Source organism: Alligator mississippiensis, chromosome 3 (assembly GCF_030867095.1).
Source record: "Alligator mississippiensis isolate rAllMis1 chromosome 3, rAllMis1, whole genome shotgun sequence".
Taxonomy (NCBI): domain Eukaryota; kingdom Metazoa; phylum Chordata; order Crocodylia; family Alligatoridae; genus Alligator; species Alligator mississippiensis.
Window position 1 is genome coordinate 254959941 of NC_081826.1, and position 265659 is coordinate 255225599.

A 265659-nucleotide genomic window follows, 5' to 3' on the forward strand; every position below is an offset into this window, starting at 1 on the left:
TTATTTTTGTCACATTTTATTAGTTTGAGTATGTGAAGTACCTTTGGGCTCATTTTAATTCCAACAATTTCCCAGATACTGAGAAAGGAGTATAGTGTATTCTTCTTGCACATAAACATCAAAAGGAAGTAGTTATTTAAATTTGTACATATTAACAAGACTAAAATACACTTCCCAATATGTTTTTTTATTTCCCCTCAGCAGTTGGTTAGCTCTCCCTAGCCTAATTACATTATTCTGCCTCCTGTAATGCACTTTTTTTTTCCCTCCTAAGAGTAGGGAGATGGGTATTAATAATAAAATCACAATCTAGAAATTGCCTCTTCATACAATTTTGTTTGTTGTAATATTGCTTTAATTTATAAAGCAAAACAAAATGTAAACTTTTACTGAAGGAAACTTTTGACCCAGAAATAAAATTCTTTGTACAGTTTTAGGGCATAATTGGAATATGGTGGATTCAAAGGGAAATCCTGCTATTACTTCAGAAAAAAATCTATGAATGTGCATGTGTTTTAGGGGAATATTTATTTAATGTTTAAGGGACAGTTTAAAAAAAAAAAAAAAAGCACTTCAAGTGTACCTGTAGGACATGAGATAAAAGTACTAGTGTTGCATTCCACAGTTAGTTCTTCTAACAAATTATATTTCTTCATTACAGACAAATATAGTTTTGTTAGCCTAATAGTTCCATGGAAGCTCTGAACCTAAGGTCTGCAGCCTGCGACTTCTGTGTGTATTGTCACATGGAAATCTATTGATGAGGCCTGAAAAGGAAGAGCATGGCCAAGGGGCTGGAGAGGTGTGCCAGTTCAGACCACTATCAAATCTAGGGTGGAATTTAAAACTGCCTTTTAGGCTAGGGACAGAAATTACATATAAACTGGTATAAGTGATTGGAAACTGGTTCAAATCTGTAACCCAACAAATGTTCAGTACATACAAACTGTTTTCAAAATGGCCAAAACTGGTTTAAGATAAACCTGGCTGGATGTAGGCTTGAGACTTAACTGATTTAGGTTCAATCAGTTTATTGAACTTCTCGGATCCCCCCCAGATTCAAGTTAACTCGCAGTACCCCAGCATTCCAGGATGCATTGTACCTCCCCTACAACCCCTGCCTTGCAGGGTGGGTGGGCTAGGCTTGGCCCAAGATGTCTGCTCCAGCCTAGCAGGAAGGCTTGCTCTAGTACCCTTGCCACCCTCCCTCCTCCCCCACCCCCTGGCTTCTGTCCTGGACCACTGCAGGCATATGGCTGCATTTCTGGATTCAAAAGGGAATGTCTGTTCATTTGCTTATTGGTTCAATCTGCACAGTTTAGGCTAACCTGTGAACATTGAATCGATTCAGCATCTGCTTTTTGACTGTCTATACTTAGCCTTACTGGTAGAAGTAAATGTACCTCTTCTGCTGGGGCTTTCCCTATGGGTACAGATAGGTAATGAATTGGGTTCCTCTGGAGTGTTCCCATATAAATACATATATATCAGATAGTGTTGTTAGCACTTTAGTGGCGGCTACCCTAACATGATACTCTTAGAAACGTTGGCGATGTGCAGGGGATGCACACCGCCTGAGTGTGGCGGTGCACCCCCTACAAAAAGGCACCACCGACATTGTGAGCGGCACCTGCGAGCGGTTGCTGTTTGCCACTCCCCACTCCCCACCAACACTGCTGGTGGCATCTTCAGGCAGTCAGTGATCGCTGCTGGGTGCTGCTGACGCTGCCAGCAGCATTTGCAGGTGGTTGCTGACCCCTGGTTAGCAGTCCCAACTCTCCACTCCCCCTCCCCCGCTGACAGTGCCGGTAGCATCTGCGGGAGCTCTCCTGCTTACTGCTGCCGTGTTCCTGCTGCCACGAGCGCCGCTGTGCACCCCCAGCCTCCAGGTGTATGTGTCATTCATGCTCAGAAAGGTGCAAGTAAGCTCGAATCAGGATCACTGATTGGCTGGTCATACAGGAAATTATTTATAAAATTGTATTGCCCACTGTGCTTAAATGTTCATGACACTTGATTATTCTTTCAGGGAGAAGCAAAGTGACTCGTAGATCCAGGCCATCATATTTTACTATGGGCCACACATTCAAAATAAAGCTGGATAGAAATTGCCTATAGAGTTGTTTAAACACTAACTTTGTAGCTGGTTGACTCTTTTCAAAGTTGGATGGACATTTTTATGGTATAATTTAACTTTGTACATGTGGTCTGTCTAAATTTATTGTGCATTTAACCAGTTAATTGTGTAATAATGACTTTCCACTTGTGACTGGTCTTACTTTGTGTGGCAGTTCTAAATGTATTGTGTGATTAACCAGTTAGTTGCATAATATGTGTAATGGGCAGGAGGGACCTATGATATCACAAGTTGATTTTTCCTTTTTGGACATGCAGCCTTCATACTGATGGACTTTTACTTTTTCTTTCTGGCTGTTGCTGCTCATTCCACTATCTGTGAAGGCAGCCACTAGGCCTTCTTTAAGGCTGATACTGATGCTGTTCCACTGATCAGCAGGTGTTGATGATGTCATTGAGCATTCTCACCCCTGCAATTAAGCTTATTGTCCATATGATTTATCCAATAGCCAGTGCCTCTGCTTGTGTGGGATAGGAATTTCATTGTTCTTCTCACAGAAGCAAAATGGTAGTATTAGGCTATGATTGGGGGAAACAATGGAAAAGTCATAGTAATGCCCTTTTGTAAAGGGAAGTTAAATTTGTTGCCTGAATAATAGATGGAAGTCAAGGGTACAGATTATAAAGAATATAAGAGAAAATGTGAGGAGAGCCAGCCAAGAGTGAAAGGGAAGATCTCGTGTGTGCTTTGTGAGCATGTATAATAAGGTGGTGATAAGGGTACCATGCACGTTATCTATGGCATGCAGGAGACATTATTAATGTGTCAGTGCTTCTCTGATTTGCCGATAATCACAATGTCTTTAGTTGCACAAAAAGTTAATTGTTTTCCAGTTCATTCTGACAACTGTGAACATGCTATGATTATGCAGCCTTTCTGGATTCAAGTAATTTTTAAGCAGCAGGATGGGTTTTATTTAAGAACAGGATTAGTTAAAAAGCCATAGTGCCGAAGATTAATATCAACATTGAGAGGGGAAGTAGAAGAGCTAATAAATTAAGAGGGAATGACTTCAGAATTTGGTGTAGCTGGAATGACACTGACTTCACAGAGAGATAGTGTTGTTGCTTTAAGATTGTTAAAGATACAAAAAAAAAAACCAGTGTTGGTGGAAGCTTGAACAGTCCAAATCCTTCAGAGACTTGCACATTCTTGAGTAACTGGGGGCAGGTATAAGTACAGATTTCTGGAAATTTCCAAATTTTTCTTTCTTTTCTAGTATGTGGTATTACAGTAAGTTCTCTTTTGACGTTTGTCACATGAGACAGTCAGTGTACTAATGGTATTTCATCTAATAAAACAAGGAAGTAACATGGGCAAGTAATTAAACATGTAATCTCTCTTCCATTTTAAGGTTTTGATGCATCAAATGATGTTGAATCACAGGATTGGGGAGAGGTGTTGTATGTGTAGCCATTCCTTAATAAACCTGTTAGTTTAATTATGATTCGTGTTCTGATAATTGTACAGAATCCTCACATTCTCTTTCCATGCATTGTTTTATCCCAGTTCCTTTTCATGGTCTTGCTTTTTCCCTTCTTATACATTCTGATTTTATCTTTAATCCCACTAGTTGACAGTGATGGGTCATGGGACTTTCCCATAGGAACTATGACCGTGTTAACTATTGTTTGTAGCATGCTCCAATTCCATTATGCAGTTCCATTCTTAGGATTTCTTGGTTTGTTTTTTTTTCTCCCCCCACCCCCGGAAGGTTAACTGCTCTTATTTCTTCTGTTTTGTGTATGACAGCATAGAACATGCTTTGACAGCGCTTCTAACATGCTTGATTGACAGCAGTGAGAAGCAAACCTGTGGTCTCCCAGTGCAACAGCTTCACAATCCAAAGTGCCACAGTAGCTGTAAGCTCTCCATTCTATAAAGGGCTCTCTTTTGTTACTATTTTTGCAAAATAATATTAGTAGAGTTGTGTGTCTTTGTTTTTTTTGTGGGGGGGTTGGTTTTGTTTATTACACATTTTAAATATTTCCTCCTAGCAGACACCTGAAGCTACTGGTTCTACAATGTGCTGCTTAGATGCCAGTTACAACACTGTCATTAGTCAGAGTGATTCCACAAACTTTGATCAACCCCTAAATTGGGGCATTTCTTCTTGCCAACTCTCTGTTGATGTCCTTTTGCATCTTAGCCTTGTTTTAACTCAGGTTAAAAATAGAAGGAAATAACTGCAGATAGACAATGTAAAACGAATACTAGAATCTGTGGTTGAATAGATTTAATTTATTTATCCCTCCTCCCATCTAAAAGGTTCCTATTTTAAATGTGGCTGGTGTGGTATGCCACAGGCATCACCTAGCACTAACTACTGTCCTCCTTTGCTCTCCACAATATAGAAGTCAAATTTCTCTGATGCTAGCAGAAGCTATCATGTGCAGGTCTCCAGAGAGAGGTGATCTTGATGTATCTACCATATTTACTTGTGTACTATGTGCACCTTTCCCCCAAAAATTAACCTTTAAAAATTGGGGTATATATCTTAAGTGGAGAAGCTGGTTTCTGTGCTGAAATGGAAGCATGGAGACACTAGAATGGCTGCTAGGGTCTATGCTTCCTTCACTTCTTTCCCAGCCAGCAAGTAGTAGTGGCATCAGAGCTGAAGTAAACTGTCTTACAACTACTGCCAAATTGGCAGCTGCTTTTCACTGAGAAACCAATTTGGCAGTAATTGTGACCTGATTAAAACTAGCTTTTGCCTTGGTAGAAAAGGTCAGGTGATTGAGTGGAAGAGTAGATTCTGTATCTGCTCCATGCAGTCAGCTTTTGGCCATGACCTGGCCAAGTTCTTCATTCTGCCTTCCCAAGATGAGTTGCACATCTTATGTGGGGGCATGTGGTTTACAAGAAAATGCAGTTGCTTTCTCTGCTTGTTTTAGAACTCCTTCATTTGCTATGTTGGTAGAAAACTGACTCATTTGTTTTGGACGTATTTCTGAATAGTCACTATTCTGAAAGTTGCTCACTTAAAGATCTCTTCAAGAAAAGGAAGAGAAAACAGTTTGGAATAAAGAGTACGAACAACTTGGACAGTTTATGTGCTAGGAGTTCTAAGAGGCTGGAGTGTAATAGGGTAATGCATTAAGAGTAAGAGTGTAGCAATTTGATAATAATCTGAGCACGTAGGCAAACTGGGCAAGGTCTTAAAGCCCTTAAGTACAGGTGGAGAAAAGCTATGGCAACTAAATATCTTGCTGTTTTCTTTTCAAGAAACTTAATGGTCTTGCGTAGTAGCCTTTTTCTAGAATGAAGTGTGAAGGTCTCAGCTCACCTATAGCTTATTGTAGTAGGATGTTAGACCTCTGAGAATAGGTCAGCAAGCACTCTGTTTTCAAAGCAAGCTATGTGGTAAGAGGGTTCATGTATTGACACCGTTTTGTTGCCTGCTGCACATAGGTATAGCAGTTAGGGCTGTGCAAAATGGCACCGTTCCATTTCGACTTGCGTTTTGACATTTTAACAGAACAGAGTTTTGTTTCGAATTTTGTTTTGATTAGAAACTGCTGTTCCATTTCGTTTCATTGAAACAGTTTCGAGGGTTCGCCCATAGGCTATAACGGGGAAGCTCAAAGCAGCCTGTAATTTGTCATTTCTGGCCAGATTTGGATGAAACTTGCAGGAATGGTAGCCCCTTCTGAGGGCAGGAAGCCTGCTATATTTCAAGGAGGTAGGTGCAGGAGTTTCAGGGAAAATGCACTTCAAGCTGTGGATAAGCAACACTCATGACATGGGCGACATGGTATGTGTTAAGGTGCAGCAGGGTGAAAACTGCAGGCATGCTAGCCCCTGCTGATACCATGAAGCCTGACAGCTTTCAAGGAGATAGGTGCAGGGGGCCTGGGGCTCTGCACCTCTGGATGCTGACAGGCAAAACTCATGACATAGGTGTGTGTGGGACTGTGCCCGTCTTGGGACAAAGGGGGTGAAAACTGCAGGCCAGCTAGGCCCTGCTGTGACCATAAAGCCTGCCCGCTGTCAAGGAGATAAGTGCAGGGGGAGTCTGGGTTCTGGGGCCCTGCACCTCTAGCTGCTGACAAGCAAAACTCATGACCTGGGTGGGTGACACTGTGTGTGTATGTGTGTGTGTGTGTGTGTGTGTGTGTGTGTTAAGGTGTACCCTCACTCAGCTGACACCAAGACAGAAAGCAGGTCAGTTCAAACAATGCTGCCTTTTATAAAGTTTTTCCATCCCTCCCCCAGAGCACTGGATTGGAAGGGACCTCGGGAAAGGATGACAGTCACTGGCCAGCTGACTGCGTAGTCAGTAATGAGAGCAGTCCTTCCCCCCCTTCCCCCTCCCTCTCCTTACTTTAGTTTCTGTTTCCCTGCAGGCAAACCCAGCTTGAGCTTTGAAACTTGAAACGTTTTGAAAATTTTGAAACATTTTGACTTGCCTTGTTTCGTTTCAAGGCTGTTTCGAAGCTCTTTGTTTCATTTCGATTTTGCTGTTTCAAGCTTGAAATGGGTCAAAACAGCCTTGAAACAAAACTGCCGGCAAAATTTCACATAGCCCTAATAGCAGTGCAGTTCAGCACCCAAAGTAGTGCTGACTTCAGCCATGGCTGTAGCCATGGCTGCTTTTGTACCACCCTGCACAGAGGCAGTGCCCAGGGCTGCTGCCCCAGTCACTTTACCTCCCTGGTTATGCTATTGCTGGTGCATGGCTCTAGTATTGCAATACCCATCATATGTAACCCACACATAGTGTGGGTTTCTGTCCCCTTCTGTGAGGTCCAGGGGTGTCAAACTTGTATAGGCCAGACAAGTGGTACAGGATCAGTCCACAGATGAATAGTGCAGGGCCAGCCCCATGGGAAAGATCCAGCTCACAAGGTACCCAGTCTAGCTGGTCCAGGGCCTGGAGGGAAGAGGCCTGGTATGTTGCATGCTTGGCTGCTCCTGTGGGAACAAGCCAGGTACCAGGCTTCCTACAGAGTTGCTGGGGCTCCAGAACTTCAGCTGTCACCTGGGTGCTTAGTTACTGCTAAGAATAGACTCTTTTGCTGCTCTATGAGGCCTCAAATCAGTCATGTCTCCAAAACAAGATGCAGGTCTTATTTTGTGGGGAGGCTGATAAAATAAAATATAGTAATTCCAATTGTATTAATAAAAATCATTATATTAATAATAAAATGGACAAAGAACATATGGTAAAAATGGTATTGTTGTTATGCATTGACTGCAAATATTACCTCCCAAATATTGATTGAATTCACAGAAAATGTTCTCCAAAGTTTAAACATCCATTCTCAAAATAATTTAAGAGCAGTCAAAACAATAAAATTCTATTTTAATGTCATCAAAAAATACAGTGGGTACACCAGTTTCTCTGTAGAATCAGTTGAATAATGAAATACATGCAGTAATAGGGTAGGAGTGTTTTTGTAACCATGATGGTTCAGGAAACATGAAAGCAGCATGGGTTTTTTGGAGGATATCTTTTATTGGACCAGCTTTATAGTTGAGAGAAATGTTAGGCAAGCTTTCTGTCACAGAAGTGAGGGAGTGCACTTTGCCTGAAAGCTTGCCTAACATAACTCCTAGCTGTACAGCTGGTCTGAAAAAAGATCACCAAGAAACCCTTGTTTGTCACAAAGTACACAGAAGCACTCGAGTACTAACAAGCACTGATGTTGCTTCCTTCTGGTGATTTCTTCCCCTTCGAAGTACAAGGGTCACTCTTATTCTTACCTTGTTTCCACAGAAAATTTTGTTTCATTCCTTCTCTTTACAGACTCATCAGTTCGTGTCATGGTCTGGTACTTGGCTTCTTTCCCAGTGACCATACTCTGATTTTTCCTTCTCTCTCCCTCATAAAGTGGACTTGGCCATTCATCCACTCCTGCCTTCCCCTTCACTAAGGCAGTCTTCTAGCAGAGGAGCTTTCTGCACTTTTTATTTAGCTGCTTATTTGTGAAGGATATTTTGCTTGGGATACTGAGTGAATACTGATAAAGAAGGCTGTAAACCATAGGTAACACCACTAAGAGTTTAGTAAAGCCTCAATTATTCTGCTACTCTCCAGGAGCAACAAGTGCTATGTCTTTATTCTGAGGAAAAATTAACATGCAGTATTTCTGGATTGTTAGAGCTGGTATCATCTCTAATATCAAATTATAGTAAAACAAAGGCATCTGCATTGGAAATGAAGCAGATGAAGAAGAATAAAGTTGGAAAGGGGTTTATTTTTCATTCAAAAGTTAAAAAAAGTGTTACATTTTCAACAAAAAAAGGAAAGTGAAGGCAGTTTTCATTGATGGATGGGTGTAAAGCAGAGGGTTAAAAATATGAGAGCTAAAAACATCTTATAGATGGCTCTACATCCTATAGCTGCTGCCAGCATCTCTTATCATTATGCCAAGAAACTCCTGCTCCCTTATCGAGGTTTATGGCAACCAGGAGTTGATTCCGCAAGAGGTTGAGGATATAAACCAGCAGTACAGATATGCAATAACTGGCAGATCATATTCGTTTTGAGATTGGGAACAGTGTTGAGATTCTCATCCTCTAGTCTGAAAGAGAATGTACACTTTTAAGACACAAAAGGAAAATCTATTCCATGTAAAGTGGTTACCTCTAAAATCTGCCCAGTGTAACCTTATCTATTTAGCTAAGTTACTTCAAGATTGGTAGTGTTCCCAATCTTTGTAATGTGGAATAGCTAAGTAAGGGTAGTTAGCCAAGGGAATTGGACAGGTTTTAAGGGTCACCCTCCTGGGGTAGTTATAAGCTTTCAGAACTACCAGCAACATCTCCTATTTTGTATATTTATGAGATAGAGAACTGGAAGAAACAGTAACCATTCTTGATGCTATAGATTAGGTCAACGCCCCCCACTCCTCCCGTCCCCTCCCAATCATTAATCAATGGATCTGGAAGACTTACGCACATCTGGTAGAAGATGCCCATTTGGTATTTCTCTGTATCCTTATCTACTGTAGTTGAGAAGATTGTGCGTTTTACAAGGAAAGCCACATGAATTAATGGTGGACCTACTTCAGATTAGAATGTGTCAATTAAGACTGATGATGCTAATAAAGCTATCATAAATATTGTGGTTGCCATCGTTCTCTCATTTCTTTTATTTTCAAAATAAGAAAACAAAATAAGTTCTAAATTACCTGGAAAATATTGATGAGATGTGGAGAACAATCAGTATAGCAACTGCCATGTGGCACATATCTAGCATTTTCTGACTGTTGTACAGTTAAATGTTTATTAGGAAATATACAGGCTGAATTCAGGTTTCTAGATTTTTTTATTTTTTTTTAAGATTTCTAGAGCGTTGGTTCATGTTAGTATTCCCCATCTCTAGTATGCTTTATTTCTCCACTTTAATGTGGCAGTAATGTGTTTGTGCATTTTAATTATATTGCTTTCATTTGCCCCATGGTAGTTGAGGACTGAATCCATTGATACCATTGGAGTTATATCTGTGTAAATGCCACAAGAGAGGAGAATTGTGACTTGTTGATGTCCTTTAAATAGGGAGAACACTGAAACTTACTAAGCTTCCCTTTTACTAAATCATGATAATCTTTCCCACTGCTACAATATGATTTTCATTAAGCTGAGTCCATTGGGTTTTTTAAAATACATTAGTTTGAATTATTGTTATTAATTATTAATAACTAATTCAGAATAATGTATTTTTACAGAGGTTATCTTGATATTACTAGAAAAAATGGAATTTTGAGGGCATAATTTTATGAAGTCCATAAAGATCCAATTAGATGCAGTGAAAAAGAATAATCATACATTGGGTAAATATGTGGTATATGTAGGTGCAGTATTTAATTTTGAAAACTCACAGTTGTGTTGTTCTATCATAATTTAAAATGGCAGAAGTAGTCTGGGTGGTAGAATATCTACCTACCCAAACTTTTTGAATGATAGACTAAAATGCTTTAAAAAAAACAACAAAAAAACGGCTAAGTAAAAAAAATTGTAACTCCAAAATATTTTTTTCTACCAGCTTTTATGTGAGCAAAATAAATCCTCCTAGCTTGGCATATATATTCCAAAGTTAATTTCATTATAAAATCCTGACAAAAAGGTGTTTTTAACAAATGTTAAACCATTCTCTGATATAATTTCTGGGTTCCCTAGGGATCGTCTTCTGCTTTGGACTTTCAAAGTTTTTGGTAGGGGGAAACATGCTGTAACTTTCCCAGCAAACATTACTGCAAAAGGGAAATACTGTAAGTTATGCTAACAAGTGACACACTTACCTTTTAATTTCCAGATTCCATACATAGACTGCTGTTGAGATCTCACTTTTGGAAACGGGCCTCTTCCTGATATGTTAAAATTCATGTAATTATCCTTTTAGCTAGATTTACCTGCTTTTTAAAGAAAATACTTCACTGCTGACTATATAGACTCACTGAACAGGAGTACCAGCATAGTCATTTGTAGGGGGAGGGTAGGATTCAAGTGGACATAAGATGGACTGTCAGCATGTAGCTCAGCTTTACGCGTGTATCCTACACACTGATCGATAAAGATGGGCTGGGAGGAGTCCAGGGCTTCATGCTTCCTCTTTTTTTCCCTCCCTTGGAGAAGGCATATAACATTATTATTATTATTTTTTTTTGGAATGTTTGCCTCTCAGTTTTCCCACCCCACCACCTTACAGTCCTACACAACATACAACTAAGTATGCAAGCTGTGGGCTAAATCAGTGGTGCCCAACCCATGTGGCCTCACTGGCTGGATGACTAGTGTGTGTCATGTTGGAGGGATGGTCATGGCGTGTGGGATCAGTCTACAGTTGGGTGGTGCCTGCAGACTGACCCCATGTGCTGAATCAGACCATGCACCAGTTCTGTAGACCTGCCCTGTACGCTGGTTCTGACCCAAGATTGGCCCGATGTACTGGCCCAATGCAGTGCCCATAGCCATGTCATATGTCATGCAGGGCTCCCCAGAGGTGTAGCAGGGTAGCTTCATACTGGAGGCAGTTGCAGCACTGAGGACCAAATTAAGTTAAAAAAAAACCAAACAACTAATGTAAGGTGCTACACATAAAGAAGACACCCCAAATGTTCAAATACAGAATGGAAGATAATTGGCTAGGCAGTACCCTGCTGAGAGAGATCTGTTGGTTTTGTGGATCACAGACTTAAGTTAGCAATGAGATACAGTTGCATAAAAAAAAAAAAAAGAAGTTTTGGGCTGCATTAAGCAGAGTCTTGTATGAGGTACCCCTCTGCTTGGCACTGGTTAGGTCTCAGCTAAAGTACTGCATGCAGTTTTGGGCTCTTCATGTTAGGAAGACATACACTACAGAGGATCCAGAGATAAGTAACTATGATAAAGGGATTAGGGCAACAGGAAAGGTTGAAAGTAGTTGTTATGTTTAGTTTTGCAAAAAGGAGATTAAGTGGGGTAAGATAGCAGTTTTCAAATTTTGAAAGGCTGCCATAAAGGAGAACAACTGTTCTCCCTTGTACAACTGGAAGCAATGGGTTTAAACTGCAGGAAGGTAGAATTAGGGAAAAATGTCAGGGAAAAATTTCTGCCAGAACAGTAGGACAATGAACAATCTGCTTAGGGAAGCTGGAGAATCTCCTTCATTGGAGGTTTTCAAGCATCTGCCTGAAATGTTTTAGAAATAGTGTCCCCACTCCCAGTGGCAGAGAGTGGTGCCTGGCCCTCTGGACCCAATCCCAATGCACTGGGGCAGGTGGAGGCAGTTCCAGGCTCCCAGGTGAATCTTGGCAGGAAGGTCCAATGCTGGTTTCCCCTTGCAGGCTGGCAGAGTTCTAGCTTGCAAGGGGCTACTTGGGGCTGGGTAGAGCGGGACATAGTTTTGCCATATTTCAGGGTGCCATGTGGATCTGTGTGCACACATGCATGTGGCCAGCAATATGGCCCCAGAGGCTGGTGGAAAAAGGTGGTCACCTTATTTTTCAACCCTTGATTCTCTGATTCTGTATATTGCTTTCCCATTTCTCCTGAGCTACTGTTTTACAAATGAGATTTGCCAGAAAACAACATTTCTCCTCCCTCGGAATTTATACTCTCCTTCTGGTTATTCCTCACCTAGGGCTAAAATCCTAGCCTAAAGTTAAGTCTTCTGTGATATCACTGTTGGTTACTGTAATTGGAAATGATTATAGTGTGACCAAAGATGGACACTAAGCAGTAGGAGCTGAAAAACTCAAAAGAAACAAAGATCCCATCTTCATGGAAATATTAGTAGGGGTGCACTGATAGATTTTTTGGGCTGATACTGATGGCCAATTTTTTAAAAATCATATTGGCCAATATTGGTCCAGCTGCTGATATGCAGCCAGGCAGCTTGGAGAGCAGTGTCCGGCTGGTGGGTCTGTTTTGGGGGAAGGGGTGTGGGGAAGAGGTGTGTTGGGGGACAAATTGAGGACCCTGTGGTGAGGGAGGGAGTGGGGCTGGAACTGGGGCAGGGACAGGCAGTGGTGGTGCTGGGAGAGGACCTACGGGGGAGGGGCTGTAGCCTCCCCTTCCCAGCACTGCTGCTGCCTGCCCCAAGTGCAGCCCTGGCCCAACTCCCCACCAGAAAGAACCTGGCACCGCCCTGGCCCCAGCCCACAGTGGCAGCCCGCCCTTGCCCTACATGCAGATTGGGGACACAAGCCCCCCCATGCCCTTCTGGGGTGCATGTAGTGGCAGGAGCCACCCCTCCTCGCGCCCCCTGGACAAGCCATGGCTCTCTCCTGCGCCCCACCCTGGCAGTGCAGCGCCTGACCCGCCCCAGCCCCGCTCCCTCCCTTACCACGGGGACCCCTATCTGCTCCCCCCACCCTTTCCCTCCTCTACCCTTTTCCCCCACAACAGACTTACCAGCCAGATGCTGCTGGGCTGCACTCCTGGCCACCTGCATGTTGTGCTGCAGCTGCACACATGCATCGGTGACGTTATTAGCCACATCAGCCAATAAAAGCTATGCTGATGCTGTCAATTTTCCTTATATTGGTGCCAATCCAATATGGGACTGATGTATCGGTGCACCTCTAATTATTAGCAATAAATAACAAGGGAAGAGAAAAGCAAAAGCTAAGACAGTCAGGATCTCTCGTAGAAATGCATACATCTACCAGTTTAATACTGTAAGAAAGAAAACAAACTTAAAAAGAAAAAGAAAACTTTACTTGAAAAAGAATTACAAGTACAATGGAATATGGTTCCAAGTTGGGTTGGGAGTCTGTAACATTGTCATTTTGTCAGATTAATATTCACTTACTGCAAAACTGAAAATGATATTTTGAAACAAGAAGGACATCAAATAGATACAAAGTTTTGCTAGTCCATAGGAGTAATAATCAGAGAAAATATAAGGAATTTTCTTTAGGTGTAAAATATTCCATTTTTATTCCATTCCAGTTGCATTTAAGTCATATTAACTTTGCATCTAGTATTGTCTGAGTAAAGTATAATTTTACCAAATGAAGTTACCCTTTTACAAAGTCACTTCATTCTAGTGAATGCATGTTTGGAAACGTTGTCTAATGGCATGTAAATCAAAGAGGCTTTCTTCATGAAAATATGTCTGGATGCCGTACAGTACTATATAATCAATGAAAAACTTTTGTTGTGTATATACCCCTTTTCATGATAACACTAATTTTTGCAATTCTGCTGCAACAATATTCTGAATTTCATTCTCAGTCTTCTACTGTAGCTTTGGAAAGTTACTGAATTCTTCATTCTGTGGGACTGCCTCGACATGAACAAAGGGAAAACATTGCCATCAAATTAATTGGATATGTTTTTACTAGCTTTTCACTCCCCAAAGTAAGATGAATAATTTATAAAACAAGTAAAAACAGACTCTGCAATGAAGAGTTTACAAGCTAAGACCCCATCCAAAAAGAAGTAATGTGTATGTTTAAATTTGTGCAGTCTGAGTAGCTCCATTGACTTCAGTATGTTTGCTCACAGCATTGAAATTTAAGTGAGTGTGAAGAAAGGAGAATTTGTAAGAGAAGAGAGTATGCACCTGTCTGAATGGTAGTTTCCTGCATGGACTCCTATTGCAAGAATTAGCTCTAATGCTAGACATGGCACAGCTAGTGAGTACCTCAAATGGTTTTGAAGAAGTTGTGAAATACGTCATAGACTGAAAAAGTATGAAAGTCACAGTGGTAATGTGACATATGTCAAACTGAACATTTTCGTATTTTGAAGATTGTTGAATATTAGGTTGCTTCTGGGTGATGCTGAAGAAACATTTTTATTTCAGTTTTAGGTAAAACCATTGTGTTCCTGGGAAATTGTTGTATTGACTTTTTTTTAATATTATGTATGAACTAAGGAATATAAGAGTTGAAGGTCTCATCTAGGGGAAATAAGCAGACCTATTAGATGATGCAATTCTCATTTATGCTACAGAACTATGCACTATTCAGAAAATCATTACTCATCGCTAGCACTTTCCTACAGATTTTCCAATTACTTACTAATACCTAATCAATGTGATATAATTAAAAAGGTGGGACTCTATCTTTCGTGTACATCAGACTTTAAATAATGCCACTCTGTACTTATCATCTAAGACACTTTCATCCAAAATCTCATTGTAGTACTGTGTGAAGACAATTACTTAATTCGCTGTTCACTGAAAATGAACAGTGTCAAAGTCCTTTAAAATGTACTGCTTTTAAGCTTATGCAAGATAAAAAAAATAAATCTTAAATAATACATTTGAATTCCCAGACAAAAACTTGACTCTCAACTAGTCTAGAGACTTTTGCTGGCATAGTTGCATTGTTCATGGATATGAACAGGTGTGGTCCCTGACCAAAATAACTGGATTCCCAGAAGCCACAGACACTTACCAATCAAATGGCTTTTTCACAAGGCTTGTTTAACTCATAGGGGTGGTTTTACTGTACCAAGATACAGCAGTTTGGCCAGAAGAGCTGTACTCGCATTTTAAATGTTCTTCACTGGAGGATTATGCCAATTCCTGTATTGAAAAAGTGTTTCTAGTGTAAATGTAGCCTAATGTGAAGTATGTTAGGGAGTACTAACAACATTAAGAGTTAAATACCTTATAAGAATGTTTTAAAAATCAAGGAAATTTAGAATTGAAGTTAAATGTATGTTCATAATTTTTCATGATGTCCATCAGTACTTCTTAATTTGACTCCACTCTGCCCTGTAATGATGCTATTTGTCCCCCTGACTATAGTCTCAATTTACTATGGCCTATAAATAAAGCTTCCTTTATAAGGTGCAAAGTAAAGAGAAAGATCAACTTGTATGGATAGATTACCTTGTTTATGAGACAATCTGAGAGCAGTTTGTAGTCCAGACTCCTCAAAAGAATACTTGTCAAACTCATGAGAATTATGGCAAATGTAGTGAATAATTTAGAGCAGGGTGTATTCAGTAAGTCATAGAGTGTGCTATAAGGCTTATGGTCACAGGGATATGTCACAGAGAATCAGATACACATTTCTTCCTATTTTGAGTTCAGACTATATCAAAAATATCTTCTGAGAAGCACATTGAAAACTGAAGAAGTTTAATTTCTGAAGTGGTCTTGGCTCAGTAGATTTGCCAAAATGACCTACTTAAGAGGCACATTATGAGACTAAAATTAGACTATGGTCTTCCTTCATAAATATTGAATTCTATTTTTAAGTGTTCTGTTTCTGTTCTGGTAACTGCTTCGGTTTGCACAGAACATTTCAATGGTGCCAAAGCTCTTGATTGCTTTGTGGAACATTCCAAGTATATAAGATTAACCTATTTTGAGAGAATAAAAAGCGGGGGGGAGGGAAGGAAAAAATATTAATTTCTTTAACAGTTGAAGAAAATTGTTTTTAGCTTTTTAAAACACACTGTGTAACCTTAGATCAGTATATGATTTTAGCCTTTGTGGGGGTTTTTTGTTTTTACTTAAAATTACAGCTTGCACAATACTTCTCATAATTCTTTCTATACTGAAGAACATTAGCAATCTGAACATCAATGTCTGAAACATACTTTTAAGGATAACATTTACAATACAATATATTAAGGGTGGGACAATGGCAGCTCTACTCCCATTGAATTCAGCTGCAAAACTCCCATTAACTTTAGAGACACGACTATTTGGCCAGTATTGGGCACTTTTAAAGATTCCAACCTAAATATAAAACATACTTTGTTTATGAAAAATCTGTAGTACAGTATTATGGTTTGGTTTGGTTGTTTTTGAGTTTTTATGTTGTTGGCTTTTTTTTTTTTAAAGTATAGCAATATCTATTGCTGATGAATGGACTTTCATGAGTAAAAAATTGCTTTTAGGAAAGACAATATTTAACTTGATTTTAAATATTCTCCATTAGTGCTGGTAACCTAGGTATTGCTTCATTATACAGAGGCAAGATAATCACTGGGTGAACTGTTTGTTTATAGAAGCAGTAAAAAAGAAGAATATTAAAATGGACAAAAATAATTTAACATGTTTTTGATAGATAAGGAAAGGTGACTTTAATAATATAAGCCTTTTGTTTTCAATTTGAGATGTTCTCTTTTAATTTACACTGAATATTTTTTTCTCTTTATACATATCTTAAACAAAAAAATTATTCAGAGTAGTTTAGTTTGACTGTCCCCTTCTAGTTAAAATTAGCACACAACCTTAGCCAAAAGCCTGGGAAGCTTTGGGAAAAGTTTAATCAAGTTAATGCTTTAAAATGTTTGAGCTACAAACTAAGGAGAATGGCAATTAAATTTTAAAAAATCATTTCTAGCCTATTAGTTCAAATTCAGACAAAAATGATAGCCTGGCATTTTCAGAAATATCCAAGTGACTTGTTCTTCCATAGGACTTGCATTGCAAAGTCACTTCCCTACTTTTGAAAATGCCACTACAAGTAACTGAGTTTAACCACTGAATATTTCATATATGATAAATGATATCAGCCCATTTCCCTAGTTGAAAGTTTCAAAATAAAACAGTTTAAAACTGGCATGATCTAAAGCAGGGGTAGGTAACTCCCAGCACAGGTGCCAGGGCGTGGCACATGAAGGTATTTTGTTGGCACGTGTCTTGGGGCGAATGGTGGAGAAGGAGCCAGGGCTGTGCTGCCACAAGGATTGGGTCCCTCTTAGCTTCCCTGCTGTCTGCCGCTGGCATGCCTTCATCTTACAAGTCGAGTTTGCAGGTGTTTTGGGCACTTTGCCCAAAAACATTGCTGACCCCTGATCTAAAGGCTGATGACATAGGAGTGTTTTAGATGCCTTCAGTGTGCTTTCAATTAGGCTCTGAGCCTTTATAAAGACTAAATTACCAGTTCATCACTGGAAGTAGTTTCTTCAGGTCAAAACTGAAACACATTGACCAAATCATGTAGCAAAGCTTGGACTGGCAAGAGCTGTATATAAAATTACAGGTCCATTGCTGTTAATCTATTTGCCTTTCACAAGTACTAAATTGGATTCCTAGAAAATGACATTGTGTTTCAGGGTTCATCACTAACATGTTCTCTACAAATTGAGATCAAGCCATGTTTTCTTTAAAGGACGTGTGTATATATACAGCTTTTTCTTCTTTTGGATTGAAAAGTAGTTTCTTTTGAGAAACTGGAAGACAATAAATTTCATAATGTAAATGTATAAGGATATTGGGATTTTTAAGATAATTTTTCCAATAATGTTAGAAGAGTATGTACTTATCTTTACATCTGTGGAGTACTGTGTTATGGTAGTGGAAATGCAGCTATTACAGTGCAGCCTCCAGACAGTATTTAACCTGGAATTGCATCATTGTGACGGAGAAATTGAGAAGGGCCAAACTGTGTAAATAAACTTATTTTCTTTTATATTTTGCAGATACCTTGTAGAAGTTGAATGTATTCTCAGGTCTTCATCATTGATGTCTAGCCAAGAGTAAATACTCCAGGTTAGCAGGCCTGTTTTCAGTAGGACAACAATCATACGCTAATACAAGATGGAAGATTCATACAAAGATAGGACTTCATTAGTGAAAGGAGCAAAAGATATTGCCAAGGAGGTGAAGAGACAAGCAGTGAAAAAAGTGAATAAAGCTCAGGATGGATACACACAACGATCATATAATAGATTCCAAGATGAAGAAGAAGATGATGACTGTTACGGCCATGGAGGAGATTATGGTGGAGAAGCCAATGATGATGAAGGGTCAAGTGAAGCAACCGAAGGGCATGATGAAGATGATGAAATTTATGAAGGGGAATATCAGGGAATCCCAAATATGGGCCAGGGAAAGGATGGCATGGTGGCCTTAGGGCAGCCCATCCGGGATGAATATAAGGATCGTAATGAACTGGAAACAGAGAGGAAAGCTGATGAGGAAGAACTAGCACAGCAGTATGAGCTGATTATACAAGAATGTGGCCATGGTCGTTTTCAGTGGGCCCTCTTCTTTGTTCTTGGAATGGCTCTAATGGCTGATGGCGTAGAAGTTTTTGTGGTTGGATTTGTGTTGCCCAGTGCTGAGACAGACATGTGCATACCCAATTCTGGATCAGGATGGTTAGGTGAGTCAGTTCTATATTGTCTTTGTTTTATATCACAGATTTCATTTGTAGTCTGTCTAAACATTACTTTTGTTAGAACTAATGCTAGTTAATGAAACCGATTTTTGCTCTATTAAATATGAATATGCACATCACTACATGACATGCACATATAATGAAAACAGTTATTTTGTAAGCCTATTAATGATTTTTTTTCTCTTTATAAACAGCTAATAAAAGTACCTACACATATACTGCTGGTAAAAGACTGTATAAAAAAAGAAAATAGCAACAGACTAAATTTTTCTCAGTTATAGCAATATACATCAAGGTAAACTATTTTAAAAGTTATCTGACTAGTGCAGCTCTTCTGGATTGATACTGGCATGACAGAGAGCAGGTGGCTGTTTCTATAGTACAAAAATTGTTTGTTTCTTTTACTTTTATAATGCTTGGCTTTGTTGGAACAATTTCCGTTTACCTTTAGTATCTTTTAATTTTACTGATGTTCTATAGGGCTATATGAAGCTTCGGTCCCCAATTCAATTTGGCGGAGATTCGGCCCAATTTGGTGGCCAAATCTCCAAATCTGAATCAAATCGGAGGACCCTTTAATCTCTCCGAATTGAATCGGAACTGCTGAATTGATTCTGAAAGATTTGGCGATTTGGACATAGACACAGGTTTTAAATGTTTTTTCTGCATACCTCCAGGAACCAGGCAGCTTCCGAATGCTGCTATGCTGGGGTGGATGGAGCATCCCACAGGAGCGTGGGGGGGGTCCCTAGCTTGCTCCCTGGTGTCCACTTCTGGGTTCTAGAAGTACATGGCTGGGAGATTGGGTCAGTTTTGGTGTCCTGGGTACAGGGGCGCATCCATAGCTGGGAGCCTTGTCAGCTAATGGAGCTCCCAGCCATGGGGCATGTGCTGCTGTAGCTGGGAGCCAGCATCATCTGGTTGTTTCTAGGCTGAAGGGTACACATGAGCCCTCCCCCCCCGCCCCCCCCCCCGGAAGCTCTGATCAGCTTATGGGGCTCCCAGCCACAGGGGCCCCTGGTCACACGTTCAATTAATGGCAGGATAGGAAGTGGCTACAAAGTTATTACACATTTTGTAGAACAACTTTGTAGCTTATTCCTCTTTTTATCATGCTGAACATGTGGCTGAGTGACCACTTAAGTCATGTTTAACTAGTTAATCATGTCTTAAGTGCAACATGTAGATGGGGCCTGTGGGATTTAATAGAATACCTTGGACAGCAGTTACTACTTCTTAAACTGAATCCCTTTTTCCATTTTACTACAAATTAAAAAAAGTCACTAGACAATAATTTATTTACTTTTCCAGAATGACAATATTGTAAGAGCAGCCATTGGATTTCAATTCTGTACACAGTTAATTGGTATGAAGAAAACGTATGCAGTGTAAAGAGGGGCAGATTGGAGCAATGTAATGCTGACATTGTTAGTGCACAGTTCATTTTGCTTACATTTATACTTGGGGAATTTTTCTTGTAGGAATAATTGTAGGAAACTTAAGGTATGTTAGAATATTCTTGACACTGCTAGTTCTTATACTGCAGTCTCTGGATGTCCCAGGGTCTGCAAAGAACTGCCTGATCACATGGCGCTTTCTCCTCACCTTGAGTCTATCTTCAAAATGGAATTTAAAGGAAAATGATTGTATACATTAAAAACTAGTATTGATTTTTTTTTTCATTTAAGCCATTGCTGTAGATGCCACAGGGATGTGTTATAGGCATGAATGAAGGGAAGCTGTTCCCTGAATAAAACATGTGCAAGAAGATTCTAATTTATTATTAACCTATAGTTCAGGCTAAGAAAAAGATTGAGATCTTCCCTGTTTTAGTTCATTTATTCTTCTCAAACTATGGAAATTACTAACCTTACCTAAAGCCAAGAAAAGTCATAACATCAGTGCAAAAAAGTTTTAAAGATCAATCAACATATATACTCAATTGCTGTTTCAAATGCAACTGCTAAGATTTACTTAAACCCCTTCCTACAACCTGCCCTCTTCCCCTCCCCCCCTCCAAAAAAAAACAACCCCAAAACAAAACAACTTTTCTGTTACCTGGCCAAATCAAGATCATGTAGGCAATTTTACCAGTCCCATATAGAAAGACTTCTCTTTTTCATTTGCATGCTTTGTTATATTTTTATCAGCTCCAATTCTCTCCTATATGAAATCATTTAAGTTAAGTTGTGGACTGCTATTTGTTTTTGGACAGTATAACACTTTGGAATCAGTTCAGCTATATAATAAAGCTGTGGATCAGCACAAATATAATTTATTAACATATTTTAATTTAAATGTTATAATCAATAAGTTCTTTATTAAGCAATTTTTTTTTTTAAGTTTAGTACATTTATTTAAAGGTTTAAGTCCATACTAGAAGACTATAGGAAAAGGGCTTCAAGGGTTTCCTTCAGCTGTCTTGTTCTCTTCCACAGCCTGAACATGCAGATGCCTGTACTCAGGTGGTGTCCCATTCACTTCAGAGATCTCTGATTGCATTGCAGCAGGCAACTGTGTGCATGAAACAGGTTGCAGGATCAGGCTGTAATGCATAGTTTTGGTTCTCTCCTAAGTATTCCTGACAAAGTTTTCTTTCCTTTGTTTCACTATGCTATCTGTCAACATCAAAATTAGTCTGAACTCTGGAATTCCCAGATAATAAAAACCTCTGTGGGAGCTTTCTGTATAAATTGCTCTTTCCTCCAGTAGATTTGTTTTTGCCAATATAAAAAAGGTGCTAACGAACTGGCTAGTATTGTCTTTTCTCCTGAGGGCAATGCAAGTTGACCTCATTGTGTGAGAAGTTTTAAGAAATCCAATGTATTTCTTAAACAATTGAGTTTGTGTAGGAATCTCCCTTTTTTCATTTTAAATAATTTTCTTTCTATTGCCTACAAGGCAACAACTTGTCTTTCTTGGAATTTGGCTTAGTGCTACAGCAGGTACATCTGAGCTTGCTTACTACAAATATTTTCTTTTGAGGCAAAGCTTTCTTCCCCTTCTTCAGAAAGATAGGGAAAACAAAATGTTTTTCTATTGGCACTGAGGATAAAAAGGATACGATCTGTTTTTCCAATTCAGAAGTTGCCTGCCTTGTAGATTCAAAAAGAGCAGCTGCTCCTTCACTCACCAGTCACGGATAGCTTGGGAAGGGGGAAAAGGCAGGCTGTTAATTTTCTGTGGAAGGCAACATGCTGCTGTCCCAGTGACTGGGGCAGCATTGTTGCCAAAACGGCTAGTTTCGTTCCCCTGGAGGCTTGTTCAATTACCCTCAAGGAGAGAGTCACACATACAGTCTGGGTCCATTTAGGTTTATTGTTTGCAAACAGTTCAACCGGGGAGCAGAGAGCTCAAATCAGGGCCGACGATGAGTCCGGCCTGGAATTACATTTTTATAGCTTACATTCAACAGAGTCTTGACGTGTTAGAAGTTTATTGGCTGCAGTACCAGTTCCTAATTGTGACGTCTTATCTTGTAGGCTGTACTTAACTAGTTATTGGTTAATGTGACTTATCAGGGTTAGTACGTGCGCACTCAAAGGTAGAATTGCAGCATGCTCAGAAGAAAAGAGCAATTTCAACAAAGTTAGTTAAACTTTAGTAACTTCCTATCTTAACGTAACCTTGAGGCACTGGACAGAGATGATTTCAAAATGCAAGGCAAGCAGTAAGAACCACAGACCACAGCTTGGATGTTAGATCTCCTGATCGTTACACAAAAGGGACATAAGATGGTCATAAGACACTTCTATCATATGGTTGTTGCTCAAGCATTACTGCAAAATTATGGGGGCTAACGTCTTTTTACTACAACTCCCCCCTCAGATGCTTTCTTACTCTAAATTTTTAATAAGTGTCTGCGATAGCCAATTTCTGATAGTGTACAAACATTTCATGGTTAACAACTGATCGAACAGTCCGCCTCAGAAGGGTCATGATGCACGGTAGCATACAGGGAAGCAAGCAAAGGGTTGATACTAACAAGCATAAGGCCATCAACACTCCCTTTATCCAGCCAGTCTGGGGAAGCCAGGATGTGAACCAGTCAAGGTTCCATCTGTTCCATGTCTGGACTGGAACATGTGCTACCTTCTCCATATCATTTGCTAGGTCTTTTATCAATTCACCATTATCATCAATTTCAACACAACAATTGGAGAGGTTTAACTTTTTACACACCCCTCCTTTGCTGGCAAGTAAATAGTCAAGAGCTAAACGATTCTGCAGCACCGTGGTGCGTATCTGGGTGAGTTGACTTCCAATTAGGCGGAGGGCTGCGGCAGTCTTGTTAGTGACTATCTCTACTACGGCCTGGAGTCTGATAATGCGGTTAGACAGATAGGTGGGCTCCCTTCCAACCACAACTGGTTCCCAAGTTGCCGGGTCATAATATTGAATGATTCTTTCGGCTGGCCATTCATTATCGCCCCACCGTTGACTCCCTCCTGCGGCTATCCTTTCAAGGGAGGTATCAGTACCACGCTTAGCACGATAAAGCCCAGGGTGGATGGTTTGAGTATCATGAGGTGTTGGCTGCACTAGCAAACGCCAGGAATCAAAGCCCCTAGATAACAGGTCCCAGCCCAATGTGGGGGAAGCTGCCTATATGCCTATCGCCCGCAAATCCACCACAGCCCACAGGTTTCATTTATGATGCTAGAATGGGAAAACATTAAAGCCAAGGTCAGTGAACCCCTTTTTAAAGAGTTTTTCTTACTGTTTTGATAATGAGTGCAATTGTGGCCCCAAACTAAAATTTGTTCCTCACCCAGGAGACAAGGGAGGCTTTCAAACGTATCATATGAGGCGTTTGCATGTGTCCAAGCACCTTGGCGAGGGGCAACCTCCTTAGATATCCATGTCTCTTGGCATCGTGACTGTCCCACCCTAAATCCCCCTCCCTGTTGGGAAATACAAATAGATCCTTTAATCTTCGCTACCAGGAGTCTTCCAGAACCATTGAATCGTGAGGAGAGATTAAAATCACGATTAAAGCCCCAGTCAGAGATTATGCCTGTCCTATTGAGGGGAATAGGCAGGAAAGGGACTCCCTCATCACTAGAAACAGGAGTAAGTGCACACAAAAGACAACTGTGGTTAGTTAGAGTGGGGGCTGACTCCTTGAGAAGGGCCACCCATGCATTTCCCACCCATGGGTTTGCAAGTGGATCTTTAGGTCTTACAGTTTTATTCATGGTGTAATGGTAATCTCCTATGCAGATTCCCTGGGGCTGAACCTCGAAGGGAGGATTTGAAGGCCATTCTCTGAGGATTGCTGACCAGAGTTCTGGTTCTGGCTCTATACATACCGGTGTTGGACCAGCACGGAGTGCATAAATTATTATAATTTCTCGACTCAAGCAGCATTTGGAGAGGGTATGCATAGAGGCATTGATTATAGTAGACTTTGAAGCCTCATAGCTAGTCTTATTTAGGGGCTTAAGCTTTATGTCAAAGGGACATTTGCAACAGTCTGGGTGATATCCTTTTGGGTTTGCTATACCTAAAAGGGACATGAGTCCAAAAAAATAGATTAGATTCCACATTTGTGTAGACGTCACTTCAGATCTCCTACTGGTTCACTTGTCCACTTGTCAGCTTCTTGTTCCCGGGTGTTGTCAGCTTCTGGAGTGACCACAACCTGGGAGTTGGTGTCCTCCGGATGAAAAGGCTTCACTCTTGAATAGTGGGTCCACTTGTTGCTGTTTGATAAGCGGACAGCCGTGTGTGTAGTCAGCAACACCTGATAGGGTCCTTCCCACTTTTCCGCAAGAGGATCTTTTTTCCACTTCTGTACCAGGACCTGGTCACCCGGTTTGAAGTTGTGGGCTGGTGCGTCAAGCGGAAGGCTCTGGAAGGATGCAGCAAACCTGTGTAGAGAAGACAAAACAGACTACAAGACAATAACATGTTTCCAAATTTCAGATTTACCAAGTTCTACAGTAACTAGTTCCCTCCATCCTGCTGGCAAGACCCTGGGAGGCATACCAAACATCAATTCAAAAGGTGATAATTTAATTCCCCCACGTGGTGTACTACGAATATGAGTTAAAGCCAGTGGGAGTGCCTGTGGCCATTTCAAATGAGCCTCAATACAAATTTTTGTCAACATAGCCTTCAGTGTCCTATTCATGCATTCCACCTGGCCTGAACTCTGGGGTCTCCATGGAGCATGGAGTTTCCAAGTGATATCTAAAGCTTTGGACACTTCCTGTACTATTTTCCCCACGAAATGACTGCCTTGATCTGACTTAATAGACTCAGGTAACAGAAATCTGGGTATTATCTCGTGGAGTAGCACCCGTGCTACTGTAGATGCGGTAGCTGTTCTCGTGGGGTACGCTTCCACCCACCCAGTTAACTAGTCAACTAGTACCAACAGGTCATGGTATCGGCCGGATCTAGGAAGTTCAGCAAAATCAATCTGCCAAGCTTGTCCAGGATATTGAGCCCACGGTCTTCCTCCCACGGGAGCTGGTGGTCTGGCAGATTTTGGATTCACCTTCTGGCAAGTCGGACACTGAGAGACCACTCTCTGGGCATCCAAATAAAGTCCGGGGGCTACCATTTGATGAGTCAACAAATCTCCCATTGCTGTGCTTCCCATGTGAGTGGAAGAATGCAATCGGTGGAGTATCTCTCCCAGCAGGGCTCGAGGTATCAACACTTTCCCTCCCGGTACGATCCACCATCCCTGTGAATTTTTACTAGCCTTGAGTTCAGCGGCTAGCTTATCTGACCCCGGACCATATTTTACTTCACAATTTTCTAAATAGGAAGACACTTCATGGGCCGTGCCCTGGAACGCTGCCTCTCCTCCTGTTTGTGCTGCCTCTTTGGCTGCCATGTCAGCCTTTGCATTTCCCCTTTTCTGGCGTTCATCTGCAGCCTTGCTATGGGCTCTTACATGTACCACGGCCACCTCCTTTGGTAGCCGGAGGGCTTCCAATAACATTATTATTTGTGGGCCGTTGGCAATCTTTTGTCCAGAGGCCGTGATGAATCCCCGCTCTTTCCACAACAACCCATGGGCATGAACAGTGGCAAAGGCATAACCTGAGTCTGTAAAAATGTTTACCCTTTTATCTTTTCCCAATTCTAGTGCACAAGTTAGGGCCACGAGCTCCTCTGCCTGTGCTGACCATGTCGCAGGGAGCTTTTCTTTCCATACCGTTTCTGTCAATGTCACCACAGCACATCCAGTATATTGCACACCCTGTATCACACTGCTCGAACCATCTACAAAGAATTCCTCCTCCGGGTTCTCAATTGGGTCATTGTTCAAATCAGGGCAAATTAGTACTGTCTGTGTCAATACTTCTAAACAGTCATGACCCGGAGGCCCTGGCTCCGGCAGTAGAGTCGCTGGATTTAACGCAGTGGTGTGCTTGAAGGTAAGACCTGGATTAGATGAAAGAAAGATTTCATATCTCGATTGTCTGGAGGGGTTCAAAAATTTCCCTCCTTCTCCTCCGAGAATCTGGGGAACCCCATGTGGAGTGTGCATCTCCATGTCAGCTCCCATAACAATCTTTTGGGCCTCTTCCACGAGGGTAGCAGTGGCGGCGACAGCCCTCAAACATGCAGGCCACCCCTTTGCCACCGGGTCTAAGACCTTGGAGTAGTATCCCACTGGTTTCCAAGTTGGACCAACTGGATGAGTTAAAACTCCTGAAGCTACCCCTTTGTTTTCATGCACATATAGTCTATAGGGCTTGTGCCCATTTGGGATCATTAATGCTGGGGGTCGCAAGAGGGCAGCTTTCAGTAATTCAAATGCATGTTGTTTTTCCTTAGTCCATTTCCAATTTGTGAGACCCTCCTTCATGAGGGACTCATATAGGGGTTTGGCTTTTCCCCCATAATCAGGAATCCACAGTCTACAAAACCCGGTTAAACCCAAGAAAGCTCGCAGCTCTTTAGGGTTCCTGGGAGCAGGCATATCCTGAATTGCTTGAATTCAATCCTTGCTCAGAGCCCGAATCCCCTTCTTAATCTCATATCCCAAAAAGGTAACCTTTGGTTGGCAAATTTGAGCTTTTTCTCGAGACACCTTATACCCTCTCTGTCCCAGGGTATTCAGTAAGGATTCTGTCGCCTTTTTCCCCGTCTGTAAGTCGGGACTTGCTATTAATAAATCATCAACATATTGCAACAGTGCCACCTTGTGGTGTCTCTCTTTCCAGTGCTCCAAATCTTTTTGCAAAGCTGTTCCAAAAATATGAGGAGATGAGGCAAATCCCTGAGGTAATACCGTCCACAATTGGGTCTTATAGTATGTATCTGGATCTTCCCATTCAAAGGCAAACAATTTCTGACTATCTTCATGTAGTGGAATAGAGAAGAAAGCATCTTTTAAATCTAGCACAGAGAATACCTCAGCATCCGCTGGAACCTGGGTTAAGATGGTGTGGGGATTTGGGACTGTATGGTGGTCCACTAAAATCTTTTTGTTTATGGCCCTTAAGTCTTGTACCAGCCTAAAAGAGATTCCATCTGCTTTGGGTACACCCAAGATTGGGGTGTTAAAGGGGGATGATCCCTCTATTAACCACCCATACCTCTTAAATTTTTCAATTAGTGGCTTCAAACCTATTCGAGTAGCTTTCTTCAGAGGATATTGTTTGACACACACAGGATCTTCTCCTTCCCTCAGGGGAATTTTTACAGGGTGTACATATTTTGCTCGGGCAGGAGTTCCGTCTGCCCATACACAGGGATCCACATTTTCTAAAATCTCAATCCCTTTGGGTTCTGATCTTGTCTCAACTGTCCGTAAAGTCATCTGGTAGTTTGAGCCTTGCTTTACCGGTAATTGCACTACGATTTGATCTTTACGGAAGAAGATTTCCGCTTGCAGTTTTGTTAGCAAATCCCGTCCCAATAGTGCTACTGGGCAGGCAGGTGATACTACAAATGCATGCTCCAGCTTATTATTCCCAATCTTCGTGAGGAGGGGCTTATATACAGGCAATCTGATCCGTCTTCCCTCTATCCCTTCTACCGTTACATGCTTTCCACTTTCTTTAGCTAAAGGGGGTTTCACAGGAATCATTGAAAAGGTGGCCCCAGTATCCACTAGGGCCTCATAATCTCTGCCACCTACCCTAATCTGTACCATGGGATTCTTCCAGGCGTTTGCCCGTAGGGCGGTGGCCTTGAATCCCTGGACTCTTCAGCTAGAATCTTCTCTCGAGGATTCCGCTAGCATCTGGCGGTCCCCTCGTTGGGTTTCCCTCTTTTTTTATCCCGTAGGTTAGGACAATCTTTTTTCCAATGTCCTTTTTCCCGGCAATATGCATATTCATCCGGCTGCGGCCGACCTCTTCCTTTCTTCTGCCCCCGCTCTGGTTGCCCTTTCCATCCTCCATTGCCATTAGTACTCTTGCTTAAGGCGGCTGCTAGCATGGCCATTTGCTTCTGTCCATGCTTCTCCTCCTTCTTTTCTGCTATTTGATCCCGGTTCCCATAGACTTTATACGCAATTTCCACTAGCTCTGAAAGGGGTTTCCCTGGTCCTCCTTCAACTTTTTGCAACTTCTTCCTTATATCTGGGGCCGCCTGCCCAATAAACAGCATATTCACCATGCGGTGATTTTCTGGAGCCTCAGGGTTTATTTCACTAAATTTCTTAAAGGCATCATACAACCGCTCGAGGAAGGCTGAGGGAGATTCATCCTTTCCTTAGCGGACCTCGCATATCCTGGAGAGGTTTGGTACCCATGGTACAGCCTTACCCAGAGCTTCTACTATAATCCCCAGATATTGATGATTCAGATCTCTCCCTTCTTCTGAGTCGTTATCCCAATTGGGACTCTCAATAGGACATACAGCACGCAGGTCCCCTCCAGGGGCTACTACCCGCTCCTCAGCTATCTTATCCGCTACTCCCTGTACCATCTGCCTTTCTTCAGAGGTCAGGAGGGTATGCAGCATCATATGAACATCAGCCCAGGTAGGACAGTGGGTTTGCCCTACTGACCGAAACAGATTTTGCATCTTATTGGGGTCTTCTCTAAAAGAAGGATTTTGATTCTTCCAATTAAACAAATCTGACGTGTGAAAGGGTACGTAAACGAAGGTTGTTCCCCCCCTTCTCCTGGAGTCACTACTTGTCTCATGGGACAATTGTAATTGGGGTTCTTGTTACGGGTACTCCGGGGGGGTTTATCATGCCAGGATTCCATGAGCTTTAACGCTGATTTGAGCTGAGCCAGCCCCTCTGGGAAGCTGTCTGTTTCCTCATAAGGGGGAGCTGTTGGTGGGAGATTCTCTGGGTCTTTTCCCTTCTTTTCTCCTGAAACCCCGGGGCCAGTTAGGGGTGCTACTGAGGGACTTTCTGACCTCTCCCTGCCCAACAAGTCAGGATCCTCTCGGAATGATGAGGATGATGGTGATGATTCCTGGCTCCTGGAGCTGGGGCTAGAGTCCGTCTGAGATGATGATGGTGACTCCTGACTCCTGGAACTGGGGCTTACAGGTGACTGTGTTCTAACTCTGCGTCCTGGTCCCTGAATCAGATCTCCCTCACTACCAGAATCAGGAAGGACTTGGGCTGTTCTCCCAGTGTCTTTTGCCAATAACATCTTACACATTTTCTTTTTACACTTCTGAGCCCATGGGGGAACAGGATTCATTATAGCACTTATCCAACAATCTATATACGACCACTGATCCCAGTGGCCGTCCTGGGTTATCACATTCAAAACTGCATTAGCTAATTTTACATTGTAAGAACCAACTTCCGGCCATCCAACCCCAAAAGTGGGCCATTCCTTCTGACAAAATATAATCAAGTCATCCTTTGTCATTTCTATTCCATAGTCTCCCTTAAATTTACCAAAATTCCTCAGCATGCATCCTAATGGGGAAGCAGAATCTTCTTCTCGGGAGCTACCCGAACCCATTGTGTTGACCAATATACAAATGCACTCAGGTCCCTGTCCGCTGGGTCACGAGGTTCCAGCTGAGCCCCCTTGCGTTCGACTCTACCTTGTTGGGCAGAATCGGTGTGGCTAGACTCAGCTATAGTCTCAGACTTGGTCAGCGGCTCATATTTCTAAAGGGAGTCCCCAGATCCAAAATCCAGACCAATATGCTGGATACCAAAACCAACACTTAAATCCTCAGGGCTCCCCAAATTCCCTTAGAGACCATTCAATTGACACAAGGAAGGTGAATACTCACTCTGCTGGACCCCTGGCACCGTCTCTTCGGACCCACTCAGCCTGGGTTACTCGTTCAAAGGAGTGCCTTTGACCTTTCAGGTGCCCGACTCACGGACCCGGGGGTCGTGACGGACTCCAAGATCAGTCCGGTGGCCACTTCATGACTCCCCTTTGCCGATCTCGTCGTGCCCTGAAGTAGTCCAGAGGGCTCCTGTCTGGCTCGCCAAATTGTTGCCAAAATGGCTAGTTTCGTTCCCCTGGAGGCTTGTTCAATTACCCTCAAGGAGAGAGTCACACATACAGTCTGGGTCCATTTAGGTTTATTGTTTGCAAACAGTTCGACCGGGGAGCAGAGAGCTCAAATCAGGGCCGACGATGAGTCCGGCCTGGAATTACATTTTTATAGCTTACATTCAACAGAGTCTTGACGTGTTAGAAGTTTATTGGCTGCAGTACCAGTTCCTAATTGTGACGTCTTATCTTGTAGGCTGTACTTAACTAGTTATTGGTTAATGTGACTTATCAGGGTTAGTACGTGCGCACTCAAAGGTAGAATTGCAGCATGCTCAGAAGAAAAGAGCAATTTCAACAAAGTTAGTTAAACTTTAGTAACTTCCTATCTTAACGTAACCTTGAGGCACTGGACAGAGATGATTTCAAAATGCAAGGCAAGCAGTAAGAACCACAGACCACAGCTTGGATGTTAGATCTCCTGATCTTTACACAAAAGGGACATAAGATGGTCATAAGACACTTCTATCATATGGTTGTTGCTCAAGCATTACTGCAAAATTATGGGGGCTAACGTCTTTTTATTACAGCATCAGCTGCTTGACAGCTTGCTGCCCTCCCCTCGGTGAGGGAAGCTACTGCCACCTGCTCAGTGCTGTATCGGCAGCAGGCTTCTCTGCAGCTGCCTTCACAGGTGCAGCAGCTGTTCCTGCTGCCACTGCCATGGGGTTAGCAGTACCAGTCCTGCCACCGTTCCCCAAGAAGATCTACTCAGCAGTTTGCTGCGGTGAACAGAACTACAACCCCAGCTCCTGGCTGGGCTGCAGCTCTGCTTCCAGGCAGCTATCAGGGTGCCCTCGGAGGGGAGGAGGCAGAGAAGAGCACTGTGGGATGTGGGGCGACCAAGAGACCTCCTGTAGCACTACAGAGAAGTTCCTTTTTCAAATGGGAACATTTTGTGGCAGATCTGCCATTTTTCTAGCACCACAGAGTATGCATTTGTGTATATTCGCTTTTTGTAGTGCCACCAATATAACTTGTGTCTGTGGCATGAAACAGTGTAAAAGAAAGCATAAAATTGCGACTGAGCCGAAGAAACAAGATGATTAGTAAAGAGATACAGTAGCGTGGGGTGAATGGAATAGTAGTGGATGGATTGACATGTACTAGAAATCATTCCATAGTATGTCTTGCTTCCAATTTAATATCTCCTTTTCAAAGGAAATTTTTACGACATATGAAAAAAAAATCCTCTTGTCAGAGGTTAGTTTGAAATGAAGAGGAGGTTTTCAATATTGGTAGTTTCAGAGTTATGTCTATTCTAGAATTTTAAGAGAATAGAAAAGTTCCTTAACTCAAGTTATTATAGGTTTAGTTAATATGATTGAGTTCATCAGCTGAGATAAAATAAGGATTGGTTTCATCCTCTTCTTATAAGAGAGTCCTTTAAATAGTTTTGCTACACTAAGTATTTGAGTAACTGTGGAATAGGTTAATTCTGTAACCAAAGCAGAACTCTAAACAGCATAGGAAATAGTTGCTGAGGATTTATCCAGAGACAAGCTAGATATTATAATTAATTTTGTATTCTTAATAATTTGGTAGCCAAAGATAATTTGGTAGCATTAGAGATGAAGGATGATCTTGTGTTTTTGGAAGAAAATTGGGACCAAGGAAATCTGTGGTCTGTTCCTGGCTCTGACCCGGCATGAGCTTTTTACCTGATCTTTCCAGAGGCATAACTGGCCACGACTATGCCTGAGACAGCTGAAATTTTCTGCTGCAAGGAGATGTCACTTTGTTGTTTTGCCACAGACAAAACAATCAGAAAAAAACCCCTCATGCTTTCAGCTGCAAAAATTGGGGTGACATCTCTTCTCATCAGCAGTGAACTGTGCTGTTGCTCTACTGAACATATTTCCCAGAATGCCCTTCACTCACTAACACACACACCTGCATGAATGCTGTTCGCTACTGGGGCTGGAGCCAGAAAGTGCAGATGTGGGAATAGGAACAGGAGGGTGAGGCACCCTCGGCTCCATTCTGGCGTTCGTGCCCTGCTCGACCATCCTCATGCTACTGGACCTCAGATAGATGTTGTGAAGGTAAACTCATTAATATATATGAGCTGCCCAGACACTGTAGTGACGAGCACTGTAGAAGAGTCTCAAGGCAGTTACAGGCTACAGGAATAACTGGACTAGAATTTAAAAATCCTTAGTACATGGCGAGAGTGTAATATCTGATGTAAAATAAAAAATTGAAAGTTTTTCAAGATTTTGGCTAGTGGATCAGCCAGCAGGTACTAACTAAGTTATTCCATTTTACTTGTCTAGCCTTAGCTTTTGTTTGGGGCTGTTGAACCATAGATAGGAATTTTTCTCACCTTACTCTGATTTTGTTTTTTAATTATTATTTTTCCCCATACTAAGATTTTTGCCCCTCTTTCTTCTACAGAGAGACATGGAAAGAGATTTTTTCCTTCCTTGAAATTCTGAAGTATCATAGCTATTATCACTCATACTAGCATATGTCTAAGAATAAGGTGTGTTAACATGTGCTCCTTCTTCTGGCCATACACCTTGCACAGCAAAATAAAATTCCAAATTGTCCATGACCTCTGTGATGGGATGCAGCAGAGGGAAGGCTCCAGGAGCTTTCCTTCTGTAAGTGTGCCCCTCACAAAAATCAATTACAGTTGTTGTGCTTAGAGTAACAGTGGGTATGTTTATGCCACTGAGCTGTGGTGCTAAGCAGTACTGTATGGAGACCAGTGCTGCTTCCTCTGTTTGTCCTATCTCCTGAACTGCGAGTGGTGCAAAACTGCTTTAATATGGTAGTGGGCATATCATAGGATCATAGAAAACTAGGGTTGGGAGGTCAGGAGGTCATTTAATCCAACCCCCTGCTCAAAGTAGGACCATCCGCACCTAGATCATCCCAGCCAAGGCTTTTTCTAGCTGAGTCTTAAAAACCTCCAAGGATGGAGAGTCCACAGCCTCTCTGGGTAACCTGTTCCAGTGCTTTACTACCCTCCTACTGAGAAAGTTCTCCCTAATATCTAACCTAAACTTCCCTTGCTGCAACTTCAGACCGTTGCGCCTTGTTCTGTCATCTGCCACCACTGAGAACAGTCTAGCCCCATCCTCTTTTGAACCCCCTTCAGGTAGTTGAAGACTGCCATTAAATCCCCTCTCAGTCTTCTCTTCTCTAGACTAAATAAACCCAGTTCCCTTGGCCTCTCCTTAGAAATCATGTCCCCCAGCCCCTTCACCATTTTTGTTGCCCTCTGCTGGACTCTCTCCAATTTGCCCCCATCCTTTCTGTAGATGAGGGGGAGGGGGAGGCTGCAGCAAAACTAAACACAGTACTCCAGATGCCCTTTTCCAATGGTCTATCATTTCCAATCGTATATTTGCCCTTTTCCAGTCATCCGGCACGTCTCCCAATCACCATGAGTTTTCAAAGATCGTGGCCAGTAGCTATACAATGACATCAGCCACCCCCCCCCCCAGCACCCTCAGGTGCATCTCATCTGACCCAGTGGACTTGTGTATGTCCAGCTTTTCTGAATAGTCCCTAACCTGTTCTTTCACCACTGTTGGCTGCTCACCTCCTCCCCAAACTGTGCTGCCAGGTGCAGTAGTCTGGAAGCTGACCTTACCTGTGAAGACTGAGGTGAAAAAAACATTGAGTACTTCAGCTGTTTCTGCATCCTCTGTCAGTAAGTTGCCTTCCCCATTCAGTAGAGGATCCACACTTTCCCTGATCTTGCTTTTGTTACTGACATACTTTAGAAACCCTTCTTGTTACCCTTCACATCCCTTGCTAGCTGCAACTTGAATTGTGCTTTGGCCTTCCTGACTTCATCCCTGCATGCCCAAGCAATACTCTTATACTCCTCCCTAATTGTTTGTCCGAGATTCCACTTCTTACAAGTTCCTTTTTTGTGATTTAGTTTACTGAAGTGTTCCTGCTAAGTAAACTGCTAAGCCAAGCTGGTATTCTGCCATACTTGCTAGTCTTCCTGCACATCAGGATGATTTGTTCCTGGACTCTCAGTAAGGCTTCTTTTAAAGTACAGCCAGCTGTCCTGGACTCCTCTCCCCCTCAGCCTGGCTTCCCAAGGGATCCTGCCCTTGAGTTCCCTGAGTGAGTCAAAGTCTGCTTTTCTGAAGTCCAGGATCCTTACTCTGCTGCTTTCCATCTTTCCTTTCCTCAGGATCCTGAACTCAGTCATCTTGTGGTTGCTGCTGCCCAAGTTGCCATCTATGGGCACATCCAGACAAGCGTGGTTGTGCAGTATGGGGCGCTGCAAACATGTTCGCAGCACCACATACTGCACAATCTACTGTTCCCTGCATTGCAAGGGTGTGCTGCCTGAGCATGCTCTGCACCTGGTTGGTTTTTTTTGTGCAGGTTTTTGGTCAAAATATAAATTCAGAAAAAAACCCTGCTGTAGCACACACTCAGGCAGCATACACTGCTGAAAAGCAGAGCCAGGTCATCCAGAGCTGTGCTGCGGCTGCTGGCCCCAGCCTCCCATACCACCCGCAGGGTAACTTGCCATGTGCCAAAGCGTGCATGACGCGGGCATTCCCTGAGGACAAGTACTGTATTTTCATGTATATATCCCACAGGGTATACACGATTTTACAAAAAAAATGGATGTACGCAGGCTGTACGGGGGTGCAGGCTATCTATGGACTTTTTTTCCCGCGGGGGCTGGGGCGGGGGCTGTACCGCCTCCCCGCTGGGCCCAGGCAGGCTGGGCTGTGCTGCCGCCGCCGCAGGGGCCAGGGCCTGTGTCATGGCTGGTTTTGCCGCCTCCCCACTGGGACTGGGCAGGCCGGGCTGCACCACCGCTGCTGCCTTAGGGGCCGGGGCTGGGGCGGGCTGTGCCGCCTCCCCGCTGGGCCTGGGCAGGCCGGACTGCACTGCTGCTGCTGCTGCTACTGCGGGGGCCAGCCTGGGGCTGGGGCCATGGCTGGCTTCGCCACCTCCCTGCTGGGCCTGAGCAGGCCAGGCTGTGCCGCCGCCGCGGGGGCCAGAGCCAGGGTGAGCTGCGCCGCCTCCCCACTGGGCCTAGACAGGCTGGGCTGCGCCACCTTGGGGTCTGGGGCTGGGCTGCGCTGCCTCCCCGCTGGGCCTGGGCAGGCTGGGCTGCGCCACCACTGCCACGGGGGCTGGGGCAGGCTGTGCTGCCGCCACCGCGGGGGTTGGGGTGGGCCAGGCTGCACCATCTCCCCGTGTATACGGGGCCTCGCCCTCTGTCTCCTTTTCTCCCGGGGCCACCGCCTGCCGTGACATGTAGTGGACACCCAGCAGCGCCTCCGGGGCCCCGTGGGGAGGCGCCGCTTGGCTTGGAGTTCTCGCCTGGGGGTGCGGGGAATACACTGGTGCGGGGTATGCATGGATTACTTTTCGAAAATGCAGTTTTCCATGGGTTATACATGGGTGCGGGTTATACCCGTGTGCGGGGTATATGCGCGAAAATACGGTAGCTGCAGTGCAAGATGCTAGTAGCTGCTAGTTGTCCCCAGGGAAACAAACATCCACGCACATCAGGACGTGCCTTATTAGGACATTCCCCACCAAATCTTCCTTGTTTGTGAGTAGCAGGTCAAAAAGAGCATGACCCCTAGTTGACTGCTCCAGCACATGCTTCAGGAAGTTGTCCCCAGTACTCGCCAGAAACTTCCTAGATTGCCTGAGCACTGCTGTATTGCCCTCCCGGAAGGTGTCAGGGTAATTTGAAGTCCCTCATGAGAACCAGGGCTTGTGATCAGGAAACTTCTACTAGGTGTTTGAAGAAAGCCTTGTCCACTATTTCCTCCTAGTTTGGTGGTCTGTAGCAGACCCCTACCGTGGCATCACCCTCTCCTCTAACCCTAATCCAGAGACTTTTGACAGGCCTATCTTAAGTTTTAAATTGGAGTATATGCCAATAAACTCTGCCACTCAGTACTGATAACTGGTATGTGCATTTTTTATAGGCAGCTCTGCCACTTCCAGTTCAGAAGGTGTTTGTGACACTGACTGGTCCATCTATAATTGGGAAGTATAGACGCATCCAATGGCATAAGAAGAAAAAGATCCACTGTGGTTTCAGACAGCTTTTCCCATTCTTTTTTGTTTTGTTATTTTGCGCTACAGTAACTAATTTTATGTTTTTTTAAATGTGAGTAAGAGAAAAGAGACATTTCTTTGCTTTGTGTATATATACTTTTAAATCTTTGAAAGTGGCAGTCCTGTGTGGGAGAAATGGCTCTACGCAACGGCCATATTTTCAAGGCTATTAACAACAGTGGATCACCAGAGGAATTATTTCTCTTTTCTTGTTTGCTTGACAGATATGAAACTAAATTCCATTCAAACTGAAAGTCACAAAAAATGTCTCTAGTGACAGTAATATATGGAAATAAAACAAACGGCTCTAATATGCCATAGGAAGTTGTTATGCACCTCTGAGGATTCAGAGGCTCCAGTTGAACTGTAGGCCTCCATTCAAAACCAATTTTCCAAGCATAATAAGTTTAGCTTCTCTTTGCTGTGTTGCCGAGCTGTTGTTTTCACTGTGTTTGAAAGGTTAATTCTATTCGCAAACAAATCCTGATGTTGTTGAAAGGTTAATTAAACTTCAGCTGATGCAGTGGTAGAATTTTAGATTTTTCTAAAGAAGATAAACATTAAAATTATAGTTAAATAATGTTTTCTTTTTATCTCTAATCTCAGTGAGTATTGATATTTTTTTAAAAGTGGTGCTTTTAAAGAAGTATAGATGAAGTAGGATTAAGTCTATCCTACTTCACCTTCAGAGATGTGTCTCCATCTTTAAATGGGTATCTCATTGTTTATATTTGTCATCTGTAGAGCATCTCTTCTGTTGTCATACCTAGAGCTGCAAACAGCTAATCGTTTTTCTGAAGTGTTGAAAACATGATGTGATCTGCCTTTTGGAAAAATGTTTCTCAGATGCAAAGGACTATGTGTTGGAATTGTAATTTGTGAACTCCACTTAATTCTTGCGCTTACCTGCTGAGCTGAAGTGCAGTCTCCTGAAAGATTTTTCTCTGAGGATTTTAGGTGTTTTGTAGTGCTTATTGTGATGATAAATCTAAGCTAAGATAGCATTCAGATACTTATGGAAGATTTAAATTTTCATTTGGTCATCCTTAAAGTGACTTGATGTGACATGTTATAAACAAACTGATGATTTGAATGTTTATTTTACGTGTGTTAGTATGATTTTTTAATGATACATTTATGTAACATTCACTTTTGAATTGATCTTCTGTAAGTGAAGGGCTCTTCTCTTAAACCTCTTACTTTCCTGGGGCTCTTTCCTCTTATACTACAAGCATACTTTAGTTTCTTGCATCTTAAAGAATACTTTTTCTTGCCCACACTTCTTAAGCTGCCACCCCACCTTCCTTCTCCTTTCTTCTCTCACTTCATTGGATGCAGTCTCTATAATCACTGTCTAGATCTCCTCTCCCATAGTTCCATCCTGCATCCTCTCCAGTTTGGCTTTTGCACCTCACACTCAACCAGAACTAATTTTGCTGAAGTCTTCAATGACTTCGTTTAATGACTGTCAGCCTTGTTAGTCTTCTTGATATCTTGTTCTCCCTTGGCTGCTGTCATTACATCCTCTTATGATTCTCATCTTATTTTCTTAATGTGTTCCTTCAGTATGTCCTTCTGAATATCCTTTTTATCACTTCAGCTTTCTCTTGGGGAAAGTGGGAGGGATTTCCAGGCTTTGCCTTTGGTCCCCTTATTCTCCCTCTCCCTCTCCCTCTCTCTCTCCCTCTCCCTCTCTCTCTTTTCCTCTGCCACCCCCCCCCCCCGCCCCCCGAGTAGTCTCACTGGCAAACACATTTTGATTTCTTTTCTTCAATGACTAGCTTTTACCTGAAGGCTGAAATACTTAAACTGAGACCTTAATCTTCCCCCTCCCAAACCTATCTTAAAAGAGGTACCTAGCCTTCAGGGGCTGAAACCCTGCAACAGGTGTTTAGTGGTTAACATTCTGTCTGGGCTGGGAGCTAGCTGCAACCGTTGAATAATAAAGGAGGGTGGAGCTACAAAGAGGGCTAAAAACTCCAAAATCAGAGTGCAAGGGGAGGAGAGGAGGGTTGGTGCTGAGAGAAATACAGAGCCTGAGTTATCCCTCTCAAAATCCGAAGGAAAACGGCAGGTTTTGGTTAAAAAAATATATATATATTTGCACATCTGCTTGTTTTGTTGTTTGTTTAGTTTACTGTGGGAATGAGGTTGCCCCATGTAAAATAAATTGGCTGGAAACCCTGAATGCAGAGCTGACCAGCCTAAATAAGGAACCTGGTTTATTGACCCATTTACACGTATTACTGCCTTTCTTGATTGGTAGTTGTCAGTAATGGATCTATCACAGATCCCTTTGAGGTTAAGATGGGAGTTAATCAAAGTTGCAACATTGCTCCAACACTCTTCCATATCCCTTATCATGATGCTGCATCTGACCACCAACAAGCTTGTAGTCAGAGTGGAGCTAAACTACTGAATGGATGGTAGGCTGTTTAACTCAACTCCAAGCCAAAATCAAGACTGCCCCAACGTCTTCGAGCTCCAGTACACTGATGATTGATGATGCTGTAGTCTGTGCTCACTCAGAAGCAGGCCTTCAGGCAGTCATTGTCATCTTTACTGAGGCATACAAGAAAACCGGAGTGATGCTTAACATTCAGAAAACTAAGGTCCTCCATCAACAAGCAGCTCTGGTAATTCAGATTCACACTGAGGTACTGGCAAATATTGAATATTTCCTGTACCTCAGAAATCATCTCTCGCAGAAGGCTAACATCGATGATGAAATCCAACATTATCTCAAATGTGCAAGTGCAGCTTTTGGAAACCTGAGGAAATGGGTGTTGGAAGATCACAACATTAGGTCTGAAACCAAGCTTATGGTTTATTAAGCAATTGTGATCCCCACCTTATTGTATGGAGATGAGACTTGGACCACCTATAGGAGACATCTTAAGTAGTTGGAGAAGTACCATCAATGCTGCCTGTATAAGATGCTTCAAATCCATTGGGTAGACAGATGCACCAACATTTAGCATCGTCTCACAAGCAAACACCATAAGTATTGAGGCAATGATCATCCAACATCAACTTCACTGAGCCAGCCACATCATCCGGATGTCCACCTCCAGACTCTCAAAGCAAGTTTTATTCTCCCAGCTCAGACAAGTCATACGCTGTAGAGGATGGCAGAGAAAGCACTTCAAGGACATCCTGAAGACCAACATGAAAAAATGCAACATCAGCATCAACTCATGGGAAACTATGGCTCTTACCCGAATAGAGTAAGGCTAGGGACAGACATTACACATAAACCGGTTTAATTGATCAGAAACTAGGTTAAACCTGTAACGGAACAGACATTCAGTGCACATAAACCAGTTTTAAAATGGCTGAAGCCAGTTTGAGAAATCTGGTTGAATGTAGTATTAGACTTAACTAATTTTTGGCTCCAACTGGTTTATGCAACATCTGTCCCAGACCCCTTCCTGGTTTAAGTTTAAACCAGATGCCCCCCAACATCCTGGCATGCTCTCTGGGCTGGGCTTTCTGCTTTGTCCAGCCAGGCTGGCCCCACCCCTCTGCTGCCCAGCCAGAGCAGAGACAGGCAGGGGTGGGGGTCTGGCCAGAGAGGGTTTAATTCCCCCATCTCTATCTGATGGGCAGGGACCCAAGTCACGTCTGCTGGGTGCTCATCCCTTGCTGCTGCAGCAGCCAGGCACCATGGCTTCTGAGGCAAAGCAGGGCAGGGACAAGAGTCAGTCTCTCCTCTACCCCCACTGGCAGCCAGTTCTGCAAGCTATTGCTGCCTTGCTTGTTCCCTGTGGTGGAATAGGCTCCCTGCTGGCCCCTCCGCTGGACCCCAGAGGGAGGAAGAATAACATGCATCCCTTCCCCCCGACCCCACCCAGGTGCCCTGTCTGGCTGTGTCTCCTCCCCCCTGCTGCCTCAGCAGCCCCTGTCGTAATGTTGGGGAGTGCGAGCTCCTTCCTGGCAGGGGCACTGTGCTGCTGGGTGGCAGAGCTGTGGTGGGCTGTGCGCAGCAGCACCGGCATCCAGAGCAGGGCAGAGCCCTGCAAGCCCCCCACAGCGCTGCTATGCTCTGCAGCAGCTCTGCTGGCCCTGTGCTGCCCCAGTCACAGTAGCTTCTCCCTTGGTGCACCAGCAGCCGGGGGCAGGGGGCAAGGCCAGGCACTGCAGACTAAGCGGCAGTTGCAGACCAAGTGGTGGGTAGACTTGGTCTGCACTCAGGGCCAGCCCCCTCCTAGCAGGAGGGGGCTTATTCTGTCATACGCTGCCCCGAGCACAGACTGAGCAGTGGCTGTGGCCAGGCCGGGCAGACCCAACTGCAGTGCCCCGGAGGCAGAGCCGAGAATAACCCCACTCCCTGCCCCCACCAGAGGCCCTGATGGAAGCACCTGGCCCCGCCCCTGCCCCCACCTGACTGCTGGATGTTGAGGGAGGAGCTATTGTGACTGGGGCAGCATGGGGCTGGCAGGGTGGGGGCCAGCTGCCTGCAAGCCTGCCGCTCTTCTCCTCCGCATCTGGCTGACCAGACAGTGCCCGTGCAGCCCACAAAGGGGCGCTGCTGCCCTTGGCCCCCCCAGGCCCTGTTCCTGGGAGGTGGCAGCACAGGGTGGTGGGTGGCAGAGTTCCATTCCCAGCTGCCCACATGTACCTCCTAGGGCCTTTCCAAGTACCCCTAGGGGGTACATGTACCCCCAATTGACAACCCCTGCTCCCTGAAGCAAAGAATCACCTTTGTTCTGTTTTTGTGCACTAATTAACACAGTGAGGTCCTACTTCATGAACAGTGCTGATAAGTGCCACTATAATAAAGGTTATAATCATAGTCTTTGAACCTTGGTTCATTTTGGGAAAACAGGACAAGATGTCTGAAACTCTTTTGTGTTGACTGGGATTAGAAATAATGTTAATTATCTTAATCAAACACCTAAAACTCTAGTCAATATAGGGCAAGTTATGCTTTTGAATCTGCTAAACACAATCTAACACAATTCTAGTTTAAAAAAAAAAAACCTGCCTCCACTGCAAGAAGAAAAGTTACTCAAAGGTCAAAAATGGATAAGTGGTTGGTCAAAATTGCCTCTGGCCCCTAATTAGGTGTAATGAGGGTCTTCAGTACTTATTTTGTTGTAATTTAAGAAGGTGTTAGCTAATTGTATTGTCTGTGTTTTTTCCCTGTACCAGTAAAAGAAGTTTCCTTTAGTTCTTATAGGATTTTGAGAGACCATATTTGAGGAAAGAATTGTCTGTAACTTTTTTGAAACGTTATTTATTTATTATGTATATAGTCATACATATGGTGCTTTGCAAAGAAAATAAAAATAGAGTCCCTGCCTCCAGTAAGTATGGGCCAAGAATGGTACACAGAGACTACTACATAGGCAAGGGGTGGAGAAGAACAAGGGGTAAAAAAGAGATTAGTTAATGCATATACCTTGTAAGTCACAGAGTTTCTTAGTTACTTGTCTTTAATTCAATGGGTATTGACTTTGAAGTCATCAACTGGATAGAAAGAGGCTGACTTAATGAGGATCAACCACATAAAAACTGTGCTGCCAGCAGCACAGATGTATCCCAGGAGAATAAAAGCAACTTAACCTTTGACACTTGCATTAGATCTAATTAATAAATAGATGCTGCTTCTAAGGTCATGTAGTTTTCTGGCACTCACCATTACAAATATTAACTCTAATCTAGCCAAACAAAGTTCCTTGAGAAAAGGCTGTCTTGATGACATGTAGATTGTAAATTTACAGTGCATATTTAAGATTAGTCAAAATGCCTAGTCTTTGTTTTATTATTACCATGTCAACTACTAGGGAAATGTAGAAAGTTAATTACTCCCCTGCATGTCTGTTGCACCAAATACATTTTCAAAGAGCACAGACAGGAGACCTAGATTTACATCAACAAAGCATTAATGCTTATAACATATTATAGTTTATAGAAGTCATTCTCAGCAACCAAAAAATATTTTACATTCTAATTTTCCAATAGGGGTTGGGGTGGTGCAGGTACAAAGGCATACAGTTGACAGCCTAGAGGTCAGAGGTTCAAGGCCATAACAGAAGTGTTATGGTGCAGCCCTGTCAGATTCTAGTAAATCTGTGAATTCAGCTAAATACAGCGTCACACAAGTACATGGAAAAGGAAGAAAGTCCCTAGTCTTACACAGCTCTTGCATTTGAATAAATGCCTACAAAGTTGCACTAAACTGAGGTATAGCACCAGCTTGTTGTTTTGCCTACGTGATTGGGAACCTAAATCCTTAGCAAGAATAGATGCATTAATTTGTCTGTTAAAATTGTGTTGGAGTGATGTTCTAGTCATGATAGTCCAAGAACTATGCAAGAGACAAGTATTTCTTAGGATGATATCTTTTATTGGATCAATTGTATAGTTGGGGTAGAGTTAGATATGATTTTGAATGCAAGCCGAGTGGGGGCCATCCCTGATTGGTTGCCTGCCCAGAACATGCCCCCAACCCTCTGCTGCCCCCTTCACAGTAGAAGGGTAACCCCTGTCCCAGTGCCAGCCTGGTAGCTGGGATTTGTCCCACTTGGAGGTGGGGGGAGCCCCACCCAGTCCAGGATCCTCGCTGAGCCCTAATCTGCCCAGCTGTGGAGGCCTGCCTCCCCCCTGCAGCCAGGCCTGCATGAGTCATTGATGTGCAGTGAGGCTGATGCTCACCCTGCCCCCACAGGGGACTGCTTCCCCCTCTCTCTTGTACATCAATAATTTGCACTGGCCTGGACGTGTGTGTAGGGGGGAAATCATTCTCATTCCCTTCCCCCACAGCTGGGCAGATCAGGGCTTCTGGGATCCCAAGCCAGGGATACCCACTGAGGTGTGGGGTTCCTCCTGTGGTGGCATGGGCAAGCATTAGCCCCACCACACAGGGGAGATGGGGGAATTTCTCCAGGTTCCCATGGCAGGGGAGATCAGGGTTTGGGGGACTTTGGGCTGGACAGGGGAAACACTCCCCCCTGCTGGAGGTGTTGGGCTCCCCCTACTTGGGCAGATACCCGCTCAGGGCTGGCCCGGTCCAGGGGATTGCTTCCGTCCTCCCCCTGCATGTCAGTAACTTGCACAGGCCCAGGTGCATGGGGTGGGCGAGGGAGGAATTGCCCTCATCCCTTCCCCCCACAGCTGGGCAGACCAGGGCTCAGGGGATCCCAGGCCAGGGCAGGAAAACCCCCTGAGGTATGGGGCTTCCCCAACTTGAGCAGCCCCTATGTGGTGGGGAGGCGGGGGCGGTGAGCATCAGCTCCACTGCCTGGGGGGGAGAGGATCACCCTTAGTACAGCTGAACACACCGGGGCCCACCCCACTGTCCTTCCGAGCTGACAGGCACAGGCCAGACACTGGTTAGGGAGCAGAGGCTTTGATGCCTCAAGCCTGTGACAGCCCAGGGGGTGGCCCGGTTCAGCTGGAGCAGACAGCATGACCAAAGCTAGCCCTTCCATCCTGTGAGGTGGTTTTGAGGGGTACAAAGCATCCTGGGATGTTAGGGGACTGTGAGGTAACTTGAGTCAGGAGGGGATCTGGGACAGAAGTTTGATGGACAGTTTTAATCTAAAGTGACTCAATCTGATACACTATCCATACAGGTCTGTCTGAATGGGGAGACAGGTAGCTGATGCAGGTCTGGCTCTGGCTCTGGCCCTAACCAGGAGCAATGTGTGGTAAGGCAAGGGGCAGAGGTCAAGGTGCTTGTCTCACCCCCTCCTCCTCCTGCCCCCTACTTCCTCCTGCACCGCCTGCCCCATGCCATCACTTTCCCCACTGCAGTGGTGGTTTAGGATTCATTAGATTCTATACATGGAAAATTAAAACAATTTTATAAATTTTCCATGTAGATTTAAATTATTAGGGGGTCATCGTAAATTCAGAGACGTTGTGGATTTGGGTAAACATGGCAATATTCTCACCCACATTTAGGATTTTACGTGTTCATATGGTCAGTTACAATCCTGTTTACATACATTATCTATTTGCATATATAAATTAGATTAATGCAATTGTGTGCTTGTCAGTGCTCATGTGTGCTTTTAGATCCCTAGATAAAAAGGAATTTATTTTTTCCACAGTTGTATCTAAAGCGGTTTGAAATTACTCTGCTCCTTTGTCAGGTCCTGGAAGTTATCTTCTGGCTTTACCTCTTCCATTACAAATCAGTAACTCTACCATTCATGTCACACAGAAATTTATTAATCCATACAAAAATGGCAGAAAGAAAGAAATGCCTCTCAAAGTAAAAGCCCGAGGGCCTTGGTGATTTCGCACATTTAATTTGGCTGTCGGTTCCACTTTTTTTTCCTGTCTTGGCCGTCTGGCTTTTTCTGGCTGAAGATATATCACTGTTTAAATCATTAAGTGTCAAATCCAGTTTTTAAACCAAACTGAATGTTTTCAACACAACACTGAGCTCTCCCCAAAGTCCATGTTTAGTTAATCTTGCAATATAGATAAATCATGATCTACAAGCCCCCATTTAGTTGATTCTCCACAGCTCCTGACCCTTGTTTCCTGTATTGAATTTTAAGTTTTGAAAGTCCAAGTGAGGACATAACTCCTTGGCAAGAAATATAAACGCACACCCTAAGGACATTAATGAACTTTTATTAAAGAGTGGAATAAGCATTATTCATAGACTCTTAGTTCACTTCAGAATAAATTTGTCCTTATGTCTGTTGTCCAGGAACCTAATGATTCAAGGACTCAGATGCATTTTAAAGTCCTGGGCTACTAACATTACCTTGTGCTAGCAAAGCTGCCAAGAACTAGTAGTTTCTACTTATTTAGTATCAAAGTGAGAAAATGCAATTAATTTTTTGTCTAGCTGTGATGGCATAAGTGGAGCAAAAATATGTCACCAAGGTAGGGGCAGCTGCTGTGAATGCATAATTTAATAGAGAATCACCTCCAGTGCCAGGCTTAATTTTGGACAAATGCATGGTGGAACTGTAACAGTGACGTAACTGTGAAAAATCAAACCTATTGTCTTTTAAAATGCTCGTGTCATTGCAAAAAAAAAAACCCACCTGAATAAGTAATATGGAAAAATACAGTGTGCTTTTCTAATGCATCATTCATGCAAACATTTCGCAGGTACTGCAGTTACAGCAGTGAATAATAATTCCACAAGGGCACCATTATTTATTGAGTGATATAACTTATATCAGCATTTTTTATTATATCATCCCTATAAAGAATGGGAACACTGGTTTAGATGGAAAACGTATCTAAACCTAGGAATGGATCTGGGGCTCTCCTTTGTGGATAAATATCAAGGCATAAGTGTGCAGTACAGAAAATAGGCACAACTGACATTGTGAGAGAATGAAAATTCTATCCACACAATGTATTCATCTGAGTCTTGAATTCTGCATCCAGCCCAAGTAATTCCATTGAATACTGCAAACTCCATAGGGGAAGCAAGAAAGAATCCAGGAATTCTTCCCTTTCCCTATCCCAGGATATTAATTAGTGACAGACTTGTGCTTTGTCTGCTAGGTAAGTGATCTCTGCCAGTCCTTGTTGATGGGTTCCAGCTGGTGGATATAGGAAGCAGAGTTTTTGGAGAAATCACCACATCTGTATACAATTGTCCCTATCAGCAGGAGGTAGGATGGGTTTTTACCCCAAGTTTTAGGCTTTATTTTTTCTTTCTTCCAAGTTATTTTCACTGATCAAACACTGAAGAAGAGAAAATGATAGAGTTTTATTTAAGCTCTTCCTGTCCACGTGTTCCAGTACCTTTGGTGAATGTCTTCATTTGGCTGAGCATGTGGTCTAGTTACTAGCTACTAGTTTCTGTCCCCGCATTACAGTTTAGGTCTCCCTTTTCCCTTGTTGGTGGGAAAACATCTTGAATCTTTGAATTCTTACCAACTTCCTTTCTACTTTTTATTCAACCTTGCTTTGTTCCAGTCTTATTCTCCCCTTCCTCTGGCTGCATTGGAGGAAGGTTATGGACACCTTACTTGCTGTATACTCTATGAAAAGGGCATTTTGGGGTTTGGTCTTCCAACCAGCAGCATGGGTTGTGTTTCACACTCTTAGGCTTTGCAACTATTTCTTTTAGTTCCCTATAGAAAGGATGAGAGTGCAAATGTAGCACTGCATGCAGTTGATGTCAGGCATATTTGTGGCTAGAAACAGAAATTGCACACAAACTGATAGAAGTGATCAGAAACTAGTTCAAATATCCAACACAACAAAAATTCAGTGTACATAAACTGCTTTCAATATGGCTGAAACTGGTTTAAGATAAACCTGGATGAATGTAGTATCAGACTTAACAGATTTAGGTTATATCTGTTTATTAAATTCTGTTCCAGGTCCCCTCCAGATTTAAGCTAACTCACGGTCCCCCAGAATCCCAAGATGCTTTGCAGCTCCCCCACATACCCTTCCCTCATAGGGTGGGTGGGCCAGTCTTGGCCCAAGCTATCTACTCCTGCCGAGCAAGGAGGCATCCTCTAGTGCTCCCCAGCTTCTGGCCTGGGCCACTGCAGGCATGTGGCTGCATTTCTGGAATCAAAATAAATGATTCCAGAAATGATCCAGGGACAGCAGGGCAGACCCTACGAGGAGAGGCTACGGGACCTTAACCTGTTCAGCCTTCACAAGAGAAGGCTGAGGGAGGACCAGCAGGGATTGGGAGAGACCTTGTTCCCCCAAACGCCTCCTGGAGTAACAAGAAATAACAGCCATAAGTTGTTAGAGAGTAGGTTTAGACTAGACATTAAAAGGCACTACTTCACAGTCAGGGCGGCTAGGGTCTGGAACCAAGTTCCAGCGGAAGTGGTGCTGGCTCCAACCTTGGGGGTCTTTAAGAGGAGGCTTGACGTTTACTTAGCTAGGGTCATTTGAGCCTAGTTTTCTCTCTTCTCCAGGGCAGGGGGTCGGACTAGAAGATCTACAAGTTCCCTTCCGACCCTACATCTATGAATCTATGAATGTTTGTTCACTTGCTTATCAGTTCAATCTACACAGTTTAGACTAACCAGCCAAGATTAAATCAGTTCAGCATTGGTTTTTTTGATTGTCTGTACTTAACTTTAGAGGCTAATCAGGATACAGAGTGGTAGCAAACCTGCATCTCTTCTCCATTGTTATGCACATCATCCATAGCAAACAAACAGACACCAGACTCCATATACACCATGTTGGGAGCAGCATGTCTGAGATTCTACAGAAGCACTCGTGTGAACACACCTGGCTAGCATCAGGTATGTTATCTGAATAGCTGTTGCAATCACATTATTGGCCAAAGTGCTTCTCAGTGTTTTGCTAGGGACTGAAATATAGCAGCAATGTTGCAACCCAAGCCTCAGCAAACAGGAAGCATGACTCTGCCACTCTTCATAGGATCTAATCCATTCATTCATGCATGCAAACAACTTCCAGAATTATTTGAAAATCACTGCAGCTAGAACTATACAAATAGAACTAATGGAATGTAGGGCTGTGCCAAGCTTTGAGTGGTGATTTGGGCAGTTTCCGAACTCTTGATTCTGAAAATGCAGCCACGTGCCTGCAGTGGCCCAGGCCAGAAGCCAGGGAGCTCTAGAGCACACCTCCTTGCTTGGCTGGAGCAGACAATTTGGACCAAGGCTAGTCTACTCACACTGCCGGGGGCGGGGAGGGGTTTGCAAAGGAGGTGCAAAGCAAAGCATCCTGGGATGCTGAGGGACTGAGAGTTAACTTGAATCTGATACAGAAGTTCAATAAGTCAGTTTAAACTAAATCAGTTAAGTCTGATACTACATCTATCCAGGTTTATCTTAAATTGGTTTCAGCCACTTTGAAAGTGGGTTATGTGCACTGTACTTCAGTTTCCGGTCACTTACTCTGGTTTATGTGTAATTTCAGTCCCAACAGACTTGACTAGCTGATAGTAGAGGTTCAGCACAGATGCTTGCCTATACAGGAGAGTGCTTTCTGAAAAAAGGTAACTTCCTATCCTTGGTTCTTCTTGGAAATTCTCCTTCTCTTTAAAAGCCTGCTGTGACATTTAGGGAACCAGTCTGGGGTTTAAATTTTTTTTAAAACCAATTACCAGAAACAATGGTCACTTTATATTATACAAGTGGATTTAATATTACTCATATATTTTAAATACTCAATTATTAAGATGTGAAAATCTGCTGAGTATTGTCAGTAGTTACTGATTTTTTTTTTTATGACTCCATTGCAAAATTAATGTTGTATTAGAATTAATATGACAGAACTACTTCAGACTTAGAGTAACAAAGATCCATGTAGTGTTGTCTTCAAACTATCTACCCTTCCTTGAACATATGCATGATGACAAAAGAACACATGCTTTGGCTTCATGGTCTTTCTCCTCTACTTGCAAAGAAGAGCACAATATTTAGATGGAGAGACCAAGTTATTTTTACATTGTCCAAAAATTACATAAACATTTTACATTTTAGTAATATTTATAAAAGCAAGTGTAACAATATGTATGGATCTCAGAGGCAAAACCGGCAGCAGCGGAAAGGAGGAGTCCAAAGGAGGAACAGGAAGTGAGGGGGAGGAGACAGGAAGAGGAAGAGAGTTAGAGAGGCTGCAGGAGAACAGCAGGCCGTGTAACAGCTCTGTAAGAAACTGCTATAATAAAGACACTGTTTATATTAAGTAGAGAGCTGTTCCTTGATTACCCATAGTGTCACATGAAACAGCAAGGTTCACATAGAGCAGAAGACATACAGAAATGTATTTATTATCACATTTAATATTAGACTCAGTTCCATACAAACGATACCTGAAAACACATAAATATATGAACTGAAAGGGCCTCATTGTCAGGCCTCATGAATATCTAAAATAATAGACTGATCACAGGCTTTTATCTCATTTGTCCCTCTTGCTGCTACCACCAGCATCCTCCTCCTGCCAAGACAAATTGAGGTTTGATCAGTGTAGTGTTTATGTGCACCACAACTAAGTTGCTGTTATTAGTATAATCATATAAGCACTGAAGAAAATGCTAGTTGATTTTGTTTAGAAGCCAGTTTGTCCCATCCTAGTTTTTTCAGTATTTTAGACCCTTTTGCATGAATAAAATACAATTATTAACCTGGATTGATACAGAATTATAAATCCATAAAGCACCATTGCATTATAAATAGAGTTAAATTACATTTATTCTATTTGACAGATGGGGCTACTTAGTCAACAATCAGTTAAATGAATAGCTGATGCAAATTGTATGCCGATTTACAGAAACCCATAAATTGGCCCTATTTTGTATCTTAAATAGTTGATTTTCCTTCCTACAGCTAGTTTCCCTTGGGTGACCATTTCTAAAGGTTTTTGACACAACTCCTCTTTTGAAAATCTTAACATATTTGATAGTGCCTCAGAATGGTGTTTAGCTTTCCAAGATATTATATTTCTGTTTCTGATAAATTTAATTGTAACTTTACTCTGGCTTTTACTTAATTAAGAGCATGAAAGGAATCCATGACAGTCAATAGGATTTAACCTAAATGCTATTGACATGTTAAATACATGCCATCTCATATGCTAAAGCAATTGGTTACTGTAACCATGAATCTAAATACATATTATAATTTACAGATGCTCAGGTTTGAGAATATTTGATAAGGAAAATGGTATATTCCAAGTGTGGGAAGTTAAGGAATTTTAAAGTTAGACATGACAAAGAGGGAATGTGTGTAGGATTAAGGACAAGAATGTCCAAAAAAAAAAATCAAAGGCTAATGAGCATTTTATGGTTAAATATTTTCTGTCAATCTTATCCATACTAAAAAATATGGCTTTAAACATGTAAATTGCTGATAACCTATTTCCTCCATTCTGTGCAAATCCACACTACTAAACATTTATGTGCCTTAAAGAGGCATCTAGATTAGTTTGGGCTTGATCCAAAGCCTATATTGCATTCAGAGGAAATAAGGGGGGTTGTGTTAACATCCTTCTTTACTCTTTCCTACTTTCCTCTCCCTTTCCTCATCAATTCATTTAAGTTATTTAGTGTTGGTCTTTTGAAACTCTGCAAAGGTGGTACCAGTCACAAATGGCTGCAACCACCTAAATCTTTTCATAGCTGAGGGGAAATAATCTTTTTATGAAGACACGATGATTGAAAATGTGTTTTCTTGTATACAAGAAAATCAGTGTGCACAGAAAATAAGTACAGTTGCAGTAAGTGGTGCTAATGGCTGAATAAATATTCTAAAGATTAATTGTTAAATGTTCAGTTTTGCACACATGCCTGCACCAAAGACAAATCTTACTAATAAATTTCCTGATGTCACTTATCACGATGTATTCATCCTTATCTACTATCATAGAGTTTTTGCATTCAATTTGGCATTAATTATGGGCCCCTTTTATATTATTAATAATTTTACTTAGCTTTGTTTTAAATTAGAAATAACATCAAGCAAGGAAATGAGAGCTTAATGTTTAAAAAATAAAGCAGGTGATCAAAATGGTGAGTTTTCATATGACTATGAATGCAAATGATTGTGTAGTCGATTAAAAGCATTTGTTTGGGATTCGTTGGGGGGAGGGGGTTGCAGGGGTTGCTATAAGATTGAATTAATCCTAGGGCATTGTATAGTAAATGGTTTTTGCTGTTCAGTCAAATACACCATTCATAATCATCCTGATCCTTTGTATTGCCATAGAAGTTCATCTCAAATTGCAAAGTCATACCAATTTGCTAGTATGACTGGGTCAGTTCAGAGCTGGGTGACTTGTTGAGTGTTTTTTAGCATCAAAATCTAAGGGGGAAAAATCAAAGGAAACCTCCTCGGTTGCAATAGGAAGAGAAACTAGGAATTAGACGTATTAGGCTTAACTAGGTGCATCTTGGGCTTTTCAGTTAGGATTTTCTCTCTAATGCCAGAGGGAACAATCAAAGGATCAGATAAACATAAAAATATGTTCAGCGATAGTACCTAGGGAATCCATCAATGGCTTCACATCATTACCAGGGATTAACTGGGGTACTGATAAACCTTGTACTTGCATATTGGTAGCAGTACCTTTTAGAAATATTGTTTACTGGGGAAGTCAAATAACTGGAGATGGCTGATTCTTATATCAGTGTATTTATGTTACTTTGAACACTGATAGCAGATATTTGTAGATATTAGGAAAATACTGTTCTTGTTTTACTGTCTGAGACAGATTGTTAATTTATCTAGTGAAGCTATAGTGGTATAACATAGCTGTGTGGTGCCATTTGTTACAATATTCTCAAGCAGTATCCAGTTTCTGGATGCTAGTAGTGTGATAGGAGTAAAGAGATAAATAATTAAGACTTTTTTTTTTTTTACTCTGGGACCATTCTGGAACAGATAGAGGAAGGGTTAAACATCTGGTTGCAGCTTTGGATTTCCTTTAAGGATGCTTTTATCTCAGATGCATTTAAAGGGAAATAATAGTATTTTTAAAGCACAAGTGAGAAAGCACAAAGTCATTGGTTTACTTTATGCTGCCTTATCAGAACATACAGCTGTGAGGTGGCAGGTCCCCTTTCTAGTAAGCAATCTGTTACTTCTGACAACCCTTGGCAACTACCCTGCTTCCCTGTAGGCAATTACTAGTTTATCTGATTTTGATCTGACTTGAAGAAGCAGTAGATCAGTTATTTCTTTTGTTATTAAAATGCCTTTAATTAAAAAAAATCCTAGTTTCTGAGTTCCCACAGAACATTGTCCACTACTGTAAACACAGAATATCATCCTTTACTAAAGGAGTGCAGATAACACTAGCACACTTGGTGTTTGTAAGGGAGTGCAGACATATCAAGATGTAGATGTTTTCTGGTGTGTGGGAAGAGTTAATTGTATGCAAAACTCTGACATTGGAAAAATATTTTGTTTTCCTGATCAGCAGCTAACATAAAGGTAGTTTGTGCACGTCTGTAGACCTACTACCAGAATACCTTGTTTCCCAAGGTTATGCTGTATGCCACAGATGGAGAACCAAGACGCAGTGAAGATAACCATGGTGGTAGCATGGATATGTTCTCCTCCCAGGACTCCAGTGTAGGATAGGTTCGTTACAACTCCCACAGTATGGAGCTTAATTTGTGAGATCGGAAACGGATCTAAATGGGGCATCATACTAAAGCATATATTTCTGGAAAGTAGGGGCCAGATATTTTTCACCCATCAGGTACCTATGTGTAGTCCTCTCTCAACCTGTTCCATCTTCTCCTATGCTTCTCCCTGAAAAACTGTTAATATAAAAGTTGGGTGGGACTTCCTCCATGCTGCTTTTATGACTTAGTTGGAAGACTAAAATGACAGCATGTTACTAAGGTGGATGCACTGATGGATTTTCAGGAACTGTAAGTGACATGGAATAGAATTATATTTGGGCACCAAATAGGTGGAAGAGGATTGGGCTCTAAGCTTTCCAGATGAGATGTTTTTTGACACGACAATGAAATGAATGAGATTCTCAGTCTTGGGAGTCTTCAGCATTCATTCTGATATGACAACCAAAAAATTCCTTATCCAGCCTTTCCATCTTTGTGTTTTTTCCCTAATGCCTGAGGGAACTATTAGATCAAAGGATGTGGGGAGACTCACAAGGCTGGACATACTCTGGACTGGGCAACTCTCCTACTGTCCTAGGCAAGCTACTTCAATCAGGAGAGACTGGAACTTTTCCTATACCTTCCCTCCCCCTGTCAGAAGATATCACCTCCATTATTCCCCTCTGAAAATGCCAAAAAATAAAACTATCATTGATAAACAGGATTAGAAGAGTGTTTATGCCCTATAACTACCTTTTTTATATTTATAGATATTCCATCAGCAAGCATCCTCTCACCTTGCCATCTACACAGATATATTTTGTTGTCAGATAACCCACAACAAATAACAACCCCCACAAACCACAACCACCACCATCAAGCCACAACAGAGGAAGGAAGAGCAATTTTGTAGAACTGGAGATTCAGACAACACATACAGAAAGAATCTCTCTGAACATATGTTGTTTCTGTGATGAAGGCTAAATACAGCCCAGTTCTCATTGGTTATAGGGGTAAAAAAGTTCTGAGAGTCAGAATTCTCTTGGCTGGCAAATTGTTTTATAAATACAGTGTGTCTCAATTTCTCCCCAGAATTGTGCATCTTTGATTTGGAGCAATTTCCATCCCAACCCTCCAAGAAAGAATATGTGCATCCAAAATATCCTTGCAAATCTCCAGGAACACAAATCTAACCTAGACCTAGAAATGCATTGCCTTTTTCCCAAGAGTTTTTTTCACACCAATCGTTGAGAGAGAAAAGTAATAACGATTAGTATTTTTAAACTCAGTTCATGTGATGAAAGATATAAACAACTTCTAGGGATTCTGGTATCTCCTCCTTATTATTCTGCAAGTGTGAGAGGGGAGGCAAAAGTCCCCACAACGTGTCCCAAACCCCCGCCCAACGCACCCTGATACTCACTGCAGGAGTGAAGATGAGCAGCAGCTGGGGAGAAATGCCAGCACAGGCTCGCATTCTGGAGCTGCCTGAGCCTGCGAATCAGCGAGTACCGGGGGGCGTGGCTCTGGAGGGTCGCGGGCTGCTCAGACACCAGCTGGGGATACAGCTGCTGCAGCGCCGGGGAGAGGAGAGCAGAATGCTGGCTGGGAGATGTTGGCTATGGAGCTGGGGAGCACCAGCCCCGAACGTGGGAAAAAGAGACTGGGCATCTGCCAGAGGACTCTGGCAGATGGGATGAGGATCCTAAGCCATGGGAACAGAGGGATGCCGGGGAGCTCCATCAGGGGGAAGCAGTCCTCTAGGATGCCCAGGAGGGGAGCTGCAGCCACGCCAGGGAGTACACGTATTGTGGTGGGGAGTGGCAATGAGGGATTGCCAGCACTCTTGGGCTACAGAGCAAAGAGGGAAGTGCAGGAAGCTGTGGATCGCTGTGTGGAAGTAACAAGCATCACTGGCTGGTGGGGCCCCGACAGCCCAGACATAGGTCAGACAAGCCAAAAGGGGGATGGGCCAAAAGGGGGACAGAACCCCGGGGGACTTACCTGAGAGGGCCAGCAAATGCCTGGCACCAGACAGCCAATCCATCTGAACACCTGTTAGGCGGAAAGGACAGTGGAGTCCTCGACAAAACTGTGGGCACCTGGGAGACAAGATCCCGGGAGCCTGTCAGCGGATGCTGACTTCTTAAGTTTAATTCTAATCTTAAATTTCAGTTAACCTCAGACTGGGGTGTGTTTAGTTGCCCAGGCCTCAGTCCGAAGGGCAGAGGGATGGCCAGGAAGACCCGACCCTTGGGGGTAGGCAAAGTGGATAAAATGGGATCATCTCAGTGCAAGACCTGCAGAGAGCAGAGTCCATCCCTGGCCATGGATGTGGTGAGGGTGGGGTAAAGGGGAGGTTGAAGCCCCATGAAGAAAGCCCAGGGTTGAGATCTTCTCGGGTCACCTACAGGGAACTGCCTCCCAAGAGAACAGCAACAACCATCAAAGACGTGGCAGACGAGTAGGAGCAGCACCTGAACCATCTAGGTGGTGCCAAATCCAGATCTCACCCTCACGTCACTGGGGGCAAGGCGCCAACCAAAAAGGGGCCAAAGCCCTATAACACCTACAAGCAACAGCAAGTCTTACAATCACTGTAGAAATGTGGCATCATCCTGGAACAAATGAAATAAGTTGAAAAGCTACCTATAGTAGCTGCGAACATCACTATCTCTACTAACAACAGCTTGGTTCCTTCTTAGTAAGACTTCAAAGGAGGACTGAAACAACATTAACTACTTGAATGGGTGATCTATTCCTTTCTACAGACAAGGGCCGTGTATGTGTGTATGATCTTCATTGACCTGTTTGTAGTATGTGATGATGTAAATCACCAACTTCTTGTATCCAATCTCTCATTTTACAGGAATGGAAACACCCTGAAATGGGTTCACTTCTTACAGAGAGACCCAACTGGGAGCTTTTACTGTTTGTCTTAAAACTAGCAATGTTACCAAATAGTGAGATGAGGATTTTATTTATATATAATATGAATATACACAAAATAAATGTTGCTTCTTACTTTCTTACAAAGAAATTTGCTAAAATGTTAGTTGTCAGAACTTAGTAGTTAAGTGCCTCGTCACAGTGGAATTTTCTAGCACAGTGAAGCTTTTCGGCACAGTGAAATTTCCGCTGTGGTGGAGAACCCCGATGCAGAAAAGCTCCAGCCATCCCTATGTAAATACGCACATTATTGGCCAGTTCTAAATTATTCCTACATGGCGACTAGCAATTGGTTCGCTAGCCGTATAAAAGTTAGACCAGTTTCCACCCACGTTGGAGAACTCCACGCCCATCTCGGAGTGAATGTGGCGGCCTGATCAACCACCAACGATTCCCCGTCATCGACTTTCCCGACGTACCCCGTATCCTGCATGCTCGTTGAATTGTTGTACTCCGTGTTCTGCATGCTCGTTGAATTGTCACGGACAATTCACCTCGGTTTAAAGAGCTCTCATCTGGTTGTAACTGAAGTTAACTTTCTGCCTACGCTGTATTCATCGATGGTGTAAGTAAAGCAATCTCTTTGTTTAACCGACACGCTTCCATGCCTAATTCTACTCCATCGGTCAAAAGTACCCGCCTGCCGTTTCGGGGCTACTGGCCACAGCCCGGCCTAGTACTCAACCGCCACATTAGTAACCAAGCAAAGCCTGCTGATGTTCCATAGTTATTGTATTCAGTCTTCTCTGAATGGGACTATATTAGTTTGGTTAAAATATTTAAGGATTTTTAGACTTTTCTTTTTATATCCTGATGAACAAGCACTGACTGAGCAGGTTTAGGAAAAAGCTTCTTCCATATACCTATTACTGCATAATTATACATTAAGTATATTTTATACTTTCCTCTGAAACATCTGGTACCAATCTGTTGTAATCAGCACCGTACCTAGACTCCTGGTGGTCCCAGGCAAACTTTTAGTATTGGGCCCCCCTTCACCAGAGATAATGATAATAATAATCTGACAATGGAAAAAAACTTACCATTTTTGGTAAGCATAGTTTTTCATGGGTTACTGTATGAAGAAAAAGAGTTCAGTAAGTGGTTCTGATGTGTGTTAATGTATGTTGTTTAAGGGTTTACTATATGAAGTTGTATTTTTTTTGGACATGTAGTTGTTTTTGCAATATGAAGTATTGCAGGCCCCAGGCAGCCTCCCGGTTTGCCCATTCTTGTGTCATGCACTCTTTGTAATATTTGCATTCCCACTTTGGGATGGGAAGGATGACCTTTTTGTCCTACTGCAAGGATGCCTAATGACTGGCCCACAGGTCAGATCCAGCCCATGGAGCTGTCATGCAGTCCAGAGGCTCCCCAGTGGTCTGGAAATTTGGCAGCAGGGCAACAGTAGCATGCCACTATCCAGCTGTCAAATTTCTGGATCTGTGGGGAGCCACAAAGGCCAGATAAGTGGCCTTGCATGCTAGATTGGGTGGTGCATGGACTGACCTCATGCACTGATCTTGTGGAGGATCTGGGCTGCAGAACCAAAAGGTGGGGCACCACATGGCCACTCTCATATACACTGATTCTTGCAGCTGTGATCATCTGGGATCTGATTCTCTTCTTCATCCCTAGTTTTAGTCAAGGCCAGTCTGTTGTAAAGGACTTCTTGATTAAAGGTCCTATATTGTGGAATTCCTTTTTGAGTCCTTTGCTGGCTTCGCTTCATTACAGTTGGCTTATGACTATATTGACAGCCCTCTTCTCTACTTCTTGCATCTACTTCCCTCAGTTATTTCTGCCAAATTTTCTGAAAGGTTTGGGCTTGATCCTTTAAGGATAGAGGTGTAGGGAGACATTTATTTATTTTTTTAAATTTCTATCTAATTTTGTTTTATTCTGAGCTTGTATTATGCACCCTTGCATAGTCTTTGTGCAGAGTTCTGTTTGTATTGCTTTGGGCCTTATCACATGTTACACAGGACATGTTAACTACACTTAAAATACCAATCTCCATGCATACAAGCAGTAAAACGCATACGAAGTGCCACTGTATCATAGCAAAGTTAGTACTTTTTTGCAGGAGTATCTCCAGATGGTATTAAATAGCATGGGCTCAGCGATCCTAGGACTATTCCACAAATACAGTGCTTACCAGCTCTGGTGTGGTGCTGACACCACCAAACAGCTGCTTGTTGACTGTACTGCTGGCTCTAGACCTGTCCAGATTGTAGTAACCATTACCATGCAGCTGCTCAGAACAAATTCTAACTCATAGTAGTAATGCTTACTCTGATCTAAATAAAGCATGTGTTAAGTGTCCAGTGTTACAAGGCCCTTTGTTTCTGTCAGTACTTACTTTAGTTGGCTTTTCTTTAAATATATGGTACTTGTCTGCCTCACAATACTTATCCTATAAATGGATTAAATCAGTAATAATGGCATGTCACTAGCAGAAGGCTGGAATATTATCATTATAGACATTCCATTTACCATATTTACTCAAATACAAGACAGGGTGTCCCATCCCCACTGGTTGACATGCGGGGGGGGGGAGGAGCCCCTCATTTTATAATTGCATACAAGGAAATTTCACTAAATACATTGTTTATGATTAAACTGCTGCCAAAAGCAGCATGTACTCTGCCATGGGAACCAACTATGAAGTTGATTAAATTCAGCTAACACTGAGCATGACTATAGAATACATAGCCCACATTGGGCAAACATACTGATGGGAACCTTTTTTTTTCCAAATTTTATTAAAAGCACAATTATCACTCTATACTTGCAAAGCTTCATGTATTGAACATCCTTGTTCTAACACTATTTCATATTGCAAAAACAATTACGTGTCCAAAAAAATACAACTTAATATAATAAACCCTTGAACAACATGTATCAACACACATCAGAACCACTTACAGAACTCTTTTTCTTCATACAGAAACCCTTGAAAAACTGCACCCCTCCCAGCAGTCCTCTCTGTTGGTTTAGTGAAACAAGTGTGTCCAGTCCTTTTTCTTCCACTTCTTCCCTGCCTCTTCTTCTCCACTCTCTTCCTTGTCCTGATTGATGTAGTATTTCAGTTCATGCAGCCCCAGCTTCAGGCACTTGCTTTCAGTGAAAGCCAGCCCCTTAAAGAACTGGAGGTTTCTTACTTTTCATAAGCTAGTTTTAAAACATTCTAGTAAAGTCCTTAATAACATTTCCTGTGGTCTCTTTGTTATGCATCCATATAGTACCATCTCCTACACTAACAACAGGTTTACTTTGCTGACACTCAGAAAGCAACAGACTCCCACACATACTTTGCTCATGTACACTCTCAAAATACATCCCACCATTTCTTCTTCCCTTCACCTCTCCCTTGGACACCTTGCTCGTCAAGCCCCATCTGTGTTGCACCTCTCATTGGCAAAATATTTCTTACGTTCATCCATGCTAAGTTGGCATGTTCCCTTTTTAGTTGTTTACCTGCCACCACTCCCCACACCTTCACGTGTTCTGTGAAATTTCCCACCAGCACCATCCTGTCTGTCTCTCAATGCTTTCAGCAATTTCTTATGATCCTTCAGGACCTCCTGTCCTAACTTCCCTATTTGATACATTTACATGAAACCTTCCATCCTGATGTAATGAATCAGCAATTGCCACACCCATGGACTCTTCAGAGGTGTCTGATATACTCCCCATTTCCTCAAAATTGCAGCTGCATGAAATTGGGTGATATGCACTGCTTTCCTTTTCTCTCCATACTGCCTTGCATACCACACTTACATATTTCACATAGACAAGCAATCCTAAATCAGGGAGCCCCTAATCCCCCCGTCTCTCTTGCTTTCTACAGTTTAGTTCTAGCCAACCTTTCTCTTTTGGCATTCCAGAAGAACACACACATTTCCCTCTGTACTTTTGCTATATGCTGTAACTTTGTTGGGAATATAGTTCCCATATATAGCATAATCAGCAGTAGCACAGCTGTAAATGCCACTACTTTTCTGGCAAAGGACAGCATCCTTCCAGACCATAACCAAACTATTTGCCATATCTTTGCCATTACCTTTCCCCATGTTGTATTACATTTCCCTTTCGCATCTATTGGGATCTTTTGGCATCTAGCACTCTGATTTCACTCTTTTTTACTGAAGGCCCAACTTCTCCAAGTCCCTTCAGTTCCACACTCCTGTTATAGTGCTTTTCAGTCTATTTAGTTTAGCTCCAGTCACTTCTCCATACTTTAATGTATGCTTTAGCACCCTTTCCATTGAAAGTTTATATTATCCATATATAATATGCATTTAACCCCTCCCCCTTTATCCTTACTCTGCTTATAACATTCTTTTCTTATTTTTTTATGCTAATGGTTCCATGCCGCACACACAAATAATACTGGTGGCATAGTGCACCCTTGCCTCACTCCTGAATGGATTTTAAAGGCCCTACTTGGTAGGGCTCTGTGAAGCTTCGGTCCCTGATTCTATTCAGCGGAGATTCAGCCTGATTTTTGGTAGCTGAATCTACAAATCCGAGTCAAATCGGAGGACCCTTTAATCTTTCCCAATCAATTCGGAACCCTCTGAATTGATTTGGAGAGATTCGGTGATTCAGATGTAGATACAGCTTTAAATGTTTTTTTTATATACATCTAGGTAACAGGGGCTCATGATCGCTGCAGTGCTGGGGCACATGGAGCATCCCACAGAAACATGGGGGGATCCCCAGCATGCTCAGTAGCAGACCCAGAAGTGGACCAGAAGCACTCGGTGACTGGTGCCTCCTGAGTTGGGGGGGGGGAGGAGCACCCAGGGTCCCCCTGCAGCCAATCGCCGAGCCAGGGAGAACAGGGGGGCCCCCAGCACGCTCCCTGGCAGTGCTTCCAGTCCACTTCCATGTTCACTGCCGAGCACACTGGAGAGCCCCCCATGCTGCTGTGGGATGCTCCATCCGCCCCAGCACCACAGTGATCACGAGCCATGCTGCTACCTCAAGGTGCGTAGAAAAAACTTTTGAAGCTGTGCCTGTGTCTGAATCGCTGATTTGCTGAATCAGCATCAAATCATCAGATTCAGATTTGGCTGAATCAAAACAGGGACAGTGATCCCAATCAACGGATCAAATCACTGTCCCTGATTGGGTTGAATCCGAATTGAATAGGGCCCTTTCATACACATCTACAGTGCTTGGATGCCCATTAATTTGGACTTGACTTTAAGTCCAAATGGTTTCCCTCTTTTGGATGTGGGACAGCGTATCTCTGATCACTCTGATTGCTTTGGAGATTTTTGTACCTGGTACTGTGCATACATGGTCTTTATATATTATCTTCTGGAGGTTTTTCCCCATCCTCAAAGCCAGAATCTTGGCCATTAACTTATAGTCCATATTAAGGAGTGGAATCAGTCTCCAGTTTCTCAGAAGTTCCTTCCCCCCTTTCTTGAAGAGTAAGATTACAACGCTTCTTGTAAAATCTTTCCCTGCTTCTCTTGTTTCCACTATTTTCTCTGAATCTTCTACTAAATCCCTCCCTACCCATGCTCAGAACTTCTTATAAAATTCCATAGGTAGCCCATCTGCTCCTAGTGATTTCCCTCTTTTAAAGGTTTTTAAGCACTCCTCCATTTATCATAGAATAATAAAATCATAGAAGTAGGGTCGGAAGGGACCTTGTAGATCTTCAAGTCTGACCCCCTGCCTGGGCAGGAGGAAAACTGGGCTCAGATGACCCCAGCCAGGTAGGCATCAATCCTCTTCTTAAAGACCCCCAGGGTAGGAGCCAGCACCACTTCCCTTGGAAGTTGGTTCCAGATGCTAGCCGCCCTGACTGTGAAGTAGTTCTTACGGATGTCTGATCTAAACCTACTCTCCAACAACTTGTGGCCGTTATTCCTTGTTATCCGGGGGGGGGCACTAGGGGAAACAAGGTCTCCCCCAAACCCTTCTGGTCCCTCCTAGTTAGTTTCTAGATGGTCACCAGGTCCCCCCTCGGCCTTCTCTTGTGAAGGCTGAACAGGTTCAGGTCCCATAGCCTCTCATTGTAGGGTCTGCCCTGCTGTCCCCCAATCATGCGGGTGGGCCTCCTCTGGACCCTCTCAATGTTGTCCACATCCTCCTGAAGTGCAGTGCCCAGAACTGAACACAGTACTCCAGCTGTGGCCTGACCAGTGTTGCGTAGAGGGGGAGGATCACCTTCTTGGCCCTACTTGAGATGCACCTGTGGATGCACAATAGGGTCCGGTTGGCCCTTCCGACCGTGACCTCGCATTGTCGGCCCATGTTCACCTTGGAGTCAGTAATGACTCCAAGATCCCTCTCTGCCTCCGTGCTCTCAAGAAGGGAGTTTCCCATCTTATAAGTGTGCTGCTGGTTACTACTGCCGAAGTGCAGCACCCTGCACTTGTCCGTATTGAAACACATCCTGTTTTTGTTAGCCCACCCCTAGGGTGCAACCTATCCAGGTCTTGCTGCAGTCCTTCCCTCCCTACTAGCGTGCCCATCTCACCTCAAATGTTGCTATCATCAGCAAATTTGAACAGGTTGCTTTTCACCCCGTCGTCCAAATCGCTGATAAAGAAATTGAACAGTGTGGGCCCAAGGACCGAGCCCTGGGGGACTCCGCTGCCCACTTCCCCCCAGGTCGAATATGACCCATCGACCACCACCCTCTGAGTATGACTCTTCAGCCAATTTGCAATCCATCTGACTGTGTAGGCATCAATGCCACAGTCCCCCAGTTTTTTAATGAGGATGGGGTGGTCGACAGTGTCAAAGGCCTTGCTGAAGTCCAGAAAAACTACATCCACGGCAACACCTGCATCCAATGCTTTTGTGACCTGATCATAAAAGGCAATCAGGTTGGTCTGACATGACCTGCCCCTAATGAAACCGTGCTGGTTGCCCTTGAGCATCATCCCTGATAAACTTCCTTTAAGCTTATTTTTTCTTCCATCTTCTTTGCTTCCTCCACCTCTACTTTCTCTTCAGTCTCTTCCAGCAAATCCTTTATCTTTTTCCTGTGTACTTCCTTCTGATATAGCTCTTAATGAAATCTTATTGCCTTGAACATCTTCTGCTTTTCCACCTAGGTGCCACCTCCTTGCTGCACCACTTTTAATTCTCCTTTTGCTGTCTTCACTGTAGCTGAAAAATACTGGGACCATGGTTTGTTTTCTCCCACAGAGGGTGCTTGTACTAAAATCATTTTCTATCTCATCTTTCTATTAAACCAGCTTTCTATCTCTTGCCTTATTTATTCTAGTTCTTCTTGTACCTATCTTCCTCTGTGGCTTCCTTTAGCACAGGGGTAGGTAATTATTTTGACTGGAGGGCCACTCAGTGAGTTTTCGTGAGCTGTCAAGGGCTGCAAGGGTAGTCCTGTTGCTTGACAGGCACTACATAGGGCTGTGCAAAGCTTTGGTAGCCAATTTGATTCGGAAGAGATTCGGCCCAAATCAACGGACGAATCTCCAAGTCCGAATTGAATAGAGAAACCAATTAAAAGGTCTGAATTGAATCGGAAGCCTCCAAATTGATTCGGAAAAGATTTGGCGCCACTTTGGAGATTTGGCCATAGACTAAACAGCAGTCCTCACCACGCTGGACACAGCTGCCTCCAGCTGGTAAGTCTGTGATGGTGGTGGAGGGGGGAGGGCAGGGGCATGAGGGGGGCAGATCAACACTGTCACAGCAAAGGAGGGATTGGGGCTGGGGCTGGGACAAGCTGCCCAGCTGGGGTGTGGGGAGCAGGACTCGGGTAGAGGTATGGGGTACAGGCATGGCAGCGCTGGGAGTGGGGGCTATGTCCTGCTGCCGCTTGCCTCGCTGGGGGGGGCACAATGCAGGCGTGGCTCGCTCCAAGCAGAAGGGGGCAAGTGGCAGCAGGGCATAGCCCCTGCTCCCAACGCTGCTGCACCTGCATGCAACACCCCCCTCCTCCACCCTGGCTGGTAGCAGTGTCCCCCCCCCCACACCCCTTCCCTCCCTCCTCCCCCCCCCACAACAGACTTACCAGTTGGAGGCAGCCGTGTCCAGTGTGGTGAGGACTGCTGCCTGTTTAGTCTACGGTCGAATCTCCGAAGTGGTGCTGAATCTTCGGATCCAGTTTGGCCAAATCAAATTAGGATAGTGATTCAACTCTCTGAATTGAATCACTGTCCCTCCTAATCAGCCAAATCTGAATCCAAAGTGAATACTTGCCGCTTCACACAGGCCTAGTGCACTGCTCTCTGGCTGCCACCTTAGGACTGCAAGTCTTGCCCCTAACTCCTGACCTTTGCCACCAGAAGTCACTCCCCTTGTCCTCTTGGGAGTGGGTGGGGGTGGGAGGAGTTCCCATTTTGGAACCAGAAAAACAACCCAAACAAATCATATGCTAAAAATCTGCTGGGTGCAGGCCCTAGGCTCTCTGCTCCCACCTAGCTGCAGCTTCTCTCTGACCCCCAGTGCTTGCCTACCTGCTGCCCAGAGTACCGCAGCAAAGACACAAGGAGGAGCCAGGGGAGCCAAGCAGTTCCTCTGGCAGCAGTAGCCCCTCCTGGAAGCTATGTGCTGGCCGGAGCTGGGGCACACTGCACCAGTGGGACTAGGCGTTGGGTGGGGCTCGGGCCTCATGCAAATGCAGCTGGGGCAGCCACAGGCCAGGTGGTATACAGTTGGTGGGCAACCGCCTGTAGGCTGGATGAAATTGCCTGGTGGGGTGGATTCTGCCCACCCCTGCTTTAGCAGCTACCGCATCTTTCTTTGTAGCTGTCAGTTTTTTCATTCTTTTCCTCATGGTTCTTAAGCCATCCTTCCTGAAGAGTCTCTTGTCCTCTTTGTCATTATACACCATTCTCTGGTACTCTGGAGGGGTATTTCTTCAGTATTCTCCACCCCTTATACAGTCTCATGTAGGCTTGACACATCTCCTTATCTTGTAACAGTCACACAGTTAACTTCTACACTCCCCTTCCTCTTACAGCACTCATACCCCAAGACTCTGTCCCCTCCTCCCACTTCACATGCCTATTGCACTTGGAAGCTGCCTGATCATTTTGCAGCTAGGAGGCCTTCCATTTTCCTGCCTCCCTGCCACTTTGTGCCCTGTTCTCCACTCAAGGCTGGAGTCCAGGGGTGTTAATGTCAGGAAGCTGCTTTCTAGCTCTGACTCATCTTCCTCCGTCAGGTTTCTTTCTCCTGACTTTCTATCCCTGTGCTTTCTTCCTTTTCCCTACCTGTCTCTGGCTCTTTTCCTTCTTTCATCTACACTTCTGTTGTCTGCCAGGTTTCTTCTTTCTTCCCCTCTGCCACCTCCATGTCTTAATCCTTTTTTCCTGTTCCCTTCTCCCCTTCCATTTTTTCTCCAGATCTCTCTTGTGAAGCCTCTTTTACAGAGATTCCACTTCCTTCCATCTCTGTTTCGCCCCTACAGTGTCTCCTCTACCATTCCTATCTCAGTCTCTCCCCTCCACTTCCTCATCCCTTTTCGATTCTTGTGGTTCCTTGTGGGAGAGTCTGATCTTGACTGCAAAAGCTGTTGGACAGCTATGGTACAAATCACACCCCCTCCTCCCCCCAACAATGCATTTTTTGGACTCCTGGCACTCTGTGCCCCATCCTTTCACACCTGCAACACACTGTGAGAGGACAGTGTGCAGCCAGGTTCCCTTCCTCCCTGCATCTGCTACATTTCTTTGGTTGCCCAAGGTATGTTATAAAACCCTGATCTGGCCCTATCTGCACCACTGGGGTGGTGCACCCCACCTGGGCTCCACTCGTTTGGTTTTAACACTGCTTGAGACCTCCAAGATCCTGTCCAAATACCATATTCTATTCTACCTCCAGAACTCTTTGCACATGTTTTTCCAGACACCTTCCTATGTCTTCTGCCTCTAATATATCCATATGCATTCAGACAATAATCACTCTTTTCCTTGACTGTTCTGCTGCTACAAACATTATCCCTTTTAATTTCTGCCTCCTCCCTTCCTCTGCTTATTTCTCCCAATAAGTCAGTTGTCGTGTGTTTTGGTTGAAGAAAGCAATCATGCTGGTGAGGTGTTCCGCCTGCACGAAGCTGACCTTCTCCACAAAATTGTATCTGTTCATTGTTAATCCCCTCTTTACCCCATCACCATTTAAATTTGCCCTCATCCATCGTCTGCACTCTGGACCAGGATCTCACTGTGTCTCTTTCATATCTTTCCATCATGCCACTCCCAGTGGGCTGGCCTTTCATTGCGCTCCCAGCAGCCCTTCTTCAGCTGCTTCCACTCTGTCTCCTGCTCTCCTCTGCTCCTGTTGTCCCTCATCTCTCTCTCTCACTATTGCCTTCTTTGCTGCTGCCTCTGTTGGTGTCTCTTCTCCCTTCATCTTCACTTTATTCCTTTCTCTTTGCTTTTTTACCTTTGTCAACTCTCCTTCTGCCACCAGACCTTTGTTTCTGCTCTTCATTTCTCTTTGTTCTTCCTGGTTATCAGATACCACTGCCGTTGTTTTTGGCTTCTGGTTTTCCTCCTTGACTCTTGCCATCCTTGCACGTTGTCAATCTTTTTCTCTGCCTTTAAGGCATTGATTAGGCTCTCAGCAGATTACTTGATCTTATGGGAACTTACCACAAGGGTAGGCTAGGATAGCCTATCTGAATAAGACATATGGTAGTGCCCATTAAGCGAGTCCCCCTTACCACCAACTCTTATCTAAGTCATAGTGAGTGACTACATTGCATATATTTTGACTTCTACTCTCCCACAGCTGAGCTGCACCTTTCTTTCCCTTTTCCAGTGATTCCTATTTCTTCATCACACTTAAATGCCTGTCAAACATCACCCTGGTCCCCTTCTGGCCCTTGGCAGGTCATTGCTTCTTGGCCTCTTGTGGGCTAAGATCAAGTGCAGGGAGTATCTGAAGTCCCAGACTAAAGAGTTTGGGATGAGAGATGCTTACCTGTAGTATCTGGGGGCATCCAAGCCCCAAAACCTTCAGGCTTGGGCCTGCACATAAGATGTCTGCCAGTGGGTTTGGGAGTATCCAGAGTCCCAGAGTGAGAGGTCTAAGATGGAGGATGCTTGACGGTTGTAAAGCCATACTTGAGATTTAGAACAATTGAGTTCTGCTCGATCGATATGATTTGGAACTGATTTGGCTAATTTGACCTGGAACACAAAATATATTATTTAAAAAAGCGTGCGCCAATTACTGTAGCCATGTTTAATTTCAAGGTTATTGTTTTCAAATTTACTTCTCGTTTCTATGTTTCCAGGAAGAGCAAAGTCTGATAGTAAGGAGAGGGGGAAGAGGCTACTAGGGGAAAAAGTTGAATGGAAATAGGGTAAAGGGGTTATTTGACAACCCTCCCCCCATTTATTTTCCCTGCTGAAGAAGAGGGAATGGGACAAATTCAAGGCAAACCTCCAATAATTAGATTCTGTACCTGGTAAATTATATTAAACTTATACATTTTCCATATATAGAATCTAATTATTGCGGCATTATCTTACAATCAGGGTCATCCTCCATTCGAGTAAATACTGTATTTATCTGAACCTGGTTGAGGTTAGACTGGCTCTGACCATAGTTTTTCCTACAAGTTTTAAAAGCCCTAAGTAGGTTTTTAAGGTAAATCTATCAAATTACTGGTTCTGTCATTTTCCCAACTCCAGTGATCAACTGAGCAGCATCTTTCCTTTGCTCACGTTCATTTTCACTCCAATTTTCCTGATTTTTTTTTTTGGTGGTTGAGTTCCTCTATTAGCTCTTGTAGGTCATCCTTATTGTCTGAGAATAAAATTGTTTTGTCTGTGATTCTGTTTCAGTTCACCTGCTTTTTATTTTCATGAAGCCTCTATTTTTCTCTCAACGGATTGTTTTTAGGGGTTCTGTAGATGTGTTGGAAAGCAGCATGAGGAGGGAATATGGGCGTGTTTTGTGCTTTTTCAATCATTAAACTAGAAAACATGTAGTTAAAAATTTTATAGTCACTTTGTTTAGCAAAAGACAGAATTTTTCTTTGAAAAAAAATTGTTTAAAGCAATCTTCTCTTAAATGGTTAAAATACAGTGATTGCAACAAATTGGTTATAGAAGTTGGTAAAGAGTGTTTAGCTTAAATAAGTTCTATAAGGGCCAGACTAATTCTTCCTCCTTATAGATTCATAGATGTTAGGGTCGGAAGGGACCTCAATAGATCATCGAGTCCAACCCCCTGCATAGGCAGGAAAGAGTGCTGGGTCTAGATGACCTCAGCTAGATGCTTATCTAACCTCCTCTTGAAGAGCTCCAGGGTAGGAGAGAGCACCACCTCCCTTGGGAGCCCGTTCCAGACCTTGGCCACTCTAACTGTGAAGAAGTTCTTCCTAATGTCTAGTCTAAATCTGCTCTCTGCTAGCTTCTGGCCATTATTTCTTGTAACCCCTGGGGGCGCCTTGGTGAATAAAAACTCACCAATTCCCTTCTGTGCCCCCGTGATGAACTTATAGGCAGCTACAAAGTCGCCTCTCAACCTTCTCTTGCAGAGGCTGAAAAGGTCCAGTTTCTCTAGTCTCTCCTCGTAGGGCTTGGTCTGCAGGCCCTTAACCAAACGAGTGGCCCTTCTCTGGACCCTCTTCAGGTTATCCACATCCCTCTTGAAGTGCGGCGCCCAGAATTGCACGCAGTACTCCAACTGCGGTCTGACCAGCGCCCAATAGAGGGGAAGTATCACCTCCTTGGATCTATTCGTCATGCATCTGCTGATGCACAATAAACTGCCATTGGCTTTTCTGATGGCTTCGTCACACTGCCGACTCATGTTCATCTTGGAGTCCACTAGGACTCCAAGATCCCTTTCCACTTCTGTGCCACCCAGCAGGTCATTCCCTAGGCTGTAGGTGTGCTGGACATTTTTCCTCCCTAGGTGCAGCACTTTGCATTTCTCCTTGTTGAACTGCATTCTGTTGTTTTCTGCCCACTTGTCCAACCTGTCCAGGTCTGCTTGTAGCTGTTCCCTGCCCTCCGGCGTGTCTACTTCTCCCCATAGCTTTGTGTCATCTGCAAACTTGGACAGAGTACATTTCACTCCCTCGTCCAAGTCACTGATGAAGACATTAAAGAGTATCGGTCCAAGGACCGAGCCCTGCGGGACCCCAGTGCCCACACCCTTCCAGGTCGAAACCGACCCATTCACCACTCTCTGGGTGTGACCCTCCAGCCAATTCGCCACCCACCAGACTGTGTAGTCATCCAAGTCACAGCCTCTTAACTTGTTCACCAGTATGGGGTGGGATACCGTATCGAAGGCCTTCCTGAAGTCTAAGTATACGACATCCACCGCTCCTCCTGTGTCCAGGCGTTTCGTAACCTGGTCATAAAAAGAGACTAGATTAGTCCGGCACGATCTGCCTTCTATGAACCCATGCTGGTTTCCCCTCAGCATAATTTGTCCTGCTGGGCTCTCGCAAATGTGAGCCTTGATAATTTTTTCAAAGATTTTGCCAAGGATGAAGGTGAGACTGACTGGCCTATAGTTGCCCGGGTCCTCCTTCCTCCCCTTCTTGAAGATGGGGACCACATTGGCCCTTTTCCAGTCCTCCGGTACTTTGCCTGTGCGCCACAAGCTTTCAAATATTCCCGCCAGAGGCTCTGCAATGATGTCAGCCAGTGCCTTCAGCACCCTTGGATGGAGCTCATCCGGGCCTGCCGACTTAAAGGCATCCAGTTCTTCTAAGTGACTCTGCACCATCTCAGGGTCTATGCATGGTAGTCTGGCGCCTTGCTGCTGCCTTCTTGATCTCATTATACTTGATTCACTGAGCTCTGAAGTATTACTCTAGGGCAGGAGTTCCCAAGCTGTGGTGCATGTACCCCTGGGGGGCATGCAAGAGTTCTTTGGCAGTGACACAGGAGAATATATGTAATGGGAAATTTAATTTTCTTTGTAATAATAATTGGCATTGAAGGTGTTAAAATATACAGTGAATGATGATAGGGGTATGCGGGCAGCTGGTAAATCTGGAAGGGAGGATGCAATAAGAAAAAGTTTGGGAACTTCTGCTTTAGGGTGAATTTGGTCCTTTGGATTCTTGCGGTTTAGTGGTCTCCTTTACCCTTTGGCCCTACCATCCTTCATGCTAATCAAAATAATGACATCTGTTTGATTTTTTTTTTTTCCCCTATTTGGTTGTATGTTTGTTTTTTCTCTTGTCTATTTTGTAAATGGTACTTTCTTGCTAGTGGGGTGGAAGGCATGGCAGGGTGGCACCTTGGATTACCTGGCTGAGAGGTATGAGGTTTCATAGGCAACAGATAAGAAGTAGTCAAGGAAATCTCTAAGGAAATGTCCAGATGAGCATACTCGTTTGGTTCCCTGGCAACAACTAGCAGCAGAACACCTTGTGCTGCAGCTAGTTGTCTCTTGGGAACGCCCATGCCATGTGTACACTGGTGTACGGCAGGTTACCCCAGGTGTGGTAGGGGAGGCCTTACCTGTGGTCCTGGGGGCCTCGCAGGGCTATAGCAGTGGTGATCCTGCCACTTGGAGCCTGGTTGGCAGCCGCAGCATGGCTCCAGCCAGCCAGGCTTCAGTTTTGAGCAGTGTTCACTGTCCCCACATGCACCACTCCACTTTTTTTTTGCGTGGGTTTTTTTGAGCCCCGATATCCCAGGGGTAAAAAAACTCAAAACCATGCTGCTCCCTAGCAGCACGGAGAACATCTGAATGTGTAGTACGTGGCGTGGCAGACGTGTCTGCTGCGCCACATACCACATGGCCACTCTTGTTTGGATGCAACCTAAGATGCCACTTTGCCCTGGCTTCAGACTGACACAGTTAACCCTTTTTGTCAGTGGGGGTAATCTTTGAACTGTAGAGTCCCTTTCCAGATAAAATATTAATTTTGTTAATTAGACTGACCTTTGTGTCACACAGGTTTACTTGGGGGGGTTTAAATGATGATTTAAAATACATTTCTACTCTGAACAATTCTGAAGTTTTTAAATCTACCCTTATTTGGTATTTGAGAGGTTTTTAGTAGTGCCTTAAGCAGCATGTATACGTTTGTCTTTACTATATCAGCTAGCTTATTAGTACTTTGAGGATACTCTGACTTAGTCTACTGTTGCTTGAGTGACAGTGGTATGAGAATTCCCATGGTGCAAAATATCAGCAGAGTTTGACTGAATGATTTGATTAGCGACATATAGTTATTGAATTAGCAGAATGATGGGATGAGTTGCTGCAACTCAGAGTCTTGCATCTCTGTTACATTACTTGCTGCTTGAGTGTTAGTAGGAAGGGTTGCAGCTTGATGACCTGTTGAAAGACTACCTTAAGCTTCAAGCATCATTCAGTTTGACCTAAGGAACAAGGGGGAGAGAATGGGAATCAAGTTAGAGGTAACAATTAAGTTCTAGCTCAAATTGCCAGTGCACTGAAGGCAAGCCCTCTAACTCCAATCACATGCATATTTTCCCCCCAAAGATGAGTGTTTCACAAACCTGCCTTTGGGGGACCCCTGGGCTCTGAATTTCTTCCCATCGTGCTGCCACTTGTCCCAAGGAACAGACCACAGTTGCCTTGGGATAACTCCTCCCCCCAGCAAGCCGCAGCTCCATTGTCTTTATACTGGACCTTGCAGCTGCAGCAAGGGAATCTGACAGAGATAGAGATCTCCCTCTTGGGTTGTGAAAGAAATTTTAGTTCCCCTTTCTGTAGAAGAGACTAGCCTGTAATATCACCAGCCCAGAAATCACTCTTTCCATAGGCAATCACTAAGGAGACAAAACAACAAAAAGATGTATTATGTAAGAGAAAAAGAATTATATAAGCAAATCTGACCACAGGTTTGAAGACAGAAAAACAAAAAAAGTAACGTTTCAGGACTATACCCTAGCCCTCCCGAGAGTCCTGGGACAGAAGCAGAGGGTCAGGGGACCCAAAAGGAGACTCATAAGGCCCAGGGTATGGCTCAGAAGGCCAGTCAGGCTGTAGGAGGCAGATCTCCCAGGCAGAATCTCCCCAGGAGGCCTAAAGTGGGAAGGCTGCACTGCAGGAGAATGGAAGGGAGCCTGCACCTGAAGCAGCTAAAGTGAAGTACCTCTGACCTTTGTTTTAGTGCTACCACGGGGTGAAATTAAACCTGACAGGGAAGCATTGGTTTGTGGTCTCGGTGTTCTGAGAGCAGATCATGGTGCTTCTGATTTACACTTAAACTGGAGGACCAGGGTGGCTGTAAGGGGTGGATTGGAGGCCACTGGGGTGTGGCACGGGCACCTAGATCGGAGCACTCCTAAGGCCCTGAACCCTGGGGTGTCCAGGCCCTGAACCCTGAAGTGGACCTCATCTGACTGGATTTAAGAAAAGCATTCTGTGCTGTGCATCATGGGAAATCATTACCTAAACAGGAAAAGATGGGGACTAATACCATACCTGTAAGCCAGATAAGGAGTTGACTAACTTTGAGACTCCAGCAGGTGACTATATTTTCTTGCATACCACATGCCGCCACATAAGATGCATATCTTGTGCAAGGCATAATGGAGAAAAAAAGATTTATCCAAGAGTTGAGCCAGTTGTGACATAGACAAATTGGCAGGGGAAAAGTTACTTGTGACTCCAGAGGCCTCTCCATTAGATGGTATTCTGGACTGTAAGCAGACTGTCATCTCAGTTTTACTTGCAAATGTTTAAGAAACTGTATTGATGCATTGGGCCAGGAGACACTAACAGGTAGATATACTGTTAAATGAAAAGACTTGTTTAAATAATTTTATTTCTTTGAGTGATTAGAAGATAGTTTAGTAGTATTGCATCAGAGTAAGAGCATTTAGCACTCCCATACCTGTCTCTTTTGGTGTAATAATGAAGATGATGGACACCCCAAAGATGGAGTTGTATTTGGTTATAGTTGAGCAAGCTGTGTCTTTTCCCACGCCACTAGCAGTTTTTACTTATACTCGAGTGTCTCAGTATTTGAGAAAAGTAATGTTTTGAAGGCCTGATTCACTTTCAAAAGGAGGAAGGTATAGTTTTCCTGACATGTCATGCTGTAGCCACAATGTCTGGCAATTTTGCATTTTGCTTCCACAGGTTCATAGAGTTTTTTGCCAGATCTCTTGCTGCAGAGCAACAACATTAAAAATATCTTGGTTACAAATTTGCTCTCTCTAGCTGTGTTTCTGGTCCTCCTCCACTTTGGTGATTGGTCAGATTTCTCTGTACATCTGAGACCCCATCAGTATTTCAGAAAATGTTCAGTGAACATTTTTCAAAAATTCCTATTGCACTGTGATAAATAACTGAAAAACTATGGTTTCTAAATGTAATATCTTTGATGACCAGCAACATATCTATAGTAAATATGAGTCAAGGTTGAGATGACTTGTAGAAAATGTTTTGCTATTATAAGCTGGAAACAATCAGAATTATCTGACCTTTTCTAAGTTTTTCTAAGATAGAATTGACTATTTTAGCTTCTTATATACTGTGATAATGGAGAAATACACAAGTGATTTTTAGATGCAATAAAAAACATAAACAGGAAAAAAAGAAAGCATAAAAACTGGCTAAATAGATGCTGAAGCACGCTAGTACTTGAACAGTTTCATAGTTGTTAGGGGCAGAAAGCGCCCTTACAAATCATTGGGTCCAGCCCCTCTGCCCAAGATGTTTTTTTGAAGATTGCCAGGGTGGATGACTGTACCACTTTTTGGGGGAGCCTGTTCCAAACCCTCAGCACTTGACTTATAAAGAAGTTTTTCCTTATTTCTAGTCTGAAGTGATCTTCAATCAGTTTGTGCCCGTTATTTCTTGTCTTCCCCTGGGGTCCTTGGTGAACAGATGCTTCCACAGGCCCTGATGTTATGCCCCTGATATACTTATAGGCTGCCACGAAGTCCCCGCTGAGTCTTCTCTTCTCCAGGCTGCACAGTCCCAAGTCTTTCAGCCTCCGCTCATATGAACTCATCTCTAGGCCTCTAATCATGCATGTGGCTCTCCTTTGGGCTCTCTTAAGCTTCTTCACATCCTTTCTGAAGTGTGCCACCCAGAACTGGATGCAATACTCCAAATGTGGTCTCACCCAAACTAAGTAGAATGGGAGGATGACATCCTTAGCCTTGCTTGTGATGCTTCTGTAGATGCATGCCAGTGTTTGATTAGCTCTGCCAGCTACAGTACAGCAAGCATTACAGGGACTGAATGGTATTTTTTTCATTCATAGGCCACTAGATATGAATCCAGTTGAAATTCTGCTTTTTCATGAAAATAACAGTATTACCTGCAAATTGATTTCTCTGAAATAATTAGCTTCATTTGAGCAATTTTCAATTGTAAGAAAAAGCCACTTTCTTTTTCATGTCTATGTGTGATAAGGTATTTAGAGAATTCACAGATTCATTGAAATCTGAAAGGGCTGCACCACGAGCACTTATACTATGGCCTTGGATTTGCCACCTTTGGGTTGTCAACCATGTGCCTTAGTGCCTGCACCACCAAGCCCCTATTCTAAGGACTGAACAGATGTCAAGACACTGTTGTAATTTGACTTGGTTATAATTTTGCCTTGATTTTGTTCACTGCTAAATTTCTATTGGGATCCAAAGCAGATGAGTGTGCAGCTATCCTAGGATAGCTGCATGCAGTAAGTAGGTATTACATCACCTTGCCAGTCAATAGCAGGTTGCAAGCAACATCCTGTTTGCCTTGAGTAAAGGGCTATCCAGGGACAAACTGTGGGATAGAAAAAACCTAAAATGGCATAACTAGACAGCAGTGGAATTTACTTCTGATTCTTTTGTGAGTAATTCTGCACTGGGTCTAGCTAATGTTACCCCAGAACAGGTATTTTCATCATATGTCTGCTCCATTTTTAACTGGCATAAAAACTGATTATACTAATGTAAATGTGCCTCTTGTCTTTATAATATACAAGTACAGGTAAAGCTGATTAGTTTTTAACAATAATTATTATGAGACCATAGCTGTCCCTTTATTGTGTGGTCAGAATGAAGGTGTACTTAGCGATATCACAAAGTTAAATGGCAGGTTTTTGCTACAGGCAATTTTAAACATTACCCCTAATTATTGCTACTATTGTTGTACATACAGTACAGGACCCAATAAGGTAGACATAGTACAAACATAAAATATTTTTAAAACATATGTGCTATGATTGAAAAACTTCTGCAGATTTTAAACAGTTTTTTAAAATTCTCATTGATTTAAACAGATGGTTAATAAGCATCATTATTAGTATTACTTCTACAAGAACATGAACTTGACACTTATGAAGTAGGAAAAACCTGACCATTTGTAAATATACAGGGTAAAAAAATTGGAGATATATATAAAACAATTTTTAAAAACCTTCAGTCATGTGTACATGTCGTGTTCGCCTTTTAGCACTAGGACTATCAGATTGCAGACTGCAGACTTAAGGCTATAATTAATTGTCCTGCTCTGCAGATGTCCTTAAAAGGGAATGCAGGAATAGATTAGATTATAGAGAATGTTAATAGAACAAAGGACTGATTGTACAATACTGTTTGGGAATTTGCATATATTGTAAATTTAGACAGGATAGTTGCTTGTCATGTGCATGTATGAGACAAGGACTAAAGACTCACCTAGCCTTTGGCTTGAGGGAAGCTGTTGCTCCTCTCTAAGGATCCAGTGCTGCAAACTTTTTTACACATGCTTAGCTTGTTTGGTCTAAGTCATTCCACTGAGATCTGAGTTGGATGCAGAGTACTAGTTATCATGCTTCAGAAAGACAATAAAGAAAAGGTTGCTGCTTCTGCTTAATTTTGTATTATTCCAAAATTTCAATTCCAAATATTGCTGCTCATTAAACTTACTTACCTGGAGTACATAAGATGATCTTTACTGTGTTGCCCTAAAACACTCTTTGTTGTTCTTTCAGAACATCGCTTTTCAACTTCTGAGTGGTTGGGGGCCACAAGGGTTCCCCCCAGCCCCTGGCTGTGGGCTCCCTCAGCTCTTGGCCACTCCATTTTTAGGGGCAGCAGAAGCTGAGAGAGGGAGGGGGAGACCAGGGACTCGGGCAACAGCAGCTGGAGAATGGTTTAGGGAGTGGTACCCAGACTGGGAGCCCAGGGGCCACAGTTTAACCTCTTGAGGCAGCTGGAAGCAGCCCACAGACTACCAGCTGGGCAGCCCTGTTTAGAAGGAAGAAATTGTTCTCATGTAATATGTATCTACAGGAACATCAGTCTGTGGTAAGGGAATTCTGATGTGTTTCTCCCACTTTATTTAAAAAGCCTGGGAAGATAAACAGTATAAAATAAGGAAAACTAAAGATCCCATAATTTCAAATATACTGAAGAAATGGAAAATCAGGAGTGGAATGGCTTTAGGAGGAGAAGTTGTAGTTCTGCCATTTCTAGAGTAATTACAGTTTTCTCATATTTGTTCTTTTCTTAATGGCAAAAGCTTTTGTTTTAATTAGATCACATTATGAACAATTTAATTAGAAGCTATGTTTGTTTCTAGCAAGCTGTTGTATGGGTAATAATTCTTTCCACAGCATCTCTGATCAAATAGACTTAATGACTGGTAATAATCAAATATGGTTGTGAAAGATTATAATCTTTAAATTTAAATATACGTTTCACCAGGGTTAAAACGAAGATTGGTTTGAGTATTACAGTCTACTGTGCCAAGGGATCCCACTGTATGGGGTGCCCATGTGGTTTGATAGTAGGGGAGCCTGCACCCAGGAAGCTCAGGGGGAGGTTAGGGCACTTGTGTGCTCTGCAGCTTCCAGCTGCTTAAAAGTTCATAGGATCATAGGAAAGTACAGCTGAAAGGAACCTCACAGTCTAGCTCCTGCTCAAAGCAGGAACATCCCTGACTAAACCATCCTAGCCAAGTGTCTGTCCAACCTGCTCTTGAAAAGTTCCAGGAATGGAGATGCCACAAGTACTTCTGTTCCAATGCTTGACCTCCATTCATCCTAATCTCTAATCTTAGTTTCCTCGGCTACAGGTTGAGGCCTTTGCTCCTAGTACTGCCCCCTACAGCCATTTCCGGCCTCTCTGTACTTGCCTTCCAGGTATTTTGAAGAGTTATAAAATCAGTCATTCCCCCCCACCCCTATCTTTTCTCCTCCAGACTATATAACACTAGTTCCCTCAGCCTTTCCTCATAAGTTTTTGCTTCCCAGGCCTCTAATCATTTCTGTCACTCTCTGCTGGACTCTTTCCAATCTGTCCACATCTTTCTCAAAGTGCAGGGCTCAAAATTGGGCACATTACTCCAGGTGAGGCATCATTAGTGCTGAATAAAACAAAGTAATCCTTTCCCTTGATTTGCAAGAGACAGTCTTGTAATTTACCCCGTCAATGCACCCCAGTAAGCTGTTGAGTTTTTTTGTATTCTTTTAACAGGAACACACTGACTGATATTCAGCTTATGTTCACTCCCATGTCTTTCTCTGCAGTACTGCAGTCTAAACAATGAACGCTAAACCATTCTCCAGTCTGTATCTGTATATGCAGTTATTCTGCCCAAATGCACAACTTTTCACTTGTCCTTATTGCGTTTTATCTGTTTCACTGTGGACCATTTATCCAGGTCATTCTGGATCCTAGAGCTACTCTCCAGAATTTCTGCAACTCCATCCAACTTGGTATCATCCACAGTTTTCTAAATACATGCTCAATCCCGTTGTTCAAATACTGAAGTCGTTAAATAGTACCAGACTCAGAACAAACCCCTGGATATGAGGAGAGTAGTGGACATGATGTACCTTGACTAAAGCCAGGCTTTTGATACGGTCTTCCACAAAATTCTTGCAAGGAAGCTAAGGAACTATGAGTTGGATGAATGGACTGTAAAGTGGATAGAAAACTGGCTGGATCATCAGGCTCAAAAGGTAGTAATCAATGGCTGGAGGTTTGTTGGTAGCCAGTATCAAATGGAGTGTCCCAGGAGTTAGTCCTGGGGCCAGTTTTGTTCAATATGTTCATCAACAACTTGGAAGATGGGCTGGACTGCACCCTTAGCAAGTCTGAAGCTGACACAAAGCTGGGGGGAGTAGTAGATTCACAGGAGGATAGGGCTAGGATTCAGAGAGACCTCAACAAATTGGAGGAGTGGACCAAAAGAAATCTCATGAGGTTCAGTGACAAGTGCAAAGTCCTGCACTTAGAATGAAACAATCCCACATACCAGTACAAACTGGAGACTGAGTGGCTAAGCAGCAGCTCTGCAGAAAAAGACCTGGGAGTGACCATGGACAATAAGCTGAATATGAGCCTATAGCATGCCCTTGTTGCAAAGCAAGGTAACAGTATACTGGGCTGCATTAGTAAGAGTGCTGCCAGCAGATTGAGAGAAGTAATTATTCCCCTCCTATTCAATATTGGTGAGGCCACATTTGGAGCACTGTGTCCAGTTTTGAGCCCCCTGCTACAGAAAGGATGTGGACAATTTGGAGAGAGTCAGAAGAGGGCACATGGCTTCTGAGGAGAGGCTGAAGGAACTGGGCTTATTTAGTCTGGAGAAAAGAAGGCTGACAGAGGATTTAATTGCAGTCTTCAGTTATCTGAAGTATGCTTTAAGAGAATGAAGCTATATTGTTCACAGTGGTAGCACTTCTATTTTTTTAGGGTTGAGGCTGTTATCTTACGGCATGGGTCTGGTACTGGGTACAGCAAGCTCTACTTTCTCTTGTGCTTAATGGGTTACAAGCCATTAACAGAGTTCAATTTTCTTTGTGGAAGACTTGTTACCACAACCCAGTCTTACCCCAGCCACTGTTTTCCTTTTGTGTGCAAGAGGCACTGTTGTTTTAATCTGGTCCAAGCTTTCACAGCCATCACAAGTGGTTGGACTAGACAACCTCCTGAGTTCTCTTCCAACCCTAATTATCTATGATTCAGTTATTCTGTGAGAGTGTCAAATGGCATGCTAAAGTCAAGGTACATCACATCTAGTGTTCTCCCCCTATCCACAAAGCCAGTCACGTTTAACATAGAAGGAAATTAGAATGGTCATCAATGACTTGCTCTTGGTGAATCCATGCTGGCTGGTCCTGATTATTCTCCTCTGGTGGTGGTGGTGGTAGTAGTACTTGTTTATTTACAGCCCTCATCAAAACAGTACACTTGTATCTATCCATTTATTGGTTTATTTTTTATTTTTATGTCATCATATATTATGTGGGTTTTTTAAATTTTGAGTAAAGTGGTAGAATGGATAATATTACCATATGTTTTTAACAAATTATAAAATATATAAATGTTGCTGCTTTTACTATATATAATTTTTATTGTTTTGGCAAAAACTTTAAATAAACTACTAGTACTATTCTCCTCTAGGTGCTTCACAATAGATTCCTTGTGGACCTCTTCCATGGTCTTTCCAGGTATCAAGGTCAGACTGACTAGTCTGTAATTCTCTGTATCCTCCTTCTTCCCTTTCTTGAAGATGGGCACTATACTTGCCCTTTTCCAGTCATCTGGGACCTCCACAAGTTCTCAAAGTAATAGTCAGTGACTGAAATTACTAGAGCTGATTCCTTTAATACCCTATAGCACATCCCATCTGGCCCTGCCGATCTGAAGGCACCCAGTTTCTCTAATCCCTAATTTGTTCTTCTACGACTCTAGGCTGTTTGTCTCCTTCCCTATCTTTGCTGCCAACTTCACTCGTCATCTGTTAGCTGATCCTATTTGTGATTACCAAAGTAGAAGAAAGTAGATTTGCATCCAGTCAACTTAATAGTTTATACAAGAATCCAAGTCAACTTTGAATTTAATTTAAGATGACCCCCCAATAATTTAAATTCTATACATGGAAAATTATACATTTTTATAATTTTACAACTATACTTTTTAAAAATAATTTTCCATGCATAGAATCTAGTTATTGGTGGGTCACCTTAAATTCATGCCCTCCACTGGTTGCAGGGAAAGCAGCAGCAGGGGATGAGGGGAAGACCCCTGCCCGTTTCTTCTCTTCCACTTGTTCCCCAGTGCCTGTCCTGGCTGTTCTTCCTCCTTCAGCTTTGCCTCCCACATATGAAATATTTACTTAATTTGATATACTGACCAAAACAAATTTATATATATACACACATTTAGGAATAGCTACCATATTAGCAGGGGTCTACTGAACTTGGAGGTGGCCAGTTGATTTCATGGGTCAGATCTCAGGGCCAGTTGCCATTTTTGTGGACTGAGCATGGTGGCCTCCCCCATACCTCTGATTGGCCAAGGGCCCCAGGAGTTCGGTCCGTCCCTGCAGATTGCCAGGTGGCTTGAAACCACAGCTTAATTACCATGACTAAGCCCAGGGAAGCCATTAATCCATATGTTATTAAGCATGGATTAATGGTTTACTTGTCTTAATTGGGGTATTAAGCCACGGTTTGGGGCCATCCCCAAACTGGACCGTGATCCCAGGCCAGCTCTGGCAGGCAGCTGGAAGGCTTCAAATGGCTACACCAGGGCCCACAGAACCTCAACATGGCTCATTACCGGCAGCAGGTGAATGTGCAGAACAAGCTGTGCTGGGGCTCCATGAGCCCTACTGCAGCCACTTGCAGTCTTGTTACTGCCTACCACAGCTGGCCCAGGGACATGGTCCAACTGCTTGTGTAGTCTCCTTGCTGTCTGCCACCCCCCACCCTTTTGGCCTTACTGCCCTTTTCTCTGCTTTCCAGTAAGGTGGAGGGTTTTTTGTTTGTTTTGGTTTTTTTGCAGTGAGCCTCCAGGTTTCATGGAACCCACCTGAATTCACAGTTTCCGTGAAAATCATGCAATTAGAAATTTTGCAGGTCCTTATTGAACAGTACATATAAGGACACTAAAGCCAGACCTGGCTTAAAAAGAGAAAACACCACCAGAATTATATCTCAGTCTGATTTAGGTAGATAAGGTGTCTCAAACATATGGCTTACAGGCTGGATTCAGCCCACAGAACCATACTGTCTGGCTCCCAGAGGGGCTGAAAATATGAGAGGCAGGGCAGGCAGGGGCAGGACCCACCAATGAAATCCAGGCAAGGGCACAAGTTACAGCTGTGTTTAACCCATGCAGTTGTCCTCCCTGCCACTCCCCCCACTCTTACTACCACATTCATTAGATATGGCTTGCAAGAAACTCTGCAGTTTGTATCTGGAGAGCCAGGTGAGTTATTCACCTATGAGCTAGGTCATTCCACTGTGCCCTATTTACTTTTTATCCATTTCTATCCATGTCAATGAAATGTGTATGTAGTGCCCGTTTCCTAAAGGGCATCTTTCATTTGGGCATCAGAATAAGTTATCAAATTTTGTTTGTCAAGCTTCTTTAAAAGGCTAGTTACAATTGGCATACAGGAAGCTGGTGAGTGTTGAACACTTAAGGATCTAGTCTTAGCGCCTGAAATATGTACGGAGCAAAGAACCACTCTAATATCTATCGCAAATTAATTTAAATTTTTAATACATTTATTTTCATCACTGCTTCCCTTTGTTACCTTTCCAAATCAGGCATTAATCCATTTTCTGGAGGAAAGTAAGAAAAAGAAAATAAGAGAATCTTACTTTCCAGTAAGCTTATCAGTTTTCCAAACTGTTTGTACTGCATTTAGACAGACGCTTCTTACTCTGAAAAAGAAAGGCACACAGGCTAGGGAAAGACATTACAGACAAACCAGTTTAAGTGATCAGAGACTGGTTTCAACCTGTAACAGAACAGACAGACATTCAGTGCACATAAACTAGTTTTGAAAATGATGGAAACTGGTTATAGATAAACCTAGTTGAACGTAGTATCAGACTTAACTGATTTGGGTCAAACTGGTTTATACAATGTGCCTTCCTGGTTTAAGTTAAACCAGAGTCCCCCAGCACCCCAGATGCTTTGCTCTCTATTCCACAGCAGAGCTGGCCCCTCCACTCTGGTCCCTGGCTGGAGCTGTGGCACAGACTTGCAAGCACAGCAGCATCTGCCTGGCTTCCCCCTGCCCCATTTCCTCCCCACTCTCCTCCCTCCACTCGCTTCTCAAGCAGAGATCCCTCCCTCCTCACTCCCACAGCATGGACTGTACCACATGCCAGCTATGCTAGCTAATGCTGAGAGGTGTCAGGACAAAGACAGACAGGACAGGTCCGCTTAGGGCTTTATGCAGCTAATCGACAAGTAGCTAGTAATGTCCCTCCATTCCTTCCTTGGAAAAAGTTGTTTAAGAAGAGCTTGAACTAATGAGAGCGACTTTGTTGTCTGATGGGACGATAATTGCTGTGTACTCCCTGTGGTGTAAGTAAATGCCATGTAACTCCGTGCTGGCTCCATTGCTGGTCATATGCCTGCACTTCTGGAATGAAAAGGGAATGTCTATCCACCTCCAAATCAATTCAAGCTTTGCAGGTTAGACTAACCTGCAAAGATTAAATCAATTCAGGCTCAGGCTGTTTGAATGCCTAGCCACAATGGCTGCCTATACACGTGCTCATGTGTGTTCTAATTAGAATGCTTCAGTGTCACCTCACTGTGTATTAAGCCTCTGTGCATTTTTAAATGGCTGCAAAGGCACTTGAGCTAAACCTCATCAAGTGACATTTGGATAAACTATTCTGGAGGCTTACATGTGATGGTGAGCTATTTTAATTAGAGCGGCTGTCCAAAAACTGCTCTAATTAAAACATCCCCCTCCCCCCCCCAAGCATGTGTATAGACAGATTAGATAGCTGTTATGTTTCTGTAGAGCATAAAAATCCTTGGAGTATTTTGCATTTTCAGTGTATGAAAAAAGTGAAGCAAGTTGTTACTACTTTGGAAAGGAAAACAGTAGGTGAGGAAGTTTATTTTACTCTGGAATAATTTTCTTCTCTACTGCCAGATGGCTGGTTGGGCTGGGACTGCAGTGTTTCACTGATAAAGTTAGAAATATTCAGGGCATAGCACTTGTAGTGTAATTTAAACCATCCTTTTTTTCTGAAGGAAACTATCTTGGAGATCAGGCTGTAAATATGAGACAAATATGCATATTACATATATCAGTTCACTTGTTGGGGTTTATTTGTTTTTGCTTTTGTTTTCTTTAAAGTTTGATTCTAATCAGTCCCAAGAATGCATAGCACCAAGAAACTGGAACAGACTATAGAGTTAGCAGTAGCATGTTCAGAATCGCAGTTGCCAGGATAGTACTGTCTTCCAAATGATATGATAGGCCTTGTGTTATACATATATGTAAAATGGCCAGTGTTTAAAGTTTCTTAGAAAAAAAGCTTAGTTTGCCAATTGGATGTTTGACATACTATTTAATGTCATTTACGCAATGTGTAAAATGTGCTAAGTGACTTATGAAAGGAAAAAAGCCCTGTTCTAAGCCATCGATAATCCCATTATTGACATGACGTGACAGATAAGCAACAAACACTTAGATATTTTGATTCGGGGTGGGGGAGGATTAAGGTTAAAATAATACATTTATGTAGATTTCTTGAAGGGTAGTTCTGATATATGGTTCATTGTTAAAATTCTCTGTCTCTTTTGTTGCTGTCATGGCATATTGTAAGAATTGCAGAAAGATCTTGAGAGGTGATTTTTAATGTGGTAAAGGCTGGTCTGGGGTAATAAGTGCATTACATACATAAAGATAGCATAGAAGAAGGCACAAAGGAGGGAATGGGAGGACAAGAAGGCAGTTTGAAGCTATTAGCTTTGACAGCATGAAGAGTTTTCCAATGAAGAGATTAAATGAAATCTAACTGTAGCAGACTTCTGTAGGCTTGTAAAGGCAAATACGAGAAGTACAAATTTAATGTGACAGAAAAGTGTGGGCTGGTTCAAAAGTTATCTGGGTGTGGAAGGACTCAGAGTGAGGAGTGGCATGGGCTGATTAATCGGTAGGGACAGTGATTTTTAAAACTTGTATTTTGAATGGACTTCAGGAAAATTATCTGGGTGTGGGAGGTGCCAGAGCAGTCACTAGCTGGGGAGCGGACAATGTTTTTAATCAGAGAGGGAGGTTTATAATTTTTAGAATAGTAAGAACACTGTATGAGATGGAGAGGAAAATATGAGTGATGAGATCCCAAGTATGTGAGTCTTAAACAGCACTCCTTCACCAAGGAGCAAGGTCAAGTTAACCACAACAAAGAAAAATGATAAATTTGGAGAGTTAAAGGAAAGAAAAGTACACTCTGGTTTGGCATGCTCCACTGTATTTTTTCATGCATCATAAGTTAACAGTACACTTACTAAACACACATCATTTGCAAAAAATATATTTAATAGGAAACAAGTATGGGTATGCATTCCTCAAGAATCAACGAGCAGGAAAAAAGTGGGTCTTGCATTATGCCATAAGATTCATTTGGTAGGACCTTGTCAGACCAATGGGAAGAGAATTCCACAGAATGACATCTCCAGTGGGTATACCCAGTCACAAGTTCAAATCGCTGGCTTAAGCATCCCAATAGACTTTAGCTTTCATGAAAAATGCGGTTTCTCATAATCAGATTCCAAACATTAAAGGCATCAGGAATGAAAGCCAACCATTTGAGTTGTGCACTGAAACAGATCTGAGAATATTTCAGTTGATGAAATAATTCTAAAAAGTTTCCTGCAGTTACCACTATCAAGCAAGCAATTGGTCTCCACTGGGGATGTAAATATCAATTTTAAAAAATATGCACTTAACCTGTTGTAATTACAATGGCTAAATGATTAATTGATATATGGCAACCCATGGCCTGGCCTACATGGGGCTGCTCTGGCTCAGCCTGTAAGGTGCCCTTGCCTGGCCCAGCACCAGCAGGACTCTTCCAGCCCCCTGAGGCGTGGCAGGAATTCAGCAGCTCCCCAGGCCCGGTTCCCCAGGGCTGTGCCTCACAATGAGTCAGGCTAGCAGGCAGGTCATCTCCAGGTCCAGATGCAGATGGGCAGGGCATGCCATGGAGCTGAGCCGTAGGCCCAGGAGAACTACCTCATGCCCGCTTCCCTCCACCTTGCCCCTGCCAGGCCCTGCAGCTGGCACAGGTCCAGTCAGAGGGTGTGCACAGGCACTGCCATAGGCGACTGGTGGAGGCGGGGAGGGCACATACCCCTGGAGATTGGCTCCCAACTCAGCACCACTCAGGACAATGCCATTTTTTGCTGTGCGGGCCAGCAGCATGTTGGGAGGGGCACTAAGCTACAGGACAGAAGTAGTGGCAGCTTCAGCAACAAAAGGCATCACATCCATAGGGGGAGGAGAGAAGGATGATTAGTTTGCACTGGTGCCTGTGGAGACCTAGCTGTAGGTGCTAGTCCCCTCTTCTTACTCCTCTCCTCACTTCTCCCTACTTCCTACCCTCCAACCTGCCCTGCCACCTTCTGGTTCCTTCTGGGGCATTGAACAGCTTCCTTTCCCCCTCTTCCCTGCCAGACTGTGCCTCATCCCATGCTAAATGATAAGCTATAACTGGTTCTCACTGGGCTTATCGATTAAATGATTAATTGTTTAACCGTTCACATAGCTAGTCTCCACCAGTTCTGGATTCCAAACAGTCTTCAAGAGTGTAGGCTCAATCTAACATACAATGCAATAATTCCATGCACGTGAGACATCCCAGAGCAGATCAACAATTGTCTGAAACCAATGCTCTGGTTTATTTTTCAAAAGAAAAATACCCAAGCCATAATATCTACTCTTGGGGTCTTCCAAAGCAGAGAGCCTGAGCACAACCTTATGGTACACCCTCAAGACCCTTCCAAGCTGTCTAGCTGGCTAAATTGTTGGTCTCTGGTGTGTTTAGCAGTTGTTGTTGTCACAACCCAATGATTTTAGTGCCTCAGCACGATGGAATTTTCCCGCCACATGAGAGTCTCTGTGCACAGCAAAAGTTTTCTGCTGCAATAGAAAACTCCGGTGCAAGAGGGTTCCCGCCATTCGCATGCAAATTTGTGTCCTATCATTGACCAATTCTAAATTATTCCTACGTGGCGGCTAGCGATTGGCTTGCTAGCCGTATAAAATTCTGTGCAACTTCCGCCCAAGTCGGAGAACTTTGAGCACGCTGCAGAGTGCCTTTGAAGATTCTTGACTTGTGGCTGAGCTGGTCGATAGCCTGATCACCTATCAATCCTTCTCCCCGTCGCCGAGTGCCATCCTTCGACGTACCCTTTCCCTGCCGGCCTGACTCATGTACAGATTCGCTGGCCTGAGCCTTGCCTTGGAGCAACTCGTGTAGTTGTTTAAGCGACTGGACCACCTGCGTCGCGGCTACTAGCGCGGCGTAAGTAAAGTATTTTGCAACCAATACGCTTTGTCTGCCTCTCCATTCACCAGCCCGCCCAACGACCGAATAATTTCTAAATCACCTCAAGTCGGCCCCTGCCATCTGAGACATGACAACGAGGATGGGATGTAAGGGCACGGTGATGGAGATGAACTTAATTGGGTGCTGCCCTTGGTGCACCGGGATTCGCCGTGTAGAGAATGCAAACGATCTATGGGTGCATATCGCCTACCACCAGGCGGTAGAAGGGAATGAATGAAATATTGATGGCTACTTCTCCGTAAAGAAAGAAGAAGCGGTCATAAAAGAGTGGAGGACAAAGCTATCCCTGGGGGAGTTCGGGTGTATAATGGGGAGTGATTGGGTCGGCCCCCGGAGGAAACATCGACCATATCCCTAGCCGGGGTGAAGGCGCGGAAGGCAGAAAAGCTGACTTCCGCTCAGGAGTTTGCTCAGTGCTCCCGATACCTGAGGGAAGGAGGGGAACCCACCCCAACGGACTGGTTCAACTGTCCGGATTTGGTGCCCGGGTTGCGGGGTCATGAGCTTCTCGTTCAGCTACGGGAGGACCTGGAGACCAAGGGCCGTCACGTGCCCAAATGGGGTTTAACTAAATGGAAGAAGGGAAAAATGATGAATGTGTTGTTCCGTACAGTAGCGGGTCTACTAAGGGAATATGCAAATTTAAAGGTTCAACTGCATATGGTGGGCAAGGAGTCGCTGGAGCAGATGGCAAAGAACTCCAGAGCGACGCTTATCAATAGTGCCGGCCGCATGATGCCGCTGATAGAAAATGGCGCCGAAAGAAACGCGAGCCATCCGGAGAACCTGGAAAAGAGGGGCGGAGTTTCGGGAGAACCGGCGAGGATTCACCTAGCGACCCCGCCCCTTGAGGTGACGTCATTCCCAACGGCCCCGCCTCGCCACAGGGAGGGGGCAATGGGAGGAGGGATGTATCCAATGCTCCCGCATGAAGAATTTAACTCTCTCTCTGCCGCAGCTCACACGATAGCTGTAATGAGGCGTGTTGCGGATGAAGAAGGTACCACGCGTACCACTGTTACCTCTCGCACACGCACCCGACCAGAAATTCAAGAACTTTGCAAAGAATCTAAAATAAAACCAGAAGAAACTTTGGCCATGTGGTTGGGGCGACTAATAGTAGAATTCGGATCTGACATTTTAGACAAGGAAGAAGCGAGTGCTCTGACCCGACAAGCGGTGTGGAGCGGAGGGCGTGCTACTGATCTGAACGTAGTCACGGACAGTGCACACTGGCCCATCCCACTCCTGGCGCTTGTAGTGGGACAGGTAACCCACAAATTCCACACCTGGCATGAGGGTCGCCCGCAGAAGGCCACTGCGGAGCAACTCCTCCTACCCATAATTGGAGTATCATATCTTTCATGAAGCCCAAGAGCAAATCCAATGGGGCTAACAGCAGCCCAACACAAAGAGAGATGGGCTCATCACCACCTATCGGAGCAATTCCAACGCCCCTGGAAGCTATAGACGCCTGTGTAGGGGTATATGGAGGGACAAATGCTGTTACGCTCCGGCTCTTTTTGAACCCAATGACGGGTCAGCCAGTGGGAAATCTCTTAGGCTATCTCCCACGACTGCAGGCACTCATGAAACAAAGTGAAGGAACTTCTGATGATATAGAAGACCGATCTTCGGCATACCCAGTCGAAGCACCGAGACCAAGACGTCAAGAATTTACCCCCCGGTGAGAGCCATGGTGGTCACCTCAAAGAACCTTGAAGGAAAGAAATATGTTCAGATTTCTTCTCGCCCACTCTGGACTTACAAAGTATCAGTTGCGCATTTTGGGAGAAAGGAGCCAATGTCGTCTAGCTGAAGCATTAGGATTTAAATTTGAGGACCCACCAAAAAACGAGTAATGGCTGTTGACGCCGTCCGCCGGCGGCCTTCTCCAACTCGAACCTGACCCCACTGACCCTCGTCCTTGTGCCAAACTCACTGTTTACAACCCTACTGATCCAGATGACCAACAACAAGTACTCTTCCTCCTTGATACTGGAGCTCAGGTTAACGTAATTACCTCAACGATACCCCACCAGAAGACCACCAAAACGATCAAGGTACAAGGGCTTAACACTATTGCCGTCACAACAAAGGTCAAATTCTTAGTCCAAGGTTATCGATACGCTCTAGAGGCTGTCCTAGGGCGCATCAACATTCTAGGAATCCCGGGGATAAAAGCGCTTGACCTTAAAGAACAAGTGCTACAAGCATTACCCATTATTATCCCAGAACAGGATTGGCATCGACCAACACTTCGTAACACCTCTACATGGCGGTATCAACCAATCCCAACCAAGGGTCCCCTAAAAAAGTCCCTTACTGACCTCCTGCAACGACTCAAGCAACGAGGTTGTATTAAAACCGTAACTGCTAACACCTACCTGTCACCGGGATGGGGAGTCGCGAAACCTGGAAAGCCCAACGAAGCCCGGCTAGTCGTTGAGTATAGAGAGGTTAACAGAAGATATCAAGTACTTCAACAACCTAACCCTTCTACTCTACCACAATGCATGTTCGAGATGGCTCAATTCCAGCAAAGTAAGTGGGTCGGGGTCACACTAGATTTGAAAAACATGTTCTTTTCCATTCCAATAACTGACCCTGAAGGAATACTAAATATGTGCATTGATGGCACTATGTACAGTTGGACGGTTTGCCCGCAGGGATATCGTAACGCTCCGTCGCTGGCTACTGGTGCCATGAACAATACCCTGAAGAATTTTCAAGCCTTGCATTCTCTTCCCCCAGAGGAGGAATTAAGAATCTGGAGTTATGTCAACGACATTGCTATCATGGGTCGTAATAGTTCCGTGGTTACTAGTATAGTTAACCAACTGGTTGCTCACCTTCAAAGTGAGGGATGGACGATCAACGAGGAAAAGTTATGCCTATATCCTGTAGATGACATCACGTTCCTCGGCACCCGATACATCGGTTCCATCTGCCACGGAATCTCACATGATGGTCCTAACATTGATCCATTAAAAACATTCCTCCCTGTTACTAAGAGACACTTCCAACAGCTTTTAGGTCATTTGAATTGGTACCGGCATTATGTTGAACCCAGTCATTTGGCGCTCCTCACTAAGTTGCAACGACAGATCCATGACAAATCCCGAAAATCCACGCCTTGGACGAAAGGAGATCAGCGAAACCTGCTTCGGCTGTTAGCCATGGTTAAAAACACACAGCTCCACGCAGTCGATCTGGGTGAGCCATTAACCATAACCCTTGGGTTCACCACCAACCACATGTGGGCTATTGCACACAACCCTCGCTATGAGCTAGTATACACTGCCCATAAGACGCTTCAAGCGACACAACATCGATATGGAGCTGTAGGAAAAATCCTCCTAGCTGGACAACTAGTGGAGCTGTTAGCAAGGGGGCATGGGACACTACGCGCTCCTGGTGCCACATTGTTACCCATGCTGGATGCGGAAAAAGTTGACCCGCATTTTCAGGGGGAGCCTAAAATGTGGAATACGCTGGTGCTTACCCACCATTACACCTGGCACTGCTGGAAGTTTGAAGATACGATGCCTAATCCTAGCCCAGAAGATGAGGAAAAGGTCCCTACACTGTATGGAACCTCTGCCCCAGCATGGATGGCGTCAGACGGAACCTCCCGACATGGCGGAGGCTATGGGTACTATTGCAAGGCTTGTCACAATAAGGAAATATTTCAAGCCTACCCAGATGACAATTCGGCCCAAAAATGTGAGTTGTTAGGATTTCTCAAGGTACTGGAGCATTGTCTGACACATCATGACGATACGCTCCCCGTTCCAATCATCGCAATCGACTCACAGTATATTTACAAAAATCTTACTGGTACAGCCCTTCCTATCGAAAATTTGAATGATTGGCAAGACATCTGGAAAACGTTAATTAAATTTGCACGGCTCCCGTTGGTTAAACACACTAGGTCACACCGTCTGGATACTGATCCGGTACATGAGGTCATGGATAAATTCTTAGAAGACCCACTCCGGACCGACGTAGTTTTACCTATCACATCTACCTCCGGTCCTGAAGTAAATCCATTCCTCGCGTGGCTTCATGAAAATTGGGGTCACCCGGGACCGCGAGCTTGCCATCAACGTTGGTGCCAAACCATTACGGAGCCGGCCTCATATGGAGTTCGGCGCGATTGGGAAAAGGTAGCTCAGGCCTGTGAGATATGTGCTAAGGAGAAGTGTCATCGAACTAAACATCAACTCAGAGCTTTTAACTCTTCGCAGTTCCAGGCGGGAAAAGTCTGGCAGGTAGATCTGCTAGGACCCCTCCCAGGGTCTAAGCCGCCAAATAAAGGATTAGTTGTTGTTGACTTGGGAACAATACAGTTACAAGTCATTCCCTTACGGAAAAGCAATGCCACTGCTGTTGTATCTGCTTTAACTGCTGTATTTGCCACCTGGCAACCTCCTTATGAGATTCAGTCGGATGGGAGACCCCCGTTTAATTCTAACGCTCTAGACAAATTTGCTCGTCTTCACAATGTAGCATGGCATCTCCATCTGCCGTACCACCCGCAGTCCAATGGCGTTGTAGAAAGACATATAGGCCTATACAAAGAACAACTTCATCTCGGAGGAGGAGGGACATTTAAAAACTGGACTAAATTAAATCATGATGTTCTTATCTCACTGAACACCGCAAAACCGTTATGGAACGAAGCTAATGTCAAAAAACCTCTACCTTGGGAACCTAAGTTCCAACCAGATGAGTTAGTGTGGATCTCAATACCGCACCCCCGCCAAGCTCACCCGCAAGTTCATAAAGGAACAGTTCTACGATCAGGACAGTACCCTAATACCTATTCTGTCCTATTGGAGGAGAAGCCCGATCGTCCCCCTATTATTGTTCGTCACAACTGGATGACTCATTGTTCCGACATTCACCTAGAATCCTTATAGTAAATTCAATTACGATTCTCTTTGTTTTGTTTTGTTGTTGTTTTCTTTCTTTACAGGCCTGACTTCAACAAAGCAGTAATCTACAGCCGCTCGATTGTGAGATCCATCGAGCACCCAACTGCGGTTCCTTCGAGTCAACGAAGTGACGGCTATGGAGGGGACACCGAGGCAGTGAATGTCCACCGGGCCAGAACTTGTTCTGGCGCTGCTCCTCCCTCATTTCTGCTGCAGTGTGTTAGTTAGACCTATTGTTGATCCGTACGTAACAGCAGTTTGGGGAAGGAATGTCACATTAAAATGTATGATTGACATGAATGAAACCGTAATACAAGTTTCATGGGAAAAGATATATGATAAAAATGCACAAACTATTGTTGTGCATCATTCTGAATATGGGGTCTCTGTTCAAAGAAAATACCACGGGAGGGTGTTGTCTAGAAGTTCTTCGCCCATTGATGCGACGATCATTCTGTATAATGTGAGTTTCTATGATGAAGGAAAGTATATATGCAAAGTAACTACATTCCCACTAGGAAATACACAATCGTTAACAATTGTAACTGTACTTGTTGAGCCCACTGTAAGTTTCACCAAGGGGCCAAATTCTCTAATAGATGATGGAAAGTGGGCAGTGGCAGCCAGTTGTGCAGCAGCCATTGGGAAACCCACTGCAAATATAAGTTGGGAAGGAGACTTTGTTAAAATGGAATGTAATCCAATTTCTTTTCCAAATAGAACAGTAACAGTTATAAGCTGATATAAGATCATTCCCACTAAATTTGCGAAGGGAAGGCGTATAACTTGTATTGTGAAACACCCAGCTTTGGACAGGGAAGTAAGGTATTCTCACGTACTAGACATCCAATATGCTCCTGAAGTGTCAATAACTGGCTATAATAAGAATTGGTTTGTTGGACAAAGAAATGTTCAACTTAAGTGCAATGCTAATTCTAACCCGCCGCCTATAAAGTTTACCTGGGCCAGACTAGATGGACAATGGCCTAAAGGCTTACTGTCTGTAAACAGTGCTCTGCATTTCAATAGCCCATTAACTCACAATCATGGTGGGACTTACATTTGTAGGGTGATAAATTCCCTTGGTCAAAGAAGCGATCAAAAGACTATTCACGTATTAGATCTTTCTACCATCACTACCACACGATCACCCACGGTTTCATGGTATCCTTCAACTAATAGCATTACGGGTTTAGCGTCAGCATTAACCTCAACAGTAATTCAGGGACGCAGTTGGGGTACCATCATTGGTAGTGCAGTAAGTGTAAGTCTCTTTCTAGTACTGGGAAGTGCTTTAATTGGCATTGTCTGCTATGGTAGAAGACGGACGTCTCGCGTTAACTATTTTGTTATGAACCGCATTTCACTGACTGATAAAAGAGAGGAGTCCCAAACAGATGTTCTCCAATCAGATGATGACCAATAGTTGTTGTTATATGTTTAAGTTATTGTATTTTGAAGTTTGTTAAAAGACCGGTCTGTAAAATTGTTTATTTGTATATATATATATATTATTGTTGGTTGCTTAAGCTCTGCAAGGCCAGTGAATCCTGAAACAAAAATCCCTTATAAAGTGCTCATGTGTCTAAAATTCCAGTTGTGCCATCGGCAAGGGGGCATGTCACCACCCAATGATTTTAGTGCTTCGGCACGATGGAATTTTCCCGCCACATGAGAGTCTCTGTGCACAGCAAAAGTTTTCTGCTGCAATAGAAAACTCCGGTGCAAGAGAGTTCCCACCATTCGCATGCAAATTTGTGTCCTATCATTGGCCGATTCTAAATTATTCCTACGTGGCGGCTAGCGATTGGCTTGCTAGCTGTATAAAATTCTGTGCAACTTCCGCCCAAGTCGGAGAACTTTGAGCACGCTGCAGAGTGCCTTTGAAGATTCTTGACTTGTGGCTGAGCTGGTCGATAGCCTGATCACCTATCGATCCTTCTCCCTGTCGCTGAGCGCCATCCTTCAACGTACCCTTTCCCTGCCGGCCTGACTCGTGTATGGATTCGCTGGCCTGAGCCTTACCAGCTGGAGCAACTCGTGTAGTTGTTTAAGCGACCGGACCACCTGCGTCGCGGCTACTAGCGCGGCGTAAGTAAAGTATTTTGCAACCAATACGCTTTGTCTGCCTCTCCATTCACCAGCCCGCCCAACAACCGAATAATTTCTAAATCACCTCAAGTCGGCCCCTGCCGTCTGAGACAGTTGTAAGTGAATGGCCAGGTGTATTTTGTCAGCAATGGACCTGGTGTCAGGAGGAAATCTAAAGGGACATGCCCTTAAAGTCGTGCTAAAAATCAGCAAGATATCTAGTATTAAGAGATGCTTTGAGAAGTCACTTAACTGCTGCCTTTTTGAGGGAAGCTGACACCCTGGCATGAGTCTCAAGGTTGAGGAACAATGGACTTGTCATCTGTGTTCAGGCCATTTGCAGTTCATGGACAAGACTATGATCTAGAATTTTCCAGAGCTTATTTTATATTGGGCAGTAGCTGTAGGAAAGGGGCTATTGTTGGGATAGGGCACCATTAGTGAGTAAGGAGGTGCAGATGCTTTCCTCATTACCAGATGAACTGAGGAATGGATGGCTGTTCTTTTGATCCAGATAATGAGTTTCATATGCTCTAGTTATCCTGATCAGGGAATCTAAAAGTCTGATTTATTTTCAGTAAAGATGATGCAAAATAAGAGCAGCTCTACTAGAACAGTCTGCTCACGAGCATGTGAGCTAATGTTTCTGTTTCAATGGAACATATATCTGGTTATGTTATGTACACGGAAAAAGTACAGTGATCGGATTTAAGAAGTCAATGCATTTTGTTTGAGCTGCCAAGAAAAATGAATAAATGTAAATGCTGGAAATTGGGCTGTACATATACAAAAAAATAGAACTCTTGCTTCCAAAATGATACCTTTTATTAGACCAACTGGGAAATCGCAATAAAATTGTCCTTTTCTGCAACCTTTTGGGATCAAAGTCCCTTCGTCAGGCTCTGGGAAAAGAATAAATGGTACAGGATAGTAAAAAATCCCCATAGGTAGGTAATAAACTTCATTTTTGCACAGAGGGTGCTGAAGATGGAAGGCTGTCCGTCTGGGTCCGTGAGAGTGTCTTTGTGAGCTGTGCTGAGTTGCCCTTTGATGTGTAGATCAGGTAGAATTCCTTCCCCGGAGGTGTCAGATGGTAGGCTTAGAGGTAACAAAATCTTTCTTGTTGTTCTGCTGTGAAGCTTAAAATTCAAAATGGGGCTGTGCATTCAGAAGAATGTGCTATAATTGTTCAGGTTCTGCGGGGGCAAACCTGGGATATTTTATATGATCCAAAGCCTACATAGTTATTCATGTACTTGTTTTTTAAATGGCCTATCTGAGCACCTTACAAGTGAAATATATTTCATTAACTTTTTGGAATAGACAGTGTTCATGAGACTCCTACCACAAGGATTTTTTTGTGTCTGTCTATGGCTTTTTCTGTCTGTCTATGACTTCTTTTAGCTACCTATAATTCAGGTCTAAATGCAAAATTAACACTCAGACATCATCAGATAGTTACTATTTACTGGAGGACCTCAGATTCATAAATAAATGGATAATGCTTATGTTACTATTATTCTTTTATTATTCAGTATTGGTATTGAGATGGCATCCAAAGATATTAATCGAGAATGAGAAGTTTGACGGCTGTAATTTGGATAGTAAACATTCATACACATTATAGAACTGCATCCAACTTCTAGAACTATTCTTTATGTAACAAGTGTTTTAAATGATATATGTGGAAAAAGCACAGGCATGTGGAATTGCACATAAAAATTTAAAGGGATCTGTGGTGTTTTGTCACATGTGACAGTCTTCAACAATAGTTTTCCATGCAACCACTTCTGGTATGACTATTTGTGATTCCAAATATTAAAATAATTTTTCATTAAAACTTTTAGCAATCAATTTAAATGAACTTGATGCACATGTTCACGACAGCAGATATCAATCATTAAATATATTCGGTCACTTTCCTCTCCTTTTGAAGTTGTTCTCTACAGATAGGGTCGATATTCCAGGAGCCCAGTATTCTAAATACCGACAGCTGAAGTCCAGTGACAATAGGACTTTCCAGTTCCTGCATTCCAAGAATGTTCTTGCCTGAACCAATAAAGTTAAGGGAGAAGGTCTTGCTAATAAGCTACTTGCTTCTAGCTTCTCTTCTTTTGTATGCTTGTTCTGTTTAAGATATAGGGCAGCAGCCCATGGTAGCAGTTTCAGTGGGGTGTAGGAGATGGTGAGGAGGAACAGTAGGCAAACAGCAAAAGTAAAATAAAAATATCGGTTGATCTAGGTAGAGCTCAGGAACAATCCCTGCCTCTAACAATCTGCTTTAGTGTGTTGGATATCAGTCTCCAAGACTGTAAACTATGAACTTGTCTATACAAGGAAGTTAGTATGTAGGGTGTGAATTCCAACTCCTCTGCACTCAATCTGTGTAGACCTCTTAATAGATGCTTAGGGCAATGGAATTTAAAGCATGGACACACTTTGCATCTGTTGTGCTACAAAAAGTGACCATCTACATGTTCAGGTCATCTATAGCAACCCTCAAATGGTTGATCTGCTCCCCAAAAATGTTCCTCTTTCAAAGAAGAACTTCTCCTTAGGGACTTTTTGTAGCCCCACATGTAAGGTGGGGGGACAATTACACATAGCACAACAGTGTCTCTCAGGTCCCCAGAATGCTGCGCTACTCTAATCTTACCCCATCTCCACTTCTAGTGGGATCTTCTTGCCACTTCCAGTGCACCCATAACATTGGTTACAGCCAGAAGTAGATCCAGGATTTTGCAAAGGAAGGCCTGGGAGCAGCAACCAATGCTGTAGGGGTGGCTGCATCTCCTGCTCCCAGGCTCCTTGGCTCTTCCCCACAAACCCTACTACCAGTGCAGGCAGACTGTGCCACAAGAACAACACTTAGAGACTTTTTAAAGTCCCTGATGCAGGTATGAATTCTCACTCCTTCCTTTCTCTCCCTTTTCAGAGGTATGCCCCATCTTCTCTTCCCGCACCTGCCATCACCACTGTTCCTGCTGTCCCAAAGGCAAACGGAGCTCCACAGTCACTCCAGCTAGGTTATGTAGGGGCTGGGCTCAGCCTGGGACAGTGGTAGTAGTATTGGGCAAACAGGTTCTCACTCCCCATGTCTGTTCCTGAGCTGCCAGAGAACACCCCAGGGGAACCAGGCAACGAGGTGGAATGAATTGCTGCTACCACTTCATCTGTTCCAAGCTGACCCCAGCCACCACAGCTTGGCTTGAGAAGAACAGGAGCTCCCTTTGCCACTGGGATAGTGGGGACAGCAGCAGGGAGGGGAAGGGACATGCCTCTGGGAATGGAAGGGGGACCTCTTACTTTTTTGAGGACTTGAAGTCCCCAGCTGCTGCTTCTGCAGTATGGTCAGTCCCCAGTTGCACCATTGCACCGCCTGTGAATCCACCCCGGACTGCAGCCAAAACAGCTGCCTCCAACACCAACACTGGGAGTATTAGCAAGAGCTGGTGCCCTTGCAGCACCAAGCATGGCCTCCCACCAACTGCAGAAAAGGAGAAAACAAAGAGTAGCTCTCCTCAACCCTCCTGCCTCCATAGGGAGTTGGGGGCTGTCTCTGACCACTGCTGCTGCTGGTGGCAGCTGCCAGTTGACTACTGGCTATCAGTATCCCTTCCATAGCAGGAAAGAGGACAGATTATCAGTGATCTGGCTCACTGACAGGGTCCCCTGGGGCTGAGAGGAGCAAAGGAACCCTTGGGTTTAGAGCATCCCCCTGAGGTGAACCTGTAGCCAGGGGTACATGCCCCCATAGCGCTTCATTTTTGTAGGTCTACAAAGTGCCTCAGCACTTAGTAATGCTATGAATGAGCATGTGTCCCTAGCCTTATTCTGCTTTAAAATAGAACTTGGCAGAAAGACATTCCTTCTTTGCACTTTGCACATCTACACAGTTAGTGGAGGTAGTGCAGAGTTGCTGTGCACTGTAAATTCATACCCTAGCTTACTGCAGTACATTTAAGTTCCCCATGCTAAACTTGCTTTAAGATCTCACAAACTGTCCTGTTTCTTTTTGTTTGTTGGGGGGAGGGGAGGTTGGTTTGTTTGTGGGGTGGAGGCTGAGTTGCATTGCATTATGGTATCAATTTCCAACCATCAAATTTGACACCTTTTTGATCAGTGTTATAAAGCAATTGTCAGTGAGATCGTTTTGCTAAGTGTATATGGCCAAAATATTTTCTATTTCAAGTTTCTGCTATTGTAGAAGATTATATTTCTTCAACTATGTATATTGTGTAGATCCAGAGATTAGTATAAGTGCTTGTGTGCAATTAAAACAGGCAAACAAAACCTTTCAATTTAGTCTGAGTACATGAGGCCCTATAAATGAAACTGCCAAGTCACTAGCTAGTCTGTTTTCCTTATTTAAGACAGGAAAGAAAAAAACTTAAATAAATAAACATTTTAGAAAGTCATATTAATTTTTCAGTGTTAATAATGTAAGATGATAGTAATATATGTTAATAAATCTTAAATGATTTTTCTTTAGACAGTTCTCCTTTTTCTTGAGTTGTAATTTAATTTATTGGTAAGCTTGTTAATCAGTAGTATATCATTTGTTATATTTTAGTTTAAAACTGTATCCAAAAAAGCCTTTCAATGCTTTGTTGTTAATGTGTGGATATATTTAAAACCTTCTTTGGACAGAGCATTATTCAAAGCCTTTGCCTTGTGCAGGACAGTAACTTTTTGAATATCAAAAACTATTGTAGAAAAAAGAAAGAAACAAACAATGAAGTGGGGCTTTTTCCATACTGCAGCACTGTGATGACCAGTATTTTATGTTTCTTAACCTTTCTCATTTTGACTAAGCACATCTTGTTTTTAATAGGTATTGGAAGCTAATGGTCCTGTACCTGACTCCTTATTTTAACAGAAAATTTCAGAAGTGTTTTTCTATAGAAAAGATTTTAATTTTTGTGGCATTCAACATGAATGCAGCATATTACTGTGGGAACTCTTTTCCTATACTTCATGGTTATTTGTCTGTATTTTAATTGTTTAGCTGGAGGCATCTAGTTTAATAAAGTATTAAGGCTAAGTGTGTTGACTAACAAACAAATCAGACATAGGGAGTCTATTCTTCTCTAGATACATATGCAAATCTATATGCATAAGTCCTTTATAAACAGATAGAAAAAATCCCTAAGGTATTATTTCACAAAGAAAATTCTCTGGAAAAAATGTTCTAATAAATGATGATTTTTTTTTTGTCAATTCCTGTCAGTTGTATAGCTCACAAAGTAACGTCTTGTTTTCTGTGTGTTTCAGGTAGCATAGTGTACCTTGGGATGATGGTGGGGGCATTCTTCTGGGGAGGCTTGGCAGACAAGGTGGGAAGGAGGCAGTCTCTCCTGATATGTATGTCTATCAATGGATTCTTTGCCTTCCTTTCATCATTTGTCCAGGGCTATGGCTTCTTTCTCTTCTGTCGCTTATTTTCTGGATTCGGGTAAGCTCTTCTGCTTCCTTTCATTTCTGTAATTCTTCTGTACTTATGAACTTGCTATATGCTTCCTCATATTTGGAAATGAACATTATATAATGTGGGATTATTGTCTTATCTATATGTCTGAAGAGTTACACAATGCATATGTGACTAACCTTAAAAGATTGAACCAGTTGGAAGAAGAAAAAGTCTTATGCTGAGGACAGGACTGGAAACCTAGATGATTTGGGTTCAGATCCTGTTTTATGGATATCCTTTTGTGAATTTGGACAGCTAACTTAATTTTTATTGCTTCTCTTTTCCCATATGTAATTTATGCCAATGTGCAAACTAATGCTTTCCTCGAAGGCATATGGTGAGACTGCATTAATATTTATAAAGCCTTTTTATACCCTAACATTACTGTGATACAGAGTGCTACTAACAATAAGGATTGTTATCTGTAAAAACTCACCTTAATGGACTTCTGCCTCATATTACAGGCTTTGCCATGAAATCACTTGTGGCTCTAAGTAAGTTTAGAATCTTTCCATTTTGTTATAAAGAAAATGCAGAAGAGATTGGTAAAGAAAAGATTAGTAGCTGAAACTCTCTTACCCAGCAATTTTAAACCCTGACTAGGTCAGTGTCAAGGTACATTGGTGGAGATAGCTCAGGAAAGCTTCTGCAGTGTCTGTTTTACCTCTGGTTTTGTGAACAAGCATGGCTTTTGGTCACAAGAGCTAGCAGCATGACTCTGGTAAGCACTACATACGCAAAGGGTGAAACTTCCCCAAAGATGCTAGCTACATTTCCATCTTATGCTACTTCTTTTTGCATATAGTGTCTGGACTATAGGAACAGTGAGGAGGTCTGGCTTCCTCACCCCATTCTGGCTACTGCTTCTGGAATAATGATAGAAACAGCTTTGGGATCTAAACTGTTCCCTTTTGGTCTCTCTGTTTAATAAGCTCTTTATCATTTTGCTGCCTGTGTCTCATGAGCTCTATACCAAGTACAGGCTGATCAGGCTAGGATAACAAAACCCAGCAAAAGGCTTTCTGCCAAGATAAGGGTCCATCCTTCCAGAAAATATATACTGCTTCCATTCAGTCCTGAGAGGCCACACAAAACTTGTATGCCTTCCTGTGTGAAGTCTGTGCAACTGTAAAAGAACATGGATTTAAAGAAGAGTCCATTGTTTAGAGTACCTATAGGATGACAGCTGTCACTTTTTCCTGAAGGTACAGTAATTGACCAAATATTAAATTTCCCTGGTTACTTTAAAAATTATGGTATTAGATTTGGAACTTAAAATTGTCCACCAGAAATCTCCTGGGCTGTGATGTATTAAAATCACCACACATTGGTAGGGTAGTTGTATGATACAGTGAGGGTTGAATTGGCCAAGGACCTGTAAGAAACACACCATTAGCTTCCAGGAAGACACTGTCATGTCCCAGGGCCAATCCAGCCATTAGGTGAACTAGGCGGTCGCCTAGGGTGCCAAAATTTGTGGGGCACCAAAATGATATGCAGAACAAAATAACAGGAACATCATTCTAAATAAGAGCCCTGGCTGGCTATGGCTTCACCTTGGTCTAAGACCTTTGGTTCAGTAAGGGTAGAAAGACCTCTGAAAAGATCTCGGAGGAAAAATCACTAGAATCGACCACTATCACAGCTAGAACTCATGATTACCTCCACATAGCTATATCAAAGGATTGGACATGGCTTTAAGTGCACTTCATGGCTCTCTCTTGCTCCCCTTGTGACTCCTACCTTTTCAACTCTCAAGTGGACTTATGACAAGAGCATACCACTGGCAATGTCATCCTAAAAGATATATTGGAAGTGGTGGGGGCGCTGAGACCTTGTCATGTCCCAGTATTCCTTCCAGTAACCCTGCTCTGAAGTTCTTAATAGTGCCTATAGCTCATGAGAGACCCAGTGCAGCCTTAAACTAGATATACATTCTCATAAGTACTGCAAGAAGTTGGATTTTTTTGATAGGAAGATTTTTCTTCATCTGCAGCTCTGTAAAGGAGTGGCTATTATCTGATTATCTTGCCAGTTATGATTACTCTCAATAAAGCAAGTTGCTATTTTTGTTGGATCTTTTGCTTAAAGATTTAAGAGGCCATGACCATCATGTCTGAAAGGGCATTCACTAAGGGTTGCTTGCAGTGCCTCAGGTAAGGTAACTATTTCAGCAGCAGAGGCAGTAGCTAAAAAGAAGGCTTTCTTAGCCAGAAAAGATTCTGATTTATTTCAGGGTGTGCAAAGCAAGATGGAAGACCTGCTTTTTATAGCTATAACTTGGCAGTGGGAAGGTGATGGGGGTGCATCATCAAGGATTCTAGAATACACTTTGCATTCTTGGACATACATCAACTATCTACATCAGCAGGGCACACTTGTTTTACCTCATGTGATTGCTCACATAATAAAACTGGGAATAAGGTGTGAAAGGCAGAAAATAGCATAACTAACACAAATATATTGCTAGTGAATGGGCATTTCCCTGAGAGAGATAAGCATCTGAGAAATGAGAATTCTGGGTAACAAGCAAACTTATCTCCTCATATGGAAAGTAGTCCATCATAAGCATGACTCCATAAACAGAAAACTCAAAAGGAGATTCTATCCAGAAACTGGATACAAAGTCTAGAAGAGCTTTAAAACAGTAGCTTCTGAAATGGAAAATGCTTGGACAAAGAATGAGAGCCATATTCATTAGGGGCTACTGAGGGTCTCACTAACACTTTTCAGAAAAAAACAGGCACCTTGTTACCTCCATCCCATCTTGTAAGTTCTTAAAGGAACACATCTTCAGTACCAGGACAAAACTGTTACTATGCATTAAAAATAACTGTGAATTGTTAATCATAGCTAGAGAATGTTATCTAAGTTTCTAGAGCCTCTTGATCAATAAATCACAAAACTTGTATTTATTAATGTAATTTAATAAGTGATTACTTGGTTATTCTAAGCTGAATTCTTAGAAAAGAATGAGCTTAAATTTTAAAATCTGTCTGTAAATGTATAACAAGTTTGTGCTTCCTTAGCAGATTTTCATGATCTGTAAGGTCCCTTCCAGCCCCTAACAACTATGAAACTATTAATGCTGAGACTGGAAAATGTTATTTTAGTTCACCAGTGCAGTACTTGTGAAAATAACCTGGGTTTACAGGTACTGAAAAGATGACTGAAAGAAAGCATGTGTCCTGAATGCAATTACAGCATAGAGATTCTTCAGATAACAAGTGATTGGTGATGTAAAATGAAACGGACACCTTTTCAGACAGGGACAAAGAAGTGTTCAGTTAATGTTATTGTATCTTGGTTTGTTAGGGTTACCATATGCCTGGGTTTTCCCAGACATGTCCTCTCTTTTGACCCCCTGCCCGGGCAGGTTTTTAAAATGCAAGCAAATGTCCAGGGTTTGCTCTGCCTCTGGCTTTTCCCAGGCACTTCCAGCTAGACTACTTGGGGCTGGGGTAGTGGGGCAAGGTGACTGGCTGTCAGGATCATGTACTCTGCATGTGGGCCTGGCAGCTGCTCGCAGGTAAGAGAGCCAGAGACAAAGAGAGTGTCTGTGCGTGTGCCTGGGTGTGAGCTGCATGGGCAGCAAGGCTGGGGGGGTGGAGGGGAGGGGGCTGCGGGTCAAGACTGAGGGGCACCAGCAGGGCTGGGAGAGGGTAGGGGCTGCAGATTGAGTGAGGGGCACTGGCAGGCCTGAGGGTACAGGGTACAGAGGGTCAGGAGTGAAAGGCAGCAGCAGGCCTTGGGGGGATGTGCCTTAGGGGTGAGGGGCAGAGCCTGTGGCAGAAAGCCACCTTTGTCTCTCCCCCAAAAACCCTGCTCTGTGACAAATTGATTAGGATGGGCCCAGCAGAGGATACACACCTTTACCCTATCTCTTATGGTAATCTGAGCTGGGTACATTCCTGAGGTAGTGGGGAAACCTGCTCCCTCTGCCTGTGTGACTAGTATCACATACCTGGGTGAGGGGCTTCCTCCCTGGTAGGCTAGAGTCTGCCCGGCAACTAGTGATGTATTTCAAATTGGCTGGCTGACAGCCAACAGGTGCTGGCCTCCATTGGACCAGGTAAATGAGGTCACAGGGGCTATATAAGTGAAGGACTGCCCAGGAAGAGGGGGCAGCAGCCATGAGGGAGACTCAGAGAGAGAGAAGAGCTGTACCATCTGAAACTTGCTCTCTCTCTCTCTCAAAACTCATGATCAAGGAACTGCCTGCCTCCAGAGAGAATCTCCAACTGCCTCTGGATGATACTTGTGAGTAAGCTACTTGAGATCTAACTAGATATATAGCTTGCAGTAACGCAGATGCATGATCAAAAGGCTACCCAGCCGGGGGAGTTTGCTCTATGGGATTTCTCTGATATTGTTCTACCCTGTACCCTATTCTAACGCTACCCTTTGTAACCAATAAAGTTCTCCTTTGTACCTATTGTGGGAGATTTATTGGGAGTGGGTCTAGATTATGCCTTGGGGTCCCCTTCGTTTGGCTGATTAAGGGAGACCACTACTTGTGCTTCTGACTGAGGGAAGCATCCCAACTTCTTGAAGTGAATCAAGTACCCTTGAGGGCTACTAGGCCTGTGTTTCCCAGGGTGCACAGAGCCAGAATCAAGCCTAGCCCTGGGTGGTGGCAGTGGAACCCCCAGGCTAGCGGATGTGCTCCAGAAAGGGGGTCGGCCAGACGTGAGGCACCACCAGGGAGGCACTCGGAGCCTTGAAGGTGGTCAGGCGCAGTGAGGTGGGTGGCTTAATGCAGGAGTGCCCCCTGCTGGCCCACCACAGAGCCAGGGCACAGGTATATAACTGTCGCCTCCCTCCCCTGGCCCCCTCCTCTCCTCTTCTCTCTTCCTCGCCCCCCTCCGGTATCCTCTTTTTTGATACTTGAAATATGGTAACCTAGGTTTATAAACTGAAAAATATGCCCCCAAAATTCTTCTCTGAAGTAGTCTTTGTCTTTTCTGTGAACCAGACTTTATCAATTTGCTTGGTTTCTTTCTCTAACCAGATAATATAAGAGAAGTTAGTCTACAGATTTTATGTGGGGAGAACATTTTTCACTAACTTTAATAGATCAAAACCTGTAAGTCCCCTTGACTCTTTTAGTTTGTATTTATTTATTTGTATTTTCTACAATACAGTATCGATGACTGTCATTCTCTTAAGGCAGGAACAGGCAATTATTTGGGCCCAAGGGCCACATAGACTGTTGGGTCAGCACTTCCCCCCCCTCTCTCCCCACCCTCCTGCACAACAACTCACCAAAACACCTTATGGGGGATGGGGCTCCAGGCAGTAGTGTTAAGCAGGATGGGTGGGGAAGGCTGGGATCACAGGGAAGGTTTGTGGGTTGGTGATAGTGCAGGGCCAGGGCCAGGGCCAGGGCTGCGTCAGAGCCATGATCTGCTGCCTGCATGCCCCTGTGATGGGTGCGGGTTCCATAGGCAGGGGCATGCAAGGAGTGGATCCCAGCTCTGCACTGTCACCGCCTTGTGATCCCAGCCCCAGACACAGCTCACTGCCTGCCTGTGCACCCTGCCCACACAGCTCCCCAGAGCTGCACCCTAGGGCTGGGATCTTGGGGCAGTGACAGCACAGGGTTGGGGCAGAATTGGAAGCTGCCACTAGGCCTCGCTGTGGCACCACAGCACCCATGAGCATGAATGATGTGTGCCCCTAGGGGCTGGGGGAGCATGGCAACTGCCCTCAGGCAGTGGTGGCAGTGGGGGCATGGTGGTGGCAAGTGGGGAGCTCCCACAGGTGGTCACAGCAGTGGGGGGGGTGTGGATGGCAAGCAGTGGTGAGTGGTGACTTCTTTCAGGGGTGCACCACCAATCAGGGGGTGCATGTGCACCCCCTACACATCACCAATGCCCATGAGGGGGAGAGGAGGATGCGAGCCCAATGTAGGAGGCTCAGGAGGAACCTAGCCTTATAGTAGCTAAGTGACCAGGCCTATTATTTCATAGATTCATAGATGATTCATAGATTCATAGATGCTAGGGTTGGAAGGGACCTCAATAGATCATAGAGTCCGACCCCCTGCATAGGCAGGAAAGAGTGCTGGGTTCAAATGACCCCAGCTAGATGCTTATCTAACCTCCTCTTGAAGACCCCCAGGGTAGGGGAGAGCACCACCTCCCTTGGGAGCCCATTCCAGACCTTGGCCACTCTAACTGTGAAGAAGTTCTTCCTAATATCCAGTCTAAATCTGCTCTCTGTAGCTTGTGACCATTATTTCTTGTAACCCCCGGGGGCGCCTTGGTGAATAAAACCTCACCAATTCCCTTCTGTGCCCCTGTGATGAACTTATAGGCAGCCACAAGGTCGCCTCTCAACCTTCTCTTGTGGAGGCTGAAGAGGTCCAGGTGCCCCAGTCTCTCCTCATAGGGCTTGGCCTGCAAGCCCTTAGCCATACGAGAGGCCCTTCTCTGGACCCTCTCCAGGTTATCCACATCCCTCTTGAAGTGCGGCGCCCAAAACTGCACGCAGTATTCCAACTGCGGTCTGACCAGCGCCCGATAGAGGGGAAGTATCACCTCCTTGGATCTGTTCATGCTGATGTACGATAAAGTGCCATTAGCTTTTCTGATGGCTTTGTCACACTGCCGACTCATGTTCATCTTGGAGTCTACTAGGACTCCAAGATCCCTTTCCGCTTCCGTTCCACCAAGCAGGTCATTTCCTAGGCAGTAGGTATGCTGGACATTTTTCCTCCCTAGGTGCAGCACTTTGCATTTCTCCTTGTTGAATTGCATTCTTTTGTTTTCTGCCCATATGTCCAACCTGTCCAGGTCTGCTTGTAGTTGTTCCCTGCCCTCCAGCATGTCCACTTCTCCCCAGTTTTGTGTCATCTGCAAACTTGGACAGAGTACACTTCACTCCCTCGTCCAAGTCGCTGATGAAGATATTGAAGATGATCGGTCCAAGGACCCAGCCTTGCGGGACCCCACTGCCCACACCCTTCCAGGTCAATACCGATCCGTCCACTACGACTCTCTGGGTGCGACCCTTTAGCCAATTCGCCACCCACTGGACTGTGTAGTCATCCAAGTCACAGCCTCTTAACTTGTTTACCAGTATGGTGTGGGATACCGTATCGAAGGCCTTCCTGAAGTCTAAGTATACGACATCAACCCCTACTCCTGCATCCAGGCGTTTTGTAACCTGGTCATAAAAAGAGACTAGATTAGTCAGGCATGATCTACCTGCTACAAACGCGTGCTGGTTTCCCCTCAGCATAATTGGTCCTGCCGGGCTCTCGCAAATGTGAGCCTTGATAATTTTTTCAAAGACTTTGCCAAGGATGGAGGTGAGACTGACCTCACCTCCTATTTAGACCAGCTTACTCTGGGATGCCTGCATGGTGGTAGCAGCCCCCAGCCCCACCGTGGGGTGGAGTGGCACATGGTCAGTGGCAGCAGTGGGAGCCCTGGTGAGGACACTGTCCAGAGCTGGGCCCCAGTTTCAGATGCTGCTCTCTGTCCAGCTGTGCGCAGTCTCCATGGAGCCCCAGATGCAGTGCCCTTACAGGGGCTCCTGATGCTGCCACTGCCTCTGTGCTTCTGCACCCCATGCTGAGCCAGTGGGGCTGGGGGATGCCACCGGCATGCAACCATCTCGGGGTGAGCTGTGGCCTGGCATAAGACAGGAGTGCCCCAGCACCACCCAGCAGGGCTGAGGGACCCACTTCAGGCCAGGTTAGATCACTCTATGTGTTACACAAATTGCCAATTGCTCAAATCGCGAGACCTTATGAGGCGAGATAAGGCAAAGTGCTGCGTTTATTAATTACATAGAACAAAAACATACAAAGACTTTACAGAGACAAACACAAAGACAAACACACTTATCATTCACACAGAAAAACACACACAGACAAACAGACTCTATGGAGATGTTATAATTACCAGCTTGCTTGCTCAATGTTAGCACTGGGTGTCCAGCCCAGGCTCATTGAGGGTGATGGGAGCAGGGGTGAACAGATGTGCCTATGCTCCCTGATGTTGCAGAGTGTGCATTCCCCACTCTGGCATTACTGCATCCCACTTTTATCAGGATTTCAAGTCTTTGTCTGAAGTCCAGGTACTTTTCCATTCACACGTCTCTATCCAGATGTTATTTCTCATCATTCTTTTCATTATCTCAGCTCAAGGTCGCTTCTGTTGTAAAAGTCAGTCTTCCAGTCTTGAAAGTTGTTTAGGCTAAATTGCAGGACATGCAAAATTCCTCCTTTATCCTGTTGCTTAGCCTATCTCCTTTGCACCTGGTCATAGACTGGTTCTTCAGCCATCCATCTTACAGTTCATTGTCTGGTAACTTGCATATTCAGCACCTTAGCAAACCTCCTGCATTTTGCCTGCCCCTGCCCTGAGGGAAAAACAGTTTATATCAAGATGTATTATGAGGGTTTTCATTTTAAAAATTCTCATGGCATTTTTTCATAAGAACATCTTGAAGGGCATCTCTGAAGTGTTTCAATCTCTGAATTCCTCTGACCCGCCATCTTTACAAAGATTGCTGATTACCAAGCCTCCAAATCCCTGGGTCAGACTCATGGATCAAAGCGGGCAAGAGGGCGCAAAAGCCCCCATGGCTGACCAAAAGCATACGGGAACATCTCCTAGCTAAAAAGGAGGCGTACACCCAATGGAAGGGAGGGGCCATCACCAGGGAGGACTATACCTCTGTTGCTCAGGACTGTAGGGGGGAGGTCAGGAAGGCCAAGGTGGAGATGGAACTGGGACTTGCTACCTGGATCAAGGACAATAAGAAGTCCTATTTTTAAATACATAGGGGGTAAAAAGAAGGTACCAGGTAATGTGGGGCCTCTGCAGGACATGCTAGGAAATCTGGTCGTCACACCAGACAGCAAAGCTAACCTATTTAACAATTTCTTTGCCTCCATTTTTCTGAGCAGGGAGTGGGTCCCCACCCCCACCGGGACCCCCATAGGACCCAGGGGGGGCACACCCAGGCCTAGGATCATTGAGGACCTAGTCAGGGAACTCGTGGAGGGACTGGACATATTTAAATCACCAGGTCCTGACGATCTCCACCCCAGTGCTGAGATCATTGCAGGATCCCTGGCACAGCTTCACGAGCACTCATGGTGGTCTGGCGTTGTGCCAAAGGACTGGAAAAGGGCCAATGTGGTTTCCATTTTCAAAAAAGGGAGGAAGGAGGACCCAGGAAACTATAGGCCAGTTAGTCTTACCTCGGTCTTGGGTAAGCTTTTTGAGAGAATTATCCTGGCGCATGTCCGCTAGGGGCCAGCAGGGGAGGTTATGCTTAGGGGCAACCAACATGGGTTCATTAGAGGCAGGTCCTGTCAGACCAACCTGGTGGCCTTCTATGACCAGGTCACAAAATCCTTAGATGCAGGTGTCGCAGTGGATGTAGTCTTTCTGGACTTTAGGAAGGCGTTCGACCCTGTCTCTCACCCCATTCTCATTAAAAAACTAGGAGACTGTGGCGTCGATACCTACAGTCAGATGGGTCACTGGTTGGCTGGAGGACCGCACCCAGAGAGTGGTGGTGGACGGGTCTTATTCAACCTGGAGGGATGTGGGCAGTGGGGTTCCACAGGGCTCAGTCCTTGGGCCCGCACTGTTCAACATCTTCATCAGAGACTTGGATGGGATGTAAAAAAGCACCCTGTTCAAATTCACAGATGACACTAAGATGTGGGGAGAAGTGGGCACGCTAGAAGGGAGGAATAGGCTGCAATCGGACCTAGACAGGTTACAGGGGTGGGTGGATGAGGACAGGATGGGTGTCAACACTGACAAGTGCAAGGTGCTGCACCTGGGGGGGAAGAACCAGCAGCATACCTACAGGCTGGGGAACTCCCTTCTCATCAGTGCAGAGGCAGAAAAGGATCTTGGAGTCGTTATTGATGCCAAAATAAACATGGGCCAACAGCGTGGGGACACGGTCAGGAAGGCCAACCGTACCTTGTCATGCATCCACAGATGCATCTTAAGCAGGTCCAAGGAGGTGATCCTCCCCCTCTATTTGACACTGCTCAGGCAGCAGTTGGAGTACTGCGTCCAGTTCTTGGCACTGCACTTCAGGAGGGATGTGGACAACATGGAGAGGGTCCAGAGGAGGGCCACGTGCCCTGCTGCCCCCTGATCATGCAAGCCATATGAGGAGAGGCTACAGGACCTGAACCTGTTCAGTCTCCACAAGAGAAGGCTGAGGGGGGATCTAGTGGCCATTTACAAACTAGCCAGAGGGGACCAGCAGGCATTGGGAGAGTCCCTGTTCCCCCAAGCACTCCCAAGAGTGACTAGAAATAAGGGTCACAAGCTGGCAGAGGGTAGATTCAGGCTAGACATCAGGAGGCGCTACTTCACAGTCAGGGCGGCTAGGATCTGGAACCAACTTCCAAGAGAAGTGGTGCTGGCTCCTACCCTGGGGGTCTTTAAAAGGAGACTGGATGGACACCTTGCCAGGGTCATTTGACCCCTGTACTCTTTCCTGCCATGGCAGGGGTTCAGACTTGATGAGCTGCTTAGGTCCCTTCTGACCCTACCAACTATGAAACCAACTACAAAATAGGTTTTTTTTAAAATGGCTGCCTGCAAAACTCCATACAAACCACTTTCTGCCACTGCTTCTTTGGGGTCTTTATAGAGGGTTGGACAATAGCTTTCTATATGAAGCTAGTCTGAATAATCAGTACATCAAAGAACGTGCAAGTCATACCAAATAGGGAAAAGCTTTCAGAATTTTCCAGAAAACAGCCTCATAGGCACATCATGCGAGTATCAGCCTATGCAAACCACTTTTCCGAAGAAAATCAGATAGTGGGGAGCAAGCTGTTTTATCATTGTTTGCCACTTCATTTGGCTCCCTGCTGCTTTGATTTCTTCTTCTTTTTTTTTTTCTTATGAAACATCTTACTTGTCCTAACCCTAGCAGGCATATAATTTTCCTCCCTGTAATTCCTCTGTAGCCCCCAGCTGCCTTCCACCTGTGGCAACCAGTGCTTCTTACTCTGCCTGCGTATTCATTAGTTCTGCAGGTGGCTGGCTTCAGAATGGATAACATGTGCCAGCAGAATAGATGCATCTCTCAATTGAGCTAGTGAGGCTGCTGGAAAAGCCTTCTGTGTTGATGAAGCAGCCTTGATCTTAGCCCCTGAAAGCCTCAAAAGTTGATGAGAGATCTAGGAGTCAGTGTGGCTTTGGGGCAGCTGGAAGAATGGGGACCTGTTGTGACATTGGTGAGAAGAGCTGAGGAAAGAGAACACATAGTGGTAAAGGTAGGTGATACAAGGAGAGCAACAATGAAGGATAAATACATGGTTAAGGTGGAGAGGGAGCACAGATTTGGGGGTGGATGGATTGGGGACAAATGTCTTTTTGTTTAAAAAAATATGAAAGAAATACGATGAATAGGGTGAAAAGCCAGGTATGCCTCAAGGAATGTATTGTCACCTCTCTCCCAGGTCTTCATTGCCTTTCCCTAGGAACCCTCCTGTTATGCTTGTTTCTATACTTCTGCCCCAGCTCACCACTGTGCACCTGCACTTGTCTCAGATCATTATTGTTGTTCTTTCTCAATATCTAACCTTTTCCATTCTACTCAAAGAACTTTACACAAGGTTTTCCTCAGCCACTGGCCTATCCCAGTGTTAGCCAAGAGATTTCCATTGTTATGGTTTGCATTAAATAGGGGTGCTCCAATAGAGATTTTTGGGTCTGATACCGATAGCCAATTTTTAAAGAGGCATATCAGCTGATACCAATCCGATTTCCAATACCAGCCTGGCAGCTTAAAGAACAGTGACCAGGTAGTAAGTCTGTTGTGGTGGAAGGGGAGAGAGGAGGGAAAGGGCGTGGGGGGCAGATTAAGGCCCCCCGCCATGAGGGAGGGAGTGGGGCTGGGGCAAGTGCTGCGCAGCCAGGGTGGGGCAGGCGCAGGACAGAGCTGCAGCTTGTCCAGGGGGGTGGCTCCCGCCACTGTGCACCGCTATTCCAGGAGCCGCTTATCCAGCACTTGTCCAGCAGCTCCCACCACTGCTCCCATTGCTCATCTGGGAGGACATTGGGGGGGGTGCCCCCAGATCTGTGCAGGGCGGGCAGGGCCAGGGCTGCACCAGGCTGCACTCGGGGCAGGTGGCAGTGGCGCTGGGAATGAGGGCAGGGGGATATGGCAAATTTTGGGGTGGCTGCAGCCCCCTCCCCATAGCCCTGCTCTCAACACTAGTGCAGCCCCAGCCCCACTCCCCCACACACCCCACACAGGTCCAGGGGTATACACCTCCTCATGCCCTCCTGAACGAGCAGCAGCAGGAGCCACCAGATGAGCAGGCGAGTGCCAGACAAGCAGCTCCCAGGTGAGTGGTGTACAGCGACAGGAACCCACGTAGAAGCCCACCCCCCCATGCCCCCTGCAGAAGCCACAGCTCTGTCCTTCAGCCACCCTGCCTTGGCTGGGCAGTGCTTGCCCCACTCCCTCACTGCGGGCTGCCTTGATCTGCCCCCCACACCCTCTCTCTCCCCCTACCCCTTCCACCACTACAGACTTACCAGCTGGACACTGCTCTTCAAGCTGCCAGGCTGTGCCCCTCACCACACGTGCTGTGCTGTGACTGCACATGCATGGGCCATTTATAAGCCCTATCAGGCCAATTTCCAATACAGACAATTTTCTTCATATTGGTGTCGGTCCAATATTGGACTGATGTATCGGTGCACCTCTAGCATTAAACTTTTTTTAAATTGGAGATGTAACTACTATTTTTAATATAGTTTTGAGAGAAGTCATTAAGCTCCTTTATGTAGCCCTGTAGATGAAGCAGTGACTGTTTCAACCACAAACAGAGGCACGAAACAAAGGCATGCAAGGCACTGGTATGTGGAGGAGTTTCATCAACTACTGTTTTGTGAAGGTTTGTGTGTCTGTGAGACAAATAGCAAAAACATTAGAGAAGATAAAGTAACACATGATGCAGCCCAAATGAGCACTGGGAACATGGCCTTAAGTAAAGTCTAGAATCTAGACAGATGAGTTATGGACTAAGTGCTGACCACAATGCATCTTGGATTTGTGAACAGAGACACTGTTCGATTCTTACTATGTTTAGGGAAACAAGACTTTGTATGTTCTTTGTTAATATTGCAGTTGCATCAAAGAAAAATCTGACTGTCATCAGTTTCTCTTCCTAATGGGAAAAACTTGCAAGACTGCAAAATTGTTTAGCTATGCACAAAAGAAGGAATGGGCTTATATAGTCCCTTAAGCAATAGCATGAGGTTCAGTCGTTTGACCCCAAAGTGGTGTACTCCACTTAGTAACAAAAGTACTTAAAAATATGTAAGTCACTGCAATAAGTATGTAAGCTGTCCAGTCAGCTGCAGGACCAGAACCTCAGTTCTATAACTGGGTTTCAAAGACAGTTAAAATGAACAACGTTGTGTCACTATCATTAAATTATAGTCTTCCCAAGGCAATATCTAACAGCTGCTCCCCCAAGTTAAATTTGTCTATTCACTTTCCATATATTGCTAGTTTCCTTTAATGTGTTGAAAAGGAAAAAGTCTCTTATTACACTGGTAGCAGTGAGAGGGGAAAAAAAGTAGAGGAAGAGGGAAGGACGAGAAGCCATGAGGAAGGGAAAGTACGAGTTACATTTGAACAGTTAGGTAGGGAGAAAGGATCGTTAGACTGATGCAGGTCCAGGAAAAGAATAAGAACAGCTTTGTGCTTCAAATTCCATTGTCTGGCTTCTTCACAAACCACAAGTAACCAGATAAATACCACAAATGCCATTGTTGACTGACACAATCTCACTTTTTGACTCTGGTCCAAATTGGAAGTAGAAGACGATAAGATATTTAATCAAAAAGGTGTATTACAGCCTTATGCATTTTAATATTATGGGGTTATCCTGTATTCCTGAACAGCCTTTGCAATTCAAGTATCTATGGCTCATAAATGTGCAAACAAACAAACAAAGGCTAGCTTCTGAAGCCAGGTTCCTGAATGCTCTGTGTAAATGCTGTTTTCATCCCAGCTGTTACAGTATGCAGTTGCCAAAATTTCCTGTGGCGAATCACATCACTAAAAGCAGATTAGCAGGCACATATCATTTTGTGTGATTAAAAAAGGTGCACTTTAGTTTATTATTTATTTTCGTAAGTACTGCTCTGCTGGCATGCATGATCAAAATCTTTTTTGTTCTTCCTTCCCATAATCCCCTTGGATAAATGATAACCACAGCTTAGTTCAAACATGAAACTATAAAATCACTATCCCTTTAAACTTAGTCAGCTTGGAGATTTGTCTTTTGACATCTGCAATTGCACCTTCTCTTGATGAAAAGTAAAACATAACTAGTCATATTTTTCTATCTAGATGATTTTTGTTCCCAAAGGGCATGTCTACATGAGATGCTATGTCACCATAGCAACACACTACAGCGACGTAGAGGGCACAAACTGATGCTGCAGCTACGTCACTGTAGCAGCACACTTCCTTGCTATGGTGTAGGGGTGAGCAAAATACAGCCTGTGGGCCGGATCCAGCCTGCCAGGCCATTCTATCTGGCCCACGAGACCCCTAAAAATATTTAGAAAATTTTAAATATTTATCTGCCCCAGGCTGCCTGTCAAAGATGACAGGAGATGGGCAGTAGGAGCCAGGGGCAGTAGGACCCAGGGGAAGCCATGGCGGGACCCTGAACAGCAAGGCCCGCCCAGCCCTGCCCCCCCCCCTCCCTGCCAGAAGTCCCTGCTGGGCCTGGGACTGTGGGGCTGTTAATGCCTCCCTGTGCAAGATCGGGAAATTCCGGTAAGAAGGGGTGGGGGGTGGGGAGGCAGGGGAGAACCTTGGGCAATCGCCTCAGTTCTTGAGGCTGGGCCAGCTCCTGCTGAGTCCTGTCATCCAGCCATGCAGCTGGGAGCCACATGGTGTGGAGCAGCCAGTGGGCAGACAGGGAAGTGGGGAAAGCAGTGGTGGGGGGCAGGGGGAGTAGAAGCAAGCAGGAATGTGGAAGCGCAGGGCCTGTGCAGGTGTCCAGGGCCCAGAGTGCAGTGGCAGGAGTGAAGGGCACAGCCTCGCAGGGGTCTGTGGAACTGGGCTGGGCTGCACAAGCAGGGAGAGGGGGGAGCTGGCCCAGCTCCATAAATTCCCTGCTGGCCAGGACCCTGCATTTCTGCTGTCCCACTCTGGGCCCAGGACACCAGTGCGAGCCCCACGCTCCCGCCTGGCTGTAGCTGGCTCCCGCGTGCCCACTCACACCCTGTCCCCTCCACCTCAGCCCTGTGGTACAGGCAGGGACCTGTGCACACAGCCCCGACCCCATGCCCTGTGCTCGCCCATCTGGGCAAAGCAGTGGTGGCACAGAACAAACTGCTGCTCAGCGTGGGAGAAAAGTGGCCCCTCCCCAAACCCCAGCAGATGTAGTAGTTGGAGGCAGCTGTGTCAGCTGCCTGTTTAGTCTATGGCCAAATCTCCAAATTGGTGCCAAACCTTTCAGATTTGATTTGGCCAAATCAAATCAGGACAGTGATTTGAATCTCCGAATCAAATCACTGTCCTCTGAATCCCAAATGAATACTTGCTGCTTTGCACAGGCCTAGTGGCCATAACTCTGGAAAAATCTTTTCATTCCACCTTCCCAAAAACAAGATGAATTGTATCAGGTTTAGTTGAAATGGCTGCTCCTGTATCAATTTTAAATTAAATTGACTGTCCAATGAGCTCTATTCCTGTTGTTGGCAATTAAAACCAACTTGTGTGATCTGCAATATCAAGTTTATTGTATGGGGATGTGCAACTATTATACCCTGCACAGGATTGGAACCAAAAAGGATATCGGTCACCTACACACACATGCACTCACTCATTCAAACCCATATAGTAGCTGCTGTAGTGATTGTGAGAGCACTGGTGTTATACCCATCCAAGGTGCTGGAGTCTGCTATCGATGGCCAGTTGAAGCTTCCTCCAAGGCAATGTCTTCTTCAAAAGGGCCAGCTTGTCTTTCTAGTTGGTAGGTTCTGGTGCTGGTCAAAGAAAGAGGGTACCACTGAGCGTCATGCTTCACTGCCTTTTATCCCTCTCTGGCAGACTTCTCTGATTCCCCAGCATCATCTTGGTTGCCCAGTCCAGAGGTCACTGTCCCATGTGGGTCATGAGTAGTGTATGACAGCTGTTAGTCACAGTCACTGGGGGTTCTGCCCAATGTTACAGTTTTGGGAGTCCACCCTTCACTTGAATGACCCAATGGCTGTATCGTGCAGGTTCCAGGAATCAGTTCTTTTGCTTGATTAGCTTAAAATGGATGGTAGAGTAGAGTTTCGTAATGGTAAGTTCCTCTGGCTAGGCTATTGTCAATTAACAGCCAGAGGCTCTTGCTTTGTATTCCCTGCTAGTCATTCAATTACCTACTGACTCATACATACTTACATTCACTCAGGGGACTGCCTGGTACATTGTAAGGGTGATACAATTCAATAAGTTTTTACAGCTACAGCTTTAATATTATAAGGCTTAGCTAACTTAAGAGTGTGAAATAAAATGTAAAGCATAAATAAAATGTAAGACACAGAATGCCATGGCAAAAGTGTAGAGAGAATACGTGAACAGTAAAATACAGAAATGCATATAAATATAATCTAAAAAGGGGGGGGGGAGGGGGGAAGGTGCTTCCTGACAAGAGGCAGGGGGGACTTTTGCTACACTGTCATCTAGACTCCTGGGTCTGACAAAGACTCCGGATTCACCAGCTTCTTTCATTCCTTGGAGATCACAGATCAGCAGAGACTCCCTATGCCAGAAGAGGGGTGCTTGTGCCTGAAAGCTTGCAAATAACTTTTTTTTCTAACTACTCAGTTGGTCAAATAAAAGATATCACATCTACTCAAAGAAACTTGCCAATCCTCTGAGTCCTGTTCTGTGACTTCATGGACTCCTGTGGCTGAGCAACGAACCAAAGTGTGATAACTATTCTTTTTATATCATTGACGTATCTCTTCCTTATCAAGAGGACACTTAACATAAGCATGTTCGGGGATTTTACCACACCTGCGGCATTGGCCCTTTTTCCACTAGGTTGTTGCTGTGGGTGCTGGTGGCACCACTCTTTGTTCATTGTGCATGTCAAATCTATTTGTTTTTGGTTGTAGTTTCTTGACAAAATCCATACTAGCTGATGCCTGATAGGGCTTGGAAATGCTTCTGATTTCCTTTTGTTGCTGTTTAACTAACTCTGATTGGCAGACTTCTGTGACAGCCTTCTGGAGTGTTAAATCAAAGTCCAACTGTAGTCTTTCTGAGAGCTCTTCATTATGAAGGCCCACAGCTAAGGGATCCCTAATCACTTCTTCCTTGAGCTCCCCATATTGGCAAGATTCAGCCAACTTATGCAAAGATGTAATAAAGCTGTCCACAGGTTCTGCAATATGCTGATGTGGTAGAGGCATTAATCGAACATTTTTGGGGGCAAAAGAAATGTGGTTTATGAATTAATTAGATTGAAGCTCCATAAAAACACATTCCTTTTTTTCTGCATTTGTAAGAGGCAGTGGCATCAGAATTCCATTGGCCTCATCCCCCATTGAGTAGATGAGAGTACTTACTTGGTAAGGTTCAGACTTTGTCCAGACCTGACACTTCCCTGAGGCAGCTAAAATATTTGATCCATCTAGGTCACATTCCAAGGGATTGGAAATAAAATCCAATGTTCTGATGGTGTAAATAACTCTCTGCATTGTCTCTGTAGCCAACCTCTGCTGGGAGCTGGACTCAGCTGTTGCTGGAGCTTGGTCTGTCATTTAGGAATCACCCAATTGCTGACTGATGTTTGCGTTCCTGTTGGTGGCAGGATTCAGCCACTCCTGACACCACGTGCTATCTCAGCAGGGCATAGCCCCCACTCCCAGCACTGCTGTGCCCACATCAGCACTGGGAGCAGGGACTCTGCCCTGATGCCACTTGCCAGCCAGTGCAGGGGGGCCTAGGATGTGGGTGCAGCAGCACTGGGAGTGGGGGCTATGCCCTGCTGCCGCTTGCCCCCTTCCGCCTGGAGTGAGCCATGCCTGCATCCCACCACTCCCCTGCCCCCTGCCCTGGCTGGGCAAGCAGCAGCAGTACAGAGAATCTGCTCCAAGTGCTGCCACGCCCACATTCTGCCCCAGCACCCTCCCGCCCTGGCTGGGCAAGTGGCAGCAGGGCAGAGCCCTGGCTCCAAGCGCTGCTGTGCCTGCATCCTGCACCCCTCCCTCCTTCCCGAGTAACACACCCCCATCCCCATTGTGGCAGCTTGCCCAGCCCCAGCCTCAATCCCTCCATCCCCCAACCCCAACAGATTTACCAGCTGGAGGCAGCTGTGTCAGCTGCCTGTTTAGTCTATGGCCAAATCTTTGAGGCAGCCAAATCTTTTCCAAATCGATTCAGATGTTTTGAATCAATTTGGAGCTTTTAATTGGTCTCCCAATTTGATTTGGATTCGGAGGTTCAATCCCCGAATCGGACCAAATCTCCTCCAAATCAAATTGGCTACCAAAGCTTTGCACAAGCCTAATGGCCACATCAGTGGGGAAAGAGCAAGCTGAATCTGAATCAAATATGGCCCATTTCACACATCCCTAGTGCCTGCCACGCTGGCCCCAAACACTGAATCGGAACCACCATCAAGTCTATGCTTGGACCAGGCACTGCCCATCAGGCCCACCAGAGAAAAAGATTTAGCACCACTGGTATAGACTGATGAAATAATACAGACTGTTCTTCCAGTGCCCTGCTCTCATTACACTAGGTAATCTCTCTTTAATAGTGTTTCATGAACTTATGAGCACTGTCTCACTAATTTTATATCTTAAGAATTCCACAGAATAATGCTTTGCCATTTGGATATGTGCTAAGAATAATGAGCTAAATTCATTCCACTGACTTATAGCAGGGATACAAATAGTCTAATAATTAAAATAGGTAGATATGCTATTATCAGATACATTAGATAACAATTTTTTTAATTGATTTTTAAGCCATGATTTTTTTTAATGTGATGAGTTATTTACCAGTATTTACAAGTTACTAGTTCTTCCTTTTTCCTTTCTAATGTAGTTGTTTTGTAATTTGTGTTTTTATTAAGTTTCCCACTTGTTACTACAATTTCACATTTCACGGAGGTGATTTTTCTCTTTAAAAATTTCTCATTTAAAATGTGTCTCACTATCATACTAATTATGAGATCGACCCAAACTATATGGAACTTCAGTGAGTCAAGAACGTGCTAATGCTTCAACTCAGCCTTCTTCAAAATTTGTGGTTTCTTTCTTTTAGTTTCTTTCTTTGAAAAGCTCACTGGGAGGTACTTGATATTGCAGGCACAGGAGCCTAATTTTAGCCTTTTATTTTTCTGAAAAATTTGAACTATGTATACAAAAAGTTCACAATAAGTTTTTTGTAAGCTATTGAAAGTCTAAGTATTTTTTTACTATTGATACTGCAGGAATTCTGTGCAGAAAGTTAATAGTGCTAAAAGGAAAGCTTTTATCAAAGATACAGTTTTACCCCCTAATACTATAATGCTTATCTAGGTTCTTCTAGTGTAGGGCTGACCAACTGGTGGCCAGTGGGTTGCATGCAGACCATTAGGATTTAAACTGTGGCCCCTGGGCTCCTGGTCTTAGTGCCGGTTCCCCCTTTCATAGATTCATAGATGTTTGAGTCGGAAGGGACTTCAGCAGATAGAGTCTGCCCCCCTGCCCTGGGCAGGAAAGAGCACTGGGCTCAGATGACCCCGGCCAGGTGCATGTCTAGCCTCCTCTTAAAGGCCTCCAAGGTATGGGAGAGCACTACCTCCCTTGGAAGCCCATTCCAGATTCTGGCAACCCTTACCATAAAGAAGTTCTTCCTGATGTCCAACCTAAATCTGCTCTCCATGAGTTTATGGTCATTGTTCCTAGTTAGTCCAAGGGGTGCCCTCGTAAACAGAGCATCTCCTATTTCTTGCTGTCCCCCCACCCCAATGAATTTGTAGGCAGCCACAAGATCATCTCTCAGCCCTCTCTTGTGGAGGCTGAAGAGATCCAAGGCCCTCAAACTCTCCCTATAGGGCTTTGCCTGAAGGCCCCTAACCATACGAGTGGCCCTCCTCTGAACCCTCTTGAGGTTGTCCATATCCCTCTTAAAGTGTGACACCCAAAACTAGATGCAGTACTTCAACTGTGGCCTGACCAATGCCACATAAAGGGGAAGTATCACTTCCCTGGACCTGTTTCATAGTTCATAGATTCATAGATTCATAGTTGTTAGGGTCGGAAGGGACCTCAATAGATCATCAAGTCCGACCCCCTGCATAAGCAGGAAAGAGTGCTGGGTCTAAATGACCCCAGCTAGATACTCGTCTAACCTCCTTTTGAAGACCCCCAGGGTAGGGGAGAGCACCACCTCCCTTGGGAGCCCGTTCCAGACCTTGGCCACTCGAACTGTGAAGAAGTTCTTCCTAATGTCCAGTCTAAATCTGCTCTCTGCTAGCTTGTGGCCATTGTTTCTTGTAACCCCCGGGGGCGCCTTGGTGAATAAATCCTCACCAATTCCCTTCTGTGCCCCCGTGATGAACTTATAGGCAGCCACAAGGTCGCCTCTCAACCTTCTCTTGCGGAGGCTGAAAAGGTCCAGTTTCTCTAGTCTCTCCTCGTAGGGCTTGGTCTGCAGGCCCTTGACCATACGAGTTGCCCTTCGCTGTACCCTCTCCAGGTTATCCGCATCCTTCTTGAAGTGCGGCGCCCAGAATTGCACGCAGTACTCCAACTGCGGTCTGACCAACGCCCTATAGAGGGGAAGTATCACCTCCCTGGACCTATTTGTCATGCATCTGCTGATGCACGATAAAGTGCCATTGGCTTTTCTGATGGCTTGTTTGATGGCAGTTTGTCATGCACCTGCTAATGCATGATAAAGTGTGGTTAGGTTTACTGATCACTTTGTCACATTGACAACTCATTTTCATCTTGGAGTCAACAGGGACTCCAAGATCCTTTTCCACTGCTATACTGCTGAGAAGGTCATCCCCCAGCCTATAAGCAGACTGGTAAGTCCTTCTTCCTAGGTGTAGCACCTTGCATTTGTCCTTTATTGAACTGCATCCTATTCTATTCTGTCCATTTTTCCAACCTGTCCAGATCCGCCTGGATTTGTTCCCTACCCTCTGGTCTGTTAACTTTAACTCTGCCTGGTGTGTTCCCTACTCTCAGAGGTTGGACAGTTCTATTCTATTGCATTCACTGCTTAAAATACGAGTGGAATGTAACTTAGTTACAGCAATGTAACTAAGATTTGTTGCAAGTGTTCTGTTGTCCTTAAGACCAAGAAGTAATGTGTAACAAAGTGTCCTTTTTTGTTAGGGTTTTAATTAGTTTTGTTTTTTATAGATGTACATGCTTCTATGTACTCAGTGAACACAAGGTCAAACAAATGCACCTTACACAGTGTGGTGAGCTTTGTTATGGTCTTTAGTTGGGGAGAATTCATTGCACAGTCCTGGAACAGTCTCCAAGAAAGTCCTTTCTCCTGCCCAGTCAAGCTTGTATTCTAATTGTAGAGATCTCCATTGTGACAGAGGACCATAGATGCCAACTTTGAACTTCATCCCAGAGCTTTAAATGGGTTTTTACATAGCTGAAGTGGTCCTATTCAAGTCAATGAAGCTATTCATATGAGTCAAGTTATAGACTTATTTAAGTGTTGGCAGGATCCAGGCCACACTTTTCAATTTTTATGGGTGTTTTGCTTACAGCCTATTGCCTATTACAATTTTATAAAATCCAAAAGCTCTGGTGGCAATTTTTAAAAAGTATTTATTATTAAAATCCTTATCAATTTTACAGTTTAACCTAAAGTTGCAATAAGGAGCATAGGCAGACAAGGTTCCTTGGGTGAATTTGATATCTTTTATTAGACCAACCCAAATGGTTGGAGAATAGTTATTAAGCAAGCTTTCGGATTCAAAAACCCTTCGTCAGGCTAAGGACGCTGCAGCAGTTGCTGCGTGCTCTTCAGACTTTCACAATTTATTTTACAAAACTTCTTTCTTGTGTAACCCAGGTACACCCAAGGATGTGCCCTATTCTCATTTGGATGGGATGGGTAGGCAGGAGGGGGTGCTATGAGAGGGATGCCAGAAGTTCGAGCAGATCCCTCTTTCCTCTAGAGTTACCCCAAGCCCAAAGTTCTTAACTATATACAATTTATTGAGTTATAATATATGTGAGAAGGGCAGTGAAAGCCCTCACCCTAGGGATCCTGAAGAGCAGCAGCCAGGAGGAAGCGCAGGCGGCAGCCCCACGATTCCAGAGCTGTCTATAGCTGTGGATCGGCGAGGGACATGGGCAAAGCCTCCAGAAACTGCGGGCTGCTCAAATAGCTGCCAGGAAAACAGCTGAGGGGCGGCGAACGGCGGGAGAAGAGGACACCGACCCAGAGGTGCTAGGGAAGGAAGAGGAGGATGCCAACCTGGAGACACTGGTGGGGAAAGAAGAAGACGCCAACCTAGAGACACTGGAGGAAGAAGAAAGCACCAATCCAGAGATGCCAGCGGAGGAGAGAAAGGACGTTGACCCAGAGATGCAGGCAATGAAGAGGAAGGTTGCCCAGCTGCAGGCAGCAGAGGGGGAGCCAAGGGCCCTGGCACAGGAGGCGGGAGGCACCAGCAGGAGCAGTTACCCCACACGGGGGGACACAGTGTTGGGAGGCACAAGCAACCCAGCATGGAAACCATGCACCCTTCCAAGCCAAGGAAGACCGGGAGCAACTCCAGGTTAGCTGGGGGCCAGTGCTGGCCAAACTGAGGAGTTGGACCAGAGTGGGGCACAGAATGGCAGCCCACCCCCATAGTCACCCGGGGCGCAGGGACAAGTGGGTCCCTCATCCGTTCCTTCAAATTTCTTCTTTACTTTGGACCATAAAAGGGGCACTGGGAGATGAGATTCCAGGGGGAACCCTCCGGTGGAAATCCGGGTGTTGATTTTCATTGGAAGCCCTAGCTAGCCCGCAGACAGAGCCGGCTTTAATGCACTAATCAGCCGGAAGTCAAGGAACCGGCTACAGTGAAGGACAAACTGACCAGGAAGGCCCAACCCACTGGGAGGCAGGCAAGCCACACAAAGAGGGAAAGTCATCCAAGGGGATACCTGCAGAGAATAGTATCCATCCTGGCCATAGATATGGTAAGGCTGGGATAAAAGGGAGGTTTGGAGCCCCATGGAGCAAGAACAGGGATTGAGGCGTCTTCATCCTCAGGGGGCCACCTTAAGGGAACTGCCTCCCCAACAAGAACATCGAAGTTGTGGCAAGCGAGTAAGGGCAGCACCCATGCCACTCAGGTGGCATCCGAGCTCGAACCTCACCCTGATGTCACTTGGGGGCAAGGCTCCCAGTAAGAAAAGGCCAAAGCCTTACAACACCTTCCAGCAACAATATACATAATCATAAAACTAAATATCATATACATATATTTCCACAGTGAACATTAACCAATAACTAAGGTCAAACCCTCAATAACATTATTTACCCATCACAATAAAACAATTTCAGCAACATCAACACAATACAACATCACAACATTTCAATTACAAAATATAAGGTGCAAACAATCTTAATAACACCTATTCCTTAATATAGTCCCTGACCCACGGCAAGAGATAGTCCTCCTTCCAATGGGCTCCTTTGGTGGGTGTCCAGGAAGCACCAGGGACCCCTCCCCTTAGGGCCTTGACTAGACAGGGGGTCTGCTCACTCAGCCCCTTCTCTGGGGTCGCCCACCCCAAACGTCTTTCCACTGTGGGACCCAAGGGCCCCAATGACTCACACTCCCTCAGGTGGCAGTGGTCAGGGCACAGCTCGATGGGGTCTCCTCTGCTGGAGCGCCTTTCCCACACTGCTGGGCTCTGCTGTGGGCACTGAAGGCTCAGCTCCTCTCAGCTGCTGCAACACCGCTGCTGGTTTCTGGGATGCTGGGCCTCACGCTGCAGTACTACTATTTCCCCGTGCCCTGGCTTTGGCACCGAGGTCTCTTTTAGCACAGGCTGGACCCTTCAGGCTCCAGCTGTCCATCTTCACACCAGGTGGCTAACCCAAGCAGCCTCTGCTGCTCCCTCGCTCCCAAGGTTCGGACCCGTGCGCTGCCCTGTGCACCATGGGACCTGGCCACTTGCCGGAAGATGGGGCCTGAGCCACCTCACTACAGACCCCAAGGCCCTTGCCCTGTGCGCTGCTCCGCTGACCGTGTGGCCTGCTGGTCCTGCCGGGGTTGTAGGCTTGAGCTGCCTTTGCAACTCCCAAAGCCTGGGATCCATGCACCAAACCATGTACGTGATGGGCCTGAGTGGTCTCACACCACTCCCAGGGCCAGGTTTCCCCACACTGTCCCTGTGCTCCATCAACAGCCCGAGCAGTCTCGCACCACTCCCAAGGCTGCTTCTCCAGTGGCAGCTTCAGGAGCCTTGGGCTCCCCAGCTTTCCTTGGCTCCGCTCTTTTTGAGTCTCTCACTGCATCTGCACCCCCCCCCATGCTGGGCACGCAGCTCCTTTTATATGCTCCAGGGCTCCACCCCTGAAGTCTTCCAGACCTGACAGTTTACAGTCTTCAAGTCTGGGGGAACTCTTTTCCCCCTCCTCTCAGGAAAGAGGCATGACATTATTTCTCTTGCTGCCTCCTGATTGGATGGGCTCCACCAATCAAAACAGCAGGATCTCAAGCCTGGAATTCAACCCAAGCTCTGAAATGTGAGCCTGCTACATTTATTTAAATTGATTTTTTTAAACATGATTTTAGTTCCTTCCCTGATATCAAAATAACCAGCCTCTTCAAGCCAGATTTAACAACATATCCCAACCTTTTCAGCTGACCACAGGGAATATACAGAGGCATGCATTTTTATATATCAGATGTTTACAAGTGAGGATTAACCACATAACTCGTAAACTCAACAAGGACACACTGCACACTATATTGAGCTGATTAATTATCAGAGTAGTTATAATAGTTTACCCTGTGGGAAATGGCAAAAAAACAGAATGACCAATACTGACCATATTCTAGTCAATGACAAAACTCCCACTGATTTCATTTGTTGTGATCAGGAATTTACTGCCAGTATCTTTATAGTATTTTACCAGGATGTGGGTGAAGTACTGAAAAGATGATCTGTTTTTAAACCTCTAGGTAGAAATACAGTGGACCAAATTTTGTTTGGTTAAACAAGTGTAGACAATGTATGATTCAGCTGAAGCCAGATAAAGGGTTTACATCTATGTAAAAATAAGGGCAGACTTTAGATACAAACTTTATATACAGAGCATTCATAATTTCTTATATCCTTTGGACAGTGTGATGTTTTTATTTTGGTCATTTTGATTGCCATAAGTATATAAGTCAACCCCATATTTCTATACAAAAAAGTTAGGCTTTTTGTAGATCCAGTGTATAAGTTGACCACCCATCCCCTCACCAGGGATTCCCCCCAGCCCTCCCCCACACCAGCAACTGTAACACCAGGGGCAAAGGGTACCTTCCCCCATTTTTTCTACTTTTGAATGGCTAAGGGATTTCTCCAGGGAGGTGGGAGAAGTGGACTTCATTCCCTCAGGTTGAGCAAGGCCTAACACTTAGATCTCCTACTTCCTAGGTGAGTCTTCTAACCATGAGCAGCAATACCACCTCCTGTTTTTCATTGAAAATAGCTGTGGCTGATCTGCATTGTCTTGAACTCCATGTTGGTGGTTATGTATTAGGTATACTCTGAACAGGCCTACTGGACTGAACCCCACTGGGGACAGAAGTAGTAGTTAAACACTGTTCCACTTCCTTTATAGAGTGACATGTGGGACTTTTTTATCCCAGAGCACTGGGATTGGAAGGGACCTCAGGGAAGGATCACAGTCACTGGCCAGCTACACATGTCAATATCAAAGCAGTCCTTCCCCCCTCCCTCTCCTTAGTTTCTGTTTAGCTGAAAGCAAGCCAGGCATTGCAGCTCAAAACTTTCTAAACGTTTCAAGTGCCCTCGTTTCATTTCAAACCTGTTTCGAAGCCTTTCATTTCATTTTGATTTCACTATTTCAAGCTCAAAGCACATCAAAACAGCTTCAAAATAAAACACCCGTCGAAATTTCACACAGCCCTAAGAGAAAGCCCAACACACCAGAAGTAGCCCTGGCCGCCCAGCACCACACAGCTGCCAGAACTTCTGTGCACCCATAAGCTGAATCCATTCACTTGGTGGGTACCCACCCATGGATAGGATCCAATTAGTTGGCAGGCCTGTAATTTGCCCACCTTTGGTTTGGATAAACATACATTTGTAGTAGCTTCAGAAGGAGAGGGATTGCTGCTGCATCTGATCTTGCAGCAGTTTACAGGTGCACTGTTACATGTACATAATCTTGTAGCAATACAAGTGAGCTTGTCGCTTGTAGGTGTTGTAGGACTTCAGCCTCCTTCTTGATGGGTGCCTTGATCCCAAGCGACGTCAGGGTGAGATCGGGCATCTGGTGCCACCTAGATGGTGTGGGTGCTGCTCCTGCTCATCTGCCACATCTTTGATGTTCTTTATTGGGGAGGCAGTTCCCTTCAGGTGGCACCCAGAGTGAAGAGGTCTCAACCCTGGTCTTTCTTCGTGGGGCTCCAAACCTCCCCTTTACCCCACCCTTACCACATCCATGGCCTGGGCAAACACTGCACCCTGTAGGTCTTCCCTTGGATGATCTCTTCTCATGCAGACCACCCGCCTCAGAATAAGTCAGGTCTTCTCAGCCGGCACAATCTTCCCCACGGCCGGTCCCTCAACTTCAGGCTGGCTTGGGCCTCTAAACCTGCCCCGGCTTGGGGCTAACTGGAACTAAAAATGCATCCAACAGAAAATGTCTGGCCTCTGCCAATGGACCCCTGGGATCCTATCTCCCAGTGCCCGCTTGGTCACTCAGGCAGGGGAAGAGGAGAAGAAGGGGAACTCGCCCATCCCTTCCCTCGTAGTAGTTGTGGGGGTGGGCAGCCACCCCATGTCCCACCCTGATCCATCTTCCCAGCGTGACTGCCTCCGGGTCCCCACTGACCTGTAGTTGGTCTCCTGTTCTTCCTGGGCTGGTGGAGCTTGTGGTTCCCATGCCGGGCTCTGCCTTCCTCCCCGCTTGAGAGGGTTAGCAGCTCCCTGCCACCATCCCCAGCCACCATACCTGGATTCGCTGGTGGGGCTGCAATGTCACTCCCCAGCATCCCTCGGTCTGTTAGACTTGTGTTCCTTGTCCAGTCTGCCGGAGCCCTCCGGCAAACGCTCTGCTCTGCTTTCCTGCGCTCAGGGCTTGTGATCTTCGGCTCTGCAGGCAGCGTCTCCTGGCCAGCATCCCGCTTCTCCCTTGCTGGCCCCTCAGCTGTGTTCTCAGCTGCTTTTTGAGTGGCCCACACCTCTTTGGAGCTCCACCCCCAATCAATCACTGATACGCAGGCTCAGGCATCTCCTGAATTTCGGAGGCTGCGTCCATGTTTCTCCCCAGCTGCCGCTCATTTGGATTCCTGTGGTGAGTATCGGGGTGCGTGGGGCAGGGGTCTGGGACACACTAGAGAGGCTTTTACTGCCCCTCTCACAGAGCTAAATTACTGTAACTTTGAACCTGGGTGAAGCAAAGATAAAATCGGGTAAGTTTTGCTTCACTTGTATTGTTACAGTCTCATGCACACTAATAGGTACAGAATAACAACTGCTGCATGGTCAGGAGTAGCATTTCCCTTTGAAGCCACTACAGTTATATGTTTGTTCGTACCCCAAATCATGCATGAAATAATCAGGGTCATTAAAAATTTCATCATAGTGTTCTCTGTTAAAGGATGGAAGGGGAAATTGAATCGAATAGGTATTACTTTCTATAGCCTAACTCCAAATATATAAAATATGTTGGTCCCATATCTGCAAGTTCCTACAGCCCCCTGACAAATTCTTTAATCCTCTAGATCTTTATTGACCATATTGCTTTCATGGAAATTGTTGCATCTAATTGAATTAGAGTTCCTAAAATACATTGTAATCATGCCAGTAGCATATAGAAATCCATTATTGCTGTGACAAAAGACAGAAACCCAAACTCTTTTTGTATCAAAGTCTCTTGTAGTTCAGGTACCAAGTAGATAAAATGAGGTGTGTTCACACTGTAAAGACTTAACGTCTCTGTAACCTTGACACCTGCTTTATGTCTCCTTTTAGAATTGGTGGAGCTGTTCCAGCAGTATTCTCGTATTTTTCTGAAGTCCTTGCACGAGAGAAGCGTGGTGAACACTTGAGTTGGCTATGCATGTTTTGGATGATTGGAGGAATCTATGCTTCTGCCATGGCCTGGTTAATAATTCCTCATTATGGTAAGAGACATGTCTTTTTTTCTTGTGCTGTGTACCTCCTATAGTATATAAGTTGCAAACAACCTTAAATCAGAAAAAAAGAGTTTATTTGGTAGGGAAGTAAATGAATTAAATATGTGTTTAAATAAAATAAATTAAAACTGCAAAAAATCAGATTTTGTCTGTGAAATATGAACTGGAACTTGTTATACTTAATTGATGTTATCACTGAAACTGAAGAAAAGTATTTTCTGTAGGAAGATGATAAAAAATTTGGTTAAAATTTGAAAATCATGGTTTCATATTTGTACGATAGGCTACCATCGTATGTGGAAGAGAAAAATTACCCCCTTTGTTAAAGAATAATGAATTACCTCACTAAATCTTGGGAAGAGCGAGTAAAGAAGCTGGCTCTTCTTTTTAATGTTTGTAGCTGTGTTCCTGAATACAAGGCTGCAATGGATGTCTACTGTATCTTTGCAATAATTCTGTAGAACCATAGAAGTGGAATGAACTTTAATATAATCAACAACTTTTAGAGTGAATATGATACAAAACTGGCGCCTGATTCAAGTTATATGCTCATACAAGAGATACCAATTTAATGAGAGATCTCTTTAAAATCTTAGCATTATTAAGGTAATGTGGAGATACATTTTGGTGCCAACCTGTTGGGCCTGATTTTCAGAAGTGCTGATTACTCGCAGACTTCAGTTGGAGGATGGGTTGCTTGCTGCTTCTGAAAATGTCATGGAGAGGTAGTTAGGCATGTTACTCTGAAGTCAGGCAGGGTAGATTTCTACTTTTAGATTTAGCTTTCATAAGTTTTATGTTTATGAAAACTTATACTATATATAAGCTTATGCTTAGTGTACGCCCTTTGCTTATGAAAGCTTATGCTATATATCTCTGATTTGGTTTGTTGATAAAGATATACATCTACTCTGCCTTCTGTCTTAAAATTTTAGCCACTCAATTGATAGCATCTAGCAATATTGCTTATGGGCACTCTTCAGAACAGTCAAAGGACTGTCATGAGTGGGAACCTGAGAAAATTAGCTCTAGTCAGAACTATAAGGAGCAGAACAGATGGATTATAAATGGAGGAAAATGGGGGATTCTTGAGAATTTGGCAAAGATGGTAGGGATAACTGATGATTTGGAAAAAGTATCAGTGCTCCAATATAGGCCATAACTATACAGAATGAATCTGTTTAATTTTGTTAGACTCTTCCTCAGTCTAGCCACTTCCTGCCTAATTGCCAGAATGAAGAAGTAAACAATTGCTGGCAAGACCCAAAATATAGTAATTGATTTTACCATTCGATTGGAAAAGCACTCTATATTTTAAGTAGTTTTTTGTTCTACAATACATTATTCTTGTATTATTTTGAGGTAGAAAATGTAAATGTTATGATAAACTGCTTTTAAAAGGTTGTCTAGACTTACTGCAGATTCTATAAATAACTCAGTAACTTTTTACAAAGGTGTTTTGTGTACCTTCATGTGGCATGTAGATATCAATGAATAATAATACATCTCTTTAGGTCAGTGCACATCCACTAGAGGCATTAATTTCCTTCTTCCTCCAGTAGTGGTAGAAGAACATCAGTAACAGAAAGCCTTACTAAATCACATTTCTTGCTTTTTCTGCACTTATATCCATTGGTATCAGTTCAGTCAGAGACAAAAAAAGAAACATGAAAGCAAATTTTGAGGGGCAGTCTTCTTAAGCTTCAGTCCTACAGGTTAAAACCCCACAGTAGGTGGGGAGGGTTTAAATCATGAAAAGGAAGTCATGAAACCAAACAGGAGGAAATTGTTAGCAAAAGAATGACTTTGCAACAGAAACAAAGATATTTTCAAACATAGTTGTTTTTTCCCGGTGGCAAAGCTCTTCTTATTTGTTCTCCCAAAATTGCCATTTTTAGTTACATTTTCTATTGCCTAATTTAAAAACAGTAGGCCATGTTTAAACTGGCATAAATGTAGGATAATTCCACTGAAGTAAATGGATCTATGCCAGTTTATAACACGCATGACTCTGGCCCAATGTTTCTAGAAAATTCTGTCTGCCACAGAGGTTGTATTAAAAATCCGTAAGGTCAATGATTGCAGCAGATGCAGTATAAAGCTCCTTAATTCATTAATAACAATCCATTAGCACAAATTATACATAAGCACTGAGAAGGGTTTGGGATTCAAGCTTTTAAAATGGAACAAAAAAGTCACAAACCTGTCTGTGGGATGCCCCTATAGCCCCAGTTTCTCCCTGCTCTCCTGCCACTTTTCCCACTTTTCCCTAAGGTTTGCCAGCTCCAGGTGACTTCCCTTTGGATTGTGACAGAAATTTTAGATCCCACTTTCCATCAAATTGGTTAACCTGGCATATCACTTGCCCAGAGATCACGCTTCATCACAGGCAATCAATAAAGAGACAAATAACAATAAGATTGATTTATATAGGATAAAAGAATGATGCAAGAAAAGCTGACCCTAGGCTTGGAGTTGGAACGAAAAGACAAGTAAAAATTCCTCCCTTCTCATCTGACTATCAACTAGTCTTTCAGAAAGACCTGTCAGTATTTTTAGAGAACAGCCTTCTTGCTGATTCTGCCAGCCCTGTCTGCTGGGGAACTGGACTCCAAAGCCTGAGAAAATCCAAAGATTGGGCATATCACCCAGATATCTTCCTAAAGAACTCCAAGCCAGCCCCCATGCCCTTCAGCACTGTCACAATTCCCGTGAGTCACAGAGGGCACCTGTACATGTGACAGAGCTCTGTTCCGATGTGTGCTAATTAGCATGTGATGAAGCAGACTTGATTAATCAAGTCTGCTGGATCGTGCTAATTACAGATTCCAGCAGCCTCCGCGTACATGTATTCAGTGTCCCCATGTTTCAAAATGGCGACAAGGACACTTGAACTAAAGCTCATCAAACAAACTTTAGTTAAAGTGCCCCCGCTGCCAGTTTGAAGTGTGGGATGCTGAATACACATGATGCTGAAGGTGCTTTAATTAAAGAAGCTCTCAGAGCCACTTTAGTTAAAGCCCTCCCCTCTACCCTGGAGTATGTGTATAGATGCCCAGAATCCCAGAAATTTACCTCCCTAGGACATCTGGCATTCCTCTGGCTGATGGGCCCTTCTTGTTGGACACCTTTGCTGTAGAGTTGATTTCCCCATTACAGGGTGCCCATCCCAATGATGTCTTCTACCTGTCTCTGGGAGTGGCAATTCTTATTGCCCTAGTGACATAATGATGAGATATCCACCCACTCCCTTTTCCCTAAATATGAATCCCTAAGTTCCTTGGCCAGACCTTGTCAAAAATCATAAAGAAATGTACAGACAGCATAACAATCCATACAGAGATAAGTGACATAAATGAATAGAGCATAATATGGGCATTTCAGTGAGACCACACATGCCTATCAGTACAACAAACACAAGAACATCTACATGACATCCCATTAACTACCCAAGATTTAGTAGGGTTTGTGAAAGCACCAGAAAGAGGACCCATCAGGAAACTACCTACTATCTCCCTGACTATAATCTGGCTTGCTACAGGAGAGAGAAATCTGCTCTATTCTTACTCTCCCTTTAAGTGGCCTTCTGTGAAGAAAAGAGATAGAACGCTTTCATACCCACAACAGCTGGAGACTCACCTGCCATGCCAGAACCAGCAATGCCAGGAGAACAAAGGATACTGTAGGAACCATGTTTTATCAGTAGCTGTTCAGTCCAGATTGGACCGCCCTGCAGTTGTGTGGGTATTTCTGGCCTGCCATGGGGACCAGAGGAGAGGCGAGATGGGCTGAAGGACAGAGCCTGGATGCAGGATCAGAGGAGCCAGGGAAAAGGCTCCAGAGGATGAGAAGCCGGCTACTGGCCAGCGTAGGAGCTCGGAGGGGCTCCAGGACACTGGGAGACGCTGGCTTTGAGTCTGTCACAAGGAAAGTGGCGGGAGCTAGCAGGACACCTTGCCAGGGGACAAGCTAGCCACAGGAGAGGTGGCTGTGCCCAGAAAGGTCTTGTTTCTTTTTTTTTTCCTTTTTTTGCTTTTCCTTTGGTTTCACCAAAGGGCCACCGGCTAGGCTCGACCATGACCCCAGGCCAAAGAAGGAAGAGCCAGTGATGGGCCAAAGACAAGGAGAAGGGTGCAGGCTGAATGCTGTGTTCTCATCCCTGGGCCCACGTAGCCAGTTAGAGCCAAGGGAAGGCGCACATCCAGAAGTGTTCAGACCTAGCTGGGAGACACCAGGCCAGCATGGAAGTGCCCAAGGCTGGGGCTTCCATATCACAGGGAGACAAACCCAACCAGGGGGTTTTCTTTTTTTATTCCTCTGGTCCAGAGCAGACCTGCCCAGTGAGGAAGGGAGAGCCTCCACTGCTCTCTGGGCCCTAGTGTAAAGCAGCAGAAAGACTGCCTGTAAGCTGACAAGCCCAAACACTGAGATACTTACCTTAGTTTGATTTGTATGTCCCATGTTCTTTGGTTCTGTTTTCATTCACAACGCTCCAACAGGGGACTGTTCGGGCCCAGGTGGCCATCATACAGGGGAGACAGGCTGGCTCAAGGAGACCACAAGCCTATAAGTGTGAAAAAAAGGAAAGAAGTCACTTGGTGAGACCCAAGGGTGAGATCGATGCTGTAACATCAGGGTGGCACATGGTCAGAATGTAGGGAAGGTAGGAGCCCCAGAAGGACCAATCCCAGTGCATCAAAGGCAAGCTGCGATGGAAATGAACACCTCCCAAGTAAAGTACCATCCAATATCAAGTTGTGGCAAGAAAGAATTTGGCAACTTTGCGGCATGACTAGAACAACTGCACTCGTGCCCCCATGGCCTACTCCGATTGGGCACAGGGCTGATGGGCCCTGCAGCCCTACCGTATACTGCGCTAACACCCCCTATGAAGCATCCACTAGGAGGGGATTTACCACAATACTATACATTCCAAACACTTCCTTTCCTCACAAAATATTCACTATAAAATGTGCATAATAAATTAATTTATCATGCATATGAAGTAAAAAATGCTGACCTGCTCAGTTACCCACATATCTAACAAGTAACAACTTACTCACAACATACTTTGTCCTTCCTTGTCATTAAATCTCACCTGCTCTTTATTCCCACTTTTCTGACACCTAAAATACAAACTGTAAGGCCAGATCCCCTGAAGTATTTGGTGCTCATCTTCCACTGACAAGGGCCAAATTCTTTAGTGCAGAAATGAGGCATTCTGGGAAGCACGTATCACAATTAGAAGGATATACAATAATAGATAATAAAGATGGAGAAGAATATTTTAATGAGTAGTGAGAACAAAGACTGGGATATTGAGAAGTAGGGATGGACCACCATTATACAAATGTATAATAATGCAAAACCACATCAATCAGTTAGAACTGTATTATCACCTTCTCTTCATTCAAAGGTGGTATTGAGGGGAAAGAAAACAAATGAGGCAATACAAATATTTTTAAGTGTTTTAAGATTTCACCCTTTTTTATAACAAGGTAAGTTAATATATTAAACTACTTAAAGATTTTTTTTGTAGTTTCCCTTTTTTCTTATGTATTTGTGTCCATAAATAGTCTAGATTTTTGGTAGTTTCTCTCCTGCAATTTCTATGTTTTTCCCAGAAATGCTTTGTCAAATGAACCCATTTTCCCCCTTGTTCTCAGTCATCCTTGCCATTATATTTTGCACACTGGGAAGCAAATAATTGTTACAAATATGTCAGTCTACCGATTTCAGAGGCACATTTACTTGGATTGGAAGAATCTCTCTGTGCTCTTTGCTTCTCACTTGGTATGTGCATAAACCCTGATTTTTTTCCCACAAACAAATCAGGAGAAATTCCAAGTCTTTCTTGAATTGAGTTAAATCTGTTTAAAACAATAGAATTTGATAGAATTAGATAGAATTATTCCTGAGGGAGGAGAACACGGGGAAACAAGAAGGACAGTGTCTAATCTTTTGGGGGGGGGGGGGGGTTAAATATTTTTCCTTTTTTCTTGGCATTGTATGTCTTTCATTTGTACTCACTTTATATAAGGCAGTTCTAAATAAGAGGTGCAGATATTTGTTCAGTGTCGTTTCAAACAATCAGTGAAGTTGTCAGTTTGCAGTAGCTGAAGATCTAGCTTACATTTGTATCAAAGGATGACAAAAATTACATGACATCCACCCTGGTGAACTTCAAAAAGCATCAACGCACCAGCAGTCTTTCCTGCCCAAGTGCATGGGGGCTGGACCCGATGATCTGTAAGGTCCCTTCCAGCCCCTAACAACACCTATGAAACCACTATGAAACTTGTATTTCTTTCAGTGTAAGCAGCACAATAATTCCTGAGGCCCAAGCAGAAATCTAGCAAAAGCTCAGAGTAAAGGAAATTAGCAGTAGGGTTGTTACTGATCTGTCCCTTTTTATGGAGGGAACAGCATGCACTTAGGGTAAAATCTAAGTGAAACTTTCATTAATAAAAGATCCTAAGGTGGCACTGATGTAATATTATAGTGACCCTGCACTGAAAGATCACAGCTTCAGGTGCCTGATTATCTGTTATAAGTGCTAGTGCCCTTGGTTCAGGGCTTTGTTAATTTTATAGTTGTTGTCCTTTGAGGTGAAAACGGAAAATTAATGTGAAGCTGCTCAGGGGCCCTGAAAGAGGAGTTCACATCACAGAGATGCTATTAGAAGTGGAAGCATCTGTGAAGAAATGTTTGCTTTTGCTGCCAATTAGCAGTGTCAACTGGGGCCACTATGGCTTATACTGGCACTTGGGCTAGGTTTGAATAAGGGATAAAGAGCCATTTTGGAAATGCAGTTTCAAGCTTAGTATAAACATAACAGTTGAGGGTGACTGTCTATGATTATTTAAATGCATTAAAAATTTAGTAAAGTGGTTATGAAGCCCAACAAGCAGTACACAGTTGGAAGACTGAAAAACTGTTTTTCAGTTTAGAATGCAGATTTAAGCCTATTATCCTTGTTTCTGTTTCCAGCTTGTTTCACTATAAAGCTTCAGTATGTTAGTACCACACACAACAGAAAGGAGTCACCTAAAGGCACTGTAAGTCATTGTATGCTGTAATCCAAGACCAAAAATATAAAACTTGTAAAACGACCAATTTGGCAGATATACAAAAATGTATTCTGTCACCAGCTCTAGCATGTGTCTTTGGAGGTTGAGAAGAGAGAGACTGGATTTTGAATATAGAAATTACAATTTTGTTTTATAAAACCAAACCATCTAGAGATGGGCCACTAGTGGAGAAGAATATGGCCAGGAGATGCAGATGACAAGATCTCAAACAAGGATAGCATTTGATCCTGGTTTCCCTTTGTAATGCGTTATGAATTATTAGCCGAGACATACTAATTTTATGTTTTACTTCTGTTATTTCTTTTGCTTCAGCTCTTCTGTTTTCCCATGATACTTTAGGGGGTGCCTGGGGAAGTTCTTGAGGCACAAAATAAGGCTCATTTCTTTTTCTCACACTAGTTTCACACCTCAGTAATTCTACTGACTTCAGTAGAGTTATTCCTCATTTACACTGCTGTAGGAGGAAAATCAGGCCCCAATAACATATATAGGTATTCAGAGCTAGACTTAGGGGTGGGTGATGTGGGCAACTGCCCAGGGTGCCATGATCGGGGGCGGAGCACTATGTGCACACACCCATACATGCATATGCACATGCTTACAACAGTGCACTCCCCCTAGCTTGGCCAATCCCCTACCCCAGGCAGGAGGAGTAATGCCCAGCCCAGCCCAGCCCAGCCCGCCCCCTCTCCCCCCCACCCCCACCCCCACCCCCAGCTGCTGCTCAGGAGGAGCCAGGTCAGGCAGTGTGGGTGGCTCTGCTTCCCTGCTGCTGCAACCCACACCTCTGCCTGCCTGCCTGCCTCTGCCTGCATGGGAGGGGGAGGGGGGGACACAAAATACAAGTTTGCCCAGGGCACCATATTCCCTAAGGTTGGCTCTGCAGCTGTTGCATAGATTACTGTTGACTGTCTGCTTAAGTTATGCTGATTTCTTTCTTTCTTTTTCTTCACATTCCTTAACTTCCATTGCTACCTATCAGTTTACCTCAGTAAGAGGAAAAGGTACCAGTGAGAAAACCTGCATATATTGCCACTTGTCTCTTGCACATTTGCAGCTAGTTCTTTGGAGCTAAAGTACTGCATTTTTAAAAAGAATTCTAATTAGAATTTTAAACTATAAATCAATCATTTTATCAGGCCGGCCCATAATTTTTCGGGGCCCCCTGATCCAAAGGAGGCATCAGCGGCAGGGGGGGGAGGAGGGGGAGCAGGGGTGGTGGCAAGTGCAGAGGCAGATTAAAGTGTACTGGGGCCCTGGGCAAGCACAAAATCGGAGGCCCCTTCCCTGCATGGGAGCTGGGCTTCAGGAGCGGGGAGGGGCCTCTTCCCCTCCTAGTGCTGGCAGGGGAGGCTGGGTGGATCCTGCTGGGCTGGGGGGCACATGCCCACCGCGTCTCCCTGCTCCCTCTGCTATGGCCAAATGTACACATACACATGGCAGACAAGGTTCTTTGGGTAACTCTGATATCTTTTATTAGACTGACTAAATAGTTTGAAATATTTTTCTAGCAAGCTTTCGGGTTTAAAAACCCTTGATCAGGCTGAAGAAGCATCTGCAGTTGGTATGTGCTCTTCCTAGATGGAACAAATAGTACAGAAGCCAGAGGCTGGTTTGCATGCAAGCCAGTCAGTGAAAATGTAAATTGAGGAGTCAGTGGGTGAGAGTCAATGGATTTCATGGAATCAATCCATAAACCGCTTTTTACCGAAAGAGCAAGTTTTGTCCAAGACACTACAGACTTTCTACAAAAACTTAAAAACATAGACCACCTTCCCAGCAACACCCTCCTAGCCACCATGGATGTTACTAGCTTATATACCAACATCCCACACCAGGACGGTATCCAAACCATCCTTACAAGAGCAAGATGAGAACTCTGAGTACAGACCCAAAGATATCACTGAAATTATATGCTTCAGCCTCACACACAATGTCACTTTTAATAACCAACACTTCCTCCAGACCATGGGCACCAAAATGGCCCCACAGTATGCCAACCTTGTTATGAGCCACCTGGAAGAATTCCTCAAAGACTTTACCATCAAACCCTTGCTATACTTACAATATATTGATGACTTCTTCATCACTTGGACTGAAAACCTGCAATCTCCGAGTTCCATCAGAAATTCAGCAATTATCACCCCTCCATCCGACTATCTCTTGAGTACCCCAGCACCAACATCTCCTTTTTAGACACAGTGATCAGCATCCAGAATAGTAAAATACAGACCACATTATACAAGAAACCTGCAGACCAACATACATCTCTGCACAGAACCAGCAGTTGCCCTAAACTCACCAAGAAACCTGTGATACACAGCCAAGTCCTCAGATCCCACCAAATTTGCACTGAGGAGAACACCCGGGATTGCTACCTCACAAATCTTAAAAAGGATTTCACACAACAAGGACACTTCTCCAGAGAGAGAGATGCACATATGAAAGAGCCACCCAGATACCATGTGAAGAATTGCTGCAGTGCACAAGGAAAACTCCCACAAATCGCATGCCATTGGTTATGGCATATCACGCCTCCCTTGAAACTATATGGAACATCCTCAAACAGTTGCAACCCATACTAGAAGGAGACCCAATTCTTAAAGAGATCTTCCCAGATCCATCCACCCTAGCCTTCAAACCTCGCTAATCTCATCACCAGAAGCAAACTTCCTACGGCCCAAAACACACCAAATGGATCCAGGCCATGCCATGAAAAGAAATGAAAAACCTGCCAACGTATCTCCACCCCCCCCCCCAATTACTACACCCCACAACAGAACCACCACCATTCCTGGATCTTCTACCTGCACCTCCAAAAACATTATATAGCTCATCCAATGCACCAAATGCCCTGATGGAAAATATGTAGGAGAGACCAAACAACTGCTCACCAAAATGAACGGACACTGAACATCTTTTGAAGACCAGAATACCCAGTTACCGGTGTACCAGAATACCCCATTACATTTCTCACAAGAAAACCACTCTCTCTCCAATCTCTTGGTATTAATCCTCAAAAGGAATTCACAAAACACTTTTCACAGATGAGCCTATGAACTTCATTTCATCAACCTCCTGGATAAAAAAATCATGGACTAAACATAGAAGAAATACAAAAATCTAGAAGTCTTGGTTCCAAAATGATACCTTTTATTAGACCAACTGGGAAAATCACAAGAAAATTTTCCTTTTCTGCAAGCTTTTGGACTCAAAGGCCCTTCATCAGTCTCTGAGAAAAGTATAGATGGTAAGAAGTCCCCATAGGTAGGAAATAAACTTCATTTTTGCACAGAGGGAGATGGAAGTGGAAAGCTGTCCCTCTGGGTCCAGCCTTTTCTTGTGATTTCCTGGTTGCTCTAATAAAAGGCATCATTTTGGAACCAAGAGTTCTACATTTTTGTATTTCTTCTTGTCTCAGACCCACACGGGTACCAAGAACATCCCTGAAACATGGAAGATGCAGAATTTTAGCCGATTCTGGATTTTAAACTTCTTTTCAGAACAACAAGATTTCTTTTTTTTTACCTCCCCACCTGCCATCTGACACCTCCAGGGAAGGAATTTTACATAATCTACATACCAAAGAGCAGCTCAGCACAACTCTCAAATACACAGCTACTAAGTACATCCCTGGACTATACATTGACATTGGATTTATGACACACTATAAGCTGCCTGACATGAGACTCCCCAGGTACCTCTCCACTTTTCCCTGCTACATTCATCACCCTTCCCCCCGCCCTGCAGCCTGCCTCTCATCCACTAGCTCCTCAGTTTACATCTTCACTGACTGCGCTTCTTGCTGCAGCCCAGCCTCTGGCTTCTTTACTATTAGTTCCATCCAGGAAGAGCTCATACCAACTGCAGATGCTTCCCTAGCCTGATGAAGGGCTTTTAAGTCCAAAAGCTTGCTAAGAAAAATGTTTCTAACTATTTTGTTGGTCTAATAAAAGATATCACACACACACACACACACACACACACACACACACACACACCCCTCCACAGACATCCCTCCCCACCCCCTGTTACACTCACATGCAAGGAGCTGCTGCCCGGCTGTCCCAAGCAGCCCCACAGACACAGAGGGCTGGATTGGGCTGGGCTCGGCAGGGAGCAGGTAAGGCAGGGCTCTCCCAGCCTGGCTCAGCCCCCTCCCCCACAGGCACAGCGCCACCTGGCCTGCAGGCATGACACAACTCTTCAGGCAAAACCCCACCCCCATTGACGGAGGGGTCCTGCTTCCAGCTGCCAGGGAAGCAAATGTGAAAGCCACAGTTTTAAATTTGGTGCTGAAAATGGGCGTGGAGTTTAAGACTGGGGCTTTCACTTCCCTGCTGGGGAGGATGCCAGCTGCATGGGATCCCTTGGCTGTGGGGCCCCCTGTGTTCGCAAGTTTCACAGGCATGGACGGGCTGGCCCTGTGTTTTACTGAAAAAATGAAAATCCACTGTAATGTATTAAAAAGCAATAAATCAACATATATCATTTCATCAGCCATTTCCCCAAAAAACTCTTGAGTTTATCTCTGTATGTTAAGTGTTTTACTTTTCCAAATCTGGCCCTTACTACCTTTAAAAATTTGTCCTTAAAACTTATTTTGATATAAGAGAAAACTAAATTAATTTCATTTTCTATCAGTCACAACCCAATTAAGTTTAGAAATAGTAATTTCATACGAAGAACCTAAATTACTAAAATTAAGCTCCTAAAATGGTAAGTATAAAACATGATCTTTTAATTTAATAGTTATAATGCTAAAAAGAACATTTTAATAAGAAAAAAGATTAAACTACATTTTATCAATTGTGTTGAAATATATTATACAATATTAAGTAGAATAACATATTTTAATACTTTCATTAATGTTGCAGTAAGAAAATATGCATTTCAGTTTTTAGACCACAAGAACTGAAGTCTCAATGGCTGTCATGGACATACCCAACATGGCATTTCCTTCAAGTATCTAGATGAGGAAATGTAAAAATCCACAGGAGTTTTTGCAAAATCATCCTGCCTCCTGAGCCCCTCAATCTCCTCTGCAGACCCTGCTAGCTCCCCCAATCCCCTCCATTTCCCCTGATCCCTCACAAGTCTGTTTGCTCCCAAATCGCCCCTCCCCAGCCTGACTTACCTTAAATCAGGTGGCCATTTGTAACTTAATCTAACCTCCCCCTAATTTCCCCGAATGTCTGTAAATAGCCTAATAGTCCTTTCTAGCTTTAAAATCTATTATATTTTCATTCATGAAAATATTTATTTTTTATTTAAAAGAAGTTTTAGTTTTGTCAATCTTGAATCTGTATTTGCAGTGGAACTTGTGTGATACAAGTGGGATAGATAACACATAAAAACCAACTACTGTATAATGAAACATCTGTTGATCTATTTTCTATTCCGCTAAGGAGCATAATGATCTTAAAGTGTTGCTTTTTTCCCCCCAACATTTGATCCATTTCCACTAATTTTGCCTCCTGCAGGCTAAAACTTTGGTTTTTTTTTTACTCTGAGTTAATTAAAGTCACTTACAAGACAGTTTTAAAGACAACTTGAGTTGAAAACTCATGAATTGTTTTTTCATTTGAAAAATCCTATGAAATTAGACTGTAGTAAATTTGTACACTTTTTAAAAAGAATTTATCCTTGTCTTAAAAACAAAGAAGGTGGCAGAAGCTAGCAGAATTAAGAGCAGATGCTTATGCAAATGAAGATAGAAAAGCAAATCAAATCCCTTTGTTTGTCAGTTGCACTGTTTTCTGAGCCCTAATGCAGCGTTTTACATGGTCATTTAAATGTTTATATTCACAACTGTTAAAAGCCTAAGTAGCTTTTAACACATCTACTTAATGAACACTGAAGAAGCTCATTAGTGAGCTTCAGAAATAGCCGTCTCCTGTGGCTCCATAGATTGAAAAAGAGAGAGAAGATTTGTTTACCCAAAGAAAAATAAAAATACAAGTCAGTAAATTAATGGATGTAACAGAGCAGTACCATGTTTTCTAGTTTTAGTGTCAAAAAGTAGGTTGATACAGGACTCATAATGACTGTAATTAGGAATAAATCTGACTAAATTGGTGGAGCTGCCGCAGGCTCTGGTCCAGTGGCCAGTGCCTGGTGTATCAAGGGTTACTGCCAGTAATGCATATAAGGTGCTAATTCTGGTGAGAGCTGTTCCTGGTTCTGCTTTTTATTTTTAAAGAGCCACCCTCCTTTTACCCCCTTAAAATAGAGAAATGTTTTGTGCTCTGCTTAATAATAAAACTGGAAAAGTGCGTCTGATATGCCAATGAAATGCATTTTGGACATTAGAGCCAGTTGCTTGTCCTAGTATATAAAAACTTCAGTCGTGAGAGTTTTATTCAGAATAAAATAAACAAGTCTGTTAGCCCAGCATTGTTTTTCATATGTGCAGGCTCATAAAGCATTTCTTCCAAGGAGCTGGCAACTGCTCCTTCATTAGCACTTCCTTTAACTTCCGTAAGGTATTCAGTTCATGGAGCACTTGCACAGCTAGAATATCAGTATTTCAGCTGATAATGCCATTTCTTTTAAAGGAAATACATATAATCAATTACCAAATGGCCCTTTACTTCTTTAGAAAGCTTATTTCACCTTTGTCATATTGAATGCAATAGTTTGAATGTTTGTAATAGTTGCCCATTAGCCACTTTAGAAAAAGACAAGATTCATCTTCTTATCTAGGCCATTGTTTTGGCCTACGTGCGGAAGGTCTGGGCTTTGCTCAAAGTCTTAACTCTTGAATTTTATCTTTAGAGGCCTTTAACAAGGTTAACCTAAAAATGACCCTTAAGCACATTCCGAGAAATCAAACCCTAGGAGCCTTCGAAAAGGGTTGGAAAGAAAGGTCACTGCAGTAGTGTGGAAAATCCCCCAAAGAAATTGAATAGTCAGCAAACAGAAACTGAACCCAGCAGAAATCTGTTAAGAAAGATCCGAGCCCAAATTTGGGAGTAGTGACAGGTTTGGGTAGGAGGGGCCCAAGATGGCAACTCACTCAATAAAAACTGTAACCTACTGTCCCAATTTGGAGGTAACCTCACTTGCAGAACAATGAAGGAAGAATCGCAAGTGTAGGCTGGATCAGACTGATCACCTGAACCACCCTCTCCGTGAACACGAATCTCTTAGTTCTCGCTGAAGCCGCGGAGCGCCCGAGTGGGACTGAAAGAAGGGGACTTGTTCCTATCACTGCTGAGGCCAGCCCATTGAACCGTATGACTGAGGCCAGCCCATTGAACCGTATTATTGAGGCCAACCCATTAAATTGTACTACTGAGGAATGAAACCATATTTAGGTGTTTGGCTTCTTGGAATTCTAGGATTGTAAGTATATCGTGAAAATAATAGTATTGATTCAAATTTAACTTTTAGTTGTAATTGTAATTGTTTTAAAGAAGTGCATTTGGAGTATTTTTTCTGATATATGTAGTTATTGTGTTGTTAATGTTTGTGGTATTTCTTAAAGCTAAGCAGTGTTATATGCGTAGCAAAGAATTTTAAAATAAATTTGCGTTGTATGAATTAAGTGTGCAATCAATGTGAAATCGTGCAAGTAGCTAAAAATTTCCCCAGCCAGGGCATTAAACGAATCAGTAAGTTCTGTGGGACCTTTCTCTATTCCATAACCCACTAGAGACAACCTTGCTGAAGAAAGGAAACACAAAAACCCACCAAACTTTCATAGGCAGACAAGGTTCCTTGGGTGAATTTGATACCTTTTATTAGACCAATCCAAATAGTTGGAGAATAGTTATTAAGCAAGCTTTCGGATTCAAAAATCCTTCGTTAGGCTAAGGAAGTTTCAGTAGTTGGTGTGTGCTCTTCCTGGATGGAATGAAAAGTAAAGAAGCCAGGGGCTGGGCTGGGGAGTCAGTTGCCAGGCAGATTATAATGTATCAAAAATCCAATGTCTATGTTTAGTCCATGATCTCTAGTATCCAGGAGGTTGATGAAATGGAGCTCATAGGCTCGTCTCTGGAAAGTGTTGTGTAAGTTTCCCTTGAGGATCAGGACTGAGAGATTGGAGAGAGAGTGGCCCTCCTGTGAGGGATGTGCCCCCACCAGTAATTGGGTATTTCTGTGTTTAATATGTTTCCGGTGTGCGTTCATTCTGGTGCACAGTTGTTTGGTCTCTCCTACATATTTTCCATCAGGGCATTTGGTGCATTGAATGAGGTATATTACATTTCTGGAGGTGCAGCTGTAAGATCCAGGGATGCTGATGGCTCTGTTGTGGGGTGTAGTAATTGTGGGGGGGGTGGAAATGTGGGGGCAGGTTTTGCATTTCTTGTCCTGGCACGGTCTGGATCCTTTTGGTGTGTTCTGGGTTTGAGGAAGATTGCTTCTGGTGATGAGGTTGGCGAGGTTCAGCGCTTGTTTGAAGGCTAGGATGGGTGGCCCTGGGAAGATCTTTTTAAGAATAGGGTCTCTTTCTAGTATGGGTTGCAATTTTTTGAGGATTTTCCGTACAGGTTCAAGGAAGGGGTGATATGTCATAACCAGCAGTGTGCGATTTGTGAGGGGTTTTCTTCTGTACTGCAGCAGTTCATCACGTGGTATCCAGGTGGCTCTTTCAAACGTGTGATCTATCTCTCTGGACAAGTGTCCTCGTTGGGTGAAAGCCTTTTTAAGATTGGTGAGGTGGCAATCCCGGGTGTTCTCTTCAGTACAGATGCGGTGCTATCTGAGGGCTTGGCTGTATAGCACAGCTTTTTTGGTGTGTTTAGGGTGATTGCTGGTTCTGTGCAGATATGTATGTTGGTCTGTGGGTTTCTTGTATACTGTGGTCTGTATTTTTACCCTTCTGGATACTGATCATTGTGTCTAAAAAGGAGATGTTGGTGCTGGAGTATTCTAAAGAAAGTCGGATGGAGGGATGGCGATTGTTGAATTTCTGATGGAACTCAATCAGAGATTGCAGGTTTTCAGTCCAAATGATGAAGATGTCATCGATGTATCTTAAGTATAGCAAGGGTTTGATGGACCATCAGAAAAGACAGAAATACCCAATTACCTGTGGGGGCACATTTCTCACAGGAGGGCCACTCTCTCTCCAATCTCTCAGTCCTGATCCTCAAGGGAAACTTACACAACACTTCCCAGAGACGAGCCTATGAGCTCCATTTCATCAACCTCCTGGATACTAGAGATCATGGACTAAATACAGACATTGGATTTTTGATACATTATAATCTGCCCGGCAACTGACTCCCCAGCCCAGCCCCTGGCTTCTTTACTTTTCATTCCATCCAGGAAGAGCACACACCAACTGCTGCAGCTTCCTTAGCCTGACGAAGGATTTTTGAACCCGAAAGCTTGCTTAATAACTATTCTCCAACTATTTGGGTTGGTCTAATAAAAGATATCAAATTCACCCAAGGAACCTTGTCTGCCTATGTCCTTAGACCAACACGGCTACAACCTAAACCCCACCAAACTTTCATGGCATTTTCAGTAATCACACTAAGGTACTAGGGAAATTACCATATCAGTCAGCATTTCTAAACTTTCTCTCTTACTAAGGACATTTAAAATAATTTACAGTCAAAATAAGTTCATGTGATCAAGCACAATTAACAGTGGTGGGGAGTTAACCATACTCTGACTGCTACGGTAATTATTTGTGCCTGCTCTTATGTTGGGGTGAGAGCTAACACGGTATACTGGGTTAACATAAGAGCAGGCACAGAATAAATTATTTATCCCAGAATAAAAGAGGGATAAATTGCCCAGAATTAGCATTTACTTGCTGAGGGTAATTACAGGCACATGTTCAATGACCACAAATGAGGTATAGTAAGTCACTATCCACCTTTTCATTGCAGGCACCTGGGATGATTGCAGGGCCTGAGGAATTAAAGGCACCACGGGGCTCTCTTCTACTTAAAATTGCTTGTGACTTCACTTGAGTTACTCCCCTTTGTTTTGCTATCAATGGACTATACCAAGTCTTTTCTGTCCAGGAGTGGTAACTGAAGATGGCACTATGAAATAGGTTCTTCTGTTCTTGTTCATTGAATGGTGCAGCAGGATCTTGACTGTGTAGAAGAGAGAACAGATATTATTTCCCTCACCATATATGTGTCCAGAGGACAGAAACTTTTCCCAGTATAGGTTTCTATTTCTCTGTTTTACAGAATACAACAGTAGGAAAAGTGTGAAATGTGTATAGACAAGTAGTATGATCCTAGCTAGAGTTTTGGATTAGGACTTGAGAGACCTAGTTTCTAGTCCCAGGTCTGCCACTGAATTTGAGCAAAAGTATTCATCCTACCTCTGTTTTCCCTTACCTCTGTTTTCTCTTCTCTTTGTGTGTCCTGTGTAATTATGCTATAAACTTTTTGGACTGGGCTATCTCTTATTAAATACTTTGGCCCCAATTTCAGCTAATTCCTCTAGGTAGTATGGTAATACAAGAAACAATAATAATAGTAGTAATAATAATAATAATGCTTTTGGGTTGTAATTTTCAAAGTAGTCTTGGACAATGATGGTATTCAACACTGAATAAAATTACCAGTACAGTGTTGCCTTTGGATACCTCCAAAATCATGTCTGATGATCATGACATCAGCGCCCAAACCAAACTTCTCATTTACCAGGCTGTTGACATCCCTACCTTATTGTATGGGTGCAAATCCAGGACAACGTATTGGAAAAATCTGAAACCCTTGGAACATACCATCAGCACTGTCTTTGGAAAATCCTCCATATTATTTCAAAGGACAAAAGAATAAATGCTAATGTTCTGGCTCAAGCAAATGCCACCACCATTGAAGTCATGTTTATATGGCACCAATCCCATTGGACAGGACATGTTATAAGGATGCCTGGCAACCAGCTCCCAAAACAGGTCCTATACTCCCAATTCACCAATGGTCACCACTCTAGAGGTGCGCAAAGGAAGAAATTCAAGGATACCCTGAGGGCTAATCTGAAAAAATGGGATATTAACCTTGATACCTGGGAGACACAAGCACTGCATCATCCCCAGTGTTGCTGTAAAGTACAAGGTATCTACCATTTTGAGCAAACTAGTCTCACTATGGAGGTAAATAGTGAGAGAGACAAGGAAAGAACTGTGAGCCAACATCACCAGGAGCCACTCCTTCCTTCTGAAACTGTATGCCAGATCTACAGTCAAATATGCAGATGATGGAATAGCCTCTTCAGTCCTCTCCAGACTCACCAATGATGTCTCTGTCTACTGGAAAACTGTCATTCTTATATAAAGGGACTGATAATGAATTTCCATCTAAAACAGGCACCTAACTCCTTCGTGGTCTTTTGGAGGTTACTGACTAGTAAGAAAATTGTGAAACTATGAAAAGAGAAAAAATAGTAATCTTCTTATATACTATATAATACTTTCCTTTCTCCCTCTGACAATTTAATTAAATTTCAGTATCTTTATATTCAACAAAAGATCAATTGCATTATGTAAGCAATAGACTTGTAAACAGAAGCATATATTAAAACCTTAAAAATATGGTGATAGAAAGGCCACATCGTAAACCTAAGCATTAGATTTGCTATAACCTGTCACTTTGTAGACACTTCTAATAACAGCTGTTAAATCTGGATACTAATTGAAAATCGAAGTGTTTCAGTACTGGTTTGTGAATTGAGTGATTTATGAGCATCTGAACTAAGGATATTTAAAGGATGGACTTGTGACCAAGACAAAAAAAGAGTGGTTTATCAAAGAGGACAACACTGTAGTCTATGAGAGGGAAATAGATCCAATTTATCTAATTTAACTTTTACATACAAAGCAGTCACTGAAAATCTAGGGTGCATTGTCACAGCAGAATGCAGAGACTAGGAAGTATTGCTATCGATGCACATATTTGATGTTTTCATGTTTTGGTGCACTATAACAAGTCATCAGTGAAATTCAAGGAGCTTTTTTAGAATTTGTTTTGTAGCATTTTTGTTTCCAAGCTTTTGGGAGCTTGTACAAAGCAAAATCCTTCTCATTCATGTAAGTTTTAACGCCACAGTGTAAGACTTTTTCTTTTTGTTTCCTCAAGTATTTATTTACCTTTTATTGCTTATATTCCTTTTGCAAGACGTGCGGAAAAGAATGCATGCTATTAAAAACCAGAGGCAAAATTCTCTCACGGGGACATTTTGGGGATTAATTAGTTCATGTACATGCAGTACCTTAAAGAGACCATATGCTTTAAGTACTATTATTATAATCCTTTGTTAGTCCATTGAGTTGTCTTTGATCAGTTTTAGATGTTGTGTGTGTATGTGTGTAATAAAGAATATTTTTCAAAGTTTCTTCTTAATCTAGACTTCAAACAGATGCTTGCAACACTTTTTCATAGTTTTGTGGGTATAAATAAAATAATTTCATGTCCAACAACCTATTTTGGAACACAAACTTGGTTTATACTCAAAGCTCAAGTAGTTATTGAAACTAAAATATCCATAGACAGAAATTGTAAACTCAAAACGGTGGGTAGATTTGTAAAGAACATCTGGACAAGGTGCACATAGTAATGGCTATTTGCCTACAAGTAGCTAGTGTTTATTGTTCAAGCTAATAATCATTACTTTGCACATCATATAGTTTAGCCTTGCTTTTGCCAGTATTTTTTTCAACTTTATCCACAGTTAAATAACTGAATTGCCCATTAGAAATACTATATTTGTCACTTTTAAAATCTGGGATTTACCCACCATTGATTATTTGGGGTTTTAATAGTCATTAGCATTATCCAAGCAGGTGTCAAAATACCACACGTAAATCATTTATCAATTTTTAATTCACTAAATGTAGCAAACTGAGGAAAGTTCAGTGTATGCATAAGAGAGTTCTAGCTAGAAGTCTAACCAAGATGTCTGAAATGAGCCCATTTCAAACAAGATTTGAAGGCTATTTTAATGGCATTTGACTTCATAGCCCAAAGTTAATGTTTATATAATAATGTAACAACTGTTCTTTTATTTCATCAGAAAAAAAAATGGCTTTTAAAATAACTGTTCTGCTATTATCAGAATGATTTCCAGCAGTTTTGTTGCAAATTTGTATATCTTTATCTATTTTGCACATTGCTCTTCAGTTAAAGCACTTTACAGTGCTGAGCCAGATCCAGTCAAGGACTCTGCAGAGCTGGGTAGGTATATAAATCTCTGGGGCCACTGACTCATTCAGCCATATAGTTAGCTCAATTATATGCCACAATCCTTGAAATGAGATTTTCAGTGGCATCAATTTAATATTAACCCTCAGTGTCCTGCTCACGTTTTTGTTCTGGGGTGGGGGTTTTTGCATAATTAGAGCATTATCTTGCCAAATTCTTCATGTTGTCTTAGATAAGTCTTGAATTATATAGGAAAGTTCAATGTAAATATTTAAATGGATTATACCTGCTTTTGAAAAAAAAGGTTTTACTTGCCATTTTTATGCTCAATTTTTAATAGCTTGTTAAGATGAGGCAATATTCATGGAGGCTCTCTCCTTTTATATCCCTTTGAAATGTTTTTGGGTATTGCATTCCAGCATTAAATTAGGTTTTTCTTTCTCCTCATGTGTTATCTGTACATTAGAAAAACAGCAGATCAGAACAGTATCTCTATCTAAAGAGGGACATAACATTATATCCTTGTTTCTGCAGGTTTGTGGGAAGGACAGTTAGAATCCCACTGCTCATCAGTTGATGTGGGTCTTCATGAGATCCAAAATGAGAAAGGCACTGCTGGGTGTCCAGACACCCAAGGTGGCTATAAATGTTCCAGTCCTGGTTATACTGTTCTGAGTCTGACAAAAGTTTTCAGAATAGAACTGGAGCTCTTCATTGCTGTCCTAAGCCAACCCATCCCAGTGCTGCATTGAAGTGCTTTGAGAAAATTCCAACATATTCCGAGCAGTCATAGCATGTCTGTGTTCAGCACAGAATTGCTAATGAAACCTCATAGCTCTCATTGGTAAACTCTGTGTCAAATGCAGAACTGGATCATGCTTGCTAGGGATAATTTTATTGCCTTGAGATGCCAGTAAAATGTTTTTGTTGATCATCCTCATCTTTTGGCATCTAGTGGAAAATTCTGGACAGCCAGAGTTATGGTGTTAAGAGGCAGAGGGCATAAAGGTAGGTTTCACCCCTCTGTATTTTATCTCCTCTCCTTGAAGCAGGGAACTTTGCTCTTAGTGTTTTTTTTTATAACAGTTCCTTCTTTGCCTCTAGTATCACCATATTAGGACTGGAAGATAAGAGGAAGATGATTTCAAGAAATGGGACAAAACCAGGAATGACCTTGCCAGAAAAAAAGCTCAAATTAAACACTGGGTGCTGACCCCAAACCAGTTTAAAAATTCCTATACCTAAAAACAAATCTTGGAGAACATCCTAAACCAACTGTACCAAATATGGCAGCAAGATTGTTTGTGAAAACTCTTCAAGGGGCCCTATACTTGTGATAAAGTCTCCTCCAAGTCCCCAAAGGGGTAATGGCTCTGCCTTTCAAACCTGTAAAACCTGTATACCCTTTTCCTCCTGGGATTAAGTCCAGCCTTCATTCGATCAGCTTATTGTTTGGGTCTGGTTTTGCTCTTGTTAAGTACCTTCTATCTTAAGTTTTCAGAGAAATTCAAAAATTAGCAAATTATACCTTGAGACCTAATAGGGAATTAATATTATCCCCCTTTTATACATAGGGATGCAGAGACATCAAGAATGTCCAAGATTATAATTGGCCAGGACCTCCAAGAAGATATATCAGTCACTGGTTAAAATTATTTATCAACTTGTGAACCGATGAACAAAACTCAATCTTTGCTTATGAGGAGTTACTCTAGTCCAGATATTTCTACTTTCAAGTCAAGAGGGCTGAGGTGACCACAGTGGAAATCTACAGGGCCACTTAAACTTTCTTTTGCCCTTTCTCATGTGCAGATAGATAGTAAAGGCAAAGGTGGCTCTGAAAGTTTTATGAACTGCCACTTTGGTAAATTCCTCTCCTCTTTTGGGGCTAGATATCCACTCATCTCTGGATGTACAAATAGAAAGAAAAAACTATCCACTGGTAATTTGGTTTGTCGTGGTCTCTTCTCTCTTGTTCTTTAGCCCTCCCTTCTCCCCTCCTGCTATGGGAGATTCCAGCAGAATTATAGGCTTTAAAACTTATGGGCTGGAAACAGTTAAATGTACTATGTATGTACTATGTTCTACCTTGCACTTTTTTCCCTGCCTGCTGGTACAGTAACATAAAGCTGGTTGTCTGGTATTTTCCATGGGGTGAGAGGAGAGACCAGAGGCCTAACAAATCCTGATAGGATTTGCACCTTGGGCCAGCAGGCAATAGCCACTGTTGCTGGAGAAGGTGTCAGCATGGGCAGAAGCTATGGTATGTGGCTGGAGCATCACACAGGAGCATGGGGGGTTCCCCAGCACATTTGGCGGTGGACCCAGAAGTGGACCAGAAGCACTTCCAGTCTACTTCAGGGTCCACCACAGAGTGTGCGGACCTCTTACTCCCCAGCTCTGTGACTGTTGCCTCCTGGGTCTGTGGAGGGGAACCCAGAGTACCCCCACGGCCAATTGCCAAGCCAGGAGGGTGTGGGGGAGTCTGCCGCTGAGCACACAGGGGTTCCCCCCCACTCCTGTGGGAAGCTCCATCCACCCCACCATCTCAGCATTCACGAGCCATGCCTGGTACCTCAAGGTATGTAGAAAAAACATTTAAAGCTGTGTCTATGGTCAGATCACTGATTCTCCGAATCAGTATCGAATCTTCAGGTTTGGATTTGGCCAAATCGAATCGGGACAGTGATCCAAATCAATGAATCAAATCACTGTACCCCGAATTGGGCTGAATCTGAATTGAATATGGCCCACTTCACACACCCTTAGTGGTAATACTAGGAAACAGACTGTTCCACTCCCCACTGTCCCATATGGCACAGAGTTTGGACAGTTATCTCATTCCAAAAGAATCCTGTTGGATAAGGGGAGAGAAGCATCCTGTTCTGCTCATTAGACTAGGATGTTCTGAGATCCATTTATTAACACCTCCACACCTGTACAAACAGGGTCAGTAGTAAATATCATGGCTTTGCTTCTACTACCCGAGAATCCGGCTCTCGCTGCTCAGAACTTAAAGACCATATTAAAATTCTGAAAAAACTCTCCAGAAAGCCTCATTGCTTTTAATCAAAGGTTTAAATGTCTTTAGACTAGGACTGAGTGAGGACTTTAATACATTTATAAAAGATACAATATAAGGATGTCTAATTAATGGTATTAGTTTCTACTTTTATTAAATTGCTGCTCCTTGTCAGGGACCAATAGCTTTGGCTAGAGAGCCAGACATATTGCAGGCAAGCATTATGCAAGCTTCTATGTGCAGCTTTGTTAAGGTACCTCAGTTGTGACCTACAATTCACCAGGTATTTCAGTCATGGACTCTCTCCAGGAAATGCCAGTGGTTGATTTATTGTGCTAGATTGTATGTTGTTGTTATGACACATATAAATATCCTCTGGTGACTAAGCTAAGACCATCAAACTTTTTCAGCAAAACTACATAGGATTTACATCTTGCTAAGATAAAAAATGAGTACAGTAACTCTTGTCTCACTGTAATTCCCCATCAATAATGTGTGTCCAGGATAATCCCAAAAAGTATTACTTCTCTTTGGCAGAAAACCATTTATTTTAGTTGATAAAGCATTAATGTCTAACTTGATCCCTTCCTTATGTAGTTTATCTTAATATGATCAAAAGCCATTGTACTAGGTTCAGATGTATCTTTATCATGATTTTCATCCACCTCACTTGGAAATACAGAATGTCAAACCCCATATGTTGTTGTGTTGTTGGATCAAATACAAAATGAAATCTAACTTCTGTCCAGTATAAACTATTTGTAATCCAATACTTTATTTACATTTAGTGTATATTTGGGATGTACTAAGCCACACTGTAACATTTATAGGAAAAATCATTATAGAGTTAGATGCTTTTTGCTGCTGATAAATATATATCAGTGCAGTAACAGTGCCATCAAGTGGCCATTTGGATTAATCACAGGTTGTTTCCTAAGTACATCTCAGTTTTAAAAGTAAACATGTCCAGAGCAGGTGCTCAGATATCAAGTAGTTATACAATATAAAAACAACATAGAAGAGAGTCTGGTGAAGATATTTTAAATTAACTAGTTCTTCCTTGACAAAGTCTCTTGCACTTAATTTTCAGACGGCTCTTCTTCTGTAGTGTCCCAGTCAGGGTTGCCAACCCAAGAGCATTTTTTTTTCTTTTTTCACTGAAAAGCACTGAAAACCAAACTTTTCTTGCTGAGACATATTTTTATTGATCTATGTTTTACATAATATAAATGTAAATCTGTTGCCAGGCCCTGCTCTCAGGCCCTAGTTAGAATGGCTGGGTTTGAATCTAGAGTTTTAACACCAACTATAATAAAAAGAAGTAAAAAAAATGATTGTCAGTAAAAGGTTTTCAGTAAAAAAACCCCACAAAAAACCCCCCAAATTCTTTAGTTGGCCACCCTACTTGACTGCAGCAGTGCTTTTACACCATGCTGCCTGCACCCCAAGGGTCTCCTATTTACCCCCATACCCTATTGCCCCCAACAGCACTCTTTACCATGCTGTCCCACTGGATCACTCCTCCAGCCTTACTTCTACCAGTCCCTCTCCCCCTGTGCCAGCATAGACCCCTAAAGAAGCTTACCTGTAACCCAGTAGTGTTACAGGCAGAGATGGGACACAGCAGCAGCAGCACCAGCATATAGCTGGGGGGTGGTCTACAAAGTTCTTAGAAAAGACTCCCTGCAAGGTGCAGTACCCCTGTTTGGACATTGGGTGGTGCTGCTGTGCTCTGTCTGTCCATCAGCTTGCTTCCAGCTGCTTTCTAACCACAGAGACTCTAGTTGCTTAGTTTTTTTATGGATGGTTGAATGTTTTTAACGAATTTTACAGACGGGTGTTTTTAGCCTGAATTTTTACTGGCTGCCTGTAAATTTAAAGACAGTTTGCAACTCTCCTCTGCTCCCAGCAGAGAAGAGGTCATGTCTTCTTTGTTGATTCAGTTTTCTTTTGGTAGGTTTTCTAGCCTCTTTACTACATATATGAAGGTGTCCATCTGGGAAGAACTCTGACAGTTGGAAAATAGGACTGGAAGACGACTATAAGGTCATCAAATGCAGTTCCTTGCCATAATAGTCAATGATGTCATATGATCCCAAGCATCAACTGACCAAGTTGCATAAACTGACCAAGTTTTTATTTTGGTCTCACTGTTTCTTTTGGAAAGCTTTTCCAGAAACTCACTGTATTGATGATTAGTGTCACAGCCACAGGGGTGTCAGGCCGAGTGGGTAGAGCTGAGATTTAACTGGGGGTTTGTAGAGATAAGTTGCAGTTTGCAGCAAGAGAAGGCTTAAATTACAAGCCAGGGGGTCAGAATTCAGAAGTTGGAAGCTAGTGCCAGGCCAGGGGACTAACCAGGATCAGGGTTCAGGACGCAGTTTGAAGCTGACTAATTAGCTCCACAGTAAATCATCACAGGGTACACGTATGGTGCTATTAGAATGGAGTAAACTAATTAACTCACCATAGGATAGTACTGCCAAATACACGTACTATCCTATGGTGGAGTTATTTACTCTGCTGCCACCCATGTGTAGATGCAGACAGGGCTGGCTGGGGCACAAGGGTGCTTCAGTTGGTGGGGGCTGCCTGCCGGCTAGCCCCGCAATGCAGTACCCTCATGCCCCAGCCAGCCCCTCCACAGCATGTCGAGCTGGGTCAGAGCGGCCCCAGGATCCTCTGCCAGCTGAGGCTGCTCCAACCTGGCTCAATGTACTGCATTCCTGGGCGCATGTGTAAATTTGGCACCTGGGAGTAATAAACTCTGGTGTGAACTGTGCCACAGTTTATTCAGCTATATTTATAGCATGTGTAGATGCGCACCCAGAGATAGCCTGGATAATAAAAGCAGCAGTTTGCTGTTTTCTTGGTAGTCTGCTGGAGTTAATACACTTCGTGCCCCAGCAAGGTTGACTAGCTCAGGTATCCCAGCATGGCACTGCATTTTGCAGTGCAGGTATGCTGTTTAGTCTGTTTTTCACAAAATAGGCTCTCCATTCCCTTGATGATTATATAATACCATATTTTCTCACATACCAGTTTGAGGGTACCCCTTTAAGTGGAACTGGGAGGGAGCGAGAGAAAGGAACCCTGTGCACGCTGAAGGGGCACCCTCAAGCTGTTGCTAGGGCAGACTCTGCTGCTGCAGATGTTGCTTACTGTAGCTGTCTGTATTTATGCTACTGGCAAAAAAAAAATCTTTTTTTATTCTGCCTTGTAGATTCTAAAGAGCAAACTGCTACATCCCTAGGTGAGATTGGTCTTTTGGCATAGCTGGCTTGATATAAAAATTATCTAACTCATTTTGGAGAATTGTTATTAAAGATGTTGGTACTGTGATGTTGCAAGAGACATGGTATGGGAAGATGGTGGTGTGCATTCCTTGATTGATTTCATTTTATAACATAGCTGGAAGACTGGAACAAAAGGGAGGTTGCAGGGAGACTTGGTTACACTCATCTCATAAGAAGTCTGATTGTGGGGTTAGAAATTGAAATAGTCTTACCATCTAACATCTAATGCAATCTTGAAATGGGAATTGTTATATAATGCTCTTGAGATGATCCAAAATAAATTTCCAGATTTGGAAATAATACTAGAATGTGACTTCAGTGCTAGAATTAGCGACACCAATATCCGTGATAATGAACATGTAATCAATTAAATATTTGGAATCCCCCAGCAACATTATGTGATAAGAAATTAAACGAAGAAAGACTATTCCTCTTGCAATTTACTGCAGTAGAGAATTTCAGAAAGCTTAATGGATAAACTGGAAAGGATATGCCTGAGGCATTTTTATTCTTACAACTAAAAGAGAAAGTATGATAGATTGGATGCTAATAGAACCACACCTTCCTCCTCTTCTTCTTCCCTTACTTGTCCCATCTAAATGGGGTTGCTGTTGCAGATCCTGGCTCTCCAACGGCTTCAGTCATATGTATCTTCTTCCAACTCCTCTCTCATGTCCCTCTCCACTATATCTTTCTATCTCATCTTCAGTCATCCTCTTCCCCTTCTCCCTGGTAGTACCATTCTGGTAACTTCTTTTCCCAAGTATGCTTCCAGACTCCTTTGAACATGCCCATACCATGCCAGTCTTCTCTCTTGTACTTTCTTAGATGCCTCTACCATCTTCGCCCATCCTCTGATGTAAGTATTCCTCACTTTATCCATCTTTGTCACTTCACACATCCATCGAAGTATTCTCGTCTCACCTTATCTCTGTCACATTGTCTCCTTTCTTGAGTTTTCTTCAGGGACCATGTCTCCACTCCATAAAATACCACTGGATGCACACATGTCTTATAGACTTACCCCTTCAGCTTCACTGATACTCTCCTGTTGCATAATATTTCTGTCACCAATTCCAGTTTGTTCACCCTGCTGCTATTCAATGATTCAACTCTTTGTCTAAGTCTGTATTCTGCAGAATGGCTGACCCCAAATACTTGAACTTGTCAACATTTCAAACATGTTTCTCATTGATTATCATGTTACCAACATCAGGAACCTCAGAGAAATCATAGTGCATGTATTCTGTTTTGGATCAACTAATCTTCATTCCCCTTCCCTCTAGCACTTCTCTCCATTGGTCCAATCCATCTTGAACTTCCTCTAGACTCTCAGCACAAATGATCACATCATCTGCAAACATCATATTCCAGGGAGCTCTCCTTCATATTTGTTTAATAAACACATCCATCATGACTGCAAACAGGAATGGGCTCAAAGCTGACCTGTGCTGCATGCCCACCTGCACCTCAAAACTCTTTTTCACTCCTGAACTGCTCCTCATTTTCGTTGTACATTTTCAATACATGTCCTTGATGGTTCTGACATACTTATCTGGCACCTCCTTAACTCTCAGGCATTCCTATATTTCCTCCCTGGGTACATAATTTAGGCTTTCTCCAGGTCAATAAAAATTAAATGGATATCTTGATATTCCCTGTATTTCTCCATCGTCTGTCTTACTGCAAAAACCAGATCCATGGTGCTTTTCCCTGGCATAAATCCATACTGGCTTTCTCCAATGACCATCTCAGTCCTTAGCCAATTCACTACCACTCTTTCCCATGCTTTCAAAGTGTGAGACATCAATTTGACTCCTTATTAGTTGCCACAATCTTGGGCATCACCTTTCTATTTGAGTATTGGTGCCAGCATACTCCCTTTCCATTCATTTGGCATCTTCTCTGTTGCAAATATTGCTTTAAACAGCGTCCACAGTATATTGATTCGTTCTTCCCCCAAGACTTTCCAAACTTCCACTGGTATATCATCAGGTCCTGTTATTTTCCCATTTTTCATTTTGATCAATCCTTTTTTTACCTCCATTCTGCTGATGTCAGTCACTATGCCTTGGTTTTCTGTGCCTCTTGCTCACAAACTTTCTTGAGTTCTCTTTGTTCATCAGATCTTCAAAATAGTTCTTCCATCTATCCTTAATCTCTTCTTCACTCATCAAGAGTCTCCCAGATTTGTCTGTGATCATTCTCACATGCATCACATTCCTTGTCAATCTCTCTTCTTTTACCAATCCTGTACACTTCCTTCTGTCCCTCTTTGGTACAAATCATCCATTGCAGCATTTTTGGCCTCAGCAACAGTCCTCTTTGCCCTCTTCCTCTTCACTTTGCATGCTTCAAAGTCCAGAAAGTCCTCTGTATCTTTCCATTTCTTACATTTCTCTTTCTTCCCCCTTACCACTTCCTGGTCCTTTTCATTCCACCATCATGTTTCCTTCCTGATGGGCATCTTTCCAGATGACACTCTGCAGATTTCTTTTCCCACTTGCCCCATCTTATCTGCTGCCTCTTGCCACCAACTTTAAGAATCTTCTATTTCTTCAATCTGTATTTCTTCCAACACTCTTGCTCTGAAGGCCTCTCTTGCTTCACTGTCCTGCCGCAACCTCCACCACTTAATTTTTTGAGCTCCTTGATATTTAGTATACCTCATTCCTTTCGCTGTCATGTCCATGACTACTATTCTATGCATGTTGCCTGGTAACTTCCTCTCCTGGAATCACCTTGCAGTCTTTCACCTCTTTCCAGTCCCATTTCCTCACTATCAAATAATCCACTTGAATTTCTCTACCTCCACTCTTGTATGTGATCAGATGTTCTTCTCATTTCTGGAAGAATGTATTTGAAATCTCGAGATCATAAAGTTTACTATCCTTTCCCCCTCTGGACTGAGATCTCCAAATCCATGTCCCTCATGGTTCCTCTCGTAGCCATCTCTATTTTGCCCAATGTGTCCATTGAGGTCTCCCCCCGACAATGACTACTTCACTGTCTGGCACCCATTGCTTCACCTCATCCAGCTTTTCCCAGAAGTCATCCTGCTGCTATACTGCACTCCCTACTTGTGGGGCATACATGCTCATCATTTGGCCTCCACTGTCCAGTTTCAATCTCATGATCCTGTCACTCTTCCTTTCAATTTCCAAAACTTTGTCCTTCACTCCTTTGTACAGGATTATCCCAACTGCATTTCTTCTTCTGTTTCCACTGCTATAGAAAAGTTTAAATCCTCCTCCAGTCTCTCTTGCTTTTTTTCCCTTCCACTGTGTTTCCTGCACACATGCAATATGTATTTCCATCCTTTCCAACAAATCTTCTACTTCTCCCCATCATGCTCCCCGCACTGAGTGTCGCAACTCTCAAAACTTTTCTTTGGACTAGCTTCTTTGGCCATACCCGTCCTTGGTGTGGTAGCCCTTGCCCATTTCCCACAAAATCCAGATGTTGATCCTGCGCGTTGCCTACAGGTACGCCCCCAGCTAGGTTTGTTCCTTGGATCTGCATCATGATGATTTGGCAGAGGTTTTTATAGCTGTATGCCCTTCCTGATGCTAACCATCCTCCTTTATCTAGGCTTGGGACCAGCATTGGATGGGAAGAATTGCTCATCTGAGGTGGAGTTTAATAGAACCACATACATAATATAAATATTATAACAGGACTAGTGTCTATTGGGCACTCTGCTTCCCTCTTGGGCACTCTTGCCCACTCCCTCACCTTACATGGCATGCCTTAGTGTTATAAAAGATAGGTTTGGGAGACTGTTCTTAGGTAGCCCAGCTGCTGCTTTGGTACCCATTTGCTGCCTGTAACCATTGTTTTGGAGTATTTTTCACAGTTTCCACAGAAACCTAGGCATAAAGTAACTGTGCTGGTCCAGCAGTATTTTATTTTTGAGCAATTTAGCCCAGGGAAAAAAAAACTTTTATGAGCTATTTTATCTGTTATTTCTGCTGGTGTGACCAATCTCAGAGGTATTGCTTCTTGATTTTGCACTGCATAATCCACCAGCTCTAGCACATACTAGTATCTGGCAGCATTCTTCTTGAGTGGCTCTGTGGTGTCCATTGCTGCCCTTTTGTAGGGCATGTCCAGAATGGGCATACATGCCCGGAGAGATTTCTGGGTTTTTTCTGGTGACTAAGGCCCCCTCTACATGTGTAGGTAAAAGGAGGTACAGGTGTGGGATTGTGCATTAGATCCCATTGCATCTTATTGCTGGTGCATAGGAGCTCAATCCCAGGTTCCCCCTGCACTGGCAAGAAGCAGGTTCTCATGGCTGGGAGCCCCCTCAGCTGCAGGGCTCCCAGCTTTGGGGGCAACTCATGCACCCCCCACAACTAGGAGATCACTGCTATAGGGAGCCTCCCATCCCGAGGGTTTAACACACCCCCAGGACAGCAGATCATTGGGAGGCATGCTGCAGAGACCCAACTGTGGTTTTCTAAAACCAGGACTCTGGGTCCCAGCAGCTGCAGGGTGCTGCTGGGATGCAGAGTCTGCAACAGCTGACAGGGCTCCCAACCACAGGGGAGTATCTGCTACACATGCAAATTAAAGCTCGATAGCAATCAGCTATAAAGTTAGTACACATTTTTAGGTCTAACTTTATAGCTGGTTGGAGCTTTTTTATTGTGTGATAGCTACTTTGCACATGTAGCTGGTCTTAAGGTAACTGTGCAACTAACCAGTTAATTGCACAGTATTTGTAATGTGTAGAAGGGGCCTAACTGATACTCAGGACACAGATTGTAGAAATCTAGCACCTTGTGCAGCATGCTGTTTTTCCTTCCCCCATCCTTAGTCATGGGGTGGGGGGCCTGTTACAATGTATATCAGCTGAACTTTTACCACATGTAGAGAGTGATCACTTCCCCCTCTTTAAAATTTCCATTAGAATTTTAGAGGGAGGCTTCCCCACAAACTATATAACTAACCCCCAAATTAGAAGTAGTTAATAAGAGAATTAAATGGCATAGTAAGTTATGAAAAAAATTTGCTGTTCCATTCAAAGGTGCTTTATCAGGCTACTTATCTCAGTCTCAAAGTGCAAGAACCCAAAGAAGCAATTACTCAGTATGAAGCCATTGTTGAACAGGTGGAAAATTCTTTCACAAAATAGTCTCTTTTGTTGGGAGTAGGCAGTGTCAGTGACATAAACCATGGTTCAATGAGGGGCAAATAATTTATATGCAGTTTCTATAGACCTAAAGGGAACTTTTGACATCATAAACTGATTAAAATTATGGAAAAACATGGCAATAACAGCAATGGATAAAGTTTTCTTACAAGTTATTGTTAGTTACTTTTCAAATATAGTATCTAAAGTGCACTGTGAGATTGGTGGTGCCGTTCCAACATTTTTTCAGTTGAAATAGGGCTGTGACAAGGATGTTTGGTCTCTCCACTCCTTTTTAATCTATTCTTGTATGATTGAAAACCTGTGCTAACAGGGAATCAATTCTACACACCCATAATATTGAACTGTTCTATCCCTGTCTTGCTTTATGCAGCTGACACATTATTAATGGCCCAATCCCAAATAAGTCTCCAAAGGTTATTAGATGTTTTTCAGCAATAAGGCTTTTCAGTCTTAAATAGCTTAGAAATTAAACACTGTTAAGTGCAAGTTATTGGTTTTGGGAATGAAAGGCAGAAACAAGTTTGGTTTTTACAGGAAAAGTGATTCATGTAAATCCCTTGTATGATAGGGCGTGTGACTAGCACATCTGTCACTTTAAGAGGGGAAGAGGCTGCATGAGAAGCAGCCTGTAAACATGGCAGGGACCAGTTGGATAGTCACCTGATCAGAAGGGGGCCAGGCTTGAAGCATATAAGCCCAGGGCCTGAGCTGGTCAGGCAGTCTAGCCCTGAGAGCCACAGGGAGAGGAGCTTCTGGGCAGCAGGGCTCCTGGGTACATCTGAGCTGGGAGTAAGCAAAATCTGGTGGTTTGTGGAAGGGACTAAGGGGAGATAAGGAGGTCCCAGCTGGCTTAGAAGGGAGAGGGGAGCCAAAGGTTCAGAGAGCCCAGAGGTTTACAGCCCAGGAAGGGGTGAGTGTGAACAGGACCAGGGATCCTGAAGGTCTCACTGGCTCAGGGCCAGGGCACAGAGATGAGCCAAAGGCGAAGGAGCGCCACAGCTGGATACTGGCAGGGCCAGGGGAGGACAGGAGTTTTGACTGGCCTAGGAGTGGGGTCAGGGCCCAGAGAGAGGGACCAAAGATTGGGGGTCACATCCAGAGACCAAGGTAAGGGAGCTAAGGAGCCTGTAACCTAGGAGGGATGAGGACTGGGTCTGGGAGCCTGTGGCCTAAGAGGGGCATGTGTCAACTGGAATGTGTTTCATCTGTAAGGTATGAGCATGGTATACCTTAGCTCAATTAAGAATTCTAAATTATTGGTTGAAAATTAGATCTTTTACACCTTTTGGTAAGGAGAGCATTTTAGACACGACTCCTTTTCCATGTAAACCCTTGTCTGGGTGGTTAAATAACATCCAGACAAATGATCTGGGAAATGTACTGAGAGTCACTGATCCAGTATTTCCCCTATATTTAAAATAAGACATAAATATAAGAATTAAACATGCTAGCATACAGGCAGTGAGATTTTCTCAAATTTTCCCTTTGGAGATTAATAAAGCACCCTTTTGGCCTAGAAACCTATATAGCTGTGGTACAAAACTACAAATAACAACAGGAGGCCACTACTAGATTGTGAGCCACACTAATGGGATCTGCAGTTGTTTTTTGTACCATTGCATTTTGTTTAAACTGGTAGCATGTGCAATCTGCTTGTTTACTTTTAGCAAAAACTATAAATTATATAAATATTCTTGAATCTATAATTTTTATTTTTCATTTTACTGTGTCATTTTAGTGCAAGTAAATTACTACTACACTCTGAAAACAGGGTGCTCATCTTATCCTCAAGCATATGATATGTGAATAAACATGATGGGTTGTATTCCTCCTTGAAGGTGTCTACTTTACCCAGGTTTGGAAAAATTCCTTATTCATGACGCATTAAAAAACCTATGCTTGGTTCGGAGCAGGATGTCATTTCTATCTAATATTTTCAGTTGGAAATGGGGGGCCTGGGGTTGCCCCATAAATACATATATTTGATTCATACAATCCCTGTGTTTCTGCAGTGACTGCTATTTATTTTAAACTGAAGTTACCAGAGGGCAGTTTTACAGGACTCTTGTACCCTTAAAACACCACAAAGGAAGGTAGGTTTATACAGTTTCTCCTAGAAACAAATTGTCAGGTATGCTGCAAATCACTTTCTTTTAGTGTAGGCACAAGAGAAATGACCGTTCTTCCTTCCTTGGATCATAACTATTGCTTAAAATACTCTTTCAGTTTAACATTTCCATGGCCTAGGTCCAATAGATGTACTTATGTTAGAGGGGAAAAAAATCATCTTACAAAGTCTGCAAGTCGACATTTAAGTAAGTGATAATATGAAAATTAGCTTCTTTGTACATTTTCTTATTGGTTTGCCTTGCACTACAGTTCCGTAATCTGTCACAGTGATTCATTTGGTCATTTCTGGTAATCAGTAGAGTGAGAAGGTGATATTCAATGAGAAGCTTCTGCAGAGACTTCAGACTCACTTACTATCGGTTTTATTTTGCACTACTGCCCAGGAAAACTATTCCCAAGATGCATCAGGGCCAATTGTTTTAACGATCCATAGCACTTTGGAACTTGCTACTGGTTTCAAGATTAATGATTTTTGGATACTGCATTTGCAGGGAGCAAGGGTAAAGTTTAACTCTGGGTTTCTGCACAGTACTCTAAACACAACAAACATAGAACATTTATGCCTTGCCTATTGCATTATAAATCAGGGAGGGGAGAAGTAAATTGAATGAGAACTAGGACATGCCTGTATTTGGTTCCTAAGCTTACCTGAAGCCAATCAGATGAAGGGTGCTGTAAGGCCAAACTCCTAGATTATTGCACTGGCTCAGTTTTGTAGTTTAGCTAATGCAACTTAATGAAGTTCTTAGACATGTTAAATATAAGAATAAGCAAAGATGCTTATATGTTTTTTAGAACTATTTTGTTTTGCAGCTCTGTGAAGGAGTATTTGAATGGATACTAGGCCAAGTAGCACTAGGCTAAGAAAAATATGTTGTCACTCTTGTTTTTCTCTTTTGCAATACAGAATTATTATTCCCTTATAAAATGTGGAAATATGTGATTAAATCAAGATAAATTGCCACAACCAAAGACAATGAGAAGGAAAAGCTGGATTAGGCAAATATAGTCTTTAATGAGGCTATCATGTGACAAGCCTTAGGAATTTTGAGAAATCATCCAAGAGAAAAGCTGTTTGATGCTATGATGAGAGCAAGGTGTAGAGCTTGTTGTGGCAGGGCATTTGAGGTGCCTGCCACTTTAAGAGGTAAGGCAGCTTACGAAGCTGCTGGCAGGTTCAGGCCAGGGCTAATTGGGAGTCAGCTGACCCAGGGAGCCAGCAGGTGACTGAGCTTGATAGAGAGAGTCATCTGTCTCTGAGCCCTCAGGGCTGGTGTTGGCAGTCGGGGAGTGGCGCCATCTGACTCCCCAGTCAGAAGACTCTCCAATGTGGGGGAGGGTCATCTGACTCTCCAGCCCTCAAGAAGAGGGCTGGATTTAGAGCAGGTATAAGCCCAGGCCCTGAAAGACGCTGGCAGTAAGATCTGGAGCCTGCTGAGAGAACACTACCTCAGCAGGAGGACTGCAGCCCTGAAGCACCAACACAGACAGGACACCTAAAGCAGTCTTGGAGGTTTTGGGAGAACCTAAGGGTAGGAGGAGGTTCCTAGGGACCCAGGGAGGGGACTGGAACCCAGATTGAGAAGCTGTGTGTGGGACCAGTGAGAGTCCAGGAACCCCAAAGAAAGGGATAAGAGAAAGAGAACAGCAATGAGGATACCATCTGTGAGGCATGGAGCAGGGTGCAGGGAAGGAATAGAGCTATGCAGTTAGCCCATAAGGCAGGGACCACAGTGCACCTGGTGGCCCATTTGATTTGGGAAGCCCTGGGGCAGCCTCCCTCATAATAATAAACATCAAAGCATGGCAGGTGAATGAAGGGATGGTTGCCCAGCAAGTGAGGGCTGCAGGGATTCCAGGGATTCCTGGCCACCCCTAGAAAAGCACTCTGCCACATCTGTGTCCATAGATCTGAACAGGAGTCCTGTATTAAATGTAGCACTGGCAAACATAGGTTCACTAAACTTAAGTCGCTTTTCAGGTGCAGGCTATTCTTACCTAGGGTTCTCCATGATAATCTTCAGGAGCACTGTTTTGGGAAGATAGAGGACATTGGTGATGCATAGGGTGTGCACCTGGGTGCACATTCACCCCCTGACATTGGTGGTGCACCCTGCAAAAAGGCCACCAATGCTGCCAGCAGCGCCTGCGGGCAGTCACCACTCACTACGCCCCCCCCCCCCACCACCACCAGCATCTGTGGGCAGTCCGTGATCGCCACTGGCCACCACTGACGCTCCCAGTGGTGCCTATGGGTCGCTGGTCGGCGCTCGCCACCCCCCACCGCCAACACCACCACGGACACCTGTGGCAGCTCCCTGCCACCGACAACGTCACCTGCAGACAGTCATCATGCCTCCCCAGCCTCCAGGGGCATACAGCATTCATGATAGAGGACATGATTTTTGCTGTTATGTTAGTTCTTAAACTAGCATAACTAAGGCTGGATATACATGTTCAGATAATGTGGGAGAATTCTCCCAGGTTTGTTCTCCTGGTTACCCAGAGACACCTGTTATCCAGGGACACCTGAATAGACATTTGAATAGAAAAAGTTACCCAGAGACACCTGAACAGACATTTGAATACTGAGCCCCTGAAAAGCAGAGAGCTTTTAATGTTAATTCTGCACAGCCAGGTGGACTCTGTGAACGTATCTCAGCATGCTCTGCAGGCTCCCTCAGTCTGCATGGAGACAGAATGGCAGCAGTGGAAAGGGTAGCCTTGATTGGCTGACCCAGACTTCCTGTGTCTCCTTGTAGCACAATGTGGGATTGGGAAGGGGGTATGTTCTGTTCTCTGCTTCGCGGGAACAGCAGAGTCCAGTGAACAACACAGTCTCTGGGGGGGAGAGGAACAAAGCAAAGCATCCTGGGATGCTGGAGAATTGTGCTGTGGCTTCTCTCAGAAGAGAATGCACTGTATATAGATATTTGTTCTCCCAGAATAAACTCTCCTGGGAGTCATTTGACCCTGGCTGTGTCCAGGTTATTTTTCTCCTGGAGCAGCCATTTTTATACAGACCTGAATGTCTGTACACTTGTGGTTTTTCCTGGGAAAGCAGCAACTCTCCCAGGATAAACTGAATGTCTGTAAGTAATACTACACATGAAGCTAGATACAAGCACAGGCAAAAAGATGGCAGAATCTATCTGTATTTAGGGACAGGGGAGGAGTATGTAAATATTTATCCTAATTGTGCTTGTTGCTGTGAATAATTCTAGTGTTAATCAGCTAGTTCCATGACTGTTTGCCTGGAAGATATGAACCTAGATTTTAATAGACCATCTGTACAGGTCTACACTGAGCAACAGAGATGAGTATTTTTACTGTGGCTGCCATTTGGAGTTATCAGGTTATGTGTCCATAGGGTTGTAATTTCAAGAGTGACTACACGGCTCTGGGTGCAAGGATGAAGAGGTGGGCACAGGTTGTGTTCTCCTTGATTCTTCCGTTCAAGGGGAAGGGCCCTGGCAAGAGCAGCCACATTCTGTAGAGCAATCCATGGCTGTGCAGGAGGTCAGCTTTTTAGATCATAGGTTCTTGTGCCAGGAAGAAGGATTGCTAGGAAGAGACAGGATCTACCTGACCGAGAGAGGGAAGAGCATCTTTGCAGACAGGCTCACTAACCTAGTGAGGAGGGCTTTAAATAAATTTTTCCAGGGGATGGAGACCAAAGCCCTGAGATAAGTGGGGAAGCACGAGACCTGGAGGAAACACAAGGAGGAGGGGGCAGCAGGGGAGGCTTTTTCATTCTCCCTGAGAAAGTGGGGCAATCAACTAGTTACCTCAAGTAACTATTATTATAGCTAACATATACCTCAAATGTCTGTATATGAATGGGTGGAGCCTGGGAAACAAGCAAAAAGAACTGGAAGTCCTTGCAAAATCAAGGAACTGTGATGTGATTGGAACAACAGAGACTTGGTGGGATAGTGTGCATGACTGGAGTATTGTATGGGTACAAACTGTTCAGAAAGGATAGGCAGGGGAGAAGAGGAGTTGCTCTTTATGTAAAATAGCTGTATGATTGCTCAGAGCTCCAGTATGAAACTGAAGATAGGCCTGTTGAAAGTCTCTGGGTTAAGGCTAGAACGGAAAGCAACAAGAATGATGTCATGGTAGGTGTCTGATATAGCCCACCAGACTAGGAAGATGAGGTAGATGAGGCATGCTTCAGACAACTAGCAGAAGTTTCCAGAATACAGGCCGTAGTTCTCATGGGGGATTTCAATCACCCTGACATCTTCTGGGAGGGCAATACAGCAATGCACAGGCAATCCAGGAAGTTTTTGGAGAGTGTTGGAGACAACTTCCTGGTGCAAGTGTTGAAGAGATCAACTATGGGCTGTCTTCTTGACCTGCTGCTCACAAACAGGGAAGAATTGGTAGGGGATGTAAAAGTGGATGGCAACTTGAGCAGCAGTGACCATGAAATGATTGAGTTCAGGATCTTGACAAAAGGAAGAAAGGAGAGCAGCAGAGTATGGACCCTGGACTTCAGAGAAGCAGATTTCTACTCACTCAAGGAACTGATGGGCAGGATACCCTGGGAGGCCAGTCTGGTGTGGACCAGAGTACAGGAAAGCTGGTTGTATTTTAAAAAACCTTACTGAGACCACAGGAACAAACCATCCCAATGTGCATGAAAAATAGTAAATATGACAGTTTGGTGACCAGCTTGGCTTAGCAGAGAACTCTTCAGTGAGCTTAAACAAAAAGGTAGCTTGGACAGATGACTAGGGAGGAGTATAAGAATATTGCTCAGGCATGAAGGGATGAAATCAGAAAGGCCAAAGTGCAACTGCAGTTGCAGCTAGCAAGGGACATGAAGAGTAACAAGAAGGGTTTCTACAAGTGTGTTAGCAACAAGAGGAAGGTCAGGGAAAGTGTGGGTCCCTTACTGAAGGGGGAGGCAACCTAGTGACAGATCAGCCTTTTCCTGATTAAGTACGCAATGCCTTTTTTACCTGCCATCACATGCAAGGTCAGCTCCCAGAATACTGCAGTGGGTAACCCAGTTTGGAGAGCAGGTAAGCAGCCCTCACTGGTGAAAGAACAGGTTAGGGACTATTTAGAAAAGCTGGACATATAAAAGTCCATGGGACTAGATGCAAGGCGTCCAAGGGTGGTGAGGTAATTGGCTGATGTGATAGCAGTGCCTCTGGCCATTATCTATGAAAACTTGTGGCAATCAGGGGAGGTCCCAGATGATTGGAAAAAGGCAAAAATAGTTCCCATCTTTTAAGAAAGGGAAGAAGGAGGATTCAGGAAACTATAAACCAACCAGCCTCACCTCAGTCACCAGAAAAATCATGGAACAGGTCCTCAAGGAATCCATTTCTAAGCACTTGGAGGAGAAGAAAATCATCAGGAACAGTCGGTATGGATTCACCAAGGGCAGGTCATGCCTAACCAACCTGTAACCTGATTGCCCTCTATGATGAGATAACTGACTTTGTGGATGTGGGGAAAGCAGTGCATATGATATACTTTGACTTTAGCAGGGCTTTAGATATTGTCTTTTGCAGCATTCCTGTAAGCAAGCTAAGGAAGTATGGGTTAGATGAATGGACTGCAAGGTGGATAGTAAGTTAGCTGGATTGTCAGACTCAACGGGTAGTGATCAATGGCTTGAGGTCTAGTTGGCAGCAGGTATCAAGTAGAGTGCCCCATGGTTAGGTCCTGGGGTTGGTTTTGTTCAATATCTTTATTAACAACCTGGAAGATGGGATGGATTGCACCCTCAACAAGTTCATGGGTGACACCAAGCTGAGGGGAGTAGTAGATGCACTAGAGGGTAGGGCTAAGATTCAGAGTGACCTAGACAAACTGGAGGATTGGGCCAAAAGGAATCTTATGAGGTTCAACAAGGACAAATGCAAAGTCCTGCACTTAGGATGGAACAATCCCATGCACCATTACAGACTTGGGACCAACTGATTAAGCAGCAGCTCTGCAGAAAAGAACCAAGGACCTGGGGGTTACAGTGAAAAATAAGCTGGATATGGGGAAACAGTGAGCCCTTATTACCAAGAAGGCTAACAGCATACTGGGCTGCATTCGTAGGAGCGTTGCCAGCAGATCGAGAGAAGTAATTCTTCCCCTCTATTCAGCACTGGTGAGGCCACATGTGGAGTACCATGTCAAGTTTTAGGCCCCCCACTATAGAAAGTTGGAGAGAGTCCAGCAGAGGGCAACAAAAATGGTTCGGGGGCTGGGGCACATGACTGCTGAGAAGAGGCTGAGGGAACTGGGCTTATTTAGTTTGCAGAAGAGAAGACTGAGAGAAGATTTAATAGCAGCCTTCAGCTACCTGAAAGTGGGGTTCAAAAGAGGATGGAGTTGAGCTCATCTCAATGGTGGCAGATGTCAGAACAAGGGGCAATGGTCTCAAGTTGCAGAAAGGGAAGTTGAAATTGGATATTAGGAAAAACTTTCTCACTAGGAGAGTGGTGAAGCACTGGAACAGGTTACCTAGAGAAGTGGTGGAATCTCCATCCTTGGAGGTTCTTAAGGCCCAGTTTAACAAAGCCCTGGCTGGAATGATCTAGTTGGGGATGGTCCTACTTCGAGCAGGGGGTTGGACTAGATGACCTTCTGAGGTCCTTTCCAACCCTAATATTCTATGATTCTGTAAATATTGATTATACATCTGAGAATAAAACAACATTCACTGGTTATAAAGGGCAGCAGATTGGACGGCTGATAGAAATACAAGTAGCAGCTTATTTATTGAAAATTAAACCTTTTGGTTTGGGATCTGGTCCTCTATTAAATAAATTGAAAGGTAAAGAGGAACTATGCGAGAGATTTCATAGATTTGAGCTGATTTTGTTTATATTGTAACTGTCTTTTGTTGAGATTTGGTGTAAATTGCATGCAGAACACTGGATTTATTTGTACCTCAGCTGTTGTATAGTATCTATGTTGATGTCATCCTTACTTATTTTATGCTTCATTGGCATTAGGGATAGAACTTCATAATCTGCTTTGTGCTACCTGCAATGTGGTAAGGAGTTGTTATAATAGTCAGTGCTAGAATGGAAGAGTGCTGTATTGATTCAGTCTCCAAACTGAAGTATGTATGTGGAATAAAAGTGTTCATTAAATGATTCTCATTTCAAAAAATAAGGGGCAGATATACAACAATTTTGGTTTTATGGCATATGCCTTTAAACAAATACCACATTTAAAAAAAAAAAGAAGAGAAAACACAAAAGGTTACTTAGCCCAGTCTGAAGTTTAATGTTTAAGAGATTGATTTTCAGTCAGTTCCACAGTTGGAGATCATTTGCACAGGAGCATATCCTGTGCAATAAGGTATGTAACGTGTTTCAGTTATGTGAGGGCATATTGAAAGCAGAAAAAGAACAAGCTTAAATTAAGAAGAGAGAAACCAGTTAAATAAATTATATGCCAGGAGACTTGCCATTACAAGAGGATTTCACATGAAGCAGCTAGTGTTATTTGAGATAAGGAAGTAAGAATGCCTTTAGAAGTGGATCTTTAAAGTACAGTTAACCTTAATACACACAGAGAAGAGAGTGGCTGAACATATGGATTATACCGTGTATTATTAAAATAGTGAACATAGAAAATGGTCAAATTAGTGGCGTTATATTCTCAGAGCTCATTTCTACCCTGACACCAAAAATGTTTTACAGCTTTACTGTTGAGTTCAGAAATTAATATTGAGAGTACTGTAGATTAGGGGTGCCTTATCTTGCTAAAAGTAAAAGACACCAAAAGGGCTTTTTTTTAACAAAACAAAATAAAAACTCATGTAATCTCTCTACATAAAATATATATCAAGAAATGTATTGATCTCAATTGGAAATGGATTTTGATCCACAGGTGATGTACAGCATGAATTTACACTGCTTCTACTTTATATTTCTTCTAAGAAATCTATAGACAAGTTTTTTCATTTTGCTTATCAACATAGGGGACACAAGGAAGCCATCCCAAAATATTTTTTTCTATAGACATTTGTAATTGCCTTTTTTTACACCTCTCTCCTTCTTCACTTTTTCCACGTCACAGAAGAGAGACCAATAAAATTTAATGAATCTGAATTTTGTAGACCAAGCAATTTTTAATTATTATACTCCAAACAGAAAAAGTTATATTAATTTTTAAAAGTCAATGAAAATTAATTTTGAATGAAAATTGACATTTAATATTATTTTTTGTTTCCCCCCCCCAAGCTTTCAAGAATAAAGTCTTGTCTTGGATTGAAAGAGGTATATGAAATTTCAGACATTTGGTTTCTTTTTTGGGGAACTTGGAAGGTGATGATTAGAAATTAGGTTTGTAAATTACAGCTGGCTTCAACCTTAATTATGATGGAACCTTCATTAGTTTACACTTTACAGTGTAATGGGGGGGATTCCAAGATAGCAGAAGACACTACTGTTATTTTTAGCTCTGTCTAATTATTTATATAGCAGGAAACATTTATTTTGTTGGGAAAGTAAACAACAATCTGGTTTATAAAAGTTAAATGAAAAATTATTGTACCACATCAAATTGCATATTTGACAGGACAATAAAAAGTGGATTAACCTTAATTGCCACATGCTGCCTGATTAGTCACCAAGAATAATATACAAAAACATTTTTTCTGGATTCTTTTTTAATAAAAATCTTTGTGTTCAATCCGCTTTTTAAAGCAATTCAGTTTTTCCAAAGTTAGCAGGGACTTAAGAAACTTTTCATGCCTAGATTCTCATCTCCCTTTCTCTTTCTCTCATATTCTAAATGCAGTAAATGACCCTTGAAGGTTATCCATCTTTTTGTTTCTTCCTGAGAAAGAGGCAGCAGAACTAAATGACCTGTAAAGCAAATTGACACAGGCTGTGAATTACAAACAGTGGCCAAGAAGCCAGAAAATCACGTTCACCAGTCTGCAGATTTGAGGTCATTCATAGAACTGTTGATAACAGAAAAGAAGCTGGTTACTTTTTTATGCTGGTAACAGTGCCATCCCTTGAGGGGGTGCAAATCAGGGCGACTGCCCCGGGTCCTGCACTTTGGGGAGCGTTGCGGAGCCGGCCTGTCTTTGTGTCCAGCTGCTCAACAACCCCTCCCTTATTTCCCCCTCCCCCCCCCCCCCCCCCAGCTGCAGGCCCCACACCCAGCTACGGTCAGTTCTGCTGGTAACATAAACTATATAATATCCAAAAGGATATAATAGGAAATGAATGTAGGAAACAATAGGAAAGGAATTAATTTCTTATTAAATTTACTTATTTACATTCCAAACTGCCCTACATGTTTAACACATGGGTACCATCTTTGAAGATCTTACACTCTAAGGTCCCAATCTTGCAATTTACAAGAAACACACAGCAGGGTAGATAAAAATCAATGATTGAAAAAAGAAATTAGAAATTGAGTTTCTTTATTTTTTATTTAATTGTATTTTTTAAGATGTTTTTAAAAAAAATAAACATATCAAGACAGCTTTAATTTAAGATATGTTAAAGCTCAAAGATATCATCATGAAATGGGGATTATAATTTCCAATTATATACTATTTGAGATGATATATTCATGTAACCTTCTTAGAAAAGTTTTATAAATAGATCACAACAGGCCATGGACTATACTGGGGGCCCAAGCTTATGGAGTCCCCAGAGCCTCCTCTGTAGATTAGTAAAGATTAAAGAAAACCGCCCTACCCAATGGGACTCAGTGCCCAGTCTAGAAGATCCCATTAAGAATCTTTGTGATGCTTAGATCAGTTCTCAAACTGTGGATTTGTATCTCCAGAGATCATGGCAGACAAGGTACTTTGAGTAGATGTGATATCTTTTATTAGACCAACTAGATAGTTGGAAAAATTGTTCTTTGCAAGCTTTTGGGCACAAATACTCTTCTTCAGGCATAGGGGGAGTTTGTTGTCTCCAGAGATAACATCCTTGTTAACAGCAGTGTATGGAGATGAGAGTGAACAGACCTGATTACTAGGGCTGTGTGAAGCTTCGGATGCTGATTCAATTTGAGGGAGATTCGGCCCCATTCAGCGGCCGAATCTCCCAATCCAAATCAAATCAGGGGACCAATTAAAAGGTTCAAATCGATTTGTAGACTTATATATTCATAGATTCATAGACACAAGGGCTGGAAAGGACCCTGGAAGATCACCAAGTCCAGCCCCCTGCCCCATGAGCAGGAATTCAGCAGGGATCATAGGATCCCAGCAAGATAAACATTCAAATATCTCTTGAAGGCATTCAAAGTAAGTGCTTGAACCACCTCTGGTGGAAGTCTATTCCAAACCTTGGAGGCTCGGACAGTAAAGAACTTCTTGCTTATGTCCAGCCTGAAACAGTCATGGAGGAGTTTGTGACCGTTCGACCTTGTCATCCCTTGGGGCACTCTGGTGAACAGAGGTTCCCCCAGATCCTGGTGAGTACCCCTGAAAAACTTATAGGTGGCTACCAGATCCCCCCTGAGCCTACGCTTTTCCAGGCTGAAGAGTCCCATGGTTCTCAGCCTCTTATAAGGTCTGTTTTCCTGACCTCTGATCATACACATGGCTCTCCTCTGCACTCTCTCAAGCTTCTTCACATCCTTTTTGAACCATGGAACCCAAAATGACACAGTACTCCAGCTGCAGCCTCACCAATGCTGAGTACAATGGGAGAATGACATCCTGGGATTTGCTTTAGAGGCATCTATGGATGCAAGCCAGCATTTTGCTCACTTTACTAGCTGCAGCATCACATTGAAGGCTCATGTTCATCTTGTAGTCAATCATGACCCCCAGGTCCCTTTCATCTGTAGTGCTAGCCAGCGTAGCACTGCCAAGCCTATAAGCATGCTGCAGGTTTTTCCTCCCAAGGTGGAGAACCTTGTATTTTTTGGTGTTAAACACCATTAGGTTCTCATCCGCCCATTTCCTGAGTCTGTTAAGGTCTGCCTGAATCACCCTCCTGTCCTCAGATGTGAGCGCTTTACCCCAGAGTTTGGTGTCATCGCCGAACTTGGCCAGTCTGCTTCTGACACCAATATCTACATCACTAATGAAGATGTTAAATAGTATAGGCCCTAGGACAGAGCCTTGAGGGACCTCACTGGTTACAACGCACCACAACGATTGACTTCTATCAACCACCACCCTCTGGGTCTGACCACAGAGCCAATTCCCCAGCCAGTAGATCAGGTTGGACTCAAGGCTGCAGTTGGACAGTTTTGCCAAGAGGTGATCATGGGATGCCAGATTGAAGGCTTTTTTAAAGTCAACATATATGACATCAGTCTCTTCTCCCTTGTCCAGGTGATAGGTCCCCTTGTCATAAAAGGAAATAAGATTGGTCAAGCAAGACCTACCCACAACAAACCCATGCTGGCTATCCCTCAGGATGTTGCCATCAGCCAGTCTGTTAAGAATGGCTTCTTTGATAATGTTTTCCAAGACCTTCCCCGGGATAGAGGTCAGGCTGATGGGCCTATAGTTTGCCAGATCCACTTTCCTCCCTTCCTTGAAGATAGGCACCACACTGGCCTTCTTCCAGTCTTTGGGCACTTCACCAGAGCACCAGGGGTTCTTGAAGATCTGAGCCAGGGGATCTAGCCAGCTCCTTGAGTACCCTGGGATGTAAACTGTCAGGGCCAGCTGACTAGAAGGTGTCCAGCCTCTCAAGGTGTTCCTTCACAAGGTCAGAATTGATGGAGGGTAAGGGAGCTCCCTCACCCAGACCTCCCTGTCCCGTAATGGGCAGGGGCATCCCATGGGACTGGTAAAAAAAAAAAAAAATGACACAAAGTACCCATTTAGCAAGTTGTTTTTTTCCTGGGCGTCGGTTGTCAGTCGTCCCATCTGGTTTAGCAGGGGTCCAACGTTGCCCTTGTTTTTCCTCCGGCTCCCCACATATCTAAAAAAGGACTTTTTATTGTCCTTGATATTTGTAGCTAGTTGGGGTTCCGTCGCAGCCTTGGCTTTCCTGGTTTGCTCCCTGCAGGTCTGGACCAGTGCAGAGTATTCCTCCTTGGAGGTGGATCCAGTCCTCCATCCTTTGTACGTCTTTCTTTTTGGAGGCAGGAGGTCCATTAGTTCCCTGGAGAGCCAAGGAGGCTGCTGTGTCCTTTTGCTGCCTTTCCTCCGAGATGGGATAGACTTTGCTTGAGCATCCAGGATTGCTCCCTTGAGGAGAAACCACTCATCCTGAACTCCGCTCCCTTTTGGGCTGTGGCCCTTTAGGGCCTCACTGATGAGCCTCCTTAGCTTATTGAAGTCAGCTTTCCTGAAGTCAAGGACTTCTATATTGCTGACTGACTTGCCAGCTTTACAACGGATGGTGAAGTTGATCAGCTCATGGTCACTGTCACCCAGCTTCCCTTCAATCATTAGATCACTGATTAGGTCATCCCCCATTGCCAGTACCAGCTCAAGCAGCACTTTACCTCTCATCAGCCCATAGACTTCCTGCATCAGATAGAGCTCATCCACACATGAGAGAAAGCTTTGCGACCGCTCAGATTTGGCCGAACGCTCTTCCCACAAGATGTTTGGGTAGTTGAAGTCTCCCATGACAACCATACACCGGGAGTGTGCAGCCTCAGCCAATTCCCTGGTGAACTCGTGGTCAAGCTCTTGATCCTGGGTAGGGGATCTGTAGTAAATTCCCACCATTGTGTCCCCTGTGCTGCGTTCCCCATGGATTTTAACCCAGAGGGTCTCCAGTCGTCCACCCTGGGTGCCAATGTTGGCTTGCAGGAACGCGTAGTTTTCCTTGACATAGAGAGCTACACCCCCGCCCCTTTTGTCCACTCGATCCCTCCTGTACAGGGTATAGCCATCCAAACCTGTGGCCCAGTCATGGGTGCAGTCCCACCAGGTTTCCGTTATCCATATGACATAGTAATTCTTTGTGTTTAGCAGGAGGACAAGTTCCTCCTGTTTATTCTCCAAGCTCCTGGCATTTGTGAACAGGCACGCAAGTGTCCCTTTGGGGACCCTTGCCTTGCCTACAGCTCGTTCCAGGGCTGGGACAGGGGTGGGCTCCCTCAAGTGCCTTGGCCTGCTGGCTTTGCAAGGGTTGCTCACTGGGCCAGCAGTGGCAGTGCCATCCCCCAGTGGGCTTAGTTCAAAGCTTTCTGAATCGATGCGAGAAAGATTCAGAGAGCTTCGGTGATTTGGGCAGTCCCTGATGGCTGCAGCAGGGAGCTGGACCTGGACTCCATGCTGATAAGTAGGGGGCAGGAGAGGGGAGGCTGGAGGAGGGGACCATGGGGGGGACCCTGCTCCCCCAGTTCCCCTGAGAACCATCCAACCCCTGCCCACTCTCCTAGCCCCCCCACTTGCATGGCTGCCCTGCCTGCCTCAGCTCCCACTTGTTTAAAAAAAAAACAGATGCTGCAAGGTGAAGAGGCAATCACTACTGCCCCCCACTGCCCCATGCTGTGTGGGGAGCTGTGCCATGAGCCCCCCAACCCCCGCCCGCTCTCCCACTCCCCCATGGCTGCCCCACCCACCCCAGCTCCTGGCCCTTTAAAACAAACAGAAAAAATAACCCCAGACTCACTGGCTGCTGTGGTGGCCTTGGGGCTTCTTGGGGCTCATGGCAGAGCCTCCCCTAGCAGCATGGGGCAGTGGGGAGCAGCAATGATGCCCCCCCTGACTGGGCAGCAGCTGCTGAGTCAGGGCTTTTTTGTTTGTTAGTTTGTTTTTGTTTTTAAAGGTCTGGGAGCTGGGGTGGGTGGGGCAGCTATGGGGGCCTGGGAGAGCAGATGGAGGTCAGGGGATTCATGGCAGAGCCTTCCACATGGCATGGGGTATCAGGGATCACCATCCTCCCCCCCCGGCCCAGCAGCATCCGGTGAGTGTGGGCTGGTTTTTTTCAAAGAGCCGGGAGCTGGGGCCAGGCGGGGCTGGGAGAGTGGGTGTGGGATGGGGCCTGTGTGATTCAGAGATTCAGCTGATTCAACCGCAGCCAAATCTCCAAATCATATTCAGCCACATCGATTCAGGACAGTGATTTGAATCACCAAATTGAATCACTGTCCCCCCGAATCAGCTGAATCTGAAGCAAATACTAGTCGCTTCACACAGGCCTACTGATTACCCACCCATCAGCCCTATTGTCTCTGCATATTTGTGTACACACAGTCAAGCCTTACCTTTCTCTAAAAGTGCAAAGTTTCAAAAAGATAAATGAATAAAGGATATCAAACAACAAGAATGCACTTCTTGTAGGAAACAATGATTAAATCAAGGCTTCCTGACCAGTGATGTAAATCATAATTTAAATTGATTTGTTTTAAATCAAATCCACCCTGACACGTGGACATAAAAGTCTGTTTATATATTATGAATTTCAGTCTCAATGAGTAAATGGATATCATATAGGAAAATTAAAAATAATAAAGAAATGGGATGCCAGAGCTAACAGCTCGTAATGGAGGTATAGGGTTAAAGAGTAGGGGTATGCATAACGTGCCGTATTCAGTTCAGATTCAGATACAGCCCAAATTGGGGACAGCGATTCAAATTATTGATTTGGATCATTGTCTCCAATTTGATTTGGAAATCTGAAGATTCGCTGTTGATTTGTAGAATCAGCCATTCGGCCTTAGACACAGCTTTAAATATTTTTTCTACAAACCTCAAGGTACCAGGCGGCTTGTAAACAGTACAATTCTGGGGTGGATGGAGCATCCCACAGGAGTGTGGGGGGCCCCCTGCACGCTCAATGGTGAACCCAGAAGTGCCATAGAGCACCTGCTAGCCAGGACCCTGTACCCCTGCTGCCCTGCTCTGGGCCCTGCTGGCACTGGCCCTGTGCTCCCATGCCTGCTCACTCCCAGTGCCCCCTCCCCCCCCGCCAATCCCACAGTACAAGAAGTGGGCAGCATGCAGTCCCGACCCCCTGCTCCATGGCAGGGAAGGAGCTGGTGCTGAGTGCAGGGGAAAAGCGGCCCCTCGCCCGCCCCATGTTTGGCTCTCCCTGCTGCAGCCACTCGCAGCCCGTGCAGGGCTTTCCTGAGCAGGCACAGGCAGCCCCATGCAGGCTGGGAATGGCTACAGTGCAGGCACTGGCCATGGGACGAGGGTAGGGCAGCTTTTCATCCGCACTCAGCACCAGCTTGTAACCCAACCCAGCTGCCAGCCTGGGCCCCACGCCAACTCCAGGCTTGCCCATTGGGGCTGCGCTGCAGTGGCAGCAGCTGTGGCACCCCCACTTGCCACACCGGACAGTGTTTGCTGCTGCTGCCTTCCCAGAGCTCACGCGCTGGGCAGCACAGAGGTGGCAGTGGCAGCCTCACTGCAGCCTACAGCAGTGCGAGCTCCAGGCAGGCAGCAGCAGCAAACGCTGCCCGGCATGGCAAGTGAAGGGGCCACAGCTGCTGCCACCACAACATAGCCCCAACAAGCAAGCCCAGAGCCAGTGTGGGGCCGGAGTACAAGCTGGTGCTGAGCATGTGGGGGGGGGGGGAAGCAGCCCCTTGCCCGCCCTGTGGCCCGTGCCCCGCACTGAAGCCGCTTGCAGCCTGCATGGGGCTGCCTGTGCCTGCTCAGGACAGCCCCACATGGGCTGCGAGTGGCTGCAGCAGGGAGCACCGGCCACGGGACAGGGAAGGGGCTGCTTTTTCCCATGCTCCATACCAGCTCGTCCCCTGCCCTTTCCCCCCCTTACCTGAGTTTCCCCATGCTAGTGCAGCCACGTGGTCCCTGGTCGCCTGGCTGAGCAGGTGAGGGCGGGTGGGCCCTGCTGTTGCAGGAGCCCGCCAGGTTTACCCTGGGTCCTACTGCCCCTGGTTCCTGTCATCTTTGACAGGAACCAAGGACAGATAAATTTTAATTTTCAAAAAAAATTTAGGGGCCCCACGGGCCAGATAGAATGGCCTCCAGCCCATGGGCTGGATTTTGCCCACCCCTGGTCTAGGATATCAGTTATCAAGGAAAGATGCTAAATAATCTTAGAACAGTTTACATTTGGTAAATCCATGTTGCATTTCATCCCCGTTTCCCTTTTCCTTTATGCCTTTAAGCTAAATTCAGGGCGTGTGGCACCTTGTAGACATATTTGTTCAGAGGCATGAGCATTCATAGGCTATACTCTACTTTCTCAGATGAATCTCATGAAGTAAGCCAGGACTGTCCACTTGGGGGCCTGGGGGCCACATGCAGCCCTCAGGAGCCTCTGGGCTCCTACCTAGCCACCACCAGAAGTGGATCCAAGATTTTATAAAGGGGGGTGAGGAAGTAGCAACCAGCACTGCAGGAGTAGCTGCACCCTGCCACTCCAAGCCTCCTCCCCATTGGGGCAGGCAGACCATGCCCCAGGAGCAGCAGCTGGGAACTTTAAGCCAAAAAAGATAGGTATTCCCCCATCCCTTCTCCATACTCAGATGCATGTCCCTTTCTCCCCCTCCCTGTCCCCTCTCCTCCCAGTGCCCCCTCCCCTGCCCACCACGGCTGGCATTCCTGCTGTCCATCTTGTTCCAGGGGTATGGGGAGCTCCTTTCGTACTTCAGCTGCACTGTGTGAGGGCTGGGCTCAGTCTAGGATGGTGGCAACAAGTGAGTTTCTCATCCCCATGCCTGTTCCAGGGCTGGCAAGGAACATCCAGGGAAAACAAGCAGGGATGGGGTACCTGCTCACCCACTGCCTCCTCCAGTGTCCGGTGCTGAGCCCAGCCCCTAGGCAGCTTATCTGGAGTGGGGCAGGACCTTCCCTTATCCCCAGGACAGCCCAGATAGCAGCAGTGAAAGGCAAGGGAAGCAGAATGGAAGTGAAGGGGAAAAGAGGGGACATGCCTCTGAGCATGGAGGGGAAAGGAATGCTTACCTTCTCCAGGACTTAAAAAAGTCCCAGGCTGTTACTCCTGATGTGTACAGAGGGGGTGTGGTTGTGCCACTATACCCACTCTGGATCTGCCCATGGCCATCACTCCCCCTATTGCTTCTGCTGCTGCTGCAGCCAGGGTCCCTTGGCTCCCTCTTCTTCCCTCAACTTTAATTTCCTGCTCCTGCCCAAGGCCACGGAGCAATGCCGTGGCCGCCCATGGTCAGCACTGGTGTGGCCTCTGTTGGCAAGGCCCACACTGCGTGAGGCCCTTACCTACCTAGAAGCTGGACAGCCTTCAAGTAAACTGTAGTCTATGAAAGCTCATGCCTCCCTGAATGAGTTAGTCTGTAAGGTGCCACCCTTCCTTGCTTTCTCCATATCTTCAGCCTAATGCAGCCAAGTACCTCTCTCTACTCATTTGTGTCTTTAATTTTCTTTTTTTTTTAAATGTGTTTTGAATCTGTGTATATATACAGGTCAAATTATTAGGCTCTTAGTTGCTTAGATTGCATTGTTTCTTTTTCTTAAGCATAGAACTGTCATTGCTCCTCTCCAGTCAAACGGTGTCGTCTTTGCCTGATTTATTAAACACTGACCTTGACCTGCAATTTCATATGACATTTTTCAGAATTTCCTTTTGTCTTCTCCTTAAAGTATTTCAGCAAATGGTTCTGCTGTATTTTCTGATTATTTCTGCTTTCTCTTATTATACTACATAGTACTTAGGTATTTCTTTTAGGATTAATTTACAAGATTGATTCTTAGGTGAAAGGAAGGTTGTTTCTGTATTCTCCCCCCCCTCCCCCCGCATTCTTCCTGTTCCTCCTCATCTTTATTCAGTATTAAAGATTCTGATTCTAGATGACTTTAAACACTGACTATGATCCTCAGTAAATTCAACTGAAGGTGTTTATTTGACATTTCTGATGTTTTAGATAGTCATTTATAAGGTGCTTTGCAATTGGATGAGAAGAGAATTATGCACTATAGAACATTTATACATCATACATTGTATTGTAATGCATTCCATTTTGGTACGCATGCTGAGATTGGCAACATTAATATCTTCACTTTATAGATAAAATATATCATCTTTAGCATTAGCACACAGTTGTAGGCCTTTTCATTCATCTGACCTTAGAATCTTACATCAAAATAACTATTATTTATCTTTCAGTTCTATTAAAAGCAGAGTGGTGAACACCATCAAAAGAAACTTCTCAATGATTTGCCCAATCCTAAAAATGAAATAACTTGAGACAGACTCACTTTTGTAGATGAGTGGAAATCCTATATTAAACACTTCTGGCCCTATGCAAAAACTGTGTTGAAAGTAACTTAACTTGGTTGGAAATAGAATTCCAGTTCACCATAAGTAATTCATTCTGATTTTAACCTCCTTTTTCTACTCATTTTCTACATTACAATTGACTCAGATATATTTTTTATGAATGTCTTTGTCATGCATTTGTTAAATGCAATTTTTAATTAATTATTAATAGCTTGCTGTAGGAATAAAACACTCAATATTCATAAGTCCTGTGTCATCATTCCTGTTTTCTCATTTACTTTGTGTAGTTTTTATAAATAATCAAAAGGAAGCCTTGAAGAAGCCATTTGGCTTTGAATATGTTGGCTGGCTACTGAACTAAACTTTAATTTTCCCATCATATTCTCCTGAGGTATGTGGGAGGTCCTGTTTGTGAAGGCTGCAATACTATCCCTGTTCAAGTCATCTGATTGTCTTTATTCAAAGATTACGGCAAGAGGTTTGAGGAATCTTCTTTCCTTTGTGTCATGCAGCTTCTTATCCCACATTACAGAAACCAGTTCCAGTGTTGCTACTCATGTGGATAAATTAAGGTCATATTCTCTGAGTATTTATGAAAATAAAACTTGATGCCTTGAATATTTGTGGAAAGAAAAAAAGTCAAATAGGCCAACCTTGGGTGTAGACCTATTTCCCACTACTTGGAAGTTCCAGACTATAACATGTACATAGTACTCTTTGTTTTGCTTCATGCCTGCTTTTCTCCTTTTGTAGGATGGAGTTTCAGTATGGGATCTGCCTATCAGTTTCACAGCTGGCGAGTATTTGTGATCGTCTGTGCACTGCCCTGTGTCTGCTCTGTGGTAGCACTCACGTTCATGCCAGAAAGTCCAAGGTTCTTGCTGGAGGTAAATCTTGCAAAACATTCTTTAGAATTTCCTATTCCAATCTAAATGATTTCTGGGGTCTTATCATAACACCACAGCACCAGAAATTAAAATTACTAAACAGATTTAGTACATGGTTTAACATAAATATTTGTCAAATTTTTAGGTTGGAAAACATGATGAAGCTTGGATGATTCTCAAACAAATTCATGACACAAACATGCGAGCTCGTGGTCAGCCTGAAAAAGTTTTCACAGTGAGTACTACTTTCTAAGCCTATCTCATAAAGCAGCTTCAGGTATTCTTGTTAGATAGGCACTGGTTTGTTTAAAAATATTTACCTTTACTCTACATACAGGTTTTACATCAGGCTCAGAGTAAAGAAGTAACTAAACCAGGGGTCAGCAACACCCAGCATGTGTGCTGAGCACGGCACGCGAGGCCATTTTGCTTGGCATGCCGCAGCCAGCCCCAGCTCTGGGTAGCTGCTGCCAGCGATGGAGCCTGGGATGCTCCCAGGAGGGCTTGCAGCATCCCAGCTGTCTGCTGGGAGCAGCCCGGGCTCCCAGCTGGCAGCAGCTACCCAGAGCCGGGGCTGCCTGTAACCAGGAGGCTGCAAACAGCTGTGTGGGGCTCTGGAACCTAGGCATTAGCTCCATACCGATGCGTGCACGTGCACCTCGGAGCAGGCGGTGGGGGAGGGGCCTGAGGCAACGCAACCCAGGTCTCTCTCCAGCTCCCAACACAGAGCTGGTGACTGAGCTCCGGAGCCCGGCACAGCTGTTTTGTAGCCAGCCTGGGCTCTGGGCAACTGCAGCAAGCAGCGGGCAGGCTGCAAACAGCTGTGCTGGGCTCCACAGCCCTGGCATCAGCTCCATGCGTGTGCAGTCACTGCCAGCATGGAGCTGATACATCCTGCCATGTACCTCCTGCCCTCATTTTGTTTTTCTGGCATCCCGGCACTCCGGCACCTTCCAAGGTAGGCATGGTGGTGTTTTTTGGCACTCTAGCCAAAAAACGTTGCCTACCCCTGCTCTAAACTATCCTCTAAACGTAGCAACTGAGATTTTCAAATAAGACTAAGGGATTTGGATAAAAACTAAATAGGTGTTATACAGATGTCAAAATACCCGCTTTGGAAACCACTTGCAAGGTATATCAATCAGTACTGTAACAATGACTTTCATTTTACTAATATAACCATAATAGATTTTCCTTAAGAATATGGCTGCAATTCCACCTCAAAATTAATTTGAATAACAGTAGGAGAAAAAATTCCCTGTACTTCTTTCTTTGTGCAAAGAAGTCTTTTCCAATGACTTTCCATGTTAATCAGCTAAAATAATAGAAGTTATTTTATACTTTTTTCTTATATTAAGATCGCATACCATTTCAGGAAATTAATTTTCTTATAAACCCTTGGGAAGAAGATTATATATTATTGTTGTTGACTCTTTGGCTTGGGCAATTGAGCAATATTCAGGGAGAAGAAATTAATAATGTAAGTCAGGTATTTCTTTGGTGCAAGCCTGCTCATTAACAAAGATTGTGCACAAAGCCCTGTTTTCTTGAACACAGTATAAATAAACAGCATCTTCCAGTTTCTTGCTCAGAAATCTTTCTTTCCACACTGTCCTGTGTATCAAACAGTTCTGTCTTCCTGCTTTGTCTCAGGGCTACTATTGCAGCAGCATCTCTTGCTTTCCTGCTGGGTTTCTGGTTCTTTTGATACACAAATAGTTTGCCAATTTTTTTTTTTTCCAAAAGCCCTTGATTTTTTACATTGAGTCCCAGGGATACCCCTCTGATCACACTTAATTCTCCTCAGACTTTGCCATGCAGTTGATTGCCCTAGAAGATAACTTTAATTGTCTTCCACTATCTTATATCATGAAGAAGTTCAATGCTCCTTGTGTTCACCTTAGAAGAAAGCAGGGTAACAGAAACCATCTTCTACCAGGTCTGCAGTTGACAAGATCAAGACTCACCTGACATTTTTTTATGAATACTACCCAGTCAATGTTGTTGTTATTACCAATAATACCTCATTACATTGGTAGGTAAAATGAATTACCTAGGTCGATTGGGTGAAGCTCTGGGCAGATGTAGCATCTTAAGTGCTTCAAATGTTGCTCCACTTCAAAGTGCTTCAAATATAGAGTGCCTCAGCCAATAACAGACCCACAGCCCCCTGCCATGACCCTCCCCACCCCCCCAACCAACCAGAGTGCTTCAAAAGATGTCCCAACGGGGGAAAGCAGGTCAGAAATCCTGCGAGTATTGTCTTGTGCACTTGGCTTCCAGTCTCCTGGTTCTGGAATAGGAGAGGCATGCAAGGAACCATTTTGGGTCCTCAGCCTTATACAGATGTAGGGCTCTGGAGTCTCTTCCAGAACCAGGAAATAGGAAATCCCATGCCCCTCCCCCCACCAAAACAGAGTACAGAGGTGATGTCATGCTCAGAGATCCTGATTTTCTCTGATTAAAAATTGCAAATTCTCTGATTCAAAACCCAAATCCATGATAAAAATTAAACACCCCTGAGGGCCCCTCCCCAGTGCTGCTGGTGTCACATACTCCCCCCACCCCTCAGCCTCAACAGCCCTCCTGATGCCCCTCACAATAGCCCCCCCAGACCCACAGACATGCAGACACAGACATACAGATGCAGAGGCACACACAGACTCTGATACCCACCCCAAAAGGTAAGTGTGTGGGGGGGAAAGAGTCGGGGCAGAACAGGGGAAAGGAAAGGTGCTGGAGGGGTAGATCAAGAAGGGGGGAGAGCATGCCCCTGTTCCCAGGAGCAGGGCCAGGAGGTGAAGACAGGGGTACCACTCTGAGGGCCACACATGCGCCTGTCGGCCTGACGGGTTCGCACATGGGGGCCGCCACCAGAACTCTGCCACTGTGCCCTGCATTGCCATCCCAAGGCCAACCGCACAGCTTTGTGGGCAAATGGTGCAGGGCATGGCAGCAGCAGTGCAGTGGCAACTACCATGTGTGGGCCATATACGTGCTGCCCAGCTAGGGCATGGAAAGGGGGGCTTGCATGCAGTGGCCGCCACTGCACCTTTGCTTATGCCTTGCAATTGGCTACAGAGCTCCACAGCGGTCCAGGGTGGTGGCAGCTGCATGCTGGCTGGGGGGGCTGTGCCGGCAAGCACTGCCACCCTGGAGCCATACCCTTTGCCCTTGGATCCTAGAGGTAAGTGGGGCTTGGGAGCTGTGGGACAGGACTGGGGAAGATGGTTGGGGGCTGAGGGAGTGGGGGTTGCTGCAGGCCCCAGGCAGTACACCACAGCCAGAAGCAGAGCCAGGCGGTGAGGGCAGGGGTTCCCCTCTGCAGGGGGCTTTGTAGGCAAGCAGTGCAGGACGCAGTGTGGTGGTGGCCGCCATGTGCGGGCCACACACATGCCGCCCAGCCATTTGCGCGGGGGAGGAGGAGGCTGGCATGTGGTCAGCTCCACAACTCTGTGCCTGGCTCTGCAGCAGCGGTGAGAGATGGTGGCTGGTGGGATGGTAGGGGCTCGCACACGGTGGCCACTGCCGCTTACCTGTAGGGCCATGCCAGTGGTGATGGCTGCTGTGTACAGAACCTCCCCATGCTGCCTCAGAGCTGTGCCCAGAGCTGTGCAGCTGGCCACAGGGTGGCAGCAGCAGCATGGTGGTGGCTGGGCAGCTTGCAGCCATCCCCGCCACCATCCCACACTGCATGGTGGCCATGGCCACCACCACACTGCCGCTGCCGCCCTGCGGCTGGCTGCACAGCTCCAGGCACAGCTCAGCAGCGGCGAGGGGAGGTTTTATAGGCAGCAGCCGTCACTGCTGGCACGGCCCTACAGGTAAGCAGCAGCAGGCGCCGCATGCGATCCCACCCCCCCAGCCACCATCCCTCGGTGCCACTGCAGAGTCAGCCATGGAGCTGTGCAGCTGGCCACATGCCAGCCTCCCCCTCCCCTGGACAGCAGGCCGGGCAGCATGTGTGCAGCCCGCACATGGCGGGCACCACCACACCATACCCTGCATCGCTTGCCCACAAAGCCCCCCGCAGAGGGGCACCCCTGCCCTCACCCCCTGGCCCTGCTTCTGGCTGCAGTGTGCTGCTTGGAGCCAGCAGCACCCTCCACTCCCTCAGCCCCCAACCATCTTCCCCAGCCCTTCCCCACAGCCCCCAAGCCCCACTTACCTCTAGGATCCAGGGGCAAAGAGCAAGTGTGAGCCTGAGCTCAGCCTTGGCTGACTCATAGGCTCAGGCTGAGCCCTTCCCCTTCTCCCTCCTCCTCCGGGCAGGGCTGGGGGTTTCCCACGCTTTCTGCAATTGGCTCTTGCAGGCTAGAGCTGTTCTTAGCCTGCAGGAGCTCTTTGCAAAAGTGGAGAATCCACGGATTTCTCTGCTAAAAAAGGGAAATCCGTGTTTTCTCCGATAAAAACAGGGAATCCATGGTTTTCTCTGTTTTTCCATGGGAAATGGAAAACCCAGATCCTTGGTCATGATCCACCAGGCCAGCCAGCCTAGTGAGTAGACCTGGGCATGGATCTGGGAGTTGCAGGGGCCACAAGTCAGGAGCCAACATGCCAAGTAAGGCTGTGCAAAGCTTCAGTTCGTGATTTGATTCGGAGAAGATTCGGCCCAATTTGGAGGCCAAATCTCCAAATCCAAATTGAATCGCTAGAAGCTTAAAACTTTCCAAATCGATTCGGAGCCTCCGAATCACTTCGGAAAAGATTTGGAAGAGATTTGGCAATTAGGAGATTCAGAAGGCAGTCTTTATGGGGAAACAGAAACTTAAAAGAGGGGGTGGGAGTGGGGGGTGGGGCGGGCGGGGGAGAGGGAACAGGGAGGGAAGGAGTGACACTTTTAGCTGGCAGGTGAGTGTGATTTCTCTCTGACTACCTTTCCAATCACAGTGTCTGAAGAAACAGCATAAAAGCCCCTTCAGGCTTGCTGTGCCTTTTGTGAGCTGGTTCTGAGTGAGCAACAGCATCAGAAAGGTACTGGACTGCCTGGCTTGCTTCCTAGTCAGTCAGTTGCCTGCTCCTTTTTGTTCTTAGAAAGGATTGGATAGGATATAGCTTAGCTTATCTTAGTTTAGCCTATCTTAGAATCTCTCTACTTAATACTTACCCAATTCATTTCTTTCAATTCATATTTGTTCTCTTTTATTTTTTGTAAACTTCTAAAAAAGAAAGCTCAGTGTTTTCACTGGCAGTGTGATCCATCACTGTGCAGGGAAGCACACATTACACACACTCACACAGATCATAGAAATAAGTCATATATTTATTGAAGAAGAAGCAATTTTATATAGTTATTACATTAGTTATTAATATCATTATAGTTAGTTTTAATAGTGTACATACAGACTAAAGACAACATAGAAGAAGTCAGAGATTCAGATTTAAATTAACACACAACACAGAACTCAGAGTCTTAGAAGAAGCAGAAGGAGAAGTCAGTCGTACATCACAGAAGAGCAACACACACCATAGTTATTATTCATAATCAATAACCAGATCCATCAGCAAGCCACAGTCCACTACACACAACACAAAGCAATCTAATAATCGCATAACCCAGAAGAAAAGAAAAATCAGTCACACATTGTCACAGGAAAGCAACACACACCATGGTTATTATTCATAATCAGTAATCAGGTCCATCAGCAAGCCACAGTCCACTACACACAACACAAAGCAATTTAATAATCGCACAACCCAGAAAAGAAGAACCATCATCACAGAAGAACAGCACACAAATTTATTAGTTATTATTTATAATCAGTAATCAGATTAATCAGGCCATCACAGTCCACTACACACAACACAAAGCAAACTAATTGCACAACCCAGAAGAAAAAGAAACTAGAAGAAGTCAGACACACAGTCACACACCTTTTGCAGCACAGGAAAGTTTCATATGAAGCGTGCTGGAAAGGCAGGTGCCAGGTCTTCTGGCAGGGGAGGGAGAGCAGGTAGAGGGAGAGCTAGAGCTGCAAGTCCCTGTCCCCCTCCCCCCAACTTGTTCCCAAGCAGCCATGAGGTGGAAGCAAGGAAGTGGGAGCAGTACCTGTACCTGACATCCCTGCACCACCTCCGCTAACTCCAGCAATAGGCACCATCAGCAGCAGCATCTCCTCTACCCCAATGTCATCTCCCAGTGTGAGCCTCCTACTGCCAGAGAAGGAGTTGGAGCTGGAACTAGGGGAACTGAGCGCCTTGGCTCAAGCAATTCTGGGGACCGAGGGGAAATAAGAGTTTTTGCTCCGCGCCCTTCAAAATTCCCCTAGACCCGGGTCTCCTTCTCCAGAAAGCAGCACCTTGAAGGAGGTTGAGGTTGTGGAGACTCAGGCAAGTGACTCGGATGAGGCAGCTCCTCCTGCTGTTGTGCCTCAGCCTGCTGAGGAGGGGGATAAGGCAGCATCCCCACCCTCAACCCAGAATCGGGTGAGTAGCATCATGTGGGAGCATTCTGAGCTGGCAGATGATCCCAGGTTTGCTATCTGCCAGCACTGCTGAAGGCAGATCAGCCAGGGCAAGGAGGTGAAACAGTTCACCACCATGGTGATGCTGCTGCATCTCAGGAGGCAGTGCCCCCTTGCCCTTCTTCCTGCTCAGCCCAGCACCAGTGCGAGCATGCCCAACGGGAAGTCCCCTGCTCACTCCAAAGCCCCCATCCCCCCAAAACAGAGGCAGGCCACCCTGGAACAGTGGGGGAAAGCTGCAGACAGAGGGGGGCGCTTTTCCAAGGCGAGTGAGATCACCCAGACCATTGGGGAGATACTTGCTCTGGATAGCCAGCCGTCCTCCTTAGTTGAGCGGCCAGGGTTAAGGGGCTCATGGCACTTGTGGCCCCATCTTAGAAAATGCCTGCAGGCACCACCTTTAGTAGGTGGTGTTCTCCCTGTATGATGGAAGCAGGGAGTACTTGAGGGAGGAGCTGCGCAAGGCAAGGCTGCAGGTAGCCTTGCACTTCACCTCAGACATCTGGAGCATCCAGGGTGGCTATCATGCCTACCTCTCCCTCACAGGGCACTTGTGTGGTCAGGCTGTCAGTGGGCCCTCCTCCAAGCCAAGGTGCTGGATGATTCCCACATGACAACGGAGATCATAGTGACCATGAACCGCATGGTGCAGGGATGGCTCATTGGGCAGGCCAAGCTCACCCGCGGGTTCATGGTCCCTGACAACGGGGCCAATATGGTCAAGGCTGTCTGTGATGCCAACTTTGTTGGCATCCACTGTGTGGCACACAGGCTGCACTTCATAGGGATGCCTTGGAGAGGGACAGGGCTGCTGGTGATGGCGCCGCCACCACTACTGCTACAAGCCAGCTGATTTCAAAATGCAGGAAGGTGGCAGGCTACTTCCACCGCAGCTTCAAGGGGGGCAAGATGCTGTGGGAGAAACAGGAAGAGCTGAGCATCCTGCAGCACAAAATCATGCAGAATGTGGAGACTCGGTGGAACTCCACATGCCTGATGCTCAAAAGGCTGGTGGAGCAACAGAAGGCCTGGCACACAATGCAGGCAAGAAAGCCAGTCAGTGAAAATGGAAATGGAGGCACCAAGGGGTGAGGGACAGGCTGGAGTGGTGGGGAGGGGGAAAAGGGGATTTACCAGTGCAGGTAAAAGTGCAGAGGTGCCTGGGGAGTCAGATGTCCAGCAGGTTGCAGTGTGTCAGAATTCCACTGTGTGTATCGAGTCCATGAGTTTCTGTACCTACTACCTAGGAGTCTGATGAAGTCAAGTTCATAGGCCCTGTGGTTTGTAGGAAAAGTGGTTTGTAATTTGTTCCTTCTCAGGATCAGGCCTGAGAGACTGGAGGGAGAGTGTTTTTTGGGTGAGGAATGTGCCCCCACAGGTAGTTGGGTATTATTGTCTTTGATAGATTCTGGTGTGCAGTTTGTGGGGGTACTGGAGATAGTTGGCAGGTTTTGTGTTTTGAGCTGTAGGAAGTTGGCTTCAGTTTTGGTGATGAGGTTAGGTGCTTGTTTGAATTTACAAACCACTTTTCAGAGCCGGGCCTATGAACTGTACTTCATCAGCCTCCTAGGTAGTAGGTACAGAAACTCATGGACTCCATATACACAGTGGAATTCCGGCACACTGCGACCTGCCAGACATCTGACACCCCAGGCACATCTGCACTTTTACCTGCGCTGCTACATCCCCCTTTCCCCCCCCCCTCCCCCACCCCAGCCTGTCCCTTACCCCCTGATGCCTCCATTCCCATTTTCACTGACTGGCTTTCTTGCCTGCATTGTGTGCCAGGCCAGCCTTGGGCTTCTTTACTATTCCTTCCTTCCAGGACCAGGAGACATACCAACTGCAGGTGCTTCCTCCACCTGACAAAGGGTTTTTCAACCTGAAAGCTTCCTAAGATATATTTCTCTAACTATTCTGTTTTTTTTCATAATAAACATATGAACATAAAAACACAAGATAAGCCATCACACACCATGAGTAACATATATCCAACACAACATCTTCACTTCTTGCTTTCAATTCCTTTATACAAAGAAAGGCTCTGTGACAGTTTGGCTAGGCTACCAGAGATGCTGCTGGTGCTACTGGTGCTGACTGCTGAGTTACCTAAGTTATTTTGACCTGCTGATGTTTACAGTGGTGGACTGCACTGAGGCTGTAGGGGAGGAGGAGACCTCACTGGGGCACACTGCCCTGTTGTGCAGAAGCCCCAGCACCAGGAAGGGCACACCTAAACACACGCACAGTGTCACCCACTCATGTCACAAGTTTTCCCACCTGCAGCCAGAGGTGCAGGGCCCCAAAACCCAGACTCCCCCTGCACCTATCTCCTTGACAGCTGGCAGGCTTTGTGGCTGCAGCAGGGCCTAGAAGGCCTGCAATTTTCATCCCCTGTGCCTTAACACACACAGTGTCACCTATGTCACAAGTTTTGCTTGTCAGCAGCTTGAGGTGCAGTTTCCCAGAAACCCCTGCACCTACCTCCTTGAAACTTGGCAGGCTTTGTGGCCTCAGCAAAAGCTACCATTGCTGCAGTTTTTACCCCACTGTGGTGTAACACACACACGTGAGATGAGTTTTGCTTTCACAGATTTGAGGTGCAGTTTCCCAGAAACCCCTGCGTCTATCACCTTGACACTTGGCAGGCCTCATGCCCTCAGCAGAGGCTACCACCCTTGCAAGTTTCATCTGAATCATCCAAATATCGACAAAGTTATAGATATTTAATTGATTCCCCATTATAGTCTATGGTCATATCTCTGAATCTCTGCAAATCGGCTCTGAATCTTCCGAAGCAGATTCAGCCAAATTGAATTGGAAAAGTGATCCAAATCTCCAAATTGAATTGCACGCATCTGAACCGGCCAAATCCAAATCAAATAGTTCCCTATTCACACAGACCTAATGCCAAGCCAGGGTCAGGAGTCAGGAATCAGAAACCTGTTTATCTCCTTACACCTGATTTCCTGGATTTTACTTCCTGACTTTACCCTGATTCCATTTTAACTAATATTATTATTAGAATGGCAGGATTCTGGTTTAAAATCCTGCCTCTTCTACAGTTTCACTTGCTCAAATTGTGCTATATAGAAGACATCAATAATCCCCCTTCTCTTCAATCTCCCTGGCTAGCTTTTCTTTCCCACACTTCTGCATTTTCCGGGATGGTACACTATGTCAAAGACATTGAGAGGCTCTTCTCCCCCACAGAAAAGGTCCAGGTTTTCCAGAGGTTACAAGATATTGCCAGGCAGAATGATTTTGCTGTGGCCAGGGCTACTTGCATTGCCCCTCTATATATTCGCTGGAAATTAGATTGTCGGGGGGGGGGGAGAAAGGTATTTACAGCTGGATCTCAATAGTAAATGGCGAATCTCTTTGACTATACTCGGGACTGAACAGATGCCCACAGCTGTTTTAGCTGTACGCAGACTTTCCATTCCAAGGGCTAAAAGATGTTGCCCAGCCTGTCTAGGAGCTTTGGAAGACACTATTCATCATAGACATGTTCCCCACTGCTGTCAGCTTCTGCAGGCAGTCGCCGCTCGCCACCCTTCCCTCCTGCCCCCTGCTGCCGATGCCACTGCCAGCTTCTGCAGGCAGTTGCTGCTGCCGCCGACGCTGGCTTCTGCGGGTGGTCGTCACTTACTGCTGCTGATGCCGCTGCCAGCTACTGCAGGCAATAACCTCTCACCAACACTGGATTCTGTGGGCGGTTGCTTCTCGCAAACCTGCTCCCGCCACCACCGCTGCCAGGTTCTGTGGGCAGTAGCTGCTTGCCATCCTGCTGCCAACACTGCTGCCCACAAATTGTGCCCCCCTCAGTCTCGGGAGGCACCAGTCGTTTATGCTATTCATTATGTTTTAGAATGTCCTCTATTTAATGAAGAGGACATTCTAAGGAGAAAGCATAAGAAGAAAGTATTTATCACGTTCTTGAAGAAATTGACATACTTCTCAAACAAAGAAAAATTAATATGGCTCCTGCAGCAAACAGATCCCTATTTAGTAAGCCATCCTACAATTTTTGCTTACAAGGCTGAAGTGATCAGAGCTAAGCATCCTTTACTGTTGATTGACTGATAAACTTTATCACTATATTTGTTTTTTATTGTGTTAATTGTGGACCTATGCACAACATTTTTATAGATTCACGACCATATTTTTACTTGATTATGTTACGTCTTACTAGGAATAATGCTTTCATAATGGTTGTCCCTATTTTATTATTATATTTGTATTTCTGTTGTTTTTGTTTACATATACATTATGGTTATTTGTCTGTTATGTTGTTTTCGGGAGCGTGGCTTTCAGCCAGAATCCTTAATAAATTGAATTGACATTGAATTTACCTCACCTTGGTTTCTGCCCACTTTTTTCTGATTCCAGACTTCAACTCAGACTCTTTGTGCTTCCAGACTGCCTTGCTAGCTCCTTGACCCCTTGTATTTCATATCCCTGTCCTCTAACAGTCAGCTTGTGGCTTACCTAGGTAATCACCCACCTCCTGGTCTCATATAGCTATAGTTGCTTGCTCCAGACCCCCTGGTTAGTGACACTGCTCACAATCCTTGCTCCTTATTCTTAATTTTCACCTTGGTCTCTGGTCTACCTAGGGTGACTGCCTACATTCTGGTCCCTATAGACCTTGGCTTCCTCACCTGCCTGCCCCGATCAGCACTATTCTGAACATTTGCTTCCTGGACTTTGTCTGTTCCTGATCCTCTGGACTATGACTGCCTATGGCAGTGATACTCAACCAGTGTTCAGAGGCATTCTCGGGTGCCTTGAGATCCTTTGAAGAGTGCCACAAAAATGTGAGGAGATAAGAGAGGTGTGAGAAGATACACAAATAAGGGTAGGCTCAGGCTCCAGGTGCAAGGAAATTAGCAGGCTCAGACTTTCCCTGTTTGGCAACTACCCTGTACCCACTGTCTTGCCCTTCTGCAAGGAGGTGTGCTCTGTAATAAATAGCAAGCTAGCTTTTGAAATGGAGTGCTGCTCAATTCACAAAAGTTATGGAGGGGTGCCTCAAGTCTGAAATGGTTAAGAACCACTGCCTAGGGTCAAGTCCTAGTGGTGCCCTTAATGTGCTCTCATGCTCCATTGAGTGAACAAATGTAATTGGAAGCACTTCAAAAACAAGTGCTTCCAAATACTTGCTGTTTCATTGAGGTTTTTTTTATCTCTTTGGGTCTTTTTAGAGCAAATTATAGGGGCACATATATCCGTCTCCACACCCTTTGAAGCACTTCAAATGTAATGTCTTTCCTGGGCCTGAATCAGCTGCAGAGTTGAGAATGGAATCCAGCTTTATGCTTCTGGGACCTAACCATTCTCTCTTACATTTATAACCCTGAAAGAGTGTTTTAAAACAAACTCAGAATTGTAGTTTGCCAATTTTTCCTTTATCTTGTTGCATAGATAAAGAGAGAAAAAACCTAGAGAGCTGGGATTTTTCAGTGTTACTACCATAAAGGATTAGAAAAAATGTACTGTACATCAAGGTTATGCATTGATAGGGGGTCCTAATGCAGGTCTGTGGTTTCCTAGCATGATATTAACATGATTTGAAAATGTTAGCTTATCACAATTTATTCATTAAATGATAGTAGCTTCTAGAATATTAGGCACATAATGCAGAGAACTTTTGCTTGGGTATCCCTTTAATTTAAATTACACCTGCATATTGTACAGTCTTATCTCAGCAGTTTATTCAGCTGGCATTCTTAAGCTTCACCATTTCATCCAGTAATACTTTATGCCTTGATATACTTATTAAGTCTTTCATTCAGTCGCTATGTTACTAGCTACATCAAAGAGAAATAGAGCCTTTGATAGCATAGTTTGTGAAGATAGATATCATTGTTATTAGATTCAAGACTATTTTCTTTCTTTTCCTTATTTGTGTAATTTTAGACTGTTTTCCTTTTAATACATTTTCTTACTTCTGTAATATTGTGTTTTCTAAAACCCACTTCTCATTTGACTATAATATTTACATTTGTTTCCAGTAATATTTACCTTTATTTAATACATTAAAGTGCTTTAGAAAGTACTTATCTATAGTTCTAGGCAATTGCATTAGCAGGCCACAATTCAGAACATAATCTTTCATGTGCTTAACTGTATCCATATTGGTAACGTTTTAGGTATATGCTCAACTTCCTTCCTGAACAGTGACCTTAAAAATATACATTAAGTTGCCTTGGTTCAATATCAAGTAAAAAATCTTTACAGGCACTCCAAATAAAATTCTTCCCTTTCATTCAGTTGAGTTGCATTTATGGTAGTTCATCTTTCTTTCTTTTCTGGGTGAATTTCTCTTTGCCGTATTTCTTTGGTTTGTAAAGACTACTTCTCCTTTTTAACTTCTAGCTGATTTTGTTATACTGAAGTGCCTTGTCACAGAGAGAGGCAGCTTCTTTTGCTTTTTATCTTGCACATTAATCATATACTGGAACAGGCTTCATAATATTTTTTTACAACTACCCAGCAGGAGATCTTCCACATAAAATAAATAACTCCAGTCTTGTAGATCTCATTATATTCACAAATTTTTACAGATAAATGACTTACTATGTGAAGTTAAATAACCTGGTATCCTCCTTCCTTCCGTTCTTTTTATTTATTCTGCTGAGCATTCTCATTTTTGTAGAGAAAAAGAAAATGATTGAGTTAGTTTCTTCAGGGGATTGTAAAACTGTATTTTGTTGTCATTGGTTTTGCAGCTTATCCTATAGCTGCGTTGGTATGGAGTTACCTCCTTCTGTTAAAACATGTTTCCTACCTCTATCAGAAATCATGATTATCAATATGAGGAAAATTTTTATTTTGCTACCAGAACTCAGGTTAAAAAGCCTGCCATTTTGACCTGTAGCCAGAGCACATTAGTTGCTAAAGCATAGCTCTGAGCAGGAAGCATTGCAACTTTGTCACACTGCTGGTAAAGAGTCAGGGGAAGAGCTAAGCTCCTGAATAATACAGTGACCTACTTTGAAACCTATGATGAAATACATGGTTTGGGTCAGTTATGTTCCACTTCTCCCTTCTCAGGAAAAAAAAACAACTTAAAACAGCATTTTAAATGTGCAAGCACTGCATATTCATTTCTGATCATTAGCTAATCTATTTAGGGGTCTAAACTGCAGCTATGTTGTGCAAGTGCCTTTTCTCTCAGTTGTCCAAAAATGAAATAAATCCAACTCAGCTTATTACATAAAAGTTATCTAGAAAAGCTAGCAAAAGTTCGAGACCTTTAGATTGATACAGACAAGATTTTTTAGGTTAAAATAACTCTAATAAAAGATCTTCAAGGCTTCTAGTAAAGTAATGGGCTGGCATGACAAGTGGAATTCTAAAAATACGGGGAAATGTTTATAATTAAAACTGATTAATGTTAATGAAATAAGTACCACCCCTTCTTGGAAACTGTGGCCTTGTACAAACCATGTGTTTTTCCTGGGGGAACAGCTGCTCTCCCACAAGTATACATATGTTCAGACTTTTTCTCCCAAAGTAAAAATGACCACTCCAAGAAAAAAAATTACCTTTGAACAACCAGAGTCAATTCTAGGAGAGTTTCTCCTGGGAGAGCAAATATCTGTACATGCTGTGAGCATGGGAGATGGGTGGAATGAAAAGGAGCTTTACCTTCATAGCAGTACCTCCTGTCTTTCCCTACAGTCTGGTGTTACACCATGACATCACTGAGCCTCTCTTGTCCTAGGGGTGTGTAAAGCATCCTGGCCAGGCTGGGTCATTGAGGGTGCAGACAAAAGCGCAGCTCCATACTGTAATTCAGAATGCTTTGCGGGAAGCGTTCCAAGTTACAATGATCCCCCCAGACCAAGCAGAAGTTCACTGTTGTTTCCAGGGTGGAGGGGAATCTAGCTGCTGGCTGCAGTGTACAGCCCATTTCCCCCAGCAGTGGCCCCTCCTCCCTCCCAGTCTGTCCCTGTTTTCAGAATGGGAGGGGGGAAAGAGAGCAGAGGAAGCTCCCCAGCTGGCACTAGAGGCTGAGGTGGGTGAATTGGGAGCCCTCCTGAGGTGCGGGGAGAAAGAGTCCTCAATACATCTGCCTCACCCTCTAGCAGGGACTGAAAAACCCCCAGACTGAACTCTCTCCACTCCCTCCCCCCCCCCCTCCCCCCATTCTGAAAACAGCTTGGAGGCTGAGAGGCAGCACAGACACAAGTTACAGAAGACACTATGCTTTGAAACATCTTCATCTGAACCCTTATGCATTGAGGGTTCAGATTTTCACCTGATCAGCCATTCTTGAAGCCGTCTGCAGAAATGCACGTGTATTTAGTCATGGCTGTAGACTGCTTTCTGTAGCCAGATCGGGCAAAAATTGTTACTTCTCTCTGCGCCCTGAGGGAAAGCAGGTGATATTGTCACCTCTACCAGTTATAGCCAAATCCTGAACAACACCTGGATTGTGAGCCTTGAGTTACTGTCCATACCCCCTACCTTGTATGTCATTTCTTTTCCCTACTTCATATGCATGCTTTCCAGTTTCTTTCCATTTGTCATCTGTTTTTAACAAAGAAAAAGGAAAAAAATCTGGCTCAGCCAGCCAACACAACCTTTGGCAACATTGCTGAGCCAATGCCCAAAGAAGCAACTAATAGCATTATAAATTGTCTGAAACTCATGAGTTTGTCAGGGCCCAGCATGGCTGATAAGACCATGGCTGTTTGTGTTCTTCCAGCTGTGAAGTTGTAAGTGAGAGTCAATGTATGTGAGGCAATCTCATTTCCTATCTTGGATTTTCCTTTTTATCTCATCTCATCTCATCATAGAGAATACAGTACTGGGAGTTTAACAACAGCTCCAGACCATTTCTACTACTCTTTCTCTTCAAGGCAGACAGCTATTTGAAAGTCTGCCAAAGAGTGATGAGGTTCCTGATAAAAATCTCTATAGCTAAAGGGAAAGATAATAAAAGAAATAGTTAAAAGCCATTCTTTACACGTCAGGTGCTTTGATTGGGTTTTGTTGAGAAGGGGAAAGAACAGTTTGAGTTGTTTGGGTTCTTTTTTTTTCTTTTCTTTTCTTTTCTGGTATATTTAGTAAAGGAATACATTTTAAATAGTAGAATGATAATAACTCAACAACAGTTTGACACAACCCTGGCCCACGCTTAACCTTTTAATGATGTAATATGCTCAGTAGAGATATTTGGGGAGGTTAGAGGAAGGTTAGATCGTATTAAAAATGGCCACCTAATCTAACTTAGTTTGTCCAGGTATGGACCTTACACGTAAATTGACCTAATTAGGGATTTAAGTGCAAACTGCACAGAAGTTCAGAAAGTTTAAATCAGCGTAAAAATGGCCAACCAGATCTAAGATAACCCTACGTTGGAGATAGTCTAACTTGGATCAGGTCTGGCAAGACTGATCTAACTGAACTTCTGTACAGTTCCCAGCAGAGCCCTGGGTCTGAGAAAGCTCAGCTGCTAGCCCCAGCTGGGACTGTGCTTTTCCAATCTCTTGGGCTGGCAACTGGCTATTTTTAGTTCCCCTGGGCCCTCCTCCCTCCCCGAGGCAGATGAACCTCCCTGAGGACCAGCCGGCTCCCTCCAAACCCACCAAACCCCCTGTCCTGCAAGGCATTCCCGGTGCTGGTTTTACCAGTGTTGACTGAAGTAAGTTGGGTTGTGGGGAGGGACAGGCAGGACCAGGGGGCAGAGGTTCACCAGGGGAGTGGGTGTTCACCTGGGGGTGGAGGGGAGGGGGTCTAAAAATAGCTACTGGTCTGGGGGTGGGAGAGAGCCCCCCATTCTCTGCAAAAACCCCTCTCAGACCCCACTAGCCCCCCTGATGCTGCCAAACCATCCCAGACCCCCCTCCCCCACAGTCTTCCTCATGGACCCTATTTGCATAGGTGGAGGGAGAAAGAAATATTTGTGGGGGCTTAGCATGTGTGCACATGTGCATGTACTTCCCCTCCCCCCACCCCCACCCACCAGGTAAGTCTGTGGGGGAAGGGGCAGGGGGGTAGATCAAGTCCCCAGCGGTAAGGGAAGGATTGGGGTAGGGGCTGGGGTTACTGGAGCCCCAGCCAGGCCAGGTTATGGACAGTCGGAGCCTGGGCAGCTTGTCCAGGGCTACATGGGGTGGCTTCCACCACTATGTGCACCCCAGGGAAGGCCCAGGGCTCACATGCCCACTTGATCTGTGCACAGGGCAGAGGTGGCTACCACTGTGCACTGGGCTCTGATCACACTGCAGCTGCCCCAGGAATGGTTCAGCACCATGTTTGTCCCACCACCGGACGGGCAGCACAACCCAATCCAGCAGTGGGACACATATGGCATCATACCGCTCCTGGGGCAGCTGTAGCAGAGTCAGAGCCCAGTGCGCAGCAGCAGTCGCCTCCGCCCCGCACACAGATCAGGGGGGCATGTGACCCCCGGGCCTCTGCCAAGGTACACACAGCAGCAGGAGCCCCCCATGCCTCTGGACAAGCCACCTGGGCTCTGATTGCCCCAGCACCTGCCTGGCCAGGGCCCCACTCACCCCTGCCCTTGCCCCTGCCCCACTCCTCCCTCACTGTAGGGCCTCAATCTTCCCTGCCCCATGCCCCTTCCCCTTCACTGAATAGGCTGGTACTTGCCTGCCGTGCTGGGCAGCCAGAGATCCACATGCCGGACTGCAATCCTAGCTGTGTGCGTGCCCCTCCTCACCCCTGCTGCAGCCGCCTGGAGCCCATAGTGAGGCTGCCTTGTGGCCCTACCCACGTTTGGAGGGGCTGAGCCTCTTTAGCCCCAGGCTTCCACCACCTTTTTTTATTTGTCCACCTGATCCTCCCCAAGGGCCTGCCTGCCCCCCTGATCCCTCCTGTGAACCCAGCAGTGTAGGGATGTGGCTTGGTGCCTGGGGCAAAGTGGAAGCAGCAACTTCTGGTTACCATGGTGATTGCAAACCCAAATGCATGGTTGCGGGTAGAAGCCACTTTTCTTTGCACCTCCTCCCCCCATTAATTTAGACCCCAGGGTGGTTACCTCTGTCTCCACCCCACAATGACATCACTGCCTCTTGTGTGGAACAAGAGAAGAGAATTGAATCAGTCCTGCTACATTTTGTTTGATATACTACATATTCTACCTTATTCTTTTCCAAAAACAAAGTGTATATTTCAAATTGGAAAACAAGTTGTAAGGCCAACTCATCGCATACTTTATTCAAGTTGTAAGAAAGTTGTCCTCATAATACCACCTAAAATCCTAAATTTTCAGTTAGCCTCCCAGTTCTTTGCAAAGTTGTGTAATTTTTTGCACATAAACTAGTGTTTGAATATTTAGACATATAGGCCCCTGAACAAAACTGTATGCAGTTGCATACCTAGTTTGTGCATGTAAATTACATTAAGTGTGTAAATATGCTACTGAAAGTCATAAACATCCAGTTAAGATATTCTGAAAATCTATCCCAAAGGCAAGTCTATACTTCTGTTGGCCTGGGTATATCAGTCTGGAATGGGGAGTAGTGTGTTCCCTGTCCAAAACAGCTGTGCCCACCCGTCATATAGACACAGTCACACCAGCAAAGTATACTTTTACCAGGATAAGTAATGCAGGATTGTTTTTCTATTTTGGTATAAAGTACAGTTTTGCTAGTTCACCAGTATCCACAGTAGAACACATCAGTATGCCTATACCTATAAGGTGCTCCTAGGGCAGACATAGAGCCTTCCGGTATGTCCATCTTTGATTTATGGAGCTGATTTAAATTTTCAGTGCAAAAACTGCTGCTATGCTTCTATTTTACAGGTTAACAGAATCAAAACTCCAAAACAGATAGATGAGCTCATAGAAATTGAGAGTGACACAGGAACTTGGTATCGAAGGTGTTTTGTTAGAATCCGCACAGAGTTATACAGTGTAAGTAACAAAAAGCAATGTTCTAATTGATTCTTGATTTACTCTCTGTACTTTAATTAGTGTCCAGAAATGGGATTGATGGAGTGACCTGATGCTATTGACCGGGGCGCTCAACCTCCAGCCCATGGGCCAAATATAGCCTGTGGAGCCATACATATCCAGCCCACAGGGCTCCCCATGGATTTGGAAATTTGGCAGTGGGGGAGTGGTGGCAATAAATATAGACACCCTCCTCCACTGTAAAATTCCCAAACCCTGAGCCCTGCACAGCAGGCCAGGGCCAGCTCACACCCACTCCTCCCACTCCCATGGCTGGATCAGACCAGGTCATACCTTTTCCCTGGGCCTGGATGGGATAGGGTCATGCCCCCTTTCTCCCATGGGGCTGGGTTGGGGCCAGCTCAAGCCCACTTCCTCCATGGGGCTGGTTTGGGGCTGGGCCACACCCCCTGTCCCCCACATGGCGCTGGGCTAGTACACACCCTTCCCCCACAGGGCCAAGTTGGAACTGGAATGCCCCCTGGCTCCCATAGGGCTGGACCATACCCTCTTCCTTTCCCCACCATGGAGCCAGGTTGGAAATGTGATGTCCCCTGTCCTCTTCTGCATGGCTGGATGGGACCCTGCTGCAATCACTTCATGCCAGATCACTATGATCAGCCGGATCCAGTCCCCAGATGGCCTGGGCACTGCCCATCTGGCACACCGATCAAAAAGGTTAAGCACCACTGCTAAGACAGCTATTGTGCCATACACAGAATATGACCCCTGAGTCCAAAATAAATCATAAGATTCTAGTTTCTTGGGCCCATGAAAGCACTGGTGATGGCTCCATTCTTCAGAAAAAAGACTCGGGTATGTGAGTAATTCCTAAGTATAGTATGGGAGTATGTTCTAACCATTGCTGTTACATTTGCCCATACATTTCACAAGTGTAATAATAAATCAATACAAATGTAACAGTGGTAGTGCTACAGTGATGTAGCCAAAATGTTTCATGAATTTTGCCAGAGGCAAGGATTTCTTAGGGTGATATTTTTATGGAACTAGCTGCATAGCTGGGATAGAGTTAGACAAGGTTTCAAATGCAGAGCATTATTCATCAGGTCATAATAAGTATCAAAAGGGTATAAACATATAACAACATAAAGGTTTTACCAATATTAGTTTAGGATAGGATAAACAATAAAACCTTGAATGTGTAATGCAGGTCATCCCATAAAAGTGTCAATAAAACCTTTATTGGACACTAAACCATCATTTGTAGAACATATGCCAAATACTTTACAGAAAATAATATTTAATAATATATCAGAGAATTTAAATAAGTTTATTGGGTCTGTTTTCTATAAAATCAAGGAATTTCTGTTACTTTGATTTCTACAATGTAAAACTTGAAAAGAAAAATAAGATGTTATGAATTTAGAAGCAACCAAAATGACCCAAAATTTTACAGTGTTGAATCTGACATCTTAAGACTTAATAGAACTGAAAAAAATGTTGGCTGGTCAAAATTTTTCAGTCAGAATGATATCCATTGAAAATAAAGTTGTAAAAATGTTAGTGTTGATTTTTTTTTTTACTAAGAAACAAACAAAAATCCCTGAACAGTTGAAAATAAAAAAATTATATGTGTTGCATCAGTTTGTACTGTATCTCATAGGAATTGCAGGGCTGTTATAGTTTGTTTCCATTCTCTTCTTAATCAGGACCCTGGTCAAACAAACATGTTCTCTCCCATCTCCAAGGGAGGGACAGCTTTGAAGCTGTAGTGGAAAACTATTTTTCAGCCAGTTCCACTGTTTAGCTTCAAACACACGGGCAGGCACAGTTCCTTTTCCTCCATATATCCATTTCTATCTGTAATTGATCACCACATATCAGACCTTAAAGACAACACCATTCCAATGTGGAATACTGCCTGTCACACACTCAGAAGAAGAAAGCATTTCAGACAGGTTTGTTTTTTGGGGGGTTGGTTTTGGTTTCAGGTGCTTTTTTAACATGGTGATTGTTTAAAAGCTGCCAAGAAGTTAAGAATGTTGAAAGTAGTCAAAATGGAGGCCACAAAAGTATATTATAGATAGATGTAAGGTCCTTTTACCTACCCCAGGGTAGAGATCTGACCTGAGAATTGCAGCTGTAATATCGTCCCTGTTGTCTCGTGTTTACTGCTACCTTGATAAAGCAGAGAATCAGTACCTAATCTTCTATAATTTAACTAAATTGTCTAAAATTCTCTTTGAAAATAAGCTTGTTTTCTCATATATTACAGATTTGGTTAACATTTATGAGATGTTTTAACTACCCTGTCAAAGACAATACAATCAAGCTAACAGCTGTCTGGTTCACTCTGTCGTTTGGGTAAGACTGATGTAGATTCTTGGATAATTTTTAATAGTCAGCCTGTTTATGTAAAAAAAATTGTGATGCTCCCCTCAGGCTGCATACAAATCTGCTTTGTTGCTCTAATTTAATATTCTTTTTGACAACACTTAATCAATAACCTTTTAAACGGAACATTATATTTTGGAGTTACTCCATGTTTAGCTATTCAACTTGCCACTTTAACGAATTGTGCCTTCCAAAGGTTTAGAATCTTTTGGTGGTCAGTACCCCTTAACTAACCAAAAACTGAGGAACCCCAAATCACTTTTGAAAATGTAGAGCCAGAATACAACCTGCTTGAATAAAATTAGTTTTAACTAAAATTTAAAAAAAGGAATAAAGGGTCAAATTTTATTTGTACAGCACTTGGAAAACATAGAATTATTATTCCACAGACACCAATGACCAAACCATGATCCTCATTATGGTAATGTCCATGACTGGGGTCCTGAAGTATTTAATCTTAATTATGGCAGGCAGGGTTCTTTGAGTGATATCTTTTATTAGACCAACTGAGTAGCTGGGGAAAAATGTTTTAGGCAAGCTTTCAGATGCAGTCACCTTTCTTCAGGCATAGGGAGTCTCTGCTGGTCAAAGACTCCAAGGAACGAGAGAAGCTAAAAGTGTCAAAGGATGTCACAACAAACACCTCCATAACAACCTCTCCCTCTCAGAAAGAAGGGCCATAGAATCTCTAAGATCCAACCACCAAATAGTAATAAAAGCAGCAGATAAAGAAGGAGCTATAGTTATCCTTAACCGTGAAGACTACACAAAAGAAGCCAACAAACAACTCTCCAACGCTACCTACTACAAAAAACTAGAGGAAGATCCCACTCCCCTTTTTTCCTCAAAACTTAAAACCATCATCAGATCATTTCCATCAGAACTACAAGAAAAACTTCAGACCCTGATCCCTCCACTACCCAATCCAGGGACTTTTTACCTGCTCCCTAAAATCCACAAACAAGGAAACCCTGGCTGACTTATCATTTCTAACCATGAAACTCTAACAGAAAAAATATCACGTTTCATCTAATCCATCTTAAAACTGCTCGTCACTCAAAGACCGAGTTTCATCCCAGACACAACAGACTTCCTGCGAAAACTCAAAAACATAAACCACCTTCCCAGCAATACCCTCCTAGCCACCATGGATGTCCCTAGCTTATACACCAACATCCCACAACAGGATGGCATACAAGCCTGCCTCACATAGCTACAAGAACAAGACTACAACTCAGAGTACAGACCCCAGGATATCACTGAACTCATACTTCATCCTCACACACAGCAACTTCAGTTCCAACAACCAACACTTCCTCCAGACCATGAGCACAGCCATGGGCATCAAAATGGCCCCACAATATGCCATCCTTTTTATGGCTCACCTAGAACAGAACTTCCTCAAGAACTACACCATCAAACCCTTACTATACCTGTGATACATAGATGACATCTTCATCATTTGGACTTGAACCCTGCAGTCTCTAATTGATTTCCACCAAAAATCCAACAATCATCACCTCTCCATCAGATTATCACTTGAATACTCTAACACCAGCATTTCCTTTTTGGACGCCATGATCAATATCCAACGTTGTGTGTAGACAAAACAAGGTGTGTGTGTGTGCATGACACTTTAAAGTGGGCTAAATGCTTTTGCACTGCTTTAATGGTGTCAGTGTTTACACGCCTCAGTGGTGTATTGCGCATTAATTCCAGCCGCTGTAGGAAATGGAGTGGCATAATGCACCTTAAATACTTGGGGCGTAGCAAACTAAACCTCATAAATCTAGTGGATACAAAAAATCATAGACTCAATATAGACATTGGATTTATGATGCATTACAACCTGCCTGCCATCTGATTCATCAGGTACATGCCTAACCTGACCTCTTACTTTCTTTTTTCCCCCCACCTTTTCTCTCCTCCTCCCCTACTTTTCTGCCTTTTGTCTTCCTGATTTCCAACCATTTCCTTTTTCTTTGAGAGCCTCTCTTTTTTACCTTGTGCTATTACTATTATCACTGTAGTGTTTCCCTTTGGCCTTTTTCCCCCCTGCCTGCTTCCCCCTCCCTTACCTGTTTTACCTTTTGTCTTTCTAATTTCTACCTATTTACATTTTCACTGACATCCTGTTACACATTTAGCTTCTCTCATTCCTTGGAGTCTCAGGCCAGTAGAGACTCCCTATGCCTGAAGAAGGGTGACTGCATCCGAAAGCTTGCCTAAAACTTTTTTCCCAGCTACTCAGTTGGTCTAATAAAAGATATCACTCAAAGAACCTTGCCTGCCTATGTCCTTAGACCAACATGGCAACAACCAAAAATCCAGTAATCTTAATAATGATGTTCACTTTAATGAAAAGAGCTTGTGAAAGATTCTTCCAGCCACATAAGTTCTATCTTGGGACTGCATAGTGTGCGCTGCTAACAGAGTAAACGTACAGAGGGCTGCGTCTCCCTATAATCCCAAATTGGTGTTTCTGCCAGTCCTGCAATGATAATGATTATACTGTGAATCATAAAAGGAAAGATCACTGATCCCACAGGTCCAGTGCTCCTGTTGCCCATGCAAGCACAACACCTAACCCAGCAGCAGTAAAGGGGTCATTGAATCCAGGGGTGGGTCCCCATGTGCAGGAGCATCTGGTTTGTGGTGCCATGAACTGCACATAGGGAAGGTAAAAACGTGTGCCATGCTGCAAATTTGCATTGCAGTGACAAAATTTGCTACCAGGAAATTCCAGTAGCAAAAAAAACTAGGAGGAAAAATGTGGCACAGAGCATGTGTCAGTAGCATGTGCTGGAACGAACAGAGGGGTGGCCATCCAGACCAACGCTGTGGCTGCTGGCCAGGCTCCATGCTGCTGGATCTGTGCCCCTGCTACACCAAGGCACCAGGTAATGCTGCTGGGGCCAGCACAGATGCTGACCCTAACCTGCCCTACTCCTACCCAGGACAATTTGCCGCATGCCAAAGCACACTTGCAGGAGTGGGCAATGGGGCACAAAGCAGCAGCACACTATTTTGTGCCTTTACAAGTACATGTCCCTCCACATGGAGACCCCCTCCAGGAGTTCTGGTCCCAGGTTGCGAAATGGATTCTCCCTCACATCTCTTATACTGTTTATCATTGTAAAACTCTATTATTCTGCCTTTAGCCAACTAAAATAAATTTCCTCCTAAAATCATTCTGATGTTTAAAAAAATCTAAGCTTCCTACTTTAAAAGTGCTTGTGTAAAATCCAGTCATTTGCTCAAGATATTTCAATGGTACCAGTTGGCTCCTTGGTCTGATACACAGTTCTGAACTAAAGGTAAACTCCATGGTTGAATATTTTTCTCCTTTTCACAGCTACTATGGCCTATCTGTTTGGTTTCCCGATGTCATTAAACATCTGCAGTCAGAAAAATATGCATCTGAAGTGCATCGTTTTTATGGGAAGAAATATATTGATACCAAGTTCAATTTCACATTGGAAAATCAGATCCACATTGATGGAGAGTTTACCAATGACAGGTCTAGAAAAAAACTTTCATATCCTGTTTTGGTTAAGAAAATATTGCTAATTTAACTTAAGTTTTATGGTTATGTGTTAATAAACTAACACTTTTCAATATTAATATTTAATAGTCTGAGGAGGGGGCACATTGGGAGATGGGTTCTACTCTTATTTCCTTAGGGCTTGATTTTCAAAGACATTTGCCATATTCTGGTAAATTGGACTGTATAGGGGGGAAAGGGTCTGTATAGGTGAATGAGTTCCTTTCCCTTTGTTTCCCTGAGGAAGCAAACCAAGGAATATGCATAATTTTTGCTTCATTTCACAGAGAGACTGATTTTTCAGGCCTAATGCTTGGAAGGAGGCTTATTTTACTTCCTGCACTGAGAGAAAGGGTAGTTTGTTCAGTGTCCTTCTGCTTCCTGCTTTTTCCTTTGTACTCATTTAAGACCTCTTCTGACAAAATGCTGAGCTTCAGGAGCATAGACTGCCTCAGAGGATCAGCTCTTAACACAGAAAAGGATGCAGTTGAAAAGCTAAAAGCAGGAGGAAATCAATAGAACTACTGTAAAAGGAAAAAGAAAAAACATTTCTGTCCTTTTGATTTATTTATTTATTTAGTAATTGAGTCCATAAGTCTTAAGCCACTAGCTAGAATTTTACTGACTTATGTAAAGGATAATAAAATAGAGTTATATTCAGTGGCTGTTAGTAGTATAGCTACAAATAAAACATATTAAGGTTCTAAGCTTGGTCATGCCTGGTTGGCCTTGTTGTCATTGCTTATGTAATAAAAATATATATAAGTTAATAACAGTAATTGTTTTGGTAACATAAGAAGGCTTCCTTTGTAATAAGAATTTGAACTAGTTAAAGTTTTGTGTAGTACAGAGAAGTTCAAAATTGCAGGAAAAACCAGCCTGTCTTATTTTTAAGCTTGCTTCTGCCTTAAATTCGATTCCATTAAGAAGATGAATAGTCCCTTCAAAACGTGGAACCATTTATTCTCACTCAATACATCTCAGTCACAGTGCATTCTGCCAGTCTGATGTAGATCACTTCATAAAAATGTGTGTAAAAACATTGAAGCTCCCAAGTCTATCTAGAATCTATGAAATATGCAAGCTTTGTGAAGTTTGAAGGCTGATGAGCTTATGCTCCTGGAGGGATCAAACAATTTCCTCTCTTTTCAACTCTTCTGGGTTTTTTCCCATAAGAAGGTTTACTGTATATAGTTTTTCTTTTCTCCTTGCTCACTCAGCAATTCTAATTTAAAAATGTAACAAAAAATAGTCAGCTTTCTAACCAGCACTGTCTGCTTGGATTTGATTTCCAAGAACCTAGAGCATTACTGATGCAGTGTTTGGGTTTTTTTGGTGGTGGGGGAATCTGGGAGAGGTCATCATCAGTCTAGTTCCTCTATTCTCTTTGTTCCGTTTTAGTTTAGGAAACTTTAAGTAGGCAAGCGGGATGAGGTTGTGTGAAATGATAATGGATGGCCACTGACCTCCAGTCTGAAATTAGTCACAAAGTAGAAAAGATACAGTAGCTAACCATTTAATAGGCTGAAGGCTTCATTTGCCTGTCTGATACTAGCAGAGAATTCATTAGCTAATAATTTTACCTGTGACAATTGGAATAAAACATTGTACTTCCTTTCCTGATAAAAAGTGATTTTAATCATTTTATCTGTGAGAGCTTAATACTTGCTATATTTTTTTTATCAGCCATAGAGTAAACTTGTAATTCTACTCCCAATTCCATCTAAAGTAGAATGCTTTTTGAGTTTAAGTATGAAGCCATTCTGGTGTAAGTCATGGGAAATTTGTTCAGGTAGTATAGCAGAAAGTGTTAGACCAATCATGGTGAAATAAGCTGTATTGGCAAAACCCCAGTTTTGCTAACATAACTGAATCTGCATTAGGGCTTTATGTCAAAACAGCTATGTCAGTCATAGATAATATGTTATTGCACTTCTGGCTGGCAAAGAATTCTGTTGTACATATGGCCTACAAATGTTAAACATAATTATTCTTGGGAGAGAATACTATTTAATAGACAATGGTACCCAAAAGCCTATATTAATTAAATGACATTCACTAAGGAGTGGGAAGAACATAAAAAGAACCGTTAAGTAGAAAGATGCAATTTTAGAACTGTATGAAGAAAAATACTTGTGTATAATTACTGGGCATACTAATTGCTGTTGCCAGGTCATTGTCTAACTGGATGATGATGGTGATTATATCAGTCCAATGCTATGCTCACATTAAAAATGTTGGCAAAAGATGTTCCGAACATGTAGGCCCAAATGCTTTTGAGCCTAACTCTGAAGAGAGGGTCAAAAGCATTCAGCTGCAGAAGTAAAGGTTCTTTAAAAATCTATTGGAATCTCCATTGTTTGTTTGTTCCAAGAGACCAGATTTCTGGAGACTAGCTCAAAATTTACAAAAACTGCGAGATTCAATTTAAATCTGCTTTAACTAGTCTATTATACTAGTGTTGATCCTGTCATCTTATTAATTAGTAACTAAAGATGATAAAGAAATTACATCCTTTTGTATGTTGAGGAGCTGAGTGGAGATGATATTTTGGGAAATCAACATATTGAAAAATGATGGCATAGCATCAGCTAATCAGCTTCTGACACTGCCTTATCCTTCCAGTAAGGATGGGTGGGGAGTGTGAAGGGCATCAATGTAAGTCCACACAGCTGAATGTGTTGGGTCTCTTTATTCATTATACATGAAGACAGACTAATGGAAATTATTTGTATTGGACAGGTTTACTACAATGACATTTAAATCAGTAACCTTTCAAAATTTCCATTTTGAAAACTGCACATTTGAAGATGTTACTTCAATAAACACGTACTTCAGGAACTGCACTTTTATGTATACCAAGTTCTACAACACAGGTATGCTAAACAAAGAAATCATTATCACTGTCAAATTATATCATCTCATTTCATTTTTTGGTCTCAATACATCAATCTTATTTCTGATAGGCCTTGCCTTTTATAATGTTATATAAGATAAAATAATGGAGCACACCCTTTTTAAAAATGATCACATGCTTACTATCAGTTCAGATAGTGAGCATCTCTTTTGGTTGCAGTAAACAACTTTGTTTCTTTTGGCTGAATGAAAGCTTTATAAATATACATGCCAGAGGTGACTAGCTTCTGTTGGGTGACATACAATGCACTACCATGTTTGAGGGGAGGGAATCTAAGTTCAGAACACATACTTACTTTTTCCTTCTCTCTCCCTGCCTTCCCATCCTCAAGCAGCACCCAAACCAGTACATGCTGGGAATGCTCCAGAGGCTAGGCTTTGGTCTTATTTTCACAGGGGTAAATCCAAAGTAACACCATTTAGTTCAGTTGAATTTAGGGAAAATGCAGTCATAATCTGCCTCAATGGGCTTAACCACTAGCAGCTCTTTTCTGTAGCAGCTCCTATAACCATTACAAGAGGAAATTAGTGGTTTTTCACTAGGATTAGCATCCAACTGGCTTTGCTAGAGATAAGGTCTTCCTGACAGAACAAGGAGCAATGGTCTTAAGTTGCAGCAAGGGAAGTTTAGGTTAGATATTAGGAAAAACTTTCTCACTAGGAGGGTCATAAAGCACTGGAACAGATAACCCAGAGAAGTTATGGACTCTTCATCTTTGGTGGTTTTTAAGACCCAGCTAGACAAAGCTTTGGTTGGGATGATATAGTTGGAGGTAGTCCTGCTTTGAGGAGCGGGTTGGACTAGATGATCTCCTGAGGTCCCTTCCAACCCTAATTTTCTATGATTCTATGGCTCAATACCCTATGGCTGATAGGAGCAAGAGAAACAAGTGAAGGAAAATGTATGGAATGTTGGTCAGGAGAGAACTTTGGAGGACACTAGGGGGCTAACAAATTATCTGCACTTAATAATCTATAGGGATCTGGGTTTTCCGTTTCCCATGGAAAAATGGATATTTTCCCTTTTACCTGAGAAAAATGTGGATTTCTCATTTTAACAGAAATATGCAGATTTTCCACATGTACAAAGAGCTCTCTGCAGTCTGGCAGAGTTGCAGCCTGCAAGGGGCTGGGGGGAGTAGAAGGAGGGCAGTCAGGCAGGGGGCTCCATGTGCACACATAAATATTAGGGGTGTGCGAAGCAGGCCCTATTTGATTCAGATTTGGATTCAGCCCAAATCAGGGACATTGATTCGATTCATTAATTCAGATCACTGTTCCTGATTCAATTTGGCCGAATCTGAAGATTTGATGCTGATTTAGAGAATCAGCAATTCAGACATAGATACAGCTTTAAATGTTTTTTCTACATACCTTGAGGTACCAGAGTGGCTCATGAACGCTGCGATGCTGGGGCGCATGGAGTGTCCCACAGGAGTGTGGGGGAGCCCTCCATGTGCTTGGTGGCAAAGTTGAAAGTGGACCAGAAGTACTTCCGGTCCACTTCCAGGTCCACTGGGGAGCATGCGGGGGAGGGCTGCCCCTCCCAACCACTTCCCCCGGCTCAGCAATCAGTTGCAGGGGGAGCCCAGGTGCTCCCCCCAGACCCAGGAGGCACCAGTCCCTGAGCCAGAGGGAGCATGGGGGGATCCCCTGCACAGTCCTCGGTGGATGCGGGGACCAGTACTTCTGGTCCACTTCCGGGTCTGCTGCTGAGTGCACTGGGGAGCCCCCCGCACTCCTGTGGGACACACCATCTGCCCAAGCATTGCAGTGTTGACGAGCCACTTGCTACCTAGAGATATGCAGAAAAAACATTTAAAGCTGTGTCTATGTCCAAATCACCAAATCTTTCCAAATCACTCTGAATTGATTTGGAGGGTTCTGATTTGATTCAGAGAGATTCAAGGATCTCCTGATTCAATTCGGATTTGGAGATTCGGCCACCGAATCAGGCCAAATCTCCACCAAATCGAATCAGGGACTGAAGCTTCACACAGCCCCAGTAAACATGGCCATCAGGCAGCCTAGAGAGCATCTCCTGCAGGTAAGTCTTGGGGGGAGGGGATTGAGGCCCCCATAGGGAGGGAGGGAGTTGGGCAGGGCCATGGCTGGGGCTGAGGCTGCTGTCTAGCTGGGGCAGTGCATGGGGGTTGGGGCCTGAGACCAGAATGCACTGCTGCAGGGCCACGGCAAGGAGTAGGATGGGTCTGCAGGGGGCGGGATGGAGGCTGGCTCCCTGCTGCTCCACACACTCTGGCAAGAAGCAGAGGGGACATGTGCCCCTGAGAACTGTGTGCGGGGTGGGGTTAGATGCAGGCTGCCCACTGAAGGCTTGGCTCCCTGCCCAGCTGCCCTCCTCCAGGGCATCCACAGCCCAGCGGGTAGGACCTAGCATGGCAGGGTAGAGCAGTGGTGGGCAGGGAAGCTCCTTGCTGCTGCAATCCCTGTCCTGCTACGGTGAAATGCCCCCTGCCCATTTGTCAGCAGCAAGGGGTTATGGCATAGAGTTGTGCTCCTCACTGCTGCCGGGTGGGCAAGGGGTGCTTTGCCAGGGTAGTGCAGAGCTTGCAGCAGTAAGGAGCAAGGAGCTTCCCCACCCTGCCCAGCTCTGCCCTGCTGTGCCAGGTCCCACTTGGGCCACAGAGGCCCCAAGGGGATGACAGCAAAGTGTGGAGCCCAAGCCCGCAACAGGCAGCCTGCACCTGCCCCACCATGGGCTCTGCCCCAGCCATGCTGCCCATGGGGATGGGGGAGCCAGGTTCCGCGCTCTCCTCCAGGAGCTGCCATCTCCTGTGGGAGGCAGCTGGGAGTTGGGCGCTGCTGCTGGGGGCTGCAGACCCGGGTCCATGGCCCCATAGCCCTGGCAGCTGGGGGCCCCCTCTGGCAGGGCTGGGGGGCAGGGGGGCTGTGGGTGGTGGGCAAGGGGCACCAGAAGGACCAGGGGGCTGTGGGTGGGGAGTGAGGGGCACTGACAGGGGTGGGGGGGCTGTGGGTAGGGAGTGATGGGCACCAGCATAGGGCCAGAGGGCTGTTGTTGGGGAGTGAGGGGCACCAGCAGGGTGGGGGCCTCTGGCTGGGAAGTGAGGGGTCTGGATCCGTGTCCTGGTGAGTGAAGGGGGCAGGGGGAGCTCTGATTTTCCATGATAAAAAAACCCAAATCAAACACCAAAATGTATAGGTATTTAGAATGTATTTTATTATAATGACTGAGGCACTGGTAGGTTTCCAAATTGCTTTTAAAATGTAAATATATCAATACAACATTGATTCAACTGATACCTGTAGACATAGTGGTGTTTCATTTTAATTGCAGATTTTGGAGTTCTTAATCAGAGAATTTGCAAGTTTTTTATCACAGAAAACCAGGATCCCTGGTAATCTGTCCACTTCCTGGTTCAAAACCTAGCAAATGAAAATGCAGCTCCATCATTGTATTGGTTTACCCTGGCCTCGAATGGTAGCTCTTGAAATAAATGGCAATGGGGGTGGACCGTAAACTGGAGCAGACACTAGTGCTCTGGGTTCTTTTTAGTTCCATTAAAAAAGAAAAAATAATACTTAGGCTGAGTCTGCAGAGCTTCCAATTAGCAAAACCTTGTTTTATTTCCATTCAGATTCCAGAGCAGACACACTCAGAATTCTAAACTGCTACTTTTGCAGAGTAAAACTGCCCAATAAATGTTTTGCTTCCAAAATAAAATATCTTGCCTGGGTTTTCAATTTGCTATCACCACAACCCCCCCACAACATGATTGGCAGTCTCTACTCAAGTGAGACCCAGGTCTGGAATAACAGGTCTGTTCCTGAGCTAGACTGAGAGACATGGATGATGCTAAGCAGTAGAAGCTTGTAATTTGTCCATCTGTCCATCTACAGTATCCATGATACCAGGCCCCAGTCCAGTCCAGTACATATGAAACTTGAAGCCCATTGTTATGTGGCATGTTGCATGAAGGCCTCTTTTCCTTATTTTCAGAGCTCTGCATTTACCACAAGGGTGTGTGTGTGTGTGTGTGTGTGTGTGTGTGTGTGTGTGTGTGTGTGTGTGTGTGTGTGTGTGTGTGTGTGTGTGTGTGTAAAAGAAAAAGAAAAAGAAAAACGTAACTGGCACTAACTTGCCCTCACCATTATATACAAAGCAAACCAGTATCAATGCTCCTATTTTTCATGGAGGTTGTCTAAGATTGTAATGTTTTATGTCACATACTTGTCATGGTATGAGTTAGCTGAGACTGTATTAGCTGTTGTTCTCCTTGTTTCCACAGATTTTGAGGAATATAAATTTATTGACAGTAAATTTGTGAACTGTTCATTTGATCGCAACAATACGGGATGTCAGATTGCCTTTGATGATGACTACAGTGCCTATTGGATTTACTTTGTTAATTTCCTGGGAACTTTGGCAGTGTTACCAGGGAACATTGTGTCTGCTCTTCTCATGGACAGAATTGGGCGTTTAACAATGCTAGGTATGGGATGTGCATTAAAATGGGGAGGAAAAGAAATAGAACAAACCGAAAGCAATGTAGACAAAAAAAGTTTTCTCTTTGAGGCTTTGCAATTTACAAAGGTAAGAAGAAATCCATGACATGGGTATTTCATTAATATATACTTCGAGGGGCCTTTTACAAATCCAGACATTGGAATGTGTCAGAATGAAAATGAGGTAAGTATTTAATTATTCAGCACTTGCACTGGATTTTCAAAAATGATTGCCATTGGCCTCTCCCCACCCCCATTAGGAGGAAATGGAACTGTGCTCAAGTGGCTGGCGTAGCATCCCTGGCAGACATTAGCAAATGCTATTTATAGCAGGCCATAAGCTCATTTCCATTTGCAAACTACAGGGGAGATTGAAAATTGGGTATCTCCTATGAACCATCTCTGATGACCAATTTTATGTTCATTTACTTAAATAGCTACATACTTTATCATGTTCATTTTCGATGAGTAATGCCATATATATAGTCCTGCTTAATCAGCCTTGTTCAGTAATAGAGCATATAAATTAGTGTTGTGTAATGACTAGCAAAGTGGACCATAGTGCTGCCAAAAAAAGTTGGTTCCATTTTAGAGTGTAAGCTATTTAGTCTTCTTGGTGTGTAAATGCCATTGCTATGCAAAACAAGCAAGGCTGGCACTTTAAAAACATTAACCTGTTTTGTTGTTTTTTTGTATCTGCCCTACATACAGGTGGATCTATGGTTCTCTCTGGAATTAGCTGTTTTTTCCTTTGGTTTGGTACCAGTGAATCTATGATGATAGGTATGTTGTGTCTCTACAATGGTCTCACCATCTCAGCATGGAACTCCCTGGATGTCATTACTGTGGAACTGTATCCTACAGACAGAAGGTACATCCAAATGTATCTGTACTAGTGTTGTTGTCTCCAAAAATGTATGTTCAAATGCTGCACTCATTCAAACCACTGTTCATCAATAGTAATTCTGCTGACTTTAGTGAACTGATTCTGGATTTACCCTAGTATAACTAAGGTCAGAATTTGATCCAAAATATTAAAACAAGTGTATTTGTTTTTGAGGTTGAAATAATGTGGATGCTGTAATAGAATCACTGACTCTGGGATTTGATAGCATCTTTTGGAAAGGTTAATGCATACTGATGTATGCACAAGCTGTTTAATCAGTCCTGGGAGGATTTGTACACAAGGTCAGCAGGTGTTTATATGATCTCTTCATTAATCAGGTACAAAGAAGTCTCCCTAGCACTGCTCCTCACCTTTCCATGATCTTGAAGAAAGTCCCACAGTACTTGATTCCTGCAAGCATTGCTGTTAAAAGATATTTCTCATTTAGCTCTGGGATATGGAGCAATATAGACCATGTATCTTATGTAAATGAAGAGACGAGAAGGACAAGAACTTAATGTATTGTAATTTAGTAAACTCAAAATTAAGGTAAAAAAACCCATAAGGACATTTTTTCTAACATCACATTGCTAGACTTCACATAATGGGGGCGTCAGAAGTTTCAAATACAAAAAATAAAAATACCCAGAAACTTATAAGTAACTGATTCTATACTTGTTCTTCCAAGATTTGGAGGATGACTATGCACCTAGGTATTTGGCTGGCAGTTTTACTATTCATTAGGAGAAAAAAGATTATATATCATTCACTTTTTTTCTTTTCTTGAGCAAAAAAAATCTTTAAAACTACCAATATTTTCTTTTTTTTCCACGGTTCATCTCCTTTGTGGTGGCTCTCTCAAGATAACTATACTGTACTGTTTATGAATCCAGAGCACTCTATTTTTATACTACTGTGTTTTTATTATACCTCATGGATGTGCTTTACTGGTAATAGTTACCCCACCAGCCAAGTTTTATGGTATAATTACAATAAACCTTCTTTTACAGATAGCTATTTTCTTGACATTTCTGAATGTAATAGGGGTAAATATTTTATTAAAGCCAAATAGTGAAAAATAACTATGGTAAAACTCATTAATTTTAGTGGAAGAAAAAAACCATCATTCTTGTTAGTAGTAATAAAAAGAAACAGAACTGCACTGGTAATTCTTCCATCCCACTTCTTTTAAATTTTAGCATAACTAGTAGGGTGTTTACATTGCGTTTATATTGTAATACTTGCTTTATAGTAGTTTCTGCTCATACCATACCTATGGAAAAGGGTTTCCTAGTTTTCCCATTACAGTAATTTACACACATGCACATACGTGCTGATAGACTAATAGCTGCCTAGAATTCCACCACAAAAGTATACTTTCAGATGAAATTTCTCAACAAGGGCTCAATCCAAGAAAAAAATCGTTTTATAGTCTACATATAAAAAGGCTGGTGGGTAGAAATTGCATTTATAAAGCTATTGCTGATGTATGCTACTGAGCAGATACTCACAAGAATGCCTTTGTCAGCCCTACCTATTGATATCAGTAGCATCTGTTTGCTGGCCCCTGGCAAACATGAAGTTAAAGTCACAGTGGGATCTGAGGCATGATCCCCATAATCGCGCTTCCTGCAATGACACACATCCATGGCAGGAGGCGTGATAGTGGGACTGAGCATTACATCCCATCACGCCGTATTGCCAGTGTTGGGGGAACCTGGGATCCTGATCCCGGGTTCCCCTGCACCAGCAAGTAGCAAGATCCCACAGCAGGGAGTCCCAGCAGTTGATCTGCAGCTCCCAGATGTGGGGGCTCATGGTGTACCTCTTCAGCTGATCATGGTGTACCAGATCAGATGACTGGGCTCTCAGCCACAGGAGCATGGTGGAACCCTTTGTCTCCAGCTGAAGCCCTGTGGCTGGGAGTCCCAATCTGCCATTGTTCCCAGCCAAGAGGCATATTGGAGTCAAAGACTCTGATGTATCCCTGTGGCTGGGAGTGGCAGCTTACTGCAGCTCCCAGCCTTGAGGGCCCATTGGAGCCCTTGATTCCAATGCGGCCCCTGTGGCTAGTAGCAGCAGTCACTGATAGGCACTCCAAGCACTTTATTTAAGACCATATTGGCTCTGTAACAATCGGGTAGACCACATACATTTTTAAAAGAATCAGTGTACATGCTATACAGTGACACATTCCATTTTTCTTCTTCACGATGGGACTAGAGGTAAGGTTTTGTGGTGCACTAACTGTAGTTACAAATTTCAACATGTTGGGATTTCTTTGAAGTTTATTCATAATTGTGAATTTACAGCATTTTCTAGTGCGTGGGTTCAGGATAATTTATAACATCCTTATAATGCAGTGCAGTGTAAACTATGGATAAGTACTCTTAACCTTGCCTTCATCTTCCCACAATCTTTGTCATAGATACATTGTAAAATCTTATCAGATTTGTTTGGCTGCAAAAACAAATGAGACTGTCAGGAATTTGAAGTAGGAGATATGACTGTATCAAGAAGTTTTCAGATATATTAAAAAATCTAATTAGCAAACTGAAGTTTCTGTTCTAGATGATAAACGGCAGTAGCTCTAACAGTACTGTGTTCCTCTTTACTGCCTTAAACACAGACTTTGAAATACAGCAGTGATGTTTAGCTGTAGAATAGTCTTCATTAATCCAATTTATAACAATGTAAAAAAGGAAATCAATAAATGTAACTTTTTGAGTGTCAGCTTTAAAGCCCTGCACTATTCTGGGCTGTTGTTCAGCCAGAAGATGGGGTCTAAAAAGCTGTTGGTTAGTCTCAATCTATGTTAAGATCTGGCCCAAGGCATTCTACATTTGAAGCCTTTTTTCTTCCACTCTTCTTAGAAATATAGTTACTTGAACTCTCAAGCGCTTCCCAGCTCAAGCAAAAAGAAAAGTACTGCCTCCAGATTTTCTATTCAATCTGGAAAATCTTCCTTGATCTGTTGAAATCTTGGGCAAAATTCAAAGTGGCTCTTTGGGTGCCTAAATTGGACTTGGCAAGAGCGTAGGCACCTCGGTTCCAAAGACCTTGTGCGACCTTGTGCCAGCTGCCACAAAACTCATTATGCACTTGAGTTCATTAGGCACTGCTATATTGGATGGCATAGTTCCCTAGGTATCTACAACATGGCTACTGCATGTGCTCAGAAATGATTTGGGTAAACCACTGAGGTGCATCATGGCACCTAACAACCAAATCACAATTGAGTTTAGGCAGATTGTACATGGGAGGCACTTAAATTCTACCTATGTCCCTAAAGAGGCAACACTGATAGAAAAGGAAATACAGTGTTTAACTTATACTGACAGCACTGAATTCAGCTCAGCAGTAGAGCCTGATCAACAGCCACCCTCCTCCCAGGAGAACAGCCACCCTCAACAGCCACCCTCTTCCCAGGAGAACAGCCACCCTCAACAGCCACCTTCTTCCCAGGAGAATGCCCTAACTATAAAATAGATGTAGCGGGGGTACTCTCCACTTCTTTGTTCAGCCTTCCTGTTCATCTGCATTATGGTGGTCCATATATATGTTTCTGTATTATTGTTACAAAAGAACTCCTGCCTCATTCAGGCATTGGATACTGCATTCAGTATATTTCTTTATTACCTTCATCATGAAGTGTGAGACTTCTGCATTATTTGCTGTACACCACCCCAATCCTGCACTAAGTACAGAATTGTTACAGAAATTTCTACCAAGCTTTTCTTCAGTGCTGTTAATATGGTTTCATATTTCTTCACAAACATCATTTAAACATCTTTACAGCACATGGGGAACTAAAGCACAGAGATTAAACTAATACTGTCAAGCGTCCACCAATTTTAGACACCAAATTTGAGGATCTACTTTTTCAGAGCAGTTAACATTTAAAGCAGTTTATGTGTTCAAAGTGAACTTTGGTTGCAGTTTTGACTTCTCAGCACTTCTAAAAATCTGAACTTGGACACCCAGAAAACAAGGAACATGCAAAAACAGACCAAGTGTGAAAAACTGATCTAAGTGACTCAACCAGTATCATATAGATAGAAGCTTGATGACTGAATCGAGGATAATATGAGCCATAAAACCATTCCCTCTCCGTTTCTCAGCCTCATTCACAACTTCTTCAACAAGTGAGACAAAGGTCCATCATACCCCCATCTTCTTCACAACCCAGTGCTGATTCTTCCCCAAAGTACAATGCATTCACAGTCATATAAGGAAAAATGGCATGTAATAAGGTAATTAAAGATTGCTTCAAAATGGACATACATTGGAATAAGAACTAGTCATTTCTTTGTGCTTCCTTCAGATTAAATCAGGGAGCCCAACTACTAACTGCACTATGGCTACCAGACATCTAGATTTTGGTCTTGGCCTAACAATCTAGAATGCAAGGTGTGCTATAAAATAAAATTGGTATACCCTGCTTTTTTCAAATACATTTGGGAAAAAAGTGCAAAGAGTTTGGTCATAAATGAAAAATGACAGATTCCTACTGCTCAGTCAGAACTTAGTGAGTCCTGGGAACTCCCCAAGAATCTTACACATTATCCATAGGATATTTTAAGCCCTATTTTTTATTGTTGTGGCTGTCAGAAGAGAAATTTCCTATTCCTCTTAGTCATAACTTTGCAACTATCAATTCACAATAAACTTCCTGACATTTATTTTCAACTACCATCCTGTGGATATGGTTCGCCTGTACTCTGCTAAGACTCAGTTTGGCCTTTTTTATTACACAGGTTTCTCTCCTCCTCCCTCTCTTTGCCAGTGGTGGATCAGCCCTCAAAGTAGGTAGATTATTTCCTCATGGGGTCAAACGAAAATAATTAACTCCTTAACTACTAAGATTATGATTCCTTAGAAAATCATACTAAAGTCTGCTCAGTAGTGCAAAAGTATTCCACATCTACCACTAGAGTATCAGTGGCCTTACAAAATTATCAAACTACGTGACTGATCTAAATGCATAGTAGACTTTTCTCCTCTTCCCTCATTCATAGCAGTTAGAATTACTTCAAATGGTTCTTTTACCCCTTTTAACCTTCCAGTTATATTATTGTATTTGTACTCTCCTCTGTTCTCTCTCCCCCACCCCCCCCAGCAAAACAGGCAACTGTCATTTTTCAATATATTTACCTGGATAAAGCCCTCTAAAGTAAAGCAGGCTAAGACCTGGGATTTCTAGTTCTCAGGGAAAAAATTCTCCTCCAGATTTTATTAGGTGCAATGAAAACCAAGGAGTGAAACCAAAATTTTTCAAAATTTCCAGGAAACTTAAAGGGTGCAGACAGAAGTGCAGCTCCCAGCTGTAACTCAGAACAATTTCTGCAAAGTGTTCTTCTGAGTTACAGTGTTACCCCAGACCAAACAGAAGTTCAGTGTTGGTTCCAGGGGGGAGGGGAATCCAGCTGCGGGCTGGGAGCCTGCAGCCAGGTTCCCATAGCAATGCCCAGGGCTCTCTGCTAGTGCTTGCTGTTTTCAGAATGGGAGGGGGGAAAGGCAGCAGAAGGAGCTCATTCTTGGGGCTCCCCAGATGTTGCTGAAGGGTGGGGTGGGTAAATTGGACTCTCCCACCTCAGGTGTATTGGGGGCTCCAGTACACCTGCCCCACACTCCAGGTGGGGGAGCTAAAAAAACTAAGACTGAACTCCCTACGCTCCCTTTCTCCCCTCCCATTCTGAAAACAGCGACAGGCTGGGAGCTCCACAGACACAAGTTAGAAAAGATGTACATTTTGAAATGTCTTTACCTGATACCTCATGCAATGAGGGATTGATTTTCACCAGATTGGTGATTTTTGAAGCTGTCTGCAGCCATGCACTTGTGTTTGGTCAAAGCCAGATCAGGCGAAAATTGTCACTTCTGTCTCTACCCAAAGCTGTTCAGTGAAAGGGAAGGTCTTAATTTTTCACTGCTAATTCCAGTGAGAAATCTGAAAGAGCGTCAGTTTCACTGAACAGCTTCCAGGGGTTCCCATGATCTCCAGCTCCAAGGCACAGCCTATCAGTTGTTTTTGTCCCTGGGCAGACAATCCCAAATCTTCCAGCTGCCTAGCTTCAGGGCAGGTTCATCTGCAGATTGCTCCAATGCAGGGACTCTACACCTTCCAGCATCTGTTAACTCATGAACACACAGGATTCTTCTAAACCTTGCCCTTGATTCAGCAAAAAACCCTGTCAAATCCAAAATATTTGAGCTTAATGAACTGGAATATTTCAAGGAAACTTTGTTTCACTGGAATATTTCCAAACAGCTCAACTCTCAAGTGTTTCTATGCAGCGTTTATTTTTAGTCCACTGTTGTATGTTTTGTTTCAGATGTGATCTCAGAAGGATTCATATGTAATATAATACAGATCATTCCCATCTGTTCCCTTGAATTTGTTGTGTCCAGCAGATGATGTCACATAAATTCAGCTGAAATATTTTTTTCAAGGATTATGAAATAAAAGCACCTAAGTTTTATTAACTCATTGAATCTAACACTTAAGGTATTTGTCAGTGTATCCTTCCTCACTCCTCAGCATTAGCAAGTCAAAGTGTAAGAATATAGGATAACTTTGACTGTAGCTTCGTTTCATAGTTTCATAGCTATTAGGGTTGGAAGGGACCTATTAGATCATCGAGTCCGACCCCCTGCCCTGGGCATGAAAGAGCGCTGGTTAGATGACCCCAGCCAGGTGTCTGTCCAATCTCCTTTTGAATATCTCCAAGGAAGGGGACAGCACCACCTCCCTTGGAAGCCTATTCCATATTTTGGCAACCCACACTGTGAAGAACTTTTTCCTGATGTCCAGCCTGAATTTGCTCTCTTTAACTTGTGTCCATTCTTTCTAGTTACCCTGACTGTCGCCCTGGTAAACATTGTATCCCCCACTTCCTGCTGACTCCCCTGATGAGTTTGTAGGCAGCCACAAGATCACCTCTCAGCCTCCTCTTGTGGAGGCTAAAGAGGTTCAGGTCTCCCAATTGGTCCACATAGGGTTTTCTCTGTAGGCCTTTAACCAGATGAGTGGCCCTCCTCTGAACCCTTTCCAGGTTATCCACATCCCTCCTGAAGTGCGGTGACCAAAACTGGATGCAGTACTCCAGCTGTGGCCTCACCAATGCCACGTAGAGGGGAAGTATCACCTCCCTAGACCTGTTTGTGATGTACCTACTTATGCAAGAAAGTACAGTTAGCTTTACTTATTACCTCATCACACTGGTGACTCACGTTCATTTTGGAGTCGATTATGACTCGGAGGTCCCTTTCCGTGGTTGTGCTGCTTAGAATGGTCCCTCCCAGACTGTAGGAGTAGGAGTACTGATGATTCTTCCTCCCCAGGTGCAACACATGATACTTATACTTGTTAAACTGCATCCTATTCTGTTCTGCCCACCTCCCCAGCCTGTCCAAATCCACTTGGATTTGCTCCCTGCCCTCTAGTGTGTTTACCTCCACCCATAGTTTTGTGTCATCAGCAAACTTGGAGAGGGTGCTCATCCAAGTCACTAATGAAAATATTGAATAGTACCAGTTCCAGGACAGAGCCTTGGGGGACTCCGCTGCCTACATGTCTCCAGGTAAAAGCCTACCTGTCTACCACCACTCTCTGGGTGTGTCCCATAAGCCACTTTTCCACCCACCAGACTGTGTAATAATCTACACTACAGTTTTTTAGTTTATCTATAAGAATTGGGTGTGACACTGTGTCAAAGGCCTTTTTAAAGTCTAGGTAAACAACATCTACCTCTGTTCCCTCATCCAAGCATTTTGTGATCCAGTCGTAAAATGAAACTAGGCTGGTTCATAGATTCATAGATGTTAGGGTCGGAAGGGACCTCAATAGATCATCGAGTCCAATCCCCTGCATAAGCAGGAAAGAGTGCTGGGTCTAGATGACCCCAGCTAGATGCTTATCCAACCTCCTCTTGAAGACCCCCAGGGTAGGGGAGAGCACCACCTCCCTTGGGAGCCCGTTCCAGACCTTGGCCACTCTAACTGTGAAGAAGTTCTTCCTAATGTCCAGCCTAAATCTGCTCTCTGTTAGCTTGTGGCCATTATTTCTTGTAACCCCTGGGGGTGCCTTGGTGAATAAAACCTCACCAATTCCCTTCTGTGCCCCCGTGATGAACTTATAGGCAGCCACAAGGTCGCCTCTCAACCTTCTCTTGCAGAGGCTGAAAAGGTCCAGGTTCTCTATTCTCTCCTCGTAGGGCTTGGCCTGCAAGCCCTTAACCATACAAGTGGCCCTTCTGATTAGGCAGGATCTGCCTGCTATGAACCCATGCTGATTGCCCCTTAGCATTATTTTACCTATAGGCTAACTGGCCTATAGTTACCTGGTTCCTCCTTTCTCCCTTTCTTGAAAATAGGGACCACATTGACCCTTTTCAAATCCTCTGGGACTTGTCCTGAGCACCATGAGTGCTGAAACAGTTGTGCCAGAGGGTCCGCTATGATTCCAGCTAATTCCCTAAGTACCCTAGGGTGAAGATCATCAGGGCCTATTTACTTAAATACATTCAGCCCCTCCAGATCCCCCCTTACTAGGTCTGCATGAACCGCTGGTGGGTTGGTATCTATCCTGGGCTTGTCTAAAGTCCTAATGGGAAGCATATTCGTATTTGTGTCCAGAAACACAGATGCAAAGAATTCATTTAGAATCTCTGCTTTAGCCATCCTATCTGTTACCAGTTGTCCTTGTTCATCCTGAAGTGGTCCTAAGTTATCCTGTACTTTCTTTTTGCTGCCTATGTATTTAAAAAATGACTTTTTGTTATCCTTGACTTTTGTCACCAGCCTAAGCTTCATTTCCGCTTTGGCTCTCCTCACTGCTTCGCTGCAGGCTCAAGCCAAGCAGGAGAACTCCTCCTTGGTGACTGCCCCCTGCTTCCACAGCCTATAAGCCTCTTTTTTCCTCACCAGGCTCTCCTGGATTTCCCTGCTCAGCCAAGAGGGTTTCTTTTCTTTTTTGCCCCCCTTTATGTGGACTGGGATAGTCTTTTTTTGTCTTGAGTTCTTTATTTACACATGTGATGGTGAAATGGTCAATTCTAAGAGATTTATCAGCTCACTATATGATTTTCTATGATGGACCAGTAGCCTGATACAGAAAGGCAAATCTTTTGTTCTAATTATGGATCAAATTTTGCAGTTTTACATTGTAGGCCAATGGTGCCCCAGTTTGGAAGGGAGGGAACTTGGAAATGCTTTGGTTTTGAACATTAGTAGACTGGTCATGGTTCACTTGGGGGGAAAAACCTATTTTTCATAATACCATTCATCATGTTCATCAGGACAGTAATGACAGTGCTTTCTGTATCTTTATGTGAAAATGTAGATGGACCCTGCAGTGGGCCTGGCAAGCAGGTTGGCAAATCCCTGGCTTTTCAGCCAGAGGCCCTGGCAGTGCTGCTGGATTATAAGAGGAAACATTATTTAGGTGCTGTGGCTACAGGAAATGGAGCACTATGGCCAAATGTTATGACTTTAGTAATGTGAGCACCTGACCTCCGTGTGAGCATGCACAGCAACCAGCAAAACCACTCAGACAATCTGCATAATAATCCCTGCATTTTTAGCCTCTTTGGACTCCTGCCATTTTCCATGTAGGACTCTGACTACAGAAAGTCATTTTCCTTTGTCAACGCCACACGCCCCCTGCAGGGGCCAAAGTCCCCTCCTCCCCCCTGCAAGGCCTAGAGCCCCCCCTGCAGGGGCTACAGAGCTCCCTCACACTGCTCCAACCACCACATATGGCCCATAGCTCACCCACAGCAGCAGTGCCATCAGGGCACTCAGAGGCAGGATGGCTTGGCCCCGGCTGCCTGGCACCCAGTGCTGCCTCTACCACACTGCGTGGGTATGGCCCAGTGCAGCGCAACTTCGGGCTTCTCTGGGACACTTGGGCTATCACTTGGGGCCCTGCACCACTTGTGGGGACTGCGTGTCAGGCCAGGCTGGGTTCTGCATGCACGGAACTGACCCAGCCCGATGGCAGGCGGGGCCTGTGCACATAGGATCCAGCCCAGCACAACAAGTGGTCCCCATGAGCAGCACAGGGCTTCAGGTGACGGTCCAAGTGGCCTAGAGCTACCCGAAGGTGTAGGGCACCACACTGAGCCAGGCCAGGCCGGGCCAGTGTGAGTTGGCACAAACAGTGCCGGGTGCCAGACAGCCAGGGCTGAGTTATGCTGCTCCACACCGTGGCATGGCTTTGCCAGGAGGGCCCTGAGTGCCCCGATGGGCTGCTGCTGCAGGGGGGATGGGGCTGTGGGCCATGCAGGGGGCAGGCGGGGGACCCACTCCTCCAGAGCAGCCCCACCCCGCACCCCTACAGCCTCCCCGCTCCAGTCCCCCCCGCCACCTCCAGTCTCTTATTTGCCTGGGACAGCGTGCTCCAGCACTGGGCAAGGGGCAGCCAGAGATGCTCTAGCTGGCTACCAGAGTGTGTCTTTTGGAGGACCTGAGCCTCTGGTTGCCTACTGTCCTGCTTTTTTCCCTTGTATTTTATTTTGATACCTGGATGTCCAGGTATCAAATTTTGAGCACCCGCTGCAAATATGCAGTGCGGGGAACGTTTTTTGTTCCCAGCGTGCCTCTAGCCGCATCTCAAACTGCTTTGAGATGTGGCAAGGGGCACATGCAGGCTCATCTGGTCGTGCCTTTGGAGTGCAAATTGGTATGATGGTATGATTGCTATGACTCTACACTTCTCCATCTCAATCCATACAGGGGGGTTAAATGATGCACCAAGTTTCTTGGATGATTCTGAGAGTCTTGGTACACTTCAGTAACTCCTTGAAACATTACAGCAAGGATTGCAGTGAAGATGGAAGGAAAGTTTGTGCTCTGTTGTGCTTGTGCATTGGGGCAAATATGTTATATAACATATTTTATAGTCCCTCAGGAATGAGCATATGGGTCCAGTGAAGAGTTGTATTCATTTGGGAAGCATTTAGTTAATTTGGGAAACAGTAGCAAAGATGTTCGTATTTTAAACCCAGCGGGCCTGAATTTGTCTTCCCTGAACATCAGAAAATAACTACTTTCTGAGATTTTGATGCACAAAAATTATACATCCAGACCTATAGTATTGAAGTAAATATCCCAAGGTGCTTGAAAGTGGAGGGAGCACCCCTCAAGTAGAGGTAGTGAGAACTAATTTCTTCAAACATTTGACAGCTACTTTGAAAATGTTACTTGCTTGTGGTCCAAATATGAGTTGTGTTCACCATAAAATTATATATGGAGGCAGCTTAATAAGAAAAGATTGAATTTACTATTGGGCTGTTCACTTTGTGTCCTCAAAGCAGTCAAAACAATGAAAAAATGGTCTTATTTTAACAATCTTACCCACCTATCTTTCATGATAATTTGACAGTGTTAATGAGATCAGAAACACACCACCACCTGGTCACAAAAGATTGAGGAGGCCACTTCAATGGGGTTTTTCCTGCTACCTGAATATTTACTATATCAGTTTTGTTCAAATATACGACCAAGTCTTACAAAATTTCTAAATTAAAATGCAAAAACATCTGGGATATATGTACTTGATAACAGTCCCAGGTTATACTCTAGTATAGAACACAGCACGTGAAAATACATGTTCCAGAATGCTCAGGAAATTGCATGCAGGACCCTGTTACAGCTAGCACATAGCATCTGTGAAATGATTTACCTTTACAGGGTAATATAAAAACAGCTATTAGTATTGGTAAAGTATCCTCATATGTTTTGTACCATTGCTTTTCCAAAGATTTTAAACCAGATCTGTGTCTAAATTTGCATTACCATATCTATTTGAATATAAGACAGTGTTTCCACCCAAGCAACATGGGGGGGAAAGCCCCTTGTCTTATATTTGCATACCAAGTGAGGTGGGGTGCCAGCAGCTGCTGTGGCTCTCACTTTGGCCCTGGGCCCAGGTCAGGGCCAGTCTCACAGCAGCCTCTTGCCCTGCCCTCTACTTCACCTCAACAGCTTCTGCCCCCCATTCCTTCTCCCTTACTGTCACATGTAGCTGGGCTCCAGCTCAGCTCAAGCTGGGGTCTCTCCCAGGCAGGGAACACATGGAAACTCTTGTTGGCCCAGCCAATCAGCAGCGGCAATACTGCTGCATTGCCTGCATGGCCAATCAAAAGCAACCAACGCTGCTGCATGACCAAGAGAGATCTGAGCTTCACGTGCTGTGATCAGGGACAGAGCAGCCCAAGCAGTGTCTGACAGGTAGGCGGGGGGGAGGGGAAGAGGCAGAATGTGGGAAGAGTTGTGGGAAGGAAGAGGCAGAGACTGGAGAAGTGGGGGGGCAGAGGGGCAGAGGCTGTGGGGAGCTGTGTGTGGGGAGTGCAGGTGCAAGGGAGGCAGGAAGGCTGCAAGAGGAAGAAGTGAGTGGGGCATAGGGCATGGGAGCCATCTGACCCCCCCTCCCCCCCCCGCCACTGCTTTCCCTGCTGTAATGGGGGGGCAGGGTTCAAGACAACCCTTCAATACTTAGGTTCTATACCTGGAAAATTATAACAAATTTGTAAGTTCTTCATATATAGAATCTAATCATTGTGGGGTCATCTTTGAATATATATGCTGGTTAGCTATTTATTCTTTACAGAAGATTCACAGAAGTTTAGGGCTGGAAGAGATCATCAGGTCCAGCCCTCCCTGCTCTGGGCAGGAGAGACTGCTGGGGTCAAGTGATCCAGAAGTCTCTTTTGAAGATCTCCAGGGTAGGTGCCTGCATCACCCCCACTGGGAGTCTATTCCAGAGTCTGGTCACATGCAAGTGTTAGTTCTGTTAACACTTTGGTTGGTGTTGTGCATATACTCTAACCTGGTGCTGAAAAAAGATTACGTTTTGGTTTTGGTTTTGTCAGCTATTACCAGTAAGATTCATTAACTTTTGGGTAAATGTTGGCTGTAGAGCACCACAGGAAGCTACAGCAATTGCATGTGTCTATGGATATGTACAGACATTCAGGGAGATTAAATCATGTTAAAAGTACCCACCCAATCTAACTTAGTTTACCCACATGTAGGTCTTACACTTAGATCTGTAGTTAGATCAGTCTAAGTGCAAACTGTACAGAAGTTTGAGGCAGGTTAGATCCATCAAAAAATGACTGACCTGATCTAATTTAACCCTCCCTTGGAGGTAGTCTAAGTTAGCTCAGGTTTGGCAAAAATGATTAACTAAAACTTCTGTACACATTCCCAGCACAGCCCTACCACCACTACCAACAGTGCTGCAGCCACCTGCTGGAGCTCACCACTTACCACCGCCACTGCCACCTGCCAGACCTCGCCATGCCCCCCCCAGCCTCTGGGGGCACGCAGCATTCATGCCTACCTGCTCCCACCTCAGTGCCAAGATATTTTTAGACCCCCCCCATCAATCACAGCCCCTCCCTGGGGACCAGCCAGCACCTCCCCCTCAGCCTGCTAAACCACCCAATCCCAGAAGCTGCTCCTGGTGCTGGTTTTACTGGCATTCACTGGTGGTGGTTTACTGGTACTGGTGCTGGGAGCTGATAGAAGTAAATTGGGATGGAGGGAAGGGTGGGCAGCATTGGGGGGGGTTGGTTTGCCAGAGGGGTTGTTCATCTAGGGGTCGAGGGAGTTGGGGGATAAAAATATCCCCTAGTCCTGGGGTGGGGGGCGGAGAGAGCCCCCCAATCCTGCCAACCCCACCATGGAGCCACCAGAAACCCTGATCTACCTGCCCCTCCCCCCCCACCCCAACTTCCATCAAGTCTCCCAGGACTGGTGAATGCTGGTCAAACTGGCCCCAGGAGCAGTTTGCAGGATCAAGGACAGTTCGGCAGCATCTCAGGGAGTGAGGGAGGCTGGGTAGGTCTGGGGAGTTTTTGTGAGATCGGAGACCCTCTAGGGACCCCCAAATACCCTGCCAGTCTCAAGCCCTCCTGCTATCCCCCCCATCCCACCCGCCCCTCCCCTACCCTGATTTACTTTAGATTGGGTGGCCAATTTCAACCCAATGTAACCTCCCCCTAACCTCTGATTAGGACAGGTAAGCCGAAGAATTTTGGGAATACTTTCACTATGATAGTCATCCTCCAATGTGATGCTCCCTGGTTCCTGCTACACTAAAGATACACTTCTTCCAACAGGTCCTTCCTGAACCAGTTGAATTCCTTCAAAAACTACTCTGATGCCTCATTTGGCATCACTGGACTCCCATTTCAAAGTAACCTGTCCTGAAAAATGTATCTTGTTCTTACCATACTCCCAAGAAAAGGCTCTCTGTCTCTCATATGGTAGCTTTTGGCAGCTCTTTATCAACAGTGTTCTCAAGGGCCCCACAGTCCTTTTTTTGTTTGAATCTTCATTTTTCCTAAGGTTTCCCATCCAGGAGTATTTTTATTGTTATCTAAGGCAGTACTGCAAGTGCTTACATGGTGCACGTCTCAGAGGGTATCAGTGGCTTCTCAGGCAACTTTTGTAGGCCTTCTGCAGTCTCTCCAGTTAAACAGTGAGTCTCAGGGCTTTCAAAAGCAACAATCACAGGTCTGCGCTATTCTGTTTTTCATGCAACAAATCTTGTTGCCTCAAAGGTTTTTGCTTCTAGAGCTTTTACGCTCTCTTCCCAATCTTAGTAGTTTCCTTGGCAACAGGTACTACTTAGATACTGCAGTACTAATCAACTTAGGAAGCAAAAGTAAGATTCCTAGATCTTAATGGTTGTTGAAGAGAGACACCCAGGACTCTCCTGGTTACCTTCCAAAACAGGATTTCTTGATAGCTTCTGCTTTCAATCCAAAACACCTGCCTCTCTAATTCTAATTTTTTGACTATGCAGTATGTCAAAAGGTCGCCATGTGTAGCGCAAGAAAATTCATGATTATTTTTAGTAAAGGGAATATTGGTTTGCTAAAGTACGAGTATTTTAAAGGGTTCAAGGGAGTCAGAAAACACAACTGTTGGTTACAGGTGACCTGTGGTAGCATAATATATGCCTAAAATCTAATGTAAAATGATTATTATAATCACACAGCCAGACTGACCAACTTTAAAATTGTCCTGAGGTCACAAAAAGCAGAGAGCTAAAGTTGGAACAATAGAGATCAATTTTTATGATTTTACTTCCTTAAGAAGTGTTCTAAAAGAAGGTGTTTGACTTCAACATTTGAACTGCATCCCCTGCCAGCCCTAGAGAAAGTGTGTATTTAACATATTAACTGATGTCTCTGTTCCTAAAATATATTCTTCAATGAGTTTTTATTTTAATTATTTGGTAAATGTCCTGTTACTTATTTAATTATTATTATATATGGCAGCCTGGGATTCTTTTCCCATTACATAGATAGATTAGCTTTTGTGAGCCCTTTGTTCCTATGGGTTCTTTGTTTATTTGCCTCTCCCAGCACTGACCCTCCTTCCCCTCCCCTCTCCTCCCCCCCTTTCTCTCCCTTCTCCCTTCCGACCTTTTGTATTCCAGTCATTCATCCACTTTATACACTACTCTATGCTTGTCCTTTCACCGCACCTGATGAAGTCATCTTAACTTCATGAATCTTTATTCTTTATCTTATTTAGTTAGCCTATAAAGTACATATCTACCCTGCCTTCTATTTGATTTCAGACTAACAGGGCTAACTACCTTTATTAGGCTGAAACAAAAACATCCCTAAACCTATGAGAAAATGCTGTGGGATAGCAATTGAGACCATGACGAGTCATAGTTGATCATAACAGGTTAAAAGCCAACTAGATCTGAGCAAACTGAGATGGTTTAGGAATACACTGAATGGATTACGTTCTGTCCAGAGCCTTCTTTTTATGCCTGGTTCTTAAGCACAGCAGAACTAGTATGTTTGTGTAGTACAGGTTGTGACATTACATATCAGAATATATGTCTGCATACATGGCATATTACATGGCAGAATATATGTCTGCATTTACAAAGCTAATGGGGGTTGAGACCACTTTCATGTTGTAACCGCCATGCAAGGATTCTTTCTCCTCTGATGCCATAGCATACCCTTATCTGTCACTCAGGAAATCAGACTTGACAATGCCCTTCTCTCCCATTTTTTTTTTTTCAACCTATATTTAAGAACTAAAGATACCTTGCATTTTTTAATAAAAATGCCATATTTGCTTTCATAAATATGCAAAATATGCTTTTTCCCAAAATTGGGCTGTGTGTTTTAAGTAAGGATGTTGGTTTCCACACTTTTTCTTCATTCTGCCTTTCCAAAGCAAAGTGTATCTTATTTGAGGGTGGGGTTATGTGAGAAAATACAAAGAGGCAGAACCCGGAGAGAAGAGGGGTTGTTTGCACTGGCAATGTGTAGGGGGTGCACGTGGGTGCATGTGCACCCCCTGAGAGAAGTGACCCCCCACCCCCAACCCCCCGGCCGCCACCGACACCGCCAGCAGCATCTGCAGGCAGTCACTGATTGCCAGCCCATCAGTGCTCACCTCCCACCTCCAACTATGCTGCAACCACCTGCGGGAGCTCCCCACTCACAGTCACCACACCCCCTTCAGGCTTTTTTCATTTCATGAAAGTCCTTTGTCAGCATATGTCCTGAGAAAACATCCTCCTCCAGACCCCTAATGATAAATGTCTCCAAGCAGAGATAAGGCTCCAGAGACTGCCCTTCCCTATCTTTGAGACTTGAAGGGTTTTGTTCTTCTCAGGACAGTCCATTCAGATTTACCCAATAAACCACCCATGAACCATAAGTCATATTAAAACAAGGTTTAATAAAATCAAAGTGCTTTACAGAACATATCATGAGTTTAACTTCTTAGGAGGTAAGCCAATGAGTCACTCTTGGCTTAGTTACTAAATATTAGTTGGTTCATTCCTTATATTTTTATAAAGCAGTGTCCACTTTGATCTGCTTCTGATAGTTTCCCAGCCAGCAATTCACCTTCCTACCCATTCCTCCGAAGTCTCCTAGATCTCTCTGTGGAGAAATCACGCCCCAGTCTCTCTCTCTGCTGGAAGCAGGCAGCCCCTCCCCATCCGTTTCATTTACCACTGAGCTGTGACCTGGGCTGGAGACATTCCTGAGGGAGGGGGAGCGTGCTCTCCCCTGTGTCCTGTGTAACCCTAACCCTCACCTGAAGTTGGTGACATTTTTCAAACTGACCAACCAGCATCAGCCGTGGTCTGAGGATACTGGTTTGTGGTGGGAACTTGGTGATGAGGTCACAACAGGGATATATATATATTTCTGGAAGGAGGGAGACAAGTTTTGGGGTGCAGCCAGCAAGCCATCCTGCCTCTCGAGCAGGCTCAATCAGCCCCTGGATGGACTTGTGAGTAACTTACCTGAAATGTAGCTGGGAATTAAGAATCTAGTGTTTTAGTCACTTGTCAAAAGGCTGCCAAGCTGTTTCTGTTTTCTCTGGGGTTTTCTTTTAATACTTCTCTGACTTTTACCCCTCCCCAAGCCTACTCTCTCTACCCAATAAAGCTATCTGTTAGCAAACCTTGTGGTACATGCTTGAGAGGGACTGGACAGGCCTTCTTGCTCCCTTGACTTGGCTGACTAAGGGAGGCTACTTTCTAGGCTTCAGACTAATAGAAGCACCCCAAGTTCCCAAGGTCTACAGGGCCTATGTACCCCACATGACACAGGGCCCAGAGAAAGACCTGAGTCCAGGTGGTGGCAGCAGTTATCCCAGGTTTGCAGGTGTGCTCCAGGAAGGGGAGTGGCCAGAAGTTGATGCCCCTGGGGAGGCATCTGAAGCTCGGTTTTTGGCCGGGCACAGTGAAGTGGATGTCTCTGCGCAGGAGTACCCCCTACTGGCCTACCACACTCTCTTCCATCACAAGACTGTTTTTAAGTCCCTCAGTTCATTTGCACAAAGGCATTAAATTCAATATCAGATGAGGAAGAAGCCCCTTCAGCCTTTCCAGGGAGTACTGTTTGTCAGGCCTACCATCTGAAAGAAATGGCTTCTAATCACCACAGAGAAATGATTGTCTCGTTTTCTGATGGGAAGTCCCAAGTGTTGGAAGGATTCCTTGTCTTACAGGCTTCCAGTCCAGTTTCAAAAGCTATTCTCTCCCTTAGCCACCCTAGAAGACAGTGTGATTATATTCTAGTTTACATGTCCTTTGCTGTTGCCTAAAAATGTTTAGTTATGCACTTGGGCATTTAGTGTATATACTGGTTCCCAAAAGGGTATTTGCCTCAATAAAGTGCTAGAATACTAAGGTTTGATTTAATGTCATAAAATCAAAGGGCAAGAGTCTCAGCTACTGTAAATTGGTGTGACTCCACTAAAATTAGCAGAGCTACACTGAGTTATTCCAACTGAGGATTTTTCCCAAAAGCTTTAATTTTCCATGGATTTTTAACTTTATTCTTTTTTATCTTTTAGGGCAACAGGCTTTGGCTTCTTGAACGCACTATGCAAAGCAGCAGCTGTACTTGGAAACTTAATATTTGGCTCCCTTGTTGGCATCACCAAATCAATCCCTATTCTCCTAGCTTCTACTGTTCTAGTATGCGGAGGTCTGGTAGGACTTCGACTTCCTGACACACGAACCCAGGTGTTAATGTAACTGGAAAAAGCTATTTATGAGTTATTTCCCTCTCCTTACAAGTGTCAACTCTCCTGACTGAAAAGTGCAAAGGCTTCAGATTTTCAGCACACAGTAAGGTATCAGATAGCAGAAATCAAACTCAAAATGAGATGTTTTTGCTGTGACTGAGGTTTAGAAACCACTGTAAGAAAGTTTTAAATCTCACATTTTCTTTTCATACTTTGCTGTTTAATACTTTTTATCTTTCGAACTGCAAAGCTACCTCTTAAAACATTTTCAAGAGACACATTCAGGAAGATAAAATCATGCAGGTAGGTGTTTAAAAATGCAAGCATATTGTCACATCGCTTTAAAAATATGTCCTAGATTTGGCTGTAACATCATGAGCTTCTGTAGCATCACAATAAGTCAATTATTTAACAGTACCAGTGCAGTAACTGTTAGTCTTACATGTATCAATGTATGCAGCATTAAACAGGAAGCCGTATATACTGCATCAGTACTGAGAATACTGATTCTCTGTGTGACTATATTTAAACAGTAGAGACTTCCTACTTTCTCAGAAAGGGCATAGACAGGTAGCAGTGCCTCTTTACAGGAAACCATTTTATGTAGATTCAATCTAGAACAAAGATTAATGATTGCAAGCATAATACTAAAACTATATGTGCTGAGGAGAAGGTAATAATTGCTACAAAAACCAGCAAAACTAATAATACTAAAAAAAAATTCAAGAAGCACTTTTACTCTTGGGTCCTCCAGAGCATATTAAGAAATATTGACACTCCATGTCTGGAATGTTCTGACTATTTTAAAACAATGGGCTTTGTCTTACCTATTTTATATTTCCTAGTGTAAGTAGAAGCAATTCTTCTGAAGGCAATAGTTACACTAGTGTAAAACCAGTGTGAGTGAGGAAAGAATCAGGCCAGTAGCATAACTTGGGGTGGGCAAGGGGATCTCCAGCCCTGAGTACAGATTTATCGGTGGTGTCAGAATGGTGTCCCTCAGGAAGCTGGTGCTGCAGGGGTTGTTGCAGCTGATGTGTGAAAAGCCTACACTGCAGCATCTGTAGCCTGAGCCCACCATGGCAGCAGCAGTCCTGCGCCCCTGCTGGGTTGGCTGCTGCAGCCAAGGTGCAGTGACCCTGCACTGTGGCAGCAGCAGTGAGATCTTTAAGTCTCAGGGTGAGGTATAACTCACTGGTAACCCCTCCACCTGCACCCCAGCTGGGCACAGAAGCCTCCCTTCCCTCCCCCGCCCCTTTGTCCAGGGTGCCAGAAGTGCCAAAAACAGCCAAGTTGCTCCTCTGAATCAGGCCAATGTCTGTATGAAAATAAACTGCTTTAGGAGGTAAGCCAAAGTCCTTTTTTATTTCACTTATGAATTCTTACTCCTCTTGTAACCTTTAGTTGTTAAATAATACATTTTGCATTAGAGTAACTCCTACTAATTTAGTCACTGGTTAACTTCAGCCTCTGCTTAGTGTAGAACCTCTGGAACCAAGTGCTTTCTCTTTAAAATCAAAACGAAAACCAAACTAAAAACCCCACTTCACTTCCACACTTTAAGAAGCTCAGCAAGAGTCCATCATGTAGCAGTCATACAGCTGGTATACATTTTTTTAAAATTAAGCATTGTCTTATTTAACACTTTCAGATTGCTCCCAATCCTGCAGACCTCCCAGAAAAGCCATCAAGAAAGAATAAAAATTAATAAATAGTGTAATATATATAGTATATTGGGGAAAAAAAGCCATATGATGATGTGCCTGCATTAGCAGGAGATAGGACTTGGTGAATCAGGCGGTCCCTTTGGATCTTTATTCCTATAAAAGGCAATATTATCTGATTAAGAATTAAATATAAATATATGTGCATCTAAAAATAGTATACCAAGGGCAGATCCTCAGGTAGTTTAAGCTGTCATTAATTTTTTATGGAGCTATGACTATACACATTAGCTGCAGGAGGGTCTGCCTCCTGATAATGCAATATTCGGAGTAAATTGCAAACAACAAACCTGGTGTATAAGTTGACAAGATAGCAGTTAACTTGCTGGGAAATTTTAGGATATTTATTTTAATCATATCAGATCAATTTTAATGGATACTACCATCACCGCTTAAAAAATCTGCCATTTAAGGAAAGCCAAAGTTTTGAATAAGAAAGAAGGAAGAATCCAAAAAATATTATTTGAATAATAATACCTTCTTGTTATTTGAATAATAATGTCCAAACTATTTGTGCTGTGGGATGGAACACAGTAATCATGTTCAGAGAGGTAGAAAAAACTGAGAGAGGCCCCTTATTATATTTAAAGTTCATGTGTGGTTTCATTTTAAAATACTGCATCTAGGAGTCACATCTCAGATGCAAATATATGCCCTGTATTAAAATTTAGCAACAAAGACTCAGCCCAAGAAAGCTATTTTCCACTATTTTTTCAAATAATTTATTTAGGTTAAATTAAAAATTAAATGATTGCTGGAAATGCATTGATATTTTTCTCCATTTTCATAACTTAATTGTGATTTAAAAAGAAACAAAATTTAGGAAACAGATGTGAACACCAAACAGCAAATGTGACTGAGTATTTAAATAATTACAGTGTTTGCAATAAAACATAATTACATTTAAGCCTGTTAAGTGACTCTTTCATCCCCACACTCAAATGGGAATCATAAGCTTCCATGTTAACTTTAAGGGTTGAAATGGAGATTGATAATTATTTTTCACAAGGACCTAGGTTCAAGATAGAATGCCAGCCTCAGCCTTCAGTCTCATAGCTTTCTTCTTTGTCACAGCATTTATATTATTTTAAAGTTCAATTAAGAAAGCATCTCATTCTGGCTTTTTGTGTAGCCATTTCTCACCTGGGGGAAATCCACTCATGTAATTTTTTAGTCATATGGCACCCTTGTACTTATTGTACAGCTTGTTTTTAAATCTGAAGCCTCTGTACAAATTTAGAGTGATCATCAGTAGTCAGTGTTGAATCACATTTTTGCTGCACCTTACACTTGTTCAGAGTGGTATATTGTGTTCAGTTCTGTATGCTACATTCAAGAATTACATTATCCAGTGTTTAGTGCAGGGCTTTGAGTAGTGGGGAGGGAGCACAGGAAAGGAAGGGCCAGTTATTGAGGGCTCCTGTTTGGGATTAGTATGCTAAAACCTAATTGCATTTAAAAACATGATGAGTTTCTATTAAAAGACTGTCCACACACTTTCCGCAGCATCCAAATAAGGCATGTGATTATGCTAAATCTAGGCTGCATCTCAGATTTCTTGCTTTGAAGCAGCTTCAGTGCATGACTCCGCCTATTTGCAGTGTAGCCAGAAGCTTTCAAATGAGCTGGGGCATGGCAGCAGAATGGATAAGTAGTCATGAAAAAGGAAGTATCTGACTCCACAGGTAGATGTGACTTCACATGGCATCATTTGCAAATAGGGCTCAAATAATGAGTATTGGACAATGAAAATGTTCCTTGCCTTCTTTCTCCTCATTTATGTCTCTCAAAATTAGAGAGAGGGAGAGATTTAGGCTCTGAAATATACCTTTGTTGAAGAAGGTCAATCACATGCAACTTCATGAGAAAATGCCATGGACTGTAAATATCTATATAATTACAACATATACTTGTAGTAGAAAGAGCCAAAGTAGATTGTGTTTGTACACCAGAGCCCTCTAACAACCTTTTTCACTTTGGGGAAAGCTACTTGTTTCATTCATGAGTCGTATAGCACCCTTGTACTTACTGCACAGCTTGTTCTGAAATCTGAAGCCTTTGTACAGGTTTAGAGCGATCATCAACAGCCATTGGTAAATCACATATGCCTGTCATTGTCCCTGCACTGCTATGAAACAATGCAGATTCTCTTTCAGTTCAACCTATAGGAAGACATGAGTTCTTGCCCTTTTGCTGTTGTGAAGTTTAAAGGGTTCAGTGAGGTGACTTGTTCAAGTTGTTGTTCAAGGTCACCATCACTGACCACTGTAGAAAGAAAAGACCAAAGCTACATATTATAGGATCATAGGAAAGCAGGACTAAAAGAGACATCACATTGTTATCTAGTCTAGCCCCCCGCTGAAATCAGGATCATCCCTAACTAAACCATCCTGCCTGTCCAACGTGCTCTTGAAAATTTCCCGGAATGGAGATTCCACTATTTTTCTAGGTAGCCTGTCCCAATGCTTGACCAACCTCATAGCAGAAAGTTCTTTTTTAGATGCAGACAAAAGTGACATTTTTCAAGCAATCTGGCCCCTGAAAACACTCTGCAGTCATGTCATAACACATGTGCATGGCTGCAGAGCACTTTTAAAATGGCTGATCACATGAAAAAAATGAATTTGGTGAAATTAGGTATTACATTGAGGTGTTCAAAAGCAGAGCACGCTAGGGAACTTGTGTTCCCTCCAGGGTTAATTTTTTGCATGGTGGGGCGGGAAAGGAGGGAGAAGGAGAAGGAACTCCAAGCTGCTAGATGGCCAGAGTTGAGGGGGAGGCGCCAAGGAATAGAGCCCCCTCACCTCATGGGCCCCCCCAGCTACCCCCAATACCCCAGCTGAGGTAGCTGGGAGGGGGCCCACAAGAACCTCATTCCCTACCCACTCCCCCTTAGCTCTGGCCATTCAGAAGCCAGGAGCAGCCAGCATGGAGCTCCTGGTTGCTGAATGGCCAGAGCTGAGGGGAAGAGGGTGGGAAACAGAGCCCCCTTGCCTCACCACCGCCACCCCCCAGCTACCCCCCAGTACCCCAACTGGGGTAGATAGAGAGGGCCCATGAGGAGAGGGGTCTTCATTCCCTCCCTCTGTCCCTCAGCTCTGGCTATTCAGCAGCCGGGAGCTCCCTCCCCTTCTTCCTCCCTCGCTGGTAGCCCCTGAGCTGGGGTGGGGCTAGAGGGGATAGGGCTGGGGAGAGGGGGGGGGCTCAGCAGCCTCCTCAGAGGATGCTGGAGTACCCCTGCCTGCTGTTCAGGGCTGGTGAAGGCTAACTCCAGCCCCTCCCCACCCCTCAATGCAACAGATGTCTGTCGGGTCAGGGGGCCATGGGTCTCTAACTCAGTGTTTTATGTAAAGCACCATGAGTTAGAGTGGGTCCCTAATGTGTGTCTGCGCCCTTAATCTCTAATCTAAATATTCTGTGCTAAAACCTGAGGCTATTACTCCTAATCCTGTCCCCTATGGCTGTAGAGAAAAGCCCATCTCCACCCTCTTTGTAATCATTCTTCAGGTACTTGAAGAGTGGTCATCATATCTCCCCTTACTCTTCTCTTCTCTAGACTTAATAACCCTTGTTCTTTCAGCTTTTCCTCATTAGTTATGCTTTCCTGGTTTCTAATCCTTTTGTGGCTCCCCACTGGACTCTTTCCCATCTGTCCACATCTCTCTTGAAGTGTGGGGCACCACTGTAATAGTATTAACAGTAGTGGTCACTGCTTTCAAATTGTCAAAAATTTTCAACAGAAATTCTCAATTTAAAAAAAGAGAAAAAGGTGTTCCTTTAGTGCCAGTTCTAGTATTAATACCAGATTTCTTGATATAGGGCTTGAATTGACTGACTGTATCTTTGGTTGGAAGGATATCATCATTCAGTTTCTATCACAAGATGTTCCTTTGAAAAAGGAAGATTACTGAATTTATATTAACCAAGGTAACTACATTAATTTTAGGCCTTCCTCAATTTAAACAGGATGCTTACTCAATTGATGTCCTCTCTAATGACTCTTGAGCAGTAACTCCTAACCAGAGGGACAGAACTAGAGTTTCATAGTTCCTTTAGGACAGGACTGAAGCAAAATGGGGAACCTGGCCTCCCTGAGGCCAGTTATGCAAAGTTGAAATACAGAAGAGCTCTTTCCAAATATGTCATGTCCATGGCCCTCCCTTTGCCCATTCCCAAGGTAGCCAAAAAAGCCCTTAAACTCTTAATCAGCTCTCATCTCACTTTTTCATTCCTTATTGTTCTGTTCATCCCAAATGAATTTGCTCACCGGAGAACCTCTCCTAGGTTCTATTAAACTTCATTCCTCACTTACTTTTTTCAATTGCCTTTGCTTTCATTATGTTCTCCAGTAGTACACCAGTTTCTGTGTTTGTTATCTTCTCTTTTGAAACCAAGATAGAAAACAAGTTAAAATAAAAAAAACCATTCAGGTGAGTTCAGCTATGGAAGACAGATAGTCTCTGTGGGCACCTATACATGAGCAGGGAGGCTGCCCAGACACGCTGTAATTACAGCATGTCAGAGCAGACTCGATTAATTGTGTCTGCTGAAGTGTGGTAATTACCATGCTCCAGCAGACTCCAGCATCACATGTATCAGCGTCCCCACACTGCAAAATGGTGGCAGGGCACTTAAACTAAAGCTCATTCAACAAGCTTTAGTTCAAAGCACCCCACTGACATTTTTCAGCATGGGGGCACTGATGCATATGATGCTTCAGGCACTTTAATTAACACGGTTCTCGGAGCTGCTGTAATTAAAGGGTCTTTCCCCCTCTGCCCCCCAACCTCCCAGAACACATTTATAAACACCCTGTTAGTCTCGTTTTATATCTGGATAACCTAATGAATAGAGGCAGTCAAACAACACAGATATCCTAAGAGGACCCATGCAGCTCCTGTCTGTTGTTAGGATGGGGAAAATGAAGAGAAAGGAAAGTCCCCTGGTGTTGCATTAGGTTCAGCTCTACTTAGGAGGAATGTTTCCTCCTCCTTTTCTGGAAGTCCTGTCTTTTCTTTCCTCTCCCTGCCAGGTACCTCAGCTTTGTATAGTTTCCCTACCAGCTCTTGAGGCACAGTTGTATGGGTTTCATCTTCCAGCAACTTAATGAGGTCACATGCTCATCAGTACATGCCAGGTATGAGAGCATCATCCCCTCACACCTCCCTTACTGAACCCAGGTGGTGCCAGGTTAGGACATCCTGTCTGACATGTTTGATCTTTAGCTGGAAATGAAAATTAAGGTTCAATCACAAGGCTTAAAAAGGAATCCTTGACACTGTACTCATGCTGGATCACAGATGCTGTCCATTTCCTCCAGAATCTGGGGGCAGGTTTAGCCATCAAATTCCAGAAGAAAACAAGTCTGACAGTCTGAGCTTTCTGCTTCCTATCAAAATAACCAGTGAGTGTCCAGCTCTGCCCTGTATTAGTAGCAGCTCCAATACTATCAGTAAGTTCAGAAAGTACAGCATCAAGAATGATACCTTGGCAGATGGACATAAAACAATATTCTTGCAGTGATAAGGCATTGTCAGCAGACATGTAAGTCTGTGAGTCTGCAACACAAAAGCAGAACTGTAAGCTAAATAAAAGTGTTACTTGACATTGCTACCTATAAATCTGCTAAAACTATATACTGCTCCAGTCTGCACTTTAGAACAAGGTCTATGTATCTGTAATGGTCCATGTGTTGAAATCATCCTCCTAACTTCTGCCACATGGCCTGTTTGTTATTTTTAACACATTCAAGCAGTAGACATGTCACTTTTGTTTGCATCCTTTACTTTTCCTCTGCTGACCTGTTCATAACTTACTTTCTTGGAAGTAGGAGAATCCTTGAGCTGTAATCCTGCTCTAGAATCTTAAGATCGTTAAAGAGCACTCTATTTTACTTTAAGGATTTTCCTTGTATCCAAAGCAGTACTTCTGAACACTTTTAGATTCAAAGCACCCCACACTGGTCTCAAGACACCCTCCCATAACTTTTGTGAATTGAGTAGCACTCAATTTCAAAAACTAATTTATATATTACAGTGGTTACCTCCTTGCAGAGGGGCCAGGCAGTGAGGATGAGGGATCAGCCAGGCAAGGAGGAACCCTGCAGCCTGGTAATCACTGATCCAGAGGTTTAGTATACAGGGAACAGAAAAAGACAGAACAGCCCAAACAAATTTTCTCTTAATTACATTGGTTTTCCACTGGTGTTTCTCTACATTTACGGGCCAGCCTAGGATAGCCATCCTCTGTGCCCCAAGAGTGCTTCCTATGCAATTGAAAATAAAGATGCAGGAAGCAGTGACTGTGTGTAGTCATTCTACCCTAAATTTGTATAAGTGCCTACTGCACCAAGAGCAGATTCCTGGTGTAGTAGAGAGTCAATAGGGGCTCTCTAATTTTTAGGGTCAATGTTATACCTATAAGAAGGTCAGTGAGAAAAATCACAAATGTAATTGCTACTGCATATTAGTTCCTCCTCACTGTACCCAAAGTGCACTTGGATACCAAGGACAAAGATTTAGGTTACTTAGCAGCCACAGGTTCTGGACCAGAGAGACTCACCACAAAATAGTACCGTCCCTGTCTTATACCTTCCCTATAGATATAAATTTAATGTCATAGATCTTTTAGAAGGCATGTGATTGAAATGCTATTAATTCTTGCCCCTTACTCTAGCTTACAAATCCCTATTTTATCTAATCTACAGGTTCTCAACCATCAGTTTAGAAATGAAAGAGGAACAACAGTAGTACACTGTAGTTTCTACTGGTCTCAACCTGACCAGTCACATCTGCTCATTTCTCCTTGGATCCAAGGGATCTACTGATAGTCCTTCCTTCTTGCTTTCTAACTGTAGGCACCTGCCAGAACTTGGACCCCCTAGATCTGTGCTCAGCAGTACAACCCTAGTCTGCATGTCACTGATAGATACTGTACATCATTTCTTACAGAGTGCTGTGAGCACGCCCCTTACATTTGGATATATGGGGTATATTCCACAGAATATATATTTAGGTATATTCCACAGAGTATATTTGGAAAAATATTTTTAACATTGAGTTTCATTTTCAATGCCAGTGATTGCTGTTTTCCACATTATGAACACAAAATACACTCTACATTTCTTTGAGCAAAATGCTTTGTTTGTGTCTTCATGCCTTAAACTGCTGTGGTGCCAAGAGTTTTCTTAGTTCGCCATTAATTCAGATATCATTGGAAGAGAACTCCTATGATTGTCTGAAAAATAAGCTTTGGCTTCGCTGCATCCCTCCTTCAACCACACTGTGCCAAAATATGAAGCAACAAACCATATAGAAGCATCAGTCCTGTGCCAGTGAATATGGGGAAGGCTTTGGCTCAGCACACTGAGATGTTTAAAATTGAGTATAAAATCCTATTTTTTCTTATTCAGAGCAAAATATGTTTTGAATAATGTTCTGTATAGACCTTGACATATTAACCTGTGTGTAATATATGGGAAAATGTCTATGTCTTCTTTCTGTGTTGTATGTTTTTCATTGTTTCTGCATACATAGCTGTTGTTGTTCTAGTGATGTTCTATGGCTATACGTTGTTTGTCAGCAATCTTTAGCCAGCAGAGACAGAGCCATTGCCAGGGTATCTTTCAATAAATTATTAACATGCTCAAAACTCTAGTTCAGTGAGGAATGTTGGCTAGTACAATTCCTTCTAGAATTCAAGTGAATCCACCCTGAAAAACTGCAGTGCACACTCAAGCAATAAGGGTGGGAAGAAACCTTGCTATAGCTGTGGTATTTATTGCACTTTTCCTTCTCTAGTTGCCAGTTAATCCCTCCCCCCCGGCATGTTTCTAGGGGAAGAGGGAGAGAGTGTCTGTGTGATTGGGCACACACTTGAAGTCAGCAGGAGAAAGGACATTCTCCTTTCACAGAAGTGACCTCTTGCATGCTTGCTAACTGGAAAACTAACACATTTTTAATGAGATTAAAAACAAGAGAACTAATCTACCCCTGGTTTGGTTCATTGTCACCCTTGAGTTGGTGCATTCAATTTCAATCTATTCTCAGCCATTAACATAAATAACAGGATACAATAGCGCTGATATAGCAGCACCCTTTGTCCACACTAGATCTTCTAATGCCAAGGAAAAAAAAACACCGTTGGTTGGTCACCATAGCCTGCAGCTTTTAATACTGTCTGTTGAAAAGGCAGTTATAAAAAAAATAAAGAAAATTAAAGGAAAATCACCATTTAGATTGACAATCAATGTTGTTAAAATCAATATCAGACATGTGTAAACAACATCCAGTGTATGGTGAAGGAAAAAATTGAATTTTCAATTTTAATTTAATTATTTTTTTGACAGTAAGGTAGGTTTGGGGGTGGGGCTCAGGAGGGGAGAGGGTTTTGCAAAAATCTCAGTGCTGGAGTGGGAGCACCAGCCATTGCGATGGTCAGTTGCAGCAGCACATTGCCTATGGCAAAGAAGCTACCAGAGATTAGCTGCCAGACTTATAAATTGTTCTTAGTGTGATCCTCTGCGGATTCCTACTGAAGTCACTTGGAAGCAGGGCCGGCTCATCCTATCCTGCAGAACCTGTGGCCGTGGGGGGCCCTGCAGCCAAGGGGCCGTGTCCAGCTCTCCCCCTGCCACCTGTGCCATGTTTAAAGGGCTCAGTGCAGGCAGGGAGCCCCTTCCTGGCCAAGCTGGGGAGGAGTTCCCAGCTCCATTCCCACCACAGCCCCAAGGAGGGAACCCAGGCATTCCCAGTACGTGCTTCCCCCACCCCAGGGATCCCCCTGCAGCGCAGCTCATATGCGCGCAGCCTGGCCCCGACTATTTTATTTCAGTAAGTTTATACTGCAATTAACTGCAATTTTGATTTTTCGATAGATCAGGGGGCCCCAAAACTATATCTCCCTGGTGGTGCCAAAAAGTGGGCCAGCCGTGCTTGGAACAGCTTGCAGGTTTGGAGCTTTACCTTCTTTCTAATTCAGTGGCTCTCAGCCTTTTTAGACTCGGGGCACCCCTCTGTAACTTCTGTGAATTGAACAGCACCCCATTTCAAAAACTCATCTATTAAAGAGCGTGCCTCCTTGCGGAAGGGTGGGGAGTTGGGGCAGGACAGCAGCTAGGCAGGGACTAGCCTGAACCTGCACTTGCCTCCTCACATCTATTTATTTCAAAAGATCTCATAGCGCCCAAGAGTGACCTGGCACCCAGGTTCAGAATCACTGTTCTAATTAATTAAAAAGTTAAATGCATGATCACTTGTAGAGCAGCATTGAAAGCCACTTCTTTTCTGCTTCCTGGGGAGTGGAAGGATTTAATTTGCCACTGGTTGAATTTTTAAATGTTAGCCCGTGAGGTCCCTATGAAGGTGGTGAGGCTCCCAAATTGATGCATGAGGCTGCAAAAGCTTCTGAGATTGCAAACCTCATGAATTAGTTTATCACTTTCTCTTTCCAGCCATTTTGTAAATAAAAGAGTATTTTTTACTGCCATCTGTCTTGGGGTAAAATTCTAACAGCCAAAATGTAACTTGTACTTGGACACAATATATATTTGACATTTAAGACCCAAAAACTGTCAAAATAATCAATGTTTTACAATGCAAACTTTCCTAAACTAATTTCCAGCTTTGTACATGCTGAAGTAGTCATCCAGCACTTGGTACTGAAAATATAACTATGTCTTCACTATAGTTTACGGATATAGTCGAAGTACTGATTCTTGGTAATTAATCAGTATCTTTTAGATCCAAACAACAAAAGAAAAATATGTCTTTGCTCTCAATTCTTACCAAGCCAAATTCTGCTCTTAGAAATCAATGGCATGGCAGTGAGTCAACTGGGAACAGAATTTGGCATGCTGTTTTCAACATATAAAACACAGATGTGTACTAATCTATATACTGTCAAGAAAAATCCAAGGCAGTTCTGCTATTATGTTTCATAACATGATGTTGTGTATATGCTGTATATAGGGTACTAAAATATTAAGTTAAATTTCCATTTACACACACTCACTTTCAGATCCACTATTTTACAATGAGATCTTGGCAATGGTCCTGACGTTTTCTTTGTTTTCCCTCCTGCTCTGTATGATCTCCTATAAGGCAGATTACAGTCATCATTACTATGTGTACGTGTTTGCATGTGTGTACATTGATAAATTCTCACTTGCAGGTTTCTGGAGTTTTCATTCCAAGTACAGCTGGTACAATTGTGAACTCATCTTTCTGGTATGCTCCTTCGTGTCAGATTACCAATTGCCAAACTGTTTGACCAAGTGTTTTGATAAAGTCCCTTAAGGAAAGCTGTTTGTATAATTGTGAAAGGGCATGCTCTGTGTAGGATGACTATGTACAGTATAAATCTATAAAACGTGGAAATGTTTATAAATTTATCTGCCAAGTACCTATCATCCATGTACTAAACACAAAGATATTTAATGTACATCAAATGAATAAAGGGGCATTTTCTGCTCTACTATATTCAAATAAAGAATTGTTTTCTGCAATGAATACATATCAGGTGCAGTGACAGTTCAAAATGTGTTCATTCTAAGTATAAAATGTTGAAAACAGTTGCTTTAGCTCACTCAGTGGGGTATTTTAACATATTTTGTCATAGCTGTCCATGTATTTAATTTTCTGTTTCTATGAGAGAGATCCAAGACAGCATTAAAACAAAATCTGGAACAAGTTAACAATGTGAAAGAAATGTAAATCAATACAACAAACATACATAGGAAACATTATGTTTGTAGAGGGGCAGAGGTCCTGTGTATTCAACCATATGGGACTCATATAGTTACACTATATAATGGCACAAATGGAGATCTGGTCTTGTCATTCCAAAACTGTTTTACACACAGGGTCCCTTCCAGTCCTCTGTTTTGCAGAATATCATCAAAAGCTGCAATGATCTCAGCATTTGAAAGACTATAACAGTAATTTATACTCCAGTTCCTTAGGATTCTGGCATCTGAAAAAAATCTGAATTTCAACACCAGCTTTCTATGATCCTTTCCTTTTCCTCTGTGATCAAAGGGCCATAAAAGAAGCATTGATTGATCAGAAGTGATTTTTTCTCTTACTGTGGGGTTATTTACATTTTGCTCTCTTAATGGCTAAGTACAGACATTCAAAAAGCCCAAGCCTGAATTTATTCAATCTTTGCAAGTTAGTCTAACCTGTGTAGATTGAACCGGCGAGCCAGTGAATAGATGTTCACTTTTGATTCTGGGAATGCAGGCACATATCTGCAGTGGCTTAGGCTAGAAGCCGAGGGGTACTAGAGCAAGCCCTCCCTTCTCTTCTGCAGTGGCCAGAAGGCTGGGAGGAAGCTAAGCTGAGGAGGGGGAGGTCGTGGTCAGGCCCCAGAAGGCTGAGTACGATTGGGGAGGGGTTAAAACTCCCACCCTGGCCTGTAGGGACCTCAGTTGGGGTATGTCTGGAGGGGGAGGGGAGAAGCACCCCTTTGCAGGCTTCTTCTCCCTGAGCGGTGAGGCATGTGGCCAGCCCGCAGCACAGGTAGCACCTCAGGTGAAGGTGGGAGAGGGATTAAACTCCCCTATTCCTCTCTCTCCCACCAGCATAGGACCCCAGCTGGGGTCTGCCTGGCTTTCCCCCCCTGCTTGGGGCTCAGCATAGCCCAGGACCCTCACAACCCCCTTCCCAGCTAGGGGGCGAGCTCTCTGTGCCTGCCTAGATCCTAGGGTGGGCAGTTTCACTTAGGGCAGCCCAGGAGCAAAGGTCAGATTGGGGGGAGGGAGAGGAGCAAAACTGGCTCAAAGCCCAGGAGGGGACACACACAGCACAGCACAGAGGGATTGTGGGGCTGGTGGCTCCATCCTAGATATGATCCCTGCTGAGTAGAGAAACCCAGGCTGGGGGGGGAAGGGGGGGAATGACTTGAGTGTGTGTCTGCACCAGCCCAGGGCAGAGCAGAACAGAGCCAAGCGTGCAGCTGGAGGAGCGGCTCCTGCTCAGCAGCCCCTTCTACCCACTGGAGAATAGTGTCCAGGCTAGCCCCAGCCCCCACAGTGGCACACTTGGCACAGGCATGCCCCAGCAGCACCTGGAGGTGGGTAAGGGCACCAAGAAGCTGGTCAGCACAATGCTGTAGGTGGAGCCGGGCCACGTGCCAGACTCCACAGCAGATGGGTGCCAGGGCTCCCTGGGTAGCGAGGAGGAGCTAGCCACATCCACTGCCACCGTGTGGTACTCACTGCACTACTACCTGCCATCCTTCAAGCAGTCAAGAGCCAAGCCCTGCTCACTCTTCCCCTGCCCAGCAGCGTCGGCAGTACAGCACAGCCCCGTGTACCAGGTGCAGAGCACTACCCCTATGGTTTCCTTGCTGCTGCTGCTGCTGTCTTTCCGCCCAATGGCTGACCGCAATTCGGTGGCTCTGGCAGCGCTGGCAGTGCCTACTAGTATGGCTCGGGTGAGCTCCCCTGACTGCAGCAGTGGTGGGAAGCTGTGAGGGTAGTGCTCACAGCACATGAGGCCATGCTGTGCCGCCACCACCACCAGGTAGGGGAAGAGCGAGCAGGGTGCACCCAGCTTGGTACCTGGCAACCCACAGGACGGCAGGTAGCGCAGTGACTACTATGCAGTGGGCCAGCTCCTCACTGCCCATGGAACCGTTGTGCCCGTCTGCCTTGGAGCCTGGCACATGGCCTGGCTCAGCCTCCAGCATTGTGCTACCTGGCTTCTTGGCACCCTTGCCCACCTCCTGACACTGCTGGGGCAAGCCTGCACCATGCACACCACTGCAGGGGCTGGGGGCAGCCCAGGCACCTCTCTCCAGTGGGTAGAAGGGGTCGCCAGGCAGGAGCTTGGTGTGGACCAGTGGGGGCCAGCGGAAAATAGGTGAGGCTCTGTTCCCCAGGGCACCACCTGGGATAACAAGGAATAACAGCCACAAATTGATTGAGAGTAGATTCAGGCTTGGTATCAGGAGGCATTACTTTACGGTTAGGGCTGCCAGGCTCTGGAATGGGCTCCCAAGAGAGGTGGTACTCTCCCCTACCTGGGGGGTCTTCAAGTGGAGGTTGGATAGATATCTGGCTGGGGTATTATGATCCCAGCACTCGTTCCTGCCCAGGGCAGGGGGTTGGACTTGATCTGTTCAGGTCCCTTCTGACCCTAGAAACTATGAAAGTATGAGCTGCTCCTCCAGCTACATGCTCGGCTCCACTCTGCCCCAGACTAACATAGACACACTCGAGCCCCTTCCCTGTCCCCACTCCAGCCTGGATCCCTCTGCTCAGCAGAGCTCACGTCCAGGATGAAAACATTGCCACTGCAATCCATCCGCTCTGCTCTGTGAGTCTCCCTGCCTAGGCATGGCACCGGTTTTACTCCCCTCCCTCCCCCGATCTGGGCTTTGCTGCCCCAAGTGAAACCCCAACCCTGGCAACTGGGAAGGCGCAACAAGATTGCCCCCTGGCTGGGAGGAGGGCTGTGGGGGACCCAGGCTGTGCTGGGTTCTGTGCTGGTGGGAGAAGAGAGGCAGGGGGATTTAATCCCCCTCAGCCTGAGCCAGCTGTCTCATGCCCCTGCCCCACTCCAGCAGGGAAAAGTCTGGTAGTGTCTGCTATGCCCGCACCAGGCAGATAGGGCTGCATCCCTTGCCAGGTTCCCACCCCCACCCCCTTGTCAACCAGCCCTTTTGCCCATTTTGCTTGGCACGTATGCCTCAGGGTGGACAGTGGAGAAAGGGGCTCCACAACAAGGACTGGGACCTTTGCAGCTCCCCTGCTGCCTGCCCCTGGCATACCAGCATCTTACAAGTTGAGGTTGTGGGTGCTTTTGGCATTCTGCCCTAAAATGTTGCCAACCCCTGGTATAATCTTTCTGCTAAATCGGAGAACCTTCTGAAAAATGCAGCAGTTGAAGACATATGCTTACATGACCATCCCTTGGCAACCAGAGTTTACTCTGGTTAGAATAGTCGCAGTATAAATAACATTCTTCATCCATGACGTAAGAAAAGTGTATTCAAAAGAGTTGCTAATACAGGTTTTTAGTGTTCTTAAATGTAATTAAGGCATTGTCTACATGTGAAAGGATTTGTTGGTATAGATAGGCTGGTAAAGGTGTACCAGCAAGCACTCTTAGTGGAAAAGCAGCTTTCATAGCAACCAAGACATGTCTGTGTGACAAGCACCAATCTCCTATTCTTCTGCATCAGAGAAGAAATTAACCATTTGAGTACTAGCATTTCACAGAACTGAGAGAAGAAAGTCACATAAGTTATTCATTAAATAAGACAGAAATTTCCCATGCTCTCTACATAAATTATACCAGTGAAAGTCATTTATTTTTTCAGTACATTTTAGAGTTGCACAAGTAGAGTAAGATATCCTGACAATAGGACTTTTTAATTGTCTGATTAACTAGATTTACCCCCAGGTGTTTGCAAGAGGATATGTGTTGCTCAGGGAGTAAGAGGGAAATTGTGTTCCTCACTAATATACCTATGCCAGCAAAACTTGTAAGTGTAGACCACACCTAATTTTCAGTACAGAGTGTAGGAAACAGCTGCATGGAAACTCCCTCTGCCTGATGCAAGAGGAGGACACAGTGCTTTCTAGCATATGGTTTGCAGTCTTTCATGCCAAATCTTGTGCATGTCCTGTGCATCCTCACCTTGAAATTTATTCTACTGACATGTTAGCTACAAAACTGAGGGTCTGTTTAGAAATGTTGCAGAGACATAGGACCGGAGTCTAAGCTTACGCTCACCTAGATGTGAGGTAGCCTGTTTGGGTTACTCCACATTTAAACTAATACTAATGAAATCAGAACCAGATCCTGCTTCTTCCCCCTGAAATTATGCACATGCTGCAATGTAGGCAGCTTCCTTTGGCCTCTAACTTCCTGCTGACTACAAAGAAAAAGAAACTTTCTTTAGAGTTCCACATAGGAGCTCCATGGTATTCATGAGCCTTATTGCAAATTGTAGTAATTTTATGCACAGTGGTGGCATGATATTTCAAGTTATCCAATGGAATCCTGGCAGCATGCAGAAACCTACTTTGCCTCAAGATCACACTCAATGATCACACCCAAGATCATTTCTCAAATGAACCAAACTGGTGAAGTGGTTGCTCTGAGTGATTTTATATCACTACAGTAGACCAGTAGGAAAGTATCCAGTGTGTGAGGTGGCTTTGGGAGCTATCCGAGCCCATATAACAAGGAGATCTCTAACCATATAAGAATGAGAGAGGAGACAGAGTATAGAGAAAGAACCCATTGACAAACATATTTATAGTAGATGAAACATGCTGAAATGACTAGACCAGGGTACAAGCCCTAAAAATGAGCAGATTCACCAACATTCACATGTTTACACTGTTTTCACCATCAAAAAGGGAGGAATTGGCCATTAGCCAATGGCTCTCCCGTATGCAAGATGGAAAATTGAGGTAATTTATATTTCATGTGTTATTGCATCATTAAATACTGAGAAAATTTGAAGAAAAAGACATTATTAATTCATAAACTTTTGAGTGTGAATTGAAATTGCTACTGCAATTATAACCATGTCAAAGGTTAGGTAAATGCCTAATTAGTAGGGCTGTGCAAGGCTTTGGACAGAGCTTCAGATCTGGAGATGCTTTGGACACTTTGGGGTCCGAAGCAGCATGTCCGGATCGAAGCACGGGCCTCATTAGACTTCCCGAAGCACTTCAGAGCTGCCTCAGAGCCGCCTTGGAGATCCGGCCATAGGGTATAATGGGGAAACAATAAAATATCTATAACTTTGTTGTTTTTTGTTCGATTTGGATGAAATTTTCAGGGATGGTAGATGCTGCAGAGAGGATGAAGTCTACCAAGTTTAAGAAGATCTGTGCAGGGGTTTGGGGGAAACAGTACCCCAAATTCTTGAAAGAAAAACTCCTGTCACGTCTAGGTGTTACAACACGGGGTGGTCAAAACTGCAGATCTGGTAGCTCTCACTGAGGCCACAAAGCCTGCCAAGTTTCAAGAAGATAGGTGCAGAGATTTGGGGGGAACTGCACCTCAAGCTGCGGACAAGCAAAACTCGTGCCATGGGTGCTTGTGGGACTGACCGTCTTTGTCTTGGGGCCTGGGAGACACTGCTGCAGGCCTGGCTGCTAAGCTACTGTGTTACTAGTTACCAATCAATCATGATTCACTCAGGACCTAGCTACTACATAACAACTTAACGAGCATCAATTAGCACCGACAAAACCAGAGACTAAGGAGAGGAAAAAATCAATACAGACAATCAACCGCCCCAAGACAGACAATTGCACAAGCACAAGCACCCATGGCAGGAGTTTTGCCTGTCAGGAGCTAGGGGTGCAGGGCCCCAGAACCCCCCTGCACCGATCTCCTCGATAGCTGGCAAGCGTCATGGCCTCAGCAGGGGCCACCATCCCTGCAGCTGTCACCCTGCTGCACCTTAACACACACACTGTCACCCATGGCACGAGCTTTGCTTGTCCACAGCTTGAGGTGCAGTTTCCCCCAAACCCCTACACCAATCTCCTTGAAACTTGGCAGGCTTTGTGACCTCAGTAAGAGCTACCACTCCTGCAGTTTTGACACTCCTGTGTTGTCACACATAGATGTGACAGGAGTTTTGCTTTCAAGAATTTGGGGTACAGTTCCCCCAAAATCCCTACACTGATCTTCTTGAAACTTGGCAGGCTTTGTGGCCTCACCAGGGGCCACCTTCCCTGTAGTTTTCACCCCCCTGTGGTATAACACACAGCCATGACATGAGTTTGGCTTTCAAGAATTTGGGGTACAGTTCCCCCCAAGCCCCTGTACCAATATTCTTGAAGCTTGGCAGGTTTCATGCTCTCATCAGAGGCTACTGTGCCTACAAGTTTAATCCAAATTGGACAAATACCAACAAAGTTATAGATATTTAATTGATTCCTCATTATACCCTATGGCCAGATCTCCGAGGCGACTCTGAAGCTTCGAAGTCATTTCGGCCAGATCGAGGTGGAAACCCGGTCCAGAGCTCTGGATTGGATCACAGCCATCCAAAGCAGCCGGATCCAAAGCTGGATTGGATCGCTGCCGACCCACACAGGCCTACTAATTAGCTCAGCCATGTTCTGGTCAAGCATCTTTCAGTCTACTGATTCTAAGCTCCTCGTTGAATTATAAAGGCTGATGTCTCTTGTATCTCAAAGCCCTAGGACTTGTCAATATAACTGCAGCAGCCGGCAATGTCACAAGCAATTTTTATGCCCTGGACCAGCAGCAACAGTAGCCACCAATTTGGGCCTTCTCTAAATTAGTGCCTGGGGCTCGCTTACTCACCCCTAGTTATGCTTGTGGCAGTGGCAAGTCTTGGCACTGGGGGGACTCAACCACACTGCCCACAGGCATGTTCCAGGCCCAGAAACTTATGAACGAAGCTTCTTTGGGCTCCTCTGCAGCAGATTCAGGCCTCCCAAGGACCAAGGGGTCAAGAGCAGGTGTAGAGGGACAAGCCTAGATCAGTCCCTTGGACCTCTTTCCAGCTTTAGACTCCCACAGCTCCCATGTTTACACACCTGGGCGCCATACTCCCATACCAGGACCCGCCAGCACAGTGATGTGAAGAGCCATGGTAGTATGCAAATTTAGACTGCAATAAGGCAGCTAGTAGATTACGACAAATGGTTCCACAAAACAAAGTGCTTCTATACACATGCAGGGAGCCAGCGCATCGGAGCAGTCTGGATTAATTTAATCTGTTGGGGAGCAGAAATTAATGCGCTCCAGCAGACTCCAGCATCACGTGTACCAGTGTCCCCACACTGACAAATGGTGGTAAGGGGCTTTGAACTAAAGCTTGTTCAATAAGCTTTAGTTAAAAGCACTCCACCACCATTTTTCAGCACAGGGACACTGATATATGTGATGCTTGGGTGCTTTTAATTAGAGCAGCTTTCTAATGAAAGCACCCCTCCCCCATGCCTCCCGGAGCATGCGTAAAAATGCCCAGAGAGTCAGGAGCTTGGAGCAGGCAGTATTGCAACATATTTGCTTGCCTTTTTCAATTATCCATTTAACTCCCAACATTTGTTAAATAAGAAAAAAGCTCCCATAATAATGAAGACTCCTCAAGTGTGCACAGGTATGAATAAAGGCAAGAAGAGTCAAATCATTCTTCGTGTTGATTTGTTCCCCTTGTTCTTTTCCCCGTTCTTCTCTTCATCCTGCATTGGGGCAGGAAACAGTGAGGTTGGGATCATGGAGTTTTCACTTGATGACTCCAGGCACTGCATCCACAGCACTGTGACTCCTTCAAGAGCTTCCCGCTTCCTGTCGAAGGATCTCATGGAGCAGCAAGTAACTTCAATAAGTAGTGGAGGATATTCCAGGGAGTTAAGGAGAGGGCAGTCAACAGAAAATTGTAACCACCACTGTCTCATGCCCCTAGCCAGTCCCAAGGACCCGGATTATCACATAGCACCCAACAAGAAATAGCTGTATGAATCAGGGGAGGGAGGGGAAAGAAATCCCTCTACTTGGAACTACTGTTCTGTTTCCCTTAGATCTGAGCAGGGGTGGATCCAGGTTAGCAAGGGGGTGGGGGGGAAGGGGGTTGCAGGAGCAGCAACCTGTGCTTCAGGGCTAGCTGCATGCCCCACTCTCAGCCTCTCTCTCCACCCCCTCTTCCCCCCACTTGCTGTTACAGGTAGACTAGGTAGCAGGAACCTCCAGGAACATTAAGTCCTCCAAGAAGGTAAGAATCTGCCCATCCCCCTTCCTTTTCCTCATGGTCAAGTCACATCCCTTCCCCCACCTGCTATTGCTTTCCTCACTGTCCCAGGGGTGGGAAAAGCTTCACAGCTGCTTCTGCCCATGCCAGCTGGGCTGCATGGGAGTTAAGCTCATTTGGAAATGAGACTGGAAAGCAGCAGTAGGAATAGGTATAGGTTTGGGGTCCTCTACCCTGCCCTGGGAAAATATTCAGGGAGGGGGAACCTCTCCATCATTGCTGCTTCTGCAACTGTCACTGTCCCAACTGAGCCCAGCCACTGTGCAGCCTAGTTGGAGCAGGCAGGAGCCACTCTGAGGCTTCCCCCAATCCCCAGGACAGTGGAAAAAGTGACAGACCTCTGAGCAGACAGGGGAAGGGAGGGGAGTCTCACTTGCATTGGGGCTTTAAAAAAGTCCCCAGAGGCTCCCACAGCATGGTCCAGTCCAAAAGCAGTGCAGCAATTCCACTGCACTCCCTCTGGATCCACCACTGGCTCTTAGATTGACTTGAGCCCATGATGTGGGCAGCAGTAGTGAGCCACTCAGTACTCTGTGTTGTGCTGTAGTAGTGCCAGTTTGAATCTAGCTCAGAACAGTCTTTTTGACCAGTGAATCCTGAGCCTAGGCTTGGGGCCTGGACACGATGATCCTTCTGAGGCACTTTCCAATCCTATGATTCCATGAAGCAAATGGAAACACACAGGCTGGTCTTTACACAGGTGTTCAAGAGGGATCACTGCAATGTGATAGTAGGAGTTGGGCACCTAACTTCTCTTCCCCTTTGAAAATCCCAGTCAGATTTATGTATTGATTTAGTTATTGTGTTATCCTTGTGCTATAAATACAAAATATTTTTTACAAAAAAAGAAAAATATGTTCACTCAGTTCCTGTTTTTAAACATTCATGCAGATTTTGAACTGCATTAGCCTGCCAGAGTCAGGTGATTCAGAATTTAAGAAAATACTTATTTTATCAGACCAGCTGGCTGTCTTTATATAGAATAAAAAGGAGAAATCAGAACAGTGTGTGCTTCACCCTTAGCTAAGCGGGGGGGAGGGGGGGGGGGAACAATTTGTGGTATCTTAAATTTGCTGTTTCTCTCACACTGCTGAGTGACTATACTCATGTAGGCTTCAGACCTGTAGGGAGCTCTTTGTAGACACAGAAGTTTGCCTCAGTAGAGCACTTTGCAGAATTGGGTCCATAGCGTATGGTAAATTGTTTAAAGCAATACTACTGTTGGTATTATATGGGAATTGATTAGGATTGTTTACGGTCTTATTTCCTGTTCATTAAATTAATGGGCTTTTTGTTTTGGATTGCCTTTCCAAATCATTTTTTTCATACATTACACATCTGATGATCTTATTAGATTCTGTTAACTTCATATGGAAAAATAATAATATTGTAAAGAATAACAGTGGCATGCATAGTGACACCTAAAACGCATCCAGAGCTGAGGTACCTGGAACATTTCAGACCTATACGAGGGTTAAAACATTACTAAGTTGAAGAAAAAATATTTAAAAACACCCCAATGGCATGTTGCTGTTTAGCTGCTTGTTTATAGAGATCTAAGTAACAATACGTTTTTGGTATCATTCTTGAGTTGGAGGAGTTGGAAAGGTGTATACCTCCATGGGGAATGTAAATTCTAATATGCCATGCCTTCATTTTCTGTGTGAGACAAGTTGTGTTTTATGGTCATAAATAAGCCATGACTTAATGTAATAGTCCTGCCCCAGAAGTTTTAGACAAATAGTACTTCAGTACCAGCTGAAATCTCTTGGGTTCAAATATCAAAGGCAAGCCAGGAATAGTGATTGGCTATGAACTAGAAAAAGTGTCAAACAGGATTACTAAAATTGAAAAGAGGAACCAATTTCAAAGAATGCTGTTCATGAGGAGTATACCTGAGGGCCTGCAGGTAAGATCCTATGAAGACAGACTGAGGGATCTGAATCTCTTCAGCCTCCTCAAGAGAAGGCTGAGAGGTGACCTTGTGGCTGCCTACAAACTCATCTGGGGAGCCAGCAGGGAATAGGGGACACTCTGTTTACCAGGGTGCCCCTGGGGTTACCAAGAATAATGGCCACAAACTAAAGGAGAACAGATTTAGATTTGACATAAGGAAGAAATTCTTTATGGTGAAGGTTGCCAAAATCTGGACTGGGCTTCCAAGGGAGGTGGTGCTTTCCCCTACCCTGGAGGTGTTCAAGAGGAGATTAGACAGGCATCTGACTGGGGTTACCTGACCCCAGCGCTCTTTCCTGCCTGAAGCAGGGTTTCAAACCTGATGATCTACCAGGTCCCTTCCGACTCTAGAAATCTATGAAACTTATGAAAATGTATGTTGTCTATCTTATTTAACTTAATAGGAGTAACCTGCATCCTATCAGACTTAATTCAATTAGATTTCATAGATTTCATAGACATTAGGGCTGGAAGAGACCTCAAAAGATCATCGAGTCCAGCCCCTGCCCCAGGGGCAGGAAGTCAGCAGAGGTCATAGGATCCCAGCAAGATAAACATCCAAATTTATCTTGAAGATGTTCAGAGTAGGTGCTTGAACCACCTCCAGCAGCAGTCTATTCCAGACCTTGAGGGCTCGGACTGTAAAGAAGTTCTTTCTTATGTCCAGACTGAATCGGTCCTGAAGGAGTTTATGACCATTTGACCTTGTCATCCCCTGGGGCACTCTGGTGAACAGACATTTCCCTAGATCCTGGTGAGCACCCCTGATAAACTTATCACCCCTGAGCCTGCACTTTTCCAGGCTGAAGAGTCCCGGAGCTCACAGCTTCTCATCATAAGGTCTGTTTTCCTGACCTTTGATCATGTGCATGGCTCTCCTCTGCACTTTCTCAAGCTTCTCCACATCATTTTTTAACTGTGGCACTCAAAACTGGACGCAGTACTCCAGCTGTGGCCTCACCAAGGCTGAGTACAATCGGAGAATGATGTCCTGGGATTTGCTTGAGAAGCTTCTATGGATGCAAGCCAGTGTTTTGCTTGCTTTACTAGCTGCAGCATCACATTGAAGGCTCATGTTCATCTTGCAGTCAGTCATGACCTCCAAGTCCTTTTCATCAGTAGTACTAGCCAGTGTAGCACTGCCGAGCCTATAAGCATGCTGTGGGTTTTTCTTCCCAAGGTGGAGAACCTTGCATTTTTCGGTGTTAAACACCAACAGGTTCTCATCCACCCATTTCCTGAGTCTGTCAAGGTCTGCTTGAATCACACTCCTGTCCTCAGGTGTGGATGCTTTATCCCAGAGTTTGGTGTCATCAGCGAACTTGACCAGTCTGCTTCTGACACCAATGTCCACATCATTAATGAAGATGTTGAATAGTGTTGGCTCAAGGACCGAGCCTTGAGGGACCCCACTGGTCATAGGGCACCATGACAATTGACTTCCATCAACCACCACCCTCTGGGTCCAACCACAGAGACAATTCCCCAGCCAGCGGATCGTGCTGAAGCTGAGGCCACAGTTGGACATTTTTGCCAAGAGGTGATCATGGGATACCAGATCGAAGGCTTTTTTAAAGTCAAGATAAACAACATCAATCTCTTTTCCCTTGTCCAGGTGATAGGTCACTTGGTCATAAAAGGAAATAAGATTGGTCAAGCAAGACCTACCCTCAACAAACCCATGCTGGCTATCCCTCAGGATGCTGCCTTTGGCCTGGGCAGGAGGTCTGTAATAGACTTCCACCATTGTGTCCCCTGTGCTGTGTTCCCCATGGATTTTAACCCAGAGGGTCTCCAATCATCCACCCTGAGTGCCAATGTCAGCTTGCATGGACGAGTAGCTTTCCTTGACAGAGAGAACTACACCCAAACCCCTTTCGTCCACTTGATCTCTCCTGTACAGGATATAGCCGTCTATACCTGTGGTCCAGTCATGGGTGGAGTCCCACCAGGTCTCCATTATCCCTATGACGTTGTAATTATTTGTGTTAAGCAGAAGGACAAGTTCCTTCTGTTTATTCCCCAAGCTCCTGGCATTTGTGTACAGGCACACAAGTGTCCCTTTGGGGGCCCTTGCCTTGCCCACAGCTCATTCCAGTAATGAGGCAGGAGTGGGCTCCCCTAAGTGCCTTCCTGATGACACCAGTGCCAGTCTTTGATTTACTACCTCAATCCTCTTCTCCCTTCTCAGCCCATAGCCCAAGACTGGGAGGATCGAAGAAAACACCATCTGCACACCCAAGCCCTTTAGGCCCACTCCCAAGTCCCTGTAGCACTTCATGACTTGGCTGGGAGCGCTCCGAGCTGCGTCATTTGTGCCCACATGGATAAGGAGCATAGGGTAGTGGTCAGTGGGCTGGAGGAGTTCAGGGATCTTCTCCGCAATGTCTCAGATATGGAAGCAGCAGACTTCCCAGGCTAAGGGGTCGAAGCGGCAGATTGCCCCCTCAGTCCCCCTCAGGATGGAGTCTCCCACAATAAACACTTAGGGAGAGAGGTGGCAGTAGCTATAGCTGAGCTTGTGCTGTCTACTGGAGCTGGCAGCTTTGCAGGCTCTACAGTAGCTGCAAGAGGTTCGTACCTGTTGCAAAGCTCCCCCGGGGCAGGGACCTTGGTGTGGTGGGCCTTGGGCCCTTGACCACCTTGGTTCAACCCCTTGACTGGACAGCATGGGAGGTCCCTGAGACCTCCCTTGTCCTGGAAGGCGACCGTGGTCTACCCTCCACCTCCAGGGGGTGAAGGGCCTGGTAGTAGGAGTCGATTTTCCGCTCACCATCCCTGATGGCACGCAGTCTCTGGACTGCGGCCTGGAGCTCCTCCAGCTGGCACGCCAGAGACCCCAAAAGGGAGCAGACCTCACAAAGGGAGGTGACCATGCTCCCGGTCCCCAGAGCCTGAAAAAGTGTCAGGCAGCCCCTGCAGCTGAGAGCCAGGGGCTCCATCGGCATGCAGCCTGGAACCATGGGCTCCGCCTGGGTAGAGGCCTCTGAGGAGCTGGGGGGGGGGGCAGGGTACAGACCCCAAGGGTCCCCCCCCAGCTCCAGGCCGCAGTCCAGAGACTGCGTGCCCATCCGCATTTTACTGGTGGTAGACTGGCTAACTGTGGCTACCTACCCTGGGGTGCACTGGCAGGGCCGTGGGCCCTCCCGCTCACCCTTCTGCCCAAACTCCTGCACTAACTTGCATGCTGGGGAGACAAATGCACCTGTTTGCATGGCCTGTTTGCGAGGCTTTGGTTATGTGGCTCCCTGGGGGCTAGGTGAAGTAGGAGCAGGGTGGTGGATGGGCATTTCCTTCCCCGGCTCAGACTCAGCTGCTCCGCAGCTGCCTGGGAATCGGGTCCCTCCCTCTCTGCCTGCCTGATGTTTCATATATTGTAAGAACACCCTTCTGTCTCCCATAAACACCTAAGTGTATGTTTCACTTTACTCATGTGAGCAGACCTGTAGAAGCTCATGGTATAAGTTACATGTGTAAGGGCACTCACCTGTTCAGGTGTTTACAGAATCAAAGTCTATTGTAGCAATTTGGTAGTTTAAGGCCAGATACTTTAAATCCAAAGGCAGGAGAGCATGTTGGATCAGACTCTTGGAACTTATGTATTATGCAGTTTGTATAGTTAGGTGTACATAAAACAAATGGGAAAGCTTCTATACATTGTTGTAGTTTATTTTCAGAATGAGATGCCCTAAACCACATTCAGATCAAATCACTGACAAAAGCAAATCAGTGACAAAAAGGCAAATCAGTTATTGGATTATAGAAGCATTGACAAGTTGTTAAAAGTCCTCCCCAGATAAACATATTCCTTTGTGTTGTTATTGCTACTGTTACCTGCTTCTTGTAGTTGAAACCCAAGAAAATATTAGGTCACAAAATGTGACCCTCCTTTCACAGTGACCTCCTTCTGGAGTACTAACAAAATCCCATGACCGGCCATGTAAGGAAAGCTTATTTTATTACACAAGCCCTGGTTCTCTGGCAGAAGGAGTTGTTTGCAGTAAACAAATTCACTTTATCATCATGCAGTCTTCTGTCTGATCACCAGGTGGAGCAGGCAAAATAATACAGAAGAAAGGGTCAGAGAAAAAAATGCTAATGTGCAGCTTCCAGCAGGCAATGACAGTACTTGTAGTCACTGAGTTGTCTCCTAGAGCAGTTGGCATGTTAATGTTTTTCAGCTCAGGTAAGCAGTTTGTGAAACCAGAACTCTTGGACTCCTTACAAAGCATAATGATAGCAAAACTCCTGTACTAACGCATCCACAGCCATTGTTTCTTCCATGTAATCAGCCCCCAGTAAATGCAGAAGTATACTATACATGGAGTCAAATGAGCTACTGCAGCACATTTTTTTTCAAGTTGTACAACAGCCAGGAAGGTTGGGTCTCAAGTGAAACTTTGCTAACATACCTTCCAGCCAGTATGTAAATCTGCAATTAATAGGCATGACTGAAAGCTGACATTTTAAAGTTATACTGTAGCAAAACAAAGTGGTTTCAGATCCTCTTTTGCTCTTCTTTAATCAAGTCCTGATAGGGTTTCAAGAAGTAGTAGTATTGAGATCTACTAACCAGTTTCTTCTTCACTTTTAAGCAAGTACCCTCACCCTTATGTATTTGCAGTGCCCACCTACTTCCAATGGCTGGAACCATACTACTGCTTGGCCTTTGATGCCTTTGTATTATATAAACTGGGAAGCCAGAAGATGGAGCCAAAGGGAAACTTTCCTAGTGATAGAAGAGAGCTGGGGAGTTTCATTTCCTGAGAGAGAAATGGAGGTTGGGGGTGGGGAGCTCTGAATGGCAGAGGTATGCATGTATGTATGTATGTGTATGTGAGTGCATGTGTGTGTTTTGTACAGTCCAAAAAGCACAGGTACAGCCTCAGAAGTTGCAGCTGCCTTTGTTTTCAGATCACTGAAAAACAGTCTTGTGTTTAGAAGTAACATGCATTTTTTACTCCAGTTTTTAGACAAAAATGTTCCTGTTGTGTCGAGGCCGGGTCCCTTCACATTGAGATTCTCTTTAAAATGGATGGGCCAAGACATATGCCCTGGCGCCCTGTGATCTGCACCAAGCGCTGACTAGTTTCCAAGTAGAATTGAACGTGTTGTTTTTAATTTAAATGCTTTGGTTATCGAGTCACCGCTTTTCCCAACAGAGGTGCCTAGAGAAAAGGCAGGCAAACTGGAGGAAGCTGCCTCCTTTTAATAAGAGGAGCTGGCTAGAGTGTTTTTCCTTAAGGGTTTCTGGCCTTTAGAGTTTGATTCTCTCTTGACTTCACAGAACCTGGGCTTGTTAACCTTTGGGCCATGATTTTCTTTCTGATAGCAGTATTAATCTATGAGAAATTGGTGTATATGAGGGAGCTTGAAATCAATCTGAATCAATTCACTTGACAAGACTTCATACACAGGTTAATTCACTTGATTAACTTGGCATGCAGGGAACTAGTCCTGGGATCAGTTTGGCTTTTAAATGGCATGTTTTTAATGCTGCAAGGTTCCTAGCACTTGGCCTCAACACTAATATGAGTCCATATGAATAAATAATACATACATTTTGAGACTGGAGGAAACACATCTGGACTTCATTGGCTACGTGCCATTAGGAGGAAACACTCAGATTCTAGACAATCAGGTACCATTAAAAAAAAAAAAAAGAAACGGTAAGCAGACAATGCCTAATCCACAGATCAATGTGTGAGAAAACAATCTAAATCTTGCCTAACCCTACTTAGTGAAGTGGTAAATGGTTCTCACTCACTGTGCTTGCAGGGCACAGATGCTCTCTCTTTGCAAATAGCTCTGAATCCAGCTCTGCACTTGTTATTACATCCAAAGCTGGACGGTCTTTTAATCCAATCCATGCATTGTTTTAAATTAATAAATATTTGACCCAGCAGACACAAGGAAAAGCTCTTTTCATACAAAACTCCCCCTGCAAGAAACACTACCACCTTTTTACAAAACACTGCCACTATTGCAGGATTCAGGGCATTTGTCCAAGACAGTTTGAACAAATACTTTTTTTATACTTGTTCGAGCAAAGAAACGGGTTGTTAGGTGCCCTGGCAGACAGGATTTGTCAAGCCCTGCTTGGATTCTGAGTTTCAGTCAGAAAAAAGGGGGAAACACTACCCAGCAACAATGGAACACACTGTTTAAGAAATTATGGCATGTGTCTTGACTCAATAGCAACCGCTACACAGCCCTGGCTAAATACTACTACTGCATGGGGTGTCAAAAGTGTTACAGATTTAAAAATTAGGGCAGAGTAGATTAAATAGGCCATTTTCCCATAACTCTGTTTTACAAAAATAACATGGTACCACCTCATTCCCGTGTTCAGCTTTCTAATTAGTGATACCTAGAAGATACTTAAGCTAGGGTTCCCATGCAATTTTTTTTCCTTTCATTTTGATGATCAATATGATATCTGGAGTAGGATCTGGAACCAGTCATATAGCCAACATTATATTTGCTGAACTGCCAACCCCATGCAGTCAATACCTGTAAGTCAGGACTCCTAAACATGTTAAATTGACTTGGAAATTACATGGTTTTAGAAATAGAACATATTAGGATCTTTTTCTTGTTTTCTGGGCTTTGAACCTCAGATTCCACATTTTCAAGATTGTCCTACAAGCACAGCAGGCGGGGGAAATCACTATTTTTTCTTGCAAAACTAACATTGGAATTCTTAAATAATTACATGTCTCTGAAAATTGGAGCTTTAAAGAAAACAAAGAGCAGGAGCTTTGATAAGGTCCTTTAAAAGAAAGGGTCACTAAAGGATGCATGAGGTTTGCATATAAACATATGTAAGGCTTATTATTACACATCATTTTCTTTGTCAGTAATGGTATTTGAAAATATGGCTAACAATTGTACGTACCATTTTATACTTATATGGCCTATCCTTGTAAAGATTTAGCCCACACAACCTTTCCTTTATACACAGTTTTCCTCTATGCCATGTAATCCTAGTTCTTTCTTTTTTTTCTCTTGCTCTCTAACTTTAGTTCTCTTCATGAACAGAAGTAAACTATATTTTGTGAATAAGATGGGTAAGGTAGAAACAAAGCATTAATTTTTTTAAATGTATTATTGAAACCTGGTAGAGATTCTCTACACCCACCTGTGGTTATATTCGATTTCCCCAGAAACCGTTGTAAAAGTAAGCATATATGTGTGTATACAATGTGGTTTGATACTCAGAGATGCTTTAAGTAACATGTAACAGTTATTAAGCTAAAAATACTTTCTTTATTAAATAGACAAATGCAGTTGACAGTGAAAAGTGTTCTCAGCACATTTTATTTTTGCCCTGAATCTGCACTGTACCCACATAGATTTCATAGATTTCATAGACATTAGGGCTGGAAGGGACCTCGGAAGATCATTGAGTCCAGCCCCCTGCCCAAAGGGCAGGAAGTCAGCTGGGGTCATAGGATCCCAGCAAGGTAAGCGTCCAGTTTGTTCTTGAAGGCGTTCAATGTAGGCGCTTGAACCACCTCTGGTGGCAGGCTGTTCCAGACCTTGGGGGCTCAGACAGTAAAGAAATTCTTCCTTATGTCCAGCCTGAAATGGTCTTGTAGTAGTTTATGACCGTTCGACCTAGTCATCATCCCTTGGGGTGCTCTGGTGAACAAACGTTCCCCCAGATACTGGTGGTCACCCCTGATAAACTTATAGGTGGCCATCAGATCACCCCTGCCTGAGCCTGCACTTTTCCAGGCTAAAGAGCCCCAGGGCTCTCAGCCTGTCATCGTAGGGTCTGCTTCCCTGACCTCTGATCATGCACGTGGCTCTTCTCTGGACTCTCTCAAGCTTCTCCACATCCTTTTTTAATTGTGGAGCCCAAAACTGGACGCAGTACTCCAGCTGCTGCCTCACCAAGGCCGAGTACAAGGGGAGAATGACGTCCTGGGATTTGCTTGAGAAGCATCTATGGATGCAAGCCAGCATTTTGGTCACTTTACACATGGTGAATTTCGCCAAGATATTCTGAATGATTTCTGCCTATAACCACCTCTTGATTCATAATTTTTCCTAGGCTAACATGATTTTAAACTATACTGGTTCTGGAGCAGTAATATTAGTATTAGGTACTTGCAGTTACTGTGGCAGGAAGAGCTAATGAGTCAGGGGAAAGATCATGCTGCGTCTTGATTTTCATGCACATTCTTAGAGCTGCATTGTGGCCTCTGGTTTGCAGATTCACAAGGGAGCAGTCAACAGCCCTCATGTTGCTCTTGCTAGGGAGTGAGGGCACCAACATGATGAGCAAAATCATCCAAACCACAGTTATTTGTTAGGAAACCTGGGGAAAAGGAAAGCTGAGTATGGCATAAAAATCTGCAACAAAAATCTATTAGTGTCACTTCACCGGACAGGGAGCTTATATATTTATCAGATCTTGTCCCCAGTTAAATGAATTCTGAAACTTCTTTTGTTTTAACTGGTGTAGGATCAGTGCTACTGTACCTGGAACATTTTGTTCAGCAACCTAAATTGTCTTGCATTCACGGCATTATTATCTAAGGCTATAGTTCAAATATTGCTGGTTACCCACACCCCATCCACAGAAAAACACGCACAGCTAGAGTTAAGTGTTGTTTTGAATCCCTGTGAGGGACCCAGTGGACGTTATGGGTTGAATCTCAACTGAATGTGTAACTTCTTGTTCAAGCTGGGGAGCCAAAGGCAGCTAGATAGTGCTAGCCACCATGGCTACAGAAAGTGGTCTGCCTTAATCACACTAGCTTGGCTAGCTTTCACCAGACTTTTGATAACTGCTTTAATTGACACTTTACCTATGGAATGAATTTAAATAGTGGAGAATAATGTTTAAAATAACAAATCTGCAAAATTATACATCTGGGTCTAGGTCATTGACTCTCAACCAGGGTGCCACAGTACTCAGGGATGCCTTGAGAACCTTTCAGGGGTGCCACAGAGTGCCATGCAATGTTAGCACTATTAGGTGTGTAAATGTAATTCACAAGATAAACACAAAGATTTCAAATAGGAATCCATAGCATTGCAAACATTCTACCCTGATGTGGTCTTTCTGAGTTCCTTGCAACAGAAGAATTGCTCTAGTATTCTTCTGTAGTCTGAAATAGAGTGAAACCTAAGAGCTGACATTTTTCAAGAGGTGCCTTGAGTATAAAAAAGATGAGAACCAATTGTCTCCATCCTAATTGATGCTGAAAAGTGAACACTTCAATTCCCCCTGAGATCACCAGAAGCTTTGGTAGCTTTCCAGGGACATAACCTGCAACTCGGCTGAGTCCTGCACAATCACTACCAGGGTCACTGCATCATACCCAACCTGTTTTAGTTCTTAGGAATGTTACTGAGTTGTGACTTGCTTTCCTAGATGTAGGTGTAGAAATGGTGCCAGAAGGCTTTTTTGTTACAATACATTGTAATTTAGCTTGTTCAAGTGCCAGTGCAGCAAGAATAACTTTAGTTTGTTAGGCTTTAATTAACTCCACGAAGGAAACAATCTGAAAGTTCTCCCTGTTTTAAAGCTTGAATCAAGTTAATCTCCTTCCTTACTGTGTACAGAATCAAGCTGGCCACACCCAGGGAGTAAATCTATAGCTTTATTTACTAATGAGGAACTTTCTAGCCTAGTCCTTAGTGCCTTTCTTCTTTCTAGATCAATGTATAAGCAGTTGCTCTGTAACATTTTGAAAGTATCTTATGTCAAGTAGCACCCAGAGTTTTTCTTTATATAGGAAAAATTCAACCCATTGCATCATATAATTAAAATAAAATAAATGTTTTGTCATTGCAAAAGTTATGTTAAAGCAGCCTTTTTAGCCCCTCTAATTGTCTATATGTATTTGCCTCACTGCTACTTAAGCCATTCAAGAATTTTGAATATTAATATCTTTCTCCATGTGAAATCCCTTTGTATACAACAGAACTGTCAAGAAAGATGAGATATCATAGATGCTTGTGTTTTTTCACCTTTGTGTAGACAATGGGATGCCTGACACTGATGTTTGTATTTTTGCTTTTTAATTTTCTCTCATTTAATTTGTTTTCAGTATTAGCTCTGCAGTTGATCATTACATGATTGGTACAGCTACTGATAGTTTGGTTCCTCATGGTACAGTATTGCTGCATGCTCTGAAGTGTTGCATGAGCTGGAGTATTAAATACAAAGTAGTGAGAAATATGTTATGCATACATTCATCTGGTTCTCATGGACCTGAGTTGTGAATGGGAAATGTTCTAATTCAGTGTTTACTCTAGATAACTGAGTGTGTGCAGATTAAGTACAGGAGCTAGGCACTTAAAAGTCCTTAACAATTCTGGGCCTTAGTCACAGGTCTGTACCAAACTGAATAAAAATCTGTTGTTTATTAATTTTATTTTACATATTTTTTTACAGTACTTTGATCAAACCCCACTGACCTATAGTGAAATGAGACTATTTTATGTGAAAAGGATAGGAATATATCCCTCTTCTGGGGTCTGGTTTATAGAAGATGCATAACTCTTAATGCCAGGTGCAGTTAATGAGTCTTTCATTTTTCTCAAATGAGATGCAAGGAAAATCAGACACACTAGGAAAGCCCAAATCAAATATGAAGTTTCATGAGCAGAGCTAATATCCAGTCACTTGTTTGGTCTACTGCTGAGACTAGCTATCTGGTGCATTTGTCTCCCATTCCCCTTCTAATCACAAAGGAGCCAGGGAGCAAACAACTTATTCCAGTGCTGGCCCCCTCCCTCCAAACATTCATAAGGAGGAGAATATCCTTAGTTCTGGGCAGTAACATATTAGGGGTGGATGATTTAACATAGGTGCCAGTCTCCAGGTGCTGATTTAAAATAGGTGCCAGTCCCTGGGGAGCTTGTGCTGCCACCATCACTATGTCAGCAGCAGCTCTCATTATGGGAGCTTGTGTAGAGGCAGCAGCCACCCTTGTGCAAGGAGGTAAGCATTAATTTGGTTCTCATAGACCTGAGTTGTGAATGGGAAATGTTCTAATTCAACATTTACTTTCAGTAACTTAATGAGGGTGTAGACAGAAGTGACAATTTGCACCCAGTCTGGCCACAGGAAGCAGTTTATAGCTGTGACCAAACACAAGTACGGGTTGCAGGCAGCTTCAATGGCCAATCAGATGAAAATCTGACCCCTCATTGCATGAGGTATGTTTCAAAATGTAACAACATCTTCTGTAACTTGTGTTTAGTGAGCTCCCAGCCTGTTGCTAGTATGGGAGTGGGGAAAGGGAGCATAGGGAGTCCCATCTGGAGTTTTTTCAGCCCTCCACCCCCCAGAGGGTGGGGTGGGTGTATTAGAGCCCCCCTGAGGTGGGGGGGGGGGCTCCAATACACACACCCCACTCTTCAGCATTTGCTGGTGAGCCCCAAGAAGGAACTCTCTTTGCTGCCTTTCCTCTTCCTATTCTGAACGCAGCTGGCACTAGCAGGCAGCCTGGCTGTTGCTGCGGGAACCCAGCAGGCAGCTAGATTCCCGTTCCCCCTGGACCCAGTACTAACTTCTGTTTGGTCTGGGGTAGTGCTGTAACTCAGAACACTTTGCAGAAATCCTTCTGAGTTACAGCTGGGAGCTGCACTTGTGTCTACAGAGCTGTCCCTCTGTGTTCCCTACCCCTGCACTGCTGTCCAGGACTCAGCACCTCCATTCCTCCACTTTCGCACTTGCCCAGGATGCCAAAATTCCTAGTTACACATTTGGTTTGGGGCACTTCTTATTTACTTAAGTGGCAGGATTAAGATTGGGTAGGACTTTGAGAAAAAATCATTTAATCCCAAAATGCCAGTTTGTCAAAACCAAACTGCCTGGAGAAAAGGTGCCAGCTCTGATGAATTTCTAGTAAAAAAAAAAAAAAGTGTGTGGGTGAGGGGGAGGAAAAATGGAAGTCTTGAAGATTTTGCTTTTTGAGACAGAAAATGGTCTTCTCATTTGATTTTTTTTTAAATGGAATTTTAAGCTAATATATACTACAGAAACTAACGTTCAACAGTGAAATAAAATATTTAGGAATTATTCAAATGCTGTAAAGCACCTTTCTTTTCAGATGTTTATTTTGCAGGCTTTTTCATACTTTGACTTTTTCTTAGAATCTGGGGTGGAAAGCCCTTTTGATACCTTTAATATTTTTGTGGGATTAGAAAGCTATTGCCTGCCTGGTTCCAGTAGAGAGCTACAGACAGGAAGCCATTTGCAGTTCACAAACTGTTATTGGTCCTACAAAACCCAGAAAGTGTTACATATTCTTAAGCACCATCTGTTACTGCCTTATCTAATATCAAACTGTTTACAAATATGAAGACATCTCTCTTTCCCTGAAAATCTTGTAACAAGAGGGACTGTTACTGTATGAGCAGAAGTTCTTTATAGTAAAATCAAGGTACCTATACAAATTGTTCAAAAGATATAACATGATACAGAGTGTAGGGGTTTTTGTTTTTATGTGGTGGATTGTTCTTTAAGTGTTTCACCATGGCCCATTGAAATAAGTTAGGTGACTATTTAATTAATTTCAATGGGGCTTAGGTATTTATTTATTTTGGCATGAGAAATGTTCCATTCAGCCAGGTTGCTTCTGGTAACTCCAAGTTGTCCTAACATAATAAAAAACCCTTTTGTTTTAAACCAAAACTGGTTTCAAAATGAAAACTTACATGTCAAGATTTAGACTGATATAATGGAAATGATTGAAACAAAAGTCATCCTTAAGTTAAATATTAAATACATTTGAAGAGGATCCATTTTCTCATGGTCAATCCCTTACTTTTTCTTCTCTCTCTTTTTTTTTTGGGGGGGGGTGGGGTGGGGGGGGAGGGCGGTTAAGGGGGGGAGAGTGTCACAGTAGGAGCAAGTATGATGATGGTATGGAGCACAGAGCTCTGTGTGAATTACTTTATCTTGCCAGAAAGCAAGAGCATTTATTTATAATCTCATAAACAGGTTTACAAACCCTAAACCAGATTTGGAAATTGTGACAATAATTTAAGACCCTAAGAAACTAGTAAATTAGC

The 265659-nt window shown here is 44.1% G+C and overlaps 1 protein-coding gene across 1 annotated transcript; it reads left to right on the plus strand.

Moving 5' to 3' along the window:
• Positions 1-17961: 17961 nt before the first annotated feature.
• SV2C (synaptic vesicle glycoprotein 2C) lies at positions 17962-242479 on the plus strand. Its single transcript, XM_014594370.3, has 12 exons — positions 17962-18645; positions 97684-97864; positions 126100-126251; positions 178927-179060; positions 179206-179295; positions 197310-197420; positions 199696-199784; positions 203170-203334; positions 206101-206234; positions 210543-210746; positions 211471-211630; positions 230009-242479. Exons 1-12 carry the CDS (start codon positions 18078-18080, stop codon positions 230190-230192), a joined length of 2172 nt encoding a protein of 723 aa, XP_014449856.1. The 5' UTR covers positions 17962-18077; the 3' UTR covers positions 230193-242479.
• Positions 242480-265659: the final 23180 nt, after the last annotated feature.

Excerpts from the sequence above, each read along its gene's own strand:
- SV2C (XM_014594370.3), top strand. The coding sequence starts at position 18,078 with ATGGAAGATTCATACAAAGATAGGACTTCATTAGTGAAAGGAGCAAAA. Across the intron at positions 18,646-97,683 it reads TTCTGGATCAGGATGGTTAG|GTAGCATAGTGTACCTTGGG; the intron begins GTGAGTCAGTTC and ends TGTGTGTTTCAG. Across the intron at positions 211,631-230,008 it reads CTGTATCCTACAGACAGAAG|GGCAACAGGCTTTGGCTTCT; the intron begins GTACATCCAAAT and ends TTTATCTTTTAG.